Source organism: Oncorhynchus gorbuscha, linkage group LG20, assembly GCF_021184085.1.
Source record: "Oncorhynchus gorbuscha isolate QuinsamMale2020 ecotype Even-year linkage group LG20, OgorEven_v1.0, whole genome shotgun sequence".
Taxonomy (NCBI): Eukaryota; Metazoa; Chordata; class Actinopteri; order Salmoniformes; family Salmonidae; genus Oncorhynchus; species Oncorhynchus gorbuscha.
The window spans coordinates 13332485-13592484 of record NC_060192.1 but is presented as its reverse complement, the minus strand read 5'-3'; the positions used below and the strand labels follow the sequence as shown (position 1 = coordinate 13592484).

At 44.5% G+C, this 260000-nt stretch overlaps 3 protein-coding genes across 3 annotated transcripts; all 3 read right to left on the bottom strand.

Moving 5' to 3' along the window:
* Positions 1-16926: 16926 nt before the first annotated feature.
* LOC124007144 (transmembrane protein 132D-like) lies at positions 16927-80944 on the bottom strand. Its single transcript, XM_046317477.1, is given in 10 exon segments — positions 16927-19308; positions 20453-20644; positions 29015-29312; positions 30283-30443; positions 30445-30492; positions 34322-34465; positions 35888-36068; positions 41291-41434; positions 54679-55561; positions 80358-80944. Coding segments are annotated over 10 exon segments (3561 nt in total). The 5' UTR covers positions 80401-80944; the 3' UTR covers positions 16927-17841.
* A 16632-nt stretch (positions 80945-97576) lies between these two features.
* On the bottom strand, positions 97577-208676 carry LOC124006626 (RIMS-binding protein 2-like). The gene is given in 28 exon segments (XM_046316677.1): positions 97577-99943; positions 102934-103071; positions 103322-103393; positions 103504-103604; positions 103920-104097; positions 104279-104448; positions 105681-105812; positions 106251-106356; positions 106640-106786; positions 106938-107093; positions 107202-107306; positions 107308-107816; positions 107818-108010; positions 111919-112070; positions 113200-113223; positions 113433-114248; positions 115450-115559; positions 117672-117751; positions 118140-118291; positions 119106-119310; positions 122219-122239; positions 123839-123889; positions 128055-128159; positions 135016-135138; positions 143286-143375; positions 195188-195328; positions 208230-208372; positions 208598-208676. Coding segments are annotated over 28 exon segments (4497 nt in total). The 3' UTR covers positions 97577-99745.
* Positions 208677-214489: 5813 nt separating this feature from the next.
* Positions 214490-221280, bottom strand: LOC124007523 (syntaxin-2-like). Its single transcript, XM_046318167.1, has 11 exons — positions 220952-221280; positions 220177-220266; positions 219859-219958; positions 219209-219283; positions 217985-218058; positions 217782-217890; positions 217355-217428; positions 217042-217179; positions 216762-216872; positions 216101-216205; positions 214490-215760 (listed from the first exon to the last, which is right to left on the bottom strand). The coding sequence occupies exons 1-10, from the start codon at positions 220979-220981 to the stop codon at positions 216101-216103; spliced, it is 906 nt and encodes a 301-aa protein (XP_046174123.1). The 5' UTR covers positions 220982-221280; the 3' UTR covers positions 214490-215760.
* Positions 221281-260000: the final 38720 nt, after the last annotated feature.

The following is a 260000-nucleotide window of genomic DNA, read 5'->3' as shown; positions in this document are numbered from 1 at the left end:
TTAAGAGTAATGCACTGTCGGTTCAGGACCGTGGACAGCGCATCGATCGTGTACTTCTTTGTAGATACATAAAAAAGTACGAAAAAGTATGAAAGTCTCTGGATATGAGTCTCTACTAAATGACATAAATGTTAAATAAAATTTTGTTTTTTTTTAAGTAAAATGTACATACTTCCAGCACAATGTTTTTCAAAGAAGGTTTAAATTCCTAATACCCCAAAATACAAAAATGACAGAAAATACAGTGTTGACACATTTCTGACATCCGAAGGGAAAAGAGAGCAATAGGGAGTGGGAGAGAAAAAGAAGAGAGGAAGGAGTGAGTGATAGAGAAAGAGTGTTTGGGGCCTCAGCATGGATGACAGCAGACTGTGCTGCGAGGGAAGGAGAGAGGGAGGTAGAGAGAAGAAAAATAACAGTTGTCAGAGATCAAAGGGATAGAGAACACACAATCTGCTTACTACATGTTATACAGGAGCAGTTCTCTAAAGAAATGGGGTTGGCTGATACTGACAATTTGTCCAAATACAGTATGTTCCTCTGCTGAAAAAAATAATTATAATCCAACTTCTCTACCGGAGGCCTCCTCACTGTAACGTCTGCTTCCAACTCACACCCTCAAACACGTAGATCCCCTGAACGCAGCTCACTTTCCAGTTCACACTCTCAAACACCTCGATCCCAATCACCTGAATTCTAATCACCTCTTCACACACCTGTATGTCATTATCCCACTCTATTTAGTTCAGTTCTTTGCACCCCATGACTGTGAGGTATTGTTTGTTTTGTGACACACGTTGTGCTGAGCGCTGGTTGTCCCATGATTTACTCCTCCCGTGTATGATGGTTTTGCCTATTCCCTGCATGTACTTTAACCTATTGGATTTCCTGTTATCTTTTGAAACCCTGTGCATGACCTTCTGCCTTCCCCTGGACCCATCTACCTGCCTTCTCATGTGATCCTTTGCAATAAACCAGCTCTCTGTCTCCCCTCGTGTTCATTACACTAACACTGCATGTGTTTCTCGTATTGACAGGCCAGAGTGTTTTTGCTGCTTTCATTCTTATACTTATACAAAAACACGCAAACACAAATGCACACAAAACATACACACACACCTTCCTGTGCTCTTTAGATCTGAAGCTAAGTGAAAAATAACTGCAGACCCAGACTAGTTCCTCCATATTTCTGGGATGAATGTAACTTTACCATTAGAAATAAACATATTTTTGCTGCTACTTATGCCGGAACATTTAGCTGGCTATATAAATACATGTTACTTCTAGTCTGGTACCAATAATTCACTATATTCCACCCACCAGCACTGTATATAATAAAATAGTATAAGTTTTTTCAAAATCCTGAATGGTGAAGTACAGCACAATGTGCTAAATGCATGATCCAAATCTTCTTGGCCTGGTGCCAGTATAAAACAGCTACGTCACAACCATAGACGCTGTCACTCAATGTGCAATTGCAGTTATTACTTTAATGTAGTGAATGTAATGTATTACATATCTCTGGAAGCAAAACAGTCATCGTACAGCAGAACAGTTGTAATGAAGTGTGATGACCCTACATTGTTCAGTCTCGGAAACCTAGACATTGGAACAGCGTTAGAACGACGGCCCAAGGTCTGGGGAGAAAGTCGGATTCTCTTGGATATTGCGAAAGGAGAAAAAATTGTTCCGGAGAGGGTCGGTCTTCTTCAGACAGACAACACCCAACAAATCACAGGTGTGGCGTTCAAACCTTGCTCAATTGAAGGACCTAACGAGTGCCAGGAGAAACATTCCCCACACCATTGCACCATCGCCACCATCCTGTACCGTTGACACCAGGCAGGATGTGACCACGGACTCATGCTGCTTACGCCAAATCCTGACTCTGCCATCAGCATGAACCAGGATTCGTCGCACCAGGCAATGTTTTTCCACTCCTCAATTGTCCAGTAATGGTGATTGTGTGCCCACTGGAGCTACATCTTGTTTTTAGCTGATAGGATTGGAACAAGGTGTGGTCGTCTGCTGCAATAGCCCATCCATGAAAAGGCTTGACAAGTTGGGCATTCCCGAGATGCTGTTCTGTACACCACTGTTGTACAGTACCATTTTTTGCCTGTTTGTGGCCCGCCTGTTAGCTTGCACGATTCTTGCCATTCTCCTTTTACCTCTCTCGTCCACAGGACTGCTGCTGACTGGATGTTTTTTGTTTGTCGCGCTATTCACATTAAACCCTACCCACTGTCATGTGTAAAAAGCCCAGGACGCCGACAGTTTCTGAGATACTGGAACCGGCGAGCCTGGTACTGACTATCATACCACGCTCAAAGTTTCTTAAGTAACTCTAAGTGACCTAAACTGGGACATGCTTAACATCCCGGCCATCCTACAATCTAAGCTTGATGCCCTCAATCTCACACAAATGATCAATGAACCTACCAGGTACAATCCCAAATCCGTAAACACAGGCACCCTCATAGATATCATCCTAACCAACCGGCCCTCAAAATCACCGCCTCATTGCTTGTGTCTTGTCTAACGCGCTCTAAAACATTTCAGCGAGCAGGCCTTTCTAATCGGCCTGGCCCGGGTATCCTGGAAGGATATTGACCTCATTTCGTCAGTAGAAGATGCCTCATTATTCTTTAAAAGTGCTTTCCTCACAATCTTAAATAATCATGCCCCTTTCAAAAAATTCAGAACCAGGAACAAATCAAATCAAAGTTTATTTGTCACGTGCGCCGAAAACAACAGGTGCTTTCCTCACAATCTTAAATAATCATGCCCCTTTCAAAAAATTCAGAACCAGGAACAGATCAAATCAAATCAAAGTTTATTTGTCATGTGCGCCAAATACAACAGGTGCTTTCCTCACAATCTTAAATAATCATGCCCCTTTCAAAAAATTCAGAACCAGAACCAGGAACAGATCAAATCAAAGTTTATTTGTCATGTGGGGGGGGGGGGGGGGGGGTAAGTAAATAAAGAAATAATACAACAGTTAAAATACATTTGAAAATAAGAGTAGCAAGGCAATATACAGATACCGGTTAGTCAGGCTTTTTAAGGTAGTATGTACATGTAGGTATGGTTAAAGTGACTATGCATATATGATGAACAGAGAGTAGCAGTAGCGTAAAAGGAGGGGTTGGCGGGAGGTGGGACACAATGCAGATAGCCCAGTGAGCCAATGTGCGGGAGCACTGGTTGGTCGGCCAATTGAGGTAGTATGTATATGGATGTATGGTTAAAGTGACTATGCATATAAGATAAACAGAGAGTAGCAGCAGCGTAAAATAGGGGTTGGAGGGTGCACACAATGCAAATAGACTGGGTATCCATTTGATTACCTGTTCAGAAATCTTATGGCGTGGGGGTAAAAACTGTTGAGAAGCCTTTTTGCCCAAGACTTGGCACTCTGGTACCGCTTGCCATGCGGTAGTAGAGAGAACAGTCTATGACTGGGGTGGCTGGGGTCTTTGACAATGTTTAGGGCCCTCCTCTGACACTGCCTGGTGTAGAGGTCCTGGATGGCAGACAGTGTGGAAGGAGTGTCTTCCACTTTGGAAGATGAAGAATTTTCAGAATATGAGGATCATGTATCTGTCAATTCGGAGTCTGACAGTGAGTTGTAGAAAAGGATGAGATTTTGTCACAACTTAGCCATCGCCGATCCATTTTTCAGGTTCCATTTGTTTTGTCTGGTTTTCACACTCACCAGGTTGCAATTCCCTAATTACATGTTGTATATGTTCCCTCTGTTTCCCCCATGTCCTTGTCGGGAATTGTTTATTGTAAGTACGTGTGACTGATGCGATAAGTGTTTTTTTGCCCATGTGTTTGTTGTTTTTGTCTGCCGGTAGTTATGTATATTAAAAGGCTCCGGCTATTTACCAAGTTCTGCTCTCCTGCGTTTGACTTCCCTGCCACCAGTTACGCACCCCTGACAGATAAACCCTCAACCAGCCCCAGGACCAGCCCATCAGTAAACAGCGCATCAGCAGCCTGCATTTTTTTTAAAAAATTGAATGGTCTTCTTGGCCAAGGAATGAGCCACCCCGCATTGCTGCCATTGTGATAAGGATGTATCCAGGGCCGACGCAGATAGCAGTTACTTATGTGCAGAACATAAAGTCTACTTTTGAACTGTTCATCCCAGACACCATCCAGAAAATCATTCTGGACTGCGCTAATTTGAAGGGAAGGTTTGTTTTTGGAGATGGACCAAACTCGATTACATGCACACATTGGGGTTCTTATCCTTGCTGGTGTTTTCAGATCCAATGGGGAATCCACAGAATCCCTGTGGGATGCAGAAACTGGCAGATAACTTTTTTGTGCAACAATTTCTCTGGAAGACTTCCACATTGTTTCAAGGATTATTCAGTTTGATAAACGAGACACCAAACCAGCTCGGCGGCAGAGAGCCAAGCTAGCTGCAATCAGGTTAGTGTGGGACAAGTAGGTGGACCGTCTTTCCCTGTTGTACAACCCTGGGCCCAACGCTACTGTTGATTAGCGGCTAATGCCATTTAAGGGACGCTGCCCATTCAGGCAGTACATACCATCTAAATCCGCAAAATAATCAAGATCTGGGCTGCATGTGATGCTGCTTCATCATATACGTGGAACTTGCAAGTGTTTACGGGGAAGCCAGATGGAGGAGCCCCTGAGATGAACCAAGAGATGCGGGTTGTCCTGGACTTGACACAGGGACTATGTGGCTACAACATCACATGCAATAAATCAAATCAAATCAAATGTATTTATATAGCCCTTCTTACATCAGCTGATATCTCAAAGTGCTCTACAGAAACCCAGCCTAAAACCCCAAACAGCAAGCAATGCAGGTGTAGAAGCACGGTGGCTAGGAAAAACTCCCCGGAAAGACCAAAACCTAGGAAGAAACCTAGAGAGGAACCAGGCTATGAGGGGTGGCCAGTCCTCTTCTGGCTGTACGGGGTAGAGATTATAACAGAACATGGCCAAGATGTTCAAATGTTCATAAATGACCAGCATGATCAAATAATAATAATCACAGTAGTTGTCAAGGGTGCAACAAGTCAGCACCTCAGGAGTAAATGTCATTTGGCTTTTCATAGCTGATCATTAAGAGTATCTCTACCGCTCCTTCTGTCTCTATAGAGTTGAAAACAGCAGATCTGGGACAGGTAGCACGTCCGGTGAACAGGTCAGGGTTCCATAGCCACAGGCAGAATAGTTTAAACTGGAGCAGCAGCACGGCCAGGTGGACTGGGGACAGCAAGGAATCATCATGCCAAGTATATTACTTTTTTACTTCGCACAAGCTGGGACATGAGCTCCTCAAGAGGAAGCTGACGATGGTAGGAACAGTACGAAAATTACAAGCCAGAGTTCCCATCTCAGCTGTTGATACACATAACAGGCCTATCAATTCCTCTATGTTTGTGTTCAAGGCCGACACGTCCCTAGTGTCCTATGTGCCAAAGAAAGGCAAAAATGTGGTACTCATGAGTACTCTGCATAGGGATAGGAAAATCTTTGGCCAGGATAATCAAAAACCAAAAATCATAATGGATTACTATGCCACAAAAGGAGGGATGGATAATTTAGAGAAGCTGGTGACTGGCTACAGCTGCAAATGAAGAATCCTACACTGGCCACTTGTGATATTCTTCAACATCTTGGACATCACGGCGTACAATGCGATTGTCATCTGGATGGAGTTGAAACCAGATTGGAACAGAGGGAAGCTCCAGATGAGACAGATATTTCTCGAGGAGCTGGGCAAGGCATCGGTAAGACCTCCAGTTAGGAGGAGGTAACATATCCCAAGGACCCCAGCTTCTGCATCCATCGTTAGTGGGATTCAGGAGGAGGATGATGGTGCCCTACCCACCCCGCCCCGCGCACAGAACCAAGAACTCCATTACCGGAAGTAAATATGAGTAATGTTGTTGCATGTGTGTGTGTCTGACTCTCCTATCCTGGACTGCTGTAACTATATCTGTGACCCGATTCAGGTAACTTGACTTGAGCTGCAAGTCATGACTTCACAGGAGAACTGTTTTATCGGAAATGTTCTTTTTTCAAAATGCCTTCTCAAACATGTGAACTTTCATGTGCCTTAATATCAAACGTTAAACTACGAGCCTAGTTGGTTTAGCCACAGAAAAAGCGAGCAACCTCCCGCTAGCAATGATTGGCTTAAACAATGAGTGGCCTAGACATGCCGAGAGATGATTTTGGATTGGTCTACCATATAGCATGCGTCTGTCTATTGGAGCTGGTCAGTATGTTTCGCTAAATCATGTCTAACGCAGCTTTAAAAAAATGTATTGCATAGTAAAACTACATAAACCTAATGTCAAGTTAAAATGTACTGTTAGCTAGCTAACGTTATGTGTATGCTCTCCACTTTTTGGAGGACCGAGTTTTGAAATCAGTGGAATTCGAGTATTATAGCGAAGGAGTTAGAGAAAAAAAACAACATTGTCAAACTAAGGCATCAGACAGGAGACACTTCCAACCAAGATGTATACTGGTAAGATTTTCAGATATTACACGTTTCTAGTTTAGACAGAAAATGGTTTCATTTCAATTGTACTGTTACCTAGCTAATGTTATGTGTATGATCTTATTCTTCGTATCTCAGACACATTTGCTTGACTAGTTATAGCTATAGAACCTGGGTGGTTAGCTACCTGCAGATTCATGCAGGGTAGTAACGTCATGAGTTGTGATTATGGTCCATTGTTTCGGTAGCTAGCTACATGTCTTAACAAAAGACTCTACTCTAATTTTGACAAAGTATTTTAATTTCAAGTTAAAGTGTACTGTTAGCTATGTAGCTAATGTTAGCTGGCTGGCTCGCTAACTAATGTTACGTCATGCGTTGGGATTCAATGTTTACCTAAGCTAGTTATCTAGCTACATTAATAAAAGCCTCTTGCAGAATAACTGATGCATTTTTGAACACCGGTTGAATATGTCATTAGGTTTATGTAGTTTTACTACACAACACATGTTTTTTAAAGCTGCGTTTGATGCATACTGACCAGCTCCAATAGACAGACACATGCTATATGGTAGACCAATCCAAACTCATCTCTCGACATGTCCAGCCCACTCATTGTCTCAGCCAATCATGGCTAGCGAAAAGGTTGCTCGCTTTTTCTGTGCCTAAACCAACTAGGCTCGTCATTTAAAAAAATATATTAGTATTTACTGATGGCATACAAGTTTGATATTAAGGCACATGAAAGTTCACATGTTCGAGAAGGCATTTCTGACAAAAAAACACATTTTGATCAAATTATATTTTTTACGTTCAAACAGTTCTCCTGTGAAGTTGCGACATTTGCCTAGTTTCCTTAATCGGGTCACATATATTCAATGTTTGTCAAATGGGGAGAGGTCTGTCTGTAATAAAGAGATGCTCTGCTTTTTTGACACCACACTCCAAAAAGCAAGTCCTGCAGGCTCTAGTTTTGTCTTATCTTGATTATTGTCCAGTCGTTTGGTCGACTGCTGCAAGGAAAGACCTAGTTAATCTGCAGCTGGACCAGAAGAGAGCGGCACGTCTTGCTCTTCATTCTAATCAGAGGGCTGATATAAAAACTATACATGCCAGTCTCCCTTGGCTAAGAGTTGAGGAGAGACTGACTATCACTTCTTCTATTTGTAAGAAACAGTGTCTTGAAAATTCCAAATTGTCTACATAGTCAACTTACACACAGCTCTGACACACACACACACTTACTCCACCAGACAAGCCACCAGTGTTTTTTTCACAATCCCCAAATGCAGAACAAATTCAAGAAAGTGTACAGTGTTATAAAGAGCCACTATTGCTTCGAACTTCAATCTCATGTTGTTCAAATGAATAGCAAACCCGGTTTAAAAAAAACAACAGATAAAGCAACACCTTATGGCACACCTCCTCTCCCATATTTGACCTAGATAGTTTGTGTGTATGTATTGATATGTAGGCTACGTGTGCCTTTACATTTTTATTGATGTAGTTGAGCTGTTCTTGTCTCTTAATGTTCTATATTATGTCATGTTTCATGGTTTGTGTGGACCCCAGGAAGAGTAGCTGCTGCATTTGCAACAGCTAAATGGGATCCTAATAAAACACCAAATTGAACACTAACTGAATGCCTCAATGCCTGTCTGCCTGCTTTTTTATAGCAAGCCACGGACACATGACTCACTGTCTGTGGGAGCGAAACATATTCCCGAACGGGGTGGTGTACCTAATAAACTGAGTGTACAGTCAATATGATTCATCAAAAAGTAACTCTGCACTGGTATACGGTAGAGTAAATTCATCCTACAGGTTTATCAATATAGGATCTAGAATGTACCCCCTGTACTAATATACAGTGCCTTCAGAAAGCATACCCCTTGACTTTTCCCACATTTCGTTATATTACAGCCTGAAATCAAAATGGATTAAATCCTTTTTTTGTGAAAACATGTTTTTAGACATTTTTGCACATTTATTGAAAATTAAATACAGAAATATCTAATTTACATAAGTATTCACACCCCTGAGTTAATACATGCTATATATATGCTATATGCTGACAGGTCGCTCCTACCAGGTGGCGTGGCGAGAATCTGTCTCCTCACCACGCGCTCTCACCACTGGTGTCCCCCAGGGCTCTGTTCTAGGCCCTCTCCTATTCTCGCTATACACCAAGTCACTTGGCTCTGTCATAACCTCACATGGTCTCTCCTATCATTGCTATGCAGACGACACACAATTAATCTTCTCCTTTCCCCCTTCTGATGACCAGGTGGCGAATCGCATCTCTGCATGTCTGGCAGACATATCAGTGTGGATGACGGATCACCACCTCAAGCTGAACTTCGGCAAGACGGAGCTGCTCTTCCTCCCGGGGAAGGACTGCCCGTTCCATGATCTCGCCATCACGGTTGACAACTCCATTGTGTCCTCCTCCCAGAGCGCTAAGAACCTTGGTGTGATCCTGGACAACACCCTGTCGTTCTCAACTAACATCAAGACGGTGGCACGTTCCTGTAGGTTCATGCTCTACAACATCCGCAGAGTACGACCCTGCCTCACACAGGAAGCGGCGCAGGTCCTAATCCAGGCACTTGTCATCTCCCGTCTGGATTACTGCAACTCGCTGTTGGCTGGGCTCCCTGCCTGTGCCATTAAACCCCTACAACTCATCCAGAACGCCGCAGCCCGTCTAGTGTTCAACCTTCCCAAGTTCTCTCACGTCACCCCGCTCCTCCGCTCTCTCCACTGGCTTCCAGTTGAAGCTCGCATCCGCTACAAGACCATGGTGCTTGCCTACGGAGCTGTGAGGGGAACGGCACCTCAGTACCTCCAGGCTCTGATCAGGCCCTACACCCAAATAAGGGCACTGCGTTCATCCACCTCTGGCCTGCTCGTCTCCCTACCACTGAGGAAGTACAGTTCCCGCTCAGCCCAGTCAAAACTGTTCGCTGCTCTGGCTCCCCAATGGTGGAACAAACTCCCTCACGACGCCAGGACAGCGGAGTCAATCACCACCTTCCGGAGACACCTGAAACCCCACCTCTTTAAGGAATACTTAGGATAGGATAAAGTAATCCTTCTCACCCCCCTCCCCCCTTAAAATATTTAGATGCACTATTGTAAAGTGGCTGTTCCACTGGATGTCATAAGGTGAATGCACCAATTTGTAAGTCGCTCTGGATAAGAGCGTCTGCTAAATGACTTAAATGTAATGTAAATGTAAATTACATTTTTGCAGCGATTACAGCTGTGAGTCTTGGATTGCACACCTGGATTGCACAATAGTTGCACATTATTATTTAAAAAATGTTTTAAACTGTCAAGTTGGTTGTTGATCATTGCTAGACAGCCATTTCCCAATCTTGCCATAGATTTTCAAAGCCGATTCAAGTCAAAACTGTGACTAGGCCACTCAAGAACATTCATTGCTGTCTTGGTAAGCAAATTCAGCCTTGGATTTGCCATGACTGGCCTGTGAGGATCAGGTTACAGTGATTCAGCTCTACAGAGATATCTCTCTCTCCCACAGAGGGGGGAGGTATGAAGGTGGTGGGGGCGTGGAGAGGGGGGTTATGACCTCATGCCCGTCGTAAATTGTCGGGCAGCATGTCAACTCCTTTCTGGTCTAATGTGAGAGATCGGAATGTCTGTGTGCCTTATGAAGTGTTTACAGCCCAAAACTAAAACATCAAATTAATGCACTTCGTGACAATATATTTGATCAGTCAAATAGTGGAAATAATGATGGATGGAATATGAAAATGTACATATATTTTATGATGTTATTAAAAATTAAATGAGGACGTTAGAAGAAAAGCATTGTAACGAAGACTTTATCATGTGTATATGATGTTTACATCCTTTACATGGTGTAGAAAATATCCAGATTAAAGAGAATGTTTTTGTAACGATAAACTGTGATTTTAGTTGTCTAAACAAGATCATAGTAAATTCTAATACCTTGCTTCGTAACGAGTTACGCTCCAGGGAACACTGAGAGCGTGTCACAAAGATGGAAACGGCCCCTTTTGACCCGAGGGTATAAAGCATGTGAGTTAAGAATTAACATACAAGACTAAGTTGACCACACGCTGCAGCCGAGGTCTACGAATAGTTGTGGCCCCGAAATGCAACACGAGGTTGTTGAAGAGGACAAAGGAACCTTCTTGATGCTACCCATCCCTTTAATGGGATAATTGTCATCAACAACCTCTGAATAGCATAGCGCCACATTCCAATAATATTACTACAAATATTTATATTCATGAAATCACAAGTGCAATATTGCAAAACACAGCTTAGCCTTTTGTTAATCCACCTGTCGTCTCAGATATTGAAAATATGTTGTACAGCGGAAGCAATCCAAGCGTTCGCCCGACAAAACATTATGTATACTTAGCATTAAGTAGCTTGGTCATGAAAATCAGAAAAGCAATCAAATTAATCGCTTACCTTTGATGATCTTCGGATGTTTTCACTGACGAGACTCCCAGTTACACAATAAATGTTCCTTTTGTTCCATAAGGATTATTTTATATCCAAAATATAACGTTTGTTTGGCGCGTTATGTTCAGAAATCCACAGGAAAGAGCGGTAACGACAACGCAGACAAAAATTCCAAATAATATCCATAATTTCCACAGAAACATGTCAAATGTTTTTTATAGTCAATCCTCAGGTTGTATTTAAAATATATAATCAATAACATATCAACCGCAAATTTCTTTATCAGTAGGAGAGGGAAAGGCAATGGCTGTCCGAACTCTGTTGCGCGAGCAAAACTCATGTGATCACCTGACGCAATGTTATCTTTCTGGCTCATTTTTCAAAATAAAAGCCTGAAACTATGTCTGAAGACTGGTGACACCTTGAGGAAGCGATAGGAACAGTTATCTGGTTGATATCCATTTAAATGGAGCAATGGGAGGCTATGGAACATGGAGTTTTCAAAATAGAGGCAACTCCTGGTTTGATTTTTCTCTGGGTTTCGCCTGCAATATCAGTTCTGTTATACTCACAGACAATATTTTAACAGTTTTGGAAACTTTATTGTTTTCTATCCTAATCCGTCAATTATATGCATATTCTAGCATCTGGTCCTGAGACATAGGCCGTTTACTTTGGGAACGTTATTTTTCCAAACATAAAAATAGTGCCACCTAGCTTCAAGAGGTTAACTGAATTGCCTGGTTAAATAAAAGTAAAATAAAATAGTTTACAAATTATCCAAGTGTTTCTTCTCTCTCTCTCTCTCTCTCTCTCTTTAAATCTCCATGTTGTGTAAAGTGTCATATTGTGTTGGTCCGCAACATGTCCGCTAGGGAGCTGTTGTCACTGTATTAAGTTCTAACCCATAACCCAGACTTTGTGTATATGTACAGTATATTATGTTATCAATAAATATTCAGCTCAATTTTGTGTGGTATGGAATGATTAGTGAGACCTGGGTTTGTGCAGATTTACAAATTATGTGGTGTTCAGAATGAGACTGATGAGGAAATTCATTAATTAGTGACTGCTATAAAATTGATAATGGCAACTGCCATTGCACACTGCATCCCTTCACTATTAGTGAATTTTCTTATTCATCTGAAGACTTAAACAGTATCTGGGGCAATATCCTTTCTATTTAACACCACTCATATACAAACTTCCTTCAACAGTAGCATATCAGAGGATTCAATTAAATACTGTAGCCTACATGAAAGAACAAGCATAAGGTTAGAGGCACTGTATATCATTAGTAGAAAAGACAATATTAGAATAACATTCCATCTATTATGGAAAATCAGGAGCAAAGTCACGTTCAAAACGAGATGGCACCATCCAAACCTGTCCAGTACATGAGCGCTCTGTAACGATTCTCCTCCTCTTCTGAGGAGGAGTAGGAAATATCGGACCAATGCGCAGCGTGGTAAGTCTCCATGTTGTTATAACCGGAACACTGAAATAAAAAACGTAGACCAAAAACGCAACAGTTCTGTCAGGTACTCACACTAAACAGAAAATAACTACCCACAAATCTAGGGCGAAAACAGGCTGCCTAAGTATGGTTCTCAATCAGAGACAACGGTTGACAGCTGCCTCTGATTGGGAACCATACCAGGCCAAACACATAGAAATACAAACATAGAACAAAACAGAATGCCCACCCCAACTCACACCCTGACCAACCTAAAATAGAGACATAAAAAAAGGAACTAAGGTCAGGACGTGACACGCTCCTACTCATATTTCAGTTTGACAGCATTTGCCCCATTGAGCGTGATGAATATGACCCAGGGTAGTGTTGTTAACATAGCAACAAGTAAGCAACATTGTCTTCTCTGGCCCACATTAAAGGGCATGTGCCATAGAGAGGGTCCACTAATGCACACTAATCCCAGCCCAACGACCCCAATCCCTTCAATTTGTCAATAGGGAAGCTGATGCTCCAGATTAATGGGCCACTACACAGATGTAGGGAGATTGACAAACAGGAAACGCAATTGGAGGTGTACCTGTGGATGTGTTTCAAGGCCTACCTTCAAACTCAGTGCCTCTTTGCTTAACATCATGGGAAAATCAAAAGAAGTCAGCCAAGACCACAGACAATAAATTGTAGAGCTCCACAAGTCTGGTTCATCCTTGGGAGGAATTTGCAAACGCCTGAAGGTACCACGTTCATCTGTACAGACAATAGTACAAGTAAACACCTTGGGACCACGCAGCCATCATACCGCTCAGGAAGGAGACACGTTCTCTCTCCGAGAGATGAACATACTTTGATGCGAACAGTGAAAATCAATCCCAGATCAACAGCAAAGGACTGTGTGAAGATGCTGGAGGAAACCAGTTCAAAAGTATCTATATCCACAGTAAAATGAGTCCTATATCGACATAAGCTGAAAGGCCGCTCAGCAAGGAAGAAGCCACTGCTCCAAAACCGCCATAAAAAAGCCAGACTACAGTTTGTAACTGCACATGGGGACAAAGATTTCACTTTTTGGAGAAATGTCCTCTGGTCTGATGAAACAGAAATAGAACTGTTTGGCAATAATGACCATCGTTATGTTTGGAGGAAAAAGGGGGATGCTTGCAAGTCGAAGAACACCATCCCAATCGTGAAGCATTTAGGTGGCAGCATTATGTTGTGGGGGTGCTTTGCTGCAGGAGGGACTGGTGCACTTCATAATAGATGGCATCATGAGGTAGAAAAATTATGTGGATAAATTGAAGCAACATCTCAAGACATCAGTCAGGAAGTTAAAACTTGGTCGCAAATGGGTCTTCCAATTGGATAATGACCCCAAGCATGTAAAAAATGTGTGGGCAGAACTGAAAAAGTGTGTGCGAGCAAGGAGGCCTGCAAACCTGACTCAGTTACACCAGCTCTGTCAGGATGAATGGGCTAAAATTCACCCAACTTATTGGGGAAGCTTGTGGAAGGCTTCCCAAAACGTTTGACCCAAGTTAAACAATTGAAAAGCAATGCTACCAAATACTAATTGAGTGTATGTAAACTTCTGACCCACTGAGAATGCGATGAAAGAAATTAAAGCTGAAATAAATAATGATCTCTAAACTGTATGTGTTATTTCATAGTTCTTCACTATTATTCTACAATGTAGAAAATAGTACAAATAAAGAAAAACCTAGGTGTGTAGGTGTGTCCAAACTTTTGACTGGTACTGTATATATATTTATACACACACTACTGTTTCACTTAGAAATGTACTTGTTTTTGAGAGAAAAGCGTTGTAGACATTGTTAATTTTGTAAATGACTATGGTAGCTGGATTAGCTTGTTTTTAAAAAAAAATCTACATAGGCGTACAGAGGCCCATTATCAGCAACCATCACTCCTTGTGTGCCAATGGCACATTGGGTTAGAAAAAACACAATGTGTTGGCTATTCCATGTGAGAAATTGCCAAGAAACTGAAGTTCTGTACAACGCTGTGTATTACTCCCTTCACAGAACAGTGCAAACTGTTAGATAGAGGAGTGGGAGGCAGAATAGATAGAGGAGTGGGAGGCCCCAGTGCACAACTGAGTGAGAGGACAAGCACCTTAGAGTGTCTAGTTTGAGAAACAGACTCCTCACAATTCCTCAACTGGCAGCTTCATTAAATAGTACCCGTAAAACACCAGTCTAACGTCAACAGTGAAAAGGCAACTCCGGGATATTGGCCTTCTAGGGCAGGGTTCCTCTGTCCAGTGTCTGTGTTCTTTTGCCCATCTTAATCTTTTCTTTTTATTGTCCAGTCTGAGATATGGCTTTTTTTTCAACTCTGCCTGAAGGCCAGCATCCTGGTGTCGCTTCTTCACTGTTGACATGGAGACTGGTGTTTTGCGGGTATTGTTTTGCGGGTACTATTTCATGAACAATAATAGAATGATGAGTTTCAGAAGAAAGTTATTTGTTTCTGGCCATTTTGAGCCTAGAATAAAACACACAAGTGCTGATGCTCCAGATACTCAACGAGCCTAAAGAAGACCAGTTTTATTGCTTCTTTAATCAGAACAACAGTTTCCAGCTGTGCTAGCATAATTGCAGAAGGGTTTTCTAATGATCAATTAGCTTTTTAAAATTATAAATTTGGATTAGCTGTCTACACTGTGTATCTGATCAATTTAAAGTTATTTTAATGGACAACATATTTTTTTTCGATAACAAGGACATGTCATGTTTTGTCTTAGATTGTCTTGTCATTTTGCTTTTCCTTCTGTTCGTTTTCCCCCTGCTGGTCTTTTTAGGTTCGTTCCCCTTTTTCTCTCTCCCTTCCTCTCTCTCTTCTCTCTATCGTTCCGTTCCTGCTCCCAGCTGTTCCTATTCCCCTAATCAATCATTTAGTCTTCCCACACCTGTTCCCTATCTTTTTCCCTGTTTAGAGTCCCTATTTCTCCCCTTGTTTTCCGTTTCTGCCCTGTCGGATCCTTGTCTGTTGTTCACCGTGCTGTGTCTGTGTATCGCCCTGTCGTGTCGTGTTTCCCTCAGATGCTGCGTGGTGAGCAGGTGTCTGAGTCTGCTACGTTCAAGTGCCTTCCCGAGGCAACCTGCAGTTCATGATCGAGTCTCCAGTCTGTTCTCGTCATTACGAGTGGAATTATGCTTTATGATTGTAGATTTACTTTACTGGATTAAAGACTCTGTTTTCGCCAAGTCGCTTTTGGGTCCTCATTCACCTGCATAACAGGACATTTCTAAGTGACGCCAAACTTTTGAATGGTAGTGTATTTTCAAAAAAAATGAAATTAGAAATGATGCAGACAATTACATTGATGGTAGCTACAATCTGCAATACTAAAGCTGATCTAAATATATAAAGTTGAAATTCAGTATTAGTATTCAGTATTTTTTATATTTGCCTTTACACATTAATGTCAGTTGATGTCAATCTCTATTATTACAGTCATTTTGTGGTCAGAAACACTGCAGAGATTCACGGGAACTGTTGCAGGTGAAAGTGTATTTAACTCTCCAGCTCCTGTAAGAAAGATAAACTGTCTGAAGGGGAGAGAGTCTGCCCACATAGCAAACATGCTGGATGTGTAAAGGGAGAGAATTTTGGAAAAATTTATTAAATAGCCTTTATCAACACTTCAAATCCATCCCCCTCTACAGCAGAAGGAAATGACACATGCTGTCAAATCCTCTGCTGTCAGTTTGAGGTTCAGCGCATCAGCACATCAGATTATCTGGGTTAGTTTAAGCTTGTGCAGGTTTTTTTTACTGTTGAAATGTAATTTAGAGATGTGTCGCCACGGTTACACCATAGAGAGGGAGCCAGGGAGTTATCACTTGTGTGCCTCGGCAGAAGATATCAAACAGCATTTCCTCAGAAGTGTGTTGGCGCTATCGCAATAAGCAAAAGGGAGATCTCTCTCGTCTTCTTTCTCTCTCACTCACTCATTCACTCTCTCTCACTTACTCCTATCACTCAAAATGGACCTCATTCAGTGGGTGACTTCAGTTCACGGGAAACACTTTTTTATGCCAATTCAATAGCAAAGTGACTTTTTCACTTTACGCAGCAGGTTAGGATAATTCATGTAGCAGGTTAGGAGATCAGGTTAAGGTTAGGAAAAGAGTTAGCAAAAATGCCCACCTAACCTGCTATGAAAATCACTTTGTATCAAAGTGGAGTGAAAAGTTCCTTCATTTCACAGGCCACATAGAGGAGGGGACCTCTGTAGCAAGACCTACTCTTGTGATGCCACTGACATATTGTACTGTATGCCACATGACATCCAGAGCAAACCAAAGCTCAGGGAATCTCACAATTTCCATTGTTTTTTATAGTAATAAACAAAGTATATTTTGGACAACTTCACCCATTATTATGTGTTTTGAATATAAAAATAATCACATTATTTTAAATAAAAAGGAATAATGGTGGAAGACAATACTGATGAAATTCTGCTCCCAAACCATCCATTTGGTCCTTCATTCAGTAATTTATTGGATAATCTCATAGGAATTGAACATCAAAACATCATTGCACAGACAGAGCACCATTCGTCTTCATTTACACATGAAATAATCCTCTCTTTTAAAATGTATTGCTCTGTGTTGAGGACAAGATTATATATATATATATATATATTTTTTTTTTCAAATGGAAGAACTCTTTCCCCCAAGACAATTCTTGTAGCAGAGGTATTTTCATTGTTTAGTTGATGCCAATATTCAATTCAAACTCTACATGACCATGAACTGTGTTTGCATAGCACATACAATTTGAATAAATGTCCATTCAAAAGGGTGGTCTGTATAAAATCATTTTTCCAATAATATTCATAAATATTGCATTTTCTCTGACCAATTGTACAAATGTTTAAACTATTCTGATGAGGAATCATACAAATATACAAAGGCTGGAAAGTATATAACCAACTACAAATAATGTCTTTCATATTGCAATTACCCTAACAACTGGTACAAAGTGAAATCTGAAGCTATTTTGTGGAGGAGTCATACAAATATATAAAAGCGAAAGGAAATTAAACATTATTAAACTGCATTTAAAACAGTGTAAACAATCATCTGTAGAAATATACATTTTTTACCATTCCATATTAATGAGGTCTGGTCATTCATTTGGTAATTTGGTCATGTGTGTAAATTGTTCATGTGTGTGATATAATATGTGTGACATAATATGTGTGATATAATGGAATGACAGTGTCCATACACCTATTCTGTGTATACTCTACCTACACAGTTTATACACTTAAACAGGTTCAGAACACACAAATGCATGTACACGCACACACACACACACAGACACGCACGCACGCACACACACGCACACACTCACACGCAACACACGTGGAATCTCACTTTGGCTCACCCAGGGGTCTGACTACAGGCCATGGCATGTCAGGTAGGGGCCCCTGAGGCTCCCCAGCTCCCCCAGCCTGACTAGGCCAGTTAAAGTCCACTTCGTTCCTCTTCAGGGCAGCCAGGTGCTTAATGTCCAGCGTGGTGAAGGTGGTGAACTGGACCTGGTTCCTCTTGCTGGTGGGGGAGTGGAGTGGATCGCTGCAGGTGGGCTTGGGTAGGAGGGTGGCTGAACGCTGGGCAGTGGTGTCCAGGGCGGAAACCTGCTGGGAGCTGGTCCTCCTTCCCAGGGTGGCTGTCCTCTCTGGGATAGCACTCATACTCAGACTGCTCTCCAGGGCCCGGTGGGTATCTATGGAACTGTGACTTTGCAGGCTGCAGTTGGACTCCATTGAGCGGTGGTTCTCCCGCTTGAGGGTGGAGACTTGGGGACCTGTGGTGGTCCCCAGCGACACCCAGTCATTCCTGTGCTCCTTAGGGCTGTTGGGATCTGGGTTGCCCTGGATGGGGGTCTTGTGGACCCGGAAGCAGAGGTTATAGGAGGTACAGTTTAGCAGGAAGGCCAGGATGGCCACCACGGAGACCCCCACCAGGGCGAAGATACCGATCTCTAAGTCTGACATGGCTCTAAATGTCCTCACCAGGTCACTCTCCACCACCAGCGGTGGCTTGGACTGCTTGGGCTGCTCTTTCTGGGGTGGTGCCTCTGCTTTGGGCATCTCTTTCTTCTGGTTTGGGTTTTCCACCAGGTTTCCCCAGTCTCTCCTCAGCCCCTGTCCTCTTCCCAGGGTTCTATCCCTGCCAGGTCTGCCAGTCATCAGAGGTTTGTCAGTGCCAGGTTTGCCCATGGTAGTGGTACTACTGTCAGTGTTGGTGGTAGTGGTGCTGATGGTAGAGATGCCACCTCCAGCCACTTCCTGAGCCCTGCTAGATGATGTGGTGACGTCAGTCATGATGGTCTCCTGGAGGTCTGGCACAGTGCTCCTGAACGAGCGTCTGTTTCCGCCCCCCTCAGTTAGAATCTGTGGTGAGGTCACAATGTGCTCAGGCTCTCGTTGTGATGCCACGACTGCTGTGGGCTCCCATGGTAATGTCACAACAGGCTTAGGCTCTCCCTCTGACTCTGAACCATCATTTCCATACTCAGCAACACCCCCACCAGTGTCCCCTCCGTCGGGCCTGCTGCCCATCTGGAAAGTGACCCTGAGAAGCCCGTTGCCCACCACCAGCTTGCTCTTTCTCTTGGACTTCTGGCACTCCTCACAAATCCTCAGCTCTGCCTTCACCAGCGCCCCCTGACCCTCGCCCTCCGCCACCATAAAAGCTGACTGGGGGGTCCGGCGCACAGTCGCCACTCTCTCGTCCCATGAAGTCACAGTCAGGGAGTAGACGCTGCGGTCGAAGAGGTCCAGAGGGGTCACTGAGCCATCACTGAACTGGACCCAGCAGCTGACCAGTGCCTCCTAAGGAGAGACAACACAGAGACTGGATCAGGAGAGGACAACGAAAATCCAAAATAGGACAAAATGCAACAATGGAATCAATATTCTCCCCAAGTTTTGTTTCCAAATATTCCCTCCCATAAATAGATCTTGTGATAATGCATGATAGTAGGTGGTAAATCAGGAGCAGAACTGATTCTGTATCTTTCCAAAGGATCCTCAAGCAACCCAATGGTTCACAATTCGAAAGTTATTTAATTTCCTGCCTCAGTGTTTCGTCGGTTGGGTTGCCATTTCAGATAATCCATCTTTTTGTTGGTGTCTAAGAACTGCCTCTGTTAATCTCTTTATAATTAGCTCGGCTATTGTACCACACACCACAGTCCTATCAAATCATGATTTGAAAATCAATTTAACCACAGGGGATCAATATCAATATACAGTAGATTCATAATAAACACTGTTTACAATAGCCACCAGAGGGCGCAATGTGGGTAATTACCCCCACCACAAGTCAGTCCAGTGACCATAGAACCAGAGAGCTGTAAACTGATATGAACGACTAGAGCAAGAAGCCTGGCCTATATTCTGAGGGGAAATACATTATGCATAGCCCAGAATTTTACATTAACACAGCCCATCACAGAAACAAATGGGCATGTGCGCGAGCTCCATTCTAATAGCTTGAGTATTGACTGGGTCAAGCTAGTGGTTCACCAGGCCCCAAGGCAGCACAGGGCTGCCATAATGCTGGCTATGAAGTATGGACAACTGCCTAATGGTTTCCCCGCTCACAGTTTGGGAAGTGTTTTTGAATGGGCATACTGCCCGGCTAATGTGTGAGCTGTTAAACTGTGTGCGTGCTCCCTGCCTGACTCACAGCGTGGCCACTGTACTACAGGCCTGAGCTGTGGACACCATTAAATCACACACACAGAAATCACAGGGACAAAACATATGCTACTAGACCACCAGGTTACACTGTGAAATTGATAATTTTCCTGCCCGATATCTATGAAGGGCTTTGAGGGTACAGTTTTCTAGCAGTGCCCCAGCTTCTGAATGGCACAATGTGTTGGGGTGGTTCTTTGGAAAAAGTATTATATTGGAAGTTCTATATTTTGCATAATAAGTTTAATACAGGTTTTATTTTACAGCTAGTTACCTGCTTGGGTTTCTGCATGACTTCCTGTGTGGTAGCCATGGCGACGATGGCCCTGTTACTCCCTGGGCTGAGCTGGAGGGACAGAGAGAGGCCAGACACCAGCTGCACTCCCAGCTCTGTCACGCTCACTTTGTCATCCAGTACCCTGACCATCCGCTCAGCCAGGATCGAGTCAGACAGAGGAGACATCACCTGCAACATCATACACACACATTAGTATACAAACAGACACATACAGCGCCTTAAGAAAGTATTCAAAACCTTGACTTTTTACACATTTTGTTGAATTACAAATTGGGATTCAATTAGGCCACTGAGAAACATTCAATGTTGTCTTGGTAAGCAACGGCAGTGTATATTTGGCCTCAGGTTTTCGGTTATTGTCCTGCTGAAAGGTGAATTTGTCTCCCAGTGTCTGTTAGAAAGCAGACTGTACCAGGTTTCCTCTAGGATTTGGCTTGTGCTGATCCCTCTAGTGGTGTGGGGGCTGTGCTTTGGCAAAGTGGTTGGGGTTATATCTTTCCTGTTTGGCCTTGTCCGGGGGTGTCCTCAGATGGGGCCACAGTGTCTCCTGACCCCTCCTGTCTCAGCCTCCAGTATTTATGCTGCAGTAGTTTATGTGTCGGGGGCTAGGGTCAGTTTGTTATATCTGGAGTACTTCTCCTGTCCTATTCGGTGTCCTGTGTGAATTTAAGTGTGCTCTCTCTAATTCTCTCTTTCTCTCGGAGGACCTGAGCCCTTGGACCATGCCTCAGGACTACCTGACATGATGACTCCTTGCTGTCCCCAGTCCACCTGGCCGTGCTGCTGCTCCAGTTTCAACTGTTCTGCCTTATTATTATTGGACCATGCTGGTCATTTATGAACATTTGAACATCTTGGCCATGTTCTGTTATAATCTCCACCCGGTACAGCCAGAAGAGGACTGGCCACCCCACATAGCCTGGTTCCTCTCTAGGTTTCTTCCTAGGTTTTGGCCTTTCTAGGGAGTTTTTCCTAGCCACCGTGCTTCTACACCTGCATTGTTTGCTGTTTGGGGTTTTAGGCTGGGTTTCTGTACAGCACTTTGAGATATCAGCTGATGTACGAAGGGCTATATTCATAAATTTGATTTGATTTGAATTAGCTCTATTACGTTTCTTTTTATGATAAAAAAAATCCCTAGTTCTTGTCGATGACAAGCATTCCCATAACATGATGCAGCCACCACCCTGAAGAGTGGTACTCAGTGATGTGTTGTGTTTACCCCAAACATAACACGTTGTATTCAGGACATAAAGTTGCCACATATGTTGAAGTTTTACCTTGGTGCCTTATTGCAAACAGTATGCATGTTTTGGAATATGTTTTTGATATACAGGCTTCCTTGGTTTCACTCTGTCATTTAGGTTAGTATTGTGGAGTAACTACAATGTTGTTGATCCATCCATCACCTTTGGCTTCTCTGGCAACGGAGTTAGGAAGGACGTCTCTATTTTTGTCGTGACTGGGTGTATTTATAGACCATCCAAATTGTAATGAATAACTTCACCATTGAGGGACCTTATAGATAATTGTATGTGTTGGGCACAGAGATGAGGTAGTCATTCAAAAATCAAGTTAATAGGATCGGACCCTTTTTTCAATTTTCGCCTAAAATGACATACCCAAATCTAATTGCCTGTAGCTCAGGACCTGAAGCAAGGATATGCATATTATTGACACCATTTGAAAGGAAATTCTTTGAAGTTTGTGGAAATGTGAAATGAATGTAGGAGAATATAATACATTAGATCTCGTAAAAGATAATACAAAGAATTTAAAAAATATATGTCATGCAGGTGAAAGAGGACCCAAAAGCGACTTAACAGAAACAGAGTTTATTCAAGTCCAAACAGAAAACGACAAATCCTGAATCCTTAACAGGAAATGTCCAAACAGGGAATAACAGAAATCCTCTAGTCTGTAGAGGGGAATAACAGGAGAAGCGGCCACAGACTGCAGGTCGCTTCGGGTAGGCGCAGGCCGTAGCTGACAGAGACACCTGCTCACACGCAGCATCTGATGAAGGCAAAAACACGACAGGACAGGGCGATACACAATCACAGCACGGTGAATTCTAAACAAGGAACCGACAGGACAGGAACGGAACACAAAGGAAGAAATAGGGACTCTAATCAGGGGAAAGGATCGGGAACAGGTGTGGGAAGACTAAATGATGATTAGGGGAATAGGAACAGCTGGGAGCAGGAACGGAACGATAGAGAGAAGAGAGAGCGAGAGAGTGAGAGAGGGAGGGGGAGAGAGAGGGATAGAAAGAGGGAAAGAACCTAATAAGACCAGCAGAGGGAAACGAATAGAATGGGGAGCACAGGGACAAGACATGATAATAAATGACAAACATGACAGTACCCCCCACTCACCGAGCGCCTCCTGGCGCACTCGAGGAGGAATCCTGGCGGCAACGGAGGAAATCATCGATGAGTGAACGGTCCAGCACGTCCCGAGACGGAACCCAACTCCTCTCCTCAGGACCGTAACCCTCCCAATCCACTAAGTATTGGTGACCCCGTCCCCGAGAACGCATGTCCATGATCTTATGTACCTTGTAAATAGGTGCGCTCTCGACAAGGACGGGAGGGGGGAGGGAAGACGAACGGGGGTGCGAAGAAAGGGCTTAACACAGGAGACATGGAAGACAGGATGGACGCGACGAAGATGTCGCGGAAGAAGCAGTCGCACAGCGACAGGATTGACGACCTGGGAGACACGGAACGGACCAATGAACCGCGGAGTCAACTTACGAGAAGCTGTCGTAAGAGGAAGGTTGCGAGTGGAAAGCCACACTCTCTGGCCGCAACAATACCTTGGACTCTTAATCCTGCGTTTATTGGCGGCTCTCACCGTCTGTGCCCTGTAACGGCAAAGTGCAGACCTCACCCTCCTCCAGGTGCGCTCACAACGTTGGACAAACGCTTGAGCGGAGGGAACGCTGGACTCGGCAAGCTGGGATGAGAACAGAGGAGGCTGGTAACCCAGACTACTCTGAAACGGAGATAACCCGGTAGCAGACGAAGGAAGCGAATTGGGAGCGTATTCTGCCCAGGGGAGCTGTTCTGCCCAAGACGCAGGGTTTCTGAAAGAAAGGCTGCGTAGTATGCGACCAATCGTCTGATTGGCCCTCTCTGCTTGACCGTTAGACTGGGGATGAAACCCGGAAGAAAGACTGACGGACGCACCAATCAAACGACAGAACTCCCTCCAAAACTGTGACGTGAATTGCGGGCCTCTGTCTGAAACGGCGTCTAACGGGAGGCCATGAATTCTGAATACATTCTCAATAATGATTTGTGCCGTCTCCTTAGCGGAAGGAAGTTTAGCGAGGGGAATGAAATGTGCCGCCTTAGAGAACCTATCGACAACCGTAAGAATCACAGTCTTCCCCGCAGACAAAGGCAGACCGGTAATGAAGTCTAAGGCGATGTGAGACCATGGTCGAGAAGGAATGGGGAGCGGTCTGAGACGACCGGCAGGAGGAGAGTTACCCGACTTAGTCTGCGCGCAGTCCGAACAAGCAGCCACGAAACGGCGCGTGTCACGCTCCTGAGTCGGCCACCAAAAGCGCTGGCGAATAGACGCAAGAGTGCCTCGAACACCGGGATGACCAGCTAACTTGGCAGAGTGAGCCCACTGAAGAACAGCCAGACGAGTGGAAACAGGAACGAAAAGGAGGTTACTAGGACAAGCGCGCGGCGACGCAGTGTGCGTGAGTGCTTGCTTAACCTGTCTTTCAATTCCCCAGACTGTTAACCCGACAACACGCCCATAAGGAAGAATCCCCTCGGGATCAGTAGAAGCCACAGAAGAACTAAACAGACGGGATAAGGCATCAGGCTTGGTGTTCTTGCTACCCGGACGGTAAGAAATCACAAACTCGAAACGAGCGAAAAAAACAACGCCCAACGAGCTTGACGGGCATTAAGTCGTTTGGCAGAACGGATGTACTCAAGGTTCTTATGGTCTGTCCAAACGACAAAAGGAACGGTCGCCCCCTCCAACCACTGTCGCCATTCGCCTAGGGCTAAGCGGATGGCGAGCAGTTCACGGTTACCCACATCATAGTTGCGCTCAGATGGCGACAGGCGATGAGAAAAATAAGCGCAAGGATGAACCTTATCGTCAGACTGGAAGCGCTGGGATAGAATGGCTCCCACGCCTACCTCTGAAGCGTCAACCTCGACAATGAATTGTCTAGTGACGTCAGGAGTAACGAGGATAGGAGCGGACGTAAAACGTTCTTTTAGAAGATCAAAAGCTCCTGGGCGGAACCGGACCACTTAAAACACGTCTTGACAGAAGTAAGAGCTGTGAGAGGGGCAGCAACTTGACCGAAATTACGAATGAAACGCCGATAGAAATTAGCGAAACCTAAAAAGCGCTGCAACTCGACACGTGACCTTGGAACGGGCCAATCACTGACAGCTTGGACCTTAGCGGAATCCATCTGAATGCCTTCAGCGGAAATAACGGAACCGAGAAAAGTAACGGAGGAGACATGAAAAGAACACTTCTCAGCCTTTACGTAGAGACAATTCTCTAAAAGGCGCTGTAGAACACGTCGAACGTGCTGAACATGAATCTCGAGTGACGGAGAAAAAATCAGGATATCGTCAAGATAGACAAAAACAAAGATGTTCAGCATGTCTCTCAGAACATCATTAACTAATGCCTGAAAAACAGCTGGCGCATTGGCGAGACCGAACGGCAGAACCCGGTACTCAAAATGCCCTAACGGAGTGTTAAATGCCGTTTTCCACTCGTCCCCCTCTCTGATGCGCACGAGATGGTAAGGTCCAACTTAGTAAAGCACCTGGCTCCCTGCAGAATCTCGAAGGCTGATGACATAAGGGGAAGCGGATAACGATTCTTAACCGTTATGTCATTCAGCCCTCGATAATCCACGCAGGGGAGCAGAGTACCGTCCTTCTTCTTAACAAAAAAGAACCCCGCCCCGGCCGGAGAGGAAGAAGGCACTATGGTACCGGCGTCAAGAGACACAGACAAATAATCCTCGAGAGCCTTACGTTCGGGAGCCGACAGAGAGTATAGTCTACCTCGAGGAGGAGTGGTCCCCGGAAGGAGATCAATACTACAATCATACGACCGGTGAGGAGGAAGGGAGTTGGCTCGGGACCGACTGAAGACCGTGCGCAGATCATGATATTCCTCCGGCACTCCTGTCAAATCGCCAGGTTCCTCCTGAGAAGTAGGGACAGAAGAAACGGGAGGGATGGCAGACATTAAACACTTCACATGACAAGAAACGTTCCAGGATAGGATAGAATTACTAGACCAATTAATAGAAGGATTATGACATACTAGCCAGGGATGACCCAAAACAACAGGTGTAAACGGTGAACGGAAAATCAAAAAAGAAATAGTCTCACTGTGGTTACCAGATACTGTGAGGGTTAAAGGTAGTGTCTCAAATCTGATACTGGGAAGATGACTACCATCTAAGGCGAACATGGGCGTAGGCTTCTCTAACTCTCTGAAAGGAATGTCATGTTTCCGAACCCATGCTTCGTCCATGAAACAACCCTCAGCCCCAGAGTCTATCAAGGCACTACATGTAGCACCCGAACCGGTCCAGCGTAGATGGACCGACAAAGTAGTACAGGATTTTGATGGAGAGACTTGAGTAGTTGCGCTCACCTGTAGCCCTCCGCTTACAGATGAGCTCTGGCTTTTACTGGACATGAATTAACAAAATGTCCAGCAACTCCGCAATAGAGGCACAGGCGGTTGGTGATCCTCCGTTCCCTCTCCTTAGTCGAGATGCGAATCCCTCCCAGCTGCATGGGCTCAGTCTCAAAGCCAGAGGAGGGAGATGGTTGCGATGCGGAGCAGGGAAACACCGTTGATGTGAGCTCTCTTCCACGAGCCCGGTGACGAAGATCTACCCGTCGTTCTATGCGGATGGCGAGAGCAATCAAAGAGTCCACATCTGAAGGAACCTCCCGGGAGAGAATCTCATCCTTAACCACTGCGTGGAGTCCCTCCAGAAAACGAGCGAGCAGCGCCGGCTCGTTCCACTCACTAGAGGCAGCAAGAGTGCGAAACTCAATAGAATAATCCGTTATGGACCGTTCACCTTGGCATAAGGAAGCCAGGGCCCTAGAAGCCTCCCTACCAAAAACTATACGGTCAAAAACCCGAATCATCTCCTCTTTAAAGTTCTGGAACTTGTTAGAGCAATCAGCCCTTGCCTCCCAGATAGCTGTGCCCCATTCTCGAGCCCGGCCAGTAAGGAGTGAAATGACGTAAGCAACCCGAGCTCTCTCTCTAGAGTATGTGTTGGGTTGGAGAGAGAACACAATCTCACACTGCGTGAGAAAGGAGCGGCACTCAGTGGGCTGCCCGGAGTAGCAAGGTGGGTTATTAACCCTAGGTTCTGGAGGCTCGGCAGGCCAGGAAGTAACAGGTGGCACGAGACGTAGACTCTGGAACTGTCCAGAGAGGTCGGAAACCTGAGCGGCCAGGTTCTCCACGGCATGGCGAGCAGCAGACAATTCCTGCTCGTGTCTGCCGAGCATGGCTCCTTGGATCTCGACGGCAGTGTAACGAGCGTCTGAAGTCGCTGGGTCCATTCCTTGGTCGGTTCTTTCTGCCATGCAGGTGAAAGAGGACCCAAAAGCGACTTAACAGAAACAGAGTTTATTCAAGTCCAAACAGAAAACGACAAATCCTGAATCCTTAACAGGAAATGTCCAAACAGGGAATAACAGAAATCCTCTAGTCTGTAGAGGGGAATAACAGGAGAAGCGGCCACAGACTGCAGGTCGCTTCGGGTAGGCGCAGGCCGTAGCTGACAGAGACACCTGCTCACACGCAGCATCTGATGAAGGCAAAAACACGACAGGACAGGGTGATACACAATCACAGCACGGTGAATTCTAAACAAGGAACCGACAGGACAGGAACGGAACACAAAGGAAGAAATAGGGACTCTAATCAGGAGAAAGGATCGGGAACAGGTGTGGGAAGACTAAATGATGATTAGGGGAATAGGAACAGCTGGGAGCAGGAACGGAACGATAGAGAGAAGAGAGAGCGAGAGAGTGAGAGAGGGAGGGGGAGAGAGAGGGATAGAAAGAGGGAAAGAACCTAATAAGACCAGCAGAGGGAAACGAATAGAATGGGGAGCACAGGGACAAGACATGATAATAAATGACAAACATGACAATATATTTTTGTATCATCTTTGAAATGCAAGAGAAAGGCCTCAATGTATTATTCCATCTTTGGCACAATTTAGATTTTGGACACTAGATGGCAGCAGTGTATGTGCAACATGTTAGACTGATCCAATGCACCATTGTATTTCTGTTCAAAATGTTGTATCATGTCTGCCCAAATGTGCCTAATTGGTTTATTAATGCATTTTCAAGTTCATAACTGTGCACTCTCATCAAACAATAGCAAGCTATTATTTCACTGTAATAGCTACTGTAAACTAGACAGTGCAGTAAGATTAACAATAATTTAAGCTTTCTGCCCATATCAGATGGGTCTATGTCCTGGGAAATGTTCTTGTTACTTACAAATCAAATAAATTGTATAAGCCACATGCGCAAAATACAACAGGTGTAGACCTTACAGTGAAATGTTCACTTACGAGCCCCTAACCAACAATACAGTTTTAAAAAATGTGTAAAGGAATACGAAATAAAAGTAACCTGTAATTACTGAGCAGCAGTAAAATAACAATAGTGAACATATATACAGGGGGGTATTGGTACAGAGTCAATGAGAGGGGGCACCGGTTAGTTGAGGTAATATGTACATGTAGGTAGAGTTATTAAAGTGACTATGCATAGATGATGATAACAGAGAGTTGCAGTGGTATAAAAGAGAGGGGGGGGGGGGCAATGCAAATAGTCTAGGTAGCCATTTGATTAGATGTTCAGGAGTCTTATGGCTTGGGGGTAGAAGCTGTTTAGAAGCCTCTTGGACCAAGACATGGCGCTCTGGTACCACTTGCCATGTGGTAGCAGAGAGAACAGTCTATGACTTGGGTAGCTGGAGTCTTTGACAATTTTTTCGGCCTTCCTCCGACACCAAGGTCCTGGATTGCAGGAAGCTTGGCACCAGTGATGGACTGGGCCATTCGCACAACCCTCTGTAGTGCCTTGCGACCAGGGGCCGAGCAGTTGCTATACCAGGCAGTGATGCAACCAGTCAGAATGCTGTCGACGGTGCAGCTGTAGAACCTTTTGAGGCTCTGAGGACCCATACCAAATCTTTTCAGTCTCACCTCATGCTAATGACATTAGCGCACGTTGGTTCAACTGTCCCGCGCGGGGACATTTCAGCTTTTCATTTTAATAAAATGTGTAATAATTTAAAAAACAAACATAATTCCACTCCGACATTACGGGGTATTATGTGTAGGCCAGTGACACAAAATCTCAATAGAATCCATTTTAAAGGCAGGCTGTAACACGCCAAAATGTGGACAAAATCAAGGGTTTGAATACCTTCTGAAGGCATTGTATGTACACACGCATACAAACACATTACCTGTAGTGTCGTGGTCCCTGCAGCGCGTCCCTGCAGTACAGTCCCAGCCTGTAGTCTGGCTATAGCTGGGTCTCTCACCCTGAAAGAGTAACGCACCAGCCTGGTGACATCCACCTGCCAGTCTGTCCCCAGGAAACTCTCCAAAGCCCCCCCCACTTTCCCTGCCATGGGGTCTGGAGCTGGGTCCGACGGCTCAGCTACAAAGGGTGTGAGCACCCTAACCACAGTGTGTTGGTACTGTAGCATGCAGCCTCTGCCCTTCCTCATCTCCTCCTCTTCCTCACTGTCCCAGCTGGTCCTGAGACACACACACACACAGACACAGGGTATTTATGGCTATGACCAGAGTAATGCAAGACAAAACATAATTTTATAAATTTTGTAAACCGGGTAGTTTTGATACTGGGTGCTAATTAGCTCAACCCAACCACCCACCCGTGTGTATATGAGACAATATTAGCCATATATCACACCCCTTAGGGCCTTATTGCTTAAGTATACTTAAACCAAGAACTGACAGATGTCTTCAAAAAATAACTGAGGGTTAAATGGATTTGGGTAGCTGGCTCTGAAACCAGCCAAAACCATGTTAAGATATCGCCAGAGAAAAACAACAACACCCTACACAATCCATCCATCCACGTCAGTGTATTGAGTGAGAACCAGGCAGCGGTACGACACTCAGTATTGAGAGAGACCCTACTGACCTGTTTCCTGAGAGCAAGTCTATACAGTCCCATCTACAGGGCATAACACACTTATGTAACTAACAGTGATGTGATTATAGTTGATTATTATAGAGTCTCTCTGTAATATGCATTAGGCAAGGCTGGTAAGCTGGGGGATTTCCATTCCGTACCCTCTCTGTCATAGTACTTACTGCACTGCTTGCATTTATGAATTCATCTATCTGTCTGAACAGCACAGCTCTAGTTTATGAGGCTGGTAAACAAACACTATTTTGTGGTTTAGGGGTTTAGGATTCTGGGTATAGCTCTGTGAAATCCTACTTACATTTAATGTTCTTTGATTTCATCCTTTGTCACTATGCAGTGGGTCACTACCAGTAGCTCTTGTGATTATTTTTTATGACGTTTGTACAACTCACAATTTATTAAATCCTTCTTTAAAATGTAATGAAAGCCAAACTCAGGCAGGTCATGGCATCAGCTCTCCCATTCTGTACTATGGCTATAAAATAGCATTGGCCGAGATGAAAGCTCTACTAACATCGATATGTGGAGAGTTGTTAACAAACAAAACCATACCTCTTGTTGCCAGCGGCCACCGGGACCCTCCAGCCCTTGATCTGGCTGAGCTCGGGGTCAGGCACGTCGATGACCAGGGGGAGGCGGGGCATCCACACACTCATCTCCAGCTGGGCGCTCAGGTAGCTGTAGGTGAAGTTGAGTACCATCCTCACCCTCCCCCCTCGTCTCCTTCCCGTTCACAAACACATAGTCACAACGATCCGACACCTGGACGGGGGGGGGGGGGGGTGGTGGTGGTTGAGTTAAAGAACACAACCTCTCCATGTGGAGTTATTTAAGTGGTTAGCAAGCGTTCTATCAAACGTGAGGTCCCTGTGCCCATAGTCACATACTGTATGCTTATCCATCTAAGTGCCGAGAGAGAGAAGAGAGAAAGAGCATGCTGTGGAACCATCTTACTGTATCTGTGTTTATGTGTATAGAAATGTATCCATGCTCGGGGATCATCCTTTACCCTGACCCAGTGAGGTGCTTTACTCTAATAGGGGTCACTGATCGGGAAGAGAGAGTGATATGAAAGAAACTGGATACAGTTCCAGGGCTTACCTTGAAAAGACTCTCTCTCTCGTGTTTGGTGCATGCTGGGAATTGTGTGAGTGAGTGTGAGCGCTGTGTAGAGTTAGATATCTTGGTTTTTCTTTTACGTTTCTTTTCTTCCTATGCATTATTAAGGTTATCATTATTTTTATTTAGTTGTTGTGGTAGAATTAAGTGTATTGTTTTTAGTGTCGAAATTACCCTGGTTTTGGCAGGGATGGTGACCTCACAGCTTTAGGCTTTTTTGGCGGGGATGACTTCGACACAGCTTTAGGTGTGTTACTGAAGCTACTGTGGAGGAGATTCTGGTCGCCGTAGGAGAGAAGGTAGGATATGAGAATGTTGCTTATGTGTCATGGATGAATAAAGCCGTGGTGGTCAAGTATGACAACAGATTGTATATGGCTCGTACAGGTAGTCAACGGTGTTCTGAGTGTGATGATGTTGGCCATAAGCGACATGCTTGCCCGAAAAGGGAGAAGGCAGAGGGAGGTGCGCAGGTGGTCCTCTGGGCCCACTGATGTAGGAAGAGATGGGCCGACAGTGGTAGAGCAGCCACAATTTTTTTTACATTTTTTCAATTTTACCTTTATTTAACTAGGCAAGTATGAGTGCTGGGGTACAGGAGGGGGTGCAGGTGGGGCTAGTCTCCCAGGTAGTGGAGGAGATGCCTGGTACGAGTGATTGGGTGCAAGTGGGGAGTATTGAGAGGGATGTGGTAGAAGGGAGTCAGTGGTCTGTGGCCTCAGTTGAGGAGGATCAGGAGAAGGATATGGATATCTCTTGATATGATAGCAGCTGGTCCACGACTCGAATTTACAATCTAGTGGAGGTAAATGGGTTCCTGGATCAGACTGGATCAGACTTTTAGGAAATCTGTCAAATTGGCAGATTTGTTTTGACATTGATACGTTAGTGAGGTCAGCTGTGATGTTACAGAAGACGGTGGGGTTAGACCAGTTGAACGTGAAGAAGCATTTTCACTTGAGGAAATGTGTTACTGCTGTCACAGCAGCAAAAGGTAGTGGGAAACGTGGTCAGGTTAATAGAAAATTAAAACAATGATGATGATCATGCCTCATAGGGTGTCTATTTTCTCTTTGGTTTCTTCTGCTTTTCCTTTCTCTTTTCTATATGGAGGTACTAAGGAAAGGTTATCTCAATATTCATGGGGGAAGGGACAGGAATAAGAGGGCTTGGGTATTAGAAGTAATGAAACAGAAAAGGCTTAATGTAGTTTTTCTACAGGAGACATAGTGATGAGGCTAATGAGGTTGACTGGGGTATGTGGTTGGAGGGGCGGCATGTACTCAGTCATGGTACTAATTTCAGTGCTGGGGTGGCAATTTTGTTTTCCTCAGGCTAAGGGGTGAATGTGGCATCTACAACAGAGATTGTCAAGGGTTGGGTTTTATTGGTCAAGGTGGATGTTATGGGTTTTTTATTTGTTTTTTAATGTTTATGCTCCTAATGAGGGTACAGAGCATATTGCTGTATTTGATAAAATAAAGGAAACCTTAAGACAGTGTGACCAAGAGGGGTGCATGGTTTTAGGGGGGGACTGGAATTGTACAGTAGATTTTACTGTTGACCGCACTGCTGAAGAACCTCATCTGCGGTCAGCAACTTGCCTGTCTGGTCTATTACCTGAGTTTGAGCTTTCTGATGTGTAGAGAGTAAAGAATGCAAAAGTTAGGCAGTACACATGGCTAAAAGTTAATGAAGGTCGTGTCATTGCAGCAAGGTTAGATAGGTTGTATGTATCTGATCACTACTGTAGTAGGGTTGGAAGGTTAGACAGGTTGTATGTATCTGATCACTACTGTTGTAGGGATGGAAGGTGTGACATTACTCCTGTGGGTTTCTCTGATCAACATATTGTTACTGTTGATATTCACTTGTCCTGTCCACTAAGGTCATCATCTTACTGGTATTTTAATGTTAAGTTGTTACATGATGTCATGTTTTGGGAGGGTGTATTGGTGAAAGGGTGTGCCAGACTGTCAAGGTGGGAATGGTTGCTACCCAGCTGTCTTATAGGGGAAGGGTACTGGTAGCTAATAATCTTGCTGCCTCTATCCTGTGGCACAGACTAATGATTTTACAGCCACCGGGGGGGTCTGATACAAGAGCTTCAGAGGACCCTTGTCAATTTCTTCTGGTCTGGACGACATTGGATTAAAGCTTTAGCCCTGTACTTGCCACTGCACGAGGGTGGGCAAGGTTTGGTGGACATTTCTTCCAGGATCATGGCTTTCCGTCTTCAAGCAGCCCAGAGACTGTTGTACTGTGACGGTTCTAGCTGGGTCGACACAGCCTACACATTGATGAGGAGAGCGGGCTGTTTGGGCTAAGACAAGCACATTTTCCTCTTAAAGCTGGAGGGGGGTGATTTGCCTGGCCTGACTCCATTTTATGAGTATGTTATGCAGGCTTGGAGAGTTCTTGTCAAGTCCCGTAAGGCCTGCACGCCACCAGGGATGTGGCATTTTGAAGAGCCTCTTTCACAAACTGCCTAATGAAAAGAGGACAGCTGACCTCCAATGGAGGATAATACATGGAGCCATAGCCACCAATATGCATCTGGTTCACCTGCATCCTACTGTTGGGGAAGGGTGTCCTTTATGCATCTGGTACACCTGCATCCTACTGTTGGGGAAGGGTGTCCTTTATGCATCTGGTACACCTGGATCCTACTGTTGGGGAAGGGTGTCCTTTATGCATCTGGTACACCTGGATCCTACTGTTGGGGAAGGGTGTCCTTTATGCATTTGGTACACCTGGATCCTACTGTTGGGGAAGGGTGTCCTTTATGCATCTGGTACACCTGGATCCTACTGTTGGGGAAGGGTTTCCTTTATGCATCTGGTACACCTGAATCCGACAGCTGGGGAAGGGTTTCCTTTATGCATCTGGTACACCTGGATCCGACAGTTGGGGAAGGGTTTCCTTTATTCATCTTTTTATCCTACTGTTGGGGAAGGGTTTCCTTTATGCATCTGGTATACCTGGATCTGACAGTTGGGGAAGGGTGTCCTTTCTGTGCTGGGTGTGAAACTCTGGCACATCTGTTTTTACAGTGTCCCAGATTGGTTGGGATGATTGACCTGATCACTTCTTGGTTCTCAGCTTTGGGAGAGGTTTTCTTTTCCCAACTGTTTATATTTGGTCTAAAGTACAGGTTTAGTCGAAGGGGTGTAGTTATTTTGCTTAATTATGTGTTAGGGGCAGCTAAATTAGCAATATGGAAGACCCGAAAGAACAGTATTTGGGGACAGCCTATTACAAACTGGTTAACAATATTGATCTGTTTATGAGTATATGGGGTATTCAGAGTTTGTTGTGTTTAGTTACTGTGGAGGAGGATTTGGTGTTTTTAATTGATGTGTAACTATGGTTTTGTATGAGTTTTTATTGTGTTGTGGGTGCCCATACCCAACTTGTTATCTTGCAACATAGGGAAACAGTGAATATTGAAAAAGGGGTTCCAATGCTGTACCTTCAGCACATTTTCATCAGTGGACCTGCAGTTGGTGTAGTTGGTGACATCAGTGACGGAGCCATCAGCCTCCACAGCCAGAGTCCTGACTGGGACAGACACCTTCTTAGCAGTCAGAACAGCTGTGTTCAGCACGTCACTGTCCTACAAGGGGGTAAGACAGGACACAGCGACCGTGTGAGGCAGGCAGGCAGGCAGATTATCATACAAATACATACACAAACTGGCATGTACTGTACATTCACATGCATGCACCAATGCATGCCCACACACAATCACATGCACACACATTACCTTGTACTGTTTATTGTGTTTAACTGCTAGGTATAACTTCTCAACATGAATAGACAAGTCAACGTTGATCCACGGCTGATGAAATCTCTCTTGTAGCTCCATAACCTCTCTTTGAACATTGATTCAAAATAGTTTTCTGGTCGTGATGCTCTCTAATAAAATGTCTTCCTAATCTAGGAGTTGTAGGGGTGGATACAGTGGCTGATGACTGTATGCCCTGGCCTGGTGTAGATTTAACTGAAGCACTCAACAGATGTTGCAGGGCAGCCTGTCAGCTGTTCTAAACTCAGCAGCACAGCACAACAGCTGCTGACCGCGATTCAGAAAGGACAAGCTCTAGTTCTGCCTCTGAAAGACACCCAAACCTAACTGACTATTGGTACAAACCTACTGTACTGAAGCAATTCAATGGGATTTGTGCCACAAACACTGTTGTGAATGTGTGAAGTACTCACAAACGTAATGGAAGTGTGCTTGATTTCGGTCACAAGTTTGCAGGTGGTATTAGCGTCTTCTGACAATCCAGATCTGTACTTAGTACATACTTAGGGAGACATTTTATAAATCAATATGCATTGTGGCTTCATTAAAAAGATGATCCATTCCTACCTATGGGAGCTGTTTGATCCTCTCAATGAACGTCAACTTCATTAACACTGACTGAGGGAGAGTGTGACCTGGGACAGAATTGATCAAAGCTAGAGGCCAAGGGAGCTGGCACTCAGCCGGTCAACAATTAACACCCCCCCCCCCCCCGACATCCCCTCTCCAGGGCTCTCCAATCATTTACACACACGCTTTATTGTTCCTTTATCGCCATCATAAAACATCAAACCCGATGAGAGAACAATAGAGGTAAAATTATGGTACACCCAGCCTACACTTAGTTACACGTCCAGGGGAGGTTAATTCAACTCACAGTTAAGCTGCAGGGATAATACAGTGGTGGTGTTACTGTTAATGCAGCTGCTGCATTAGATATTATTAGATATTATTATTAGATATTATGCACAAAGATATGCATGCACACATAGTAATAAAATGCCACGCACGCACTCGAGCACACACACACACATTACACCTGTTGTATTCAGCGCATGTGACAAATAAAATGTGATTTGACACACACACACACACACACACACACACACACACACACACACACACACACACACACACACACACACACACACACACACACACACACACACACACACACACACACACACACACACACACACACACACACACACACACACACACACACCTCACCATGACCAGTGGTGCCAGACCCACGTAGTCTCTCTGAGTGGTATAGATCCTCATGATGCCGACATCCTTGATGTTTCCTGTCTCAAAACGCCATGTGATCATCTGGCTCTCTGATTGTTGATCAGTCAACTCCTTGGTCTCAAAGTCAAGCTGCAATACCTCCAACAGACCCCTGACAATCCTGGAAGAGAGTTATAGTCCCGTTCTGCATTCTAATGATTTTCACAAAATCATATTTAATACAATGTTTCACAGCTCATGAATGGACATGAATGCTGCAATCAACAAGATCTAACATGCATATTCAAAGTCCCAGTGATATTATGAAAACGAGACTGGTATAATCTACACTTTAGTTATACTGTAGTTTAGGTAAGTGTTGACAGTCATAGTTTGGGTATCATAGTTGTTCATGTTCCTCCAACCTAGCAGATGTCAACATCACTTCAATGGTCATACCATTGAGCTATTTGACTTAGAATTTTAGGACCCCTGTATGTATAAAATAATAATTAGAAAAAAAAGATACAAATATTTAACTTTGCCTTTACTACTATAGCCCATAGAAACACATTGAATAACACATTCACAAATGTCAAAATAGAGTTTGAAGTGTCTGTCCTATATCTAGGAGATATAAGAAAGCTCATGAAATATATTTTATTTGGGACACATATTTATCCCCTTTTTTTGTTGGTATAAAACTACTTCCATACTTCCGGTACCGGGTTACCTTCAAACGAGTCCCGGAGAATAGCATCGTGTTCGTGAGAGTCTCGTCTTTCCATAGAGTGATCATGTTAGCCTTAAGGCAAAACCATTCTGATGCTACAGACCGATTTTTGCGACGTCTCCTGGTCTGACAAACAGCGGTGTATCTGAAGGCGGATGTGGTGGATTGAGATGCAGCCCATTAAAAAAAACTGATATCTTCTTAAATGGATGGATTTTGACGGCCCACTGGAAACTCAATCGACTCCTAAGGATTTTTAAACCAGTCAGAGCCTTGACAGCATCTCTAATGCTCAGATAGGACCTCTAGATAGCTTTGCTCAACATTCACTTCTTTCTCAATAAAAGGGATTGGACAGGAGTCTTGGTGGTTCATTGGGACCATTTTCACCATGATTCCACTCAATTACTACTAGACAGGAATGGAGGAGAAAAAAATGTAAATTTTCCCTCTGAGGGCTTTGATGGTCACAGCCTGTATAGCTTCCTATCCTCAGTTCCAGAGTGGATGCATGGGGGGGGGGGGGGACCTCTGTCCACCCGCCTGGGTGTTCACTGGTTATTCACTAGTTAATACAGCTGCTGGGACTTGGAATATCTGGGCTCCTAATCTTCCCTGGAGCAAGCCGGCCAGTGCTTAAGCCCGGATAACGCACTGATGATTACAGATAAGTGGGTCGGACGGGCGGCACGCTGAGCCGGGTTGGAGAGTGTATGTATGTATGTGTGTGCGTGCGTGCGTGTGTGTGTTTGTCTCTGAGTCTGAGGGGGAGAGCAAGTGCTGGGAGGTTGCTGGGCAGAGGTCTGTTTTGCCATCTGGATCAGGTAGTGCTGTGATAGCAGCATGTTCCTTGTTGACGGTACATTTTTGATAATGTGACACGTGATGCTGTGTGATGCTGTCCCCTAAAGCCAACATGTCCAGTCCATCAATAAATACTGTAGATGTGATGCTTTACACATCCACGTTACCTGGCCTGTTACAATTCTACATGTGTCCATGAGAAAAGATTAAGTGTCATATACAGTTATGGTGCCAACTTCTCAGAATGTTTTCAATTAAATACATACATGAATAATATAGCAACTGAAATCTATTGGCAGCATTGACTTGTGTACATCACTTGAGTACTTAGATCAAATGCCTTTAATGACAAAATAACAATTGACAATTTTTTATTTTACCTTTATTTTACTAGGCAAGTCAGTTAAGAACAAATTCTTATTTCCAATGACTGCCTGTTTAGGGGCAGAACGACAGATGTTGTACCTTGTCAGCTCGGGGATTTGAACTTGCAACCTTTCGGTTACTAGTCCAATGCTCTAACCACTAGGCTACCCTGCCGCCTCTGAGTTGTCACCAACAACATGTGTCTGATATAAAGATGGGGGACTACAAGATCACATAATGAAGAGACATTCTAAACCAGGGGTATTCAACTCCTACCCTACGAGAGTGGTTCCCAAAATGTTATAGTCCTTGTACCCCTTCAAACATTCAACCTCCAGCTGTGCACACTCTTTTTTTGTTGGCATCATTTAAACCCTGCCACACACACACACACTATTCGATGTTGCTCTTTATTTAGCCATCTTACATATAAAACCTTGTTTGTCAATCAAAAATTGTGAATAACTCACAAACAGGTTAATGAGAAGGGTGTCCTTTAAATGATGCATTGGAGAGAGTCTCAGTCTTAAATCATTTTCCACACACAGTCTGTGCCTGTATTTAGTTGTCATGCTAGTGAGGGCCGAGAATCAAATCTCAAATAGGTATGTGGTTGCAAAGGGTATCAGTGTCATTTGCCAAGGCAAGAAACTCTGAGTGCAGTCCTATCCAGAAATCTGGCATTGGCTTCTGATTAAATTCAATTTTCGCAGAACTGCTTGTTGCAGTTTCAATGAGGATCTCTTGTTCAGATATCGGTAAGTGTAGGCAGGGCATGAAAGGGATAACGAATCCAGTATTTTGTGTCGTCCATTTCGGGAAAATACCTGTGTAATTGCATACTCAGCTCACTCAGGTACTTCGCTATATCACATTTGACATTGTCCGTAAGCTTGAGTTAATTTGCACACTAAAAATCATACAATGACGGAAAGACTTGTGTGTTGTCCAAGTTCATGCAGACAGACAGAAAGAGCTCCAACTCCTTAATCATAGCTTCAATGTTGTCCTGCACATTGAATGTAGTTATGGAGAGTCCCTGTAATCCTAGATTCAGATCACGCAGGTGAAAATAAACATCACGCAGATAGGCCAGTCGTGTGAGAAACTTGATGGTCAGTAAAGAAAACTTTAAGCTCGTCACTCAATTAAAAAAAAACGTGTCAATTCTTTGACACTTGATAACCAGCACGTTGTAAAAGCATTACATGGTCGCTGCCCATATCATTGCATAATGCAGAAAATACACGAGAGTTCAGGGGTCTTGCTTTAACAAAGATAACAATTTTCACTGTAGTGTCTTTCAAGCTGTCAGGCATTCCCTTGGCAGCAAGAGCCTCTCGGTGGATGCTGCAGGGTACCCAAGTGGCGTCGGGAGCAACTGCTTGCACACGCGTTACTACTATACTATGTCTCCCTGTCATGGCTTTTGCGCCATCAGTACAGATACTAACACATCTTGACCACCAAAGTAAATGTAATGTCACAAAGCTGTCCAGTACTTAAAAAATATCCTCTCACGTTGTCCTCCTTAATTGACCCCCCATAAACGTAACGGACATATACCAGGAGCTGTGCCAGGCCTGCCACATCTATTGACTCATCCAACTGTAACACATATAATTCACTGGCATGTACGTGAAGCAGTAATTGTTTCAAAACATATCCTGCCAAGTCACTGATACGTAATTAAGTAATTGTCTGTATAGTTTTTTGGGACTTTTCCCCCGGCATATCCCAGCCATATTCGTGGCAGCAGGAAGAATGAAGTCCTCCACAATAGTATGGGGCTTGCCTGTCCTAGCCACTCGGTAGCTCACCATATAAGACACTTCTAGCCCTTTCTTATTAATGGTATCTGTTGCTTTTATACGTCTTTATTCTCCCTCAAAACTCCTGACGCTTATTTTTCCAATTGTCATGTTTAGTTTCTAAATGTCTGCGCAAGAGTGAAGGTTTACTGTGAGAGTGTAACGGTTAATATGATTGGATGTTAATTATTTGACTAGGCTACCTGTATTTGACATTGTGTTGCTATTTTGCTAAACACTAGATGGTTACATTTTATTTTTAGCAGTGAAACTAGGCTAATCAGGCAAGAAAAAAACACACAAATGTATAGCCCCGTTGGAAAATATAAATGTACTGTTTGAAAATGTGAAGAAAAAAATAAATCACATTTTTAAAATGTATTCGTACACCCGACAGCATTGTGCGTACCCCTGGGAATACCTGCCCTACGAGGTCCGGAGCCTGCTAATTTTGTGTTCTACCTGATAATGAATTGCACCTACCTGGTATCCCAATCTAAAGAAGGACCCGATTAGAGGGGAACAATGAAAAAATGCAGCGGAACAGGCTTCGAGGTCCAGAGTTGAGTTTGAGGGTTTTAAAGTGTTCTTATTAACCCAGTTGATCCCTCCCCCACTGTGGTAGACCGCAGGAATACTAACGTTCTTACTGATGTCATCATAATCTCAGAGGATTACAAACAACTGATTTGCATTGTCAACTACTGTATGTTATTCCTTGTAGTTATAGGGCTGGTTTCCCAGGTAAAAGATTAGTCGTATAGTCTATTTCAATTAATATTGTTCATTGGGGAGTGCTTTTTTAGTCAGCACTAGGCTTGATCTCTGTCCGGGAAACCGGTGCACATTGCATGAGATTATAACTAGGGCCCAGAGTTTCTTCCTGACCAAATGACCTCACCTGACCAGGGAAATCACCGGGTCTCATAATAATATATCTAATGTAAATCAGGGGAATTACTGCCTAAAGCAAATAACTATGTCACATATACTGTATCTGTTAAAATAGTTCCCTAATGAGGAATTTGAATAGTCCCTTCAGTCTATTTACAATGAGAGTGATTCATCACAATGTAACATAGACCTGCTTCATACAATAACAGGCTGTAGCAAAAATGCCATGACCACACCAACAAGGCAACTGATGAAATTCAATAGTTTTATTCCTCAATCAAAATTCTAGATTTGTAATTTGTTCCTTCTTCCTATTTTAACAGATGTGGTGGCAGGTAGCCTAGTGGTTAGAGCGTTGAGCCAGTAACTGAAGGTTGGTGGATCGAATCCCCAAGCTGACAGATAAAAATCTATCGTTCTACCCCTGAACAAAGCAGTTAACCCACTGTTCCTAGGCTGAAATTGTTCTTAACTGACTTGCCTAGTTAAATAAAGGTTAAAATAAATCATGATGTTTTAACAAGGAGAATTATCCGACATCTATAACAAACCTGTTTGTTTATTCTACCCTTGTCTTCGACACGTGCTGTGCATCAACAATCGTTCACTACTTATATCAGTCAGTGGTAACAGGACAGAGGAAGGCCATTTAAGAAAGTGGAAAATGTAGGGCTTTTAGAAATTTGGCAATCACTCAGTTTTGTAACGTATAAGATGTTCAGAACCATTTGTAGCTTCATTCTTTTGAATTCAATAGAGGTTGGTTAGGAACCTATCTCATTCTTGAACACACACCTTTTCCCGGTGATGGTGGTTTTCCTCTGACACACGGCAGAGATGGTGTTTGCGCCCCCTCTGCCAGACTCCAGGGCGATGTCCCATAAGGCTGAGTCACTGGGCCTCGCTGTACTGAATGACATCCCCTTCCTCACTGTGGCTCTGGAACACAGACACACAGTTACTGTGACACACACAGGTCAGTTGACATACACACATACTGTACAAACACAGGCTACTTGAGTTGATATCAACAGAATCTCCACGTTTCTGTTTGAGTATTATTGACCCATGATGTATCTGCTGCAGGGGAGGTGGGTCTATCTAAGATCACCTGAGAACCTCAGATAATGATGGAAGCCTGACGTACACTACATGACGAAAAGTATGTGGACACCTACCTGCTCGTTGAACATCTCATTAAAAAATCATGGGCATTAATATGGAGTTGGTTCCCCCTTCGCTGCTGTAACAGCCTCGACTCGTCTGGGAAGGTTTTCCACTAGATGTTGGAAAATTGCTGCTGGGACTTGCCACAAGAGCATTAGTGAGGTTGGGCACTGATGTTGGACGACGTTTGGCATTGCGCATGGTGATCTTAGGTTTGTGTGCAGGCTGCTCAGCCATGAAAACCCATTTCATAAAGCTCCTGACGTACAGTTCTTGTGCTAACATTGCTTCCAGAGGCAGTTTAGAACTCGGTAGTGAGTGTTGGAACCGATGACAGTTGATTTTAACGTGCTATGCGCATCAGCACTTGGCGGTCCTGTTCTGTGATCTTGTGTGGCCTACCACTTCTCGGCTGAGCCGTTTTTGCTCTTAGACGTTTCAACTTCACAATAACTGCACTTACAGTTAACCGGGGAAGCTTTAGAAGGGCAGACATTTGACGAACTGACTTTTAGGAAAGTTAAAAGTCACTCTTCATTACGGTTCATTCTAATGCCAATGTTTGTCTATGGAAGTTGCACTGCTCTGCGCTCAACATCTAAAGCTGCCTGGGTGGTGAAAGTTCAATTTGAAAGAAGATCAACATGTTATTACCACTGTTTGGCTGGTCTCTGTGTGTGTGTGTGTGTGTGTGTGTGTGTGTGTGTGTGTGTGTGTGTGTGTGTGTGTGTGTGTGTGTGTGTGTGTGTGTGTGTGTGTGTGTGTGTGTGTGTGTGTGTGTGTGTGTGTGTGTGTGTGTGTGTGTGTGTGTGTGTGTGTGTGTGTGTGTGTGTGTGTGTTCTAATGAGGTGTCCTGAAAGACATCGGAGAAGTGATGTTTACCTCCCTGCCTGCAAACCGAGAATCAGCAGGCACATCTTATTCCCATCAGCACTAGCTGCTTGCTGGGGAACCACTGATCATTTAATCTGCTGTGTGATATCATCCCGTCTATCTATCCAGTCAACAGCAGTGCAGGAGCCCTCATTACACGCCTGTAAGGGTGGGAGGACCAGGCAGGGTGGCAGTACGAGGCCCTCATACAAACTCCCTAGGATGGGGTGACCCAGTATAGGTAAAGCATGCTCTCTAACATTTCCTGACCATGGAGATCTTGTCATCAGACTTCCTGGCATGATTTAATAAGCATGTACAATGCTGTGAAACAATATTTGCACCTTTCTAATTCTCTCTACTTTTGCATATTTTTGATACTGAATGTTATCAGATCTTCAACCAAAACCTAATATTTGATAAAGGTAACCTAAGTGAACAATGACATACTTATTTCATGAACAAAGTTATGTAACACCCAATGTCCCTGTGAGAAAAAACAATTGCCCCCTTAAACTCAATAACTGGTTGAGCCATCTTAAACTGCAATGAGTCCAACAAAACACTTCCTGTAGTTGTTGATCAGTCTCTCAAGTCGCTGTGGAGGAATTTTGGCCCACTCTTCCATGCCGAACAGAGATTTGTGGGTTTTCTAGCATGAACTGCTCATTTAAAGTCATGCCACAACATATCAATTGGGATTAAGTTTGGATTTTCACAGGCCATTCCAAAACTTCAAATGTGTTTCTTTTTAGCCATTTTCATGTTGACTTGACTGTGCGTTTTGCTGCATGACCCAGCTGCGCATCAGCGCAAAGATGGATGGCCTGATATTCTGCTGTAGCACTAACGTCGGTAGCCATGAAGTGCTTTGAAAGGTTGGTCATGGCTCATATCAACACCATCATCCCAGAAACCCTAGACCCACTCCAATTCACATATCGCCCCAACAAATCCACAGATGTCACAATCTCAAACACATTCCACACTGCCCTATCCCACCTGGACAAAAGGAACACCTATGTGAGAATGCTGTTCATTGACTACAGCACAGCGTTCAATACTTAGTGATGAATGGTCCCTGGACACTTAAGGGACAGTTATGACGAGTGTGTTTCATTTGGTCATCTCATGAAGGACAGGAAACACACATAACTGTATCTCTTAACTAGTACTATTAGCATTTAGCGTAGCGCATTTGCATTTCCAGATGTCTAGATGGGACGCCTGCGTGTCAGGTAGGAGCAAGAGGTTAAAGTGTATATTTCCCAGCTGTCAGGGTTACATCTAAATATTGTGAAATGTATGTGAATAAACATGAAACTATTTGTGAAAAGATGTAATGTGATATTAACCTTCTAAACAAGAGTATTAACTAGTCAGTGGCCACACCCCCGTGAGCCCAGATATCACATTTGGCTTCATGGAACAGCCATTTTCTACCGAAATGTATAAAACCCACCCCTGCTGATATTCACACCAGACCACGCAAACAATGGGTGTAAGCTAAGGATGCAAATGGTTGAATTTCTAAGACCAAAACATGCCGGGGGACTCTGGTGTGTGAAGTGGTTAAAACTACAAGGTGCCAAAGAGACATGGTAAGGACGATGTCTCAAATGGTTAAGACCTGTAGAAACTAGACCAGAAAACCATCCCATGTGGACCATTGGCTGGATATGGTTAAACTTTGAGACTATCGATTCACTACTGAATAAGTGAGAAATTCCAGACGACACAAATTACTAGTCTGAAGTTAGAAATTACGTAAATCTGGGACAAGTACAACTGCCGAAACACAGTACTCTGAAGTACCCATTCTAACATCCACAAAATACTTTGATCTTCGGGGAAATGCAACCAGAGACTTTTCTGTCTCCAGCAGAAGGACTGGATTCCAACAGAGAAAACAACAATGACATACGTGCATAAATATAAATTGCGATTTATTTTCGAATGAGCGGTCATTCATGTAAAGTGTTAGCAGTTTCTATGAGTGTCGTAATCCTCTATGAGTTTCCCGCTCTTGAACTGCACACCCCTTTTATTTTGTCTACCAAGCAGTCATATCGGTTTCGTCCGCTAGGGACTTTTTCTTTGTATCATGTTGCAACCCAATGTACAATATCTATGTATTTTCATGTATGTCTGTGATTTGATTGATTAGTTAGTAAATCGCTGATTCATAATTTATATTAGGGTTCGAGCAATAACCAAGAATTTTACGACTTTCAGATGAGACTGATAGAAGGTAAAGAATAATTCATGATTGACTGCTATTGATATAAAAGATCTTCAGATCATTAAGAGTGGATTCGGGACATAGCCCTCTCTATAAACTAAGGATTCAGTGGTGCCCCGCATTCCTAATGAGTTAGTTATCGCCAAAGTAATTTAATCAAAGTGTTTTGCTTGTAAGCAGGAATCAGGAGGATATAATTATTGTCAGATTTACCAAATGTACATCACTGGGGCCAAGCTTCCTGCCATCCAGGACCTATATACTAGGCGGTGTCAGAGTAAAGCCCATAAACGTGTCAGAGACTCCAGTCGCCCAAGTCATAGACTGTTTTCTCTGCTACCACACGGCAAGTGGTACCGGAGCGCCAAGTACAAAAGGCTCCTTAACAGCATCTACTCTCAAACCATGACTGCTGAACAATTAATCAAATGGCCACCAGACTGTTATATTGACCCCCCCCCCCTCCATTTGATTTGTACACTGCTTCTACTCGCTGTTTAATATCTATGCACAGTCACTCCACACCTACCTACATGTACAAATTACCTGTACTCCCGCACACTGACTCGGTACCACCTGTATATAGCCTCGTTATTGCTATGTTATTGTGTTATTTTTCTTATTAATGTTATTATAATATTTTTTTTAACTTTATTTGGTAAATATTTTCTTGACTCTTCTTGAACTGCAATATTGGTTAAGGGCTTGTAAGTAAACATTTCACAGTAAGGTCTACACTTGTATTCGCCGCATGTGACAAATAAAGTTTCATTTGATTTGCTTTGAGAATTCTCTATTACGGCAAGTCCTCCAGGTCCTGAGGCAGCAAAGCATCCTCAAACCATCACACTACCACCACCACCATGCTTGACAATTGGTATAAGGTTCTTACTGTGGAATACATTGTTTGGTTTTTGTCAGGAATAATGGTACCAATGTCTTCCAAAAAGTTTTACTTTGGACTCATCTGTCCATACAACATTCTTCCAAGAGTCTTGATGATCATCCAGGTGCTTCCTGGTGATTTTTGGCAAACTTCAGTCAACGTTTTGGACGAGATGTATCCCATTATGCCTGGCAAAAACCAAACACTGCATTCCACAGTAAGAACCTAGGGGAGGTTCAGGACCTGAACGTCGACACTGTATGTGCATTGCGGGTGGGTACAAGGAGTACAAGGAGTCAAAGTAAGTCTTTAATCTTGTGTATGTGTGTGAGATATAACCGATATAACCTAAATGTATGTCAATCAGTACAGTATATAAATTTGCAATATATGTTTAATGTGATGTAATACATATAGTCATCTGTGTGTTTCTCTTTGCGTGAAAACATACAAGCTTATTTAGATGGAGTGATTCTGTCCTGGCCGAGTCTGGGCTGACTGAGACTGTATCCCAAATGGCACCCTATTCTCTATGTAGTGCAGTACTTTTGACCAGGCCCATTTGTCTCCGTCATTGTGTGTGTGTGTGTATCTAAATGGAGAAGTGCCTGTAACATTGTTTCTTAATCAGGCCCGTTGATTGTGTGGCCTAAGGAAGCACTAATCTCCTTTTGGGTTTTTTCCAGCTGTGCAACATGGCCTTGGAGCTCTCTCTGCTCTTCCTTAAGCTTTTTTCGACTCAATCCATAGGCCAGACAGCTTGTCTGTTCCTCCCAGCGAACATAAAGGCTTAGATAGGGGACAGAACAGAGACACGTGAGACTTCAAGGCTTGGGAGGAGACCTAGTGATAGATTGTGAAGGCCGACCAGGGGCTGCCTGGAAGTTGAATTTAGTCAAAACCACCATTGAAATGTTTACACAGTCAGTGCCTTTAAATTATTTTTATTTTTTTACAAATCCCTACTTGTACATATTTATTACACTGAGAACTGGAGGCCACTACATGTGAGAACAGTTTAGTTAATATAATACTTGTCTAAATAAAGTTAAGTAATATGGAGTTTCACATCTTCCATCAGCGAGATAAAGGTCACTGATCTATCGCTCTCATCTATCTCAACAGGAATAAAATACCTTTCCTAGAAAAGATGATTAAACCATGATTATTTGTCAGAATCCATCAGCATTAAAAGGTGACAGGCAAAAATGTCCCTGGTTTTCCAAACCTTTCTACAACAATACAAACGCTAAATACATCATAAAATGATCTGCAATCATATTTTGGTCTGGGTAGATTTTGTATCCTTGATATAACACTAAAATAGGTATGGCTACCTGTCAATTTGCTCTATTGGAATTCTTGGAAAATGTTAATGGTCTGATTTTAGTGCACAATTTCACACATTTCTAGTATGTAAAACAAAATCTCTTTATTTTACATTTGATCCAGCAATTTCAAAGTAGTTTTCATTTTTCACAAAACTAGCTAGGTTTTGATCCAATTGGCGACAGATTTTCAAGCGAATACTCTATATTTTCCCACCAGTGGTGTGTGTCCACCAAATGTACATTTAGTGGACAAAAGTCACTGCATGGCGATGTAGTGCACACAAAATGTACTTAAGTTTTCATGTACTGAATAAAAATCTAAAGTACAACAACATTCCATCGCATTTTCAACTCTATTTGAAAGTTAAACAGCAAATGTGCTACCCTGGTCTTGGCTAGTGTGCTCTAGACAACAGCTCACAGATGTAATGAGGTCAGGCTGTGCGGGTAGGCAAGTCTAGATAATGAGATTATTATGGATAAGAGCAAGAATATTTGTATTTGTCAAAAGGCTGTGAAGCTTCGATCAGCATGTCACCAGAAGACCCTCGATATGTATTGGAAAAGAGCATCGAGATCACAGTTCAACTTCACCACACTGTGATGTTCATCGTAATTTATTTAATCTGTAGCCTAATAAATTGCATAATTTCTCAAGTCATAGTGGGAGGACACACCATCTCCGCGTTAATCCAAGTTTATTTTGATATGATGGCTATTATATCAGTATTTGCGCATAAAAGAGTTTTCACTGCTATTTCCCGCATAATTCATTTTACCGACACAAAAAGATTCCACCATGTCCAAATTATTCTACCGAAACTTCCTGTTTCCATCACAGTTGTCGTGATATTTTTTTTTTAAATGTTATGACTTTACTCACGTAAAAACTGTTGACGGAAACTTGGTTAGTGTGACAGTTGGTGGTCAGTCAGATTTATGCTGCAGAATGAGAAGAGACGATGCTGTTCTCCTTCTAGCTAACTATAATAAATCACTTGAAACGACACTACTATTTAAGTGATCTTTAATTATGTACAGCTCAAAGTGGTAAGAGTATTTGTGATTGAGAAAAAGCTTATCAAAGCAGTTTCACCAGGAGAGATCAGGATGTTCTTGGTTAGCTAAGCCACACTTGGGCTAACTAATGTTTGCTAGCTAGCTATCCAGCTGGCTAACCTTGTGTTCACAGTACAATTGTCCGAAAGGGTCTAGCTAGCTATATATGGTAACAATTGACCAGTAATAGCTCAATTATATTGTTTCCCAAGAAGTAAACTAAGTGTATTAGCTAGCTAGCTTATACTGTACATGTGTTGTATCATCCAACAAGTATTATCAACTAAAACGTTTAGCTAATCTTAGCTGTATGAATGGGAGCCTCATCAAAACTAACTAGCTAGATCATACTGGATCTCATTATCTCTACTTGCTTTCACAGTCTCAAGTCATCATTAGACGTCCCTTCATGTTTCGCAAACTTCAAATTACGAAGTTGTTCCAAACATCAATTTTCAAAGTGTTTAAAGATTAAGTTTAAGCATTATGTGAATATTTTTTAGGTTAGGGTTAAGTTTAGGCATTAACTCTGAAATCTTAAGGTTAGGTATTAACTCCAAATGGTTAAGGTAAGGGTTAAGGTTTGGGATAGGCTTAAAACAAAAATCTCAAAACACTGACTTAAATCACAGGTGACCTGGCTGCATTATCTGCATATGAGTATAACCATTATTGACATACATGTTTATTTCCCAGATCATGTCAGTGTCATTTGTTTCATTTCTGATCCAGAAAATTACTCATAAAACCATGCCTGTAGCTTGAGTTCCTTGCAGTGAGCAATTGTTATTTTCCTTTTGCCCTCAAATGACGTCATCCTTGAATTCTATGGACAGAAAATGACATTCACCAAAAAGTAGAAATGACAGCTAAAATGTAGTCATATTTTTTAGTGTGTGGAGGCTAATTTAATGAAGCCTACATGAGCATTATTATTAAGTGTTATAGTTTTGTGGAGACTTTTCCTGTCACCTTTAAACACACATGTGATAGGAATCACTGATGCTCTTTATGTGACTGGCATGTGATGCAGCTGTGGATCATAATATCAGATAGCGCCCATCAGTGGCGTGTGTGTGTGTGTCAGACAGAAAATTATTTGCTTTCATAGGCAAGTATTTGAATTTGCGATTGGAATACTAATTGCTTAGCAGGGTGTTGTCTTATAAAGTACTAACATTTCATTATGTTTAAACTGAGCTGACTGTTTGAAACAGCACAAACAGGATCAAAGACAGAAATACTTCTCCATTAGGTCTATTACAGCAATTGTATTAGAGGGGAACATATTCAGATAATGGGGAGGACATCAGAATAGTGTGGTCATGAAGTGAAAGCCCAGTGGCTTAAAGGGTTAGACACACACACACACACACACACACACACACACACACACACACACACACACACACACACACACACACACACACACACACACACACACACACACACACACACACACACACACACACACACACACACACACACACACACACACACACACACACTTCTGTCCCGTCCACCTGCAAAGGTGTGTTAGTCAGTCAAACATACAAAGACTGGTGCCCTGTGACAGATGATATTCTGATCAATACTAACCCAGGCAGGCCTGAGGCATGGGTCAGGAGCCAGACTAATCAACTCTCAGCTAGATTTGTTGAGGCAAGGCCACCATCACAGCCAAACAATCTACCAACCAAACATATCATTACTCCTGTTAAAAGAGAAATTCAGTCAAAAACGGTAAAAACACAGCCTGCTTGAAAGTCCTACATCTGCTAAACTTGACTGCTGACATGCAAACATTTTGTGCACTATATTTACAGTGGACTAATGAAAAAAATACTAAAAGATAGTTTGAGTGGATTTTTCAATTAAGATAAATTAGGACATTTTGTTTTACATATATAGCTCAATCTAGTGGGCCAGTACCAGGAACCAGGAGGAATTCAGACCAACAGGGGCAAAGCCAGATAACAACAGTCTATTTTAAGCCTGGCTGGATCAGTAAACCGTCTAAGTATGAGATCAGGATGGTAAAGGAAACGAGTCAATGAGGAGGTTGATTAAATAAATCCTTTGCCTGAGATCAAGTAGAAAAGGGGGGAATTAAGGGAGACTTGATAGAGCTGTCTGTGTGACCTCAAAGTCAACTCATCATCATCTCATTTGTGATGTTTTACACCTCCACTCTTCATCTACTACCTTCACATATCCCACGTTTACAATCTATTTAGTGTGGAACAGCCAACGGGCTATCAGCTGAATAGACTGCTGCCGGAGACTTCCTGTACCTCCCTTAAAGCACAGCACAAACTCATCACTAAAATAGCACTTTTCAAAATACACAATGTTAGCATCCCATGGCCTGAATTTGACAAAGTATTAATTCCTTTGGACTAAGCAATCAAAAAAATGTTGCAGATAAAAAAATAAGGCTGCCTGAAATGTCCTTAGGTTACCCACAATTCTACGGGGCAAAGTAAATTACTTGTGGAAAATGAACTGCCATGCAACCGTCATTTCCAGCGAGCTAATTTTCCCAGCCGACCATGCAGCAGGAGGACAAACAGAGTGGGCTCATTTTCATAGATTACAGTAGGTGTCTGGATTTGGTATTCCGAGTTCACTTCATATCTAATGTAAACACTCGCTAAGACTCTCTACCCTTATATTAGCTTCTGACATTTTAATTTCAGATTTTTTGATTTTGATTATTCTAACAGTCTTAAGGGTTTAGGCTAGAGGAGTGAGCTTGGTAAATGTAAGCTTGGTATAATTTTTTTCTTCTTCTTTCAAATGAAATACACAGTGTTTATAAAGAAACTGATATGAGAAGAATCCAATTCGGTCACCAAAAATATTGAAATTAATTCCACAAGTAACTCTATAAGGCTTTGTAGAGAATATCAAATAAGTTCAAGTTTAATATACATTGTAGCATATGATCTCTGTACTGTATATGCTGATATTGTACTGTGGGCTTTTTCATAGAGGGAAAGAGCAAAAGGGATAGCCACTTTGGACAGACTGGGAATGGATGGTCTACAGTGGTGTAAAGTACTTAGGTAAAAATACTTTTAAGTACTACTTAAGTAGTTTTTTGGGGTATCTGTACTTTACTATTTATATCAAATATTGTATTTTTTACATACATTTTCCTTGACACCCATAAGTACATTTGAAATGCTTAGCAGGACATGAAAATAGTCAAATTCAACCGAACATCCCTGGTCATCCCTACTGCCTCTGATCTGAAGGGCTTACTAAACACACATGCTTAGTTTGTAAATGTTCCAATCTGAATGTTGGAGTGTGCCCGTGGATTTCCGTAATTTAAAAAACAAGAACATTGTGCCATCTGTTTTGCTTAATATAAGGAATTTTAAATTATTTCTACTTTTTATACGTAAGTATATTTTAAACCAAATACTTTTAGACTTTTACTAAAGTAGAATTTTACTTTTAGAATTTTACTGGGTGACCTTTACTTGAGTCAATTTCTTTTAAGGTATATTTACTTTTACTCAGTTGGTACTTTTTCCTGATGGTTTCTGAGTACTGGCTATGAGGTAGAGCAGCAAATACGCTTACTATAATTGAGAGCCTTGTTCCAATGACTGTGGGACTGGAACTACCAACAAACACAATTGCACACACACCTCACACATTTACGACCGCACACAAACACAAGTCCAGGAGAGGCAGTAATGGAACGGTGGTCAGATCATCTCCACCCAAAGGGTTAACCTCTCGAATCGTTTTCAATCAGAACAGGGATTATCTGCCATAACCCTTGGGGTTTGGACTCAATCTTGGGCCTGGAGGAGTGAAGTGGAGCAGGGATTTCCCCAAGGAAGAATCACGCATCTCTGAGCCAAGCCAATTCAGACCTGGTTCCACATGGCCTTAAAACACTCGGCTCAGTCCCTTCACTCGTCTCCCCTCTCTAAATCCCAGTATGGGGCGATGAAGAGCAATGGGACTCAAGCACAGAGGCCTAACAGCATCTGCAGTGGGTCAATGGATTTGGGAAGTTCAGGTGGCAAACAGATTGATCTCTCAAATAAATATTGTGACCAGAGAGGGTAGGCATCTCTCACGCAACTCTCCTCGATCCCCACCGACACAATGCAACAAATCCAGGTCAGTTTCAGGTTCAGAGATGATTAAACTTGTAACATTTTTGGCAGCCAGTCACAGGTCCCATTTCGACAATAACTAATCTAGTGGAGGTTTCATCTTTTGTTATCTGTACTGAATATCCCTCCCTGTGCCTTTTAGTCATATAATAGGATATGAACTGTGGATTAACACAAGGTCAGGGTACGCTTTGGGATATCACTGTATCAGAAGATAGAGCATGTTCTGCTGTTTTTCAGTATACTCATCTAAAACATTCCAATAAAAGCAATATTATTCTGCTCTGTGATGTGCATCCGAGGCAGTGAGTAGAGCTGTTGCAAAACAGATTGAATTGTGTGTTTTGGTGCGATAGAGCTGCCTGCGTAATAAGTTCATTTCGGCCCAAAGGAGTCAGGCAGCTGTTAGTTATTTGTTTTCTTGCTCCATTAAATTGATGCATTATTTATGAACTAAAATATTCAGAAATTCCCGTTCAAACATTAATGGGATGTTAAGATATGAAGGCTGCCGAATAATTTCCCAATTATTTTCCCCATCTATGGAAGAGCGACTTGTGATCTTCTTTCAGTCGAGTGAAGTAGACGGGGACTAGCATACGACAAGTCTGTAATATGTGTAGGGAGCGTAACTGCAAGACGACTCCCAGCCACACCAGCATTCAACGATCCCACAGCATGGCCTTGGAGACACGCCCTGGCGCCAATCAAGTGGCCTTAAGTTACCATTTAAATGCATGGAACTTATCCTTCATGAAGTGCCTCTCCCATACATCATGGTGATAAACTTTTCGCACAAGGTCTAAAATGACACCAATTATTTATTTTCTTTTGCTAACTTCCTCCAACATACACTACAAGACCAAAAGTATGTGGACACCTGATAGTCAAACCTCTCATTCCAAAATCATGGTCATTAATATGGAGTTGGTCCCCCTAAGCTTCTATAACAACCTCCACTATTCTGGGAATACTTTCCACTAGATGTTGGAACATTGCTGCAGGGACTTGCTTCCATTCAGCCACAAGAGCATTAGTGAGGTCGGGCACTGATGTTAGGCGATTAGGCCTGGCTCGCAGTTTGCATTCCAATTCATTCCAAAGGTGTTCGATGGGGTTGAGATCAGGGCTCTGTGCAGGCCAGTCAAGTTCTTCCACACCGATCATAACAAACCATTTCTGATTGCTCCCTTGCACAAAGCGAGATCCATTGTCATGCAGAAACAGGAAAGGGTTTTCCTCAAACTCTTGCCACAGAATCATCTAGAATGTCATTGTATTCTGTAGAGTTAAGATTTCCCTTCAGTGGAACTAAGAAGCCTACTATAGCCCAAGCCATGAAAGACAGCCCCATACCATTATTCATCCTCCACCAAACTTTACAGTTGGCACTATGCATTGGGGTAGGTAGCATTCCCCCGGCATCCGCCAAACCCAGATTCGTCCGTCGGACTGCCAGATGGTGTAGCGTGATTAATTACTACCGAGAACACATTTCCACTGCCCCAGAGACCAACGGTGAGGAGCTTTACACCACTCCAGCCACCGCTTGGCATTGCGCATGTTAATCTTAGGCTTGTGTGCGGCTGCTCAGCCATGGAAACCCATTTCATGAAGCTCTGACGAACAGTTACTTGCCTCTGGAAGTAACTTGGTAGTGAGTGTTGCAACCGAGGACAGATGATTTTTACGTGCTACGCGCTTCAGTACTCTGTGCTCCCGATCTGTGAGCTTGTGTGGCCTACCACTTTGCGGCTGAGCTGTTGTTGCTCCTAGACATTTCCACTTCAAAACAACAGTACTTACAGTTGACTGGGGCAGCACTAGCAGGGCAGAACTTTGACAAACTGACTTGTTGGAAAGGTGGCACCCTATGACGGTGCCACATTGAAAGTCACTTCATGGCTCTGTGCTCGATTTTATACACCTGTCAGCAACGGGTGTGGCTGAAATAGCCCAATCCACTCATTTGAAGGTGTGTCCATATACTTGTGTGTATATATAGTGTATTTTGTACTCATAAAATCCGCTTAACATGAAAGGTTAACATTTGTTTTGTTCTTTATATGTTTTCATAATCCAATAACCAAATTATATTTATACATTTAATGTTACATATGGATTTATGTTCTGAGCAAGGGGACAGCACATCATGGTAGCATACATCATAGTAACAGAGGGGACACAGTAACACATTAAATGTATATTAGTAGTATTAGTAAACCCACATTAAACAAATAGGATGTAGAATTGATCCTCAATAGTCAGTGTTTGAGAGTGCATCAGTATATTCAGAATAGGTTCTGCACACAAAGCAGTACAATACAATATATAGACAGTGAAGTCATATCAACAACATTATGTAGGTAGTACCTACAACATTCATAGCTAATTTATCAGACTATCTGATTGTGATCTGGATATTCTAGCTATGCAATGAGAGAGACGCACAGACAAACATTATATCCAAGCAGTGTTCTTACCTAAGAGTGAAGCTCTCCACAGCAGACACATTGGACAGGAACACATAGAAAGTGGCCAAGTCGGTGGTTCTCAGTGGTTTGGAGGAGGTCTGGACTACCAAGGCTCCCCCTAGTCTCAGACGCAGAAATGTAGGGTTCCCAGGTGAGGCCTTTAGGAGGTTAACACTCCCTACCCTCCTCAATGGTATACCAGACCCCACTGAGCCGCCCCTCCCCACCCCCACACGCTGCAGGCTGTCCTGGGGCACACACTGGCCCGTCCGGTCCCGTCGGCTTTGGAAGTAGATCTCTACGGGATTCCCCTGCACCTCTCCCAGTCTTTCCCTGGGGCTGAACCAGGCTGGCTCAGGTTTCAACTGGGCCACACAGAATCCCCCTGGGGACAGCAGGCATGCCCCCCGCACTTCCCGTGTCTCCCAGAAGGCATACGCCGTCACACAATGCGCCCCCTCCTCCGATGCTCCCTTCCTCCCACTACTACCCCTGTCCTCTTTTACCCCTGCCTTCATCCCAGCATCACCTCCACTGGCCAAATTGGGCATGTGGAAGAGGATTCTGACAATGGGTGTGGAGGAGCGGACCTGGCGGGCCAGGACGACAGGAAGGATCCTACGGCCGCTGAGGAGCAGCTCTCGGCCGATAGGCCTCTCCACAGACAGGGGGCCATACGTGGCGTTGACGGCCGGCCGCAGGAGGCCCGCCCCAGGGTTGGTGATGAGGAAGGCCTGCCTCTGGGCCTGCAGGCCAGAGTTCCCCAGCAGCTCTTGGCTATTCTCTCTCAGCAGTAGGTGGTCTGCATTGAGGATCTGGTAGCCTACTGAGGGGTATACAGGGAAGGGAGCTTGGTTCTTGGTGTCTTCTGACATCTCCTGGCAGTGGACACCTAGAGAATGAGATTTCAAATACAGCTGTTAACATATCGCCAAAAAATAAATCACAGAGCAAATGTGTGTCTATTCAAAGTAGCAGCATTACTATGGTTTCTCCCCAAAAATGTGTTTAAATGTTGAATAATGATGGTGGATAAAATAAAAGCTGACACCACTCTCTTGCACGTGACCATGGTTATTCAGTGGATTCAGTGGAAGTCTAGAAGAGATGACCCCACTTTTCAGGGTACGGTTGCTGAAATCCAATATACTGTACATCAAACATCATCACAAGGAATGCCCTAGCTAGCCCACTGTCCTCCTGCCCCACTATACAGCCCATCCTGAAATCCAGCACAATCCCTTTCAATTTAAACATGACCTAGAACAGCCGAGTAGCTTTACAGCTGAGAGCACTTGGAATGATACAGTAACAAGGCAAAGTATGAGTCAACTTTATCAAGGCAGTCCACAACTTCAAGGTCCGTATGTGTTGAATCCTGTTGTCATATACACTGAGGGAACAGCCTAAATTTTTCGGGGCATGGACTACAAGGGGTCGAAAGCGTTCCACAGTGATGCTTGCCCATGTTGACTCCAATACAGTTGTGTCAAGTTGGCTGGATGTCCTTTGGGTGGTGGACTATTCTTGGTACACATGGGAAACCATTGATCATGAAACCCCCAGCAGCGTTGCAGTTCTTGATACAGTGCCTTGCTAAAGTATTCGGCCCCCTTGAACTTTGCGACCTTTTGCCACATTTCAGGCTTCAAACATAAAGATATAAAACTGTATTTTTTTGTGAAGAATCAACAACAAGTGGGACAGAATCACTTTGACTTGGCCATTCTAACACCTGGATATGATTATTTTTGAACCATTCCATTGTAGATTTTGCTTTATGTTTTGGATCATTGTCTTGTTGGAAGACAAATCTCCATCCCAGTCTCAGGTCTTTTGCAGACTCCATCAGGTTTTCTTCCAGAATGGTCCTGTATTTGGCTCCATCCATCTTCCCATCAATTTTAACCATCTTCCCTGTCCCTGCTGAAGAAAAGCAGGCCCAAACCATGATGCTGCCACCACCATGTTTGACAGTGGGGATGGTGTGTTCAGGGTGATGAGCTGTGTTGCTTTTACGCCAAACATAACGTTTTGCATTGTTGCCAAAAAGTTCAATTTTGGTTTCATCTGACCAGAGCACCTTCTTCCACATGTTTGGTGTGTCTCCCAGGTGGCTTGTGGCAAACTTTAAATGACACTTTTTATGGATATCTTTAAGAAATGGCTTTCTTCTTGCCACTATTCCATAAAGGCCAGATTTGTGCAATATACGACTGATTGTTGTCCTATGGACAAGAGTCTCCCACCTCAGCTGTAGATCTCTGCAGTTCATCCAGAGTGATCATGGGCCTCTTGGCTGCATCTCTGATCAGTCTTCTCCTTGTATGAGCTGAAAGTTTAGAGGGACGGCCAGGTCTTGGTAGATTTGCAGTGGTCTGATACTCCTTCCATTTCAATATTATCGCTTGCACAGTGCTCCTTGGGATGTTTAAAGCTTGGGAAATCTTTTTGTATCCAAATCCGGCTTTAAACTTCTTCACAACAGTATCTCGGACCTGCCTGGTGTGTTCCTTGTTCTTCATGATGTTCTCTGTGCTTTTAACGGACGGAGACTTGATTACACACAGGTGGATTGTATGTATCATCATTAGTCATTTAGGTCAACATTGGATCATTCAGAGATCCTCACTGAACTTCTGGAGAGAGTTTGCTGCACTGAAAGTAAAGGGGCTGAAACATTTTGCACGCCCAATTGTTCAGTTTTTACATTTACATTACATTTAAGTCATTTAGCAGACGCTCTTATCCAGAGCGACTTACAAATTGGTGCATTCACCTTATGACATCCAGTGGAACAGCCACTTTACAATAGTGCATCTACATATTTTAAGGGGGGTGAGAAGGATTACTTTATCCTATCCTAGGTATTCCTTAAAGAGGTGGGGTTTCAGGTGTCTCCGGAAGGTGGTGATTGATTCCGCTGTCCTGGCGTCGTGAGGGAGTTTGTTCCACCATTGGGGAGCCAGAGCAGCGAACAGTTTTGACTGGGCTGAGCGGGAACTGTACTTCCTCAGTGGTAGGGAGGCGAGCAGGCCAGAGGTGGATGAACGCAGTGCCCTTATTTGGGTGTAGGGCCTGATCAGAGCCTGGAGGTACTGAGGTGCCGTTCCCCTCACAGCTCCGTAGGCAAGCACCATGGTCTTGTAGCGGATGCGAGCTTCAACTGGAAGCCAGTGGAGAGAGTGGAGGAGCGGGGTGACGTGAGAGAACTTGGGAAGGTTGAACACCAGACGGGCTGCGGCGTTCTGGATGAGTTGTAGGGTTTAATGGCACAGGCAGGGAGCCCAGCCAACAGCGAGTTGCAGTAATCCAGACGGGAGATGACAAGTGCCTGGATTAGGACCTGTGCCGCTTCCTGTGTGAGGCAAGGTCGTACTCTGCGGATGTTGTAGAGCATGAACCTACAGGAACGGGCCACCGCCTTGATGTTAGTTGAGAACGACAGGGTGTTGTCCAGGATCACGCCAAGGTTCTTAGCGCTCTGGGAGGAGGACACAATGGAGTTGTCAACCGTGATGGCGAGATCATGGAACGGGCAGTCCTTCCCCGGGAGGAAGAGCAGCTCCGTCTTGCCGAAGTTCAGCTTGAGGTGGTGATCCGTCATCCACACTGATATGTCTGCCAGACATGCAGAGATGCGATTCGCCACCTGGTCATCAGAAGGGGGAAAAGAGAAGATTAATTGATTAATTTTTGATTTGTTAAAAGAGTTTGAAATATCCAATAAATGTCGTTCCACTTCATGATTGTGTCCCACTTGTTGTTGATTCTTCACAAAAAATACAGTTTTATATCTTTATGTTTGAAGCCTGAAATGTGGTAAAAGGTCGCAAAGTTCAGGGGGGCCGAATACTTTCGCAAGGCACTGTACACTCAAACCAGTGTGCCTGGCATCTACTACCATTCCCCATTCAAAGGCACTTAAATATTTTGTCTTGCCCATTCACCCTCTGAATGGCACACAAATGCAATCCGTGTCAATTATCTCAAGGCTTAAAAATCCTTCTTTAACCTGTCTCCTCCCCTTCATCTACACTGATTGAAATGCACTTAACATGCGACATCAATAAGGGATCATAGCCTTCACCTGGATTTAGCTGGTCAGTATGTCATGGAATGAGTAGGTTTTCCTAATGTTTTGTACAGTCAGTGCCTTCAGAAAATATTCATACCCCATTACATTTTCCATATTTTGTTGTGTTACAGCCTGAATAAAAAATTATTAAATTGATATGTTGTGTGACTGGCCTTCACACAATAAATGGGTTGGGTTAAATGCAGAAGACACATTTCAGTTGAAGGCATTTAGTTGTACAACTGACTATATATTCCCCTTTCCTTTCCTAATAAGTTGCATAATAATGTTTAACCCCCAGAGTCGATTGACGCACTGGTTACATAATAGGAAAAATCCCACCAATATCAGTTGTTTTTGCATTGGATGCATCCCAATCCACCACATCCGCCAGTGTTGCACTTCAACAAATCAAAAAATATTTGAGATTCTTATGAGTAGCCACCCTTCGCTTTGATGACAGCTTTGCACACTTTTGGCATTCTCTCAAACAGCTTCATGAGTTAGTCACCTGGAATGCATTTCAATTAACAGGTGTGCCTTGTTAAAAGTAAATTTGTGGAATTTCTTTCCTTCTTAATGCGTTTGAGCCAATCAGTTGTGTTGTGACAAGGTAGGGGAGGTATATAGAAGATAGCTCTATTTGGTAAAATACCAAGTCCATATTATGGCAAAAACAGCTCAAATAAGCAAAGAGAAACGAGAGTTCATCATTACTTTAAGACACGAAGGTCAGTCAATCCGGAAAAAGTGCAGTCGCAAAAACCATAAAGCGCTATGATGAAACTGGCTCTCATGAGTACCTTGACAGGAAAGGAAGACCCAGAGTTACTGCTACAGAGGATAAGTTCATTAGAGTTAACTGCACCTAAGATTGCAGCCCAAATAAAAGTAACAGACACATCTCAAGGTCAACTGTTCAGATGAGACTACGTGAATCAGGCCTTCATGGTCAAATTGCTACAAAGGAACCACTACTAAAGGACACCAATAGTAAGAAGAGACCGGTGGGATTTTTGGTTCCAACTGCCGTGTCTTTGTGAGATGCAGAGTAGGTGAACGGCTGATCTCTGCATGTGTGGTTCCCACGTGAAGCATGGAGGAGGTGTGATGATGTGGGGGTGCTTTGCTGGTGACACGGTCTGTGATTTATTTAGAATTCAAGACACTCTTAACCAGCATGGCTACCACAGCATTCTGCAGCGATACGCCATCCCATCTGGTTTGCGCTAAGTGGGACTATCATTTTTTTTCGAACAGGACAATGACCCAAAACACACTTCCAGACTGTGTAAGGTCTATTTGACCAAGCAGAGTGATGGAGTGCTGTATCAGATGACGTGGCCTCCATAACCACCCGACCTCAACCCAATTGAGATGGTTTGGGATGAGTTGGACCATAGAGTGAAGAAAAGCAGCCAACATGCCCTCCGCATATGTGGGAACTCCTTCAAGAATGTTGGACAAGCATTCCTCATGAAGCTGGTTGAGAGAATGACAAGAGTGTGTAAAGCTGTCGTCAAGGCAAAGGGTGGCTACTTTAAAGAATCTCAAATATAAAATATATTTTTATTTATTTAACACTTTTTTTGGTTAGTACATGATTCCATATGTGCTATTTTGATGTTTTGATGTCTTCACTATTATTCTACAATGTACAATGTTTATACCTAAAGGCGTCCTAAAATTCTAAATCAAATAGCTTAATAATCCATAGTATGCCCATCTTAAAACAATTCCATATGTCAGCTTCTCATGTAATAATCTGTAGCGTCTGAACGGTTTCACCTAAAAAAACATTATGATCACTGTGGAAAGGGGAGACTTTCACATGATGGTGTTCACCGGTTTGCTCTACAACCCACACAAGTGTCACAGGACTCGTCTAAAGGTAACGGTTTTAAAAAATGAATTGAAGTATGATGATAGTTTCGTGCCTACGCCAAAAAAGAGGTTAAATTAGTGCAAAAAATTATACTAAATATTTCCAGTTTTTTTATATCGCCTATTTGTAGGACAGACACTTCAAAATATTGTTTCTTATGATTCATTTTTTTGACATTGATGAATGTTATTCAATGCCTGTCTATGGGCTTTATAGTAGAAAAGGCTAAAAGAAATGCCTAGCAAAGAAGGGCACCTTTTGGTAGATGGGTATAAAAAAGAAGCTGACATTGAATATCCCTGTGAGCATGGTGAAGTTATTAATTACACTTTGGATGGTGTACCCAACACACCCAGTCACTGCAAATATATAAGAGTCATTCCTAACTCAGTTGCTGGAGTAGAAGGAACCTGCTCAGAGATTTCACCATGAAAAAAAGCAGCCAATCACTGATCACACATGCAAAATATTAATGAACACATTGCAAAATCATTAGCATTTTGTTAGCAGTCTCTGGCCAATTGTTGTTGGGAAATGGAAGGGTTGTGCTGCCCTTCATGGCTCAACCTATGTGACCTTTCTCTTACGAAAGAGGGTCAATTAAAATCACATTTTAATTTCCAAGGATAAACAGGGGTTATAGAGGGTCGTGAGGTGAAATTGTGCACTAAGGAAATATGAATACTTACTGATGTTTTAATCTTTCTACAGGCTAGACCTGTGTATAGGCACAGCTTGGATATCTTAATGAGTGCACAGCAATGGAAGATAATAAATGCATGCATATTAATGTCCAAGCAGGGAGGACATCAAAAGACTGAGCTCTATCATTTTAATACAAACATGAAGAGCACAGTGGCACAGCAAGGCCCACCCTAGAAGGATGAGATGGCACAACACACACACACACACACGCACACACACACACACACACACACACACACACACACACACACACACACACACACACACACACACACACACACACACACACACACACACACACACACACACACACACACACACACACACACACACACACACGTCTGAAATCTTTATCAACAGAAGACAAACAGCTTGGCTTGATTTTCACTCTGGCACCTCATCCTCTGGCCAAACAGACCTGAAAACACACATGCCTAGTGAACAAATCATGTCTACAAAAACCTACACCACCAACACCACCACGTGTGATCGCACCACACCTTAATGATTCAACTTGGACCTGTGGTTGGAATAGTGGTACTGTTCAAACAAGGGGGTTCAAGCATACTGCATCCAACGTGTGGTTGAGGGTTTAGTGCAATGCACATCATTCATCTACTCCAGGGGTGTCAAACATATGGCCAGCGGGCCAGTGGGGGTCCAATCAAATGGAAACTGTGTATAAATAATAATGTACCTACAATCATACAGTGCGGCCCTCGGGGCAAAATTAGTTTGACATTCCTGATCCACTCTATGGTACAATAATTGAGACTGTTGATCCATCTTTCCTTGAGTGCTTTTCATTAGTAGATAGAGGGAGATCTCAACATTTAAGTTCCTCATCAATACTGAAAATGACAAGTTTACTAGCATCCTAGCTAGCACATCACGTTCTGAGAACATCATGTTTCTTAGAGCTTGGTGAGAGCGTGCTTGTCTTATGGTTATATTGCATACCAACCTTCCCAAAACTTTCTGGTAATGGTGCAGGATAGTTTCTTGGCTTTGGAACATTCTCAGCACATTTAAGGAACTTGACAAAAAATGTTATTTTCTTGCTTTTTCATTATTTTTACACAATGTTTCCTAAAAGTTCAAAACAAAGTTATATATTATTTACATTTTTGGTAATGTTCTAGGAATGTTCTCCAACTGTTTGACATTGGAATGTTCTCAAATAGTTAAGAAACAATGTGCTTCTGTGGGAATTTCAGTACTTCAGCGTTTCCTACAGTTTTCCTCATTTTCTACATTTAAAGTCATGTTCTCTTTTTGAAAAATACATCTTGCGATGCACTTGGACACATGATCAGTGATGCCTCTGTGGATTGACCTGCGAACCCTCTGCAGCCCACTTCAACAGGCTCACACCTTGCTCTCCAACCCTGCCTGCGGCACTGCTCCACCAGGTCCTCGTACTTCACCCTCCTTCTGTCATTGACCTCCTCAATGCAGTCCTCCAAAGGGACAGTGAGCTCCAGTAAGATAACCTGCTTGAAGGTTTCGGAAAGCAGCACAATGTCTGGCCTCAGTGTCGTCTGAGCTGCTTTCCCAGTCTGGAGCTGTTGAAAGAAGAGGTTCTTGTAGCTGGCTTTTACCCACCTCTGACAAATACAATTGCCTGCTTCGTTGATCAGAGGCGCTTGCAGTAGCTGATTCCACTGCAGATAGTATCCGCTAAGGCTTTGAGCACCTGGTTGTGACACCAGCAGTTGAAACCCTCAACTAAGGCTTTTGAGCAGCAGCTGAGGATGTGCTCAAGGATTTCTCTCTTCAGGCACAGAGGACATGATGGTGAATTAACATTACATTGCCCCAGCAGAACAGAATATTTTTGGGTCACTTGGCTGGCATTAAGGGCTGCTGGTTTTATTTAAACCCTTATTTTTTACCAGGTAATTTGACTGAGAACACATTCTTATTTACATCAACAACCTGGGGAATAGTTACAGTGGAGAGGGAGCCAATTGTAAGCTGGGGATGGTATGAAGGCAAGATTGGGAATTAGCCAGGACACCAGCGTTGACACTCCGACCCTTACATTTACATTTAAGTCATTTAGCAGACGCTCTTATCCAGAGCGACTTACAAATTGGACTTACAATAAATGCCATGAGCTGTTTAGTGACCACAGAGAGTCAGGACACCGGTTTAACATCCCATCCAAAAGACAACACCCTACACAAGGCAATGTCTCAAATCACTGGCCTGGGGCATTGGGATATTTATTTTTTGACCAGAGAAATTACTGCCTCCTACTGGCTCTCCATCACCACTTCCAGCAGCATCTGGTCTCCCTTCCAGGGATTGACCAGGACCAACCCTGCTTAGCTTCAGAAGTAAGCCAGCAGTGGGATGCAGGGTGGTATAATGATGATGAGTAACTACAGTTTTTTTTCTTCTGATCGTACAGGGCAATGTTGCTCAGGCTTTGAGGTAATTCCAGCCACATGTGGAGGTAGCTGCTGACCCTCTCGAACCCCTTGACTGTAAGATCAGGACCAGCAGGAGCCAGAGGATCCGTGGGAGGACACCATGAATCACACCCTGACCTGAGAGAGCCTTTATATGTCTCTATTTTGGTTTGGTCAGGGTGTGATTTGGGTGGGCATTCTATGTTTTGTTTTCTATGTTTTTTGTCTTCTAGGTTTTTGTGCTTCTATGTTTTGGCCGGGTATGGTTCTCAATAAGGGACAGCTGTCTATCGTTGTCTCTGATTGGGAATCATACTTAGGCAGCCTTCTTTCCCTGTTGTATTTGTGGGTAGTTGACTTTTGTTAGTGGCACTATAGCCCTGTAAGCTTCATGGTTGTGTCTTCATTTGTTGGTGACATTTTAAATAAAAGGAAAATGTACGCTCACCACGCTGCACTTTAGACTACTTCGTTCGATGGCCGTGACACCATGTTGGTACAATCACGCTTCCAGCTCCTGGTTGGCTATCTTTATGGATGCTGTATTCCTCAAGTTGCTGTCAAACATCTTACTGAGATGCTTCACTGGATTCTCTGTGACGGATGAGATATGTGTGTCTCGAATGGCAAAGTGGAACCTGTCCACTGTCTTCCATCTCCACCACCAGGGATCTAGATTTGCTGGATTAAAGATCATCCGTGCCCAGGTGACATGCTTCTGCAACCCCTTCAGATTCCACCTACTACAGGGGCAAGATGTTCTTGTCACAGACCAGTCGTCCATGAAGGCTCTGATAGGAGGTTGTCGCATGGCAGACTTGGTCAGCGGGTCTCTACATTCCACCTCTGCTGACGTCAGCAGCATGATCATGGCAAGGGCAAACAGGATCACTGAAATGGTGCAGCCAGTGATGATTCCTTTCTCAAGCCTGTGCCATTCCGATGCTGTGGACTCAGAGGTGACTCTCAAACTGAAACTGTTGTAGTAGTCCAGCCTGGGATGTGGTGCCGAACTAGAGCCACTTCAAACAGCTTGTGGGGTATGGAGCTATAAGCGTTTGTGAGGTTCAGCCACAGTACAGCAATGTCTCCTCTGTTCTCCTGGGCTTCTCTGATTAGCTGCGTGACCATGCTTGTGTGCTCCAGGCACCCTGACACCTTTGGAATCCCTCCTTTCTGGACTGATGTGTCGATAGGAGTTTTTCAGGAAGTAGTCTGTCAGATGCCTGGACACGATTCCGAAGAATATCTTTCCTTCAACACAGCAGTGAGATGGTTCTGAACTGGTTTATGTTCTTTGAGTTCTCCTCCTTAGGAATCCATACTCCGTCTGTACATCTCCACAGTTGAGTGACTTTGTCCCTTCTCCAGAAGACCTTAAGGATTCTCTAGAGCTTGTGTAGTAGCTATGGCCAGTGTTTGTAGAGCTTGTAGGGCACACCACTCAGTCCAGGGGCTGAGCTAGCTCTTGCCCTCTTGACAACCTCCAATACCTCCTTCCAACTGGGCTTCTCGTTGAACTCTGTGGTTGGTACTGGTGGAACTATCAAGGCTTTGCAGTGCTCCAGATCTTGCTCTCTGATAGCGTCACTGTACGTGCTGCGGAGATTATTGTTGATCTCATCTTTGGAGCAGGTAAGCTGACCACTGCGCTTCTGCCCTAGTGGTATAACTGTAGTGGGTTACAGGGTTAATGTTTACAGTTAATACATTATGAGTTATTTACAGTGCCTTCAGAAAGTGTTTATACCCCTTGACTTATTCCACATTTTGTTCTGTTACACTCTGAATTAAAAAAATTAAAAAATCTCACCCATCTACACAATACCCCATAGCGACAAAGTGAAACAATGTTTTTAGAAACTTTAGGAAATCTTTTGAAAATTGAATACAGAAATATCTAATTTACTGTACATAAGTATTCACACCACTGAGTCAATACTTTGTAGAAGCACCTTTGGCAGTGATTATAGCTGTGAGTTATTCTGAGTAAATCTTACTGAGAGCTTTCCACACCTGGATTGTGCAACATTTGCCCATTATCCTTTTCGAAGGTCTTCAAGCTCTAATTGGTTGTTGACCATTCAAATTGGTTGTTGATCATTGTCAGACAACTATGTTCAGGTCTTTCAATAGATTTTCAAGCAGATTTAAGTAAAAACTGTAACTCGGAATATTCACTGTCATCTTGGTAAGCAACTCCAGTGTGGATTTTTCCTTGTGTTTTTAGTTATTATCCTGCTGAAACTTGAATTCATCTCAGTGTCTGGTGGAAAGCAGACTGAACCAAGTTTTCCTCTGCCTGTCCATTTATTTTTTTATTCTGAAAAACATGCCAATCCTTAACGATTCCAAGCATACCCATAACATGATTCAGCCACCACTATGCTTGAAAATATGAAGAGTGGTACTCAGTAATGTGCTGTTTTGGATTTGCTCCAAACAAAACACTTTGTATTTAGAACTGTCACGCCTTGGTCATTGTATTTTGTGTTTTTGTTATATGTTTGGGTAGGCCAGGGTGTGACATGGGTTTATATGTTGTGTTTCGTATTGGGGTTTTATTAGCATTGGGATTGTATATGATTAGGGGTGTGTCTAGTTAGGCTTGGCTGCCTGAGGCGATTCTCAATTAGAGTCAGGTGCTTATCGTTGTCTCTGATTGGGAACCGTATTTAGGTAGCCTGAGTTCACTTTGTATTTTGTGGGTGTTTGTTCCTGTCTCTGTGTTGGTTCACCAGATAGGCTGTAATAGGTTTCACGTTCCGTTTGTTGTTTTTGTATTTATGAGTTATTTCATGTATCGTTCCATTTTCCTTCATTAAAGTCATGAGTAACCACTACGCTGCATTTCGGTCCGACTCTCTTCCTTCAACAGATGAACGCCGTTACAGAAACACCCACCACCTTTCATGGACCGAGCAGCGTGTAACTGGCAACGACGTTATGGACAGCAGAAGCATGGAGTATACGACGTGGGAAGAAATCGACAGGTGGGCGGCCAACCCAGAGAGAGTGCAGGAGCCCGCTTGGGATTCGCTTCAGCAGTGCGAAGAGGGCTATAGACGAATGGAGTCTAAAAGGAAAACACAGCGACGCAGAGCGAAAAACGAAAGTAACCCCCAAATATTTATTGGGGGAAAGCGCAGAGAGAGAGTGGCTGAGTCAGGAGTCAGACCTGAGCCTACTCTCCCTGTTAATTGTGAGGAGCAGCAATATAAGGACTTCTGGTCTTGGGAGATGATATTAGACGGAAAAGGACCCTGGGCGCAGCCGGGAGAATATTGCCGTCCCAAGGAAGAAATAGATGCAGCTAAAGCGGAGAGGCACTGGTATGAGGAGGCAGCACGGCGACGCGGTTGGAAGCCGGAAAAGCAGCCCCAAAAAATTATTGGTGGGGCTAGAAGGGAGAATAGTTATGCCAGGTAGGAGACCTGCGCAAACTCCCTGTGCTCACCGATGGGCTAGAGAGACCGGGCAGGCACCGTGTTATGCTATGGAGCGCACGGTGTTTCCAGTGCGGGTGCAGAGCCAGGTACGGCACATACCAGCCCTTCCTATTGGCCGGGCTAAAGTGGGCATCGAGCCAGGTAAGCTTGGGCAGGCTCGGTGCTCAAGAGCTCCAGTGCGCCTGCACGGTCCGGTCTATCCAGAGCCACCTCTACACACCAGTCCTCTGGTAGCAGCTCCCGCACCAGGCTTCCTGTGCGTGTCCTCGATCCAGTACCACCAGTTCCAGCACCACGCACCAGGCCTCCAGTGCGCCTCGCCTGTTCAGCGCAGCCAGCGCTTTTCTCCTCTCCTGCGCTGCCGGAGTCTCCCGCCTGTTTAGCGCAGCCAGAGCCTTTCTCCTCTCCTGCGCTGCCGGAGTCTCCCGTCTGCCCAGCGCCGCCAGTGCCGCCAGTCTGCCCAGCTCCGCCAGTGCTCCCAGTCTGCCCAGCGCCGCCAGTGCTCCCAGTCTGCCCAGCGCCGCCAGTGCTCCCAGTCCGCCCAGCGCTGCCAGTGCTCCCAGTCTGCCCAGCGCCGCCATTGCTCCCAGTCTGCCCAGCGCCGCCAGTGCTCCCAGTCTGCCCAGTGCCGTCAGTCTGCCCAGCGCCGCCAGTGCTCCCTGTCTGCCCAGCGCCGCCAGTGCTCCCAGTCTGCCCAGCGCCGCCAGTACCGCCAGTCTGCCCAGCGCCGCCAGTCAGCCCAGCGCCGCCAGACAACCAGTCTCTTCCAGATCTGCTTGTCAACCTGAATCTTCCAGTTCCGCAAGCCAGCCAGGATTTACCGGAGCCTACTACCTGCCTGAGCTTCCTCTCAGCACTGAGCTTCCTCTCAGTACTGGGCTTCCTCTCAGTACTGGGCTTCCCCTCAGTACCGGGCTTCCCCTCAGTACCGGGCTTCCCCTCAGTACTGGGCTTCCCCTCAGTCCCGGGCTGCTTCTGTCCCGAGCTGCCCTTCTGTCCCGAGCTGCCCCTCTGTCCCGAGCTGCCCCTCTGTCCCGGGCTGCCCCTCTGTCCCGGGCTGCCCCTCTGTCCCGAGCTGCCCCTCTGTCCTGAGATGCCCCTCTGTCCTGAGATGCCCCTCTGTCCTGAGATGCCCCTCTGTCCTGAGATGCCCCTCTGTCCCGAGCTGCCCCTCTGTCCCGAGCTGCCCCTCTGTCACGAGCTGCTCCTCAGTTATGTGGGGATCTGGGTGAGGACTATTAGGCCATGGTCGGCGGAGAAGGTGGATTATCCCAGGACGGGAAGGGGAGGAAATAGGACATTTATGGAGTGGGGTCCACGTCCCGAGCCAGAACAGCCACCATGGACAGACGCCCACCCGGACCCTCCCTATGCTCTTGAGGTGCGTCCGGGAGTCCACACCTTAGGAGGGGGGGGGGGGTTCTGTCACGCCCTGGTCATTTTATTTTGTGTTTTTGTTATATGTTTGGGTAGGCCAGGGTGTGACATGGGTTTATATGTTGTGTTTCGTATTGGGGTTTTATTAGCATTGGGATTGTATATGATTAGGGGTGTGTCTAGTTAGGCTTGGCTGCCTGAGGTGATTCTCAATTAGAGTCAGGTGCTTATCGTTGTCTCTGATTGGGAACCGTATTTAGGTAGCCTGAGTTCACTTTGTATTTTGTGGGTGTGTGTTCCTGTCTCTGTGTTGGTTCACCAGATAGGCTGTAATAGGTTTCACGTTCCGTTTGTTGTTTTTGTATTTATGAGTTATTTCATGTATCGTTCCATTTTCCTTCATTAAAGTCATGAGTAACCACTACGCTGCATTTCGGTCCGACTCTCTTCCTTCAACAGATGAACGCCGTTACAGAAACACCCACCACCTTTCATGGACCGAGCAGCGTGTAACTGGCAACGACGTTATGGACAGCAGAAGCATGGAGTATACGACGTGGGAAGAAATCGACAGGTGGGCGGCCAACCCAGAGAGAGTGCAGGAGCCCGCTTGGGATTCGCTTCAGCAGTGCGAAGAGGACTATAGACGAATGGAGTCTAAAAGGAAAACACAGCGACGCAGAGCGAAAAACGAAAGTAACCCCCAAATATTTATTGGGGAAAGCGCAGAGAGAGAGTGGCTGAGTCAGGAGTCAGACCTGAGCCTACTCTCCCTGTTAATTGTGAGGAGCAGCAATATAAGGACTTCTGGTCTTGGGAGATGATATTAGACGGAAAAGGACCCTGGGCGCAGCCGGGAGAATATTGCCGTCCCAAGGAAGAAATAGATGCAGCTAAAGCGGAGAGGCACTGGTATGAGGAGGCAGCACGGCGACGCGGTTGGAAGCCGGAAAAGCAGCCCCAAAAAATTATTGGTGGGGCTAGAAGGGAGAATAGTTATGCCAGGTAGGAGACCTGCGCAAACTCCCTGTGCTCACCGATGGGCTAGAGAGACCGGGCAGGCACCGTGTTATGCTATGGAGCGCACGGTGTTTCCAGTGCGGGTGCAGAGCCAGGTACGGCACATACCAGCCCTTCCTATTGGCCGGGCTAAAGTGGGCATCGAGCCAGGTAAGCTTGGGCAGGCTCGGTGCTCAAGAGCTCCAGTGCGCCTGCACGGTCCGGTCTATCCAGAGCCACCTCTACACACCAGTCCTCTGGTAGCAGCTCCCGCACCAGGCTTCCTGTGCGTGTCCTCGATCCAGTACCACCAGTTCCAGCACCACGCACCAGGCCTCCAGTGCGCCTCGCCTGTTCAGCGCAGCCAGCGCTTTTCTCCTCTCCTGCGCTGCCGGAGTCTCCCGCCTGTTTAGCGCAGCCAGAGCCTTTCTCCTCTCCTGCGCTGCCGGAGTCTCCCGTCTGCCCAGCGCCGCCAGTGCCGCCAGTCTGCCCAGCTCCGCCAGTGCTCCCAGTCTGCCCAGCGCCGCCAGTGCTCCCAGTCTGCCCAGCGCCGCCAGTGCTCCCAGTCCGCCCAGCGCTGCCAGTGCTCCCAGTCTGCCCAGCGCCGCCATTGCTCCCAGTCTGCCCAGCGCCGCCAGTGCTCCCAGTCTGCCCAGTGCCGTCAGTCTGCCCAGCGCCGCCAGTGCTCCCTGTCTGCCCAGCGCCGCCAGTGCTCCCAGTCTGCCCAGCGCCGCCAGTACCGCCAGTCTGCCCAGCGCCGCCAGTCAGCCCAGCGCCGCCAGACAACCAGTCTCTTCCAGATCTGCTTGTCAACCTGAATCTTCCAGTTCCGCAAGCCAGCCAGGATTTACCGGAGCCTACTACCTGCCTGAGCTTCCTCTCAGCACTGAGCTTCCTCTCAGTACTGGGCTTCCTCTCAGTACTGGGCTTCCCCTCAGTACCGGGCTTCCCCTCAGTACCGGGCTTCCCCTCAGTACTGGGCTTCCCCTCAGTCCCGGGCTGCTTCTGTCCCGAGCTGCCCTTCTGTCCCGAGCTGCCCCTCTGTCCCGAGCTGCCCCTCTGTCCCGGGCTGCCCCTCTGTCCCGGGCTGCCCCTCTGTCCCGAGCTGCCCCTCTGTCCTGAGATGCCCCTCTGTCCTGAGATGCCCCTCTGTCCTGAGATGCCCCTCTGTCCTGAGATGCCCCTCTGTCCCGAGCTGCCCCTCTGTCCCGAGCTGCCCCTCTGTCACGAGCTGCTCCTCAGTTATGTGGGGATCTGGGTGAGGACTATTAGGCCATGGTCGGCGGAGAAGGTGGATTATCCCAGGACGCGAAGGGGAGGAAATAGGACATTTATGGAGTGGGGTCCACGTCCCGAGCCAGAACAGCCACCATGGACAGACGCCCACCCGGACCCTCCCTATGCTCTTGAGGTGCGTCCGGGAGTCCACACCTTAGGAGGGGGGGGGGGGTTCTGTCACGCCCTGGTCATTTTATTTTGTGTTTTTGTTATATGTTTGGGTAGGCCAGGGTGTGACATGGGTTTATATGTTGTGTTTCGTATTGGGGTTTTATTAGCATTGGGATTGTATATGATTAGGGGTGTGTCTAGTTAGGCTTGGCTGCCTGAGGTGATTCTCAATTAGAGTCAGGTGCTTATCGTTGTCTCTGATTGGGAACCAAATTTAGGTAGCCTGAGTTCACTTTTTATTTTGTGGGTATGTGTTCCTGTCTCTGTGTTGGTTCACCAGATAGGCTGTAATAGGTTTCACGTTCCGTTTGTTGTTTTTGTATTTATGAGTTATTTCATGTATCGTTCCATTTTCCTTCATTAAAGTCATGAGTAACCACTACGCTGCATTTCGGTCCGACTCTCTTCCTTCAACAGATGAACGCCGTTACAGAAACACCCACCACCTTTCATGGACCGAGCAGCGTGTAACTGGCAACGACGTTATGGACAGCAGAAGCATGGAGTATACGACGTGGGAAGAAATCGACAGGTGGGCGGCCAACCCAGAGAGAGTGCAGGAGCCCGCTTGGGATTCGCTTCAGCAGTGCGAAGAGGGCTATAGACGAATGGAGTCTAAAAGGAAAACACAGCGACGCAGAGCGAAAAACAAAGTAACCCCCAAATATTTATTGGGGGAAAGCGCAGAGAGAGAGTGGCTGAGTCAGGAGTCAGACCTGAGCCTACTCTCCCTGTTAATTGTGAGGAGCAGCAATATAAGGACTTCTGGTCTTGGGAGATGATATTAGACGGAAAAGGACCCTGGGCGCAGCCGGGAGAATATTGCCGTCCCAAGGAAGAAATAGATGCAGCTAAAGCGGAGAGGCACTGGTATGAGGAGGCAGCACGGCGACGCGGTTGGAAGCCGGAAAAGCAGCCCCAAAAAATTATTGGTGGGGCTAGAAGGGAGAATAGTTATGCCAGGTAGGAGACCTGCGCAAACTCCCTGTGCTCACCGATGGGCTAGAGAGACCGGGCAGGCACCGTGTTATGCTATGGAGCGCACGGTGTTTCCAGTGTGGGTGCAGAGCCAGGTACGGCACATACCAGCCCTTCCTATTGGCCGGGCTAAAGTGGGCATCGAGCCAGGTAAGCTTGGGCAGGCTCGGTGCTCAAGAGCTCCAGTGCGCCTGCACGGTCCGGTCTATCCAGAGCCACCTCTACACACCAGTCCTCTGGTAGCAGCTCCCGCACCAGGCTTCCTGTGCGTGTCCTCGATCCAGTACCACCAGTTCCAGCACCACGCACCAGGCCTCCAGTGCGCCTCGCCTGTTCAGCGCAGCCAGCGCTTTTCTCCTCTCCTGCGCTGCCGGAGTCTCCCGCCTGTTTAGCGCAGCCAGAGCCTTTCTCCTCTCCTGCGCTGCCGGAGTCTCCCGTCTGCCCAGCGCCGCCAGTGCCGCCAGTCTGCCCAGCTCCGCCAGTGCTCCCAGTCTGCCCAGCGCCGCCAGTGCTCCCAGTCTGCCCAGCGCCGCCAGTGCTCCCAGTCTGCCCAGCGCCGCCAGTGCTCCCAGTCCGCCCAGCGCTGCCAGTGCTCCCAGTCTGCCCAGCGCCGCCATTGCTCCCAGTCTGCCCAGCGCCGCCAGTGCTCCCAGTCTGCCCAGTGCCGTCAGTCTGCCCAGCGCCGCCAGTGCTCCCTGTCTGCCCAGCGCCGCCAGTGCTCCCAGTCTGCCCAGCGCCGCCAGTACCGCCAGTCTGCCCAGCGCCGCCAGTCAGCCCAGCGCCGCCAGACAACCAGTCTCTTCCAGATCTGCTTGTCAACCTGAATCTTCCAGTTCCGCAAGCCAGCCAGGATTTACCGGAGCCTACTACCTGCCTGAGCTTCCTCTCAGCACTGAGCTTCCTCTCAGTACTGGGCTTCCTCTCAGTACTGGGCTTCCCCTCAGTACCGGGCTTCCCCTCAGTACCGGGCTTCCCCTCAGTACTGGGCTTCCCCTCAGTCCCGGGCTGCTTCTGTCCCGAGCTGCCCTTCTGTCCCGAGCTGCCCCTCTGTCCCGAGCTGCCCCTCTGTCCCGGGCTGCCCCTCTGTCCCGGGCTGCCCCTCTGTCCCGAGCTGCCCCTCTGTCCTGAGATGCCCCTCTGTCCTGAGATGCCCCTCTGTCCTGAGATGCCCCTCTGTCCTGAGATGCCCCTCTGTCCCGAGCTGCCCCTCTGTCCCGAGCTGCCCCTCTGTCACGAGCTGCTCCTCAGTTATGTGGGGATCTGGGTGAGGACTATTAGGCCATGGTCGGCGGAGAAGGTGGATTATCCCAGGACGCGAAGGGGAGGAAATAGGACATTTATGGAGTGGGGTCCACGTCCCGAGCCAGAACAGCCACCATGGACAGACGCCCACCCGGACCCTCCCTATGCTCTTGAGGTGCGTCCGGGAGTCCACACCTTAGGAGGGGGGGGTTCTGTCACGCCCTGGTCATTTTATTTTGTGTTTTTGTTATATGTTTGGGTAGGCCAGGGTGTGACATGGGTTTATATGTTGTGTTTCGTATTGGGGTTTTATTAGCATTGGGATTGTATATGATTAGGGGTGTGTCTAGTTAGGCTTGGCTGCCTGAGGTGATTCTCAATTAGAGTCAGGTGCTTATCGTTGTCTCTGATTGGGAACCGTATTTAGGTAGCCTGAGTTCACTTTGTATTTTGTGGGTGTGTGTTCCTGTCTCTGTGTTGGTTCACCAGATAGGCTGTAATAGGTTTCACGTTCCGTTTGTTGTTTTTGTATTTATGAGTTATTTCATGTATCGTTCCATTTTCCTTCATTAAAGTCATGAGTAACCACTACGCTGCATTTCGGTCCGACTCTCTTCCTTCAACAGATGAACGCCGTTACAGAAACACCCACCACCTTTCATGGACCGAGCAGCGTGTAACTGGCAACGACGTTATGGACAGCAGAAGCATGGAGTATACGACGTGGGAAGAAATCTCGACAGGTGGGCGGCCAACCCAGAGAGAGTGCAGGAGCCCGCTTGGGATTCGCTTCAGCAGTGCGAAGAGGGCTATAGACGAATGGAGTCTAAAAGGAAAACACAGCGACGCAGAGCGAAAAACGAAAGTAACCCCCAAATATTTATTGGGGGAAAGCGCAGAGAGAGAGTGGCTGAGTCAGGAGTCAGACCTGAGCCTACTCTCCCTGTTAATTGTGAGGAGCAGCAATATAAGGACTTCTGGTCTTGGGAGATGATATTAGACGGAAAAGGACCCTGGGCGCAGCCGGGAGAATATTGCCGTCCCAAGGAAGAAATAGATGCAGCTAAAGCGGAGAGGCACTGGTATGAGGAGGCAGCACGGCGACGCGGTTGGAAGCCGGAAAAGCAGCCCCAAAAAATTATTGGTGGGGCTAGAAGGGAGAATAGTTATGCCAGGTAGGAGACCTGCGCAAACTCCCTGTGCTCACCGATGGGCTAGAGAGACCGGGCAGGCACCGTGTTATGCTATGGAGCGCACGGTGTTTCCAGTGCGGGTGCAGAGCCAGGTACGGCACATACCAGCCCTTCCTATTGGCCGGGCTAAAGTGGGCATCGAGCCAGGTAAGCTTGGGCAGGCTCGGTGCTCAAGAGCTCCAGTGCGCCTGCACGGTCCGGTCTATCCAGAGCCACCTCTACACACCAGTCCTCTGGTAGCAGCTCCCGCACCAGGCTTCCTGTGCGTGTCCTCGATCCAGTACCACCAGTTCCAGCACCACGCACCAGGCCTCCAGTGCGCCTCGCCTGTTCAGCGCAGCCAGCGCTTTTCTCCTCTCCTGCGCTGCCGGAGTCTCCCGCCTGTTTAGCGCAGCCAGAGCCTTTCTCCTCTCCTGCGCTGCCGGAGTCTCCCGTCTGCCCAGCGCCGCCAGTGCCGCCAGTCTGCCCAGCTCCGCCAGTGCTCCCAGTCTGCCCAGCGCCGCCAGTGCTCCCAGTCTGCCCAGCGCCGCCAGTGCTCCCAGTCCGCCCAGCGCTGCCAGTGCTCCCAGTCTGCCCAGCGCCGCCATTGCTCCCAGTCTGCCCAGCGCCGCCAGTGCTCCCAGTCTGCCCAGTGCCGTCAGTCTGCCCAGCGCCGCCAGTGCTCCCTGTCTGCCCAGCGCCGCCAGTGCTCCCAGTCTGCCCAGCGCCGCCAGTACCGCCAGTCTGCCCAGCGCCGCCAGTCAGCCCAGCGCCGCCAGACAACCAGTCTCTTCCAGATCTGCTTGTCAACCTGAATCTTCCAGTTCCGCAAGCCAGCCAGGATTTACCGGAGCCTACTACCTGCCTGAGCTTCCTCTCAGCACTGAGCTTCCTCTCAGTACTGGGCTTCCTCTCAGTACTGGGCTTCCCCTCAGTACCGGGCTTCCCCTCAGTACCGGGCTTCCCCTCAGTACTGGGCTTCCCCTCAGTCCCGGGCTGCTTCTGTCCCGAGCTGCCCTTCTGTCCCGAGCTGCCCCTCTGTCCCGAGCTGCCCCTCTGTCCCGGGCTGCCCCTCTGTCCCGGGCTGCCCCTCTGTCCCGAGCTGCCCCTCTGTCCTGAGATGCCCCTCTGTCCTGAGATGCCCCTCTGTCCTGAGATGCCCCTCTGTCCTGAGATGCCCCTCTGTCCCGAGCTGCCCCTCTGTCCCGAGCTGCCCCTCTGTCACGAGCTGCTCCTCAGTTATGTGGGGATCTGGGTGAGGACTATTAGGCCATGGTCGGCGGAGAAGGTGGATTATCCCAGGACGGGAAGGGGAGGAAATAGGACATTTATGGAGTGGGGTCCACGTCCCGAGCCAGAACAGCCACCATGGACAGACGCCCACCCGGACCCTCCCTATGCTCTTGAGGTGCGTCCGGGAGTCCACACTTTAGGAGGGGGGGGGGGGTTCTGTCACGCCCTGGTCATTTTATTTTGTGTTTTTGTTATATGTTTGGGTAGGCCAGGGTGTGACATGGGTTTATATGTTGTGTTTCGTATTGGGGTTTTATTAGCATTGGGATTGTATATGATTAGGGGTGTGTCTAGTTAGGCTTGGCTGCCTGAGGTGATTCTCAATTAGAGTCAGGTGCTTATCGTTGTCTCTGATTGGGAACCGTATTTAGGTAGCCTGAGTTCACTTTGTATTTTGTGGGTGTGTGTTCCTGTCTCTGTGTTGGTTCACCAGATAGGCTGTAATAGGTTTCACGTTCCGTTTGTTGTTTTTGTATTTATGAGTTATTTCATGTATCGTTCCATTTTCCTTCATTAAAGTCATGAGTAACCACTACGCTGCATTTCGGTCCGACTCTCTTCCTTCAACAGATGAACGCCGTTACAGAAACACCCACCACCTTTCATGGACCGAGCAGCGTGTAACTGGCAATGACGTTATGGACAGCAGAAGCATGGAGTATACGACGTGGGAAGAAATCGACAGGTGGGCGGCCAACCCAGAGAGAGTGCAGGAGCCCGCTTGGGATTCGCTTCAGCAGTGCGAAGAGGACTATAGACGAATGGAGTCTAAAAGGAAAACACAGCGACGCAGAGCGAAAAACGAAAGTAACCCCCAAATATTTATTGGGGGAAAGCGCAGAGAGAGAGTGGCTGAGTCAGGAGTCAGACCTGAGCCTACTCTCCCTGTTAATTGTGAGGAGCAGCAATATAAGGACTTCTGGTCTTGGGAGATGATATTAGACGGAAAAGGACCCTGGGCGCAGCCGGGAGAATATTGCCGTCCCAAGGAAGAAATAGATGCAGCTAAAGCGGAGAGGCACTGGTATGAGGAGGCAGCACGGCGACGCGGTTGGAAGCCGGAAAAGCAGCCCCAAAAAATTATTGGTGGGGCTAGAAGGGAGAATAGTTATGCCAGGTAGGAGACCTGCGCAAACTCCCTGTGCTCACCGATGGGCTAGAGAGACCGGGCAGGCACCGTGTTATGCTATGGAGCGCACGGTGTTTCCAGTGCGGGTGCAGAGCCAGGTACGGCACATACCAGCCCTTCCTATTGGCCGGGCTAAAGTGGGCATCGAGCCAGGTAAGCTTGGGCAGGCTCGGTGCTCAAGAGCTCCAGTGCGCCTGCACGGTCCGGTCTATCCAGAGCCACCTCTACACACCAGTCCTCTGGTAGCAGCTCCCGCACCAGGCTTCCTGTGCGTGTCCTCGATCCAGTACCACCAGTTCCAGCACCACGCACCAGGCCTCCAGTGCGCCTCGCCTGTTCAGCGCAGCCAGCGCTTTTCTCCTCTCCTGCGCTGCCGGAGTCTCCCGCCTGTTTAGCGCAGCCAGAGCCTTTCTCCTCTCCTGCGCTGCCGGAGTCTCCCGTCTGCCCAGCGCCGCCAGTGCCGCCAGTCTGCCCAGCTCCGCCAGTGCTCCCAGTCTGCCCAGCGCCGCCAGTGCTCCCAGTCTGCCCAGCGCCGCCAGTGCTCCCAGTCCGCCCAGCGCTGCCAGTGCTCCCAGTCTGCCCAGCGCCGCCATTGCTCCCAGTCTGCCCAGCGCCGCCAGTGCTCCCAGTCTGCCCAGTGCCGTCAGTCTGCCCAGCGCCGCCAGTGCTCCCTGTCTGCCCAGCGCCGCCAGTGCTCCCAGTCTGCCCAGCGCCGCCAGTACCGCCAGTCTGCCCAGCGCCGCCAGTCAGCCCAGCGCCGCCAGACAACCAGTCTCTTCCAGATCTGCTTGTCAACCTGAATCTTCCAGTTCCGCAAGCCAGCCAGGATTTACCGGAGCCTACTACCTGCCTGAGCTTCCTCTCAGCACTGAGCTTCCTCTCAGTACTGGGCTTCCTCTCAGTACTGGGCTTCCCCTCAGTACCGGGCTTCCCCTCAGTACCGGGCTTCCCCTCAGTACTGGGCTTCCCCTCAGTCCCGGGCTGCTTCTGTCCCGAGCTGCCCTTCTGTCCCGAGCTGCCCCTCTGTCCCGAGCTGCCCCTCTGTCCCGGGCTGCCCCTCTGTCCCGGGCTGCCCCTCTGTCCCGAGCTGCCCCTCTGTCCTGAGATGCCCCTCTGTCCTGAGATGCCCCTCTGTCCTGAGATGCCCCTCTGTCCTGAGATGCCCCTCTGTCCCGAGCTGCCCCTCTGTCCCGAGCTGCCCCTCTGTCACGAGCTGCTCCTCAGTTATGTGGGGATCTGGGTGAGGACTATTAGGCCATGGTCGGCGGAGAAGGTGGATTATCCCAGGACGCGAAGGGGAGGAAATAGGACATTTATGGAGTGGGGTCCACGTCCCGAGCCAGAACAGCCACCATGGACAGACGCCCACCCGGACCCTCCCTATGCTCTTGAGGTGCGTCCGGGAGTCCACACCTTAGGAGGGGGGGTTCTGTCACGCCCTGGTCATTTTATTTTGTGTTTTTGTTATATGTTTGGGTAGGCCAGGGTGTGACATGGGTTTATATGTTGTGTTTCGTATTGGGGTTTTATTAGCATTGGGATTGTGTATGTTTAGGGGTGTGTCTAGTTAGGCTTGGCTGCCTGAGGCGATTCTCAATTAGAGTCAGGTGCTTATCGTTGTCTCTGATTGGGAACCGTATTTAGGTAGCCTGAGTTCGCTTTGTATTTTGTGTTTGTTTGTTCCTGTCTCTGTGTTGGTTCACCAGATAGGCTGTAATAGGCTTCACGTTCCGTTTGTTGTTTTTGTATTTATGAGTTATTTCATGTATCGTTCCGTTTTCCTTCATTAAAGTCATGAGTAACCACTACGCTGCATTTCGGTCCGACTCTCTTCCTTCAACAGACGAACGCCGTTACAAGAACAAAACCTTAATTGCTTTGCCACATTTTTTGCAGCATTCCTTTAGTGCCTTGTTGCAAACAGGATACATGTTTTGGAATATTTTTTTTTATGTACAGGCTTCCTTCTTTTCACTCTGTCAATTAGGTTAGTATTGTGGTCATAAGTAGTGCACTATATAGGGCAGGGGTAATTAACTCTTACCCTACGAGGTCCGGAGCGTACTGGTTTTCTGTTCTACCTGATAATTAAGTACCTACAATGTTGTTTTTCTATCCTCAGTTTTCTCCTATCACAACCATGAAAGTCTGTAACTGTTTTAAAGTCACCGTTGGCCTCATGGTGAAATCCCTAAGCGGTTTCTTTACTCTCTGGCAGCTGAATTAGGAAAGACGCCAGTATCATTGTAGTGACTGTGTATTGATACACCTTTCAAAGTGTAATTAATATCTTCACCATGCTCAAAGGGATATTCAATGTCTGCTTTTTAATTTTGACCCGTATACGAATAGGTGCCCTTCATTGCAAGGTATTGGAAACCCTCCCTGATCTTTGTGGTTTGAAATTCGCTGCGCAGTGGACTAATTCCATAGATGGAGAACAAAATATTGTAGGTTTGAATCTCACTGATGCCATGTCACAATGAAAGAGACAATAAAATAATGTGTTTGCATGATTAATGCCTCAGGAAATACATTTCCATGTGTCCTTTCTGTGAACATTTTAAGAAAGTTATTTTAAAAAATCTCCAAATAACCTAGATTTTCCATTCTCAGAGCATTAATAAACCTCAGAGGAAAACTTTCAAGGAACCAGAGTAAAACGTTCTCAGAACCTCCCTGCAACCTAAGAACAGGATACATTTTCACTTCTATTCTCAGAACATTTAAAAAATGTCCTGTTTTACCAGTGAGAAAACGCATGGCTTCGTTCCCACAAACAAGGTGAAACCAAAAACATACAATCCCACAACTTCCATGGAACCAAATGTGCTAGTTGGACTCTCAGTGAAGCAAGGGAAATTAAGCAATTTAGTCTAAATTAATAAACAGTAGTCATGCCAGACTACTTTCTAGCAAACATTGGCCTACGGCAGAGTTTTTGCCCTAGCACTACACAGCTGATTAAAATCATCAAAGCTTGATTTAGTTATTTGAATCCGCTGTGTAGTGCAAGGGCAAAAAACAAAACGTACACCCAGAGGTGGCCGCAGAACTGACTTTGGCAAACCCTGGCCTAATGGTATCTCAAAGCATCATAGAATACATGTTATTTTCAGGATTATCATCCCATGTAAATGCAAACAAAAAAATTGAGATATCATGGTTCCTGTCTCTTTAAAAAGCCGTATCCTCTTTTTCATTGTGTATGTAAATAGGAACTGTTGTTTTAAATGAATGAGTGCATCTACATCAAAGTATGGGGCTAATGTTATAAAATAAGCTTTTCATTCAAATGTGTTTCCAACTGTCAAGAGGACATTACATTAATTTTTGATCTGTTGATCAATTGTTTACTTTTAACAAAACGTTTGTCAGTACCAGTGAAGTAGCCTACAGTAAAGTACATATGGGTGACAATTCAAATGAAATAGATCATGTACAAACTGATTTTTTTAAATGTTTTGAAAACTATTTAATAACCACCATCCATCAACGTAAAGTGCAAGTCTTACCTGTCAGAAGTGTGAAAATGAACACTGTGGCAAATGGCAACATCACACGGAGAGGAAAGTCGTGTGTCTTGGCAAATTGGAAAGTCCTGATAATCTAGAGGAGCGCTCTAACACCGCACCGAGGGAAGAGCTTCTGTCTTTCTGCTGTCAATTGACACACATCTCTGGTCATTTACATTTCTTCAATTCCCAACAAAGTAAAGGGCTTTGATGGAAAGATATGCCTATATTAATAACAGGCGCAACAGTACATTCCTATTCCAAATAATAACTCAGTGTTATTTACGTCCACCTGGTTTGGTATCCACATTACGCAAATGTTTGTATGTTGCCTCCATCTGATTTTTCTGCGTCAAATTCACTTTCGCTTGTTGTTCGCCAATTTGTAGGTTAGAACAAAATGTTCAAGTTGAGGGTTGTTGCTTCTTACAGTAAATCCACCGTTTAATGTTAACGCAATTGATTGCACACTCCAGAGAGTAGACAGTGAACAGAGGCTAGTTTATATCCTGTTCAGTCCTGCATACACAATGAGCAAACATCAAGGCAGGCTATGCCATAGATCGGCTGTTCCCATCTTCCGTCCGATTAACGACTCTCGTGCGTAATCGCCGTGGGGGAAAGGGGCTGCGAGGAAATGAACTGCATGAGTAGTCAATAGAATCTAGTGATTTCTCAATTAATTATGGACTATGCCATCTGGAATATGTTGTATAACTACTATACACAAGTCATAACAGGCCTAGATATAGACCTATTCTGTTGGCTATATGCCTATATATTTTTTTGTTTGTTTGTTTTTTTGTATATCAGTTATATTGTCCTCTGTTTTTGTAGCCTTGAATAACTACCCCATCATAAAGTTAGAGTTGAGACGAACATGCCTACAGTAATAAAAAACTGGATTTATATAAAGATGACTTGCATATAATGTGATGTCCAGATGTTCAAACGCCTCAAATCTCGACAAACAAGATGTATTTAGTTTACATAGGACTAAACGTATCCAAAAATATATATGAAATTCCTAAACTTTGCGTACTAATGTAACTAACGTAATTACATAAAATCAACGAATAAGTCACCAACAATTTAGTGCGCAATGCGAAGATGCCCATTCGAAGACACCGTTGTGGGCCTGCATGGCAGACACTTTTCAGCCAGTGGCATGCATAGAGTACCAGCGGTATCTACTGACCGCTGTTCACGTTCTTCAGCAGAACAACAAGCAGAAATGGGACACGTTTCAAACCGAATCATCAGCCCCCATGACAAGACATTTCGGAGATTCTCTATAGTAGATCTGAAAGAACTGGGTGCAAATTGAAACACCGACCTGACCTGCATGATCTCACTGAACTCTATCCCATCCTCTCAGATCATTTACTGTATGATTGCCACATTCCTTTGCCTAGCAAGCACGTCTCAAACACACAGACAGTGTCTGTGCTGTATTTAATTTTAACCCAGTCTTTTTCTAAAATATCAGGCCCTCACTCAATGTAGTAGTACATTAAACATCATGGTGTGTAAGATATGAATTAAAATGCCATGCAGCTTCCGATGATGATGATGTCACCCTGCTGGGGCAGTGGACAGATGATGAGATGGACACTTTTAGGGATGGGAGGAGGTGAGAATATGTTTCATAAACGCTGTGTCATCCCTTCTGGATCCATACCAAGGCTGTGGCTGGCTGGCTGAGAGAACATTAACTTACAGTAAACCCACAGGGTTTAATCAGCCAATAATACTGTCAGACATGTCCTGTACTCCTCTCATCTCTATTGACTCCGTTTCTGTTTGGGCTGAGTGGCAGAGGGTGACTCCCAGTGTCCTGTGGTTTATAGCCGCGTGTTGTTTGTCTGTGCAAGGACACGTGTCAACACTCCTTTATGCTTGAAATAAATCAGTTAGCCAGGGGAACATGGCTGCCAACCCGACGCGACCCTCCACCCTCTGCTTCAGCAGAGCGTCCTGCTTTTTAATGGGGGTGCCACTGCCAAGGTAGCAGCTTTATGCAGGGACAGACAAATACAAATAAATAAACATCCCATCCCTGACAGCGCCAGCAGCTTAGCATAAATATGTGTCTTAGAGAAATTAAAGTGCCTCTAAGCAGCTATAAAGAAGGGGAACCAATGGAGCACAACTGTTTCAGGCAAAAGAACCAGAGGAAGTCTGCTGCAATCCATCCTGGACCCCCTAGTGTGTGATATGTTTAACATTGTCAAAAGACCCTTTACCACAAGCCAAACAGGGCCTGGGAGTTTTAAATTAGCATTAATGTGGCAGTTTGGCATTTACTGGGATGACTCATGTGCTGGGGTAGCTGCGCAGAGTGGTCACTAGCTGGCACAGCCACAAAGAGATACATTCTGATTTTAAACCTAACACTAACCTTAACCCTAACCACACTGCTAAAAACTCTAATGCCTAAACCTTAAATTATGACCAAAAAGCTCATTATGTTTTTCATGAATTTTTATAATATTGCCAATTTTGAGTTTGCAGCTGGCCCATCTAGCGGACATCGCTCAGTTCTGTCTCCAAGCCAAGATTAATGAGAAACGTCGACCTGCATTCATTTGTGAATGAGATTTGTATCTCTCTCCGCTTATGAAAGCTTCTGAAATGCAAGTGTTTGTGATGGCAACCGTTGGGTCTGGGAACTGTTCCAGATCTTAGCTTTGCAGCTCTAGACATGCAAAAAAAGATTATGGATGGAACTGAGGTGGTCTGATCACTGCTGTTGGCCTTATAAACTAGCCAGGTGGCCAAAAGGTTGAATGGTAATCTAGAGTGGGTCAACCCTGATTACTGACAGGAAGCTGGATGGATGTCCAGCTGTTCAGACAGATGAGCAGAGAAGAATGATTCCCTCATGGCGATTGGTAGGAGGAGCTTAGTGGGGATGAAAGAGAAGCTGAAAGAATTTGTGTAAGAAAAAAAAGCAAATTATGTGTTTGGGGCTGTGGCTAATGATGTATGGTATATAATCTCTGGATTACTGATGCTATGTATTGGCCAATAAAAGGCTTTAATTTTGTATTTGTATGTTTAGATCACATATAGTTCTTAAGTATGCACTGAGGTGACTGTAATAAACATGGCAAAAACAAATGTAAAAATGTAATTAAATGCTTTTTTATAGCTTCCAAAATATTTTGTGAGAGTGCTAAAATGGAGGCGTGGTGGCTACAAAACAAGCGCCCCTGTTAGTCGTCTAGTGTATATATAAATCATTGGCTGTGACTCACCCTGTGAGTTTTCCTTATTCATTCCCCTCTGTTCTGGCTCTGAAATTAGAATACATTTTCTATTCGGACCCCCCAAAAATTATACTTTAGCATCAATGGTTCAGGAAACCTGTCCAAAGACAAATCCTAAGGTATAGTACAATATGTGTAATATTATATTGTATATAGCAGTATATTTACCATTAACCCTACGATTGCCCCTCACTCATAAAACTTTAGGATCCTTTTCATTTACATTTAAGTCATTTAGCAGACGCTCTTATCCGCAGCACTGCCCCTGCCAATCCCAGTCGAGATGAAACATGAGAAGAACGTCCATGAATTATCTGTAAGGACCCAGGTCACTGGATGATTGGTGGCTCTGTTAACCTTTGCTGACATTAATCCTGTACAGAGATTGACATTGAGCTACTGTGCCTTAATCTGTCATCAACCTCTCCATTACTCTCCATTAGCTGAATGATGATGAGAGGGACTTCATTGTGTCCTTCAAACCTGAGCGGAGAGATTACTGTAAATCAAATATGCCCGCTCAGTATTGGTACAGGTCTATAGGCGATTGGGAATCTCATGATTGATCATTAGCTCATCAAGTTGAGGTATTTTTTAAATATCACTTAAGACAATACGGTTTGTGAAATAATTTATGAAGACCTATTCGTTGTTGTTATCACAGCCTCCACACAACCTCTAGACAAATCTGCACCATGTTGTCTTGTCATAAAGCGGGTTCAGTCCAGCAGTTAAATCAGTCCATATAGGAAGCTCTGGGAGCTCTCAAGACTCGGTTGAGGGGAGGCGATGCCTCGTGGCTAGCCCACTGTGAACTGCCCAGACGAAGATGAATGGCTGGGACTAGGCTGAGCTGCCTGCTTTCCTGGTGTCAATGGCATTACAGTGTGGGATGAAGAATGAATGTGGCTCTCAGAGCGTGGCCACCATACACATCACTCCTCTGCCCCGCGGGAGACCAGGATGAGTTACAGGCCAAGCGGATGGTCCTCCCACCGGCACCTGCTCTCACACTACAATGACAGGCAGGTCAGAGTCTTGCCTTTAGCTACATCCTGGGAAGGAAACCTAATGGGTTGAAGTGGCAGAAGGGTATTCAATGTGAACACACTTTTTTATTTGACTATTTATCACTTGTGCTGACTTAGGGATACCTCTTTTTTATATGGCATCATTAATTATGGCATCGACTCAGGACTCAAACAAACGCACAAACACACACATGCACGCACACACAAAGGAATGCATGCACGCATACACACACAGGCACACAATAGATGTTGGAAAAGCTATTTTAAACCTTAACACATTCTCAAGCCAAGTTAAGAGCAGTTAAAAGAACTATGAGGGATTTAAACACACACCTGGCACCAGAAGGTCAGCTGGCACAATACACTACCTAATCTTTACCATATTTCTCCTTGTAGAGATCCAAGCTGTCTGTTGAGGTTTCCGGGAGGGTAATGGAGATGTGATGGTGAGGTTTTACACAGCACTATTAGGCCCTGTAAAATATTCATCAGAAAAGGCCACCAGAAGATGGATGACTGGTCCCGCCCCTCTGGTGGAGTGCTAGGTAGAATGGGTGGCAGAGATGGAGAGGTCACAACCAGTGAGCATTTTAAACATCCGATGGACTCAGAGGCCCTGGGAGCTAACAGCTCACTCAGGATCCGGAGGGAGGCACAGGAGCCAAGATGCAGTGATATATGAGTGTAATCTCCACTGTCTTTTTCTCTTTCTTGCTTTTTTTTAGAACGTACGCAGAGCCTCTGTTCCAAATGTACTGAAGCATCGCTGCTTTCCACTCTATCAATAACTCTTTACTAGCTTCTGTACTGTATTGAAAAATACTTGTATGAATGAAGGCTTTGATATTTTTGGGGCATTTGCAGCCAGTATTTAGAAATAATAATGTTGATGCTTATAGAAGGTTTATCTGTGCTGTTAGACAGTTGGCGTCAGTGCATGGTGTATGTACAGTTAGTGTGATGAGTCTTCACTCAGCTTCGAAGAAAGCGGTCATGGCCAGCACTGTGAGGAAGCACTGGCTGCAAAGGCCTTTGCACTTTACTCATTCTGGAAATAATGCTATTATGGGTGAAGATGACTGCTGCCATCCTGAGGATGTAAAGTCTAACACAGCAGTATGCAGGCAGTTCCCTCTAATGAGCTACTCCAGCGCTCTGCTGTAAAATTCCCTTTGATTTAGGTCAACTGGTGATTTTAATTAATGCACTATGGCTCACTAAAAAAACAACACCGAAATATATAAATCAAAATGTTTTCATACAATCAGATAATCCATCTGTAACCTAAACGTTCTTAACTCTCTTCACATTTATTTTACTCTATATAATATCTATGATCACATTTTACTGATGTGTACAAATGATTCACAAAGCAATGCATACAAATATAGAAATACATGGAAGAAAACTAAAACTTGCAGGGGCAAACCCTCCGGCTTGAACTACTTCAAGCCAACTCAAAACAAAACTCAACTAAGGCATCAATTTACAAAGCACTTTACTTGAAACCTCTGGCATAAGGCCTACATAGCTAATACTGTCCTAACAGTGACATACAAGATGTCATAAACAGTTGTCATGACTGTTTAGGACACCTAGTCATCATTATGTAATCATTATGACAGAGGTGTGTAGTACAGTGCCTTCTCTACATGCAGCGTCAGTAGGCTCTCCCACAGTGCTTGTTGACTTTGGCCGTGGCAATGAAGACAACCAGTTTGATGAGGAAGTACTGTCTCTGCTTTTCCAGCCACACCTACAATACTAAAGAATAAATACATTACTGTTATTATGGAGAAAAAAGTTACATCCACTTCCTGGTTGCTGCTCCCCATATGTGCTAAATTACTTAAGTTATCAAATCAAATCAAATCAAATCAAATGTATTTATATAGCCCTTCGTACATCAGCTGATATCTCAAAGTGCTGTACAGAAACCCAGCCTAAAACCCCAAACAGCAAACAATGCAGGTGTAAAAGCACGGTGGCTAGGAAAAACTCCCTAGAAAGGCCAAAACCTAGGAAGAAACCTAGAGAGGAACCGGGCTATGTGGGGTGGCCAGTCCTCTTCTGGCTGTGCCGGGTAGAGATTATAACAGAACATGACCAAGATGTTCAAATGTTCATAAATGACCAGCATGGTCAAATAATAATAAGGCAGAACAGTTGAAACTAGAGCAGCAGCACAGTCAGGTGGACTGGGGACAGCAAGGAGCCATCATGTCAGGTAGTCCTGGGGCACGGTCCTAGGGCTCAGGTCCTCCGAGAGAGAGAAAGAAAGAAAGAATTAGAGAGAGCATATGTGGGGTGGCCAGTCCTCTTCTGGCTGTGCCGGGTGGAGATTATAACAGAACGTGGCCAAGATGTTCAAATGTTCATAAATGACCAGCATGGTTGAATAATAGTAAGGCAGAACAGTTGAAACTGGAGCAGGAGCATGGCCAGGTGGACTGGGGACAGCAAGGAGTCCTCATGTCAGGTAGTCCTGGGACATGGTCCTAGGGCCCAGGCCAGTTGAAACTGGAGCAGCAGCATGGCCAGGTGGACTGGGGACAGCAAGGAGTCATCATGTCAGGTAGTCCTGGGGCATGGTCCTAGGGCTCAGGTCCTCCGAGAGAGAGGAAGAAAGAGAGAAGGAGAGAATTAGAGAACGCACACTTAGATTTACACAGGACACCGAATAGGACAGGAGAAGTACTCCAGATAAACAAACTGACCCTAGCCCCCCGACACATAAACTACTGCAGCATAAATACTGGAGGCTGAGACAGGAGGGGTCAGGAGACACTGTGGCCCCATCCGAGGACACCCCCGGACAGGGCCAAACAGGAAGGATATAACCCCACCCACTTTGCCAAAGCACAGCCCCCACACCACTAGAGGGAAATCTTCAACCACCAACTTACCATCCTGAGACAAGGCCGAGTATAGCCCACAAAGATCTCCGACACGGTACAACCCAAGGGGGGGGGGAGGAAACCCAGACAGGCCGACCACAACAGTGAATCAACCCACCCAGGTGACGTACCCCCCCCCCAGGGACGGCACGAGAGAGCCCCAGCAAGCCAGTGACTCAGCCCCCCGTAACAGGGTTAGAGGCAGAGAATCCCAGTGGAAAAAGGGGAACCGGCCAGGCAGAGACAGCAAGGGCGGTTCGTTGCTCCAGAGCCTTTCCGTTCACCTTCCCACTCCTGGGCCAGACTACACTCAATCATATGACCCACCGAAGAGATGAGTCTTCAGTAAAGACTTAAAGGTTGAGACCGAGTCTGCGTCTCTGATATGGGTAGGCAGACCGTTCCATAACAATGGAGCTCTATAGGAGAAAGCCCTGCCTCCAGCTGTTTGCTTAGAAATTCTAGGGACAATTAGGAGGCCTGCGTCTTGTGACCGTAGCGTACGTGTAGGTATGTACGGCAGGACCAAATCAGAGAGGTAGGTAGGAGCAAGCCCATGTAATGCTTTGTAGGTTAGCAGTAAAACCTTGAAATCAGCCCTTGCTTTGACAGGAAGCCAGTGTAGAGAGGCTAGCACTGGAGTAATATGATCAAATTTTTTGGTTCTAGTCAGGATTCTAGCAGCCGTATTTAGCACTAACTGAAGTTTATTTAGTGCTTTATCCGGGTAGCCGGAAAATAGAGCATTGCAGTAGTCTAACCTAGAAGTGACAAAAGCATGGATTAATTTTTCTGCATCATTTTTGGACAGAAAGTTTCTGATTTTTGCAATGTTACGTAGATGGAAAAAAGCTGTCCTCGAAATGGTCTTGATATGTTCTTCAAAAGAGAGATCAGGGTCCAGAGTAACGCCGAGGTCCTTCACAGTTTTATTTGAGACGACTGTACAACCATTAAGATTCATTGTCAGATTCAACAGAAGATCTCTTTGTTTCTTGGGACCTAGAACAAGCATCTCTGTTTTGTCCGAGTTTAATAGTAGAAAGTTTGCAGCCATCCACTTCCTTATGTCTGAAACACATGCTTCTAGCGAGGGCAATTTTGGTGCTTCACCATGTTTCATTGAAATGTACAGCTGTGTGTCATCCGCATAGCAGTGAAAGTTTACATTATGTTTTCGAATAACATCCCCAAGAGGTAAAATATATAGTGAAAACAATAGTGGTCCTAAAACAGAACCTTGAGGAACACCGAAATGTACAGTTGATTTGTCAGAGGACAAACCATTCACAGAGACAAACTGATATCTTTCCGACATATAAGACCTAAACCAGGCCAGAACATGTCCGTGTAGACCAATTTGGGTTTCCAATCTCTCCAAAAGAATGTGGTGATCGATGGTATCAAAAGCAGCACTAAGGTCTAGGAGCACGAGGACAGATGCAGAGCCTCGGTCCGATGCCATCAAAATGTCATTTACCACCTTCACAAGTGCCGTCTCAGTGCTATGATGGGGTCTAAAACCAGACTGAAGCATTTCGTATACATTGTTTGTCTTCAGGAAGGCAGTGAGTTGCTGCGCAACAGCCTTCTCTAAAATCTTTGAGAGGAATGGAAGATTCGATATAGGCCGATAGTTTTTTATTTTTTCTGGGTCAAGGTTTGGCTTTTTCAAGAGAGGCTTTATTACTGCCACTTTTAGTGAGTTTGGTACACATCCAGTGGATAGAGAGCCGTTTATTATGTTCAACATAGGAGGGCCAAGCACAGGAAGCAGCTCTTTCAGTAGTTTAGTTGGAATAGGGTCCAGTATACAGCTTGAAGGTTTAGAGGCCATGATTATTTTCATCATTGTGTCAAGAGATATAGTACTAAAACACTTGAGCGTCTCTCTTGATCCTAGGTCCTGGCAGAGTTGTGCAGACTCAGGACAACTGAGGTTTGGAGGAATACGCAGGTTTAAAGAGGAGTCCGTAATTTGCTTTCTAATAATCATAATCTTTTCCTCAAAGAAGTTCATGAATTTATCACTGCTAAAGTGCAAGTCATCCTCTCTTGGGGAATGCTGCTTTTTAGTTAGCTTTGCCACAGTATCAAAAAGGAATTTCGGATTGTTCTTATTTTCCTCAATTAAGTTAGAAAAATAGGACGATCGAGCAGCAGTAAGGGCTCTTCGGTACTGCACGGTACCATCCTTCCAAGCTAGTCGGAAGACTTCCAGTTTGGTGTGGCGCCATTTCCGTTCCAATTTTCTGGAAGCTTGCTCCAGAGCTCGGGTATTTTCTGTGTACCAGGGAGCTAGTTTCTTATGAGACATTTTTTTAGTTTTTAGGGGTGCAACTGCATCTAGGGTATTGCGCAAGGTTAAATTGAGATCCTCAGTTAGGTGGTTAACGGATTTTTGTCCTCTGGCGTCCTTGGGTAGGCAGAGGGAGTCTGGAAGGGCATCAAGGAATCTTTGTGTTGTCTGTGAATTTATAGCACGACTTTTGATGTTCCTTGGTTGGGGTCTGAGCAGATTATTTGTTGCAATTGCAAACGTAATAAAATGGTGGTCTGATAGTCCAGGATTATGAGGAAAAACATTAAGATCCACAACATTTATTCCATGGGACAAAACTAGGTCCAGCGTATGACTGTGAGAGTGAGTGGGTCCAGAGACATGTTGGACAAAACCCACTGAGTCGATGATGGCTCCAAAAGCCTTTTGGAGTGGGTCTGTGGACTTTTCCATGTGAATATTAAAGTCACCAAAGATTAGAATATTATCTGCAAAGACTACAAGGTCTGATAGGAATTCAGGGAACTCAGTGAGAAACGCTGTATATGGCCCAGGAGGCCTGTAAACAGTAGCTATAAAAAGTGATTGAGTAGGCTGCATAGATTTCATGACTAGAAGCTCAAAAGACGAAAACGTCATTTTTTTTTTTTGTAAATTGAAATTTGCTATCGTAAATGTTAGCAACACCTCCGCCTTTGCGGGATGCACGGGGGATATGGTCACTAGTGTAGCCAGGAGGTGAGGCCTCATTTAACACAGTAAATTCATCAGGCTTAAGCCATGTTTCAGTCAGGCCAATCACATCAAGATTATGATCAGTGATTAGTTCATTGACTATAATTGCCTTTGAAGTAAGGGATCTAACATTAAGTAGCCCTATTTTGAGATGTGAGGTATCATGATCTCTTTCAGTAATGACAGGAATGGAGGTGGTCTTTATCCTAGTGAGATTGCTAAGGCGAACACCGCCATGTTTAGTTTTGCCCAACCCAGGTCGAGGCACAGACACGGTCTCAATGGTGATAGCTGAGCTGACTACACTAACTATGCTAGTGGCAGACTCCACTATGCTGGCAAGCTGGCTAATAGCCTGCTGCCTGGCCTGCACCCTATTTCATTGTGGAGCTAGAGGAGTTAGAGCCCTGTCTATGTTGGCAGATAAGATGAGAGCACCCTCCAGCTAGGATGGAGTCCGTCACTCCTCAGCAGGTCAGGCTTGGTCCTGTTTGTGGGCGAGTCCCAGAAAGAGGGCCAATTATCTACAAATTCTATCTTTTGGGAGGGGCAGAAAACAGTTTTCAACCAGCGATTGAGTTGTGAGACTCTGCTGTAGAGCTCATCACTCCCCCTAACTGGGAGGGGGCCAGAGACAATTACTCGATGCCGACACATCTTTCTAGCTGATATGCACGCAGAAGCTATGTTGCGCTTGGTGATCTCTGACTGTTTCATCCTAACATCGTTGGTGCCGACGTGGATAACAATATCTCTATACTCTCTACACTCGCCAGTTTTAGCTTTAGCCAGCACCATCTTCAGATTAGCCTTAACGTCGGTAGCCCTGCCCCCGGGTAAACAGTGTATGATCGCTGGATGATTCGCTTTAAGTCTAATACTGCGGGTAATGGAGTCGCCAATGACTAGAGTTTTCAATTTGTCAGAGCTAATGGTGGGAAGCTTCGGCGTCTCAGACCCCGTAATGGGAGGAGTAGAGACCAGAGAAGACTCGGCCTCTGACACCGACCCGCTGCTTAATGGGGAGAACCGGTTGAAAGTTTCTGTCTGCTGAATGAGCGACACCGGTTGAGCGTTCCTACAGCATTTCCTTCCAGAAACCGTGAGAAAGTTGTCCGGCTGCGGGGACTGTGCCAGGGGATTTATACTACTATCTGTACTTACTGGTGGCACAGACACTGTTTCATCCTTTCCTACACTGAAATTACCCTTGCCTAACGATTGCGTCTGAAGCTGGGCTTGCAGTACAGCTATCCTCGCCGTAAGGCGAGCACAGCGGCTGCAATTAGAAGGTATCATGTTAATGTTACTACTTAGCTTCGGCTGTTGGAGGTCCTGACGAATCGTGTCCAGATAAAAGCGTCCGGAGTGAAAAAGTCGAGGAAAAAATAAATATATGAATGGTAATTAAAAAGTGAAACCCGTAAAGTTGTCAGGTAGCAAAATAGGTTGGCAACAAAACGCACAGCAATTCGAAAACAAGCCTGCAAGTTGTGACCGAAAATGACGTGTAGCAGCACGTCAGAGTGTGAATGTGGCAGTGAGTTATTTAAGTTACTCCATTTAAGTTATGGGTGATAAATACAGTACATATATGTTATCACTGATATGGTGTCTAGTAAACCAACCCAACCTTGCCACACAAAAATAAACAAAGAGGCCTCTTCATCTATCCTCTGATGCATGGGTCATATGAGGATGGTTTACCTTGCCCTCTGGGTCATATGAGGTTGTTTTACCTTGCCCTCTGGGTCATATGGGGTTGGTTTATCTTGCCCTCTGGGTCATATGGGGTTGGTTTACCTTGCCCTCTGGGTCATATGGAGTTGGTTTACCTTGCCCTCTGGGTCATATGGGGTTGGTTTATCTTGCCCTCTGGGTCATATGGAGTTGGTTTACCTTGCCCTCTGGGTAATATGAGGTTGGTTTACCTTGCCCTTTGGGTCATATGGGGTTAGTTTACCTTGCCCTCTGGGTCATGTGAGGTTGGTTTACCTTGCCCTCTGGGTCATGTGTGGTTGGTTTACCTTGCCCTCTGGGTCATGTGAGGTTGGTTTACCTTGCCCTCTGGGTCATGTGAGGTTGGTTTACCTTGACCTCTGGGTCATATGGGTTGGTTTACCTTGCCCTCCGGGTCATATCCTGGTACTTGATCAGGAAGTGCTGGCCCTCGTAGTTGTCGGAGAAGGGCACCTTGTTGTTTAGCATCATTGAAACGGGCGTGCTGACACACCAGAAGGGATTCTGATAGTCATCCATCAGGGTCAGGCTCATCATGCAGCAGTTCTACAGAGAGGAGGGAGAGAGAAAGATACATACAGTGGGGAGAACAAGTATTTGATACACTGCCGATTTTGCAGGTTTTCCTACTTACAAAGCATGTAGAGGTCTGTAATTTTGTATCATAGGTACAACTGTGAGAGACCGAATCGAAAAAAATCCAGAAAATCACATTGTATGATTTTTAAGTAATTAATTTACATCATCTCAAGGCCCTGGAGTGGCCTAGCCAGTCTCCAGGCCTGAACCCAATTGAAAATCTTTGGAAGGAGCTGAAAATCCGTATTGCCCAGCAATAGTTAAAGATCATATAAGGTGATTTTCTGGATTTTTGTTTTAGATTCCATCTCTCACAGTTGAAGTGTACCTATGATAAAATGACAGACCTCTACATGCTTTGTAAGTAGGAAAACCTGCAAAATCGGCAGTGTATCAAATACTTGTTCTCCCCACTGTATATATAGAGAGACATATAGAGCGAAAGACACAGCGAGTGAGAGAGACATATATAGAGAAAGAGAGAGAGAGAGACACATATAGAGAGAAAGACATATAAAGACATTTTGAGAGAAAGAGAGAAAGACTTAGAGAAAGACCTATAGAGAGAAAGACAGAGAAAGACCTATAGAGAGAAAGACCGACAAAGACCTATAGAGAGAAATACATAGAGAGAGACAGAGAAAGACATATAGAGAGAAAGAAATAGAGTGAAAGACATAGAGAGAGCACAAGAGACTGTCTCTGTCTGCTGTTCTGTTATTACAATATCCCCATCATCTAGGCCTATTGGTACGCACGCATGACTAAGCCGCTTTCGATAAATCATCTGCTAAATGGCATATATTATTATAAAGTGTAACCTCAACCAATGGGAGTCAGTGTACCTCCACGGTGCCCTCCAGAGCCTCACACTTCCAGGGCATACTGATTCTGCCAGAGAGAGGCGTGTGCTGAGACAGGCTTCCCCTATTGATGGTGTTCAGCTGGATGACACTATCATGGACCTGAGCTGGACAACCCCAACCAAAGTCAACTACATACTGTGGTATGGTACAACTGCATTCTGGTACCCAAAGTATATACAGTAGGTCTAGAATAGAAACTCTCTTGGTACTGGTTTGTTTACTTTTGCGGCAGTGGAGTTGAGAGAAGTGGCCGGGCCATTATCTGGGTTAGAGTGTTGTGCAGTATAATGCGGAGCGTGTAATCATGGAGGCCGAAGTTAGGGTCCACGTCATCAAAAGGAGGCTTGTCCTCTTGCATGGAGTAGGGGGAGGGAATGAGATAATTAATGACTGAATGATTTAATTATTTAATCTATCATGCATTCCATCATCCTTTTCTGCTGAAATGAAACCTGAGATAGAAAGGACTTATGTCCGAAATAAGCCAAGCTCTGCTCAAAAGTCCCCTCCAACCCTCTCTTGTCAGACACTGATCTCCCAGGTCACACGCTGGCTCCTGAGGCAGAGGAGAGGAGAGCAAAATACTTTAAATTGAATTGAATCTGGTCAAATGAGTTTCAATGAGTAGGTTGTGACAATACTACAGTAGCATATGTTTTATATACTGTATGTTTTGTACTTAACAACAGAGGCAGTACAACTTGAGCACTGCCTGCAGTTAGTCTAACCTGAGGACACTCTCAGTCTGACTGGGCAGGCCTGTGAAGGGGTTAATGTCTCTCAACTGTTTCCCCCACTTGGTGTCGTTAAGGTCAGCCATGGTCCTGAAATATAGCCTTCTCCAGTAGCCCTCTCCTCCACCACCACCACACTCAGCTTGTCCAGGACCTGGTGGGGGAAAACACCAATGATATTACAAAAAGTACTGTGCTTACAAGCATATAGTGCTCATAGAAAGCATCCCTAGTGGGATAAGCAAAAATGAGTGTTATAAAATTGAATTTCAATGACCCTTGTCCATACGCTTGAGCCTCCACTTCTTACTCTGTACATACTCCGCGGAGTACATATTGTGCCACGTTCCACTGCAAGAAAAACTGTGGGTCAAAAATGATCATGCAAGACTGTAAGGAGGAAGAATAGCCTACAATGTGACCAGTACTTCACTCCTTACTTATTGTGAACCATTTCATAGAAGCGCTTGTTGACGTAGCCTACGGAGAAGAGAGGCATCCATGTACGACAGGATCTTCAGCAGGATCTCCGGTGGCATCCTAATAAAACACCAACTAGACATGATTACAAAATGAATTAGAAAGCTCAATCTTTCCCATCTAGAGCAAACCCAATTGAGCAATCAGATTGCAGGGCATGGAACCAGTAACATTATGCCACCTCTTTATCTGTGTCAAGAGGGTACCATAGCAACCCACTTTTACCACTCTGCGATTGTGAGTAACTACACAGCTGGCTTGAAAGCATGTCCCGTAGACCTCGGCGGCACGCTGCAGGTCAAGGTACAGTGGCTTCACTGCCTTGTTTTTCCTCTTATTATTTTGTGACAGTGCTTGACTTGGACAGAATCTCACAGGAGCTGAGTACTGGCATCTCACATGTTTCACTGCTTGAGCTCTCTTCATCTTAAAAAATTAACTTGTGGAACTCCTGCACCTAAATATAAACTGTTGTGCCAAAAATCTCCCCCCTGACAGAATCCCCCCCAGAGCACGCACACACTCAATTCTTCATTGCTGCGACTTGCTTGCTAGTTGAGATTTCTGCTCTTTACTCCGTTGTCAGTTTAACCTACATTTCACTGATCTTAGTAGCAGAAATTAAAAAAAATTGTGTCCTTCAAGGCAGCTGATCACATTAGATGTCCAATGTCTTATTTGACTAGCAGTTGTTCTGAAACAGTTTACTCCCTCCTCTATGTTTACTATAACACACATACATTAATTATTCAGTTTGGTTGCCTTTCCTGACGTGAAGTATGTTCTATGGAAAGTATTTGACTGATGTGTGCCACAGAAAGTATTTGACCCTAGCCACAAAATTAAGGAAATTAGAGGGGTTGGGGTTGGCAAGGCCATTTTCTTGCCTGCCTGGAGTGCCTGACTGGAGTACAATTAACCTTATACTTTGCTTGAAAAATTAAAATGTACTAAATAAATACCCTACCATCTAACACTACACTCACTAATTTCACAATTATACAAAATAAAATGAACACCACCCTACTCCACTAACTAAATGTATTTATTCCGACCTCATGGCATCATCCTGAAAAGAAGGAACATCACCACTTAACACATCCTGTAACTCTTCTGATGTCAAGTCTCGCACACCCAAATACCTCTGTGCAACTGCCACCACAACCTTAATTTTCTGTAACTTCTGTTCCATCCCTGCAGTACAGTCGATAACCATTGCTATACATACTAAAACTTTAATCTTACTGAAACCTATATCACTTTTTGGTCTATCCATCTGTACTGGTATATCTCTACTACTCTCATCACTCCTCCATCTTGACCCATCTTGCTCTACTTTCTTCACTGCCTCAGCATGACAACTTCTGCTCTGCTCTAAGCCTGGAAACCTCAACGTGCCTCTCTCGCACAGGACATTTCTAATCCCCAGCTTCATGGGCACCCCTACAATTAACACATTCCACTAATTTCCCTAATACAACACATTCCTTTGCATCATGCATTTCGCACACTTCTAACACCTTGGGCCCTCCCTCCTACACACCGCTACCACATGCCCATAAGCTTGACACCTATAAAATGTATTCGGGCACATACGCTTGTATAGGATAACTTATATATCCTAACTGCACTTTGTCGGGCAAAGCCTCAACTTCAAAACTCAAATGAACAGACAATGACTCTTCTGTTTCCCCACTCTTGCCAGCCTGTCTGCGTCACATCAAACGACAAGCATCACATACACCGGGAATCTTTCCCCTCAGCTGGTAAACTTTTATATTTACTGCTACCAGTTATCACTCCTTTCATTGGTGCAACAAGTGAAACAAGTCACTTTTCTTGCCCCCGTTCATTTTACTCTGAGCACATTCTCCCTCTGACCAACAGAAACACAAACAATTATCACTAGACCACTTCTGGTTACCCTCACCGATTCCACATTACCCAACTCTTTTTCATCCACCGTGAAACTACAAATGGATCATCCACAAAGCAAGAGTCCACTTTTCGATGCATACCTCGGTCTCCAATAACTTCACCTACCACCTCTGATACTTCACCCTCACTCGCTTCCATTTCTCCTCCTGTCTTCAGCTCCCTCTGCTTACACTTTCTACCATTCTTCTTTAACAAACCATCTCCCTTTTTCCCACAATTTTTATCAGACTCAAGCTCACCCTCCATCTCTTATACCTCCTCCCTCCATTCCTCCTCCGTTTTCCAAGTACATGTCTCCTTATGATAATACTGCACTACTCCTGACAACCATCTTGTTCTTGACTCCATTTCCGCCGAGGCCCATTCCCTCCACCTTTTCTAAGTGCCACTGAAGCTCCCTCCCACTCCTCCATGTGAGTTTGTTATTGTTCTTATCACATTTAAATGGCCATCGGGTCCAGATCACTGCTGCCATCCATAGGATGAAAAGTGTAATTGTAGGCAGTAAAGCTGATCCCTTCAGTAGGTTTCACCTTTAATCTCTGGTAGACTATGCTTCAAAATCCACGTTTTAATTCATTGCGACATGCATGAGTAATTACATGAATAGGACACTGGGAAAAATAAAAGAATCACACATACATGAAAGTAATCCAAACACAGATGTTCTACAAAATATCAAATTTATTTTTTATTTAAAAAAAAAAAAAAAATTTTTGCACATGCACACAATATTTGATCACCATAAATGTTATTTTTCTTTTTCTCTTTGATTCACAGAGCAAGCACATAACCACAGACTTAAACATCTTATCTTGAGGACACCATGGAGAATGCTTGCACTGTTTACAGTAAGAATAAATCTTAAAGCACTAAAAAGGCAGTCTGAAAATCAAGTATAAACATTTAGAAATGATCGACTAATGGAAAAAGTACAAAAATGCAACAACGTAGACATACACGCATTCACAAATGAATGATTTGGTATTATGACTTGAACACCTTTTAACAAATGGATGCATAACATAATGCATAACTTTGGACGCATAATAAAATATAAACTATTTTGCCTGCTCGACACTTCATACATTCCTTTTTGGCAATCCATCGTTAGATTTTCTATTTTTTAATAAACATAGAAGATCCCTGTAATCATTATACAGCGGGATATTACACTTGCCTTAAATATCTTAGCTGATGGGCATGTCTGATAGGTCTCTCTCTGACTAGTTTTCACTATCAATCGCATTTTAATATATTTCATTGTGACTCATGGATTGACATATTGTCCCTGATGATTATGCACATCAAATGCTGGCTGTACAGCAACTGTAGTGATGCTAAAACTCTTACAGAATGGGATCATGGGTTATGAAAATGGGTTAATATAGGGCTTTAAAAGCTGTCAAAAATACAGGACAATGTTTGTCTAGCGGCTATAACAGCCTCCCCAGTAAATGACAATCAGCTGGATGCATCCTTTATTTAGCCCTCATTTAGCCCATAAGCCACAACTACTGGTTTAGAGGTTGTAGGTACAGTATGTAGGTCATCACTCCCTTTCTCTTGCCAATAGGTCTATAAGAGTGTAAACAAGTAAACGGTGCAGAATCTTGAGGGCACACACCTAGACATCTTTACTGAAATGGCTGAGTGGGTAACACAACCCTCAGAACTGAACATTACTGAACATTACACAGGCAATGTAGTTAGCGGCACACCACTAAGATCACATGACTCTTAACCACGTGTCCTCTTTTTTGGGAAAAAGAAAAGAACGCACAGACATGAATGCACACTGAGCACACATACAGCCTACACCTACACCCACACACACAACAATGCTTTTCCATTCATCAGACAAAACATACCCCTTTGTGCAATTGGAAGGCAAACACAGAAGGTTATTTATAACCGTCTTTTTCTTTTGATCAAACAAAGCTGCAGCGATGCAGCAGGGGTTCTTGGCAGACTAGTGTTAGTTTAAAAACAACCTTGTTCAACCATAGAAAACGAGGAATGTCATGCTCATATTGTTTTCATGAAGGCCACTGAGATGGTTCAAACGTCTTACCCAATGTAGCTTCCTCTCCTTGCTGTAATGCTGTAATGCTCTGTGGCCAACCACCCTGCAGACTTCTAGGTTCTGTGAGTGATTCAACCATTTGTCACCCTCCTGTCTGTGATATATTGCACTGAATAAAGCCTCTGTGTTAGCAGCCAGCATTACTGACAGAATGCCATCAATAACAGTGTCATTGAGTTGTTGCTCTAGTGTTCCAGGAGTATGGTCTGTCTCCTAGTATTGACATCTGACTATCACAACAACTTGTTTTTGCCACGCCATGTATCTAAGAGACCTTATATTGGCACAATTGCCATGGAAACCAGCTCGGGTTATAACAAAAAATAATAGGCTACTCTGTTGTTACCCTACAACAAATGCACACAAATGCATTATCAGCATTGTCCTGATTTCCAAAGTCCCTTAATAACCATTTGATTAAAGAAAACAGTGGTAAAATGTAATGAAGTCCTAGTTTATACTCCTATTTTTTCTTCCACCTCAAATATCACAGTTATACAGTATGTGAGCAAAGTTCTCATTGAATTTGGCACTGAGTATATGTACGTAAATATGTGTATTCATCACTAGAACATGAATGTTGTATCACTGACTATATTAGATTAGGCTCACATATATTGTCCTGTAATATATACGAACACGTAGCCATTGTAGTTGTGTGCTGTAGATTCGGCTGATTTGATTGTGTGTACTGTATGCAATTTACAATACTGGGCCCAGCATCTTTTCTAGGGTCAGCTGGGGACAGTTTATTTTACCGGAGAGAGTCTCTTGAGCAGTTTCTTCCCCTTGGAAAGCAGTCCCTTTTTCTTTTTGTTGTCCCGGGGGTCCCTGGGGCCCCTGGCGGGGCTGATGGGCCGCATGGTGCCTGGAGGACACAGGGGACGCACTGTGGGGGACGCTGCTCGGACAGGCGGGGCCGTACTCTCTGTGGTATCCATGGCTACCTGAAGAGAGATGCCATGGTGGGTGTAGGGGCAGGGCATTACAAAGCAAGTAGTTGTCCTTACCCTTACCCTTTCTCTGTCTGAGGTAGGACTAGGACACACAGTCAGCACTGTGTCCTTCAATAACACTATCACCCCACTGTCACACTATAAATCCAATGGGACATTAAAAGACTCAGTGCTCAAGTAGATCATTACTGAAAGTTTTCCAGCCATAGAAATAGAATGAAGGGTTGATATGCCAAAATATCAATTTCTAGAGACTAATTACAATTCCAACGATACTTGAATTTGATATGCTATGTGTGTTGACCTTGAGACTTCTCAACAATAGCTATCAACATACATAAGTATGCATACATAACTCTGTATAAAGTCATAGGAAAAAAATACAACAATGCCATTACAGATTATTATACTTACTGTCGGTTTTCCACAAAAATGTGTGTCAAATACATACGTAACATTAATGTTTGGGCAATTCCACGATAACGTAATTATGCTAAGACTCAATTTTTTTCACTTTAAAATGTATGCCAAACGCAAACCACTGACTTCAAAGTTTAACAAACCATGCAACTCTATGCACAATGATTACTTTGAACAATTAAAAAAAAAAATAATCCCTCAGTTTTATTCTGTTACCAAACTTTGTATCTGCACAGTTCTTTCTTTAAATGTGTTTTTGTAACATTTTATGTGGAAGTTGTTAAGTGGTCCTTGTGCATATAATTATATTGTTTATTAAACTTTGAAATCAATGTTTTTTGTTTGGTATACATTTTAAAGTGAAAAAATCTGAATCTCAGCGTAATTCCATTCTTGTGGAATTGCTCATTTCAAATATATATGGGCTGATTTCCCAGACACAGATTTAGCCTAGTCCTGGTCTGAAAGGCATGGTCAATGACAATTCTCCATTGAAATACGTTTTAAGTTTAGGACTAGGCTGAATATGTCCAGGAAACCAGCTCAATAACGTTTTTCACCTATGGAGTGAAATTATTCAGCATGTCAAAACTGTGTGATTGTACTGTACTGTACTTACACCTCTGGTTTAAAAACAAGAGAGAAGAAACAAAGACGTTTATAAAAGAGGTTATGAATCAGGTATTGCTTTTGGACTGTTATTTAAACTATTCCTTTTAGACTCCTGTCCCTCTATTGATGGGGGACTGAAGACGTTGGTGGGGCTGGTGAGGTTTTATACAAACAAACACTGAGCCATCAAACAGGTCGTTACTAGTTACCACATCCACAAAGCCGTAACCCCACTTATTTCTACAATGTGTCTTCTTGAAATCTGAATTTAAACCTAACCTTAACCCCACTGCTAACCTTATGCCTAAACCCTAATACCAAAAAGCACATTTTTGTCTTCCAGAATTTTTACGTTATAGCCCATTTTGACCATGTGGCTGTGGTAACTAGTGAAAACAGAACACAACATCACAATACCACAGCTTCTGATAGGTCACCGATCATGAGGGGGACACAGAGTAATTTACAACACTCAGGGACACAACTGTAGATACCATCCCTCTTGTCTAATGCACTGGGCTGGCAACCAAACATGCTACCATACAGTTCACCTAGGACCTTTAAAATGGTATCTCAAAGTTAAAGAGGAATCATAACTTTGAAACAAATGGGGATTTGCAGTTCCCATTAGTAAATGGTTTATCAATGACTACAGATATAGGGAACTTTGGAGCTTGCAAAATAGAGCACTATCTCAGAGAGTGGTAGTAGTCCACTACTTTGCAGGCATTAAATCACTGCAAAAAAAGTTTTACAAAAAACAACTTTGCAACAATGTCTAATTTATGCTGCAAATAAACATTCTGGTTACACTGAAAAGAGGAAACACTTTCCTCATTACACCAACTAGTATGTAATACTTTAATGTGCAAGCATGATGAATGACCATGTTGCTATACACCTGTGAATGTGTAAGCAGAATGTTTACTGGCTACAAATAAACCATTTAACACAGGTGTAATAATCACAATGCCCAGCATTAGATCTGTCAGGCTGGTATCTCTAGTTGCTCACTTACTGTACGAGGCAGATTTTATGACGTGAAATGAACAATCTTCTTCTGTTTGTATTTGCCAAGCAGGTGAGGAAAAAGGAAATCAGATGTGGTGACATCATCATTTCAGTACAACCCACACGACAACTATGAGGAAAAAAAATATAAAAAATACTACAATACACACGAACACAGGTCGCGAATGAAAATTATTCATATCCAATTTCTGATTTTATTGTTCCATTGTACCATTACAGTATGGATGTCTCACTGTGGCTGTTATTTCATCTGGTTAAGATCAAACATGGCATATCTATCCAATTTCATCAAGACCTGAAAAATATATATATTTTAAGTGTGTGCAGTATACAAAAAGAAACAAAGCCTCTCCCAGGAAATACAGCAGTCGGGCCAATAAAGTCTACTATTATATAAAAGGTATCAAGTTTATTTTTGAAAAGGCATGCTTTGCTATATTATCAACCCCTACAGTTTACTCAAATCCTTTACTTCCATTGGAGAACAACTGATAGAAATCAGGAACTCTTCAGATGTGTTCATAAAGCACTATTAATAGACACAATATCCAGCGTTTGGTTTTGTGTTTCAGTGCAAAGCGGGTACCCAATTAATGACTTAAACCTTTTTCAAATATCCACTGTCCTTTGTCACTGCTATATGAATATCACCTGCCCCGTACTGACATAGGTCAAGTGTTCTATTTCTCTGTCCACTTTGGCCTTCGCTTCTTCCTTTCTAACAATCAGAAGGTATGACTGTGTTTGTCCCTTTCACCAGGCGGGGGGGTAAGGTTTGTATATTCACCACTGTCACTGTCAAACACGGACAACACACACACACAGAACACAGACGGCAAGTGGAGAAAGCGAGACATAAATCAAGAGAGACGGAGGATGGATGGACAGAGGGCCTAGCGCTGAGAGCGGCGATGTACCCTTTTGGCCTCTGCCCGGTTGGCGGGCTCGTCCTGGGCATAGCGAGACGGAGTGTCCGTCAGGTACACCTCCACGTCGTCAGGCACTTCTTCTAGAAAATTAGAGGGAACGAGGCCGCGGTGGCCATTGATTTCACCCTGCAGAGAGAGGAGAGGAGGGGGCAGTGGGGATGAGAACCATGGCTAGACCCACTGAACTCTGGCGGTCAGGGAAAGAGCCCTCTCCTGGGCAAAAGGACATAATATGTGTATGAACCAGGTTCATTCAATGGCTTTTCTTTAAAAAAATGAGTAACTGAAACATCCCTGACTTTAACAACTTGTGAATGGCCCTATGTAATAAAACAGGTTAGTCACATCATGGAACCAAGAAAAGAGGCAAACTCACATAGTAGAACCCGTCTTCATCAATCTCTCCAAATACAGAGATGATGTCACCAGCACAGAAGGTCAGCTCAGCCTATCAAGAAACAGAAACGTCATTAACACCCTTACAATGTCTGTCTATCTGGTTACATGTGCAGTGTCACTATGTTTGTCTGTGTGTTTTGTGTGTTTGTGTGGCAATACCTCCACGTCCACATTGGGGGAGCTCTCTCTGGGGTCATAGTCGTAGAGGGCCACCATCCTCCTGGTGGCCTGGTGCTGGCGGAAGCCTCGTCTGTCCTGCCCTGTGAGAGGAAACAAGAGGTCACTCCAGGAGTTGATATAGTGACAGATGTGTGTAGAGTCACAGAGAGATACTTGTGCCCTGCCCAGTGTGTTACCTAGGGTGAGTTCGTTCGAATTCCTATCTACTCCGAGAGTGAAATGCTCTGAATTTACAAACAACCCAGAGCACACTCTGACACACTGGAGGCAATTTACGAACACACCCCTTGAAAAATAATACATGGGTACAGTCAAAATGGCTGCCAGTCCACCTATTATGGAATCATTGACTTGAATGAGGATGTCTGTTCTACTCATTCTAGTTCTGTGGTTACCTATTCCTACTTTATCCACTGGTGTGTTGAGCGGGAGGAAGCCCTGCTTGATGAGCTGGTCCATGGTCTCCTCATCCTCAGCCCTGATCTCTGACACCATGTTGCAGGGCAAGAGCCCCATCCTGCCTCCCCTGATCTCCCCTCGGTAGAAACCATCTGTGTCCTTATCACCATATACCTGGAACAGACAGAGAGAGAGAGAGAGAGAGAAGAAAAGAGTGAGAGGAAGTGCAACAAAAGAGACAAAGAGAGGGAAAGAAAATAATCTATTCAATGCTGTTTTATGTTGTACCTCAATGTTTTCAAACACAAGCACAATATCTCAAAACGTATGGCCTAGCCCTGTGTGTGACACCCACCTTAATGATCTGGCCCTCTTTGAAGGGCAGTTCCTCATCTGCTGCGTCCGGGTTGGGAGACATGGACAGGGGATCGTAGTCAAACAGAGCCACAAAGATCCGGAACGATTCCTCTGGTTCCGACTCATCGTAGTTAGGAGGGGAGCGGCGTTCCCGGTCCCTGTATCCCTCTTAAACATGGGAGAGAGAGAAGAACACATCCACCTGGATCTCATGGGGTGACAGTCTATGGCTTTATGTTACTCTGAAATTAAATTACATTAATCATAGATTTATATAGCATGAGTTTGGCAACTCAGTAACACTAGTGAGTGGTAGTGAGGCAAGTTACACATGCTATTTTGCATGGCATATACAGACAGGTGTGTTGTTTACAAGTGTTTGACAAGTGAGAGAGCCAAACCATTTAGGTGACCATGCACTACCACATAATGGATTGAGCTTGCTTCTTTAAACCAACACTTAATTTTGTAGCATGCTAGCAGAATTCTGTGGTCAATCCATCAATTGGTCCCATTATCAGCACAAAGTATATCATGTTATGTACATCCATCTGACACCACATGTGAGCTTATGACGTTATCAGGCGTTACATACTTTACAGTTACACATAGATGGAGGTTGGATAGCAAGCCAGATGTGATGGGTTACAAGAACATGGTAGACACCATAGACAAAAACACTGACACACAGCAACACGCACACAGACACGAGCACATCGACCACAAGACTGAGTTAAGCATGCATACTATTGAACCCTGAGGTAGTGATCTGACTATGGTGTTAGGCTCCTCTAAAGTACGCTGGGCCTACAGTTTGTCCAAAGACACGTCGGTGTCGGTCCTTCAGTTGACCCCTTTCTTAGAAACGATAAAATAAGACCAGGCCATTAGCAAAGTAAACATATGAAATCCCAAACAAACAAATTAGTTTGTCTCTATGTAAGATGTAAAAATGTATTTTCACTATAACTTTCTGTAACAGTCATTGAGTTTGCTCAGAAAGGACAGCATTGCTGTATAACTGTGTTGCTATATAACTGTCTTCAGCAACTATGACTCCTCCCACCCAGTCATGCATAGTAACCCCAGTAAAAGTGTGGTGGGGGTGGTTAGATTGAGAGGGAGAGGGGTTTAGCAGGCATCTGATGGAGTTCAGTGCAAGGGAGGGAGGGGAGAAGCATTCTCTGAGCAGCAGTCATTCCAATCCGCAACATTGGGTGGCCAACATGGGCCCAGTGTGGCTCAGTAAGCCGCCATTTTGGTGCAGTGCAGTGGATCATGCTAGGCGTTCTGAGGCATGTTAAGCCACTCGTTGATGTCACTACTGTTCTCTCCACTAAGCACTGGTGGCTTTTGGCACTGCTTTGGCGGAGGAGCGAGGGAGAAACCACTGCACGTACCATTATAGGAAGGCTTGGAGCCCGTGGGGTGTCGGCGGGACGACCATGTCCTGTGCATTGCTACACTGCCATAGTAAACATCCTCCGTGACGGATGAGAGGTTCCCATCACTGTTACTCTCTGTGGTTATTTCTACAGGAAACACCAATCAGATGGTGGTGGTTAAAGCGCGGAGGTCACTCATTGGTTGGTTCGTTCTAAGGTCTCTTCCCGTTATAACCTTGATAATCCTAACATATCGCTGGCCATAAACAGAGAAATCAAAAGCAGTTTTTTATAATTGGAATATTCATTGAAATTTGATAAATGTGTCTGTGTCCACTGTCACCCTAGAATCCAGGGAACTTTCTAGTAGCTGATAATACTGTGTTGATTGATCTCTATAAGTAAGCTGTCAGTACTGGGAAGGCATGAACATGGTTCAAAGACACAGAGGTGATCTGTAGAAACAGAGGAGCTCATGGAGGATTAAAACAGGAAGCAGAATATCTATTAGGGCACGGAGAACATCAAAGCACAAAAAGACTACAATACCCAGAGTCCTCTCTGTGTTCATGTAACCCTACTGACCAATGGAGGGCACCATGAGAGGGCGTCTCTGGGGCTGTGGACCGTCTCGGGGCATTCTTCTCCCCGTCTCCCGATCCAGCCGACCCCCAGAGAGGGTGTTCCCAATCTTAAAAAGATCCCACAAAAACAGTGTTTAATGTTCCCGACAACTAGCAAAAATGACTTCCGTGCATGTCATTGCTCCAAATAAAGGAGAATGTGAAGGTCAATCAATCAAACGAGATAGAGTAAAGTGTCCTACTGTGGACACATGGCTCGACACGTGCCATATTATCCAACAGTAATAAAGGGGTTTGCATGTTTGCTTGTTTCCATTGTCCGAGTGGTAATTAGAACCAAACATGAAATGTAACATTTCAATGTTGAGCGTTGAGCTTTGTTATTCCTACCTTGAGTGCATTGTGGGAGTTGCGTCGTCGTCCCTCCTCCAGCTGCATCTCAGAGTAGAGCTCCTCCTCATCCTCCTCCATGATGTCAGAAAGGTCAGAGCCCCGGCTGCTGTCACTGTGGTACTCCTCACTGTGGCTGTAGTGGGCCTGACACACACACACACACACACAAACACACACACGCAAACACATATACACACGCACACACAAAAGGTGTGAAATCATACCAAGAAATACAGCATCTGCAAAAAATTACGGAGATGCGAGTATGTTCAATCCTTTTTATTCTGTGTCTTACCGGCCTGCCCAGCTCAGACCCTCTGAGAAACTCATCCACTGAGGCCCCCTGTTTCCTGCGGCTTCGACCATACCCTTCCTCATCCTCCTCCTCCTCGTCTGAGTTCTGTTGGTGGAAGGGCTGACACTGCTCATTGTAGATGACTCTCCTCTCCATCTAACCCAACCAATAGGAAGATATGTGTAATTTAATTCAACAGAAAAATTATCAGACTAGAGCTCTAACCAGGGTATCATTGATTGACTTTATGTATGAATGACTCACTCTGCCACTCTCTGCAGCCACCCTCTGTGCTGCCTTGCGGGCGATGGCTTTGGCCATTTGGTCTGGGATGGGGGTGCCCCTGGGCTGGGGCAGGATCCTCTGGGGGGGAGGGCGAGCGCAGGTTAGCAGAGGGGGGCGCCTCCAGGGTGTGTCCATGCATGGGGGTAGGAGGAGGCTGGCCGGAGGGGGAGCAGGTAGGGTCCCAGGGCTGGCTGGGGATTCCCCCATGGTGAGCCACCTGCTCTTTCGGTTTCAGGTCTCTGGCACTAACTGGTCTCTGGTGGAGCTGAGGGGGGGGATGAGGCAGCAGGGGTAGGCGGTGCTGGGGCATTGGGTGAGGTGGGTGAGGCTGGAGGTGCAGTGGCTGTGGAGGACCACCAGGGTGAGGGGGGTGAGGCTGTTGGTGAGTCTGGGGCTGGGAGACAGGATGAGGTTGCAGGGGTTGGAGGTGTGTCTGGGGTTGAGGGTGAGGAGGGTGGTTAGGGAGGGGTTGTCTGTGAGGCAGGGGTGAGAGAGGCTGGGGGTGAGGCATGGGTAGTTGGGGGTGGGTGAGGTGAGGTGACTGGATGTGGGGTGGGGGGGCATGGGGGTGAGGTGGAGGGGGCCCTGCGTGTAGGTGCGGAGGGGACAGGGGGGGCATTGTGAGGAAGAGGCACCAGTAGGTTGTTTGGAATGGGGGCGACATGGGAGTCCTGGGACTCTCCCTGTGCTGACAATGTCCTGACGATGACCTCCCTGGCCTCCAGACACTGGATCCTGTTCAGCTCCACTGTTACATAGTCAGCCAGGGGGTACAACACCTCCGCTATCTAACAGGAAGCACAACACACATAACTTGGATTGGAGACAGTTGACATTTAATTAATTGTTGCATTCCTTTCAACTGCTTTCACCTCTATTGCTCTTAAATTCAGAGCAAAGTCCACTACTATAGACACAGTTTAACTAACACAGACCCTTTGCAAGTCTACAAAGGGAGGATGTCAATATTTATGTTCACCAGCAGAGGGAGAGAGAGTGCTTTCTAGGGTTTTCACAGGCCCATGTATCCTGAACAAAAATATAAACACAACATGCAACTATTTCAAAGATTTTACTGAGTTAAAGTTCATATAAGGAAATCAGTCAATTGAAATAAATTCATTAGGCCCTAATTTATGGTTTTCACATGACTGGGAAGGGATGCAGCATGGGTGGGCCTTGGGGGCTTTAAGCCCACCCAATTGGAAGCCGAATGAGGTTTTCCCCAGAAAAGTGTTTTTTTTTTACAGACAGAAATACTCCTCAGAACCACCACCCCACCCACCCCCGATCCTGCAGGTGAAGAAGCCGGATATGGAGGTCCTGGGCTGGCATGGTTACACGTTTGGTTGTCCTGCCAAATTCTCAAAAACGACGTTGGAGGCAGCATATGGTAGAGAAATTAACAACAGAAACAGACATTCCTGCTGTCAGCATGCCAATTGCACACTCCTTCAAAACTTGAGACATCTGTGGCATTGCGTTGTGTGACAAAACTGCTCATGTCCTTTTTATTGTCCCCAGCACAAGGGGCACCTGTGTAATGATCATACTATTTAATCAGCTTCTTGATATGCCACACCTGTCAGGTGGATGGATTATCTTGGCAAAGGAGAAATGCTCACTAACAGGGATGTAAACAAATTTGTGCAGAACATTTTTTTTAAATATGCATTTTGTGCACATGGAAAATGTCAGCTCATGAAACATGGAACCAAAATGTTCATGTTACGTTTATATGTTCCTTCAGAAATTATTCACACACCTTGACTTTTTTCTACATTCCACAATTTTACAATCTACTCCAATGTCAAAATGGAAGAACATTTTTACTTTTTCTTAAAGACTAAAGGAAAATAATATAATACAGTATATCTTCATTAGATAAGTATTCAACCCCCTGAGTCACTACTTGTTAGAATAATATTTTGCAGTGATTACAGCTGTGAGTCTTTTGGGGGTAAATCTATAAGAGCTTTGCACACCTGGATAGTAAAATTTTTGCCCATTATTCTTTTTAAAACTCTTCAAGCTCTGTAAAGTTGGTTGTTGATTACTAGACAGCCATTTTCAAGTAACCAACAATGCAGTTTTAATAAAAAGAACTGTTAAGTAAAACAAATGATTTGTGAAAAGTAGAAAATAAAAGTAACAATAGCGAGGCTATATACTGTAACAGGGGGTACCGGTACAGAGTCAATGTGCGGTGCTAATTGAGGTAATATGCACATGTAGATAGAGTTAAAGTGACTATGCATAGATAATAAACAAAGACTAGCAGCAGCGTAAAAGAGGGGTCTGGGTAGCCCTTTGATTAGCTGTTCAGGAGTCTTATGGCTTGGGGGTAGAAGCTGTTAAGAAGCACGTTGGACCTAGACTTGGCGCTCCGGTACCGCTTGCCGTGCGGTAGCAGAGAGAACAGTCTATGACTAGGGTGGCTGGAGTCTTTGACAATTTTTAGGGCCTTCCTCTGAAACCGCCTGGTATAGAGGTCCTGGATGGCAGGAAGCTTGGCCCCAGTGATGTACTGGGCCGTACGCACTACCCTCTGTAGAGCCTTGCGGTTGGAGGCCGAGCAGCTGTAGAACCTTTCGAGGATCTGAGGACTCATGCCAAATCTTATCACTCCTGAGGGGGAATATGTTTTGTCGTGCCCTCTTCACGACTGTCTTGGTGTGTTTGGACCATTATAGTTTGTTGGTGATGTGGACACCAAGGAACTTGAAGCTCTCAACCTGCTCCACTACAGCCCCGTAGTCTAGATCTATTACTGAATAATGTGGCAATTAATTGAGGAGACTAAACTGCTGGCTGTAACCAAAGTTGGGGAGAGATTGACTGCATCACTATTGGTCTTTGTGCGAAGTGTTGGTGCGAGGTACTGAACGGTACTGAACTGTCTGTTCAAGCAGTTGGCCCACCGTTTGGATACTCATGAGTACCACACACGACATGCAACCAGAGGTCCCTTCACAGTCCCCCGGTCCAGAACAGAGCCTGGGAAACGGACAGTATTAAATAGAGCCTTGACTACATGGAACTCTGTCACCCCAGGTAACTCAAGCTGGCAATAAAAACAGGTAAAATAACACCCACATTTTTGTATATACTGAACAAAAATATAAATGCAACATGCAACAATTTCAAAGATGGTACTGAGTTACAGTTACAATAAGGAAATCAGTCAATTTAAATAAATGTGTTAGGCCCTAATCTCTGAACTTCATGACTGCTGGGAAGGGGCGCTGCCATGGGTGGACATAGGCCCATCCACTTGGGAGCCGGGCCCAGCCAATCAGAATAGTTTTTTAAATTACAAACAGGATGCATGTTTTGGAATATCTTTATTCTGTACAGGTTTTTTCTTTATCATTCTGCCATTTACATTAGTATTGTGGAGTAACTACAATGTTGTTAAACCATACTCAGGTTTTTCCTGTCACAGCCATTAAACTTTGTAACTACTTTAAAGACACCATTCGCCTCATGGTGAAATCCCTGAGCGGTTTCCTTCCTCTCCGGCACCTGAGTTAGGAAGGATGCCTGTATATTTGTAGTGACTAGGTGTATCGCTATACCATTCAAAGCGTAATTATTAACTTTGTGCACATACTCACCCACTCCTTCACTCACCCTCTGACCTTCAGTGCACACTCTCTCAACCACCCACTCCCCCACTCACCCTCTGTCCTTTAGTGCACACTCTCTCAACCACCCACTCCCTCACTCACCCTCTGACCTTCAGTGCACACTCTCTCAACCACCCACTCTCTCACTCACCCTCTGTCCTTTAGTGCACACTCTCTCAACCACCCACTCTCTCACTCACCCTCTGTCCTTTAGTGCACACTCTCTCAACCACCCACTCCCTCACTCACCCTCTGATCTTCAGTGCACACTCTCTCAACCACCCACTCTCTCACTCACCCTCTGTCCTTTAGTGCACACTCTCTCAACCACCCACTCTCTCACTCACCCTCTGTCCTTTAGTGCACACTCTCTCAACCACCCACTCTCTCACTCACCCTCTGTCCTTTAGTGCACACTCTCTCAACCACCCACTCCCCCACTCACCCTCTGTCCTTCAGTGCACACTCTCTCAACCACCCACTCCCTCACTCACCCTCTGACCTTCAGTGCACACTCTCTCAACCACCCACTCCCCCACTCACCCTCTGTCCTTCAGTGCACACTCTCTCAACCACCCACTCCCTCACTCACCCTCTGTCCTTCAGTGCACACTCTCTCAACCACCCACTCCCCCACTCACCCTCTGTCCTTCAGTGCACACTCTCTCAACCACCCACTCCCTCACTCACCCTCTGACCTTCAGTGCACACTCTCTCAACCACCCACTCCCTCACTCACCCTCTGACCTTCAGTGCACACTCTCTCAACCACCCACTCCCCCACTCACCCTCTGTCCTTTAGTGCACACTCTCTCAACCACCCAGTCCCCCACTCACCCTCTGACCTTCAGTGCACACTCTCTCAACCACCCACTCTCTCACTCACCCTCTGTCCTTTAGTGCACACTCTCTCAACCACCCACTCTCTCACTCACCCTCTGTCCTTTAGTGCACACTCTCTCACTCACCCTTTGTCCTTTAGTGCACACTCTCTCACTCACCCTCTGTCCTTTAGTGCACACTCTCTCACTCACCCTCTGTCCTTTAATGCACACTCTCTCACTCACCCTCTGTCCTTTAGTGCAGACTGCATATCCGATGACGCTGGCTCCATTGGAGGTTCCGGTGGGTGAGAGGACAGGGGGCTTCCAGCGCACCTGCAGGACCCCTGGGGCCTGGCCACACTGCACCTGCACCTCCTGAGGGGGTAATGGGGGGCCTGGAGGGGGGATGAAATAATAGATACTGTCTACACAGGTTTTACACACACAAACAGGGAGGGAGTGGGGGTGAGTGTAGCATTCATAAGACACCAAGTGCTGTTAACTTGTTGAATCCCATCTTTTTCTGTTGTGAACTACATGATTGTGACATGTCTATGATACACAAAGCAGTTCCCTTTCCCAATGTTGGTTGTATACACCAATTAAATCACAATTTAATGGGCATGCAATATCTGGTCAAATTTGAGTGGATTGTTTTGAGATTGAATCCCAAATGCATGAAACATCTTATCTGGCTAACATCAAACTATTTGTAATGACACCCAAACAGATAAAAGTGCATTTATCGATATAGCATTTATAAGCTAAGCTTTTTGGAATATAGGTGTATTTAACGATATAGCATTTATAAGCTAAGCTATTTTGAATGTTTTATGTGAAGCATTGCCCTGTTGCTTACCATGTATTGTATGATGCAAATATTGAAAGTAGAAGGCACAAAGGGAGGCCCAAGGCCACCTGAAAGCATGAGTGTGTGTGTTAGTGTGCATGCATGTGTGCATGTTTGTGTGTGTGGGCGTGTGTGTGTGCATGGGTCTGTGTGGCCGACTGTCTATGTAGTCTGTCTATGTGTATCTGTCAATGTTTGTGTCTGTGTGTGTCTTCTATGTGAGAGGCGTCAGTGTGAGTTGAATGAGTCCAGCCTGTTCTCTCCTGGTTCACTGGGTACGTCACAGTGATGTCACAGCTCAGGCAGAGGGAAATGCACACGGATACTGATGTGGTCATCTCAGTTAAGGATTGAGTGGGAGGGAGTTACTTCGGCAGCTTTAGGCTTGTGTCCCAAATGGCACCATATTCCCTGTATAGTCTACTACTTTTGACCAGGGCTCTGGTTAAAACTAGTGTACTATATAGGCAATAGTTGGCTATTTGGGACGTACCTTAATTTATTATGTATATTAGCATCAAGCCAATGGCAGGGAAAAGCTGAGGAAGTTACTCATGATAATTTCTTAGGTTTTAAAGTGCTGTTAGCTTGTTTTCATTCAATGTGTCAGTTACCCATGCCAATCAAAAACTACTTCCTACTTTTCCCATAAACAAACTGGTCTTCCTTCTGACCTGATCTGGAATATGGTCCAGGACCTGGACAAAACATAACAGACATACATGGCACGGGTAAAGACATTAGTTATCTATCTATCTTAATGGTCTATATCTTAAGTCCATTGAACTTTTATCCAACCTTTCCCTAACACATTATAGATGTCAGAAAAACAATGTATTGGACAAAATAATATATAACATATGTTGGACAAAATAAATAGTTAGACTTAAGAAGAACCAAGCCTCACCAGCAGCTTGTGTGCAGAACTCCACAGCAGTCTCCTTCTTCTCCCTCTGCTCCATGAGCAGTTGCCATGGCACCTGGTGTGGCCGGGCCACCACCCTCACCTTGTACACCGTCATGGCCTTGAGGTTGACGAAGCGCAGCCTGTACCTCCCCGGCCGCACCACCGCATGCTCCGCCCCATCCAGGAACACCGTGTGCCCATAGTTACTGTTGCTGGGCAACCAGGAGAGCTCGGCCGAGTCGCGCAGGATGTCGTCCACACGCAGGCCATATGGCGCGACCACCACGTTGGCTCCCACCATCAGGGTGCAGCGTAACTCGTCCGACAGTCCCCTGTCTGTCACACTCTGCACGGACACGCGGTGCGTATACGTGTCCAGATCAAGCTTCTCCAACAAAGACTTGGTCCTGCCCCCGTAGGGCACGCTGGCACGCACCTCACCATCCACCAGCACGTTGTAGCAGCTGATGTTTCCCCAGCCCAGAGTCACCATGGGGGGCTCCCAGGCCACAATGACGCTACGGGCCAACTGCTTGATTAGGGTGATCCTCCGGGGGTAAGGCACAATGTCATCAGACAGATCCTCAGGGTCCAGGGTCCCTGTGCCATTGCTGCAGGGGCCCAGTGGGTTGGTGGAGCCCAGTAGCCCATCCTGAGGGGGCCCTCCATCGGCCCCCATTAGGCCCAGGGAGGTATTGTCCAGAGAGCCCAGGTCCTCCCCTGTGTCCCCTGGCTGGATGGATGGTTTCTCCTTGTCTTGGACAAACTCCACAAAGTTGGAGGGGACCAGTCCTCGCTGGCCATCCAGCAGCTCCCCTGGAGCACACAAAGACAGAGACAGAAAGAGATGCTTACTTTATTATCAACAAAATTCAAACTCACAACCCTATGTCTTCAAATTCCTCTATTAATCTCATCCCAAAACATACAGTATATTCCAAGTAATTAAATGAAAAAGTACCTTTAGAATGTATAGAGGAATGTCTAATATATTTATATGGCAACGAGGTATGTAAAGACGAGATCAAAAGAGTAAAGCAGAATATGGATATTTCAATTGTCAGCAACATGTAATATCACTCAGGATTAGCTGGCTGTGAAGATTTTATTGAGTGATTATTCAGGCAGACACAGTAACACCTTCCAAGAACCCTGTTCTGTTCTGATACACCTCAGACTGAAGGTAAAGACACCAGTCTCGCAAGGCTGTCTCAGGGGGAATCTATGGAACGCTCAAGCCTTTAATGATGCCTGCTGCAAATGTTACCATCAGCTAAAAATAGACCATCCCATTAGTGAAAAAAGAGAAATGAAAATAATGACTAGAGCCCTTGTGATTCAATGCAAGTGTTATCTGTGAGTGTGAGTACTACTGGTGTGGAAAGAGAAACTCTGTGGTGTCCGTCCCCAAGGTTGGGACAGTTCTCTTGAATCAAACAGAGAAGGTAAGGATATGATGTCATCAATTTCTCCAGGAAGTACAGGGGGTGAAAAAAACTATTCCTGCACAATGGAGAGGGTGTGTATGAAATCGCACCCAGTTCATTATAGTGACCACCAACCTCTTTCTCTCATCAGTACTGTACTTTCTTTTTCTCTATCTCGTAATTCCAGTCAGTACATTTGTGAGGCTGGGAGGCCCTAGATGGCTCTCCATCTGCAGGGGAATATGTCTGTGATTAATCAGAGCCCTGTTGCCGGATTAGCCTTCTAGCTACGGGGATCAGGCTGCATCTTGACAACAGCTTGGTCTGAGCCCCAGTATCCCTGTGGTAAATACAAACATCATCCATCTCCAAACAGCCAGGCAGGCAGGAGCTAGGCTAACACCCACCATCAACAATGGCAGCTAGTGATGACTCACCAGAGCTGCTGAAGCAGGCTGAAGTCTGGGCCAGGGATGCTAGGAGGATTAGCGTGGCCATGGATTGAAAAGCCTTATTAATGCTAATGAGATTGCATATATTGCTACTGATGCTAGTGGTGAAGTGTGTAGTAACCCTGGATTCCCTCTCACCTTCGTAGAAGCCGTCGTCATCCATTGTGCCGTACACATACAGGTACTTCCCAGCCACCAGGGGGAGCTCTGCCTCTGGGTGCTCATTAGGCCCATCATAAGGGTTGTAACTACACAACAAGAGAGAGGAGGGTTCAACATACAGTACCAGTCAAAGTTTGAACAAACCAACTCATTCTAGAGTTTTTCTTAATTTTACTATTTTCTACATTGTACAATAATAGTGAAGACATCAAAACTATGAAATAACACATATGGAATCATGTAATAACCAAAAAGGTGTTAAACAAATGAAAACATATGTTATATTTGAGATTCTTCACAGTAGCCACCCTTTGCCTTGATGACAGCTTTACACACTTGGCATTATCTCAACCAGCATCACCTAGAATTAATTTAAATTAAAAGGTGTGCCTCGTTAAAAGTTAATTTGTGGAATTTATTTCCTTCTTAATTCGTTTGAGCCAATCAGTTGTGTTGTGAAAAGGTAGGTGTGGTATACAGAAGATAGCCCTGTTTGGTAAAAGACCAAGTCCATATTATGGCAAGAACAGCTCAAATAAGCAAAGAGAAACAACAGTCCATCATTACTTGAAGACATGAAGGTCAGTCAATGCGGAACATTTCAGAACTTTGAACGTTTCTTCAAGTGCAGTCACAAAAACCATCAAGCGCTATTATGAAACTGGCTCTCATGAGGACCGCCACAAGAAAGGAAGATCCAGAGTTATCTCTGCTGTAGATGATACGCTAACTGCACCTCAGATTGACCTGTTCACCGGACGTGCTACCTGTCCCAGACCTATTATTTGACCATGCTGGTCATTTATGAACATTTGAACATCTTGGCCATGTTCTGTTATAATCTCCACCAGGCACAGCCAGAAGAGGACTGGCCACCTCTCATAGCCTGGTTACTCTCTAGGTTTCTTCCTAGGTTTTGGCCTTTCTAGAGAGTTGTTCTTAGCCAACGTGCTTCAACACCTGCATTGCTTGCTGTTTGGGGTTTTAGGCTGGGTTTCTGTACAGCACTTTGAGATATCAGCTGATGTACGAAGGGCTATATAAATACATTTGATTTGATGTGATTTAGATTGCAGCCTAAATAAATGCTTTACAGAGTTGAAGTAACAAACACATTTAAACATCCACTGATTCAAGACTGCTTGAATCAGGCCTTTATGGTGGAATTGCTGCAAAAAACACTGCTAAAGTACACCAATTATAAGAAGAGACTTGCTTGGGCCAAGAAACATGAGCAATGGACATTAGACCGGTGAAAATCTGTCCTTTGGTCTGATGAGTCCAAATTTCAGATATTTAGTTCCAATCGCCTTGTCTTTGTGAGACGCAAAGTAGGTGAACGGATGAACTTTGCATGTGTGGTGGTGTGGGGGTGCTTTGAAAAGCATGGAAGAGGAGGTGTGATGGTGTGGGGGTGCTTTGCTGGTAAAATTGGCAGTGATTTATTTAGAATTCGAGGAACACTTAACCATCATGGCTACCACAGTATTCTGCAGTGATACTCCATTTCATTTGTTTCTCGCTTAGTGTGACTATCATTTGTTTTTAATAGGACAATGACCCAACACACCTTCAGGCTGTGTAAGGGCTATTTTACCAAGAAGGAGAGTGATGGAGTGCTGCATCAGATGACTTGGCCTTCACAATCACCCGACCTCAACCCAATTGAGATGGATCAGGTTGAGTTGGACTGCAGATTGAAGGAAAAGCAGCCAACAGCTGCTCAACATATGTGGGAACTCCTTCAAGACTGTTGGAAAAGCATTCCAGGTGAAGCTGGTTGAGAGAATGCCAAGAGTGTGCAAAGCTGTCATCAAGGCAAAAGGTGGCTACTTTGAAGAATCTAAAATCTAATCTTGTTTAACACTTTTTTGGTTACTAATTGATTTCATGTGTTATTTCATGGTTTGGGTGTCTTCACTATTTTCTACAATGTAGAAAATAGTACGTATAAAGAAAAACACTTCAATGAGTAGGTGTGTCAACTTTTGACTGTTACTGTATATGTGCTCCTGACTACAATATATACTACAATATGTTTATGGAGAAAATAGTGCTTCTGATGTGCATGTGGAGGTGCTTAGTGATCTAGCACTGGTCTAGAATGTTATGTGTGGATTTCTGGCGCTGCTCGGTGTCAGCAAACTAAACGTGATTCAGCTTTCCCAGGTGTTGTGTGACAGAACCACTGGTCTCACCTGTAGCGGGCAGTGCATAGACGGACTGTGCCAGTGTAGCGAGGCTTGGACCTGGGTGCACGACGGATCTCATCCTCCATCTTGGGAAACACACGGGCAGGGAAGCAATCACAGAGTTGCATCTAAACACCATAACTCTGATCCAATTCAAACCAATTCAAACACAATGGCTTTGCTTATGATCACAGCCACTCATAATTATGTCTCCAGTGGAATGACTGATCTGACACAGAAAAACTTCCCAGCACTCGTATACTGTCTAGTTCTACTGTCTGACAATTGCCACAGGAGACTCATGTTGCTGTCTGGTGCTAAACCAATTGGTTTTACAGCTATTGCTCAGCTGGTGGCTATCAAGTGCAAGTATACAGCTCGTCCATGAATAGCCCATCTCTTGAGCAATAGCACCCTTATGCTTTAGCAATGGGACTGTGTCTCTGTATGAGAAGAGACGAGAGCAGGACCCACCTCTGAGGGAGTCACCCGTCGCGGGCTGCTGGGGCAGCTCGTTGTCACAGTGGAGGGATTGACAGACAGCAGTTCCGGCCTGTCTCTGTCTCCGATCTGCAGTGGGCGGAGGAACTTGGATATCAGACGAGTGTTTGCCGAGCTCTCATCGCCTGGGAAACATCGATTTCCACACCAAATAAAGAGCATCTGTCATTCCTTCTGCTCTCATTCATGGCACAGCTATTGATTTCCTGTTCAGGGGAGTACACAGCAAACACTCTTTATGGCCAGCACCTGGCTCTGCTCTCTGCCTGACACATCTGCAAGGCATTTCTCTGATGCTTAACACTCTCTACTCTCTGAAGACATAACTGACACGGAACGGGACTCTACCATCACAGAGTTCTAGCAGCCACACACCTACACAAAGCCATGCCTAGGTAATTTCCCATCTTAGACAAAAATATAACATTTGAATGGTTGGTGTTTGGATTTGGTTCATTATGCTACAGATGAGCTGTGTCGTTGATCATGAATAAAGCGGCATTTCTTCCATTTCCTGTGATCCAAACTGGCCTTGAAGCCTGTTCTGCTGAGATGGACTGAAGAGAAAAGAGGTGCCTTACTGTGACTCACACCAGGCCGTTTAGTTTGCCAACTTTCCCTCTCTTTCTCCCACTCTCCCAACCTCACCCCACAGGGTTCTGGCAAAGGTCATTGTTGTGACAACTAGATTAAACGACTATCTCATTCAATTTTGAATTAATTAATTACCCAGGCATAATGACTGACATAGACTGTGCACATAGACTTTCAGAACTGTCTTTTGGTCTAGATTGATGAGATACACTGTTTGAATCAAATGCCAGACATGATGTATATACTTTTATTCTCTAGTGATAAGCACTTTTCTGCTTCATATCTATGTCGTCTGACACCATAATGTTCTCACAGTGGGCAGGGTTGGGAGTTGGGAGTGCTCACCTTTCCCTGCCTGGGCTGCCAGTCCGTTGAGGATTTGAGAGAGTTTATTTTCTGGGTGAAAGGGAACGTTTTGTTTGGAGAAAGGCTCAGTGCTGAGGATGTCTACAGTATCCGCCTCCAGGCGGAAATCCTCCAGGTCCTTGAACGGCTGGCCAAACTGTTCAGTCTGTGACCTGCATTTCAGCTCCAGGTCGCGAACCTTGACCTTCCGTAAACAGGGATGTGTGGAGGAGAGAGAGATAGACACAAACGATCAATGGAAGGAGGGTTTCTGTGCTCCTATGTAGCAAATCTTTAGAACAGGACATACTAAATTGCAATGCATGTTTTATGTTAATAACATGTTAGTAATATACCACTACATGGACATGAGTTAAACTAATCATTGGCTTAAATCCTTTACTGGTGCTGCAGATCGCAAGCTGAACCAATTATGGCACGGGATCCCAAAAGAGCCATTTCTAGCTTAGAACAGCTCATTCATATCAAAAACACTGCCTGCCGAGTAATCAAAGGATCTGGAAGTAGAGGCTGTGCAATGCTGATACACGTTGATAACAAAGCCAAGCAGTGTGACGAGTTAAGAGGCTTATAAAAGTATGCACTTTAAAGACATTATCTAAGCAGCTCCGAGATTACATTTAAGAGCCTTGAGTTAACAACCGTTGGGTTTTCTCTGAAAGCTACAAGACTGAAACACCATGGCCTGCACAGTAAGAGATAAGGCAAGCCAGGGTCCTAGTCACGAGGAAAGTTGGTTTCACCCAGCGATAAAACTAGAGAGTTAGAACACTTCAGAGTCAGAATACTTCAGATTCAGAACACTCAGCTGCAAGATGGGCTGAGATACAGAAACGGAGGATGAATGAACAGCCATCGGGGAGCCACTACTTTGGTCTGATTGGTTAAAAAAAGAAACAAGGAAATCAAATGTGCTTGGATCTTACAGGACATCTGGTATTTGTCCCAAATGGCACCATATTCCCTATACAGTGCCTTGCAAAAGTATTCACCCCCTTTGGCATTTTTCCTATTTTGTTGCATTTCAACCTGCCATTTAAATTTATTTTTATTTGGAGTTTGTGTATAGACAGACACAAAATAGTGAAATGAAAAAAATAACTTGTTTCAAAAAATTATAAAAAATAAAAAACGGAAAAGTGGTGCTTGCATATCTATTCACCCCCTTTTCTATGAAGTCCCTAAATAAGATCTGGTGCAACCAATTACCTTCATAAATCACATAATTAGTTAAATAAAGTCCACCTGTGTGGAATCTAAGTGTCACATGATCTGTCATGTGATCTCAGAATATATACACCTGCTTTGAAAGGCCCCAGAGTCTACAACACCACAAGCAAGGGGCACCACCAAGCAAGCGGCACCATGAAGACCAAGGAGCTATCCAAACTGGTCAGGGACAAAGTTGTGGAGAAGTACAGATCAGGGTTGGGTTATAAAGAAATATCAGAAACTTTGAACATCCCATGGACCACCGTTAAATCCATTATTAAAAAATGGAAAGAATATGGCACCACAACAAACCTGCCAAGAGAGGGCCGCCCACCAAAATTCATGTACCAGGCAAGGAGGGCATTAATCAGAGAGGCAACAAAGAGAACAAAGATAACACTGAAGGAGCTGCAAAGCTCCACAGCAGAGATTGAGTATCTGTCCATAGGAACACTTTTATTAAGCCATACACTCTACAGAGTCGGGTTTACGGAAGAGTGGCGAGAAAAAAAGCCATTGCTTAAAGAAAAAAATAAGCAAACATGTTTGGTGTTCGTCAAAAGGCATGTGGGAGACTCCCCAAACATATGGAAGAATATACTCTGGTTAGATGAGACTAAAATGTAGCTTTTTGGCCATCAAGGAAAACGCTATGTCTGGCGCGAACCCAACACCTCTCATCACCCGAGAACATCATCCCCATAATGAAGCATGGTGGTGGCAGCATCATGCTGTTGGGATGTTTTTCATTGGTAGAGACTAGGAAACTGGTCGGAATTGAAGGAATAATGGACGGCGCTAAATACAGGCAAATTCTTGAGGGAAACCTGTTTCAGTCTTCCAGAGATTTGAGACTGGGACAGAGTTTCACCTTCCAACAATGACCCTAAGCATACTGCTAAAGCAAGACTTGAGTGGTTTAAGGGGAAACATTTAAATGTCTTGGCCTAGTCAAAGCCCAGACCTCAATCCAATTGAGAATCTGTGGTATGACTTAAATATTGCTGTACACCAGCGGAACCCATCCAACTTGAAGGAGCTGGAGCAGTTTTGCCTTAAAGAATGAGCAAAAATCCCAGTGGCTAGATGTGCTAAGCTTATAGAGACAGACCCCAAGAGACTTTGCAGCTGAAATTGCGACAAAAGGTGTCTCTACAAAGTATTGACTTTGGGGGGGGTGAATAGTTATGTACACCCAAGTTTTCTTTTTTTTGGTCTTATTTCTTGTTTGTTTCACCCCCAAAAGATATCTTGCATCTTCAAAGTGGTAGGTATGTTGTGTAAATCAAATGATACAACCCCCCCCCCCAAAATACATTTTAATTCCAGGTTGTAAGGCAACATAATACTGTAGGAATAATGCCAAGGGGGGTGAATACTTTTGCAAGCCACTGTATGGGCCCTGGTCATAAGTAGTGCACCATATAGGGCAGGGGTAATCAACTCTTACCCTATGAGGTCCGGAGCCTGCTGGTCTACCTGATAATTAATTGCCACCACCTGGTGTCCCAGGTCTAAATCAGTCCCTGATTAGAGTGGAACAATTATAAAATGTAGTGGAACTGGCTTGGAGGTCCAGAGTTGAGTTTGAGGGATATAGTGAATATGGTGTGATTTGGGACACAACCTTGGACTGGAGTACAGAGGCAAAAGTGTGATGCAGTACCAGCACTGGGCTCTCTTAATCTGATATCCTTCAATTGAATACAATATTAGTACGTTTCATTGCCTAATTACCATACCTTTTATAACATATGCACTAATGTGAATTAGAGCCTGAGTGATTCACTGAGACTATTTAAAGGTTAAAGGACAAATGTGACAATGGAGACGATGAACATTGGGGATTCTAGATGTTTCAGGGTAGGAAACATAAATACCTGCATTCTGTCCAAATGGTTCTGTTCAGACACAAAAGACACACATAGAAACACACAATGACATTGAACAAAGATGAAAGAAAACAAACACCCAAATCAAACTGTTACACCGTATGAGATCAATGCATACGTAATACAGTAATCCATGCAAAATCATGTAAATAAATGAGAAAAGAGAACCGTTACAAAACAAGTAAGAACGAGTCCCCCATGGGGAGCATCAAGTAACATACAATAAATATAAAAAATAAAATAAAAAACACCAAAAATCATAGCCAAGACAGTGTTGAGAACCAGAAATTATGGAAAGGAACAATACTCGTGTCCCTAGATAATCTTAGTGTCATCTCCTCTCTAGGTTAACTCGTTTTAACGCAGTAACTGAGCATTCTATTGGAGATCTATGTGAACATTGCCAGTGCTCCTAATGCATCTCCTCTACACTGTAGATATTTCATCATCTGGATGGTTGGGCTCTGAATTTTTTTCTGTAAAAGAGGTTTCTCCATGAGCCATTAGTGCCATGGCTGGTATGAGAGCTTCTGAGCCTGAGCAACGGCGATGTTGAGCGGTCCTAAAGGAGGGAGTTATGAGCAGGTTTTGCTGACCCAACTCTCTGTAAAAGTGTTCTATTCTCATTACAGCTAAAATTACCACTCAACGAAAGCGTCAAAAAGCTATATATACTGAACAAAATTATAAATGCAACATGCAACAATTTCAAAGATTTTACTGATTTACAGTTCATAAAGGAAATCAGTCAAATAAAATAAATTCATTAGGCCCTAATCTATGTCTTTCACATGACTGGGCAGGGGTGGAGCCATGGGTGGGCCTGGGACAGCATAGGCCCACCAACTTGGAAGCCAGGCCCACCCACTGGGGTGCCAGGTCCAGCCAATCAGAATGAGTCCCCCCTCCAGATGATCTCACAGGGGAAGAAGCTACCGGCTGTGAGGCCGGTTGGACGCACTACCAAATTCTCTATCACAACGTTGGAAGCAGCTTATGATAGAGGAATGAACGTTCAATGCCAACAGCTCTGGTGGACATTCATACAGTCAGAATGCCAATTGCAAGCTCCCTCAAAATGTAAGACATCTGTGGCATTGTGTTGTGCGACAAAATTTCAAATGTTAAAGGGGCCTCTTATTGTCCCCAGCACAAGGTGCACCTGTGTAATGATCATGCCGTTTAATCAGCTTCTTGATATGCCTCACCTGTCAGGTGGATGGATTATCTTTGGCAATGGATACATGCTCACTAAGAGCGATATTAACAAATGTGTGCACAACATTTTTGAGAAATTAGCTTTTTGTGCATGTGGAAAATGTCTGGTACAATTCACATGTTGCATTTACATTTTTTTTTTCAGTGTAAATGCAGTATGGAGTATGACCTGGGATGAACCAGGCTTACCTCAAAACTAGCTTTTCATGAAAGGCAATACGTATTTGGTGGAATTCAAACAACACAATGGAGGTATTTTTCATACAGTATGCATCAATCAATGTGTCTTGCATACACAAAAAAAACACATATCAGTCAATTGACAGCCCTTTTGAAAACAGCCACCGAAGCCATCCTCATTTTGCCCATCGGACCTCCATGTCCACTTACCTCTAACAGGTGGACCACTCCCTCATGCTCTTTCTCAGCTTTAACCTGAGCCTGGAGAAAACACAAAAACACAGTCATATACTGTAGGACCTGCAGGTGACACAGTGAGCACTGCACAGTATCTCTCTGTCAGTGTTACATCAAACATACAAGTGGCATAGCTCTTGGTACACTGCAGACATACAGGTAACTGCCAAAGTAATGGGATCAGCATATTGAAAGTAAGTGTTACCACACAGGTGTGGTTCCTGAGTTAATTAAGCAATTAAACATCCTATCAAATCAAATCAAATTTTATTGGTCACATACACATGGTTAGCAGATGTTAATGCGAGTGTAGCGAAATGCTTGTGCTTCTAGTTCCGACAATGCAGTAATAACCAACGAGTAATCTAACCTAAAAATTCCACAACAACTACCTTATACACACAAGTGTAAAGGGATGAAGAATCTGTACATATAGATATATGGATGAGTGATGGTAAAGAACGGCATAGGCAAGATGCAGTAGATGGTATCGAGTACAGTATATACATAAGAGATGAGTAATGTAGGGTATGTAAACATATAAAAGTGGCATTGTTTAAAGTGGCTAGTGATACACGTATTACATAAAAATGGCAAGATGCCGTAGATGGTATAGAGTACAGTATATACATATGAGACGAGTAATGTAGGGTATGTTAACATTATATTAAGGGGCATTGTTTAAAGTGGCTTGTGATACATTTTCTTACATCAATTTTTCCATTATTAAAGTAGCTGGAGTTGAGTCAGTATGTTGGCAGCAGCCACTCAATGTTAGTGGTGGCTGTTTAACAGTCTGATGGCCTTCAGATAGAAGCTGTTTTTCAATCTCTCGGTCCCAGCTTTGATGCACCTGTACTGACCTCGCCTTCTGGATGATAGCGGGGTGAACAGGTAGTGGCTCGGGTGGTTGTTGTCCTTGATGATCTTTATGGCCTTCCTGTGACATCGGGTGGTGTAGGTGTCCTGGAGGGCAGGTAGTTTGCCCCCGGTGATGCGTTGTGCAGACCTCACTACCCTCTGGAGAGCCTTACGGTTGTGGGCGGAGCAGTTGCCACACTAGGCGGTGATACAGCCCGACAAGATGCTCTCGATTGTGCATCTGTAAAAGTTTGAGAGTGCTTTTGGTGACAAGCTGAATTTATTCAGCCTCCTGAGGTTGAAGAGGCGCTGCTGCGCTTTCTTCACCACACTGTCTGTGTGGGTGGACCAATTCAGTTTGTCCGTGATGTGTACGCCAAGGAACTTAGAACTTACTATCCTCTCCACTACTGTCCCGTCGATGTAGATAGGGGGGTGCTCCCTCTGCTGTTTCCTGAAGTCTACGATCATCTCCTTTGTTTTGTTGACGTTGAGTGTGAGGTTATTTTCCTGACACCACACTCCGAGGGCCCTCACCTCCTCCCTGTAGGCCGTCTCGTCGTTGGAGGAAGAGGCATGCATGGCCACGCAGTCGTGGGTGAACACAGGAGAGGGCTCAGAACGCACCCTTGTGGGGCCCCAGTGTTGAGGATCAGCGGGGTGGAGATGCTGTTACCTACCCTCACCACCTGGGTGCGCCCCGTCAGGAAGTCCAGTACCCAGTTGCACAGGGCGGGGTCGAGACCCAGCTGAGCTGTAGTCGATGACTGCATTCAGTGTCCCTATCATGCTTAGGGTCATGTATAAAAATACTGGGCAGGCCATTGCATTATTTTGGCCATTATTTTGGCTACTATGGCTATGCCCAACATAGGATGACAATTCCCCATCCACAGGGCATGAGCAGTCACTGAATGGTTTAATGAGCATGAATACAATGTAAACCATATGCCATGGCCGTCTCAGTCACCAGATTGCAACCCAATTGAGAGGGTTGATTCTATAGTAAATCGGAGACAGCGTTTTCCACCACCATCAACAAAACACCAAATTATAGAATTTCTCGTGGAAGAATGGTGTCACATTCCTCCAATAGAGTTCCAGACACTTGTAGAATCTATGCCAAGGTGCATTGAAGCTGTTCTGACTTGTAGTGGCGAAAGGCCCTATTAAGACACTTTATGTTGGTGTTTCAATTATTTTGGTAGTTACCTGTAGAATAGACAGTCTGAGTTGAACAACAACTGATGTCAGCTCTGCACAGCATGAGGAGGAGAAGGCAGTTAATGCCTCACAGCTGAGGGCTATCTGAGGACCGGGGGAGACTGGGGGAGAACAAAGGGGGCGCGATGACTTCCAACACAAGAACCTGAAACTGAGGTGCATCAGAATAGCCTCATGAAATCAATCTGTTTCATCCAGATTGGCTTTGATATTGATAAGGACAAACTGCTGTTCTATTCCAATGAGACAATATCTGTGCAATTGCTAATTGAATGGAATCACAGCACAATAAATTAGGTTAAGGAGTAAACAGAAAAAGGAAGGACAAGGACTCAAACGAGCATGCTGAGGCAGATGCATACAAACACATGGATTGAAGCACAGATAGTCACGGATAGACGTGCAGACACAGAAGCTGACACACACTCTCTGCGTCTCTCTAAAGTGAAGTGCTCGGTTTAGGCTCAGGGGAGTCTGATCTGTGCTCTGTTTGCAGTTTGCGCTAATTGCCTGTCATGGCTCCTCTCTGAGCAGAACACATACACACAGGAATTCACCCAGCTCTCTAGAGGCTCAGATTATTGCTGCCCATAGAGACAGACAATCACAGGAGACCACTGATTATATGACCCCTTTTACTTTCTCATCAGTCTCACCAGGTCTAATGGTAGAATGTTTTTTAGTTTTTTTCATGGAGCATGAGTTAGTGTTTGGGGGGGATCATTTCATGATAGTTGCACAATACTTGTCTCTCATAATCAAATCGAAGTTTATTTGATTTGTCATGTGCGCCGAATACAACCTTACAGTGAAATGCTTACTTACAGGCTCTAACTAATAATGGAAAAAAGGTATTAGGTGATCAATAAGTAGGTAAAGAAGTAAAACAACAGTAAAAAGAAGGTTGAAAATAACAGTAGTGAGACTATATACAGACACCGGTTAGTCAGGCTGATTGAGGTAGTATGTGCATGTAGATATAGTTAAGGTGACATATATGATGAATATGCATATATCATGAACAGAGAGTAGCAGTAGCGTAAAAGAGGTGGGTGGGTGGTGGGTCACAATGCAGATCGCCGGGTTAGCTAATGTGCGGGAGCACTGGTTGGTCGGGCCAATTGAGATAGTATGTATATGAATGTATCGTTAAAGCTACTATGCATATATGATAAACAGAGAGTAGCAGCAGCGTAAAAGAGGGGTTGGAGGGAGCATACAATGCAATTAGACTGGGTATCCATTTGATTACCTGTTCAGGAGTCTTATGGCTGGGGGTAAAAACTGTTGAGAAGCCTATTTGTCCTAGACTTGGCACTCCGGTACTGCTTGCCATGGAGTGGTAGAGAGAACAGTCTATGACTGGGGTGGCTGGGGTCTTTGACCATTTTTAGGGCCTTCCTCTGACACCGCCAGGTCCTGGATGGCAGGAATCTTAGCCCCAGTGATGTACTGGGCCGGACGCACTACCCTCTGTAGTGCCTTGCGGTCGGAGGCCGAGCAATTGCCGTACCAGGCAGTGATGCAACCGGCTAGGATGCTCTCGATGTTGCAGCTGTAGAACCTTTTGAGGATCTCAGCAACCATGCCAAATCTTTTTAGTTTCCTGAGGGGGAATAGGCTTTGTCATGCCCTCTTCACGACTGTCTTGGTGTGTTTGAACCATTCTAGTTTGTTGTTGATGTGGACACCAAGGAACTTGAAGCTCTCAACCTGCTCCACTACAGCCCCGTCGATGAAAATGGGGTCGTGCTCGGTCCTCCTTTTCCTGTAGTCCACAATCATCTCATTAGTCTTGTTTACGTTGAGGGATATGTTGTTATTCTGGCACCACCTGACCAGATTTCTGACCTCCTCCCTATAGGCTGTCACACTGTTACCATGATAACAGTGTGAGGTAACTGCTATTTTTTATTTAAATATTGCACTGCTGTTTAGGGTCTGTAAGAAAGCATTTCACTGTAAGGTCTAAACTTGTTGTATTCGGCGCACGTGACAAATAAATGTTGATTTGATTTGATTTGTCTTGTGACCACTGTGGTCATACTGTGGTCATGGTAGTTGGAGTCTAGGACAGAGGCGAGGTGGGTTATTATGGGCTTACCCTCTGCAGAAGGTGAATCTCCTGCTGCTTGGTGGTGAGGACAGCCAGGGCCTGCTCATGCTCCTCTTCCAACTGCTGCCTCCTCTCTGCAGCCTCTCGCATATGCTGTGGAGAACAAGTCACAACACAGTCAAGACATGGTCAAATGCTCGGGAGACCACAATCATATCACAACATGTTCAATATGTGGTTATATACTACAATATAAGTAAGTTCATGGTCATAGTGAGGTAACAATGCCTTTAAAATCTCCAAATGGTTCATAGAATATTCACACAACAGTCCAAACACTTTTACAGGACCCGTAGCAGCTACACAATACATAAAAAGTAAACAATACATAAAAAGTACACAATACATAAAAAGTACACATTACATAAAAAAATCTCATTTTTCATTCAGTGGGTATATCATTTGTCTACCTGTATTGACTACGTCTAGTCCGACTCACTGATTTCTGTGATCCATCACACAGAGACACCAACACAAAACCCAAATCTAGCTACTCCCAAATCAGCTGAGTCATTATGACTGTATCTGCAGAGTTAAGAGCCGCTGCCACCGGTAGGAATTGGAGTTAGGGACATATTCTTGGAGTTTAAAAACATAAAGCAGCTATGGATTCTAATTACTGCACTGTGTGTGTGTGTGTGTGTGTGTGTGTGTGTGTGTGTGTGTGTGTGTGTGTGTGTGTGTGTGTGTGTGTGTGTGTGTGTGTGTGTGTGTGTGTGTGTGTGTGTGTGTGTGTGTGTGTGTGTGTGTGTGTGTGTGTGTGTGTGTGTGTGTGTGTGTGTGTGTGAGTAGGTGAGAGTGGGGGTGTTTGGGTACTGTGGTATTCTTTAATCAGCTTGGCTCATTAGACAGGTCAGAGTCCATGTTTGTAATTGTTGAGTGGTTTTTGGCAATACACTGTAAATGCATGTGTTCCAGAGTAGAGACTAAAGAGTGTTCCAGAGTAGAGACTAAAGAGTGTTCCAGAGCAGAGACTAACGAGTGTTCCAGAGTAGAGACTAACGAGTGTTCCAGAGTAGAGACTAAAGAGTGTTCCAGAGCAGAGACTAACAAGTGTTCCAGAGTAGAGACTAAAGAGTGTTCCAGAGTAGAGACTAACGAGTGTTCCAGAGTAGAGACTAAAGAGTGTTCCAGAGCAGAGACTAACGAGTGTTCCAGAGTAGAGACTAAAGAGTGTTCCAGAGTAGAGACTAACAAGTGTTCCAGAGTAGAGACTAAAGAGTGTTCCAGAGCAGAGACTAACGAGTGTTCCAGAGTAGAGACTAAAGAGTGTTCCAGAGTAGAGACTAACGAGTGTTCCAGAGTAGAGACTGAAGACTGTTCCAGAGTAGAGACTAGAGTGTTCCAGAGCAGAGACTAAAGAGTGTGCATACTCTGCATACAGGACATCTCGCTGCCGCACTCACGGTAGCAGGAGGGCGAGGAAGGGTATTGTCCAGCATTCAAGGGTTTGAGAAATTAGCTTGCTTGATGATCAAATCATTACACTAAAATAGTCACCAATCAAAAGGGCATTTTTTCTCATAGGAGGGCATGTACCTCTGTCGGCGCCATGACAAGTTGGGGCAGCCGTGCTTCTAGCTCCTAAGCAACTATGCAATATTTTATTTTATATGTGTTATTTCTTACATTTTTAGACCAGAATTATTTTTGTGTTATTACATACAGCCGGGAATAACTTTTGGATATCAGAGCAGTGGTATCTCAGCATTACCAGCATTACCAGCATTACGATCAGGAATATGACTTTCCCGAATTGGACCCCCCTGGGCAATTGAACTGATTCCAGAGGCTGATCCAAAACACCTTCGGCTGAGAAGAGGTATTCGGAGTGGACTTCTAGTCTGACTAAGGAGGCGCGCACAACACCCACTGCTTCCGAGTATATTACTCGCTAATGTTCAGTCTCTGGTTAATAAAGTTTACGAGCTCAGGGCGAGGATCTCCTTCCAGAGAGACATCAGGGCTTGTAACATACTCTGTTTCAAGGAAACATGGTTCTCGTGATATATAGTCTGAGTTCGTTCATCGCACAGACAGGAATAATGATCTCTCCGGGAAGGAGAAGGGCGGGGGTGTATGTTTAATGATTAATCACTCACGGTGTGATTGTGATAACGTACAGAAACTCAAGTCCTTTTGATCACCCGACATAGAATACCTCACAATCAAATGCTGACTGTATTACATCCCACGAGAATTCTCTTCGGTTATAGTCACAGGCGTGTATATTCCCCCTCAAGCCGATATCACAATGGCCCTGAAATAACTACACTGGACTCTATGCAAGTTGGAAACCAAATATCACGAGGCAGCATTTAAAGTACCCAATGATTTTAACAAAGCTAATCTGAGGAAAACGCTACCGAAGTAATACCAACACATTGACTGTAGCACTCGCTCTGAGAAAACATTGGACCACTGCTACTCAGCTTTTCGAAATGCCTACAAGGCCCTCCCTTCAGCAAATCTGATCATGAATCCATATAGACAGAAACTCAAACAGGAAGTACCCATGCTACGGACTATTCAACGCTGGTCTGAACAATCAGAACCCATGCTTCAAGATTGTTTTGATCACGTGGACTGGGATATGTTCCGGGTAGCCTCTGAGAATAACATTCTCGAATACACGGAAACGGTGACTGAGTTTATCAGGAAATGTATAGAGATGTTGTACCACTGTGACTATTAAAACCTACCCAAACCAGAAACCGTGGATAGATGGCAGCATTCACGCAAAACTGAAAGTGCGAACCACCGCATTTAACCATGGCAAGGTGACTGGGAATATGGCCGGATACAAACAGTGTAGTTATTCCCTCTGTAAAATAATTAAACATGCAAAATTTCAGTACAGAGACAAAGTGGAGTCGAAATTCAACTGCTCAGACACAAGATGTATGTGACAGGGTCTACAGACAATTACGGACTACAAAGGGAAAACCAGCCACCTTGTCGACGTCTTGCTTCCGGATAAGCTAAACACCGTCTTCGCCCGCTTTGTGCCACCGACACGGCAGGCTATTAAAGACTAGGCTCTCCTTCTCTGTGGCTGACTTGAGTAAGACATTTAAGAGTGTTAACATTCGCAAGGCTGCCGGGCAAGACAGACCAGCTGGCTAGAGTGCTTATGGACATATTCAATCTCTCCCTATCCCAGTCTGCTGTCCCCACATACTTCAAGAAGTCCACCATTGTTCCTATTCCTAAGAAAGAAAAGGTAACTGAACTAAATGACTATAGCCCCGTAGCACTCACTTCTATCATCATGAAGTGCTGTTAGAGACTAGTCAAGGATCATATCACCTCTACTTTACCTGACACCCTCGACCCACTTCAATTTTCTTACCGTCCCAATAGATCCACAGACGATGCAATCGCCATTGCACTGCACACTGCCCTATCCCATCTGGACAAGAGGAATACCTATGTAAGAACGCTGTTCATTGACTATAGCTCAGCATTCAACATCATAGTACTCTCCAAGCTCATAATTAAGCTTGGGGCCCTGGGTCTGAACCCCACCCTGTGCAACTCGGTCCTGGTCTTCCTGACAGGCCACCCCCAGGTGGTGAAGGTAGGAAACAAGACCTCCACTTCACTGATCCTCAGCACAGGGGCCCCACAAGGGTGCGTTCTGAGCCCTCTCCTGTACTCTCTGTTCACCCATGACTGCGTGGCCACGCATGCCTCCAACAACACAACAGTAGTAGACAGTAGATTACCAACAATGACAAGACAGCCTACAGAGAGGAGGTTAGGGCCCTGGGAGCGTGGTGCCAGGGAAATAACCTCTCACTCAACGTAAACAAAAAAAGGAGCTGATCGTGGACTTAAGGAAACAGGGAGCACCCCCCCTATCCACATCAACGAGAGTGGAGAAGGTGGAAAGCTTCAAGTTCCTCGGCATACACATCACTGACAAACTGAAATGGTTCACCCACACAGACAGTGAGGTGAAGAAGGCACAACAGTGCCTTTTATACCTCAGGGGGCTGAAAAAATGTGTCTTAGCACCTAAAACCCTCACAAACCTTTAGAGATGCACAATTCGAGCATCCTGTCGGGATGTATCACCGCCTGGTATGGCAACTGCACTGCCCGCAATCGCAGGGCTCTCCAGAGAGTGGTGCAGTCTGCCTAACGCATCACCGGGGGCAAACTACCTTCCCTGCAGGACAGCTGCAGCACCGGATACCACCCGAGCCACTGTCTGTTCACCCCGCTACCACCCAGAAGGCGAGGTGAGCACAGATACATCAAAGCTGAGACCGAGAGACTGAAAAACAGCTTCTCTCTCAAGGCCATCAGACTGTTAAATAGCCATCACTAGCACCGTAGTGGCTGCAGCCCTATATACATAGACTTGAAATCACTGGCCGCTTTAATAATGGAACATTAGTCACTTTAACAATGTTTGCATATTTTGCATTACTCATCTCATATGTACAGTGCCTTGCGAAAGTATTCGGCCCACTTGAACTTTGCGACCTTTTGCCACATTTCAGGCTTCAAATATAAAGATATAAAACTGTATTTTTTGTGAAGAATCAACAACAAGTGGGACACTATCATGAAGTGGAACGACATTTATTGGATATTTCAAACTTTTTAAACATTTACATTTACATTTAAGTCATTTAGCAGACGCTCTTATCCAGAGCGACTTACAAATTGGTGCATTCACCTTATGACATCCAGTGGAACAGCCACTTTACAATAGTGCATCTAAATATTTTAAGGGGGGAGGGGGGGTGAGAAGGATTACTTTATCCTATCCTAAGTATTCCTTAAAGAGGTGGGGTTTCAGGTGTCTCCGGAAGGTGGTGATTGACTCCGCTGTCCTGGCGTCGTGAGGGAGTTTGTTCCACCATTGGGGAGCCAGGGCAGCGAACAGTTTTGACTGGGCTGAGCGGGAGCTGTACTTCCTCAGTGGTAGGGAGGCGAGCAGGCCAGAGGTGGATGAACGCAGTGCCCTTGTTTGGGTGTAGGGCCTGATCAGAGCCTGGAGGTACTGAGGTGCCGTTCCCCTCACAGCTCCGTAGGCAAGCACCATGGTCTTGTAGCGGATGCGAGCTTCAACTGGAAGCCAGTGGAGAGAGCGGAGGAGCGGGGTGACGTGAGAGAACTTGGGAAGGTTGAACACTAGACGGGCTGCGGCGTTCTGGATGAGTTGTAGGGGTTTAATGGCACAGGCAGGGAGCCCAGCCAACAGCGAGTTGCAGTAATCCAGACGGGAGATGACAAGTGCCTGGATTAGGACCTGCGCCGCTTCCTGTGTGAGGCAGGGTCGTACTCTGCGGATGTTGTAGAGCATGAACCTACAGGAACGGGCCACCGCCTTGATGTTAGTTGAGAACGACAGGGTGTTGTCCAGGATCACGCCAAGGTTCTTAGCGCTCTGGGAGGAGGACACAATGGAGTTGTCAACCGTGATGGCGAGATCATGGAATGGGCAGTCCTTCCCCGGGAGGAAGAGCAGCCCCGTCTTGCCGAAGTTCAGCTTGAGGTGGTGATCCGTCATCCACACTGATATGTCTGCCAGACATGCAGAGATGCGATTCACCACCTGGTCATCAGAAGGGGGAAAGGAGAAGATTAATTGTGTGTCGTCTGCATAGCAATGATAGGAGAGACCATGTGAGGATATGACAGAGCCAAGTGACTTGGTGTATAGCGAGAATAGGAGAGGGCCTAGAACAGAGCCCTGGGGGACACCAGTGGTGAGAGCGCGTGGTGAGGAGACAGATTCTCACCACGCCACCTGGTAGGAGCGACCTGTCAGGTAGGACGCAATCCAAGCGTGGGCCGCGCCGGAGATGCCCAACTCGGAGAGGGTGGAGAGGAGGATCTGATGGTTCACAGTATCAACTGAAAAATTGGGCGTGCTGTACTGTATTCTATTCTATTCTACTGTATTTTAGTCTATCCCGCACCGACATTGCTCGTCCAAATATTTATATATTCTTAATTCCATTCATTTACTTTAGAAATTGTGTGTATTGTGTGTATTGTTGTGAAATTCATAGACTTATTAGATATTCACTGCACTTTCGGAGCTAGAAACACATGCATTGCGCTACACCCCCAATATCATCTGCTAAACATGTGTATGTGAACAATAACATTTGATTTGATCTGCTAGGCTCACTCTATCAGATGTGGTGGGGGTCATTCAAAAGCTCCAGAATGAACTGTCCTCTTGCTCTCCCACACAGCGATCAGACAATAGCCTACAGATTTTCATAATCGCAGTGATTGGTATCATTATCCCTGAAACATTGAGCACACTGGAAACGAAGGAGAATGCTCCACTTCGGGAAATCTTCTTTCTCCAGTCTTTCTCTGCTTTCTCCATAATGTTCTCCAACATGCAATCTACCCATCTGTACAAATCAATAGGCAATGAGAAAGCAACACACACTTCTTTCATTTTTCAGGAGCAGGAGTCAATTTCCTCTTGATGGGTACATTTTTCCCTCAAACATATCCACTCCTTACAAACAGACAATCAATACGGAATGGAGAGAAGCAGTGATTTGTAATGAGAGCATTTTCACACTGCTATGAGACTACTGCTGATTGCTATTGGCAAATAAGAGTCTAATGAAAAAGTGTGTCCTGCAAAACAGATGACAAAGCTCAAAGCTCATGACTTACACCAATTTCTTCCAAGCTTTTATTGTAAAAACAATATGTATTCTATAACTCGAAGGACAGATTTTGTAGATAGATGCATTTGTCCAATCAGGTTTTCACAAAAGGTACAAGTGATCTGGCCTTACGTTAACCTAAACCAATCAGATTGCAAAGGCCTTATAGAACCGTGCCGCTGATGTTTAGTTCTCATGATTGGCTGAGTTGGAGGAACAGTAGCAGTGAATTTAGGAGAGCTAGGATGGATTGATAGATGTTTGGATGGATGGATGGGCAGATGAATTCTCACCTTGAGGACCTGCTCGAGGTTCTCCAGTTTGCCTTGGAGCTGTTTCCTCTCCTCTTGAGCCAAGTCTCACTCCTGACTCACAGTGCTATAGGTGTGTCTAAGTTGCTCATATTCTGACCTTACCTAGAGAAAAAGAAAATAAGGAAAGAGAGAAATCAAATCAGGGGAAGAGTGAATCAGAGAGATTAAATATACAGTATACGCATTTGGAGTGAGGGAAGAGAAAATTGGAGAAAACCAATTTTTCTTCTATTCCAACAATTTATCCTTCTTTTTCATTCATATCCATGTATTTCTGAAGTAACAGAGGCATGCAAAATTGATGAAGATTGGTCTTACACCATTACATGAATCAGAGTTTCATGGGGGTGGGGTGGGGGGGTGGAGAGTTCACAAACTGAAGTAAAGTTAATCAGTCTATTTCTATAGTGAGTATGAAAGGTAGCTGCTGACTCAAAATCGGTGGCTTCATTTCATCATCAATCTGAATGCCTTGAAGGTGAGTTCAGTTGGGTTCTCTGGAGTTAGGCTGCATCTGAACAGAATCATTCCTCACCGCTTTCCAACCCCTTAAGTCACTAATTAATTACCACGACAGATTAGCTCATTGAAGGTAATTTGCAGACTCCACGAAATTGCACCACACAAGTTATTCATAATGTTGTACTTGTACACTGAAACAAATGATTTCAGCCAGACCCTCAAACAAATTAATCTATAATCATTGTTGATGGTGGGTAAAGTTTGTGACAAGATATTATTTTCTGATATAAAATCAAATCTACTGTATATCTCCCCATAATTCCATAATTCTGACAACTCCACTTAGATGTGATAGAATTCTTTCTCTACACAGGGGTCAGTTAAAGTTCATCTGGGGATCATGAGGGGGAAAATGAGAAAATGATAATGACAAAGACCAAACTGACTGGCTTAAATCACCCACAGAAACTAGTCCCTCGCCTTCCCTCCCATCAATCAGACTGTCCTGACAAGTTCCTCTCAGCACTCGTTTACTCTTTCCGTTTCCTGTCGTCCATCTGGGGCTCTCTGTTCCCCGCTGCATCGCCTCCCTCTGATACAGGAAGACTGCTCCACTCACACCTCCAATCGATCTCACATCGTCCGCTTTGAGAAATCGCCCCTTTGACGCGAGGGTTAGACAGAGGCGGTTATTTACTGAGTCTCAACAATCTCATTACATTAATACCCAGAGAGAGATAGAGCACCTTGGCTAGCGCCCAGCACTAACGCTAACTGCTCCTGTAATTACTGCCTCTGATGCTAACGCTAAGCATGCCCCCTCAGGTAGTAGCATCAGACCCATGCTCGGGCACTGGTACCTCCTGTCATTCATCTCAAAGACCCGTCTTGGCCGGCGGAGAAAGACAGCTCCTTTTTGTTGCACGAGGAGGGGCAATAGGACGGAACCAAGAGCCAAGTTGTTCCCTTGACACGTGTTAAAACTGGTCCTCCGTAAGTGAGACTATTAGTGCTTGACACCTCCCTCCACAGACCCTCCACAGATGGTCATTCACTCACAGTCAGTCAGTCAGTCACCCACAGTCAGTCAGTCAGTCAGTCAGTCATTTACTCACTCACTCACTCACTCACTCACTCACTCACTCACTCACTCACTCACTCACTGTGTGTGTGTGTGTGTGTGTGTGTGTGTGTGTGTGTGTGTGTGTGTGTGTGTGTGTGTGTGTGTGTGTGTGTGTGTGTGTGTGTGTGTGTGTGTGTGTGTGTGTGTGTGTGTGTGTGTGTGTGTGTGTGTGTGTGTGTGTGTGTGTGTGCGTGCGTGCTTGCCAGACAGGAATGAGATAGACACACTGGGAGGCTGGGGAGTGGTGCTCTCGATGTTTGTGCCATCGAGTGCATTTACATGCACACTGTCATGACGTTGGCCTGGGGGTAGGTTTATGACAGTCATAAATACCTCTTCCCCCTTTTTCCTCTCTCTACCCTATTGATGTGAAATTTCAAAACCCCTTGGTTAACATAGAGATCCTGGGAACATCAGAAGGTGGGGAGAAATTAACTATATTCTGGTAATCCGACCAATTGAACATATGCGGTAGTACTTAATGAATATGATGTCCGTTCGGTTGTCATCTGAGACATTCTCCTCAATGATAGGATGACATAAACTCTACAGTGGAAAGTCTACACATCCGAGTTATCGGATTCACATGGAATTGTTGTTCAATTTAAATGTTTGAATATACAATTATTGGTGAAGAGATTAAATGTAATTTTAGATTCCAAATTAGAGATTTGGGTTTTCATAAGGTTAGGGCTCTGCTCAATCAGTGGCCCGCCCCTGTGAAGGGACATGGGTTATAAAACTTTTCAAACACGCCCTCCTCTCCCTTCCTATATAAAGCCTTGACGACAATGTAACCTCCAGTTCCAAGTACGTGAGGTCTGCAGCCTCTGCATTAAAAGGACTAACATGTCAACTACAGAACTAAGCCAACCTCAGCGTGAGCTTTGGTTGTGAATGGTATGCACTTTGAACTCTTATTCACTACAGAAGTGATACCTCCTAGCAGTTGAGTCCTTCAGTCTTCCCGCTCTTTCACTCAAACCCAGCCCCTTTTCTTTTGTGTAGCCAGCTGTCATATCTGTTCCGTTTTCCTTTGACGTAATTTATAATCAAGCTATGATTCATTCTTTGTATATGGAATTCTGTGTGATTAGTTAGGTATTTAGTAAATAAATAATTAAACCCAATTTTGTATTGCTGATTCAACTTGTTAGCCAGGGTTCGTGAAGATATTCAAGAATTTACAACTTTCAGATGAGACTGAATTACGGTGACGATTAATATGGACTGCTATTGATGTAAAATATTACTAGATCTTTAAGAGTTTATTCGGAAGATAACAGCTGCATAAATATAATTTTGTCGTGCCCCGGCTCTCTAGTTAATTACATTTACATGATTAGCTCAATCAGGTAATTTTAATTACGGAGAAAGGATTTTATAGAATAGCATGTCATATCACTTCATCCGGCATAGCCAAAAACACAACATCACTAATAATTCAATATTAAACTGATTATAGCAGTAAGGCTATACATCACAATAGTCATGTAAACACTTTACTCTGCTTATCTTAATTGGCATAAGATCAAAATCAAAGTAAGCATACGACAATTAAAACCTGGCTTTCTGAGCAATCTTTTGAATTATTAGGACATGTAAACAGCTTAATCGGCATTCTAGCTGTGTATTTGATCTGCACATGTGCCAGCACCGGGTAGCGCAAGCCTCCGTCTTACACGAGAGTGAAGTGATTTCAGAAAAACTGAAAGTACTGTATGCATGTTAGAAATAGTGTTCACATACAAACTTTATATATCCGAACTCAGAATAAAATAGGCTTCGCAAAAATAACATGGTTGCTGTGGTAGAGCGTTTATTTTGATTGACGATTTTCTACATTTATTTATACATAACAAAAATATAAATGCAACATGCAACAATGTTAAAGATTTTACTCAGTTAAAATTCATATATTTAAATCAGTCAACTGAAAGAAAATAATTGGGCCTAATCTATGGATTTCACATGACTGGGAATACAGATATGCATCTGTTGGTCACAGACACCTTAAAAAAGGTAGGGGTGTGGATCAGAAAACCAACATTTGCCTCATGCAGCACAAGAAATCTCCTTCACATAGAGTTCATCAGGCTGTTGATTGTGGCCTGTGGAAAGTTGTCCCACCTGGATATTGGCAGGAACAGGAACACGCTGTCATACACATCGTACCAGAGCATCCCAAACTGCTCAATGGGCGTCTATCTGTTGAGTATGTCTGGTCTGGTGAGTATGCAGGCCATGGATGAACTGAGCCATTTTCAGCTTCCAGGAATTGTGTACAGATCCTTGTGGCTGTGCATTATCACGCAGAAACATGTTATGGGCCTCAGGATCTCGTCACAGTATCTCTGTGTATTCAAATTGCCATCAATAAAATGCAAATGTTTTGATTGTCTGTAGCTTAATGCCTACCCATATGATATGGTACACTCTGTTCACAACGTTGACATCAACAAACCACTCACCCACACAACGCCATACACGCTGTCTGCCATCTGCCCGGTACTGTTAAACCGGGATTCATTCGTGAAGAGCAGACTTCTCCAGGGTGCCAGTGGCCATCTAAGGTGAGCATTTGCCCAATGAAGTAGGTTACGATGCCGAACTGCAGTCAGGTCAAGGCCCTGGTGGCGACGACGAGCGTGCAGATGAGCTTCCCTGAGAAGGTTTCTGACAGTTTGTTCAGAAATTCTTTGGTTGTACAAACCCACAGTTTCATCAGCTGTCCGGGTGGCTGGTATCGGATGATCCTGCAGGTGAAGAAGCTGGATTTGGAGGTCCTGGGCTGGCGTGGTTTCAGTTGCTCTGCTGTTATGAGGCCAGTTGAATGTACTGCAAAATTCTGAACATTGAATTATTTGGCAACAACTCTGGTGGACATTCCTTCAGTCATCATGACAATTGCACGCTTCCTAAAAACTTGAGACATCTGTGGCATTGTGTTGTGTGACAAAATTGCACATTTTATTGTGGCCGTTTATTGTCCCCAGCACAAGGTGAATCTGTGTAATGATCACGCTGTTTAATCAGCTTCTTGATAATCCACACCTGTCAGCTATGTGATATGAGCATGGTCTCTCCACCTCAATTGGCATGCACTTCAACTACAAAACTCTACAACATCCATACGGTAGCCTATCTGTTCCATGCTGTTGTGAATATTATCTATCACTGGCTAACACATTATGTTACGGCTAACAGATATCCCAGCATCCATGGTACACAATCCATGGTACACTCCTCATCTAATGTGTACAATTCCATTGAACCACGACAAGCATGGTCTCTCCAAGGAGACAGGCAATGGAATTGTGCAAGGGGCTTTCAGTGGTTATCAATCTATTAGAGATGGATCCCAGATTCTATTAGTTAGTGAAATGCAGAGCCCCATCTGTGAGGGATACCACTGGGGCCCCGTGGCCCTGAAAGGTCAATATGATACAGTGGGGCAAAAAAGTATTTAGTCAGCCACCAATTGTGCAAGTTCTCCCACTTAAAAAGCTGCGAGAGGCCTGCAATTTTCATCATAGGTACACTTCAACTATGACAGACAAAATGAGAAAAAAATCCAGAAAATCACATTGTAGGATTTTTAATGAATTTATGGTGGAAAATAAGTATTTGGTCAATAACAAAAGTTTAGCTCAATACTTTGTTATACACCCTTTGTTGGCAATGACAGAGGTCAAACGTTTTCTGTAAGTCTTCACAAAGTTTTCACACACTGTTGCTGGTATTTTGGCCCATTCCTCCATGCAGATCTCCTCTAGAGCAGTGATGTTTTAGGGAATACGGACTTTCAACTCCCTCCAAAGATTTTCTATGGGGTTGAGATCTGGAGACTGGCTAGGCCACACCAGGACATTGAAATGCTTCTTACGAAACCACTCGTTGCCCGGGGGTGTGTTTGGGATCATTGTCATGCTGAAAGACCCAGCCACGTTTAATCTTGAATGCCCTTGCTGATGGAAGGAGGTTTTCACTCAAAATCTCATGATACATGGCCCCATTCATTCTTTCCTTTACACGGATCAGTCGTCCTGTTCCCTTTGCAGAAAAACATCCCAAAAGCATGATGTTTCCACCCCCATGCGTCACAGTAGGTATGGTGTTCTTTGGATGCAACTCAGCGTTCTTTGTACTCCAAACACGACGAGTTTAGTTTTTACCAAAAAGTTATATTTTGGTTTCATCTGACCATATGACATTCTCCCAATCTTCTTCTGGATCATCCAAATGCTCTCTAGCAAACTTCAGACGGGCCTGGACATGTACTGGCTTAAGCAGGGGGACACGTCTGGCACTGCAGGATTTGAGTCCCTGGTGTAGCGTGTTACTGATGGTAGGCTTTGTTACTTTGGTCCCTGCTCTCTGCAGGTCATTCACTAGGTCCCCCCATGTGGTTCTGGGATTTTTGCTCACCGTTCTTGTGATCATTTTGACCCCACGGGGTGAGATCTTGCGTGGAGCCAAGATCGAGGGAGATTATCAGTGGTCTTGTATGTCTTCCATTTCCAAATAATTGCTCCCACAGTTGATTTCTTCAAACCAAGCTGTTTACCTATTGCAGATTCAGTCATCCCAGCCTGGTGCAGGTCTACAATTTTGTTTTTGGTGTCCTTTGACAGCTCTTTGGTCTTGGCCATAGTGGAGTTTGGAGTGTGACTGTTTGAGGTTGTGGACAGGTGTCTTTTATACTGATAACAAGTTCAAACAGGTGCCATTAATACAGGTAACGAGTGGAGGACAGAGGAGCCTCTTAAAGAAGAAGTTACAGGTCTGTGAGAGCCAGATATCTTGCTTGTTTGTAGGTGACCAAATACTTATCTTCCACCATAATTTGCAAATAAATTCATTAAAAATCCTACAATGTGATTTTCTGGATTTTTTTCTCATTTTGTCTGTCATAGTTGAAGTATACCTATGATGAAAATTACAGGCCTCTCTGATCTTTTTAAGTGGGAGAACTTGCACAATTGGTGGCTGACTAAACACTTTTTTGCCCCACTGTATACAGTTGAAGTCAGAAGTTTACATACACTTCGGTTGGAGTCAACTCGTTTTTCAACCACTCCACAAATGTCTTTTCATTAAACTATAATTTTGGCAAGTCGGTGCATGACAATGGTAATTTTTCCAACAACTGTTTACAGACAGATTATTTCACTGTATCACAATTCCAGTGGGTCAGAAGTTTACATACACTAAGTTGACTGTGCCTTTAAACAGCTTTGGAAATTCCAGAAAATTTCTGGAAGCTTCTGATAGGCTAATTGACATCATTTGAGTCAATTGGAGTTGTACCTGTGGATGTATTTCAAGGCCTACCTTCAAACTCAGTGCCTCTTTGCTTGACATCATGTAAAAATCAAAAGAAATTAGCCAAGACCTCAGAAAAAAATTGTAGATCTTCACAAGTCTGGTTCATCCTTGGGAGCAATTTCCAAACGCCTGAAGGTACCTCGTTCATCTGTACAAACAATAGTACGCAAGTATAAACAACACGCAGCCGTCATACTGCTCAGGAAGGAGATGCGTTCTGTCTCCTAGAGATGAACGTACTTTGGTGCGAAACGTGCAAATCACTCCCAGAACAACAGCAAAGGACCTTGTGAAGATGCTGGAGGAAACAGGTATAAAAGTATCTATATCCACAGTAAAATGAGTCCTATATCGACATAACCTGAAAGGCCGCTGAGCAAGGAAGAAGCCACGGCTCCAAAACCGCCATAAAAAAGCCAGACTACGGTTTGCAACTGCACATGGGGACAAAGATAGTATTTTTTGGAGAAATGTCTTCTGGTCTGATGAAACAAAAATATAACTTTTTGGCCATAATGACCATCATTATGTTTGGAGGAAAAAGGGGGAGGCTTGCAAGTCGAAGAACACCATCCCAACCGTGAAGCACGGGGGTGGCAGCATCATGTTGTGGGTATGATTTGCTGCAGGAGTGGTGCGCTTCACAAAATAGATGGCATCATGAGGTAGGGAAAATTATGTGGATGTATTGAAGCAACATCTCAAGACATCAGTCAGGAAGTTAAAGCTTGGATGCAAATGGGTCTTCCAAATGGACAATGACCCCAAACATAGTTCCAAAGTTGTGGCAAAATGGCTTAAGGACACCCAGTCCCATAGAAAATATGTGGGCAGAACTGAAAAAGTGTGTGCGAGCAAGGAGGCCTACAAACCTGACTCAGTTACACCAGCTCTGTCAGGAGGAATGGGCCAAAATTATTGTGGGATGCTTGTGGAAGGCTACCCAAAATGTTTGACCTATGTTAAACAATTGAAAGGCAATGCTACCAAATACTAATTGAGTGTATGTAAACTTCTGACCCACTGGGAATCTGATGAAAGCTGAAATGAATCATTCTCTACTATTATTCTGACATTTCACATTCTTAAAATTATGTGGTGATCCTAGCTGACCTAAAACAGGGGATTTTTACTTGGATTAAATGTCAGGAATTGTGAAAAACTGAGTATAAATGTATTTGGCTAAGGTGTATGTAAACTTCCGACTTCAACTGTATGCCCATTGATCAAGAGAGTTTAGCACTGTGCTGGGCTCTGCTGTCGTGCAGTTGAGCCCTATGGGCCCTGGTCAAAAGTAGTGCACTATGTAGGTATGCATACTGAGAGTCTTACCTACCTGGTCATACTTGGATACCTTCAGGTTGTGGCTGGACAACTCAAGGTTCAGGCGATTTTTCTCCTGCAATGCATCCTGGAGCTTAGTTTTCTGCGGAGGGATAGAGAGAGGGAAAATATAGGCAGGAGAGAGAGAAAGAGGGTGGGGAGAAAGAGAATTAGTCTAAATGCGACAGTACAGTCAATGGTGATATCGGTGTATTAAATCAAAAAGTAATAGTGTGTACAGTAGAGCAATAGGCTACAATGCATTTTGTACGTTTACTCCATCTGCAAATGTGTATTGTTATACACCACATAGACATTCATCTCAGGTTGTCGTATCCAGGTCACAAACCCCCTTTGTTATCTAGACAACAGAATATACCGCTGCACACGTCACCTTCCATTCGGTGTGTGACCGACACCATTAACAGTGCCACCCTGAGATGTCCAAGGACCCAGCAGATAAATCAGCACCCTATGAGCCCTGGTCAAAGTAGTGCACTACATAGGGAATAGGGTACCATTTGGGACAACGATGTTGAGAGGCAGAGGTCTTCCCTCAGACAGACGTTTATGCTAAATCTCACACTGTAAAAGAGGTGTGAAGTGACTCTTGCATTAATACAATTATGTAACAGGCTTAAGTCCTGAACACACAGAGAGAGAGAGAGAGAGAGAGAGAGAGAGAGAGAGAGAGAGAGAGAGAGAGAGAGAGAGAGAGAGAGCTGTGAGGGTAGATGCCAACTCTAGACCCATGGTGGATGAAGGATTTGTGGGGAGGATAAAGCCTCAGCAGGCTCCCTATCGTCAAATTGTCTGCACATATGGAGGGACTCAATAAACAGCAGACTGCCACTGTGAGTGAGTAAGTGTGTGTGTGTGCTTGCATTTGTGTGTGTGTGTGTGTGTGTGTGTGTGTGTGTGTGTGTGTGTGTGTGTGTGTGTGTGTGTGTGTGTGTGTGTGTGTGTGTGTGTGTGTGTGTGTGTGTGTGTGTGTGTGTGTGTGTGTGTGTGTGTGTGTGTGTGTGTGTGTGTGTGTGTGTGTGTGTGTAGGTGGTAAGATGTCGATGACAACATGGAGACACAGAGGTGCAACACATTCTCCCCATCCCCTCTTCCTGCGATGTACTGTACACTGTACGGTGGCTCTGGAGACTCCTCTCCCTACAGGGATAATCCTGATGTCAGTGTACTTCAGGTGACAGCTCCACTTTGTACCTTAGCCCTAAGAGGACTAGACAAGGCCTTAGAGTCAACACCGCTGTCTGTCACACACAGCGAGAATAGAGGGGGGCAAGAAGAGAAGACAGGGAAGGAAGGAGATAGACAGAGAGAGAATGTTCCTGGTCTGACCCCCCTCTTATGGGCATGACTGGGTACAGTTGCAGGCAGTGAAGTATTCTCCAACAACTCCTCCTATGAGTCAGAGATTCACAGCTTCACTCTCGTCACATGATCTGTCGACACAACTCTCTATTCCTAGCCTCTGGAAGGGATGGAAATGCTCCTTCATCCCTTTGAGGTGTACAGACTGAAAAATCACGGACAATAAAATACTTTCAAACCCACTCCACAAAGGACTAACAAATGACGACAAATGGAGCAACATGGTTAAAAAAAGACCAGGGTGCAAACAGAGCTGAAGAGCATTCATTTCCAGCAAGGATCCGTGGTGTAGAAACACACAAACAGACAGACAGTGTCCGTGTGTCTAAAAATCCATATTTGTGTGCCAGCCTGCTGGGTGGAGGGTGGACAGAGCAGAAGAGAGAGAGAGCCCTCAACACTCCCAGTGACTAATTCACACTGACATCTCTGGCTGTTTTCCTCCATCCTCATCATCATCCCAATCCTTTAATTTAGCCTGTGGCACTGCATCTGCTCCGGACGCTCTGTCCAGTTCCCAGAACACAGACCCAGAGAAAAATAGATCATAGTGTGTGGGGACTCTGTCTATAACCCAACGCACACTGTTCATATTAAATTCGAATGCACTGCATTGTTGTTTTGTATCCACACACTTACAATTATGAGCTACTGTCACTGTGCATCTGATTAAAATTAGGGTTCATCTCTGTCAGTAGGAGCTGATTAGAGAGCAAACACGTTATGGCTCAAGGCTACAAGACTACTCTTCTCTCCTCTGTATCCAGCAGTATCTTCATGTCAAGGTGGTGTCTCATTTTAAAGTACAAAGTCAATGTTTAAAACACACAGAGAGAAACACCTGTATACACACGTTCTCTCTCGCTCGCTCTCACTCTCTCTCTCTCTCTCTCTCTCTCTCTCTCTCTCTCTCTCTCTCTCTCTCTCTCTCTCTCTCTCTCTCTCTCTCTCTCTCTCCCTCTCTCTCTCTCTCTCTCTCTCTCTCTCACCACAAGTGATCGTTCTCGCTCTCGCTCAGAACACCAAGGTAATCTGTCTAAATGACTATCACCCCATAGCACTCACATCTGCAGCCATGAAATGCTTTGAAAGGCTGGTCATGGTTCACATCAACACAATCATCCCAAACACCCTGGACCCACTTCAATTCGCATACCACCTCAACAGATCCACAGATGACACAATCTATATTGCACTCTACACTGCACTTTTCTACCCGTATAAGAGGAACACCTATGTTATAATGCTGTTCATTGACTACAGCTCAGCATTTAACAGCATATTGCCCTCAAAGCTCATCCTTAAGCTCAGGACCCGGGGACTGAACGACTCCCTCTGCAACTGGATCCTGGACCACACATCCGCCACCTGATTGCATGATCACTGACAACGATGAGACAGCCTATAGGGAGGAGGTCTGTTACCTGGCAGTGTGGTGCTAAGACAACAATCTTTCCCTCAACATTAGCGAGAAAAAGGAGCTGATTGTGGACTACAGGAAACGGAGCACTGTAGTGGAGCAGGTGTCCACATCACTAAAGAATTAACATGGTCCACACATACCAACACATACCAACACAGCCGTGAAGAAGACATGACAATGCCTCTTCCCCCTCAGGAGGCTGAAAAGACTTGGCATAGGCCCTCAGATGTTACCCCTTCAGCAGGTCAGGGTAACATCACTGCATCATCGTCTTCTGCTATTTTACCAGATATTAAAGACAATGACTAGGCATCCAATCACTCCAAACAATGACAGAAACCAGGCATAATGAACGTCTCCTAGGCCTATACACTCCAGTCTACCAATCCCATCTTATTGAATCACTAGCATTGTCTTGGTGAGAGTGTAGTGTTAATGTATATAACGTGGTTGGTTTATCTACAGCTATTTACCTAAATGTCTTAGACAGACAGTACGTAGTGTACTGCACTTCGCTCCCGCGGGTAGTATAACTTTTTCATTATATTTCATTATAGCACAACGGTTTGATTTGTCTAATCTTAGCAATTTCTTCTCAGCTAGCTACATAGCCGTCTTTGTATCAAAGATAATTGCGTAATTATCGTATTTCGCCGTCCTAACGTAGTCTTCACTACCCAGCTAGCTAACGCCCATTGATTAGCTGCACTGGAGAAACTATTACACTCAACTGAACGAATTGATTAGTGTTGTGTTAGCTAGCTACATAGCTGTCTTTGCTGTCTTCGTATCATCGTATCCAAGATAATTGTGTTGTTTAGGTTTAAAGTGTGTAGTCTTAGAGTGATTATCTTAATTTACCGAGGTTAGCTAGCCAGCTATTTGTCGTCCTTAACGTAGGAGACTCTGCTAGCTAGCCAACAGCTAGCCAACAGCTAGCCAACGTCTACCGAATTGACTCACAACCCGGTCGCATTCACAGGTAGTATCACATTTTCACTTCATTTCATTACAGTACAACGGTTTGATTTGTTTGATCGTAGCTAGCTACATAGCTAGCTACATAGCCGTCTTTGTATCAAAGATAATTGTGTAGTCTAGAGCGATTTTCTAGGTTCGCTAGCCAGCTATTGTCGTTCTTTTAACGCAACGCAACGTAACGTAAACAACACTGCTAGCTAGCCAGCTAGCCCCGAATAGCAACACTGCAGAAACTATTACACTCAACGGAACGACTTGATTAGTGTAGTGTCAACAACGCACCCACTGCCAGCTGGCCTACTTCAGCAGTACTGTATCATTTTAATCATTTTAGTCAATAAGATTCTTGCTACGTAGCTTAACTTTCTGAACATTCGAGACGTGTAGTCCACTTGTCATTCCAATCTCCTTTGCATTAGCGTAGCCTCTTCTGTAGCCTGTCAACTATGTGTCTGTTTATCCCTGTTCTCTCCTCTCTGCACAGACCATACAAACGCTCCACACCGCGTGGCCGCGGCCACCCTACTCTGGTGGTCCCAGCGCACGACCCACGTGGAGTTCCAGGTCTCCGGTAGCCTCTGGAACTGCCAATCTGCGGTCAACAAGGCAGAGTTCATCTCAGCCTATGCCTCCCTCCAGTCCCTCGACTTCTTGGCACTGACAGAAACATGGATCACCACAGACAACACTGCTACTCCTACTGCTCTCTCTTCGTCCGCCCACGTGTTCTCGCACACACCGAGAGCGTCTGGTCAGCGGGGTGGTGGCACCGGGATCCTCATCTCTCCCAAGTGGTCATTCTCTCTTTCTCCCCTTACCCATCTGTCTATCGCCTCCTTTGAATTCCATGCTGTCACAGTTACTAGCCCTTTCAAGCTTAACATCCTTATCATTTATCGCCCTCCAGGTTCCTCGGAGAGTTCATCAATGAGCTTGATGCCTTGATAAGCTCCTTTCCTGAGGACGGCTCACCTCTCACAGTTCTGGGCGACTTTAACCTCCCCACGTCTACCTTTGACTCATTCCTCTCTGCCTCCTTCTTTCCACTCCTCTCCTCTTTTGACCTCACCCTCTCACCTTCCCCCTACTCACAAGGCAGGCAATACGCTCGACCTCATCTTTACTAGATGCTGTTCTTCCACTAACCTCATTGCAACTCCCCTCCAAGTCTCCGACCACTACCTTGTATCCCTTTCCCTCTCGCTCTCATCCAACACCTCCCACACTGCCCCTACTGGATGGTATCGCGCCGTCCCAACCTTCGCTCTCTCTCCCCCGCTACTCTCTCCTCTTCCATCCTATCATCTCTTCCCTCCGCTCAAACCTTCTCCCACCTATCTCCTGATTCTGCCTCCTCAACCCTCCTCTCCTCCCTCTCTGCATCCCTTGACTCTCTATGTCCCCTATCCTCCAGGCCGGCTCGGTCCTCACCTCCCGCTCCGTGGCTCGATGACTCATTGCGAGCTCACAGAACAGGGCTCCGGGCAGCCGAGCGGAAATGGAGGAAAACTCGCCTCCCTGCGGACCTGGCATCCTTTCACTCCCTCCTCTCTACATTTTCCTCCTCTGTCTCTGCTGCTAAAGCCACTTTCTACCACGCTAAATTCCAAGCATCTGCCTCTAACCCTAGGAAGCTCTTTGCCACCTTCTCCTCCCTCCTGAATCCTCCTCCCCCCCCCCCTCCTCCCTCTCTGCAGATGACTTCGTCAACCATTTTGAAAAGAAGGTCGACGACATCCGATCCTCGTTTGCTAAGTCAAACGACACCGCTGGTTCTGCTCACACTGCCCTACCCTGTGCTCTGACCTCTTTCTCCCTCTCTCTCCAGATGAAATCTCGCGTCTTGTGACGGCCGGCCGCCCAACAACCTGCCCGCTTGACCCTATCCCCTCCTCTTTCTCCAGACCATTTCCGGAGACCTTCTCCCTTACCTCACCTCGCTCATCAACTCATCCCTGACCGCTGGCTACGTCCCTTCCGTCTTCAAGAGAGCGAGAGTTGCACCCCTTCTGAAAAAACCTACACTCGATCCCTCCGATGTCAACAATTACAGACCAGTATCCCTTCTTTCTTTTCTCTCCAAAACTCTTGAACGTGCCGTCCTTGGCCAGCTCTCCCGCTATCTCTCTCTGAATGACCTTCTTGATCCAAATCAGTCAGGTTTCAAGACTAGTCATTCAACTGAGACTGCTCTCCTCTGTATCACGGAGGCGCTCCGCACTGCTAAAGCTAACTCTCTCTCCTCTGCTCTCATCCTTCTAGATCTATCGGCTGCCTTCGATACTGTGAACCATCAGATCCTCCTCTCCACCCTCTCCGAGTTGGGCATCTCCGGCGCGGCCCACGCTGGATTGCATCCTACCTGACAGGTCGCTCCTACCAGGTGGCGTGGCGAGAATCTGTCTCCTCACCACGCGCTCTCACCACTGGTGTCCCCCAGGGCTCTGTTCTTGGCCCTCTCCTATTCTCGCTATACACCAAGTCACTTGGCTCTGTCATAACCTCACATGGTCTCTCTTATCATTGCTATGCAGACGACACACAATTAATCTTCTCCTTTCCCCCTTCTGATGACCAGGTGGCGAATCGCATCTCTGCATGTCTGGCAGACATATCAGTGTGGATGACGGATCACCACCTCAAGCTGAACCTCGGCAAGACGGAGCTGCTCTTCCTCCCGGGGAAGGACTGCCCGTTCCATGATCTCGCCATCACGGTTGACAACTCCATTGTGTCCTCCTCCCAGAGCGCCAAGAACCTTGGCGTGATCCTGGACAACACCCTGTCGTTCTCAACCAACATCAAGGCGGTGGCCCGTTCCTGTAGGTTCATGCTCTACAACATCCGCAGAGTACGACCCTGCCTCACACAGGAAGCGGCGCAGGTCCTAATCCAGGCACTTGTCATCTCCCGTCTGGATTACTGCAACTCGCTGTTGGCTGGGCTCCCTGCCTGTGCCATTAAACCCCTTCAACTCATCCAGAACGCCGCAGCCCGTCTGGTGTTCAACCTTCCCAAGTTCTCTCACGTCACCCCGCTCCTCCGTTCTCTCCACTGGCTTCCAGTTGAAGCTCGCATCCGCTACAAGACCATGGTGCTTGCCTACGGAGCTGTGAGGGGAACGGCACCTCAGTACCTCCAGGCTCTGATCAGGCCCTACACCCAAACAAGGGCACTGCGTTCATCCACTTCTGGCCTGCTCGCCTCCCTACCACTGAGGAAGTACAGCTCCCGCTCAGCCCAGTCAAAACTGTTCGCTGCCCTGGCCCCCCAATTGTGGAACAAACTCCCTCACGACGCCAGGACAGCGGAGTCAATCACCACCTTCCGGAGACACCTGAAACCCCACCTCTTTAAGGAATACCTAGGATAGGATAAGTAATCCCTCTCACCCCCCCCCTTAAGTTTTAGATGCACTATTGTAAAGTGACTGTTCCACTGGATGTCATAGGGTGAATGCACCAATTTGTAAGTCGCTCTGGATAAGAGCGTCTGCTAAATGACTTAAATGTTAAATGTACATTATGTGTGTGTTTGTGTTTCTTCAGACTAAATTCAATCCTGTGGACCCCGTGGTTTCCCACTGGTCCCTTTAAACTCCCGGGAGGATTTCCTAGGTTAATGAGACGACATGCAGCTTTGTTACCGGGAACTGTAGGGAGACCCTCAGTGCCTCTACTAGGTGGCCTCCATACTGTCTCTTTGATTGGATTAGTGGCAGGCAGGTCACACTGGGATACATGGCAGTGTTAGAGCTATTCCATAGCACTATCATCAGGGGCATCAGAGTTCATGTAGAACAAAAGCAGAAGATATCCTTATAGAGGGCACTGCAGTATTCACTGAACCATGTTTTAACGTGTCAAGTCCAACACACGACTTAGGATAAAGCTATATATTGGGCATGCATTCTAAGTGGTACGCTAGTTTGCATGTTGGAACGCAGACCATCTTTCGTAACTCTGGCCCCCATTTCCTCCAGTCACACCCCCACTCTGTGTTAGTCCAGTGTGATGTAGATGATGTAGGACAGCGAAAGGGCAAAGGGAATGTGACATGGCCCATAACCTTAATAGAAGGATCAGTTGTTTGTTCAGCACCATCAGGTCTGGAAGATTTAGAACCTCCCAGCCAGCTCTCAGCAGCAGTGAGGGAGGCCATGTGCCTACAGTCATACTATGATAGGACTTTCAGCTGATTCTACTTAACAATGTTCCTCTCACCTCTCCCTGTTGGCTCTCTACAGGTCGCTCATTCATAAAACACAAGTGAGTGGGGCTAATCCAGTGTTTTGGTGTGTGTGTGTATGTGCTCTGTGTGTACGCGCGCCATGAGTGTGTATGTGCTCTGTGTGTGTCAGTAGTAGCAGGCCTACAGGGCATCTCTAAAACAGTGCCAGGTTGAAACGAGGACTGTGCTGCCAAGACACAGCTGGCTCAGTGTACAGCAGAAAGAAGATCTGCACTGTGAGCAGTGCACACTGGATATGTTTGGGTTGCATAACCAGCAGCTTTTGGGAGGAGCTGCCTCTAAGCTCTGGTCCAGGGTCAGTTTCTACAACCTCAGTCTTAACTTATAGGGATTTAAACAACAAGACCCAGACTTGTGGTAAAGGGCAACTTCTATTTCAGCCAACATCTGCCCTCAAATCTCTATGGTTGCATCCCAAATGGCATCCTATTCCTTATAGTTCACTACTTTTGGCCATGGTCCCTGGTCAAAAGTAACGCAGTATAAAGGGAATATGTCACAATTGTTGGAATAAATGGACCAAGGCGCAGCGTGCGTAGAGTTCCACATTTTTATTAAATCAAACTCACAAAAACAAATTGGCGTCGTCGCTGTCCTCCCTTCTCTTCTTGCGTCTATTTCCATGGCAGGCTTTCGTATCTTGCCAAGACTTCCTCCCAAATCCAGGATATTCTCTCCTCGACCTCCTCCAAAGACCAGGAGTCCATATCCTCCCAGGCACGCTGCTTGGTCCAGTTGTGGTGGGATCTTCTGTCACGATCATTGGAATAAATGGACCAAGGCGCAGCATGTGTAGAGTTCCACATGTTTATTGAATGAAACAATAAAGAATAACGAAATGTGAAGCAAATGCAGTGCTCACAGGCACTACACAAAAACAAGATCCCACAAAAACCCAGTGGGAAAAGGCTGTCTAAATATGATCCCCAGAGACAACGATAGACAGCTGCCTCTGATTGGGAACCATACCAGGTCAAGATAGAAATACAAAAACTAGAGTACCCACCCTACTCACACCCCGACCTAACCAAATAGAGAAATAAAAAGGCTCTCTATGGTCAGGGCGTGACAGAATAGACCAGTGTCAGTTAGGACGCAGATTATTGCTAGTGCACTCTCGCTCTTCTGACATGCCTAGGGTGTGTGCTATCTCTCTCCTGTGCTGTCTGAAGTGTGTATATTTTTGGATTCTTTGATATACATTCCATAATACATGCCACCTAGCATTGTCATCAGGACTACCTGGCCTGGTGACTCCTTGCTGTCCTCAGTCCACCTGGTCGTGCTGCTGCTCCAGTTTCAACTGTTCTGCCTGGTTCCTTTAGGTTTCTTCCTAGGTTCTGGCCTTTCTAGGGTGTTTTTCCTAGCCACCGTGTTTTCTACACCTGCATTGCTTGCTGTTTGGGGTTTTAGGCTGGGTGTCTATACAGCACTTGGTGACATCAGCTGATGTAAGAAGGGCTTTATAAATACATTTGATTGATTGATTGATTGTCATCTTTGCTATTTGACCAAATGACAGTCAGCCTTAGCCTTGGACTCACCAACATAACAACAAGCCAGGCCAGACTTTAGAGTTTGTCCTTGTCCTTTTTCACAGGCTAAAATGAAGAGGCTGAGTTGATGGTGTAAAGTGATATGCCCAGCTCCTGAATTGTTAATGTATTTTAGTTGAGCTGTATGAGCAAAGATAGAAGATATAAGAGAGGCCAGAGAGAACGCTTTTAGGGGACAAATTCTAAGAGAGGTTTGTGAAGGGTGAGTTTTACGCCCGATTACAAATCCGCATCACCTAGCCTATATGTACTTCCGGATATGAGAGAATCGTACAGGTGTAAGCAACATAATTTAGGATTGGTATCAGCAGTGGGTGCGGTATGCCTATATATTCCTGCAGATCGCTAGCGTCTCAACAACCACATAGTCAAAGGAATAAACTATGCGTGTAAAGTTATTCTTCCCGAGCTGGCTGCTTGTGAAAGGCACAGAGAAAGACCCCCATAGACTGCCTCCACTAAACAGGACGAATCTCAGCCAGGCTTTCACGAAGGAGACAGAGGAGAGTACTGCAAAGAGAAAGGCCAGCACTACAGTCATGAAGGATTAACTTCTTCACTGTATAATACACCTCCTCCACATCCTCATCTCCCTCTACCGTGCATAACCTCCCTGCCTAGGTTGTGTGTGTGTGTGTGTGTGTGTGTGTGTGTGTGTGTGTGTGTGTGTGTGTGTGTGTGTGTGTGTGTGTGTGTGTGTGTGTGTGTGTGTGTGTGTGTGTGTGTGTGTGTGTGTGTGTGTGTGTGTGTGTGTGTGTGTGTGTGTGTGTGTGTGTGTGTGTGTGTGTGTTGAGTTCATGCTGTGCATGCAATCAAGTGAGTCCGTATGCATGTATGTGAGTATGTTTGTATGCAGTGTATGTGTGTATGCCTGTATGTGTGTGTATAGGTAAAAGGATCCAGCAGTGTGCGTGTCTGTGTGTGTATGTAGGGCCTAAGACCAGGGTGACATGCATTGCCCCCTTTTGAGAACAAACAGGCCCCGGGGCTGTGAGGGACATGGGCTGTTCCACTCTGGCAAGGACGCCTCAGGGGAGAGCAGAGCACGCACTAGATGATGTGACTAAAAAGAGCTTTCGGTCAAACAGCTACCCAGGAAAGAGCAGAAAATAGCCCATATCAATATATGTAGCCTTAGAAATAAGTTTCATGAAATCAATAACTTGCTAACATCAGATAACATTAACATATTACCCATTTCTGAGAGTAACTTAGATAATTCATTTGATGATACAGCAGTAGCAGTACAATAAAAGAACATCTATAGAAGAGACAGAAATGCTTATGGGGGAGGTATTTCAGTATATATTCAGAGCCATATCTCTGCAATTCTTAGAGAAGATCTTATGTCAAGAGTTATTGAAGTGTTGTGGTTGCAGGTTCACTTGGCACATCTAAAGCCTTTCTTTTGGGGTGCTGCTACAGGCCACCAAGTGCTCACAGTCACTATCTAAATAATATGTGTGAAATGCTTGATAGTGTATGTGATGTAAACAGAGAGGTCTACTTTCTTGGGGACCTGAATATTGAATATACTTTTTTTAAAATCAAGCTGTGTACTCAGGAGGAAGCTTCTCACTGTAACTGGTGCCTGTAATCTCATTTTAGGTTATTAATCAACCTACCAGGGTGTTTACAAACACTACAGGAACAAGACCATCCACATGTATTGATCACGTTTAATAATACTGTAGAACTTTTTTCTAAAGCTGTATCCGTACCCATTGGATGCAGTGATCACAATATCGTGGCTATATACAGGAAAGACAAAGTTCCAAAAGCTGGGCGTAAATTAAATTGGTGTATAAGAGATCATACAAAAGATTTTGTTGTGACACTTAGGTGGATGATGTAAAAAATATTTACTGGCCTGATGTGATTAATAAGGAGCATCCAGACGCTGCACTTGATGAATTTATGAAATTGCTTCTTCCAATTATATATAAACATGCTAATACAAGTTAACAAACTTACTGTTAGATCTGTTAAGGCTCAACGGATTGATGAGGAATTGAAAAACTGTATGACTGTGGCAAAATGGGTGGCTAATAAGTCTGGCTGCACATCTGACTGGATGACATACCACAAATTGAGAAATTATTTGAGTAATCTCAACAAAAAGAAGAAGAAACTGTATTATGAAGCCAAGATAGATCAATGATATAAAGATTGATGGAAGAAAAATTGAATACTTATTCATCACAAAACCATTTGATGTTGCTATTTAATTTAATGATTATTTCACTGGCAAAGTAGGCAAATTTAGGCAGGAAATGCCAACAATGAACAGTGTGTTATGCAGGTGAATGAGGACCCAAAAGCGACTTAGCGAAAACAGAGTCTTTATTCCAGTAAATGGCAAAAGTAATAATCCTGGAACACTCAAGAAGAAAACAAAACAGGAAAAAAACTTAAATCCACTCGTAGTAACGAGGACAGACTGGAGACTCGATCATTGACTGCAGGTTGCTTCGGGAAGGCACCGACCGTAGCAGACTAAGACACCTGCTCACACGCAGCATCTGAAGGAGACAAGACATGACAGGGCGAGACAAGGACACAGCACAGCGAACATCATACAAGGATCCGACAAGGACAGAAACGGAAAACAAGGGGAGAAATAGGGACTCTAATCAGAGGACAAAATAGGGGACAGGTGTGAAAAGACTAAATGAGTGAGTTAGGAGAATGAGGAACAGCTGGGAGCAGGAACGGAACGATAGAGAGAAGAGAGAGAGGGAGGGGGAGAGAGAGGGATAGAAAAAGGGAACGAACCTAATAAGACCAGCAGGGGGAAACGAACAGAAGGGAAAGCACAAGGACAAGACAATAAATGACAAAACATGACACAGTGAGCCATCGTATTCCTGCATAAAAGAAAATCATTGTAAGTTAGAATTTTGGAAAGTTAGCGTGAGAGAGGTGGAAAGATTATTGTTCAATAATGACAAACCTCCTGGCATTGATAACTTATAGCCAATCATATCTGTCATATCTTTATTCTGAGCCTTGATTAAAGTATTTTTTCCTTAGGCCTGGAGGGAAGCTAAAGTAATTCCTTTACCCAAGAGTGGTAAAGCGGCCTTCACTGGTTCTAAAAGCAGACCAATCAGCTTGCTGACAGATCTTAGCAGACTATTGGAAAAAATTGTGTTTGACCAAATAGAATGCTATTTCTCTGTAAACAAATGAACAACAGCATGACTTTCAGCAAGCTTATAGAGAAGGGCAGTCAACATGTACTGCACTGACACAAATGACTGATGAATGGTTGAAGGAAATTGATAATAAGAAGATTGTGGGAGCTGTACTGTTAGATTTCAGAGCAGCCTTTGATATTATTGACCATAACCTGTTGATGAGAAAACCTATGTATTATGGCTTTCCAACCTTTGCCATATTGTGGACTCAGAGCGACATGTATCTATCTAATAGAAGGGTTTTCTTTAATGGAAGATTCTCTATTGTCAAACATGTAAAGTGTGGAGTACCGCAGGGCATCTTTTTAAGCCCTCTACTCTTTTCTATTTTTACCAATGACCTGCCACTGGCATAAAACATGGCATGTGTATCCATGTATGCTGATGTTTCAACCATATACGCATCAGTAACAACTAGAGGTCGACCGATTAATCGGGGCCGATTTCAAGTTTTCATAACAATCGGAAATCTGTATTTTTGCCCGCCGATTTCTGTTTTTTTATATATATATATATTTTTTATACCTTTATTTAACTAGGCAAGTCAGTTAAGAACACATTCTTATTTTCAATGACGGCCTAGGAACGGTGGGTTAACTGCCTTGTTCAGGGGCAGAACGACAGATTTTCACCTTGTCAGCTCAGGGGATCCAATCTTGCAGTTAACTAGTCCAACGCTCTAACCATTGCACTCCATGAGTAGCCTGCCTGTTACGCGAATGCAGTAGAAGCCAAGGTAAATTACTAGCTAGCATTAAAACCTGTTGCGAATTGTGGTCCCTGTACAGGAACCAAAATCAGCGGAAATTTCAGAACTCAAACTTTCATTAAAACACACATGCAAGGTACTCAATTAAAGCTAAACTCGTTGTGAATCTAGCCAACGTCAGATTTGTAAAATACTTTTCGGTGAAAGCATGAGAAGCTAGTATCTGATAGCATGCACCCTCCGAAATACCTGAACGAGACCTAAACAAAAGATTTAGCGGTAGCCGGCGCTACACAAAACGCAGAAATAAAATATAAAACATTCATTACCTTTGACGAGCTTCTTTGTTGGCACTCCTATATGTCCCATAAACATCACAATTGGGTCTTTTTCCCGATTAAATCCGTCATTGTATACCCAAAATGTCCATTTATAAAGGCCGGTCTGATCCAGGAAAATTCACCTTTACAAGACGCAACGTCACTTTTAAAATGAAAACAATTGTCTATAAACTTTTACAAATCACTTCAAACTACTTTTGTAAACCAACTTTAGGTATTAATAAACGTTAATAATCGATCAAATTGATCACGGGGCGATCTGTATTCGATAGCAGCAAGTCTTGAAATCATCGTTCATTTTTTCACTTTCATAACTTCCTCCGGTGCACCCCAAGACAGGAAGTGCCTATATGTCATCCCACCAAGGATACACCAGCAATGAAATACTGGCGACATCGTGTGGAAGCTGTAGGCATTGTAAACGGAACCTCATCTATTTTCTATCGCCTTAGACAATACATTGACTGGCGGATGAATATTTTTAGTGTGTTTTTGGTGAACAGTTTTTCCTGGGATTTTTACTCCTAAACACGTTCTGTTATAGCCACAGACATGATTTAACCAGTTTTAGAGACTTCAGAGTGTTTTCTATACACACATACTTCTCATATGCATATAATATATTCCTGGCATGAGTAGCAGGCCGTTGAAATGTTGCGCGATTTTTAACAAAAAGCTGCGAAGATTTGCATCATCCCTAACAGGTTTTAAACTTATCTTATAAAAAACAATCAATCATAATCAGTAGTTATAACTACTAATCCAGTTTAGCAGGCAATATTAACCAGGTGAAATTGTGTCATTTTTCTTGCGTTCATTGCACGCAGGCAGAGTCAAGGTATATGCAACAGTTTGGGCTGCCTGGCTCATTGCGAACTAATTTGCAAGGTTTAGCTGGCCCAGACCAAAGCGGCACATCTTGCTCTTCATTGTAATCAAAGGTCTAACATTAATACTATGCATGCCAGTCTCTCTTGGCTGAGATTTGAGAAAAGACTAACTGTGTCACTTCTTGTTTCTATAAGAAACAATGTGTTGGAAATTCCTAATTGATTGTACAGTCAACTTACACACACACTTACCCCAACAGATATGCCACCAGGGGTTTCTCCCAGTCCTCAGGTCCAGATTATATTCAATAAATATACAGTATTAGACAGAGCAATGAGTGCATGGAACGCCCTTTCATTTTATATAGCGGAAGTGAACAGCAAACCTGGTTTTTAAAAAACAAATTAAGCAACACCTCAAGGCATAACGCCTCTCCCCCATGTGACCTACTTGTTGTGTGCATGTACTGTTATGTATGTATAACTGATAGATTCACACACACACACTGCATATTCATGTTTTTAAATGTAGAGTACCTGTAAAAAGTTTGGACACACCTACTCATTCAAGGGTTTTAATGTTTTTTTCTTTTTTTCTACATTGTATAATAATAGTGAAGACATCAGAGCTATGAAATAACACATAGGGAATAATTTAGTAACCATAAAAGTGTTAAATAAATCAAAGTCTATTTTATATTTGAGATTCTTCAAAGTGGATGACAGCTTTGCACACTCTTGGCATTCTCTCAACCAGATTCATGAGATAGTCACCTGTAATGCATTCCAATTATGAAGTGTGCCTTGATTAAAAGTTCATTTGTGCAATTTCTTTCCTTCTTAATACGTTTGAGCCAATCAGTTGTGTGGTGACAAGGTACACAGAAGATAGCCCTATTTGGTAAAAGACCAAGTCCATATTATGGCAAGAACAGCTCAAATAAGCAAAGAGAAATGACAGTCCATCATTACTTGAAGACATGAAGGTCAGTCAATCCGGAACATTTCAGGAACTTTGAAAGTTTCTTTAAGTGCAGTCGCAAAAACCATCAAGCACTATGATGAAAATGGCTCTCACGGGGACCGCCACAGGAAAGGAAAACCTCTTCTGCAGATAATAAGTCCATTAGAGATAACTGCAACTCAGATTGCAGACCAAATAAATGCTTTACAGAGTTCAAACAACAGACACATCTTGTCACGTTCGTTAGAATAAATATCGGACCAAGGCGCAGTGGATGTTGAGTTCCACATAATTGAATGAATAAAGTGAAACTTAGTAAAGACAAAAACAAATAACAGTAAGCTAACAATGAACCGTGACTACAGAGATGCTACGTGCACTAACTCAAAACAATATCCCATAAAACACAGGTGGAACAATTCTACTTAAATATGATCTCCAATAAGAGACAACGATAACCAGCTGCCTCTAATTGGGAACCATATCAAGCACACCAACCTAGAAATTTGAAAACTTGAATGCCCACATAGAAATAATAAACTAGAATACAACATAGACATACATATACTAAATCACCCCCTAGTCACACCCTGACCTACTATACCATAGAGAAGCAATGGTTCTCTATGGTCAGGGCATGACACATCTCAACATCAACTGTTCAGGTGAGACTGCATGAATCAGGCCTTCATGGTCGAATTGCTGCAAAGAAACCACTGCTAAAGGACACCAATAAGAAGAAGAGACTTGCTTGGGCCATACGAGCAATGGACATTAGACCGGTGGAAATCTGTCCTTTGGTCTGATGAGTCCAAATTTGAGATTTTTGGTTCCAACTGCTGTGTCTTTGTGAGATGCAGAGTAGGTGAACGGATGATCTCCACATGTATGGTTCCCACCGTGAAGCATGGTGTCACGCCCTGGCCTTAGTATTCTGTGTTTTCGTTATTATTTTGGTTAGGCCAGGGTGTGACATGGGGATTTATGTGGTTTGTTTTGTCTGTATTTGTTTGTAGTTATGGGATTGTGGTTAGAGTAGTACTCTAGGTAAAACTCCTGTCTTTGTGTTTGTGGCACCAGATAGGACTGCTTCGGTTTTTTCACGGTTCTTGTTTTGTAGATTGTTGTATTTTCATCTTTATTAAAGCTGTACAAAAATAACCAAGCTGCATTTTGGTCCGCCTCTCTTTCACCAGAAGACAACCGTTACAGAATCACCCATAAACCAAGGACCAAGCGGCGTGGTAAACAGAGGCAGCAGCAGTAGTGGGAGAGGCTGCACTATTTGGAGAAATGGACTTGGGAGGAGATCCTTGACGGGAAAGGACCCTGGGCAGAGCCAGGGGAATATTGCCGCCCCAAAGCCGAGCTGTAGGCAGCGAAAGCAGAGAGGCGGCATTATGAGGAGCTAGCACGGCAGAGCGGCTGGAAGCCCGAGAGGCTGCCCCAAAAATGTATTGGGCGGGGCACAGGGATAGTGTGGCAGAGTCTCGAGCCAGACCTGAGCCAACTCCCCCTGTTTACCGTAAGGAGCCATGGATGTTATCGGAGCTATCGGCGAAGCTGAGGGCTGAGTCTGAGAGGGTTGATGAGTTATTGGACAGACTGGAGGAGAGTGAACGGATGGGAGATGAGGAGACACTCGAGGAGGTGTTAATAGAATTGGGGGAGTGTGAAGAAAGAGAGCAGTTGATTTGGTGTAGTATGCAAGGCATTCGCCCTGAGGTGCGTGTCCCCAGCCCGGTACCACCAGTGCCGGCACCCTGCACCAGGCTGTCTCTCCATCCCATCAACACAGGTGCTCTCGCCTGTCCAGCGCTACCAGATTTTCCGCCCCTCAGTCCAGAGGCGCCAAAGCCCGCCAGCGCCACTCAGTCCAGAGCCGCCAGAGCCCCTCAGTCCAGAGGCGCCAAAGCTTCTCTGTCCAGCGCTGCCAGAGCCTTCCTCCTCTCCAGCGCAGCCAGAGTCTCCCGCCTGTCCGGCGCTGTCAGAGCTTCCGCCCCTCAGTCCTGAGGCGCCAGAGCCCCTCAGTCCTAAGGCGCCAGAGCCCCTCAGTCCAGAGGCGCCAGAGCTCCTCTGTCCAGCACTGCCAGAGCCTTCCTCCTCTCCAGCGTTGCCGGAGTCTGTCCGTCTGCCCAGCGCCATCTGAGCTGTCTGTCTGTCCAGCGCTGCCAGAGCCTTCCTCTCCAGCGTTGCCGGAGCTTCCCGTCTGCCCAGCGCCATCAGAGTCGCCAGTCTGCCAGCGCCGCCTGAGCCGCCTGTCTGCCCAGCGCCGCCAGTCTGCCCAGCGCCACCAGTGTAGCCAGTCTGCCCAGCGCCACCAGTCCCGCCAGTCTGCAAGGAGCCGCCAGTGCCGCCAGTCTGTAAGGAGCCGCCAGTGCCGCCAGTCTGCCAGGAGCCGCCAGTGCCGCCAGTCAGCCAGGAGCCGCCAGTCAGCCAGGATCCGCCAGAGCCGCCAGTCTGCCAGGATCCGTTAGATCCGCCAGTCAGCCAGGATCCTCCAGTCAGCCAGGATCCGCCAGTCACCCAGGATCTGCCAGTCAGCCAGGATCTGCCAGAGCCGTCAGTCAGCCAGGATCCGCCAGTCTGCCAGGAACCGCCATTCAGCCAAGATCCTCCAATCAGCCAGAACTGCCAGTCAGCCAGGATCTGCCAGTCAGCCAGGATCTGTCGGAACCACCAGTCAGCCAGGAGCCGCCAGTCAGCCAGGATCCGCCAGAGCCGCCAGTCTGCCAGGATCCGTTAGATCCGCCAGTCAGCCAGGATCCTCCAGTCAGCCAGGATCCGCCAGTCACCCAGGATCTGCCAGTCAGCCAGGATCTGCCAGAGCCGTCAGTCAGCCAGGATCCGCCAGTCTGCCAGGAACCGCCATTCAGCCAAGATCCTCCAATCAGCCAGAACTGCCAGTCAGCCAGGATCTGCCAGTCAGCCAGGATCTGTCGGAACCACCAGTCAGCCAGGAGCCGCCAGTCAGCTAGGATCCGCCAGAGCCTCCAATCTGCCAGGATCCGTTAGATCTGCCAGTCAGCCAGGATCCTCCAGTCAGCCAGGATCGGCCAGTCAGCCAGGATCTGCTAGAGCCGTCAGTCAGCCAGGATCCGCCAGTCTGCCAGGATCCGCCAGTCAGCCAAGATCCTCCAATCAGCCAGAACTGCCAGTCAGCCAGGATCTACCAGAACTGCCAGTCAGCCAGGATCTGTCGGAACCACCAGCCAGCCAGGATCTGCCCGATCCATCAACCTGCCTGAGCTTCCTCTCGGTCCCGAGCTTCCTCTTGGTCCCGAGCTTCCCCTCGGTCCCGAGCTAGCCCTCGGTCCTGAACTTCCTCAGTCGTGAGGCACTCCTCAGCCCTTTGTTGGGGTTAGTAGGCCTGGGTCGGCGGCGAGGGTCGCCAATCAAGGGACACGAAGGAGGTGGACAGAGACCGTTGGAATGGGGTCCACGACCAGCGCCAGAGCCGCCACCGTGGACAGACGCCCACCCAGACCCTCCCCTATGGATTTAGGTGGCGGCCGGGAGTCCGCTCCTTGGGGGGGGGGGGGGGCTACTGTCACGCCCTGGCCTTAGTATTCTGTGTTTTCGTTATTATTTTGGTTAGGCCAGGGTGTGACATGGGGATTTATGTGGTTTGTTTTGTCTGGGGTTGTTTGTAGTTATGGGATTGTGGTTAGAGTAGTACTCTAGGTAAGTCTATGGTTGCCCAGAGTGGTTCTCAATCAGAGGCAGGTGTTTGTCGTTGTCTCTGATTGGGAACCATATTTAGGCAGCCATATTCTTTAGGTCTCTTGTGGGTGATTGTTCCTGTCTTTGTGTTTGTGGCACCAGATAGGACTGTTTCTGTTTTTTCACGGTTCTTGTTTTGTTGATTGTTGTATTTTTCATCTTTATTAAAGATGTACAAAAATAACCACGCTGCATTTTGGTCCGCCTCTCTTCAGGAGCTGTGATGGTGTGGGGGTGCTTTGCTGGTGACACTGTCTGTGATATATTTAGACTCCAAGGAACACTTAACCAGCATGGCTACTACCACAGCATTCTGCAGCTATACGCCATCCCATCTGGTTTGCGCTTAGTGGGACTATCATTTGTTTTTCAACAGGACAATGACCCAACACACCTCCAGGCTGTGTAAGGGCTATCCAAGAAAGAGAGGGACGGAGTGCTACATTAGATGACCTGGCATCCATAATCACTCAACCCAATTGAGATGGTTTGGGATGAGTTGGACCACAAAGTGAAGGAACATAAGCCAACAAATGCCCAGCATATGTGGGAGTTCCTTCAAGACTGTTGGAAAGCATTCCAGGAGAAGCTTGGATTTGTTTAACACTTTTTTGGTAACTACATGATTCCATATGTGTCATTTCATAGTGTTGATGTCTTCACTATTAATTGACAATGTAGAAGGAAAAAAAACCTTGAATGAGTAGTTGTGTACAAACTTTGAACTGGTGATGTATGTAAATTGTAGTCTTTTTTGACAGTTATGGCTTTTTCGTTATGTGTCCGACCCCAGCAAGACTAGTTGTCGCCATTGTCATCAGCTGATGGGGATCCTAATACATCAAAAATCTAATCAAATGAAAATGACAATACATTTGACATCACCGGGACCTATTGCTCCCATTCGTCACACTGGAGAATATAAAAGTGTAAATAAAAATGTTTTCCCCCGAAAGTCACTTAGGTGGATCAGTGAACTTTGAGGTGATTAAAAATCCCTATGGCAAGGACTTACCCAAGTCTGACTAGGACTCCATCCCGCAACACACAAGACCCAAATCTCTAGCAAAACATACAACTGAAGAACGGCTAAATAATTCAAGGTTGACCCCATTGCACAGTTAAAACGTATGCTATTAATACACTGAACCCTGTCATGTTGCTTAGCCCACTGTTTCCATGACGATGGTACTGTATTGCACATAAAAGGGGATCCCAAAAGGTCCTGTAAGCCTATATTGTTGACTCTACACTCTACAGTACATGCAGTTTGGCTTGTGGACCCTCATCCTTCTCTAGTGAGCCCAGCTCGGTGACACCATGTGACTGAGGGGCAGTCCCATGTAGAGGTGGTTATCATGTTGGCTGTGTTTGAACATAACCATATACAGTCTCCCTAATGTCCCCATGGCCTGGTCCCCTCAGCCTGTATTTAGTCCTGCTGTGGCTCAGTCTTCCACTAATGAATGATTCAACTGCCAAGCACAACACCACTGTACTGAGGACAAGGAGATAGGGGGAGCGAGAGAGAGGAACATGGAGAGAGGATAGATGAGTGGAAGATGTATAGATACTGGAAAAAGAATAGGTATAACGATTAAGGCAGAGAGAAATAAAAAAAGAGAGAGAGAGAGAGCGTGCGACTAGCCCAGTGTTGTGGAAGTAACTAGTGTTTTCCATTAGTGCCAGCTGTCGGCTAATCAGCCGGTTACAGACTCATTTTCAGCCAGCTACATTTTCCACTTCATATTAACTAGGTTACTTTTCATTTCAATTTCAATAATTCTAGCCCTCTCCCGCTAGAATGAATGATATGCACCTTGTAGCAATCTATTGATAAGTCACAAAACCAACAATCACTGGAGAACGCAGCAGAGAGGAAGAGGCAAAGCGAGTGGTTTCACTCACCAAAATATGTCCAAAATAAGCGCAATGTGTTTCTATAGGCTTATTTTGGACCTAAGCTTGTCGCCTTGCCTTCCCGCCTTTGGGACAATGACTCCCATTGCTAGGGTGGTCCAACCAGAGGTCATTATATACAGACCTCTGGTTGTTGTCAAATTTCTTTACACGGAGGGAGAGAATTTAATGTATTTATTATGGATCCCCATTAGCTGCTGCCAAGGAAGCAGCTACTCTTCATGGGGTCCAGCAAAATTTCACAACACATTAAATGTGTGTCATCAGACCACTACTCTGCTACCACATATCTACAATGGCAAAGCCATGTGTACGTGTGTGCATAGTGCATATGTTATCATGTGTGTGTATGCATGTGTCTGTGCCTGTGTGTGTCCCTCTTCACAGTACCCGCTGTTCCATAAGGTGTATTTTTATGTTTTTTAAATCTGATTCTACTGCATCAGTTACCTGATGTGGAATAGAGTTCCATGTAGTCATGGCTCTATGTGCGCTTCCCATAGTCTGTTCTAGACTTCTGGTGGCATGTCTTGTGGGGTACGCATGGGTGTCTGAGCAGCATGCTAGCAGTTTAAACAGACAGGTCAGTGAATTCAACATGTCAATACTCACAAATACAAGTAGTCACAAAGTCAATCTCTCCTCTACTTTGAGCCGGGAGAGATTGACATTCATGTAATGAATGTTAGCTCTTCATGTACATTTAACAGCCAGCCGTGCTGCACTGTTCTGGGTCATTTGTAATTTTCTTCACCACACAACTGGACAGTAGTCCAGGTGCGACAAAACTAACGACAAGTTGAAATCCACAACTTAGCCTAATTATTGTTTTCTATTGTGTGTTTAACATAGCCAGCCAGCCACACAGTCGTGTCGCATAGAACGCTATTTACTGTGTGTTGATTGACAACTGAACAGCAAGCATTGACTACAGCGGCGGATGCTGATTGGCTGAATACCAGGGGCGCGAAGTGGTTGGAGTTGTCAACAAAGCAGCATGACACAAATACAATAGCAAGTTTTCTTTGAGAATATATATAAAGCGATCTGTGCATAAATACACTTATTTCACTTTTGCATGTCAAAAACTGAATGACCACTGCTGAATATACGCTACGGTCACAAGACGCAGGCATCCTATTGTCCCTAGAATTTCTAAGCAAACAGCTGGAGGCAGGGCTTTCTCCTGTAGAGCTACATTTTTATGGAACGGTCTGCCTACCCATGTCAGAGACGCAAACTCGGTCTCAACCATTAAGTCTTTACTGAAGACTCATCTCTTCAGTGGGTCATATGATTGAGTGTAGTCTGGCCCAGGAGTGGGAAGGTGAACGGAAAGGCTCTGGAGCCATGAACCGCCCTTGCTGTCTCTGCCTGGCCGGTTCCCCTCTTTCCGCTGGGATTCTCTGCCTCTAACCCTATTACAGGGGCTGAGTTACTGGCTTACTGGGGCTCTCTCATACCGTCCCTGAGTGGGTTGAGTCACTGGGTTGGCACCCCCCCCCCCCTTGGGTTGTGCCGTGGCGGAGATCTTTGTGGGCTATACTCAGCCTTGTCTCAGGATGTTAAGTTGGTGGTTGAAGATAGCCCTCTAATGGTGTGGGGGCTGTGCTTTGGCAAAGTGGGTGGGGTATATCCTTCCTGTTTGGCCCTGTCTGGGGGTGTCCTCGGATGGGGCCACAGTGTCTCCTGACCCCTCCTGTCTCAGCCTCCAGTATTTATGCTGCAGTAGTTTATGTGTCGGGGGGCTAGGGTCAGTTTGTTATATCTGGAGTACTTCTCCTGTCCTATTCGGTGTCCTCTGTGAATTCAAGTGTGCTCTCTCTAATTCTCTCTTTCTCTCTCTCTCTCAGAGGACCTGAGCCCTTGGACCATGCCTCAGGACTACCTGACATGATGACTCCTTGCTGTCCCCAGTCCACCTGGCCGTGCTGCTGCTCCAGTTTCAACTGTTCTGCCTTATTATTATTGGACCATGCTGGTCATTTATGAAAATTTGAACATCTTGGCCATGTTCTGTTATAATCTCCACCCGGCACAGCCAGAAGAAGACTGGCCACCCCACATAGCCTGGTTCCTCTCTAGGTTTCTTCCTAGGTTTTGGCCTTTCTATGGAGTTTTTCCTAGCCACCGTGCTTCTACACCTGCATTGTTTGCTGTTTGGGGTTTTAGGCTGGGTTTCTGTACAGCACTTTGAGATATCATCTGATGTACGAAGAGCTATATAAATACATTTGATTTGATATGCTGCCACTGTTTTGAACAAATTATTTTATATGATTTAGAACGAGCAACCAGCTCACGTCACGAACGAACAAAGGAGTGCACCAGGGAGAATGCAAAAAACATGCAGGTGCACATTATCTAACTGGGGATAGCTAGCTAACACAATGTCACAAAACATGAGGCACTAGCCACTTTCCTTTTGAAATAACTGAATATTTCATAGTTAGATATTATTTTAAAGACTTGAAATTGACATGGAAGCTAACTAACTAGCAAGCTACCAGCTAGCTATAGCTAGTTAGCTGCATATCAAATGTAGATATACTGGTTAATTTGACAACAAAAATCTACAAAACCATGTATCTCAAAATTACTGTAGCTCGCTAATTAATTTGAACATGACTAGAACAGAACCAGAAGTTCTGAATGAACGGATGCACATTTGAGTGCCCCAGGACAGTTAATTTACTTTGTTTTATCATTTCTGCTACATTGGGGCAGTTCCCCCTCATAGAAAATAGCTGGGAAAACAATCCAAGCAATGTTCGCACGGACTTTGCGCCCACTGAGGCGGAGATGCTGCTGCTGGCAGTCACTGAGGGACTGAGTAGTAACTGAACGGCTTGTTTTGAACAATATATTTTTGAAATAGGAAAATGTACACATTTACCGTACTTTCAAGTGTTTAAAACATAATCCATGAATGATATAATGTATACTGTACATAAATATATATATTTTTTAATTGGGGGGGGGGGGCATCGCCCCTAATACCAAACTAATGTCAAACTGACTGAATAAAGTCTATCTCCTATATTTCTTTGCCATTCATCATGCAGTATGGTTATATTATATGCCCATGATATCGCATCAGGACAAATAAAGTAAAGGATTTCCTAGGTTTTCCTTCCTAGGATGTCAGGGCTTGCCAGACAGTGACACTAAAGTGAGTGATTCTCTTCAGTCAGTGTAGCCTACTGAATCGCACCGGTGAGAGAGTTCATACATTTTCAGTCATTTAAATTGTAAAGTCATGTTTTTCTACACAGTAATACATATTTTTCCAATCTGGTAGGTAAACTCTGTATAGTATGCAATAATTTAGCTGTGTATTTCAGATGGAATCAAGGCATAAGACCATTTTGTCAACCAATATTTCTTTAGTCAAGCAGTAACAAAAAATATAATTTCATGGTGAACAAGACACCTGTCTGATCTACGCCTGTCCTCCATTGTGGAAGCCGTGGGGATGGCACAGTCCATCGCTAAGACGTGCTACTGCAATTGTATTTGGTTATATTATGTAAGAACAATGGCCTAACACTAATAAAACTAATATTGTTTTGTAACAAATGCGCTTTCTTCTGCATTGGATAGCGGTCGCTGTCTGCGGTTCTGAAACGTCAGAGCGCTAATTGGCACCTTTTCATAGACCATGTTGCTATGTGTATAACAGCAAAGCTAACCAGCATATTGGTGTAGAGAACAATGCGATGGAGGAAGCAGGGGAGTTAGCTGACGAGGAAACAGCACTTGCCTTAATTGTGTAAGAAAAGTGAGGAGAGAGGAAACGCCATCTTAATTAGATCTATAATCAATAGCCTAACTTAAATGTGCCTGGCTTTATAAATCATCCATATATATCTATAGAAATAAGACAGATCCTGCTTCTGTTTGAGTGTTTGTTTAATAGCCTACTGATTCCGTGAGGTTTGGCAACCACTACGTCAGATCAAAAAAATTCATAGAAATTGACTGTTTTTAGTCTTCGCGATGCTGTAATAAAGGCTTTGCACTATTTTTCCTTTAGAACATCCTCTCTGGTATTACTTCATTTAGTGTTGTTTACACTCTTCCAAATGATCAGAAACAATTTATTTGGAATAATAATAACCCTCCTCTTTCTTGATCTCCTTCTTATTGTTATTATTATTATGATCATCATTATAATAATAAGTAATGTCATTAGGCTTATAATTTCAATACTTATATAGGCTACTGTATCAATCAATCATGAATTTGTTAATGTCATCACAGAGCATATGAGTCATTCATGATTTTAAATGCAGCCAAGCATTTAATTTAAAATAAAATAAAGCAACTTTGAATAATTATATAAACAATAAATAAACTGTTCCATTTCGTAAATTGCATTCACTAATGAATGTGACTGTTTTTAGTCTTTGCTGTAATAAAGGCTTTACAAAAAAACCATTACAACAGACTCTCTGGTACACTTCTAATTTATTTAGTGTTGTTTACATTGTTCCAAAGCATCATTAAAATGTTATTGTCACCTAACAGCACATGTTTCGCACACATAATATGCATGCAACATCCATCTTACCCCCAAGGCAACCAGTAAACATTCCCCCTTTTCAAGTTTGTTTGTCAAGTCCTCAACATCCATTTTGCTTTCACATGTGTTCAGAGTTTGGAATAACCAATTTATTGATGTGATTATGATATGCTATAGGTCAGACCATTTGGTCACGTGCATGCGATGCATACATGTGTCACGTAAAGAGAGCAAGGGTTGAGGCAGCTTCAGCAACATGGACAGCACGATAAACATTGTTGAAGTTCTGTAGTGGTTGTTGCAGCATGGAGGAAAGAGAGACAACGGGTGCTAGTCACCTTTATTTATCCAGGTGACTTGCTGTCATTATTTTTAACAGCGCAGCAAATCTGAGCAAGTCAAATCATTTGCGGTCGGACTCCCACTTGTCATTTATGTGTCTTCATTATTTAATCAAACAGAGCCCTTAAAGCATCAGACAATCTCAGTGCAAATAGTTAATTTGATTAAAACACAAACTCAGCAAAAAAAGAAACATAATCTCACTGTCAACTACGTTGATTTTCAGCAAACTTAACATGTGTAAATATTTGCATGAACATAACACAATTCAACAGCTGAGACAAAGGGGTAGCCCTTGAGTACTGCAGTGAATCTCCTCATGGACTGCACCAAATTTGCCAGTTCTTGTTGTGAGGTGTTAACCCACTCTTCCACCAAGGAACCTTTATTTATCCATGTAGGCTATTTGAGAACAAGTTCTCATTTACAACTGCGACCTGGCCAAGATAAAGCAAAGCAGTGCGACAAAAACAACAACACAGAGTTACACATGGGATAAACAAACATACAGTCAATAACACAATAGAAAAATATGTATACAGTGTGTGCAAATGAAGTAAGGTGGCAATAAATAGGCCATAGTGGCAAAGTAATTACAATTTAGCAATTAACACTGGAGCGATAAATGTGCATATGAGGATGTGCAAGTAGAAATACTGGTGTGCAAAATAACAGAAATAAATAAATAAAATATGGGATGAGGTATGTTGTTGGTTGGAAGGCATATTTACAGATGGGCTGTGTACAGCTGCAGCGATCGGTAAAACTGCTCTGACAGCTGATGCTTAAAGTTAGTGAAGGAGATATGTCTCCAACTTCAGTCATTTTTGCAATTTGTTCCAGTCACAGGCAGCAGAGAACTGGAAGGAAAGGCGGCCAAACAAGGTGTTGGCTTTGGGGATGACCAGTGAAATATACCTGCTGGAGCGCGTGCTATGGGTGGGTGTTGCTATGGTGACCAGTGAGCTGAGATAAGTCAGAGCTTTACCTAGCAAAGACTTATAGATGACCTGGAGCCAGTGGGTTTGGCGATGAATATGTAGCGAGGACCAGCCAACAAGAGCATACAGGTCGCTGTGGTGGGTTGTATATGGGGCTTTGGTGACATAACGGATGGCACTGTGATAGACTGCATCCAATTTGCTGAATAGACTGTTGGAGGCTATTTTGTAAATGACATCGACGAAAACAAGGATCGGTAGGATAGTCAGTTTTACGAGGGTATGTTCGGCAGCAAGAGTGAAGGAGGCTTTGATGCGAAATAGGAAGCTGATTCTTGATTTAATTTTGAATTGGAGGTGCTTAATATGAGTCTGGGAGGAGAGTTTACAGTCTAGCCAGACAACTAGGTATTTATAGTGGTCCACATTTTCTAAGTCAGAACTATCCAGAATAGTGATGCTAGTCGGGCAGGCAGGTGTGGTTGAAGAGCATGCATTTAGTTTTACTAGCATTTAAGAACAGTTGGAGGCCACGGAAGAAGTGTTGTATGGCATTGAATCTCTTTTGGAGGTCTGTTAACACAGTGTCCAAAGAGCCAGATGTATAGAGAATGGTGATGTCTGCATAGAGGAGGATCAAAGAATCACCCGCAACAAGAGTGACATCATTGATATATACAGAGAATAGAGCCTGATAATTAAACACTGTGGCACCCCCATAGAGACTGCCAGTGGTCCAGGCAAACAAGCCATCCCATTTGACACACTGCACTCTACCTGAGAAGTAGTTATTGAACCAGGCGAGGCAGTCATTAGAGAAACTAAGGCAGTCCAGACTGCCGGATAAGAATACGGTGATTGACAGAGTCGAAAGCCTTGGCCAGGTCGATGACGATGGCATCACAGTACTGTATTTTATTGATGGTGGTTATGATATCGTTTAGGATCTTGAGAGTGGCTGAGGTGCACCCATGACCAGCTCGGAAACCGGATTGCATAGCGGAGAATGTACGGGGGGGTTCGAAATGGTCGGTGATCTGTTTGTTCACTTGACTTTCGAAGATTTTAGAAAGGCAGGGCAGGATGGATTTAGGTCTGGAACAGTTTGGGTCTAGAATGTCACTCCCTTTGATGAGGGGGATGACCGCGGCCAAGTTCCAATCTTTAGGAATCTTAGACGATACGAGGTTGAAGAGACTAGTAATAGGGGTTGGCGGCAAATAATTTTAGGAAGAGATGGTCTAGATTGTCTAGCCCAGCAGATTTGTAGGGATCCAGATTTTGCAGCTCTTTCAGAATATCAGATGTCTGGATTTGTGGACAGGGGAAGCGGGGGGGCTTGGGCCAGTTGCTGCGGGGGGTGCACAGCTGTTGGCCGGAGTTGGGGTAGCCAGGTGGAAAGCATGGCCAGCCATAGAGAAATGCTTTTTGAAATTCTCGATTATCGTGGATTTATTGGTGGTGACAGTGTTTCCTAGCCTCAGTGCAGTGGGCAGCTGGGAGGAGGTGCTCTTACTCTCCATGGACTTTACAGTGTTCCAGAACTCTTTGGAATTAGTGCTGCAGGATGCAAATTTCTGTTTAAAAAGCTAGCCTATGCTTTCCTAACTGAATGTGTGTTTTGGTTCTTGACTTCCCTGAAAAGATGCATATTGCGGGGACTATTCGATGCTAGTGCAGTACGCCACAGGGTGTTTTTGTGCTTGTCAAGGGCAGTCAAGTCTGGAGTGAACCAAGAGCTATATCTGTTAGTTCTACATTTTTTGACAATGGCATGCTTATTTAAGATGGTGAGGAAAGCACTTTTAAAGAAGAACCAGGCATCCTCTACTGATGGGATGAGGTCAATATCCTTCCAGGATACCCGGGCCAGGCCTGTTTGCAGAAGTGTTTTTGGGAGCGTTTGACAGTGATGAGGGGCGGTCGTTTGACTTCGAACCCATAACGAAAGCAGACAACGAGGCAGTGATCACTGAGATCTTGGTTGAAAACAGCAAAGGTGTATTTAGGGGGCAAGTTGGTCGGTATGATATCTATGAGGTGCCCATGTTTATGGATTTGGGGTTGTACCTGGCAGGTGCCTTGATAGTTTGTTTGAGATTGAGGGCATCTAGCTTAGATTGTAGGACGGCCGGGGGTGTTAAAAATATCCCAATTTAGGTCACCTAACAGTACGAACTCTGATGATAGATGGGGGAAATCAATTCACATATGGTGTTCAGGGCACAGCTGGGAGCTGAGCGGGGTCTATAACAAGCGGCAACAGTGAGGGACTTATTTCTGGCGAGATGGATTTTTAGAAGTAGAAGCTCGAACTGTTTGGGCATAGACCTGGAAAGTATGAAAGAACTCTGCAGGCAATCTCTACAGTAGATTGCAACCTCGCACACTTTAGCAGATCTATCTTGATGTAAAATGTGGTAATTGGGGATGGAAATTTCAGAATTTTTGCTGACCTTCCTAAGCCAGGATTTAGACAGGGCTAGGACATCAGGGTTGGCGGAGTGTGCTAAAGCAGTGAATAAAGAAAACTTAGACAAGAGGCTTCTATGTTAACATGCATGAAACCAAGGCTTTTACGGTTGCAGGAGTCAACAAATGAGAGCGCCTGGGGACATACAGGACCTGGGTTAACCTCTTCATTACCAGAGGAACAGAGGAGTAGTAGGCTGAGGATGAGACTAAAGGCTATAAGAACTGGTTGTCTGTTGCGTTGGGAACAGAGAAGAAAAGGAGCAGATTTCTGGGCATTGTAGAATAGATTCAGGGCATAATGTACAGAGTCAGTCGAAGGGTCTTGTTAGTGTCCTAAGTTTTCATAACTGTGACCTTAATTGCCTGCTAGTCTGTAAGCTGTTGGTGTCTAAGGATCCGTCCCTTTTTTTCAATTTTCGACCTAAAATGACATACCCAAATCTAACTGCCTGTAGCTCAGGCCCTGAGGCAAGGACAAGCATATTCTTGGTACCATTTAAAAGAAACGCTTTGAAGTTTGTGGGAATGTGAAAGGAATGTAGGAGAATATAACACAATAGATCTGGTAAGAGATACTACAAAGAAAAAATCAACTGTTCTTTTGTATTTTTTTGTACTATCATCTCTGAAATTCAAGAGAAAGGCCATAGTTTATTATTCCAGCTCAGGTGCTATTTAGATTTTTGCCACTAGATGACAGCAGTGTATGTGCAAAGTATTAGACTGATCCAATGAAGCATTGCATTTCTGTTTTAAAAAATTGTATCGAGACTGCCCAAATGTGCCTAATTTGTTAATTAATAACTTTTCATGTTCAAAATTGTGCACTCTCCTCAAATAATATGGTATTCTTTCACTGTAAAAGCTACTGTAAATTGGACAGTGCAGTTAGATTAACAAGAATTTAAGCTTTCTGTCAATATCAGATATGTCTATGTCCTGGGAAATGTTCTTGTTTCTTACAACTTCATGCTAACCGCATTAGCCTACAATAGTTCAACCATCCCGTGGAAGGGACACCGATCCCGAAGAAGTTTTAACGACCGTTCAACAGATGCATGTTCATTAATTGTTTAGGGTTCATTGAACAAGCATGGGAAACAGTGTTTAAACTCTTTACAATGAAGATCTGTGAAGTTATTCAGATTTTTATGAATTATCTTTGAAAGACAGGTTCCTGAAAAAGGGACGTTTAGTTTTTTTGCTGAGTTTATGATGTGTCTATATGTGGAAAAATACACGTTTTAACATTTCGACCAACCGATTGGTCAAAAGAACGGTCGATTTAAGATTTTTTTTTTGTCGGTGACAGCCCTAATTAGAATGTACCAGAGTCCACCAAAGTAGAGCTCCTTCGGCAAAACATTGAGGGGGTTGGGGGGGCTATTCTATGTACCTGTGGAAAACACAGAGTAACAGATTTCTCATGTCAACATGACCAAAATACTACAAACGACCAAATAAACTACAAACAAGCCTAGACTAAGAAGCTACTGTAGCATTCTACTATAAAATGTAACTGCCCAATGCCTGTGGTACTACTACTACTACGCACATAGGTCTGAAATGCTACCCACTCCCTTAAGCCGAATGGCTTAATGACACTAATGCTCATGGTGCGCTTGCGAGCAGTCATCCTCACAATTGTGAGGAGGTGGTTGGAAAGGAGACCATGGGGTTGCTATAGATACCCTTTTTTACAGGTAGAATAGAGGTAAAAGTGCTAAGCTTCCACAAACCTAATTTGCACCATTACACTGCCACTGTTTTCAGATCCCAGAGTATCAGATGTTCTTTAGAGTATTATAAGTGTGAGCAAGCAGAACAGCAGTGTAAGCAAATGCTCCTTATTTAATCTGTTTTTCAAACAGGCAGGAATAATTAAATGAGTAAATGAATCTATCAAAGATACGCAGTCTGCATGGGAACATTGAGTCATTTGGTCTGACTCACCTGCAAACACTGATACAGATACTACAGGATTAGTGTCATGTTTTGTCATTTATTATCATGTCTTGTCCCTGTGCTCCCCATTCTATTCGTTTCCCTCTGCTGGTCTTATTAGGTTCTTTCCCTCTTTCTATCCCTCTCTCTCCCCCTCCCTCTCTCACTCTCTCGCTCTCTCTTCTCTCTATCGTTCCGTTCCTGCTCCCAGCTGTTCCTATTCCCCTAATCATCATTTAGCCTTCCCACACCTGTTCCCGATCCTTTTCCCTGATTAGAGTCCCTATTTCTCTCCTTGTTATTCGTTTCTGCCCTGTCGGTTCCTTGTCTAGAATTCACCGTGCTGTGTTTGTGTATCGCCCTGTCGTGTCGTGTTTTCCTCAGATGCTGCGTGGTGAGCAGGTGTCTGAGTCTGTCTGGTTCAAGTGCCTTCCCGAGGCAACCTGTTGTTCACCTGCTGTTCAAGATCGAGTCTCCAGTTTGTCCTCGTCATTTCGAGTGAAGGTTGTGTTTTTTGGATTGTATTTACTTTACTGGATTAAAGACTCTGTTTTCGCCAAGTCGCTTTTGGGTCCTCTTTCACCAGCATGACAGAAGGAACCGACCAAGGAATGGACCCAGCGACTTCAGACGCTCGTTACACTGCCGTCGAGATCCAAGGAGCCATGCTCGGCAGACACGAGCAGGAATTGTCTGCTGCTCGCCATGCCGTGGAGAACCTGGCCGCTCAGGTTTCCGACCTATCTGGACTGTTCCAGAGTCTTCGTCTCGTGCCACCTGTTACTTCCTGGCCTGCCGAGCCTCCAGAACCTAGGGTTAATAACCCACCTTGCTACTCCGGGCAGCCCACTGAGTGCCGCTCCTTTCTCACGCAGTGTGAGATTGTGTTCTCTCTCCAACCCAACACATACTCTAGAGAGAGAGCTCGGGTTGCTTACGTCATTTCACTCCTTACTGGCCGGGCTCGAGAATGGGGCACAGCTATCTGGGAGGCAAGGGCTGATTGCTCTAACAAGTACCAGAACTTTAAAGAGGAGATGATTCGGGTTTTTGACCGTTCAGTTTTTGGTAGGGAGGCTTCTAGGGCCCTGGCTTCCCTATGCCAAGGTGAACGGTCCATAACGGATTATTCTATTGAGTTTCGCACTCTTGCTGCCTCTAGTGAGTGGAACGAGCCGGCGCTGCTCGCTCGTTTTCTGGAGGGACTCCACGCAGTGGTTAAGGATGAGATTCTCTCCCGGGAGGTTCCTTCAGATGTGGACTCTTTGATTGCTCTCGCCATCCGCATAGAACGACGGGTAGATCTTCGTCACCGGGCTCGTGGAAGAGAGCTCGCATCAACGGTGTTTCCCTGCTCCGCATCGCAACCATCTCCCTCCTCTGGCTCAGAGACTGAGCCCATGCAGCTGGGAGGGATTCGCATCTCGACTAAGGAGAGGGAACGGAGGATCACCAACCGCCTGTGCCTCTATTGCGGAGTTGCTGGACATTTTGTTAATTCATGTCCAGTAAAAAGCCAGAGCTCATCTGTAAGCGGAGGGCTACAGGTGAGCGCAACTACTCAAGTCTCTCCATCTAAATCCTGTACTACTTTGTCGGTCCGGTTCGGGTGCTACATGTAGTGCCTTGATAGACTCTGGGGCTGAGGGTTGTTTCATGGACGAAGCATGGGTTCGGAAACATGACATTCCTTTCAGAGAGTTAGAGAAGCCTACGCCCATGTTCGCCTTAGATGGTAGTCATCTTCCCAGTATCAGATTTGAGACACTACCTTTAACCCTCACAGTATCTGGTAACCACAGTGAGACTATTTCTTTTTTTGATTTTTCGTTCACCGTTTACACCTGTTGTTTTGGGTCATCCCTGGCTAGTATGTCATAATCCTTCTATTAATTGGTCTAGTAATTCTATCCTATCCTGGAACGTTTCTTGTCATGTGAAGTGTTTAATGTCTGCCATCCCTCCCGTTTCTTCTGTCCCTACTTCTCAGGAGGAACCTGGCGATTTGACAGGAGTGCCGGAGGAATATCATGATCTGCGCACGGTCTTCAGTCGGTCCCGAGCCAACTCCCTTCCTCCTCACCGGTCGTATGATTGTAGTATTGATCTCCTTCCGGGGACCACTCCCCCTCGGGGTAGACTATACTCTCTGTCGGCTCCCGAACGTAAGGCTCTCGAGGATTATTTGTCTGTGTCTCTTGACGCCGGTACCATAGTGCCTTCTTCCTCTCCGGCCGGGGCGGGGTTCTTTTTGTTAAGAAGAAGGACGGTACTCTGCGCCCCTGCGTGGATTATCGAGGGCTGAATGACATAACGGTTAAGAATCGTTATCCGCTTCCCCTTATGTCATCAGCCTTCGAGATTCTGCAGGGAGCCAGGTGCTTTACTAAGTTGGACCTTCGTAACGCTTACCATCTCGTGCGCATCAGAGAGGGGGACGAGTGGAAAACGGCGTTTAACACTCCGTTAGGGCATTTTGAGTACCGGGTTCTGCCGTTTGGTCTCGCCAGTGCGCCAGCTGTTTTTCAGGCATTAGTTAATGATGTTCTGAGAGACATGCTGAACATCTTTGTTTTTGTCTATCTTGACGATATCCTGATTTTTTCTCCGTCACTCGAGATTCATGTTCAGCACGTTCGACGTGTTCTACAGCGCCTTTTAGAGAATTGTCTCTACGTAAAGGCTGAGAAGTGCTCTTTTCATGTCTCCTCCGTTACTTTTCTCGGTTCCGTTATTTCCGCTGAAGGCATTCAGATGGATTCCGCTAAGGTCCAAGCTGTCAGTGATTGGCCCGTTCCAAGGTCACGTGTCGAGTTGCAGCGCTTTTTAGGTTTCGCTAATTTCTATCGGCGTTTCATTCGTAATTTCGGTCAAGTTGCTGCCCCTCTCACAGCTCTTACTTCTGTCAAGACGTGTTTTAAGTGGTCCGGTTCCGCCCAGGGAGCTTTTGATCTTCTAAAAGAACGTTTTACGTCCGCTCCTATCCTCGTTACTCCTGACGTCACTAGACAATTCATTGTCGAGGTTGACGCTTCAGAGGTAGGCGTGGGAGCCATTCTATCCCAGCGCTTCCAGTCTGACGATAAGGTTCATCCTTGCGCTTATTTTTCTCATCGCCTGTCGCCATCTGAGCGCAACTATGATGTGGGTAACCGTGAACTGTTCGCCATCCGCTTAGCCCTAGGCGAATGGCGACAGTGGTTGGAGGGGGCGACCGTTCTTTTTGTCGTTTGGACAGACCATAAGAACCTTGAGTACATCCGTTCTGCCAAACGACTTAATGCCCGTCAAGCTCGTTGGGCGTTGTTTTTAGCTCGTTTCGAGTTTGTGATTTCTTACCGTCCGGGTAGCAAGAACACCAAGCCTGATGCCTTATCCCGTCTGTTTAGTTCTTCTGTGGCTTCTACTGATCCCGAGGGGATTCTTCCTTATGGGCGTGTTGTCGGGTTAACAGTCTGGGGAATTGAAAGACAGGTTAAGCAAGCACTCACGCACACTGCGTCGCCGCGCGCTTGTCCTAGTAACCTCCTTTTCGTTCCTGTTTCCACTCGTCTGGCTGTTCTTCAGTGGGCTCACTCTGCCAAGTTAGCTGGTCATCCCGGTGTTCGAGGCACTCTTGCGTCTATTCGCCAGCGCTTTTGGTGGCCGACTCAGGAGCGTGACACGCGCCGTTTCGTGGCTGCTTGTTCGGACTGCGCGCAGACTAAGTCGGGTAACTCTCCTCCTGCCGGTCGTCTCAGACCGCTCCCCATTCCTTCTCGACCATGGTCTCACATCGCCCTAGACTTCATTACCGGTCTGCCTTTGTCTGCGGGGAAGACTGTGATTCTTACGGTTGTCGATAGGTTCTCTAAGGCGGCACATTTCATTCCCCTCGCTAAACTTCCTTCCGCTAAGGAGACGGCACAAATCATTATCGAGAATGTATTCAGAATTCATGGCCTCCCGTTAGACGCCGTTTCAGACAGAGGTCCGCAATTCACGTCACAGTTTTGGAGGGAGTTCTGTCGTTTGATTGGTGCGTCCGTCAGTCTCTCTTCCGGGTTTCATCCCCAGTCTAACGGTCAAGCAGAGAGGGCCAATCAGACGATTGGTCGCATACTACGCAGCCTTTCTTTCAGAAACCCTGCGTCTTGGGCAGAACAGCTCCCCTGGGCAGAATACGCTCACAATTCGCTTCCTTCGTCTGCTACCGGGTTATCTCCGTTTCAGAGTAGTCTGGGTTACCAGCCTCCTCTGTTCTCATCCCAGCTTGCCGAGTCCAGCGTTCCCTCCGCTCAAGCGTTTGTCCAACGTTGTGAGCGCACCTGGAGGAGGGTGAGGTCTGCACTTTGCCGTTACAGGGCACAGACTGTGAGAGCCGCCAATAAACGCAGGATTAAGAGTCCAAGGTATTGTTGCGGCCAGAGAGTGTGGCTTTCCACTCGCAACCTTCCTCTTACGACAGCTTCTCGTAAGTTGACTCCGCGGTTCATTGGTCCGTTCCGTGTCTCCCAGGTCGTCAATCCTGTCGCTGTGCGACTGCTTCTTCCGCGACATCTTCGTCGCGTCCATCCTGTCTTCCATGTCTCCTGTGTTAAGCCCTTTCTTTCGCACCCCGTTCGTCTTCCCTCCCCCCTCCCGTCCTTGTCGAGAGCGCACCTATTTACAAGGTACATAAGATCATGGACATGCGTTCTCGGGGACGGGGTCACCAATACTTAGTGGATTGGGAGGGTTACGGTCCTGAGGAGAGGAGTTGGGTTCCGTCTCGGGACGTGCTGGACCGTTCACTCATTGATGATTTCCTCCGTTGCCGCCAGGATTCCTCCTCGAGTGCGCCAGGAGGCGCTCGGTGAGTGGGGGGTACTGTCATGTTTTGTCATTTATTATCATGTCTTGTCCCTGTGCTCCCCATTCTATTCGTTTCCCTCTGCTGGTCTTATTAGGTTCTTTCCCTCTTTCTATCCCTCTCTCTCCCCTCCCTCTCTCACTCTCTCGCTCTCTCTTCTCTCTATCGTTCCGTTCCTGCTCCCAGCTGTTCCTATTCCCCTAATCATCATTTAGCCTTCCCACACCTGTTCCCGATCCTTTTCCCTGATTAGAGTCCCTATTTCTCTCCTTGTTATTCGTTTCTGCCCTGTCGGTTCCTTGTCTAGAATTCACCGTGCTGTGTTTGTGTATCGCCCTGTCGTGTCGTGTTTTCCTCAGATGCTGCGTGGTGAGCAGGTGTCTGAGTCTGTCTGGTTCAAGTGCCTTCCCGAGGCAACCTGTTGTTCACCTGCTGTTCAAGATCGAGTCTCCAGTTTGTCCTCGTCATTTCGAGTGAAGGTTGTGTTTTTTGGATTGTATTTACTTTACTGGATTAAAGACTCTGTTTTCGCCAAGTCGCTTTTGGGTCCTCTTTCACCAGCATGACAATTAGTGGGAAGAGACAGGATATTTTTTGGTGCTTACGCCTCTCTTACACACTGTACTGTACTCCACACGTGTCTGTGTGCACACAAAAATGCATCTACATGCTGTGCTGACAAGCAAATGCATCATAGATGGGATTCAGTGTGTGTCTGTGTGTTGGCAAATGTAAAGTGCATGCATGCTTGTGCATATGTGCTTGTGGGTGTCAGCACATGGATGTAAGTGTGTGTGTATGCCCAAGCATGCGTGTGACTATTCCGAGCCCTCTCCCTGGCTGTGTGTCCTCAGGAACATTGAGATTAGTCAAGGCTGTCTTTTTGCTGGCAGACTATTCCTCAATTAATCTCAAGAGAAGAGGGGGGAAAATCATCCAGCTGGGGATTCAAAATAGAAGTTTAGTCCCCCCCCCCTCCCTTCATCCCTCCTCTTTCCCCCCTCACCCCCTGGCATCCGGATGAGCTCAGCTGGCAGTGGCTACCAGTCTGCGCAGAAAATAGAGGGATGAAGAACAGAAAGAGGAAGAAGAGGTGGTGGGTGCCCACGAGCCATTAATGTCATTGCTGCTGCTGTTGTTTGAGAATTCACACCAACAGAACGAGAGAGAGAGAAAGATAATCATGCCTGTGGAAATACTGCAGACTGAGAATTTAGGTTATATACCCTCCCTCACATCTACACTCATCTTCCGTTGGTCCCTTTCACATGCCCACGCAAAAAGACACACACACTTACATATACATCCTTTGTCAATATAATTGTGACTAGAGCAAATTATTTACTTTCAGCTTTGTTTCTAGAACCTGCCTCCACCTATGAGAAGAGAGCAGTAGTCCTGACCAGAATCAATGCAGTTATGATGTAGTAAGTGGAGAAAGGCAATATTTCCAAAAGCCTCCATTCTGTCCCCCCAAAAATGTAAAGCAGTCAGTCTTTATGTTGTAGAAGCGGAATCTACATCCAGTAAATCTATGGTACAACACAGTATTGGGATCAAATAGCATTTCTGCTGAGGAGACTTCCATTGTCTCCATGGCAACCCCTTGGCCAGGCAAAGGGAGAGGTTCAGGTTACACAACCAACATCCAAAATAAGGAAAAGACACAACACACACACAATTACATTGTACATTGTTTCGATAGTATAGAGACAGGTATTATAGATAATTTACATTTTGTGTCTGGGAGCTGACATAACAGGTGGCAGCGTACAATGAAGAAGAGCGTGACAATGCAGGAGCGCCCAGCTACCCAGTAGAGTCAAAATGTGCTATTGGACCCCTCCATCTCTCAGCTCTCCTCCGGCACAGTAAATGGGAGACTTCCCTCAGCCAGCCACAGACATACAACCACACACATGCTCAGAACACAGGCACGACACCCAAGGGATAGAGGGAGGGATAAAGGGGGGGAGAGGACGAGTGAGAGAGAGAGAGAGACTATGCAGTAGTTAGTGGAAGCAGAGTGGTGATGAAGGAGCAGTATTTACCGTGTCTGCTGGCTAGCTAGCACTGTAGCATTGTGACTGAGATGCTGCTAGTGTTCCTTCCTCTTATCTTGGAAGGCTAAATGTCAGGCGGCTGCATCAGCAGCAGCAGCTCCTGGGCCTGCGTCTCTCCCTCCCTTCCTCCCTCTCTCTCATTCCGCCCGACTCTCTCTTCCCCCCTGTCTCTCTCTCTCTCTCTGCCTCCCGTCTCTCTCTCTCTGCCTCCTGACTCTCACTCTCTGTTTCTCTCTCTTCCCTCTCTTTCTCTCACGCTCTCTGGTTGTGCAACTAGCTACAAAATCCCCGGTGCTGTATTCATCTCCTACCAGCAGCAGTAACAGCAGTGTTCCGGGAGCTGTCCTTATAGGGGGAAGCTGCCCTGCCTGCCGGGGGCTGGGCTTCCAGTGGGCTGGCTGCCTGACTGACTGAAGGCTGGAGATGTTTGCTGAGGGGTTGGTCTGAGGCTGGATAGACCCCTCCTCCGATCCCTTCCTCCCCTTCATGCAGCTGTGGAGCAGGCATAGTCAATGGGGTGGGGCTAATTGGGCAGGGCTTTATTGGTACTGCTCTCTGTCACACACACAAGCAAGCAAACACTAAATGCTAATTGCTAGCATGCTAAAAGTGTATGCTGCCTGTGACTGCAGCAGGAGGGGCAGAATGAATGGGCGGAACCTGTTCAGTACCTCCAGGATTCTGTGATTGCAATTATTTTTTTCGAAATCAAATTTGACCAATCACTGCACTTTTTCCGCATAAAACAGTCAAATCATCACAATTTCAAATTTCATCACATAAAACTGACCCATCACAAACAGTACAAAATGAGGGCTCGCAGTTTCAACTGATCACTGCACATTTAACGCATAATATGGTTCAATCAAACCACACGTGAACAAATGTTTCCCTCTTCAGCGCATTTTCACAAAAAATTGAACAACATGAGAGAAAAGAGAAACCTGCACACTGCTCTTGCTAGTATCACTGTTCTTTACTAAGCTTTACGTATCAGCCTCAAGGACTTTGTCAGAGCTCAAATACCTTTTGAATTTTGAACAATTTTTCATTGCATATTGCCAGGAAAAATGGCCAAATCAAGCATTTTTGGACATACATTTGCAGGGTTTTTTCTGCATAGTGTTTTTATGGGCCACAGTATTTTTTTATTTTTTTTTATAATTTGTGAGGAAAAATGTTTTCAGTCTATACTCAAATGACTAAAACCAGAAATAAAGTACACTTCATGACCTAGACACCTGCTCGTCGAACATCTCACTCCAAAATCATGTGCATTAATATGGAGTTGGTTCCCCCTTTTCTGCTATAACAGCCTCCACTCGTCTGAGAAGGCTTTCAACAAGACATTGGAACACTGCTGTGGGGACTTGCTTCCATTCAGCCACAAGAGCATTAGGGAAGTCTGCACTGATGTTGGCCGATTAGGCCTGGCTCGCAGTCGCCAATCCATTTCATCCCAAAGTTGTTGGATGGGGTTGAGGTCAGGGCTCTGTTCCGTCCAGTCAAATTCTTCCACACCGATCTCGACAAACCATTTCTGTATGGACCTCACTTGTGCACGGGGGAATTGTCATGCTGAAACAGGAAAGGGCCATCTTCCCCAAACTGTTGCCACAAATTTGGAAGCACATAATTTTCCAGAATATCATTGTATGCTGTAGAGTTAAGATTTCCCTTCACTGGAAATAAGGGGCCTAGCCTAAACCATGAAAACCAGCCCCAGACCTTTATTCCTCCTTCACCAAACTTTACAGTTGGCACTATGCATTGGGGCAGGTAGTGTTCTCCTGGCATCCATCAAATTCAGATTTGTCTGTTGGACTGCCAGATGGTGAAGCGTGATTCATTACTCCAGAAAAGGCATTTCCACTGCTCCAGAGTCCAATGGCTGCAAGCTTTACACCACTCCAGCCGATGCATGGCATTGCACATGTTGAAGTTAGGCTTGTGTGAGGCTGCTCGGCCATGAAAACCCATTAAATGAAGCTCCCGACGAACAGTTATTGTGCTGGTGTTGATTCGCTTGTAACGCCAGGGTAGTGGCGCTTGTAACGCCAGGGTAGTGGGTTCGATTCCCGGGACCACCCATACGTAGAATGTATGCACACATGACTGTAAGTCGCTTTGGATAAAAGCGTCTGCTAAATGGCATATATTATTATTATTATTATGATTCCAGAGGAAGTTTGGAACTCGGCATTGACTGTTGCAACCGAGAACAGGCAAATTGTATAAGCTACGTGCGTCAGCATTTGGCGGTCCCATTCTGTGAGCTTGTGTGGTGTGGCATACCACTTCGCGGCTGAGCCGTTGTTGCTTCTAGACGTTTTCACATCACAATAACAGCACTTACAGTTGACTGGGAAGAAATTTGACAAACTGACTAATTTGAAAAGGTGGCATCCTATGCCATGTTGAAAGTCACTGAGCTCTTCAGTTAGGCCATTCTACTGCCAATGCTTGTCTATGAAGATTGCATAGCTGTGTGCTAGATTTTATACTCCTGTCAGGAACTGGTGTGGCTGAAATAGCCAAATCCACTAATTTGAAGGGGTGTCCACATACTTCTGTATATAAAGTGTCTATCATGTATCATCTATCATTATCATGTCATCCATTTAACATCACATATCAGCTTATGGCAAAATCAGGCGTTACATACTTTACAGTTACACGTGGATGGAGATTGGATAGCAAGCCAGATGTGATGGGTTACAAGAACATGGTAGACACCATAGACAAAAACACGATGACACACAGCCACACACATGGCTGAAATAGCCAAATCCACTCATTTGAAGGGGTGTCCACATACCTATGTATGTAATAATGCATTTGGAAAGTATTCAGACCCCTTCCCCCTTTCCACATTTTGTTACGTTACAGCTTTACTCTAAAATTGACAAAATACTTTTTTTACTCATCAATCCACACACAATGCCCAATAATGACAAAGCAAAAACATGTTTTTGGAATGTTTGCAAATGTATAAAAAATCATTTATTTACATAAGTATTCAGACCCTTTGCTATGAGAATCGAAATTGAGCACAGGTGCATCCTGTTTCCAGTGATCATACTTGAGATGTTTCTACAACTTGATTGGAGTCCACCTGTGGTAAATTCAATTGATTGGACATGATTTGAAAAGGCACACACCTGTCTATATAAGGTCCCACAGTTGACATGCATGTCAGAGCAAAAACCGTTCCATTAGGTCAAAGAAATTGTCCGTAGAGCGGTGAGACAGGATTGTGTCGAGGGACAGATCTGGAGAAGAATACCAAAACATTTCTGCAGAATTGAAGGTCCCCAAGAACACAGTGACATCCATCATTCTTAAATGGATTAAGTTTGGAACCACCAAGACTCTTCCTAGAGCTGGCCACCTGGCCAAACTGAGCAATCGGGGAAGAAGGGCCTTGGTCAGGGAGTTGACAAAGAATGAGATGGTCACTCTGAAGGGCTCCAGAGTTCCTCTATGGAGATGGGAGAACCTTCCAGAAGGACGACCATCTCTGCAGCACTCCACCAATAAGGCCTTTATGGTAGAATGGCCAGACGGAAGCCACTCCTCAGTAAAAAGCATATGTCAGCTTGCTTGGAGTTTGCCAAAAGGCACCTAAAGGACTCTCAGACCATGAGAAACAAGATTCTCTGGTCTGTTGAAACCAAGATTGAACTCTTTAGCCTGAATGCCAAGTGTCACGTCTGGAGGAAACTTGGCACCATACCTACGATGAAGCATAGTGGTGGTGGCAGCATCATGCTGTGGGAAGTTTTTCAGCGGCAGGGACTAGGAGACTAGTCAGGATCGAGGGATGTAATTTGGAGTTCATGGAGATGGAACGAGAGAAAGACTACAAAAGAGTGCTCACGTGAGTACTGATTTAACGCAATGATATTCGAGTGATAGGCTATTTTAAAACTGCAGCTGCAATTTAAATATAATGATCTTTACAAAATAAGGTAACCCCCGAAAGCCAGATGGAGATGGGTAAATTAGACCTTCTTCCGGTCTTTAAATTACTGTAGCATAGACTATCCTGCAACAAATGCAGGCCTAACTGTCGCAAAAAAAAGTTACCATGATGAGATGATAGATCTCCATGCATTGGGAACTGTGGATAATATGTGTGAAATGCTTGATAATGTACGTGATATCAACAGAGAAGTATACTTTCTGGATGATTTGTGTGATCCCTCCGGCCTGGAGGTAAGCTATAGTCATTCCGCTACCCAAGAATAGTTAAGCCCCCTTCACTATCTCAAATAGCCGACAAATCAGCCTGTTACCAACCCGTAGTAAACTTCTGGAAATAAATGTGTTTGACCAGATACAATGCTATTTCACAGTAAAATTTACAACAGAATTTCAGCACGTTTATAGGGAAGGACACTCAACAAGCACAGTACTTACACAAATGACTGATGATTGGCTGAGAGAAATTGATGCTGTATTTTTAGACTTCAGTGCAGCTTTTGACATTATCAATCATAGTCTGCTGCTGGAAAAACATGTGTTAGGCTTTACACCCCCTACTATTACGTGGATAAAGAGTTACTTGTGTAACAGAACACAGAGGGTGTTCTTTAATGGAAGCCTCTGAAATATAATCCAGTTAGAATCAGAAATTCCCCATGGTAGCTGTTTAGGCCCCTTGCTTTTTTAATTTTTACGAACGACATGCCACTGACTTTGAGTAAAGCCAGAGTGTCTATGTATGCGGATGACTCAACACTATACACGTCAGCTACTACAGAGACTGAAATGACTGCATCACTCAACAAAGAGCTGAAGTTAGTTTCAGAATGGGTGGCAAGGAATAAGTTATCCCTAAATATTTCTAAAACTAAAAGCATTGTATTTAGAACAAAACACTCACTAAACCATAAACCTCAACAAAATCTTGAAATAAATCATGTGGAAATTGAGCAAGTTGAGATGTATAAACTGCCTGGAGTAACCCTAGATTGTAAACTGTCATGGTCAAGACATATTGATGCAGTAGTAGCTAAGAGGATGAAGTATGTCTATAATAAAGCAATGCTCTGCCTTCTTAACAACACTATCAACAACACAGGTCCTACAGGCCCTAGTTTTGTCGCACCTTGACTAATGTTCAGTCAGGTGGTCAGGTGCCACAAAGAATGACTTTTTTGAAAATTGCAATTGGCTCAGAACAGGGCAGCACGGTAGGACCTTGGATGTACACGGAGAGCTAATATTAATAATATGCATGTCAATCTCTCCTGGCTCAAAGTGGAGGAGAGATTTACTTCATCCCTACTTGTATTTATGAGACGTTTTGACATGTTGAATGCACAGACATGCTACAAGTGGTCTCTTCACAATCCCCAAGTCCAGAACAGACTGTGGGAGGCACACAGTACTACATTGAGCCATGACTACATTAATTTAAAAAAACAGATAACAAAAACACCTTACAGAACAGCGGGGGACTGTGAAGCAACACAAACATTGGCACAGACATGCATGCACAGACACACACACACACACACACAATAACACACGCACTATACATCCACATGATTTTGTACTGTAGATATGTGGTAGTGGTGGAGTAGGGGCCTGAGGGCACAGTGTGTTGTGAAATCTGTTAATGTATTGTAATGTTTTAAAATTGTATAAACTGCTTAATTTCCCTGGACCCCAGGAAGAGTAGCTGCTGCTTTGGCAGCATCTAATGGGGATCTATAATAAATACAAATACAAACTGTGATCCATACTGAGATGGGCTGTCTGTCCCCACCCTGAGCGTTGATGATTCATCATGCAGAGGCCGTAGAGAAACCAGATTTCGACATCGCATATAATGTAATAGTTCCATTTCACGCCATGCTGTTCATATAAATAATGTATTATAATTTCTGGTTTCTAGCTGTTATTTATCCCGGGAAAAGGGAAATGGTTTTGGTTGGTATATCCTGGTAAATCTCGGTAACCGGGTTCTCACCATTCAACCCTAGCGCGCACACCTCATAACTGTATATCATATTGCCCTAATCAGTGGGTGCCCACTGCTGTTACAGCCTAAAATTACTTAAACTGTCTAGTGTTTCCAGATTTCTATCATTACTTACAATATGAGTGAAATAACTTTCCTTGCAAAAAAGTATAATTAAGTATGTTAAAAAGCAACTTTTCTGTGTTGGAATGGTGTGGGCATATATCGTTCATAAAAATATGAATGTGAGGAGACCGCTCATTGGCCAGCTCATCCTCGTCTTGACAATTGATTGGTCAGGTCATCCTCCTCAGGAGTATTCTCATCGACGGGGCTGTAGTGGAGCAGGTTGAGAGATTCAAATTCCTTGGTGTCCACATCAACAACAAACTAGATTGGTCCAAACACACCAAGACAGTCGTGAAGAGGGCACGACAAAGCCCATTCCCCCTCAGGAAAACCTGGTTCAGTCTGCTTTCCACCAGACACTGGGAGAGGAATTCACCTTTCAGCAGGACAATAGCCTAACACACAACTCCAAATCTACACTGGAGATGCTTACAAAGAAAACAGTGAATGTTCCTGAGTGGCCGAGTTACAGTTTTGCTTAAATATACTTGAAAATCTAAGGCAAGACCTGTTTGCATAGGAAAGCTTGAAGAATTATGAAAAGAAAAGCAAGCCAGGCATGGAAATCTCTATGTAATACGTTTTGAATTCAGGGTGTAACACAATAAAATGTGGAATAAGTCAAGGAAATATTTGCTGAAGGCACTGTGAGCAATATGTTTGGAACATCGAATCGCATTATATATCGTATTGCCACCAAAGTATCGTGACAATATCGTATCTTGAGGTCCCTGGCAATTCCCAGCCCTAGTTGGTAGGTAGGTAGTTATATATTTAAACTGACCTTTCAATTACTTAGCCTATGTGCCAGCAATGAGCTCTCTGCTCTGCCTCCAATTTGATTATGGGTTGGCTCAGTCTGTTCAGATCTGGATCAAGTCTGCTTTGATTAATGCCGACACAAACCTTGCTGCCCAGCTGAACTCAGTGCCCTGGCTGGCTACATCAATGATGAATATAAACGCTGGATTGCTGATGCAATGTATTGGCCATTGAGATGCTTTGAAGCCACCGGTCAGTCATATTGGCACTCACCAGTAGGAGCAGTCTTCCATAGGAATAAATGGAATTCTACAGTATTTATTTATTTGTGAATTTTTACCCCTTTTTCTCGCCAATTTCGTGGTATCGAATTGTTTTAGTAGCTACTATCTCGTCTCATCGCTACAATTCCCGTACGGGCTCGTGAGAGTCGAAGGTTGAAAGTCATGCGTCCTCCGATACACAACCCAAGCAAGCCGCACTGCTTCTTAACACAGCGCGCATCCAACCCGGAAGCCAGCCGCACCAATGTGTCAGAGGAAACACCGTGCACCTGGCAACCTTGGTTAACGTGCACTGCGCCTGGCCCCGCCACAGGAGTCGCTGGTGCGTGATGAGACAAGGATATCCCTACCGGCCAAGCAAGGCCAATTGTGCGTCGCCCCACGGACCTCCCGGTCGCGGCCAGTTGCGACAGAGCCTGGGCGCGAACACAGAGTCTCTGGTGGAACAGCTGGCGCCCTTAACCACTGCGCCACCCGGGAGGCCCTTGGAATTCTACAGTTAAATTCTTCAAGGACATACAGTTCCAGTCAAGTTTGGACACACCTACTACTCATTCAAGGGTTTTTCTTTGTTTTTACTATGTTCCACATTGTAGAATAATAGTGAAGACATCAAAACAAGGAAATAACACATTTGAAATCATGTAGTAATCAAAAGTGTCAAACGAATCAAAATATAGTTTATATTTGAGATTCTTCAAAGTAGCCACCCTTTGCCTTGATGAGATCTTTGGACAATCTTGGCATTCTCTCAACAAGCTTCACCTAGATTGCTTTTCCAACATATGCTGAGCAATTGTTGGCTGCTTTTCCTTCATTCTGTGGTCCAACTCATCCCAAACCATCTCAACTGGGTTGAGGTCAGGTGATTGTGGAGGCCAGGTCACCTCATGCAGCACTCCATCACTCTCCTTCTTGGTCAAATAGACCTTACATAGCCTGGATGTGTTGTGTCATTGTCCTGTTGAAAAACAAATTATAGTCCCACTAAGTGCAAACCAGATGGGATGGCGTATCGCTGCGAATGCTGTGGTAGCCATGCTGGTTAAGTGTGCCTTGAATTCTAAATAAATCAGAGACAGCGTCACCGCCAACGCACCTCCACACCATCGCACCTCCTCCTCCATGCTTCACGGTGGGAACCACACATGCGGAGATCATCCATTCAACGACTCTGCATCTTCCAAAGACACAGCGGTTGGAGCCAAAAATGTCCAATTTGGACTCATCAGACCAAAGGACAGATTTACACCGGTCTAATGTCCATTGCTCATGTTTCTTGGCCCAAGAAAGTCTCTTTTTCTTATTGGTGTCCTTTAGTAGTGGTTTCTTTGCAGCAATTCGACCATGAAGGACTGATTCACGCAGTCTCCTCTGAACAGTTGATGCTGAGATGTGTATGTTACTTTAACTCTGTGACGCACTTATTTGGGCTAAAATTTCAGAGGCTAGTAACCAGTGGTGTAAAGTACTTATTAAGTAAAAATACTTTAAAGTACTACATAAGTCTTTTTTGGGGGTATCTGTACTTTACATTTTTGGCAACTTTTACTTCACTATATTCCTAAATAAAATAATGTACTTTTTACTCAATTTTCCAATTCACACATTTATCAAGAGAACATTACTAAACACAAATGCTCCATCAATAAATAAAAAAACAAGAAATTTGTGCCGTCTGGTTTGTTTAATATAAGGAACTTGAAATGGCTTATAATTTTCTTTTTACTTTTGATGCTAAGTACATTTTAGCAATTCCATTTGCTTTTTATACTTAAAAGTATATTGAAAACCAAATACTTTTAGACTTTTACTCAAGTAGTATTTAACTGGGTGACTTTCACTTGAGTCATTTTCTATTATGGTATCTTTACTTTTACTCAAGTTGAGTACTTTTTCCAACACTGCTGGTAACTCTAATGAACTTATCCTCTGCAGCAGAGGTAACTCTGGGTCTTCGTTTCTTGTGGCGGTCCTCATGAGAGCCAGTTTCATCTTGCGATTTATGGTTTTTGCGACTGCACTTGAAGACTCTTTCAAAGTTCTTGAAATGTTCCAGATTGTTCCAGATTGACTGACCTTCATTTTAAAATTGTATATATATTTTGTATTTTTTTAGCTCACATAATATAATTTAAAAGTATACATTAACGTGTCTGTAATAGAATAAATGTGCTAAAACAAACCTAGACATGTATAAATGCATTTATATAGCTTCCCCCCCAAAAATGTAAATGGTGGGGGAGTGCCAAGATGGAGGCAAGGTGGCTTCAACACAGCCCACCATATTAGTCATCTAATGTATATATAAATCCTTGGGCTACACCCAGAATGCATGGGACTTGTTATAGGAGTGGTGGGGCTTGGTAAATATAGTGGGGGGGGGTAAAGTAGGATCCAGACAGATTGTGCAAAGGAGGGGGTGGGGGGGGGCAAACACTCAATCCATTGCTTAATTAACCCAACATTTTATGGGTAACTAATTTATGTCACCATACTGCTACTGTGTCTCTCATTGTGGAATAGAAGAATCATGTCAGCCCTGTACATTTTTTCCTCCCTCTATGAAAACGGGGCTGTACTTTTAGCAGTCTCCTGGAGAGGATAATGGATTTATGGAGGCTGCCTGAGAGATAGAAAGAGAAACAGCTAAAAGAGGTCTGCTCTGCCTGGGTCAAATTCAATTAGGGAGGATGGAGACCTCAGCCAAAGCAGACTGTGACGAAAATCTCTTTAGGAACCCTTCGTCAAAACAATATGAATTTCCTGGGGGTGAGTTTAATGGGATCTAATAGGATTGCAATGTACTGAATTTGAATGGGATATGTTAACCCTGTGATTTTGTCTTCATGCATTTGAATAACACACATTAGTGATGCAAATTATGACCCTGACACCACACTGTCATTAGCCTTTATTGTTAATTCACCGTTGTTCCAGTGAGCGTCCACATTGTTCTTATCATGAGGACTATCATTCCAGGGGCTGTGCCCAGGGCTCGCACAGTGGAGGTGTTGCCATGGGGATGGTGTCCGGAAAGATGGCTGTCGCCTTTTAGCGGGAGCCCTCCTTAAAGACACACAGAAGGTCATTTCTCACCCAGGGTCCACTCCTGCCATGCCCTGTCCAACACAGAGGGTCGCCAGGCAACAAGCAACAGGGCTTCAGCAGCCCTCTCTGTCACGAGATACACAAAAGTATGTGGACAACCCTTCAAATTAGTGGATTCAACTATTTCAGCCACACCCATTGCTGACAGGTGTATAAAATCGAGCACACAGCTTTGCAATTTCCATAGACAAACATTGGCAGTAGATTGGCATTACTGAAGAGCTCAGTGACTTTCAAAAGGGCACCGTCATAGGATGTCACCTTTCCAACAAGTATGTTCGTCAAATATCTGCCCTGCTAGAGCTACCCGGTCAACTGTAAGTTCTGTTATTATGAAGTGGAAACATCTAGGAGCAACAACAGCTCAGCCGCGAAGTGGGAGATCACACAATCTCACAGAATGGAATCACCGAGTGCTAAAGTGTGTAAAAAATCACTAACTACCGAGTTCCAAACTGCCTCTGGAAGCAACGTCTGCACAATAACTCTTTCTCGGGAGCCATGCGCAATGCCAAGCATCGACTGGAGTTGTGTAAAGCTTACCACCATCGGACTATGGAGCAGTGGAAACATGACTGATGACTCACGCTTCACCATCTGGCAGTCTGATGGATTAATCTGGGTTTGGCGGATGCCAGGAGAATGCTACCTGCCGCAATGCATAGCACAACTGTAAAGTTTGGTGGAGGAGGAATAATGGTCTGGGGCTGTTTTCATGGTTTGGGCTAGGCCCTTTAGTTCCAGTGAAGGGAAATCTTAATGGTACAGCATACAATGACATTCTAGATGATTATGTGCTTCCAAATTTGTGGCAACAGTTTGGGGAAGGCCCTTTCCTATTTCAGCATGACAACGCCCCATGCTCAAAGCAAGGTCCATAAAGAATTGGTTTGTTGAGACTTGTGTGGAAGAACTTGACTGGCCTGCACAGAGCCCTGACCTCAACCCCATCGAGCACCTTTGGAATGAATTGGAATGCCGACTGCGAGCCTGGCCTCACTCAGTGCCCGGCCTCACAAATGCTCTTGCGGCTGAATGGAAGCAAGTCCCCTCAGTAATGTTCCAACATCTAGTGGAAAGCCTTCCCAGAAGAGTGGAGGCTGTTATAGCTGCAAAGGGAGGACCAACTCCATATAAATGACCATGATTTTGGAAAGAGATGTTTAAGCAGGTGTCCACATACTTTTGTATGTAGTGTATCACCATACTAGCAACCCAGACACTGTCACTATAACACATCCCCACACTGTTAACCCAGTCTCTGTCATAACTTAATCCCAATCTAGCAACCCAGTCAGGGTCATAACAAATCACCACAATGGCATAGATCCCAGTCACTGTCACAGTACACTACCAATCTGACAACCCAGTCACTGACATATAATATACCCAATCCGGCAACTGATTCCTAAGTGGCAAATATAACTCCTCACCTCTCTACCATGCTGGCTGATATGTGGTGAGCGTTCTGGCACTAAATGGTTACCGTGCATCACACAAGTGGGTGCCACAATGGATCAGGTGAGCCCTTACTATGTAAAAAGCTTTGATTACTTCAGTAGGTAGAAAGTTGCTATATAAATCTAATTAATATATACATGCAACTGCCAAAATAAAGAAACACTTGAGTAAATGAGGGATACAAAGTATATTGAAAGCAGCAATTAACATCCCATCATGCTTAGGGTTATTAGGATCACCATTAGCTGTTGCAAAAGCAGCAGCTACTCTTCCTGGGGTCCACACAACATGAAACCTGACATAATACAGAACATGAATAGAAAAGAACAGCTCAAGGACAGAACTACATTTTTTTAAAGGCACACGTAGCCTACATATTAATACATACACACAAACTATATAGGTCAAATAAGAGGCGTTGTGCCGTGAGATGTTGCTTTATCTGTTTTTTAAAGCCAGGTTTGCTGTTAATTTGAGATGGAACGGAGTTCCATGCAATAATAGCTCTATATAATACGGTTCGCTTTCTTGAATATGCATCCATACACATTAGGGTCAGGTATAAAACGCCCAGTTGCCCATTATTTTGGCTAACATGGCTAGAAGAATAAATATCAGTAAATCTCAATTGGAAAGAGGGGTCTCAAAAGAGGATAGGGGATTTAAAGGATGTATGTGCCAAGGCACATTGAAGGTGGTTCTGATTTGATTTGATTTGATTTGGCAGTTCATGGTGGCCCAACTCCTATTAAGCTTTTCCTTTATTTTGGCAGTTACCTGTATACAATCCAGCATGTCATAACACATAGAAAACCAGTCGCTGTCACTTTAACACATCCCCACTCTAACAACCCAGCCTCTGGTGACTCATCATCCATTACATTTCACACAGCTGGAACAGGAAAGCATTCCTCCTGCACAAGGACCATGGCGTTACGAAATGAAACGTGCACACAACAATGTGGATGTGTTAACAGGTGATACACATACACTCCAACACATACACATATGCATACAGTGCATACACAATAGTGAACCACATTAAATTACCATGAGAGCATTAAAATACTGGACAGACGTGACAGCTGATCATCAAGTCATGGATGCCAGAAAGCATTTTCCGGGATTTAGGCCTAAGCGTGTTGGCCAATGACAAGCCAATATTGTGTGTACAAGTAAGTACCCATCTCTGCCTTCTCCACCTCACATCTCCATTGGGTGAAATTGATTTGGAACAATTGAGGCTTGCAACAGCAAGCAGCCATTACGGTCTGTCAGTTTCCCTTTACCAATCTGTCCCTATCGTGCTCGTGTGCCTGTTGCCAGGGCAACGGCTTTTGCACCTTCACCCCTGGGACCAGGGTGAGCCCCAGAGGACTTCCTCCCCTTCCCCTGTTCTCCTCTGCTCTTCTCTTCACCTCCATATCTTACACACTAACCTGACTGCACAATACACAGTGGCACGACAAACCGCACAACATCTGCTATGCATGAGAGCTTGCAATAAAGACCTATTTGCCAATAAGGAACGAAACATAAACTCGCTAGTCTATACAAAAGACATACTCTGAGCACAAATATTGTGATCAAAATAAATGCAGTAAAGAGTATGATAAATCACTGCCTTGAAGGCCCAAACTGAGGGTAATCGGGATAGATGTAGACTGATCAAAAACACAGATATGGTGTAATATGCTATACTCTGGAGAATAGATGGCCCATAACAAAACACCTTTTAGTGATTGACCGCTGTCTGGGCTAGTTGTGTGGAGGAGAGGAGAAAGTTCAGACTCACCAGTGTTATGTACTGCTGTTTCTCCTGGCGAAGGGTAGACACCTCAAGCTTTAGGGCTCGGTTTCTATCCTCCAGAAGGCGAAAGAGGCTGACGTGGGATGAAAGAACTGTGGAGTGCAGGGGAGTAACCTCATGTCTCAGCTGCAAGAGAAGGAGGGAAAGATACAGTGCCTTGCGAAAGTATTCGGCCCCCTTGAACTTTGCGACCTTTGCCACATTTCAGGCTTCAAACATAAAGATATAAAACTGTATTTTTTTGTGAAGAATCAACAACAAGTGGGACACAATCATGAAGTGGAACGACATTTATTGGATATTTCAAACTTTTTTAACAAAACAAAAACTGAAAAATTGGGCGTGCAAAATTATTCAGCCCCTTTACTTTCAGTGCAGCAAACTCTCTCCAGAAGTTCAGTGAGGATCTCTGAATGATCCAATGTTGACCTAAATGACTAATGATGATAAATACAATCCACCTGTGTGTAATCAAGTCTTCGTATAAATGCACCTGCACTGTGATAGTCTCAGAGGTCCGTTAAAAGCGCAGAGAGCATCATGAAGAACAAGGAACACACCAGGCAGGTCCGAGATACTGTTGTGAAGAAGTTTAAAGCCGGATTTGGATACAAAAAGATTTCCCAAGCTTTAAACATCCCAAGGAGCACTGTGCAAGCGATAATATTGAAATGGAAGGAGTATCAGACCACTGCAAATCTACCAAGACCTGGCCGTCCCTCTAAACTTTCAGCTCATACAAGGAGAAGACTGATCAGAGATGCAGCCAAGAGGCCCATGATCACTCTGGATGAACTGCAGAGATCTACAGCTGAGGTGGGAGACTCTGTCCATAGGACAACAATCAGTCGTATATTGCACAAATCTGGCCTTTATGGAAGAGTGGCAAGAAGAAAGCCATTTCTTAAAGATATCCATAAAAAGTGTCGTTTAAAGTTTGCCACAAGCCACCTGGGAGACACACCAAACATGTGGAAGAAGGTGCTCTGGTCAGATGAAACCAAAATTGAACTTTTTGGCAACAATGCAAAACATTATGTTTGGCGTAAAAGCAACACAGCTCATCACCATGAACACACCATCCCCACTGTCAAACATGGTGGTGGCAGCATCATGGTTTGGGCCTGCTTTTCTTCAGCAGGGACAGGGAAGATGGTTAAAATTGATGGGAAGATGGATGGAGCCAAATACAGGACCATTCTGGAAGAAAACCTGATGGAGTCTGCAAAAGACATGAGACTGGGACGGAGATTTTTCTTCCAACAAGACAATGATCCAAAACATAAAGCAAAATCTACAATGGAATGGTTCAAAAATAAACATATCCAGGTGTTAGAATGGCCAAGTCAAAGTCCAGACCTGAATCCAATCGAGAATCTGTGGAAAGAACTGAAAACTGCTGTTCACAAATGCTCTCCATCCAACCTCACTGAGCTCGAGCTGTTTTGCAAGGAGGAATGGGAAAAAATGTCAGTCTCTCGATGTGCAAAACTGATAGAGACATACCCCAAGAGACTTACAGCTGTAATCGCAGCAAAAGGTGGCGCTACAAAGTATTAACTTAAGGGGGCTGAATTATTTTTTTATTTAATTTTTCAGTTTTTGTTTTGTTAAAAAAGTTTGAAATATCCAATAAATGTCGATCCACTTCATGATTGTGTCCCACTTGTTGTTGATTCTTCACAAAAAAAATACAGTTTTATATCTTTATGTTTGAAGCCTGAAATGTGGCAAAAGGTCGCAAAGTTCAAGGGGGCCGAATACTTTCGCAAGGCACTGTATACGCTAGCCAGCTGTCTTATCCTGAATCTCCATGCAGGCTTTTGAAAGAGGAAACTGAATAGGCTTGGGTCTGGTCAGTATTTGAATGGGAGACAACCTGGGGGAAAAAAACAGGGTGGGGGTGTTCTAGATTTAGAGGGCCACTAATACAGAGTGACAAACTCCATCTGGTCTAAGGAGACCCCATTGCCCAAGAGCAAAGGGTGCCATCCCTTAAACCAAGGACATAATCCATGCCATACCCCAAATGGACATTTTTAGCATCCCCCAGTGCTACAGTGCATATTATTTCTGTAAGACAACTGTACAGGAAGACATAGGAGATGAGATGATTTCATAATTGCCAGTCTCACATGATGACATGTGTTCCCAGGCATAGGTCCTCCCCAGGAACTGCCATACAGCAGGGAGGGGATAGGGTTGTGGCTGTGGCTGCATGGAACTAGGGATCCAGGGCAGTTTGACGGGACAGCTGACTCAAGGGAACACTAATGCTGCCTCTGTCCCTGTCTGCTGAAATTAGCCACGCTCCAGTGGACACGTCTCCCCCATGACTGTCTAAACACTCCATCCCCTCAGGGTGTGTGTGTGTGTGTGTGTGTGTGTGTGTGTGTGTGTGTGTGTGTGTGTGTGTGTGTGTGTGTGTGTGTGTGTGTGTGTGTGTGTGTGTGTGTGTGTGTGTGTGTGTGTGTGTGTGTGTGTGTGTGTGTGTGTGTGTGTGTGTGTTAATGGTAGTTGATGAGCAAACAGATATATCCCTCAGACCCGTTCACCCCACACAGCTCTGTGGAAGGAAAAATGGAGACGGCCGGCCGGTGCCGAAATGACATCCAGGCCTCTCACAAAGCATTATGGGGGAATGATATAGGGCTGAAAGTTGGTCAGCTGCAGTTTGAAATTCCTAGTGAGGTGTAGTGCTCCTGTTGAGCCCCTAAGCGAGGCACTTAGCCGGCTCAGGCACTCCAATATCTAGAGATATAAAAAGCAACGTATCCACCTAGACAAAAGCAACCTGTAGAGCACTACTTTGAAAGCCTCCCTGTACGATGTAATGGCTCTGTCTTCCTGTTCTGTTTCATGCCCACTCTTCTGTGATACATCTTTCTCTTTGAAATGTTTAATGACCATAGTGTATAATGAGAAAAATGTGTCTGAAAGACAAGCTTGTCAGAATATCCATTTAGTCTCCCTAAAAGCTTTTCAGATAAATATCTTTGGTCCCTCAGTGACCTCTGATCAGAAGGTCTTCCAACCACATGAACCAAGTCACGAAAACACCAAGAGCCAAGACCACAGGTGTGTGTTTTATTTGGGCTATTTGTTATATAATTCCTAGGATATGAATGTGTTTTGGATCTTAAACTGAACCATCCAAGGGAGGATTTCCTAATCCTGACATACACACACGCTGCTGTGCAAATCACTAACACTTACCATTGGAAGACTGTTTGTCAACCATCCAGCTGGTACCCACACACAACAGCCCCTCTGACAGATAGACCAACAGACACAACACCAACCAGGAAGCCAGCCAGACAAACCTGTGGATAAGCCAACCAGCTCATATAGCAGAAGAGTGGCAGATGGACACATTCGCGAGACATCTGATTCACAAACCATTAAGACCAGAGAGAGGGTCGTTCCATGTCTTTTCAGCAAGCCATGACACCCCCAATCTCAGATTGTTCTGAAATTGTTTCTGTAGTTATAAACAAAGAAGATTAGCATTCAAGCAACATTATTTTGTTGCAATGTATTTGATCTCTGAGAAATTAAGCTAATTGACTGCACTGAAATTAGCCACTTTAAATGATAGGATTCAAATATTTAATAAATATAGTACATAACATCTGATTTGGACTCCCAAAATTCTAACAATGAGTAAGATATAAGGATTCCAAAGAAAGCCACCCACGGACCCAATTCTGTCGCCCCCTGCCTCGAACTCAGGCCCTGTGTGTAGATAACTGACCATCTCTGCCCATTCATCGCCATGTACCCGTTGTTGTTGTCTTAGCTGTTTACCCATTGTTGTCTCACCAGTTGTTGTCTTAGCTCTCCCAATCAACACCTGTGATTGCTTTATGCCTCTTTCTACTGTCCATATACCTTGTAAACTGTTAGGGTAGCTCTCATTGTTTTATTTTACTGCTGAGCCCCTAGTCCCGCTCAACATGCCTCAGATAGCCCCCTTGTCCCACTCCCCACACATGCGGAGACCACACCTAGCTTAACTGGTGCCTCCAGAGATGCAACCTCTCTCATCATCACACAATCCCTAGATTTACCCCCACTGTACTAGGACCCTACCATACCCTTGTCTGTACACTATGCCCTGAATCTATCCTATAAGAGCCCAGAAATCTTTAATTCTATGTTCCCAAAGCACTAAACAATCAGTTCATATAGCCTTTAGCCATACCCTCATCCTACTCCTCCTCTGTTCCTCTGATGATGTAGAGGTTAACCCAGGCCCTGTGTGTCCCCAGGCGCTCTCATTTGTTGACTTCTGCAACCGTAAAAGCCTTGGGTTCATACATGTTAACATCATGTATCGCAACATTTGCTTTACTGCTTTAGCACACTCCACAAACCCTGATATCCTAGCTGTGCCTGAATCCTGGCCTAGGAAGGCCACCAAAATGTCTGATATTTCCATCCCCAATTACAACATTTTCCGTCAAGACAGAACTGCTAAAGGGGGCGGAATTGCAATCTACTGTAGAGATTGCCTGCAGAGTTCTGTCATACTATCCAGGTCGATGCCCAAACAGTTCGAGCTTCTACTTTTAAAGATCCATCTCTCCAGAAATAAGTCCCTCACAATTTCCGCTTGTTATAGACCCCCCTCAGCTCCCAGCTGTGCCCCCCATCTATCGTCAGAGTTCGTACTGCTAGGTGACCTAAATTGGCATATGCTTAACACCCCGGACGTACTAAAATCTAAACTAGATGCACTCATCTCACACAAATTATCAAGGAACCTACTAGGTACAACCCCAAATCCGTAAACATGGGCACCCTCATAGATATCATCCTGACCAACTTGCCCTCTAAATACACCTCTGCTGTTTTCAACCAAGATCTCAGCGATCACTGCCTCATTGACTGCCTCCGTGGTCAAACGGCCAACCCTCATCACTATCAAACGCTCCCTAAAACACTTCTGCGAGCAGGCCTTTCTAATCAACCTGGCCCGGTTACCCTGGAAGGATATTGACCTCATCCCATCAGTAGAGGATGCCTGGTTATTCTTCAAAAGTGCATTCCTCACAATCTTAAATAAGCATGCCCCTTTCAAAAAATGTAGAACAAAGAACAGATATAGCCCTTGGTTCACTCCAGATTTGACATCCCTTGAACAGCACAAAAACACCCTGTGGCGTTCTGCACTAGCATCGAATAGTTCCCGCGATATGCAACCTTTCAGGGAAGTCAGGGACCAATACACACAGTCAGTTAGGAAAGCAAAGCTTTTTCAAACAGAAATTTGCATCCTGCAGCGCTAATCCCAAAAAGTTTTGGGACACCGTAAAGTCCATGGAGAATAAGAGTACCTCCTCCCAGCTGCCCACTGCACTGAGACTTGGAAACACTGTCACCACTGATAAATACCCGATAATCAAGAATTTCAATAAGCATTTCTCTACGGCTGGCTACCCCAAACCCGGCCAATAGCTCTGCACCCCCCCGAAGCAACTGGCCCAAGCCCTCCCCCCCGCTTCTCCTTCACCCAAACCAGACAGCTGATGTTCTGAAAGAGCTGCAAAATCTGGATCCCTACAAATCAGCTGGGCTAGACAATCTGGAACCTCTCTTCCTAAAATTATCCACCGCCATTGTTGCAACCCCTATTACTAGTCTGTTCAAACTCTCTTTCGTATTGTCTGAGATTCCTAAAGATTGGAAAGCGGCAGCGGTCATCCCCCTCTTCAAAGGGGGAGATACTCTAGAACCAAACTGTTGCAGACCTATATCCATCCTGCTCTTGCCCTGCCTTTCTAAAGTCTTTGACAGCCAAGTGAACAAACAGATCACCAACCATTTCGAATCCCACCTTACCTTCTCCACTATGCAATCTGGTTCCCATGCTGATCACGGGTGCACCTCAGCAACACTCAAGGTCCTAAACAATATCATCACCGCCATCGATAAAAGACAGTACTGTGCAGCCATCTTCATCGACCTGGCCAAGGTTTTCGACTCTGTCAATCACTGTATTCTTATCGGCAGACTCAACAGCCTTGGTTTCTCTAATGACTGCCTCGCCTGGTTCATTAACTACTCCTCAGACAGAGTTCAGTGTGTCAAATGGGAAGGCCTGTTGTCCGGACCTCTGGCCGTCTCTCTGGGGCTGCCACAGGGTTCAATTCTTGGGCCGACTCTTCTCTGTATATATCAATGACATCGCACTTCTTTGATCCACCTCTACACAAACGACACCATTCTGTATACATCTGGCCCTTCTTCGGACACTGTGTTAACAAACCTCCAAACAATCTTCAACGCCATACAACACTCCGTCAGTGGCCTCCAATTGCTCTTAAATGCTAGTAAAATTAAATGCATGCTCTTCAACCGATAGCTGCCCGCACCTGCCCGCCCGACTAGCATCACTACTCTGGACGGTTCTGAATATGTGGACATCTATATATACCTAGGTGTCTGGCTAGACTGTAAACTCTCCTTCCAGACTCACATTAAGCATCTCCAATCCAAAGTTAAATCTAGAATCGACTTCCTATTTCGCAACAAAGCATCCTTCACTCATACTGCCAAACATACCCTCGTAAAACTGACTATCTTACCGATCCTTGACTTCAGCGATGTTATTTCAAAATAGCCTCCAACACTCTACTCAGCAAATTGGATTCAGTCTATCACAGTGACATCCATTTTGTCACCAAAGCCCCATATACTACCCACCACTGCAACCTGAATGCTCTTGTTGGCTGGTCCTCGCTACATATTCGTCACCAAACCCACTGGCTCCAGATCATCTATAAGTCTTTGCTAGGCAAAGCTCTGCCTTATCTCAGCTCACTGGTCACCATAGCAACACCCATCCATAGCACGCACTCCAGCAGGTATATTTCACTGGTCATCCCCAAAGCTAACACTTCTTTGGCCGCCTTTCTTTCCAGTTCTCTGCTGCCAATGACTGGACTAATTGCAAAAATCACTGAAGTTAGAGACATATCTCCCTCACTAACTTTAAGCGTCAGCTGTCAGAGCAGCTTACCGATCTCTGCAGCTGTGCACAGTTCATCTGTAAATAGCCCATCCAACCAACTACATACCTCATCCCCATATTTGTTTTTCTGCTCTTTTCCAAACCAGTATTTCTACTTGCACATCCTCATCCGCAACTATATCACTCCAGTGTTATTTGCTAAATTGTAATTACTTCGCCACTATGGCCTATTTATTGCCTTACCTCCTTACTTAATTTGCACACACTGTATACAGATTTTGTCTATTGTGTTATTGACTTGTTTGTTTATCCCATGTGTAACTCTGTGTTGTTGTTTTTGTCGCACTGCTTTGCTTTATCTTGGCCAGGTCGCAGTTGTAAATGAGAACTTCTTCTCGACTGGCCTACCTGGTTAAATAAAGGTGAAATAAAAATAAAATAGTTTTTCCCCTGTTCAGAGAAATTAGTAATTGAAGTTGTTATGTTTAGGTCACATCCTACATCCTGATATGACCAGATTCTGACCAAAGATGGTGCTGTTCCTGCTATTAGGTGTGATTTTGTTTACCCCCCCCCCCACCCCAAATGTTATAGGGATAGTTCACCCAAATTACAAAGTTATATATTGATTTCCTTACCTTGTAAGCAGTCTATGGACAAGGTACCACAGCACCCCATGCTTTGATTTTGTTTACCTGGACACTGTTTCAAATGTATGTCTATATAAGTATGTTCACGCTTCATATCCAAATCATCTCAGGTAACATACACAATACATTTTTAGATACTTTGAACATTAAGTGTAACAATGCAAATATAGGTACCATTAACTTGCATTGGATTTGTGCCACAAATGCTAAAAAAAGTTTGAAGCAGTGGACAACAAAACCAAAGCAAAACCAAAGTTGCTATCGAACCTTGTCCATAGACTGCATACAGGGCAAGGAAACCAATATGTCATACACCCAATCAGAAAACCAGCCAGCCAGGCTGGAAGAAACAGGCTTCAAGACCATTCAGATAGCCAGATATTCTAACCATGATTTTTAGCTCGCAGTGAATGTAGCCAGATGCTTCGACACAACGCCAGGCAGCCATTCTACCACTAGCCCAACTACTTCTACCACTAGCCCAACTACTTCAGTGAGATAACTAGTCTACCAATTAGCCAAAATATAATTGGAAGTCCCAACATCCCTATGAGAAGCTAGACGGCTGAACTATTCTATCCATCACGCAGAGGCTGATTTTGGAGGAACTACAGTGCTATCAAGGCATTCATGAGTCTGATTGTGTCCCAAACGGCACCCTATTCCCAATATTGCACTACTTTTGACCAGAGCCCAAGTAGTGCAGTATATCTGGATAAGTGTACCATTTGGGACATAGCCTGTGATGGTTGTAATGAAGTGAAACCCAGCGAAACCTCAGCGCAGATGGACTGGAATGGAGTGAGTTGGAAAAAACCTGAGGTCTGTTAGCCGCAACATCCAATGTGCTAAATGTCAACCTCAATAACGCCACCTTTAGCACCCACTGTGACCTTGACACACTACTATACTAACACAGCCTGTGGGGGCGTTCTCTCTCTCACTCTCTCTCCATTTCTTATCTTGTGAAAGCAATACCAACTAGTCACATGCTACCACACACAGATATTCACTCTGAGTCATCACACACTCGCTCACTCAATGGCTTCGTCGACAAACATTATATGTTTACCTGGTCAAATCTGCTCAGGTATATTCAACTCTGCTTTACCGACCCAGTTCCACCCATCCTACCTCCCTAGGCATGAGGAAGCCTCACCCAGCCTATACTCTTCCCACTCCCTCCACAGCCCATGCCAAGTCCTGCTGGCACCAGCCTACCCAGTTAAATGGCATATGGCACTGGCAAACCCCACACTGCCTTGCCCTGCCATGGCTAGCTCCATTTAGCCCTAGACAGAAGCACAAAAGCCTGCACGGTCCTACAGACTAACATGTTTAGACCCATGCATGTAGCCTAGCCAAGCTCTCCACAGGCCTTCCCAGCTCCATGGAGCCATGGTCCTGTCTAATGTAGCTACTCAGCCTGGCCCAGCCTAGGCTAGAGTGTTTCCGCTGCAGTCCCAGCCATAGCAGTTTTCATAACAGCAGAGTAGAGCTGAGGAGGGGCTCACAGCAGACACGTCGCTCTCTCGGCAACACAGAAGTATCGCCCACGCAAACAAGTCAATGGGCAACCGTGTACAAATCACAAACACACACGTAAGCGTGCTAGCACACACACACCTGGTTAGTCATGATATATTCCTCTTCAGTGGATTGAAGAGGGAAGTCACGGATAACATCTGGTTTATGATGCAAGTGCAACTATGTACATAGTCAATGAACACTGGTCACTTGAATAATGTTTACATACTGTTTTACCCAGTTTATATGTATATACAGTATTCTAGTCAAGGCTAATCCTATATAACTACTGCTGCACAGAATTTTTCTAACCATATACTGGCCATACTGTCTTCACACTCCATTATAAACACTACATGACCAAAAGTATGTGGACACCTGCTTGTCGAACATCTCATTCCAAAATCATGGGCATTAATATGGAGTTGGTTCCCCCTTTGCTGCTATAACAGCCTACACAATTTCTGGGAAGGCTTTCCACTAGATGTTGGAACATTGCTGGAAGAGCATTAGTGAGGTCGGGCCCTGATGTTGGGCGATTAGGCCTGGCTCTCAGTCCGCGTTCCAATTCATCTCAAAGGTGTTCGATAGGGTTGAGATCAGGGCTCTGTGCAGGTCAGTCGAGTTCTTCCACACCAATCTCGACAAACAATTTCTGTATGGACCTCGCTTTGTTCACGGAGGCATTGTCATGCTGAAACAGGAAAGGGCCATCTTCCCCAAACTGTGGCCACAAAGTTAGAAGCACCGAACTTTCTAGAATTTCATTGTATGTTGTAGCGTTAAGATTTCCCTTCATTGGAACTAAGGGGCCTAGCTCGAATGATGAAAAATGGCCCCAGACCATTATTCCTCCTCCAAACTTTTTTTATTGTTGTATTTTACCCCCTTTTTCTCCCTAATTTCATGACATCCAATTGCGATCTTGTCTCATAGCTGCTCGGGAGAGACTAAGATCAAGTCATGCATCCCCCTAAATATGACCCACCAAACCACGGTTCTTAACACCCGCCCACTTAACCCAAAAAAGCCAGCAGCACCAATGTGTCTGAGGAAACACCGTTCGACTGACAACTGCTAGAGCGCGATGAGCCAAGTAAACGCTGGGTCAATTGTATGCTGCCTTATGGGACACAACCTGGGATCAAACCCGGGTCTGTAGTGATGCCTCAAGAACTGCGATGCAGTGCCTTAGACCTCTGCACCACTCTGGAGGCCTCCACCAAACTTTACAGTTGGCACTATGCATTCAGGCAGGTAGCGTTCTTCTGGCATCTGCCAAACCCAGATTCATCCGTCGGACTGCCAGATGGTGAAGCGTGATTCATCACTCGAGAGAAAGCATTTCCACTGCTTCAGAGTCCAATGACAGCAAGCTTTACACCGCTCCAGCCGACACTTGGCATTGCGCATGGTGATTTTAGGCTTGTGTGTGGCTGCTCAGCCATGGAAACCCATTTGATGAAGCTCCCTACGAACAGTTCTTGTGCCGACATTGCTTCCAGAGGAAGTTTGGAACTCGGTAGTGAGTGTTGCAACTGACGACAGACGATTTTTACGCGCAAGGCGCTTCTGCACTCGACGGTCCCATTCTGTGTGCCTGTGTGCCCTACCACTTCGCGGCTGAGCCGTTGTTGCTCCTAGACGTTTCCACTTCACAATAGCAGCACTTACAGTTGACCGGGGCAGAAATTTGACTAGCTGACTTGTTGGAAAGGTGGCATCCTATAACGGTGCCACGTTGAAAGTCACTGAGCTCTTCAGTACCATTCTACTGCCAATGGTTGTTTATGGAGATTGCATGGCTGTGTGTTAAATTTTATACACCTGTCAGCAACGGGTGTGGCTGAAATAGCCGAATCCCCTAATTTGAAGGGGTGTCCACATATTTATTTGTGTGCAGTGTACATACTGTATATATTTATATTCCGGACTCTGACATTACCCGTGCTGATATTTCTTAGTTCATTTATTTTTCAGAGTTTTGTGTATTGTTTTGTACTGTTATGTATAAATGCACTGTTGGCGTTAGAAACATAAGGATTTCGCTGTGCCTGCGATAAAATCTGCAAAATATGTGACCAATACATTTTGATTCTGATTTGTGTGTGTGTGTGTGTTTAGTGTAACCAAGCATGTATAGGCCTATGCTTTTTCAGAAATGTGTATGCTGCATTTTGCTAAGGAATATGGCAATAACAATTCCCGCTGAGACAGTGGCACAACACTAGTGGTGCAGAGGGTAAAAAAGCTCCATACCTCAAAGGCAGTTCCCCCTTTGTGTCAAAACGACTGTATCCTCCCTCTCATCACCGGCTGGCAGGGCTGACACCCCAGTGGTGTGTGTGTGTGCCTACGAGTGTGTGCAGCGTGAGCGTTCCGCAGGCTTAATGGTTGGTCCAGTCTGCAGCTTGTAGCCGAATGGAGAGCCAAAAGACAGACAGTGAGAGAGCCTCTCAGCCCTCTCAGAGGAAAACTCAAGCAACAACACACCCTCCGAGAGTCAGATACACATTAGTGCTCTCTAACACACACACCATTTCTGTCACTTGCTTGTGTTCCCGCTCTCTCTCGCGCTCTCTCCTGCTTAGTAGCTCTCTCAGGTTCTCTACCACGACACTCACCATCTCCCTCCCTCACCTACTCTACTTCTCCATCTCTCTCTCTCGCTCCCTTCCCTTTCTCACAGATGCACGCACATGCTCAGTGCAGTCCACATCCCTCCTCTTCATCCCAGTCACAAGAATTCACAGACACAAACCCACTGAAGTGTGTGAGCATTCATATCATTGGCCTGTGTAAATGATTGCATCATGGATGAGCGTTTCCTTTACACGCATCTCTCCTACCTGCAGCCGTCCCTGAGCAGCCCTCACACCCGTCTCGCTCTCACCATCTCTCTCTCTCTTTCTAAAACAGAGAAATGCATGACCTGAGCCCACTGCGTCAATGGATTCCTCCCCTGGTACACGTAACCTTGCTCAATGCTCCTTTTTCAATCCTCTTAGCCATGATTCATCATCCTTTCTCCCCTCCCATTCAAACACTGACATACATCCCTCACTTTTTAATCTTGATTCCTTTATGCATTTATTTTCTTAACTGCTACGTAACCTCTAAAAGACACTTATACTAAGGTACTGGAGGACAAGGACCAATGGAAAAAACCAAAACCCCCAGGACAGACCAATCAAAACTAACTGTCACATTGACAGACCAATAAGCATCAGTGCCCTCTCAGCCCTCCCCAATCCCAGATCATACCTCTAAAAGCAGTGGTGTTTTTAGGGAAAATAACAGCTGCAGGTATTGGTTAGCAGATCTCTATGTACAGGGATGGAGAGGGAGAGGAAAAAACTCAATCTCCTCCATTATGTTGCCTAGCAACACCAACTGCTTTGAGTGTACACACTATCTCCCTCTCTCGCTCTTTCTCTCTGTCCTTAGATACAGTTCTTTATAAGCCAATTGGTTTTCAGGCACAATGCAAAACCTAGGTGGGATTGGACAGCCAAAATCCAACCACTCCCTTCAAAATGTAAATTAGTCTGAGGAAGCAAGGTGCCATTTGACAAGACATTCTGGCCACACCCACTAAAGATGCTAATAACACGTCAACATGGATTTCACCTTTTTCTTCCTCTGATTGGTGAATCCAGACACTTGCTTTTTATCATAGAGTCATTGGTGTTTTCAGAGAACTATGCTGTCCTCTCCTGGACACATTGACAATTGATTTATAGTACAACATATGAACAGATGGACCTTTAACAAGGATATGCATACAATTTGGGTTATACAGAAAAGGTAACATAAAAGATCAAGCAAGCAAGGTCAGAAGGCCAAAAATGAGCTCACGTGTGTGGAACCTTACCTTCCCTTGGACCTGCAGGTGATGGGAGTTCCTGGCAGCGATGATTGACAGCTGTCTCTGGATCCACAGCAGCTCTGAGTGAGACTGTCTCAGAAGCTCCTCAATGTCACTTGACCTGTGACCTCGCATGATGTCCTGGCAGTCTGGCGCACACCCACATCGTCAATCACAAAGAGACAGAGATGGATGCTGTAAAAAAAAAAAAAACACGCACGCACAGACAGACACACTACAACTTCAGACTTTGTGTACTTAAAAACATACTCATGCTCACACATATGCACACTGTGCTCACATTACAAACACAATACGGCTTCATCCTCAAGCCTTTCACCTCCCTGTAACACAGATACCTGTCCATAGTTTACCAGTGCTGCTGCCATGCATCCAGAGCTCCCTGGCTATCCCCACAACAGGCCGCTTCTGCTGCTCGCTGCGCCCACTCATTGACTGACTGACTGACTGACTGACTGACTGACTGTGTATGCGTGTGTGTGTGTACAGAGACAGAGGGATTATTAATGTGTTCTCCAGTCCGTTACATAAGAGGGAGCAGGGGGATTATTGTATCACAGCACTACAATGACAGGAGGAACGCTGGAGCCAGGTCAGCTTTTATCAGCCACAACTAAATCTTCCTCTCCATACCTCTGCTCTGCACCTGTCCTCCTCCTTCCATCCACTCACTGTCATTAGCCATCACAAACACAATTGTATGGTGACTGATGGGGTTAAGGGGGTTAAATAAGCAATTAGGCCCGAGGGAGTGTGGTATATTTAAGCAATAAGACATGAGGTGTGGTATATTGCCAATATACTGCAGAGTGCCTGGACACAGCCCTTAGCCGTGTTGTATTGGCCATATACCACAAACCCCAGAGGTGTCTTACTGCTATTATATACTGGTTACCAACGTAATTAGAGCAGTAAAAATACATGTTTTGTTATACCCATGGTATACGGTCTGATATACCATGGCTTTCAACCAATCAGCATTCAGGGCTTGAACCATCCGGTTTATAATGACCATTAATTACGTTGGTATATAATAATAGCAATAAGGCAGCTTGGGGGGGTTGTGGTATGTGGGCAATTTACCACGGCTCAGGGTTGTATACCACACCTCCTCGTGCCTTATTGCTTAAGTATACCATGGCTAAGGGTTGTTCTTAGGCACAACTCTAATACTGCTTAGATCCCGGGGAGAGTTATACAGATTAGGCTACAAAAACCCCAGGAAACATGATGATATGGAATATTCTCACGCAGGTTTTATATAATCAGTACTCAGATGCTCCTTGGCTTAATCTCAAAATAATGGTTTATTTTATTGTTGATAATAGACTAAGGTTCTCTACAATAGCTGTTCGAAATGTAATTTATCTGCCTAAATGCTAAAGTACTGTATGTATTGTGGTCAGCACCTTTATTCCCACTACCACAAGGACAACACTATATGGCAACATGGTGTCACAATTTCTGAGAATTTTAATTCCAGGTCCTAACTTCGATTGATTGCACAGATAACACTGAAATACTGCTCTTATTCATACACATTCACATCCTCAGACGTTACCATTAACTTTTTTTTCTCTCCAGCTGCTGGGGTTTCTTACAGCAGGGCTTTAACCTACCTGGTGAAAAAGCAAACATCAGTCTATGCATTCACCCCATTAGTCATTTAGAACATTTACATGTTCTAATTTCTCACTGAATAATGACATTCTATCATTTGACTCTTTAGCCTAGAATTAGTTTCCAATATTTTGTGGCTTTAAAAAAGGTGCCTTAGAGGAGAGCTGTCCTGTTATCCCAAACCAAAGCAGACTGCCTTCCCTTTAAACCTTGAACCTGCACGCACGCACACACACACTGCACACTCGTGCATGCACGCAAACACACATACTCTGCCAAATTCATACACACCTCACAGCTTCTTAGACTCATCTTGGAGAGCTTTTGTATTGCTGCAGGGAGAAGAAGAAACCGAGAGCTCTGGGTTGTTTTCAAACGGCAGGAAATTAAATGCGTACCTCATTACATTTCAAATTAGTCCCCATGTTATGCCTGCTGAACACGACCATGGTCTATTGTTGTAGGCATGAGAAATGAATGTCCCCACAGCAACCCACCCCTTGCCCCCTCACAACCCACCAATTAGCACTTGTGTTGTTATTTATAGGCAGGATTTTCACAAAATAGAAAAAACAATGATACCTACCCCTGAGTCATGTACATTTTGATTCTAAATTTAGATAATAAGAATGGAAAAGCAATGGGGCGGCAGTGTAGCCTAGTGGTTAGAGCGTTGGACTAGTAACCGGAAGGTTGCGAGTTCAAACCCCCGAGCTGACAAGGTACAAATCTGTCGTTCTGCCCCTGAACAGGCAGTTAACCCACTGTTCCCAGGCAGTCATTGAAAATAAGAATATGTTCTTAACTGACTTGCCTGGTTAAATAAAAGTAAAATTTAAAAAAATATTTAAAAAAAATATAAAAAAAGGATGTTCATACACCACATATACAAAAGCAGTTTGGAAGTCAGTAGTGAGTTTTGCAATTGAGGACATACGATTTTTACATGCTTCAGAAATTGGTGCTCCGGTTCTGTAAGTTCCCTTCACCCCTTCAAATTAGTAGATTTGTCTATTTCAGCCACACCATTTGAATTTTTTTATTTTATTTTACCTTTATTTAACTAGGCAAGTCGGTTAAGAACAAATTCTTATTTTCAATGACGACCTAGGAACAGTGGGTTAACTGCCTGTACAGGGGCAGAACAACAGATTTGTACCTTGTTAGCTCGTGGATTTGAACTTGCAACCTTTCGGTTACTCGTCCAATGCTCTAACCACGAGGCTACCCTGCCGCTGACAGGAGTATAAAATCGAGCACAATGCCATGCAATCTCCATAGACAAACATTGGCACTAGAATGTCTTTACTGAAGAGCTCAGTGAGTTTCAACGTGGCACCGTCATAGGATGCCACCGGTACAACAAGTCATTTCGTCAAATTTGTGCCCTGCTAGAGCTGCCCCGGTTAACTGTAAGTGTTGTTATTGTGAAGTGGAAATGTCTAGGTGCAACAACGGCTCAGCCACAAACTGGTAGGCCACATAAACTTACAGAACCGGAGCACCAATTTCTGAAGCATGTAAAAATCGTATGTCCTCAATTGCAAAACTCACTACCGACTTCGAAACTGCCTCTGGAAGCACAGTCAGCACAATAACTGTTCGTCGGGAGCTTCATGAAATGGGTTTCCATGGCCAAACAGCCGCACACAAGCATAATATCAACATGCGCAATGTCAAGCGTCGGCTGGAATGGTGTAAAGCTCACCACCATTGCGGCAGTGGAAATATGTTCTCTGGAGTGACGCTTCATCTGGCAGTCCTACGGACAAATCTTGGTTTGTCGGATGCCAGAAGAACACTACCTACCCCAATGCATAGAGCAAACTGTAAAGTTTTGTGGAGGAGGAATAGTGTTTCGGGCTAGGCCCCTTAGTTCCAGTGAAGGGAAATCTTAACACTACAGCATACAATGACATTCTAAACAATTCTGTGCTTCCAACTTTGTGGCAACAGTTTGGGGAAGGCCCTTTCCTGTTTCAGAATGACAATGCCCCCATGCACAAAGCAAGGTCCATAAAGAAATGGTTTGTTGAGATTTGTGTTGTAGAACTTGACTGGCCTGCACAGAGCCCGGCCCTCAACCCCATCAAACACCTTTGAGATTAATTGGAACACCGACTGCGAGCCAGGCCTAATCGCCCAACATCAGTGCCCAAACCTCACTAGACCCCGCAGTAATGTTCCAACATCTATTGGAAAGCCTTCCCAGAAGAGCAGAGGCTATTATAGCAGCAAAGAGGGGGACCAACACCATATTAATGCCCATGATTTTGGAATGAGATGTTTGAGAAGGTGTCCACATACCTTTGGTCATGTAGTGTACACAAATGCTCATGTACACTTTGTGTTGACTGTTCTCCGTGTAGTTGGTAAAATATACTGAACAAAAATATAAACACAACATGCAACAATTTCACTGAGTTACAGACAATCAGTCAATTTCAATTAATTAATTTGGCCCTAATCTATGGGTTTCACATGACTGGACAGGGGTGCAACCATGGGGGGGCCTGTGAGGGTATAGGCCCACCCACTGGGAAGCCAGGACCTGCCAATCAGAATATTTTTTTCCCCACAAAAGGGTTTTATTACAGACAGAAATACTCCTCAGTTTCATCAGCTGTCCAGGTGGCTGATCTCAGATGATCCTGTAGGTGAAGAAGCAGGATGTGGAGGTCCTGGAATGGTGAGGTTACACATGGTCTGCGTTTGTGAAGCCAGTTGGACAGCGTAGCCTAGTGGTTAGAGCGTTGGACTAGTAACCGAAAGGTTGCATGATTGAATCCCCGAGCTGACAAGGTACAAATCTGTCGTTCTGCCCCTGAACAGGCAGTTAACCCACTGTTCCTAGGCCATCATTGAAAATAAGAATTTGTTCTTAACTGACTTGCCTAGTTAAATAAAGGTAAAAAAAAAATAGAATTCCAAATTCTCTACAATGACAGTGGTGGCATATGGTAGAGAAATTAACATTCAATTCTCTCGTGGACAACTCCCTAAAAATAAACCTGTGGCATTGTGTTAAGACACAAAACTGCACATTTTGGAGTGCTCTTTCATTGTCCCCAGCAGAAGGTGCAACTGTGTAATGATCATGCTGTTAAATCGTCTCCTTGATATTCCACACCTGTCAGGTGGATGGATTATCTTGGCAAAGGAAAAATGCTCACTAATTTGTGCACAAAATGTGAGCAATAAGCTTTTGAAAAATGTAATACTAATACTTTACATGTTACGTGTATATTTTTTGTTCAGTATAGACATACAAATAATTACCTCAGAGGATAGATTCCCATGTTTTTTCAAATTGTCTTACCTCAGTGGTAATCAACTCTTTTTCACTATACTCTCTCCTCCCTTCTTTGCTGCAGATGACCCAACATTCCTTGGCAGTGTATTCTTTTGATATCAGTTGGTCTGGTCCTCCTTAGTCATGTAATAAAGGCAGCTGTGTGGCAGAAAGGGCAAATGTAAGAGGATGTAGTGTGCAGATCACTGCGTGTATCCAGCTAAATACAAATGAGTGAATATGTGCATGTCTGAATGTGTCGTGCCTCCAGAGATAACACAGCAGGTTCAGTTGTTTCCATGGTTCCTATGGTGTGTGTTGGTACGTGCTAATGCAGGAGATTCGCATTAGATCTGTATTCTTGAAACACAGCCCAATGTGTTGTCTTTCTCATCCCAGCCTTGTTGCACCCGGAGCTGCTTGCTGTGTGGCCATATGACACATATACAGCAGGAGCAGAAGAGAGGCATGAGAAAATGAAAAAAGGAAAACTGTGACTAGAGGGGAATTTCACCTGTGATCGTAGCCGGTAGAGAAACTGCCCCATGCCGGTATCACCATAACTCATGAAGCTTCAGGTCATAGTCAAAGATAGTCATCGTGATCCATACTGACATCTTCTACAATATCAAAAGTATAGACATGGGCTGTAACAACATTCAGTACAAAACACTGGAACAAGTGGGACTTGCAATTATTGTTCATAACACCATGTCCTATTGAAAGCAGAAAGTTTCCACACCTTAAAATTACAAGGATATAGGATGAGAATAGGTCTAACGAGGTGGGATCTATAAACAGGCACTAGACTTAGCTGCGCAGGTTCAGGCTGTGTCCATCACTATAACACTATAAATACCAGTGGAGGCTGGTGGGAGGAGCTATAGGACAGGCTCATTGTAAATGGAATAAAAGGAAGAGTCAAAACATATGGTTCCATTTATTCCAATCCAGCCATTACAATGAGCCTGTCCTCCTATTGCTCCTCCACAGATAAATACCCTCTCTCCCCCTGTAAGTGTGTTTGGATACATGAGCTAGCGCTTCTGATACCTCTACTACAGAGAGCGAGGGGGTAAGGGAGATGGTTGTATATAGTGTATAAGCCAGGACAGGAGCCAGAATGGATAATTGTTCAGCTCCTTTGATTCTTCTGTGACCAACAGAAAAACAGCTTTTCATTGAGGCAGACGGAGTAGCAATATCAGCCTCACTCAAAACATATCAAATTATCTTAATTTGAACTTCTATGAAACAGCAGGATTGGCATGAACTATTACAGGAAAGCTTTTTTTACACTGCTTTATTTTTGCTCTCTCTTGGTTGGCTATCATAGATACTTTTGAAGCAAAAGAACATTGAAAGAGACACTTTACATATCAGCTGGATTCACTTTAGACAAGTGATGTCATATCTTGCAGACTTTGACAGTGCTGTGGTTAACTTTGTCATTTGTTGTAAGGCACTTGATGAAAAACACAGGCATAATAAAGTGTGTACTGACACCATTCCCACCTTCATAAATTAATTCTGACAACTGCAACACTTGGCTAAATTAGATCCACTGTACTCAATAGCTAGTGTGAGCTTAGTGTTTTGTGCAAGGAAATATAATATTTTAAACAGGTGCAGTAGTACAATATGATGTTTGTCTCAACTCCGCAAGCACTCAGTCAGCAATGTCATATCAAGTTCATTATCACAGCGGTTAACAAAATACAGCACAAATAAATAAGGAGTAACATCGGATACATGTTCAGGTGACTATAAAAATACATTCTACAAAAGGTGAAAATATACATTTGCAATGTTCAGTGGTGTAAAGATATTTGATAAAGCTCTGGAGCTCAAAATGTAATGAGAGGCACAAAGAAACAGTCAAACAATTGATAGAACACATCTTCAAGTAGGGAGTACATCCAACCAATTCAGGAGAGGGAATACAAACAAACATGTAACTGGGATTTACTGATACCATTTCAAAGAATACCAGAGGTTATAAGTAAACTGAGTGTAGGCTCTGTGTATCTATTCCCCAAAAGGATAGTCAAACAAGGACAATTCTCCCTTGCGGGGACATTTCCCAGGTCTCCACAAAATGACAAAGGCTATTTTAGGCTTAAGTTTAGAGTTAGAATTAAGGACAGGAGTTTGGAGAAATAGAATAGAAATCAATTTTAGGTCTCCACAAGGAAAGTAAAACATATGCTGTGTGTATGTGTGTTTCTGTCAAAAGTGCATAGTGCATGTCTGGTTGAAAAGGTTTCGGAGTGAAACAGGAGATTCAGCACCACCCTCTGGTTGATACTGCAGGTGCAGAGTTGTTGTCTTCCTCTGAAATGCACAGCAGAAACTCCTCATTGGAGCTTTTACTCACTCCATGAGAGAGGAGTCACTTCACCCAGCAAGGCATTAGTGGTCACGGTAGATATTTCAGATGGAAGAATGGAGGTTGAGACTGATCGTTTTTGTTTAAGGTTTTTTTTTTTTGAGGGGGGGCTTGAACAAATCACTATGAGACACTCAACCCCATAATAATGGCTAAAACGATGACACTAAACCCCACCAATTGCAAGATAAAGCATTTTCTGTGAAAAAGAAGAGCTGTCCAGGAAAAGGAATGGGGAACAAAAGGAAAATTGAATCAGCTGCATTGTCCAAATACATAGTATACAGTCTCATTAAAAAAAAAGCAATGAATTAAGAACTAAAAGATACATGTAAAAAAAGGAAAAGTTCAGGGCCCTTACTTCCTATAGCCCACAGGCTAGGGGTGGACAGTCTTATGTATAAGTTGCCATAGTAATAAACCGGTCAGTATTTGACTAACAGGACTGCATTTAGAGAGTTAAATGCAATCTGCTATAGGACATGACAGTATTTGTCTATGTGTGTGTTAAATCATGACAGACAGTGTTTGTCTGTGTAGATCAGTAGTAATTACCTAAGGCTGTGCGGTTGAGGGCAGTTTTAGACCCAGAGACAAACCAACGATAAGTGCGATTACAGCAAGCAGGATCACCACGACTATGGCAATTATTACATACTTCTGCCAAAACAAGAAGCACAATGTTAGGCTTTATGTCAAAATAGTGTGTACTAGGCCAAACATACATTAATAAAAATATTCAAATAATTGTCTGTTTTAATTGCAAGTCACATTTATTTCCAACAGTCATTACATGTAAACAGCACAAGCATCACACAAACAGAGGCCAAGGGCCATGGCTAACATTTCACAGTTTGTACACTTCTACAGGCAGTTTGCATAGCAGTTCTGTGCTTAACCTATCGGGAAGCTCTATGGTGTGATACCATCTTCCCTTCATCAAATGTGACGCTAGGCTCCTGAGAGATTAGGTTCTCGGTGATAAATCTAATAAAAGCTTCAGGTGTGCGACATTAGCTTCACAGCGTTACAAATGATTGGCTGACCTTGAACGGGACGTTAGCTTCATTCACAGTGCTAACTTGAATGGCATGTTCAGTGGCAGCAGGACAAGCTATGTTATAGTGGCTCATTTGACAGCAGTGGGTTTTGGTTCGTTGGGGACGGCGGTGGTGTTGCTCTTGAAAAGGCTGGGGAAACGGGGGAAAAGTCTTACCCTGCGCGCCGCTTTCTGGTACCGCACTGCCTTCTTGGTTTCCACTTTGGCCACGCCGATGTACTCTGCTGCACTGCTCACGTTCTTCTCTATGTTGTTGATCATCTCCCCCTATTGGACACACAGATCACAATACAGAGGTTTTCCAGGGGATCTTTGAAACCCTATTTAAATTCGTATATGCTTATTACATTGACAAATGTGATTATATAGGATAGAGGATTTATACACAAGGCAGTTTTGTTCCAAGTCATATTTCCCTTTGTGACATCCATCTCACCTGAGTCTCCACCAGCATGGCCATGTCAACAAACATCTCGTGGAGCTCCCTGATGCTGGACTCCAGGCGGATGATGTCCTTATGGCGAGACTCGATCTCATTCAGAGCCTGGCGCGTGATCTGGGAGTCGGAGATGATCTGTACAGGGAGGAAGAAGTACAGGAGGAGACATTTATGATGTGGAAAAATAATCCACAAAGCTATAACCGTGTAGAAGGAAAAGAGTGCAAGAATTCAATTCACTTTTATACTTACATCTCTTGATTTATTTGTGTAAAGTGATACATGAGTGTTCTAAGAACATGCCACTCACATCAGAAGTGAAGATTGCAGGATTTTCACTGTGCAGAATCTCCTCCAGCTCCTCATCAGTGGTCACTTTCCCAGCTTCAAGAAAGAAAAATTGGAAAACTGATTTCACAAATTAACTACAAGGGCTCACTAACAGCAGACCAGTTACTAAAGAGCACACCTCCTGTTCCTCTGGTCACCTGACTACATATATTGCAACCCCTCCCCCAGACAACCCTGAAAACCGTTGCTAAGGCAGCACTAAACACAGGTGTCTCCTGTTGCAAGCTCCCCTTTCTGTAATCTTAGGGCGTGGCCAGGGTATTCCTACCCCTCTCAGAACACTCCTGTTTGCTGATAAAGATTTACAGCACACAGAAAACAGGTGACTGTCTAGGCTAAGAAGGTAATAATGTTTCTCTCTCTGTGCGCACAAACTCAGCACTCACTGATCTCCAGCTGTCTCTGAATCCGTCCTTTGCACCTCTCCCTGAAGGACATCTGGGTCTCGTTGTACACCGTCATGACATCCACAAACCAGCGCATCAGATTTGTGTGCTGAAGGTGGGGAGACAAACAGCACACAGAGAACTCCATTAGGGTCTATGTCTGAAACAAATGTATTGTAGTTAACATGTGGTCCAGTTCTGACCTGGTTTGTCTGGATGCGCTGGTCCACAGAGGCTGTGTTTGCATTCTCATCCTCAGGCAGGCTGTCCTGCATGGCTGCCAACACACATCAAGGCCCGGTCAGCATGATGCAATATACACTGAGTGTACAAAACTTAAGGACCACCTTCCTAATATTGAGTTTCACCCCATTTTACCCTCAGAACAGCCGTCAGGGCACGGAATCTACAAGGTCTCAAAAGCATTCCATAAGGATGCTGGCCCATGTTGACTCCAATGTTTCCCACAGTTGTGTCAAGTTGGCTTGATGTCCTTTAGGTGGTGGACCATTCTTGATACACACAGGAAAGTGTTGAGGATGAAAAACCCAGCTGTGTTGCAGTTCTTTACTTACTCAAACTGGTGTGCCTGGCACCTACTAACATCCCCCATTCAAATCTTTTGTCTTGCACATTCACCCTAAATAGCACATACAAAATGTCTTAATTGCATCAAGGCTTCTTTAACCCGTCTCCTCCCCTTCATCTTCAATGATTGATGTGGATTTAACAGGTAACAGAGATCATAGCTTTCATCTCGTCAGTCTTTTCCTGGAAAGAGCAGGTGTTCCTAATGTTTTTAACACTCAGTGTATTACCTAATGCACACACACATACTGTATGCATCAATACATTACTTAAACTCCAAACATGCACTTGCATATGAAAGCAAACAATTAGTCCAACTTACAAATGTATGCATCATCCTAACATATTCCCATACATGCAGAGGCAGTTAGACACACACCTCTTCATACAGATATCGTATCTATATTGTTAGCAGTGGGGGTCAAACTATTCCAGCCATGTGTTTACCTATGACCAGGTGTGCAGTAGTAGCTTTCCCGTACGTACAGCTAATTTGCAAGTCAAATCTCCCTTATAAACTAAACTCCCTCTGAATTGAGGGAAGTGTTCCCAAACTAATTATATAGTTCTCCCACTTACATATTATTTCATTCATGCCCTACCTTACAGTCTAACTGATTCATTATGAACTCACCTTCCTAATATTGAGTTTCACCCCTTTTGCCCTCAGAACAGCAGTCAGGGCACGGAATATACAAGGTCTCAAAAGCATTCCATAGGGATGCTGGCCAATGTTGACTCCAATGATTCCCACAGTTGTGTCAAGTTGGCTTCATGTCCTTTGGGTGGTGGACCATTCTTGATACACACAGGAAATTGTTGATTTATTATGAACTCACTTTTTAACTTGGCCCGCACTGTGTTGGCATTCCTCTTGATTTCATTGGTGAGCTGCTCCAGTTCATCTTTGGTGCCTGAAGGGAGAAAAATGGAAACAGCACATCAAAGGCAGCGAATGACTGGTCAGAGTTGCCAATTGAAGTCACCACATGCTGCCTTTTACAACTGTTCTGGGAACATCTATAATCTGTTGGTGGCATATTGACCTGGCCTTCCACCACAGTGCTGTATAATATTAATATCATTCAGTCCAATGCAAGCTATTCTGTTGGAGCCATCGTAGAATAAAATGTTCATGCCTAGATATGACTGCAGATTTCTCAATGTGAAATAGACGTCCATTTCCATCAGAAAACATATGAAGCATTTAAGCAATAAAAAAAAAGATTGTCATCAGCAGCCAAAGGTTGTCTGGCACTTCCTTAATCCAGTAATAACAGATGACTATTAGAGGAAATGGGCATGCTGGTTGGGCTGGAGTTATAGGCAGTGTTTCCTGCCTGGCTCATTTGTATTTAATATGTGACTTTTCCAGACTGGACAACATCCTGGGGAGGAACCATTTTCATTAAAATGTTGTTTTCCTGTCCTTTTCACATTTTAAGACAATTTGTGTGAATGTGTGCAGCTGTGAGGAGGCCATACTCACTCTCCTCAGGGTTGGGGGCAGAGAGGATAGCGCTGTGTTTCTTCACCACTTCATCTACCTGGAAAGAGATCTTATCGATGAGGCGTCGCACCTCCCCCACCTTCCAAACACAACATGTCGCATTAGTTTACACACAACAAAGAGGCTTTTATAATCAAAACATTGTATTACCCTCACTGAGGATTACAGTGACATTTGAAAGGAATCAACAGTCAGCAAGAAACAGAATACATTTTTTAACACACATTGGCTAGACTTTGGCAAACAGAGCTAGAGAAGACGCTTGACTATGCAAACTTATAGCTCCAAGTAGACTACCTGTTTCAAGAAGTCATCCCTGTGGGAATTGCTATCCACTGTGATGGTGCCATCATCATCATCCACATTAAAAGGGTTATTGTTGCTGTTCTGTGAAAATAATTGTCTGATCAGTGGAAGGCTTCTGTAACCAAAGAAAATACTAGGCCTGCCATGCCAATTAAATGTTATTTCAGCACACCATTGTGAAAAATTACCTGCACATTGTGAAGTGTAATGCCAGACGGAGAATAAAATAATTCCTAAAATATAACGTTACTCACATTAGAATAGCCTTAGTTAACAAAGCTATAAAAAAAATTAAAAATACATATATATATTTTCTAAAAGGACCTTTGGAGTCATAGGCATCAATAACCTTGACCAACCCATTTATAGGTACAAGAAACAACAGTTCATAATAAATTAAATTTAACATTGACAATAGTAGCTAGGTGTAGGCCCTCATTACACTAACCTACCTGGCTGGCACACGGATTAAAATGCTAATATATATATATATATATCGTACAGTATACCTGTTTCCATCGAAGAAACCGACAATACCAATAGTTCCCTAATTTTATGCTAAAGTTCAATAAAGCCTACAGCTACTGTACTGTAACAGACAAGAGTCGTAGTTGACTCGAAATGACTCGACAGAAACAATTCACATTTTCATGAACAATTTAACTGAAACTTAAAATAAGAAGGGAAAAGAAACGCAAAGCAGACGTCCTAGTTTCTAGATATAAATGTTAACTAGTTATTTCCATTCTCTTATAGTGATACTCACCGCTGTCAAATCGCCCAGGCGGTCCCTCATCACGCCCTTCAACAACTAATTTGTTCAAAGCATGTGAAAACGACTTTGCTAAAGCTCCGTAAGTAGACTTAAATACCATATAAATTCCTCTCTTGTTTAAATGTTCACGATAATAGTAAACCGTTATCCATTTTAGCAGTTTGAAGATTTAAAAAAATAGTTCGCATTCAACAAAAAAAGCGCTTTTCAGACCCGCGAGACGTTTGGCCACGCCTGCATGAGTGGAGTTCTATTACCTACCTGACGTCAACAGCAGTGAGCTCTACAGGTGACTATAGGGGGTGATAAGTGCCAGAATTAAGCCTCGTGACGCTACCAATACCCCTCATCAAGTCACCAAACATCTTATTTCAAAGTGCCGACGACGCGTTCACGTCACGTGACACGTACACGTCATGTACAAGTCGTGTTTAGTAGTGTTCATGTGGTGTAATGTGGCACTGACATGTAACAGTGTCAATTTGCTTGTAAGTTTATTATGAAAGATCTTACCATATGTCACATGTTAGTTGAAGTGTATGTTTAGTTCATTATTAAAGATCTCACCATGAGCGCCTTACAAACGTCTACATGTACATGATTTTGTAAAAAATATTTTTAATTGCTAGAGTAACCTAATCAATTTCATTTGTCGATTTAGCTAAAATAGGTATATCACCTCAATACACAAATTATTAGGCTAGGTGATATCGCAGCAAGTCACCATTACTGTGTAGATATGCCTATTTCTTCGATCAATACAGACACAAGAGCCTTTTTGTTAGAGGTAGCCCTATTCAGAAATAAGAGGTAGCGTAGGTCTCCAGCGGCACATACATTTTTTTACTCTGCAATCTTTGACTTCTGACTTCAGTGTATTCAATACAACTGGGAACTCTGGAAAAAAAAGCTCAGACTAGGATTTTGTTTTGTTTTGAAGGGTCATCCAACTCGAAATTCCAATTCATAAACTCTGACTTCTTTCTCTGACCTGAAAATCACAGATGTCAATCTACTTTCACATATTGTTTGTACACTCTGATGACAATCATAGACTAAAAAAATGTATTATGATGTGTGGTATAGAGAGGAGGTGGGTGCTGTGTGAATGGGAGGTTCTGCATGTCACTTGTTTTCAATGGGCAGTCAGTCTCAGAAGGGGGACTCGAAGAAGGAGACTGCAAAGTCCAGGCGCTGCTGCTCTATTTGTTTTGAGTGTTTGCAGTGCTAGTGTTTTTAGTTAATCTGTGCAACTCACATTATATGTCCAGTATGATAGCTTTCTTGCTCTTTCTTAGCAGATAATGACAACATGACAACAACAGAAGCTTATGTAGTGAAAAGTTGGGAGGGTGGTGGGTAATGGAGAACATCAGGAGGATCCATGTCTGGGTGTTAGGCAGAGCTCCTAGGTCCTGGAGAACAGGAGCAGAGTAAAGGGAACAGGGTAGGAGACAGATGTAAACAAGCAAACACACAGGTTACAGGTTTATCAGGTATGTAAAAATACAGTTATTGAATTATTTAATTTAAATGTTTGATTAGACATGCAATAATGTTAAAAGAAAGGATACCTGTCTGTAATGTTTTATGTCAGTAGGGTTGATGAGGGAGGTAAGGGATGGTCCCTGGAAAAGATAGAGAGATAATATATATAATATAATAATATATGCCATTTAGCAGACGCTTTTATCCAAAGCGACTTACAGTCATGTGTGCATACATTCTACGTATGGGTGGTCCCGGGGATCGAACCCACTACCCTGGCGTTACAAGCGCCATGCTCTACCAACTGAGCTACAGAAGGACCATGAGAGAAACTCCAGGGTGGTGTCATGACCACTGGAGTTATACACCTTAACCGTACCTACATGGAAGCAGCTGTTACGTGACCCAGTGGTTAGCCTTGAGATTGGCTATTTGGAGAAACCCCTGGGCCAGTGTTGGTACTGCTGTTGTTGCCCACCACGAAGAGGCAAAAGCAAACAGTTATCATCTCAGGTTTTATATTCACCTTAACGGATGGTGATCCCAGCTAGGAGCGAACGATCAGCAAGGTTTCCCAGGTCTGCTTTCCTTTTGTCCTTCTTCCAAGCCAAATAATTAACCCGGATAATTAACCCGCACTTGGTCCCCATGAGTCTCCTCCAGTGATTCTCCTTCTGTTTCTCCTGCGCCTTGTCCATATTCAGTCTCACCTTGATTGATAACAGAAATTAATGCAATTATATTTCATATTATTACAAATACATCTCTTATATATCTCTTGGAAGGCCAGAAAATAAATTAACAGTGGACAAGAAGATGTACCTGGTCTAAAACCTCCAGCCCATGCATGAAGGTGGTCCTTGAAGGCGTTCTGATCTGGTTCGACAACTTCCACCACATCAGTTGGAGTTTCAGTGATCTCAAAGTACGTCATACATAAATAGCAATAGACAAACACTAAGTCAATCATATGATTTTTATACCATGTTATATGCAATAATTGTATATACAATTGCATTGTTTATCTCAGTTAACAGCTGTCTTTCCTGTCCGTAGAGCAGGCAATAGGGTGAGTACTCTGGAGGCCTGGACGCTTCTGTTGTATGCAAAGATAATTACATTTAGATTGTCCTCCCACCATTCCTGGTACCCGTCAAGAGACTTGCCCATCCAAACCTGGAGTTCATCCAAACCTGGAGTCACCATACATGACACATTCACATTATAAATAACTCACTGTACTATCTATGTCAATTTCGAAAAAACTCTAAATTACTGGAGGCCTATGCAAAACAATACTACAACAACTACATTATTAATCACTAACATGTAAGCTAACATTGACTGAAACTAACTAGCCTAGAGCTAACTAACACTTAGCTTAGCTAAATCTGGTTAGCATCAAGCTAGCGAACTGTTAAACGCAATTTTCATACAAATATTAACACTAACACAATTTATTGTGACATCAAATATTTACATATATTACCAAAAGTAAACTGAGCCTTTGTTCATACAAAATAAAAATAATTGGATCTAAAACAAACTCCATTACTTACAATGGGGAAAATACCAAACAGTTTTTCACTCAGTTAAAATTCCTTTCAATTACCTTCAAACATCACCAAAGTCATGGACTATGTAATTACTGTGCCTTTACATTAAATGTATTTACATGAAATGTATGTATATGATTACTGCCGCTATGGGGAGCTGTGATGTCAATGGTGTACGTTAGTGAGATGGTGATGTCTTGGAGTTTTCTTCAAAACAATCAGACAAAAAAATCCAAATTGTATCCATAAAGTTCATAAAACATGTCAAACAATGTTTATATTCAATTCTCAGGTTGTGTTTTAGCCTAAATGATCAATAATATTTCAACCGGACAATAACGTCATCAATATAAAAGGTAAACATGAAATGCACATGCGCCTGAAAAAACTCTGCGATCACGTTAGGGTCCACTCGTTCAGACTGGTCTTACTCCCTCATAAGAATACAAGCCTGAAACGATTTCTAAAGACTGTAAATGTAGTCCTAAGTCAATGGATACTGTAATGGCATTGAATAGAAAACTACTACAACAACAAAAAAAATCCTACTTCCTGGATGGATTTGTCTCAGGTTTGCCAAATCAGTTCTGTTATACTCACAGACACTATTTTAACGGTTTTGGAACCTTTACAGTGTTTTCTATCCAAATCTACAATTTATATGCATATCCTGTCTTCTGGGCCTGAGTAGAAGGCAGTTTAATCTGGGCATGCTTTTCATCCAAAAATCCAAATGCTGCCCCCTACCCTAGAGAAGCTAATTGAACAGGAGAAGAGGATGTGGTTGCTTGTGGAGGGGGAGCAGTAGAACAGCTACAATGATGCTGATTGGTTGCTCTGGCTCATCACTTCTTGACTAAAAGAAAGACAGATTTAGAAATTAGTTCAACCTTGCCATAGTTCAACAGTTGAAAAACTTTCATTAACATACTCCCAGAGATAGCAAGACATTCTGTATTCACTGAATGAAGTAGCCTTTCTGTTATGCAGGTGAATGAGGACCCAAAAGCGACTTGGCGAAAACAGAGTCTTTAATCCAGTAAAGTAAATATTCAATACTCCTAGACAATTCGGAGCGGTAAATAAAGCATAAAGAACAATTCCACTCGTAATGACGAGAACAGACTGGAGACTCGATCATGAACTGCAGGTTGCCTCGGGAAGGCACTTGACCGTAGCAGACTCAGACACCTGCTCACCACGCAGCATCTGAGGGAAACACGACACGACAGGGCGATACAAAGACACAGCACGGTGAACAATATACAAGGATCCGACAGGACAGAAACGGAAAACAAGGGGAGAAATAGGGACTCTAATCAGGGGAAAAGATAGGGAACAGGTGTGGGAAGACTAAATGATTGATTAGGGGAATAGGAACAGCTGGGAGCAGGAACGGAACGATAGAGAGAAGAGAGAGAGAGAGGGAGAGAGAAAAAGGGGAACGAACCTAAAAAGACCAGCAGGGGGAAAACGAACAGAAGGAAAAGCAAAATGACAAGACAATATAAGACAAAACATGACAGTACCCCCCCACTCACCGAGCGCCTCCTGGCGCACTCGAGGAGGAATCCTGGCGGCAACGGAGGAAATCATCAATCAGCGAACGGTCCAGCACGTCCCGAGACGGAACCCAACTCCTCTCCTCAGGACCGTAACCCTCTCAATCCACTAAGTATTGGTGACCCCGTCCCCGAGAACGCATGTCCATGATCCTACGTACCTTGTAAATAGGTGCGCTCTCGACAAGGACGGGAGGGGGAGGGAAGACGAACGGGGTGCGAAGAAAGGGCTTGACACAGGAGACATGGAAGACAGGATGGACGTGACGAAGATGTCGCGGAAGAAGCAGTCGCACAGCGACAGGATTGACGACCTGGGAGACACGGAACGGACCAATGAACCGCGGTGTCAACTTACGAGAGGCTGTCGTAAGAGGAAGGTTGCGAGTGGAAAGCCACACTCTCTGGCCGCAACAATACCTAGGACTCTTAATCCTACGTTTATTGGCGGCTCTCACAGTCTGTGCCCTGTAACGGCAAAGTGCAGACCTCACCCTCCTCCAGGTGCGCTCACAACGTTGGACAAACGCTTGAGCGGAGGGAACGCTGGACTCGGCAAGCTGGGATGAGAACAGAGGAGGCTGGTAACCCAGACTACTCTGAAACGGAGATAACCCGGTAGCAGACGAAGGAAGCGAGTTGTGAGCGTATTCTGCCCAGGGGAGCTGTTCTGCCCAAGACGCAGGGTTTCTGAAAGAAAGGCTGCGTAGTATGCGACCAATCGTCTGATTGGCCTTCTCTGCTTGACCGTTAGACTGGGGATGAAACCTGGAAGAGAGACTGACGGACGCACCAATCAAACGACAGAACTCCCTCCAAAACTGTGACGTGAATTGCGGGCCTCTGTCTGAAACGGCGTCTAACGGGAGGCCATGAATTCTGAACACATTCTCGATGATGATTTGTGCCGTCTCCTTAGCGGAAGGAAGTTTAGCGAGGGGAATGAAATGTGCCGCCTTAGAGAACCTATCGACAACCGTAAGAATCACAGTCTTCCCCGCAGACAAAGGCAGACCGGTAATGAAGTCTAGGGCGATGTGAGACCATGGTCGAGAAGGAATGGGGAGCGGTCTGAGACGACCGGCAGGAGGAGAGTTACCTGACTTAGTCTGCGCGCAGTCCGAACAAGCAGCCACGAAACGGCGCGTGTCACGCTCCTGAGTCGGCCACCAAAAGCGCTGGCGAATAGACGCAAGAGTGCCTCGAACACCGGGATGACCAGCTAACTTGGCAGAGTGAGCCCACTGAAGAACAGCCAGACGAGTGGAAACAGGAACGAAAAGAAGGTTACTAGGACAAGCGCGCGGCGACGCAGTGTGCGTGAGTGCTTGCTTAACCTGTCTTTCAATTCCCCAGACTGTCAACCCGACAACACGCCCATAAGGAAGAATCCCCTCGGGATCAGTAGAAGCCACAGAAGAACTAAAAAGACGGGATAAGGCATCAGGCTTGGTGTTCTTGCTACCCGGACGGTAAGAAATCACAAACTTCGAAATGAGCGAAAAACAACGCCCAATGAGCTTGACGAGCATTAAGTCGTTTGGCAGAACGGATGTACTCAAGGTTCTTATGGTCTGTCCAAACGACAAAAGGAACGGTCGCCCCCTCCAACCACTGTCGCCATTCGCCTAGGGCTAAGCGGATGGCGAGCAGTTTGCGGTTACCCACATCATAGTTGCGTTCAGATGGCGACAGGCGATGAGAAAAATAAGCGCAAGGATGAACCTTATCGTCAGACTGGAAGCGCTGGGATAGAATGGCTCCCACGCCTACCTCTGAAGCGTCAACCTCGACAATGAATTGTCTAGTGACGTCAGGAGTAACGAGGATAGGAGCGGACGTAAAACGTTCTTTTAGAAGATCAAAAGCTCCCTGGGCGGAACCGGACCACTTAAAACACGTCTTGACAGAAGTAAGAGCTGTGAGAGGGGCAGCAACTTGACCAAAATTACGAATGAAACGCCGATAGAAATTAGCGAAACCTAGAAAGCGCTGCAACTCGACACGTGACCTTGGAACGGGCCAATCACTGACAGCTTGGACCTTAGCGGAATCCATCTGAATGCCTTCAGCGGAAATAACGGAACCGAGAAAAGTAACGGAGGAGACATGAAAAGAGCACTTCTCAGCCTTCACGTAGAGACAATTCTCTAAAAGGCGCTGTAGAACACGTCGAACGTGCTGAACATGAATCTCGAGTGACGGTGAAAAAATCAGGATATCGTCAAGATAGACAAAAACAAAGATGTTCAGCATGTCTCTCAGAACATCATTAACTAATGCCTGAAAAACAGCTGGCGCATTGGCGAGACCAAACGGCAGAACCCGGTACTCAAAATGCCCTAACGGAGTGTTAAACGCCGTTTTCCACTCGTCCCCCTCTCTGATGCGCACGAGATGGTAAGCGTTACGAAGGTCCAACTTAGTAAAGCACCTGGCTCCCTGCAGAATCTCGAAGGCTGATGACATAAGGGGAAGCGGATAACGATTCTTAACCGTTATGTCATTCAGCCCTCGATAATCCACGCAGGGGCGCAGAGTACCGTCCTTTTTCTTAACAAAAAAACCCCGCCCCGGCCGGAGAGGAAGAAGGCACTATGGTACCGGCGTCAAGAGACACAGACAAATAATCCTCGAGAGCCTTACGTTCGGGAGCCGACAGAGAGTATAGTCTACCCCGAGGAGGAGTGGTCCCCGGAAGGAGATCAATACTACAATCATACGACCGGTGAGGAGGAAGGGAGTTGGCTCGGGACCGACTGAAGACCGTGCGCAGATCATGATATTCCTCCGGCACTCCTGTCAAATCGCCAGGTTCCTCCTGAGAAGTGGGGACAGAAGAAACGGGAGGGATGGCAGACATTAAACACTTCACATGACAAGAAACGTTCCAGGATAGGATAGAATTACTAGACCAATTAATAGAAGGATTATGACATACTAGCCAGGGATGACCCAAAACAACAGGTGTAAAAGGTGAACGAAAAATCAAAAAAGAAATAGTCTCACTGTGGTTACCAGATACTGTGAGGGTTAAAGGTAGTGTCTCAAATCTGATACTGGGAAGATGACTACCATCTAAGGCGAACATGGGCGTAGGCTTGTCTAACTCTCTGAAAGGAATGTCATGTTTCCGAGCCCATGCTTCGTCCATGAAACAACCCTCAGCCCCAGAGTCTATCAAGGCACTGCATGTAGCACCCGAACCGGTCCAGCGTAGATGGACCGACAAAGTAGTACAGGATCTAGATGGAGAGACCTGAGTAGTAGCGCTCACCAGTAGCCCTCCGCTTACTGATGAGCTCTGGCTTTTACTGGACATGAATTAACAAAATGTCCAGCAAGTCCGCAATAGAGGCACAGGCGGTTGGTGATCCTCCGTTCCCTCTCCTTAGTCGAGATGTGAATACCTCCCAGCTGCATGGGCTCAGTCTCTGAGCCAGAGGAGGGAGATGGTTGCGATGCGGAGCAGGGAAACACCGTTGACGCGAGCTCTCTTCCACGAGCCTGGTGACGAAGATCTATACCCGTCGTTCTATGCGGATGGCGAGAGCAATCAAAGAGTCCACACTTGAAGGAACCTCCCGGGAGAGAATCTCATCTTTAACCACTGCGTGGAGTCCCTCCAGAAAACGAGCGAGCAGCGCTGGCTCGTTCCAGTCACTAGAGGCAGCAAGAGTGCGAAACTCAATAGAGTAATCCGTTATGGATCGATCACCTTGGCATAGGGAAGCCAGGGCCCTAGAAGCCTCCCTACCAAAAACTGAACGGTCAAAAACCCGAATCATCTCCTCTTTAAAGTTCTGGTAATTGTTAGAGCAATCAGCCCTTGCCTCCCAGATAGCTGTGCCCCACTCTCGAGCCCGGCCAGTAAGGAGTGAAATGACGTAAGCAACCCGAGCTCTCTCTCTAGAGTATGTGTTGGGTTGGAGAGAGAACACAATATCACACTGGGTGAGAAAGGAGCGGCACTCCGTGGGCTGCCCGGAGTAGCAAGGTGGGTTATTAACCCTAGGTTCCGGAGGCTCGGCAGGCCAGGAAGTAACAGGTGGCACGAGACGAAGACTCTGGAACTGTCCAGAGAGGTCGGAAACCTGAGCGGCCAGGTTCTCCACGGCATGGCGAGCAGCAGACAATTCCTGCTCGTGTCTGCCGAGCATGGCTCCTTGGATCTCGACGGCAGTGTTACGAGCATCTGTAGTCGCTGGGTCCATTCTTTGGTCGGATCCTTCTGTTATGCAGGTGAATGAGGACCCAAAAGCGACTTGGCGAAAACAGAGTCTTTAATCCAGTAAAGTAAATATTCAATACTCCTAGACAATTCGGAGCGGTAAATAAAGCATAAAGAACAATTCCACTCGTAATGACGAGAACAGACTGGAGACTCGATCATGAACTGCAGGTTGCCTCGGGAAGGCACTTGACCGTAGCAGACTCAGACACCTGCTCACCACGCAGCATCTGAGGGAAACACGACACGACAGGGCGATACAAAGACACAGCACGGTGAACAATATACAAGGATCCGACAGGACAGAAACGGAAAACAAGGGGAGAAATAGGGACTCTAATCAGGGGAAAAGATAGGGAACAGGTGTGGGAAGACTAAATGATTGATTAGGGGAATAGGAACAGCTGGGAGCAGGAACGGAACGATAGAGAGAAGAGAGAGAGAGAGGGAGAGAGAAAAAGGGGAACGAACCTAAAAAGACCAGCAGGGGGAAAACGAACAGAAGGAAAAGCAAAATGACAAGACAATATAAGACAAAACATGACACTTTCCATCCTCATTTACAATTTCATTCATCAATGAAATAAGTTATACTATAGCACATTCAATGACATTATTATTGTAGACTATTGGCTACTCCTGTATCTACCTTGTACAATACCGTAATCATTGAATGAAGTAGCTTACCCATCCACATTTACAAATTCATTAATCGGTTAGATAAATAATACAAGCACATACCATTACATTATTATATAATAAGCTACTCCTGTATCCACACTATATTAGGATACCTTTATGATTTCATTGGTCTTGTCAGGCATGCTTTTAAGATCTTCGATCGAAATTATATATATATATCGTACCTCGTTCACTTCTTCAGTGAAAAGTAGGGATGCACCCCCCCATTCAATTCAGTTCAAGTGTGTGAATGTGTAGGCCTAGTGACAGTGGAAAAATAAACCCTCCATCACACAATGGCATGTATTAGTAGTGTATTTGTCACGCCTTGGTCTTAGTATTTTGTGTTTTCTTTAATTATTTGATCAGGCCAGGGTGTGACATGGGTTTATGTTATATTGGATGTTCGTATTGGGGTTTGTAGTATTTGGGATCGCGGCTGATTAGGGGTGTTGTATAGGCTTGGCTGCCTGAGGCGGTTCTCAATCAGAGTCAGGTGATTCTCGTTGTCTCTGATTGGGAACCGTATTTAGGTAGCCTGGTTTCGCTTTGTATTTCGTGGGTGATTGTTCCTGTCTCTGTGTAGTGTTCACCAGATAGGCTGTAATAGGTTTCACGTTCCGTTTGTTGTTTTGTATTTTGTATATTACGTTATTTTCATGTATCGTCATTTCATTCATTAAAGAACATGAGTAACAACCACGCTGCATTTCGACAAACGAAGAAGGACGTTACAGAATCGCCCACCACACACGGACCGAGTGGCGTGGTTACAGGCAGCGACAGCAGGAGCAGAAAAAGGAGGACGTTATGGACAGCAATGGCATGGAGTATACGACGTGAAGAAATAGACAGGTGGGCGGCCGACTCAGAGAGAGTGCAGGAGCCCGCCTGGGATTCGCTAGAGCAGTGCGAAGAGGGCTATAGGCGAATGGAGTCGAAAAGAAAGACACGGCGGCGCAGAGCAAAAACCGAAAGTAACCCCCAAATATCTATTGGGGTTTAGGGCTCAGAGAGAGAGTGGCTGAGTCAGGAGTCAGACCTGAGCCAACTCTCCCTGTTAATCGTGAAGAGCAGTTGCAGTGGGAGAGGCTGCACCACTTGGAGAATTGGACATGGGAGGAAGAACTGGACGGAAAAGGACCCTGGGCTCAGCCTGGTGAATATCGCCGCCCCAAGGAAGAAATAGAGGCGGATAAAAAGGGAAGAGGCGCTGGTATGAGGAGGCAGCACGGCGACGCGGTTGGAAGCCCGAAAAGCAGCCCCAAAAAATTATTGGGGGGGGCTGAAAGGGAGTATGGCTATGCCAGGTAGGAGACCTGCGCAAACTCCCTGTGCTTACCGGTGGGCTAGAGAGACCGGGCAGGCACCGTTTCCAGTGCGGGTGCATAGCCTGGTGCAGCACATACCAGCCCTTCGTATTGGCCGGGCTAGAGTGGGCATCGAGCCAGGTAAAGTTGGGCAGGCTCGGTGCTCAAGAGCTCCAGTGTGCCTGCACGGTCCGGTCTATCCAGAGCCACCTCCACACACCAGTCCTCCGGTAGCAGCTCCCCGCACCAGGCTTCCTGTGCGTGTCCTCAATCCTGTAACACCAGTTCCAGCACCACGCACCAGGCCTTCTGTGCGCCTCGCCTGTTCAGCACAGCCAGAGCCTTCCTCCCCTCCTGCGCTGTCGGAGTCTCTCGCCTGTTCAGCACAGCCAGAGCCTTCCTTCCCTCCTGCGCTGTCGGAGTCTCCTGCCTGTTCAGCGCTATCAGAGCCTTCCTCCTCTACAGCCTCCTGCCTGTTCGGAGCAGCCTGAGCTGCCAGTCTGCAGGGAGCTGTCAGTCTGCAAGGTGCTGTCAGTCTGCATGAAGCAGCCAGAGCTGTCAGTCTGCAAAGAGCTGTCAGTCTGCAAAGAGCTGGCAGTCTGCAGGGTGCTGTCAGCCTGCATGGAGCAGTCAGAGCTGTCAGTCTGCATGACGCAGCCAGAGCTGTCAGTCTGCAAAGAGCTGCCAGTCTGCAAAGAGCTGTCAGTCTGCAAGGAGCTGCCAGTCTGCAAGGAGCTGTCAGTCTGCAAGGTGCTACCAGTCTGCAGGGTGCTGTCAGCCTGCATGGAGCATTCAGAGCTTTCAGTCTGCATAAAGCAGCCAGAGCTGTCAGCCTGCATGGAGCAGTCAAAGCTGTCAGTCTGTTCGAAGCAGCCAGAGCTGTCAGTCTGCATGAAGCAGCCAGAGCTGTCAGTCTGCAAAGAGCTGGGCTTCCCCTCAGTTCCGGGCTACCCCTCAGTTCCGGGCTGCCCCTCAGTTCCGGGCTGCCCCTCAGGCCCAAGCTGCCCCTCAGTCCCGAGCTGCCCCTCAGCCCCGAGCTGCCCCTCAGCCCCGAGCTTCCCCTCAGTCCCGAGCTGCCCCTCAGTCCCGAGCTGCCCCTCAGTCCCGAGCTGTCCCTCAGTCCCGAGATGCCCATCAGTCACGAGCTGCTCCTCAGTTCTGTGGGGTTCTGGGTGAGGACTATTAGGCCATGGTCGGCGGTGAGGGTGGATTATCCCAGGACGTGAAGGGGAGGAACTAGGACATTAATGGAGTGGGGTCCACGTCCCGAGCCGGAACCGCCACCATGGACAGACGCCCACCCGGACACTCCCTATGGTTTTGAGGTGCGTCCGGGAGTCCGCACCTTAGGGGGGGGTTCTGTCACGCCTTGGTCTTAGTATTTTGTGTTTTCTTTAATTATTTGATCAGGCCAGGGTGTGACATGGGTTTATGTTATATTGTATGTTCGTATTGGGGTTTGTAGTATTTGGGATCGCGGCTGATTAGGGGTGTTGTATAGGCTTGGCTGCCTGAGGCGGTTCTCAATCAGAGTCAGGTGATTCTCATCGTCTCTGATTGGGAACCGTATTTAGGTAGCCTGGTTTCGCTTTGTATTTCGTGGGTGATTGTTCCTGTCTCTGTGTAGTGTTCACCAGATAGGCTGTAATAGGTTTCACGTTCTGTTTGTTGTTTTGTATTTTGTATATTACGTTATTTTCATGTATCGTCATTTCATTCATTAAAGAACATGAGTAACAACCACGCTGCATTTCGGTCCGACTCTCTTTCGACAAACGAAGAAGGACGTTACAGTATTACAACGTCAAATGTGTTTTTATCCTATAGCATCACGTGTATATTTTCATTTACAATTTAATTCATCCATGAAATAAATAATACTAGCACATCAAATTATGTTATTATTGTACACTTGCCTACTCCTCTATCGACACAGTAAATAATATTGCCTTTGTGCTTTTGACAATACATTACCAACAAAAAGCAATCATTTTTTTAATAAACCAAATTTGTCTTAACACAACTATTGGTTGATGAATGCAACATCTGATCAGGGGAGGAGGCCTTTCTCCCCACCAGTTATCAGAATACAGAATCTGCAATTTTTGAAATTTGGTTGTGTATCAGCAGTTTTTATCTTGTTATGTCAGTCACTCAATTAGCCCATGTCAGCTAACATTTTTTATATTGATTAGTCTTGCCAGCTATCTAAACTTGAAATAATAACGGTCAAATTACCGACTGGGGGACCCAATTGACATCATATTCAAATGATGGCAAAATGAGTCGAATTGCAGGAAATTAGTTATAAAATTGCACAATTATCTCTCAGCCCTATGTGTGGAGTTGCAGCAAGAAGGCTAGGGCCGGCTCTGACTGCATGTGTGGGTATGGATGTGGGTATGCAGACCTGCATGCCACTGTGGTCCCTCATGATTGCTGATTTTGCCCATCCCTGGCATACATTTTCATTTTCTCATGGCTTTCTTGGAGGCTGGATGCGTTGCGGCTTGCTGCCTCTGACAGGTTACGAGACACACTCAGTTCAACAACAAAACATGTGTAGGCCTGCATGTTACAACAATAAGCTTTTATGGCAATATGTCACCATGTAACTTATAAACAAGTACAGTAGTATCTATTTTGTATTGCAAATAATTACAATTCCACAAGGTGACACTATTACATTGCCAAAAAAGTAGGTCTATAATGGAATGGATGGAGACATTTTGATAATAGATCAGCCTGGACAGCCGATAGTGATCGCTGTCTTTTGACAGCAGAATAGAATAGTGACCACTAGGCAGTCCAGGCTGATAATAAACCTGCTACAGGCTGTCTTGTTTGTCTTATGTTGTAACTGTATTATGTAATTGAATTGGTAAATATTTTTGTCATATTGTATTGACGTATTAATGTATTGTTGTCTCTACCTTCTTGCCCTTTGTGCTGTTGTCTGTGCCCAACAATGTTTGTACCCTGTTTTGTGCTGCTCCCATGATGTGCTGCTGTCATGTTGTGTTGCTACCATGTTGTTGTCATGTTACTACCATGCTGTATTGTCATTTGTTGATGCCATGCTATATTGTCATCTTAGGTCTCTCTTTATGTAGTGTTGTGTTGTCTCTCTTGTCGTGATGTGTGTTTTGTCCTATATTTGTTATTTATTTTTTTAATCCCACCATACCCGCAAGAGGCCTTTTGCCATTTGATAGGCCATTATTGTAAATAATAATTTGTTCTTAACTGATCTGCTGTCACAAGAACTGGACCAAGGCGCAGTTTACATGGAGTTCCACATCTTTATTATAAGGTGAAAATTAAGCGAAACAAAAACGAACACCAAAACATGACTACGTGGTGCACATGCACAAACACAAAATAATATCCCACAAACACAGGTGGGAGAAATATATACTTAAATATGATCCCCAATCAGAGGCAACGATAAACAGCTGCCTCTATTTGGGAACCACATAGCACCAACATATAAATATATATACTAGATCACCCCCTAGTCACGCCCTGACCTACTATACCATAGAGAACCAAGGGCTCTCTATGGTCAGGGCGTGACACCTGCCTAGTTAAATAAAGGTTAAATACATTTTTTTATTAATAAATATTGACTTCAGATTTTTCTTCTTCGCACCAGAAAGTCCAAAAATTCTTCTTAACTACATTGAAGGGCAACTCCACTTCTTCATTCCTCATTAAAAAATGCTAGCGGCCATGACTTGTCTATTTGGACAAATCTAAGGATTTGGGTGTCTAACCACACACTGACACGCACGGTTGAGTGATGTTCTGTCTTCAAGTCTCCAGTGGGTGATGTATTACCAGTTAGAGACAGGTTCAGTTAGGTGGCAGAAGGGGTGACACTCCATCCTGGATATGCCAGAATTTGCCTTAACCCATGGGTCCAGCAGGCAAAGTAACTACAGGCAAATGCGAAATGCAGGAGGATGGCATTTTCTCATGCCACTCTGTAGGCTACTGACCTTTTTTCTGCAAATGAGAAAATAATATGAGAAAAGTAAAATGTAGAAACTTATGTAGACAAAGTGTTTAGATAACTTTCAATTGTAACAGTTCAGTGTAGAATAAACCATACTTCACATAATGCTTTAGAAGCAGTGCCATCCATTGATAGTACCATTCGATTCAATAATAACAAAAGACTATAAAACATAAGACATGTGTGTTATATAATTTTTATGCCCTGTGCTAGGTCTTTCTCAATTTTGACATCAGTATCAACCTGTCTTTCAGTCAGAGAATTCCATTGGAAAATCATCTCTCCTGCCCACATGTAGAAAAATGAGGAACAATGGATGAGTGACACATGTATTGAAAGGATGATATTACTAAACACTTGTGATGTACTGTCTTATTAGTAATCACTTTTTGTCCCATCTGACGCAACCTGGACTCAGGGGTAGACGTAACATAGTAAATCAAATCTGGGGCACTCAAATTAGTATGATATGTTACGTTTGATATGGTTGTAATTTGTTGATGTCCATCATCCACTACGTATGATATGTTATAAATTGCTAGTTGTACAGTATGTTATGAATTTTCAATATGTATAATATGTTACTAATTCCAATGTGTTATGGCTAACATTAGCTAGGTGGCTAATGCTAATGTTAGCCAAGTGGCTAATGTTGTTAAGGTTAGGGATAAGGTTAGGGTTAAGAGTTAGGTTACAGGGTTAAGGTTAGGTAACATGCCAAGTAATTGAAAAGCAGCTTAAAAAGCACTAAATATTTCCAAAGTTGCCAATTAGCAAAAATTCTTAAGTTGACCGTGATGAGATTTGAACACAAAACCTTTAGATTGCTAGACATTCGTGTTATACACCCACCCACCCCTGCTTCGACAACCACCCTCCTTAAATTTTTTATGTAACCATACCAAACGTAACATACAGTATCATACTAACTTGAGTGTCCTGGATCGCTGTCTATGAGACCAGCCTGTCTGAGGTGTTTGCCAACGACTGATGGGCATGGCAGCGTATGTCTGTGGCTAACACAATTGTTTGGACATGATTTAGAAATAAACACACCTGTCTATACAAGGTCCCCCAGCTGACAATGCATGTCAGAGCAGAAACTTTACCATGACGTCCGAAGAACTGTCAGTAGATCACTGAGATATAATTTTGATGAGGCATACATTTTGGTGTGTTACAGCCTGCAAATTGATTAAACTGTGATTGTGTCACCCCATAATGTCAAAGTGGAATTATGTTGTTAGTATTTTTAACAAATTAATGTGAGTAAAAGTAAAGATACCGTAATAGAAAATTACTCAAGTTAAAGTCACTCAGTTAAATATTACTTGAGTAAAAGTCTAGAATATCTGGTTTTAAATATACTTAAGAATCAAAAGTAAATGCAATTGATAAAATATACTTAAGTACTATGAATTGTAAAAGTAAAAGTATAAATTATTTGAAATTCCTTGTATAAGCAAACCAGAAGGCACAATTTTCGTGTTTTTATTGTATTTACGGATAGCCTGGGGGCACACTCCAACACTCAGACATAATTTACAAACTAATAATTTGTGTTTAGTGAGTCCGACAGAACAGCGGCAGTAGAGATGACCAGGGATGTTCTCTTGAAAATGTGTGAATTGGACCATTTTCCTGTCAATCAATCAATCAAATCAAATTTTATTTATATAGCCCTTCGTATATCAGCTGATATCTCAAAGTGCTGTACAGAAACCCAGCCTAAAACCCCAAACAGCAAGCAATGCAGGTGTAGAAGCACGGTGGCTAGGAAAAACTCCCTAGAAAGGCCAAAACCTAGGAAGAAACCTAGAGAGGAACCAGGCTATGTGGGGTGGCCAGTCCTCTTCTGGCTGTGCCGGGTGGAGATTATAACAGAACATGGCCAAGATTTTCAAATGTTCATAAATGACCAGCATGGTCGAATAATAACAAGGCAGAACAGTTGAAACTGGAGCAGCAGCACAGTCAGGTGGACTGGGGACAGCAAGGAGTCATCAAGTCAGGTTGTCCTGGGGCATGGTCCTAGGGCTCAGGTCAGTTGAAACTGGAGCAGCAGCATGGCCAGGTGGACTGGGGACAGCAAGGAGCCATCATGTCAGGTAGTCCTGGGGCATGGTCCTAGGGCTCAGGTCCTCCGAGAGAGAGAAAGAAAGAAGGAGAGAATTAGAGAACGCACACTTAGATTCACACAGGACACCGAATAGGACAGGAGAATTACTCCAGATATAACAAACTGACCCTAGCCCCCCGACACAAACTACTGCAGCATAAGTACTGGAGGCTGAGACAGGAGGGGTCAGGAGACACTGTGGCCCCATCCGAGGACACCCCCGGACAGGGCCAAACAGGAAGGATATAACCCCACCCACTTTGCCAAAGCACAGCCCCCACACCACTAGAGGGATATCTTCAACCACCAACTTACAATCCTGAGACAAGGCTGAGTATAGCCCACAAAGATCTCAACCCAAGGGGGGGGGGGGGCGCCAACCCAGACAGGATGACCACAACAGTGAATCAACCCACTCAGGTGACGCACTCCCTGCAGGGACGGCATGAGAGAGCCCCAGTAAGCCAGTGACTCAGCCCCTGTAATAGGGTTAGAGACAGAGAATCCAAGTGGAAAGAGGGGAACTGGCCAGGCAGAGACAGCAAGGGCTGCTAAGCATTCAAAATGTAATGAGTACTTTTGGGTGTCAGGGAAAACATATGGAGTAAAAAGTACATTATTTTCTTTTGGAATGTAGTGAAGTAAAAACGTTCCAAAATATGCATAGTCTGCTTCCAACTCACTCTCAAACACATAGATCCCCTGAAAGCAGCTCACTCTCCAGATCCCAATCACCTGAATTCTGATCACCTGTTCACACACCTGTATGTCATTATCACACATATTTAGTTCAGTTCTTTGCACCACATCATTGTGAGGTATTGTTTGTTTTGTGATACACTGCTATTTGGAGCACTGGTTGTGCCGTTGTAATTTAAGCCACCCGTGTGTGGTAGTTTTTGCCTGCCTCACTAAAGATGCCTATTCCCTTCCTATACTTTAGGCTATCGGATTTCCTGTTATCAACCTATTGCCTGATCTCCTAGGTGACGTTACTAGCCTTTTCCCTGCCTGTACTGTTGCCTTTTTGGACCCCTGTGTATGACCTGCCCCTGGACTGCCGCTGGACTGCCTCCTCCTGTGGTCCTTCACAATAAACACCTGCTGCGCCCTGCACTTGAAACCATCTCTCTGTCTCCCATTGTGTTCATTACAACAGTAAAGTACAGATACCCCCAAAAAACTATTTAAGTAAAAATACTTTAAAGTACTACTTAAGTAATTTAAATTTGAGTAATTTAGCAGATACACGTATCCAGTGCAACTTACAGGAGCAATTAGGGTTAAGTGCCTTGCTCAAGGGTACATATTTCTCACCTAGTCGGCTCAAGGATTCGAACCAGCAACAGCTCAGTTACTGGTCCAACACTCTTAACCGCTAGGCTACCTGCCACCTTTGCACTGTTGATAAGTGAAATGTGAGTGCGTTTCACCCATATGCAAACTTGACAACAAATGTTTATATGGCAGCTGGAGGCACACCACAACGTGTTGTCTATGAACAATTGGGCATCATTGGCTAAAGTGGGCAGGCACTAAGTAAACCATACCCAACCCTCCAGTATGTTGTGCTCCAGTAACTTACTTAACAACACTCAGTTTTGGACGAGACTGACTTTTTGGCCAAAACGATCCTATTTATTCTTTGTAGTCAATTTTGACACTATAATTCATGTTTCTGACTCATATCGATGCCACATAATGGGAATGCAAAGCTAAACATGATGTGATTGGTCAGATTTGTGCAGCTAAATTATCAATTAAGTTTTGTATTCTCATCTTGATTGCTCCCGGAATCAAAAGAGGATATTTTTAAATGTATACAAGTATCCCTCATTTTTGTTAAATAAAAACCTGACGAAGGTGTACAGAAGTTGAAAACATATTGATCTCCTGTTTATCTGACCTGTGAGTTTCTGATGCTAAAATGCAGACTCCACCATATACCGAGGGAATTCATTTTAACCAAGCACGTTGTTAACAAATTCTTCAAAAATATCACCAACATGTGCTCCCTGAAGCAAGCTGGCCGCCTGGAGCACCTGAGCAGGAAGTCTGGGCTCACTGACCATGCTGAAGCCCACAAACTCCACCTCTTCATCTACAGAGATGCCCTTAGTGCTGCCAGGTCTGCCTACTTCTCCAACAGCTCCAATAAGAACTAGGACTCTGTTCTCCATTGTCGGCAAACTACTTCCGCCCCTTGCGCACTCCATTCCACCACAGCAGGCCACCTTGTCAAAGCTCCAGAGCTTCAGTGACATGGCTTTCAGTCCCTCAAGAAGCCCCACCTCTTTGACAAAGCCTACCATTAAGATCAAGCCTCTCTGTTCCTACTCCCCGCCTACAAGCAGCAGCAACTCAAGAGGCAGCCACCAACACAGAGAATAGTGATGCGCTGGACACAGGAGGCAGATTCAATGCTGCAGGACTAATTTGAGAATACAGATTGGAATATGTTCAAAGATACATTGTTAGTCACAGGCTTCATTAGGTATTGTGTTGAAGATGTTTTACCACAATAACAATCCGAACATACCCCAACCAAAAACCCTGGATGAATGGACATATCCATACCATGCCGAAAGAATGTACTGCAGCATTAAATGTCAGCAGAACAAACCCCGATGTCTCAGTGGCGCAGGATGCATACAAGGCAAGCAGGTACAAGCTCCGCAAATTCATTAGGGATGCAAAAGACCATACAGACTCAAACATGAATTGATGTTCGACAACTCAGACTCGCATCGCATGTGGCAAGGACTACAGACTATCATAGACGACAGAGGCAAATCCAGCTGTGGTGCCCACCGAAGCCTTCCTCCCAGACAAGCTTAATTAACACATTCTATCCTCTCTTTGAGACAGACAATATCGAGCCATCCAGGAAGACTCTTGCTGCTTAACCAGGTGTTTTTGCTCACCGAGGCTGACGTGATGAAAACTCTCAAAAGAGTGAATGCTCACAAAGCCGCCAGTCCTGATGGCATCCCTGGCCGCATCCTCAGAGTGTATGCTGATCTGGTGGAGTTCTTCTCTGACATTTCAACTTGTCCCTGTCCCAGGCTGTAGTCCCCAACTGCTTCAAGGAGACCACCATCACCCCAGTGTCCAAGAAAAACAAGTTGACATGCCCAAATTACTATCACCATGTTGCCCACTGCTCCAACAGATCCACGGAAGATGCCATTTCCATCGCTATTCACATGGCCCTAACACATCTGGATAAGAGGAATATCTATGTGAGAATGGAGGTCATTGACTAAAGTTCAGCATTCAACACTATTCTTCCCTCCAAGCTCGACACCAGGCTCAGAGCCCTGGCTCTGGACACCACCCTCTGCAACTGGATCCTGGACTTCCTGATGGGCAGATCACAGGCTGTGAGGATTGGCGAAAGCATCTCCTCCACACAGACTCTTAACACAGGGGCACCCCAGGGGTGTGTCCTCGGCCCTCTGCTGTTCACCCTTGACTGCATTCCTTTTGCAAGACATCAACTCCATAATCAAGCTTTGCTGATGAAACCACAGTTGCGGGCCTGATAACCAACAACAAGTTGACCTATAGGGAGGAGGTAAGTGGGTTAACTGCCATGCTCTGGGGCTGAGACAACAACCTCTCCTTCAACATCAGCAAAACAAAGGAGTTGATTGTTGACTTCAGGAAGCAGAGGAGGGAACATGCCACAATCCACATCAACGGGACTGCAGTAGAATGAGTCAGCAGTTTGAAGTTCCTCAGCGTCCACATCACCGAGGATTTGACATGGACCAACAACACCACCACTCTTGTAAGGCGGATGAAGAAATTTGGCATGCCACCCCGGGTTCTCTCCAAATACTACTGCTTGCACCATTGAGAGTGTGCTCCGACACCGTCTGGTTGCATCACGGCCTGGTACTGGAATGACTCTGTCCATGGCCATAAGGCACTACAGCGTGTGGTGAAGATCGCCCAGTACATCACTGGGACCGTCGGGCAGACGGTGTCGGAGCATGAGGTCTGATACCAACAGGCTCAGACTGCTGAAGACTTGAACTAGACTGACCACTTGCATGGACTTTCCGCACCTTAGCACACATGCACTCACTTACACCCACAGACACATATACATACACACACATACATTCACACACATATACACACATATACATTCATGTTGTACACACATCACAACTGCTGCTATCAGACTTATTATTTTTGGAAAATACTCCAATATAAACACTTTCCCCCAAATCCCCCCTTCCCCAAAACACGTTCAAATATTGGACTATAAATTGTGCTTCCAGTATTATACTTATGCTAAAATGTTTATTCTAGTCTACTGAGCCATTTACTTTATGTTTGTATTCTTATCTTTTCTTATTTCTTAATTTTGTTGCACTGTCGAGAAGGAACCCTGTAAGTAAGCATTTTGGTGATTGGTGTATACCATGTGTATCCTGTACATACAGCTAAAACTGGAAACTTGAACAGCCTTCTTTCCACATACTGATCAAATATTTACAGCTGTCTACAGAAAACATTGTCATAAGAAACAAACGTTGTGAGAAACATTCATAGACAACTAATAGACTAATGTTTGATATACTAAGGACACACTTTTAGATAAGTAGTGGTAGTGCCTTTTACACCACACACCTGCCCTCCAGTCAAGGAGTACTTACCATAAATGCTGATGATTTGTTCTCATTCATAGTCCATCCCCTTAGGCCTCAGCTGATAAAGGGAGATATTGATTAAATACAAAGGAAGGGTGTGTGCACCATGCAATTACTCTAGCCAATGTTCCCCTGGCGCCTGTAAGAACTTCAAAGGAATGGTTTGCAGCTCATCAGATAACATATTTTATTCAGAGCCCTTATAAACTTCATGACAGGCTTGAAGTCAAACGCATAGCGGTATGCAGATAAATAGACATATTCACAATAAATAAAAACACACACAAATAAACAAAATGGAGGATTTTTGGACTTGCAACGGTAAGGGAACACTGACGATACCTCGCTATTCAACCAATGTGCACATGGAGCACACACACACATAGAGCACAGTCAAGGTTGACTGAGATTTATGATAGATTTAATAAAGGCTGATTGAAAGGGACTAAGTCAACAGGGTCATTTAGCTGTGATGCCATGGAAACAGCCAGGAGTACATTCCCAAACCAGAAACCATGGATTGATGGCAGCATTCGTGCAAAACTGAAAGCACGAACCACTGCTTTTAACCAGGGCAAGGTGGCCGGAAACATGACCGAATACAAACAGTGTAGCTATTCTCTCCGCAAGGCAATCAAACAAGCTAATAAGCGTCAGTATAGAGAAAAAGTAGAGTCGCAATTCAACGGCTCAGACACAAGAGGTATGTGGCAGGGTCTACAGTCAATCACGGATTACAAAAATAAAACCAGCCCTGTCGCGGACCAGGATGTCTTGCTCCCAGACAGACTAAATAACTTTTTACTTGCTTTGAGGACAATACAGTGCCACTGACACGGCCCGCTACCAAAACCTGCGGACACTCCTTCACTGCAGCCAACGTGAGTAAAACATTTAAACGTGTTAACCCGCGCAAGGCTGCAAGTCCAGACGGCATCCCCAGCCGCGTCCTCAGAGCATGCGCAGACCAGCTGGCTGGTGTGTTTACGGACATATTCAATCAATCCTTATCCCAGTCTGCTGTTCCCACATGCTTCAAGAGGACCACCATTGTTACTGTTCCCAAGAAAGCTAAGGTAACTGAGCTAAACGACTACCGCCCCGTAGCACTCAATTCCGTCATCATGAAGTGCTTTGAGAGACTAGTCAAGGACCATATCCCCTCCACCCTACCTGACACCCTAGATCCACTCCAATTTGCCTACCGCCCCAATAGGTCCACAGACGACTCGATTGCAACCACACTGCACACGACCCTAACCCATCTGGACAAGAGGAATACCGATGTGAGAATGCTGTTCATCAACTACAGCTCAGCATTTAACACCATAGTACCCTCCAAACTCGTCATCAAGCTCGAGACCCTGGGTCTCGACCCCGCCCTGTGCAACTGGGTACTGGAATTCCTGACGGGCCACCCCCAGGTGGTGAGGGTAGGTAACAACATCTTCACCCCGCTGATCCTTAACACTGGGGCCCCACAAGGGTGCATCCTGAGCCCTCTCCTGTACTCCCTGTTCACCCACGGCTGCGTGGCCATGCACGCCTCCAACTCAATCATCAATTTTGCGGACGACACTACAGTGGTAGGCTTGATTACCAACAACGACGAGACGGCCCACAGGGAGGAGGTGAGGGCCCTCGGAGTGTGGTGTCAGGAAAATAACCTCACACTTAACGTCAACAAAACAAAGGAGATGATTGTGGACTTCAGGAAACACCAGAGGGAGCACCCCCCTATCCACATCGACTGGACAGTAGTGGAGAGGGTAGTAAGTTTTAAGTTCCTCGGCGTACACATCACGGACAAACTGAAATGGTCCACCCACACAGACAGCGTTGTGAAGAAGGCGCAGCAGCACCTCTTCAACCTCAGGAGGCTGAAGAAATTCGGCTTGTCACCAAAAGCACTCAGAAACTTCTACAGATGCACAATCGAGAGCATCCTGTCGGGCTGTATCACCACCTGGTACGGCAACTGCTCCACCCACAACCGTAAGGCTCTCCAGAGGGTAGTGAGGTCTGGACAACACATCACCGGGGGAAAACTACCTGCCCTCCAGGACACCTACACCACCCGATGTCACAGGAAGGCCATAAAGATCATCAAGGACAACAACCACCCGAGCCACTGCCTGTTCACCCCGCTATCATCCAGAAGGCGAGGTCAGTACAGGTGCATCAAAGCAGGTGCATCAAAGCAAGGCCATCAGACTGTTAAACAGCCACCACTAACATTGAGTGGCTGCTGCCAACATACTGACTCAACTCCAGCCACTTTAATAATTTAAATTGATGGAAATTGATGCAAAAAATGTATCACTAGCCAATTTAATAAACAATGTCACTTAATATAATTTTACATACCCTACATTACTCATCTCATGTATATGTATATACTGTACTCTATATCATCTACTGCATCTTTATGTAATACATGTATCACTAGCCACTTTAAACTATGCCACTTTGTTTACATACCCTACATTACTCATCTCGTATGTATATACTGTACTCGATACCATCTACTGCATTTGCCTATGCCGTTCTCTTTCATATATCTTTCTGTACATATTCTTTATCCCTTTACACTTGTGTGTACAGTATAAGGTAGTAGTTGTGGAATTGTTAGGTTAGATTACTCGTTGGTTATGACTGCATTGTCGGAACTAGAAGCACAAGCATTTCGCTACACTCGCATTAACATCTGCTAACCATGTGTATGTGACAAATACATTTTGACCTGATTTAAGTAATGAAATAACATTGAGAAACAAACACAATGTACCACATGTATACAAGGTCAGTGTGTAGTGTTCTAAAGCTGAAATCTGAAATCATGCTGAAATCTAAATCCACTTTCCATGTCATCTTTGTCTTCTTGAACACTTTTTCCTGCATGGTTTCTTTCCTAACAGACAGTGGTGGCTGAGCTGGAGGAGATAGGTGCAAGGGGACAGGGTGCAAGCTGTGGCAAAAGACAGACTGATGGCAGTTAGTAATTATTTTATTTCCTAACTCCAAAGCTGTAATACACCCACAATCTGAACAACCATAGTGTTGGAATTATATTTTTAAAAATGTAGAGCTCTTCCCCCCAGTGATAATTGCTAATACCTGCACTGTTTTGCATGTGTAATTCTATCGTTTTTGAACTACACAGTTTTCCTTCCCATGGGCAGGTATCCAGTCGAGGCATTAATCAGTCAGCTAATTACTTTCAAAGCCCCCACCCACTGGCAGAGAGAGACAGACTGAAACTGAACAGTATCTAGAATCTAGAAGTCAGTCATGCTAACGATAAAGCTGCTAATTAAATTGGGGTTTTAATTTTGTATCAGCTAGTGGGCCAAGTTGAGCTGGTCGAGTGGTGTTGTCATAGTGTCTGACTTTCTCTCTCTCTCTCTCTGCACTCTGAGGGGAGAGAGAGTACTTCCATCATTCCCCAAAGTTCTCCACCTTCTCCATTATCTATATTGCATAGTCAATTTCACCCCCAAGGCTCAACCTCCTGCAGTGTTCCTCATGGGGTATAGGAGAAAATAGAGATATTGTTTTCCATATTTTGTGTGGGATTAGACAAACAATACATGGTTAGTGTTGGTGATGATCATAATGAGAAAATTGTGATTCTCATAATAGCCATAATAGCTGTTTAGTTCAAGTTTATTATGTGCCTTCATGGGTGGCCTATTAGTGTAATTTCATGGTGTGCTTGTTTCTGGGTAAATCAATAAAGAATGTTAAGTTGACAGGTCTGGTAGTGCCCAGCGGTGGATTGGCAGACTCAGAGGTAGTCAGACAGACAGCTGCTAACCAGTTTAATTGGACCGAGATAATTAGGCGAAGTCTAGAGGAGAAAACATCGCACAGTGAATGTTGACCATTCGTTCACCATTCTCATGTGTTTTAGGGATCACCAGCCAGTTTCGCCCTTTTCTATATGTAGATTCGGTCTGGCACTCTGTTCAGTGGTGCGAAGTACTCTCAGCCAGCAAACGCTACTGGAGTATCTGTGCCTTTACACTACTGAAGGTGTGGAAATGTGTGACACTGACTGGGTGGGTGTGTATTCAAATCAGTAATGCATACAAGTTTGGCACCTGCTGTATAATCAAAGTCATAACTCTAGGCGAGGAATTGAATAAAACAAGTCCCACAAACAGAACATATAGTCTCACCATTTATGCGTAGGAAAAGGTAGAAGGGAAATAATATGGAGTCCGGTGATAATGTATTCATTAAATACAGTTCCAAGGTTGTTTTTGCCAAATAAGTCCCATTTATAACTATCTGGGAATCTGGATTGAAGAACAGCTGTCTTTCAATAAGCATGTCACGATCGTCGTAAAGAGGAGACCAAAGCGCAGCGTGATAGGAATACATGTTCTATATTTAATGAAGAACACTTAAACAAACGTGACGCTATATATAAACAGTGCAGACATGTAACATCACATAGACAATAACCAACAAAATACCCAAAGAAGATGGCTGCCTAAATATGGTTCCCAATCAGAGACAACGATAAACAGCTGCCTCTAATTGAGAACCAATCTAGGCAACCATAGACATACATAAACACATAGATGGTATACCACCCCATAAACCTATAAAACCCTGAGACAGTAAAAAAACACATACATCACCCATATCACACCCTGACCTAACCAAAATATATAAAGAAAACAAAGAATACTCAGGTCAGGGCGTGACAAAGCATGTTGATGAGTTAGTTAAGAAATTAAGAATTAAAATGGGCTTATTTTATAGGAATAGATCGTGCCTTTCATTATATGGCAGAAAACAAATAATTCAGTCGACATTGATACCGGTTAGACAATGGCAATATTGTCTATATGAATGCAGCTGCCACTGTACTGTGCTTTATTACGGGAGATAGAGAATGCAATGATGTGTACTGAACCTATTAGAAAGTAAGCTGGCCATTTGTAAAGTCTTGTAGATTGATGCATTGCACTCTTTTTGTATATAAAGCCCTCCTGCAGAAATGTCCACTGTACCTTACTTAATTGTAACTGTCACGCCCTGACCTTAGAGATCCCTTTTTTGTCTCTATTTTGGTTTGGTCAGGGCATGAGTTGGGGTGTGCATTCTATGTTTTGTGTTCTGTTTTCTATTTCTGTGTGTTTGGCCAGGTGTGGTTCTCAATCAGAGGCAGCTGTCTATCGTTGTCTCTGATTGAGAACCATACTTCGGTAGCCTTTTCCCACCTGTTTATTGTGGGTAGTTGTTTTCTGTTTTTGTGTCTGCGCCACACAGCACTGTTTCGGTTTTGTTCGTTCTCGTTGTTATTTCAGTGTTCAGTTTAATAAAAATCATGAACACGTACCACGCTGCATCTTGGTCCTCTCCTTCCAACAGCCGTTACATACATACGAGATACCAGACCTGGTTTCAGGGATGGCTAACTGGAGATCTTATTTTTTTGCACCATTTGTGGAATAATCTCCAAGGATCTCTAAAATGTGATGAATTGGTGCCTCTAGGGCAATTCAGGAGGATTGAGGAACATTTCACTGAAGAATGTAATAGTTTATGATTGTGTTTTGCTTTCTGTCTATTGATGTGAATATTGGATGTGTCTAGTGTATATTGAAGGGTATCTGTAAAATACCTTGGTCTCAGCATGACTCCTTTTGTGAACTGAAGTAAAACAATTGACAAATCTGTTTGTAAAACTATATTGAAACTTCTTTGACTCTAACAGTAACTAAAATAAAAAATCATGAATGTTCCAAAATTTTCTTTTTCTAAACTATGGGTAAAAAGTAAAAAAATAAATAGTTTAAAAGCATTGGATTGGTGTAAACATGGGCAAGAGATTCCTTCCACCATATTCTTTGCACCAGTCTTAATGCTATTCCTTTTAAATCCAATTCACATTGATATTGACTTTATAATTTAAACCTAACAACCTTAGCTCTTGAAAACCCAAGGCTGTACAGCCATTGGGTTCTCATTTAAACTATTGACCACAGCGGGGCTAATTTGTACAGCTGTCCCGACGCTCAACCATTAACCATTAATAATTACAGAGTGCAATGCATTTAGGAAACATCCAAAATTATACTTTCTTATCTCCCCAGAAGTATTTTACAAATATAAAATATACACTTACTGTGTGCCATTTTAACACATATTCCCACCGAGGTGTTTTGCATTGAACTTCCTGAGCTAATGGAAACTTGGGAGGGAACTAAAAAACCTGTCGGTTCGAAGCTGTGTTACACAAAAAAACTCAGTGGAAATCTGTGGTAAACCAGTAAGTGTATCTTATCCAAGTTATTTTGGGATGATAATTAACTTGTGTTCAACATTTCCAAAACATATCGTAATCAAGTATCAATTGTTTCTAGACAGAGCGTTTCACACTTGACCAAATCACCTCAGGTAATCAAAAGGGACGTGGAATGACTCATGAGAAGGGTTAACCCAACCTATGACCTGACCCATTACCTTATGTATTACTGCCCACCAGTTGCAAGAAGTGACATCCCAAAAAACTATACAACCCAAATGGCTCCTAACTTCCCACGCTAACAAGCTCTCACAGTCTCACTGCAGAATCTGACATTTGTTCATGAATGTCAAATTTCAAAGGTTAAGTTTAGGAATTCATTTGGAATGGTTAAGGTAAGGGTTAAAGTTTGGGATAGTGTTAAAACATAAACAAGTGCTTAGCACTGGGATAGAACAAGCGACCATTGCGGCTTATGGTAATAGCTCTCACCGTTGCCCCTAGTGGCCCTTTTTTAAGTAATTCCGTACATCCTGCTTACCTGGAAGGATGGCAAATTTCGCAGTAGATCTTGAGCGTCCTGGCTACGGACACATGCTTTCTGTCCCTAACACTAAAACGAAATAATCAAACTGTTTAATTTTGAACACACGACCCTTGGAGCCGGCGCTCAAACTAAAACAAACTAAATCCTATAAAAACAAAATATTATATTTTTATACAACTGAAACTAAACTGAATTAAAGATTTTATTTGAAAAACTAATAGAAATAAAAACTAATATAAAAACACAAAACTATAATAACCTTGACCTGTTAATGTGTATATCCTTGAGCTAGGAGGGTAGCAAATGGATGAGTGCTCTGGTGTTTAAGGGCCTATTACGGCCATAAGACACCCAAGAGGTGTTCCTTTTGTTAAGGCAAGATTTATACACAAACATTATTACAGCAGGTAGTTAAACTCTATCGTTCAGGGTTTGTGCCCAACTCTGATCCCTTAGCTACACCTCACATCCTCATTTACCCATTTCCCTAGTCCCCAATGATTTTAATAATCTATTATAAAGTCATTATCAGAAACAGAGACCGATGTTGTACCTGGCCTGAGTGTCCAAAAATAAATATAGGCCCACATGCATGGCACACCTCATTAACCCAGCCAGTGGATATTTATAATCCTGCTTGAGCACTGCCAGGGGAAGGCATTTTATTCTCTGTGTGTCACGCCTTGGTCTTAGTATTTTGTGATTTCGTTATTTATTTGGTCAGGCCAGGGTGTGACATGGGTTTATTTTGTTGTGTTTTCGTATTGGGGTTTTAGTAGGCATTGGGATTGCGGCTGAGTAGGGGTGTCTAGCATAGGCTATGGCTGCCTGAGGCAGTTCTCAATCAGAGTCAGGTGATTCTCGTTGTCTCTGATTGGGAACCATATTTAGGTAGCCTAGGTTTCACTGTGTGTTTTGTGGGTAATTGTTCCTGTCTCTGTGTTTGTTGTCACAAGATAGGCTGTATAGGTTTTCGCGTTTTGTTTCTTGTTTTGTATATTAAGTTATTTCATGTATCGTTCCTTATTTTCATTAAAGAACATGAGTAACCACCACGCCTCATTTTGGTCCGACTCTCTTTCAACAGACGAACGCTGTTACACTGTGTCCAAGCTAATGGCATGGCTTTTGATAACACTCTGAATGGTTTATGTCCAAGCCTTTAGTCTACCCCAGTCTAGCCTAACTGAGATCAGCATCTGATTGGCTATGCCCTGAGAATTTAGGAGCTAATGCCATGGCTTTTAATAACACTCTGAATGGTTTATGTCCAAGCCTTTAGTCTACCCCAGTCTAGCCTAACTGAGATCAGCATCTGATTGGCTATGCCCTGAGAATTTTCCAAGCTAATGCCATGGCTTTTAATAACACTCTGAATGGTTTATGTCCAAGCCTTTAGTCTACCCCAGTCTAGCCTAACTGAGATCAGCATCTGATTGGCTATGCCCTGAGAATTTAGGAGTGCCCACAGGTAGTGGCCAGCTGCCCCATTGCATTGTGGGCCGTTGTTCCCCCTAGCATTTGTGTGTTCTCACTTGAAGAATAGTAGTCAATCAGTAGTAGTCAATTTATAGATAGAATCACTACACTGCTGTCCTTTCTGTCCTTGGACTGGAATCAGCTTCTGGTAATGCATGTAGGTTCAGTCATTGTAGAACTGGTAATGCTCAGTCTGTCATCTGACTCAAGGATTAACATTGTATTCCCTCTTCCAGGAGCTGATCTTTGAGAACTTCCTCCTGGTGGAGAACATGTTTGAGAAGGTGGTGCTGCAGTCTGTCACCAAGGACATCATGATGGGTGAGTGGTGGACACTGGACACGTATGGAGACCTGTAGCAGTGCGTTGATAAAATCATTGGGGAAACCATGCCCCCCTAACAAAAAAACATATAACAACCTAAACTGTATGTTGTCATAGCTGTGTTTTTTGCTGTTAATTCATATGCCTTTTAATCGTGATATATAGGCCTTAAGGCAAAGACAATAAGAAAACAGTGGCAGAATCAATTCAACCACACAAAACGTGATAGCAACCTCTGTCCGGTGAAGTCCATGACACATATCGCATGTAATAGACAGTTACATGATCTACAGCATGGTCAAGTTAATGTTTAAGACATTTTTGGACCACTAAACAACTATTGATTTAGAACCACATAGATTTACCGCAAGTTGCAAAGAAAACAGGAGCTGCCTCCACTATTCCAGCACCATTTAAACTTCAACATTTAAACATCATCAAATCACCTCTGCTTAGTCTAAAACAGTGACAATTAAAAGATTCCAAAAAACAATTTAGTCCAATCAACAGAAGCTAAATATGATGTGACTGTCCATGGTTCTGATTTCTGTTTGCGCTTGTGTGTGAAGGGATGCCACATGCTCGCTGGATTCCCTTGCATTTAATGCTATGTGCGGCAACAATGTCACTTGTTTGGACCAGACAGTATCAAATAGATGGCCTACATGTAGAGAGACAGAGGGGCGCTGCACCTGGATGTCCATCATTCTGGTGTGTTTCCATATCTTCCAAACATCCCACAATATCTCAAAAAGCTGTTCATTGTCAGTTCTGACTCCGAGTCATCTTCTGTCACTGAGACCTGGTGAAGTAACATCATGTGTGATCTGGTCTTACCCTCCACTTCACCATCACCATCTCCCCACTTAATCTCTTCTTGTTGTATCCACTACTCAGTAGTGTAGTAGTGGCTTTGAGAGGCTTCTCTATATCTCCGCCCCCTTTCCAAAATGCATGCTTGAAGTCTTTCCATGATTTATTTTCTCTCCTCAGGACCTCTGATGCACTCCGCGTGTCCCACATTTTCTCCAGCAGAAAGCACTGGGAGCAGAAACTCACCCAGCAGAGATCAATTTTATTCAAACCCTGGAAAAAAAGCCCACTCTCTGAGCTGAGAAAACAACTAGCTGAAATACTCATTCTGCTGGAGCAGCGAGGCCTCCGAGCTGTCAGACACATATTTGGGCACAGTGAGGTGTTGAATGGACCTAATCATTACTCATCTCCTCCAGTGATATGAAGTATATTGTCTAAATCACAGGTCTCCTCAAAGGCCCTGCTATTTTCTTGCTCAGAATACAGGAATCTTGATGTGGAAACTGGATTTTGGCGTTGTTATATGCCACACAGATTTTTTTTTGAAAAGGCATATCAGTGTAAGGCTACAGTTCCCTTCAGCGCTACAGAGGTAAGCAATAGGGCATCTATGCCTGATGCTTATCTACCTGTAGGAAGGCTGCCAATGGAGGGGGAATTTAGATGAATAGTGCCAATGACCCTGAGGTTGTCAGACTCCTTAATGGACACTCACCACTCCTCTCATCAGCGTATCACCATGGGCAATCAGACAGAGCAGAGGGAATTCCCTCTCTGCTATTGGTGGGCATCTGCAGTATGTGATCGTATTGTTCCTGAGAGTCATCCATATCAATTCTAATGGGGGGGACACAATTGGCATATTTGGCTCTTAGGTTGTGTTTACACAGGGATACCCAATTCTGATCTTTATTCCACTAATTGGGCTTTTGACAAATAACATCTTTTCACATACGATTTCAGAGCTGATCTGACTGGTCAAAAGACAAATTATTGAAAAAGTAGCAGAATTGGGCTGCTACACTATAGCCATCGGGATGTCTGGCATAGCCATCAACCGTTAAGGAAATGCTTCTACTAGCTAGCTAAATGCATTGACTAGCTAGGCTTACAATGTAAACATAAGCAACTTGTGAAATTACAGTATATTTTAGTACAACCACTAGCAACAATTTAATGAGTACTTGTTAAAAACTGGACCATAAAGATTATTCTTCTGCTCCTCTCTGCTCTCAAACAAACATGCTCTGTGTGGCAGGTAAAGGCTACTCACATTATCTTTCTATCCTCACTTATTCACAGTGTACAGTACTTACATAAGTGAAGTTGGTTTGTTTTGTTTTCTAGGTCTGGAAGGATACATGTGCCCTATGCTTTAAATCTAACAAGTGAAAATTGTTTCCAGAATTGTTTGCTGATTGCTGATTTACTGCTTGTGTCATGTTCTCAGTTCAGTCCAGGACAATAAAGTGACTTCTTCACAAAGCCACAAGGCCACCCTCGTCCATGCTTTGCAAATATCACCTACGGATTATATTACATTTTGGGGTTGTTTCAGAGAAATTATCTGGTACTCTCCTTCTCGAAATTGAAGGTGAGATAATTACAAGCATTTAGCGAGCAATGTTTGCAAGTACTTAAAATGAGGGAATGTGAATCAAGAGATGTATGATGGACCGTAGGTTAAGACCTCCAATTCCTTACAAAAAGGACCTTAGGATGAGGTTATTTCAATTAGCTGCAAGACAAACTCCGTAAACGGTTAAAATGTATAAAAATACTCCTCGATAGCATAGACAATAAAGTGTGGTCAGCGCTGTTTAAGAAGGGGCATCTCTCCAACTCAATTAATAATGGAAAATTATTTCAGCACTAAGCTGCGTGACAGGCTTGCTTTGGGAAATGAAACATGTAGGGTGATAATAGAGAAGACAGAGATAAACTCTCCGTGTAAAAGTTGCCCTTAATCTCATTAAACAAGTCTCTTTGCTCAAAGTCTTTTTAGTATTCTGCTCAGTTTGCTCTAGATGGTCCGCAGCCCCACATTAAAAGCATGGGGGATAATCCTGGAGATTTTTAAGCATTATTTACACTACATTACCTATTTGCTTAGCAGACAGAGGCTTAGAAGCATGGCTCAATGATTGATCCTTCTTTTACAGTTGGGTATTACGGAAGCTTCCTCTGCGGTACCAGAGTATTGAGGCATGGGCCGGAAAGCTACTGTGGTATTCTAGACCATGACTGGCCATGTTGACAGAAATTCAGCTGAAATATAAGATGAGGATGAGTGAGGTGAAGTGTAAGTTTGGAAGGATTGAGTGGCCATAATGGTATGAAACTTAGGTTAGGTGCAGTATCTGGTAAGTACACTTTGAGATTGCACTTATTTGTAGTTGTCGTAAAAAAATAATATACACTGCTCAAAAAAATAAAGGCAACACTAAAATAACACATCCTAGATCTAAATGAATGAAATATTCTTATTAAATACATTTTCTTTACATAGTTGAATGTGCTGACAACAAAATCACAAAAAAATATCAATGGAAATCAAATTTAACAACCCATGGAGGTCTGGATTTGGAGTCACACTCAAAATTAAAGTGGAAAACCACACTACAGGCTGATCCAACTTTGATGCAATGTCCATAAAACGAGTCAAAATGAGGCTCAGTAGTGCGTGTTGCCTCTGCATGCCTGTATGACCTCCCTACAATGCGTGGGCATGCTCCTGATGAGGTGGCAGATGGTCTCCTGACCTGGACTAAAGCATCCGCCAACTCCTGGACAGTCTGTGGTACAACGTGGCATTGGTGGATGGAGCGAAACATGATGTCCCAGATGTGCTCAATTGGATTCAGGTCTGGGGAACGGGCGGGCAAGTCCATAGCATCAATGCTGACACACTCCAGCCACATGAGGTCTAGCATGGTCTTGCATTAGGAGAAACCCAGGGCCAACCGCACCAGCATATGGTCTCACAGGGGGTCTGAGGATCTCATCTTGGTACCTAATGGCAGTCAGGCTACCTCTGGCGAGCACATGGAGGGCTGTGCGGCACCCCAAAGAATTGCCACGCCACACTATGACTGACCCACCGCCAAACCGGTCATACTGGAGGATGTTGCAGGCAGCAGAACGTTCTCCACGGCATCTCCAGACCCTGTCACGTCTGTCACATGTGCTCAGTGTTAACCTGCTTTTATCTGTGAAGATCACAGGGCGCCAGTGGCGAATTTGCCAATCTTGGTGTTCTCTGGCAAATGCCAAACGTCCTGCACGGTGTTGGGCTGTAAGCACAACCCCCACCTGTGGACGTCGGTGCTCTCATACCACCCTCATTGAGTCTGTTTCTGACCGTTTGAGCAGACACATGCACATTTGTGGTCTGAGAAGTGGTCTGTGGTCACCACCTGCAGAACCACTCCTTTATTGGGGTTGTCTTGCTAATTGCCTATAATTTCCACCTGTCTATTCCATTTACACAACAGCATGTGAAATTTATTGTCAATCAGTGTTGCTTCCTAAGTGGATAGTTGGATTTCACAGAAGTGTGATTGACTTGGAAATGTCCCCTTGATTTTTTTGAGCAGTGTATATATATATATATATATATATATATATATATACCCTTTTATGTGTGAGTTCCAAATATCTCTAATGGTTTTTTTATGCACATGATGTTAGAATGTTCTCTCCATTCCAGAATGTGATTGTTACGCAACAGTACATTTAATCTGCGCTGCCCTTAAACCAAGGGCACATTTTGGATTTTTGAGGTGCCCAAAGTAGACTGCCTGTTACTCAGGCCCAGATGCTAGGGTATGAATATAATTGGTAGTATTGGATAGAAAACACTCTAAAGTTTCCAAAACTGTTAGCATAATGTATGTGAGTATAACAGTACTGATATAGCAGGGGAAATCGTTTTGGAGGTGACACCATTTAAAATGCCTGTCTATGGGGAAATCAATGGAAATCCTCCCAGATTGCAGTTCCCAGGGCTTCCAGTAGATGTCAACAGTCTTTAGAAAGAGTTTCAGGCTTGTTTTTTGAAAAATGAACTAGAATTTGTAGTTTTTCTAAGTGGCTCCCATTTTGACTTTAGTGTTTGTAGGGCGTTCCGGTGAGGTGCGCACTTCGTTATTTATCTCCGGTAATGAACATACTATTGTCGTCTTTAGGAAAATGTTTTGATATTTGAAATGTTTGTTTAGCTTACATAATATAATTTAAAGGTATGCAGAAAGGTGTCTGTAGTAGAATAAATATGGCAAAAACAAATTTAGACATTAACAAATGCATTTGACTAGCTTCCAAAATATGTTTTACATGGTGTGGGAGTGCCAAGATGGAGGCACAATGGCTTCAACACAGCACCCCCTATCGGTCATTTAGTGTATATACAAATTGGAATTTCCTCCTTAGTGAACACATAGCACTCAAGTTAGATTTTAGTGAAAAGGCACAGCACACAGTCAAGCCACACAAAGCTTCAATACAAATATACAGCAAGTTAACTACTAAATGGCTGAGGCTCAAGGCAATTTATACAAATGGAAGCCTTCCCCTTTAAACACACAAAGATTACAATATGTTAACGAATGTAGTGCTTTACCTGACTGGCCTCCAAGTTGCCACACCAAGAAACAAACAATACAATTGACTTTAATACCTTACCAAGATCATCAAAAAAACATGGCAGCTTGGAGTCCAGCACTGACTATCTCTCCCTGACCTGGCTTGGCTTGCATCCAGAAAACTCTATGGCCTTTTATTAATTAGATTTCCTCATTCCTGCGTCCTCTCTCCTCGATCCTCTCTTTCCTCCTTTTGAAAAAGTTCAAAGGTATTTGAGGAGAGTAAACAAGGATGGAAATGTCCTTGCTTGAAATGAGACGGTCCTTCTCCATTCGCGCTTCATTAGGCAAATTACGTTTACAGGGGTGGATCCAAAACTAAATGTGTAAATTCATCAAAACAGATTAAGTTAGTTGTGCAATACATTATACATGATAAAATAAAAAGTAGCATATTGTTTTTAAATGTGTGCATGTTTTTATCCTCTGACAAAACAGCTGATTCAAAGGAGGCGTGGCAGATTTCAAAACTCTTCCGTGTAGGATACACATGAGGATCCTTGATGAACGGTGGATATATCGAGGAGGGGAGGACCCTCATCCGTTTGCATACAATCAAATGTACACGCCTAGACCACTTATCGGTTTGTGGGTCACAGCGGAGAGTGGAAGGAGGACAGTTTTTGCCCAAAAGAGAAGCTCCCCATCTACTCCTCTTTTAAAGGGAGGGGTACCGATGCACTCAATCACCTTGTTACCTAGAAACAAGCAAACAAACACAATCAATCCCAGAGCACATTCAACACAAATGCAAACACTACCAGTAACAGTACTGTTTAAAAACTTTTATTGTTTCAACTTATTCTTTGAAGATTGCCTCAAGTATTAATGGCTATAAACAATGAAATGTTCTAGTTATACTAACCTACAACAAATGTTTTCATAGCAATAACTAGACTCCATTTTCAAATACCCTAACTTACAATCAATTATTAAGTAGACTAGACAGCGCACTCAGTTATATCAACCAACCAACAGACCACTTTAACTACAATGACATTCTCAGTAACAGTTACAAAAACTTTTGACAAGTCACTTTCTTTTAACATGTGGTTATTATTTACCTTCATTGAATGTACGAACTGAAGTCGCTCTGGATAAAATTGTCTGCTAAATGACAAATTGAATGTAAAAAATGTATTGTTGCAAAGCATGGTGGGTATTATTCTAATGAGGTCCTTTTTAGTCAATACAACTGTTATGTTACTTCAGTAGATTTGACTTCATGGATGTGAATTTCAAGTTGTGTAAACACATTGTTTTTTGCTAATTTGAAATGAACTGAAATTAAAGAAAAAAGTCAAATTACCCTGTTACACTTACATCATGTAACATCATATCCCCACAGTGACCGTACGTACATACCACACCAAAAGCCATGGACTATAGGTAACATCCACACTGAGCAAAAGGTTACAGCTGCCGCTTTCAAGGAGCGGGACACTAATCCGGATGCTTCTAAGAAATCCTACTATGCCCTCTTATGAACCATCAAACAGGCATAGCTTCCATAACGAACAAAGATTGAATCCTACTACACCGGCTCTGACGCTAGTCGGATGTGGCAGGACTTGCGAACTATTACGGATTACAAAGGGAAACCCAGCTGCGAGCTCTCCAGTGACGCAAGCCGACCAGATGAGTGAAATGCCTTCTTTGCTCTTTACAAGGCAAGCAACACTGAACAACGCATGAGCGCACACTCTCCGTAGCCAATTCTTGTTTCAAATATTTTTATTAAACACACACAAGAATGGTGTATAGGTATACATGACAGGTATACAATTCTTATCTAAACATAAAAGAGCATACAGGAACAACAAGACCCAGAGTTCTGGGTGCAGAACAAATAATACAGAACACGACATACAAAACAAGGACACGTAGAAAGAAAGAGGGAAGATGTCCCCCCCTATCCCCCATCCCCTCCCCCCCCCCCCTCCCAACTGCTCGGGTGGTAGGGCCAGCACATGCTGCCCAAAGGTAGATAAAAATTTTACCATTGAGAGAGCGTTAATAAGTACAAATTCACAGCGCCGACTCGTCCAAGTAGGAGAGGAAAGGCTGCCAGATTTTATCAAATGTTGATAATTTATTGTTCAGAATATATCTAATTCTTTCTAAGTGTACAGTGTTTGCCAATTCACTGAGCCATAATTTGGTAGAGGGCGCTTCCCTCCTTTTCCAAAACAACAAGATTAGTTTTTTTGCCGAGATGAGACCATACGAGATTAGTTGTTTTTGGGGGTTGGTTAATCTGTTTAGGGACTCAGATACTCCCAGGATTATCAGAAGCGGGTCTGGATCTATTGAAGTCTCCAAAACTTCAGAGAGGATCCTAAAATTCCACACCAATAACCATGCAAGCTAGAGCATAGGGCAAAGCAGTGGAGTAGTGTACCCTGCGTGGCCTGACATTTATCACATGTAGGGGATGTATCAGGAAATATCCTATGCAGTTTAGTTTTGGAATAGTGTAATCTGTGTAATACCTTGAATTGTATGAGACGATGTCTGGAATTAATGGAGCATGTGTGGATATACTCCAAGCTCTCTTCCCAGTCTGCCACTGAGATGTCAGTCCCTAGTTCTTCCTCCCATTTTGCCTTGATGGCATCAGTAGAAGGTGTGCTAACAGATTGAAAAGCATCATATAGACGCGATATCAGTTTATCTGAGGTGGGGCATATTTTTATGCATCCGTCAAACATGGAAGGTTTAGCATTCTCAAATGTTGGGAGGTGTTTTCTAACGTAGTCTCTAATTTGTAGGTATCTGAAAAAATTACTTCTGGGAAGATTATAAGTTTCCCTCAGCAGCTCAAAGGAAGCAAAGGTCCCTTCTATGTATAAATCCCCTATGGTGCTTATCCCCAACTCTCCCCATCGCTCAAAGGTGTTATCAAGGTTAGAAGGGGCAAAGGAGGGATTCCTGGCGATAGGGAGCATGAATGACATTGGTCTGAGCTCAAAGTGGACTTTAATTTGCTTCCAGATTCGGACTGTGCTATGTATTATAGGATTGTTACAATAAAGTGACATCTCCAGATTGACAGGCGACAAAATCACAGCACCAATAGAGAAGGGGTGACACTCCTCCCGCTCCATACTAAGCCAGCTGGATGCCGGGAGTACGTCATCCAACAGAAACGTAACAATGCGGAGGTTAGCGGCCCAGTAATAAAATATAAAATTTGGGAGAGACAATCCTCCTTCCCTCTTGGATTTACAGAGGTGTTTTTTACCTATCCTGTGTGTTTTATAATCCTAGATGAAAGGATTGATAATTGAGTCCAGTTGTTTATGAAAGGATTTAGGTATGAATACTGGGATGTTCTGAT

Excerpts from the sequence above, each read along its gene's own strand:
- LOC124007523 (XM_046318167.1), bottom strand. The coding sequence starts at position 220,981 with ATGAGGGACCGCCTGGGCGATTTGACAGCG. Across the intron at positions 219,284-219,858 it reads TGCCCCCAACCCTGAGGAGA|GCACCAAAGATGAACTGGAG; the intron begins GTGAGTATGGCC and ends TTCTCCCTTCAG. Across the intron at positions 217,429-217,781 it reads TCAGAGACAGCTGGAGATCA|CTGGGAAAGTGACCACTGAT; the intron begins GTGAGTGCTGAG and ends TCTTTCTTGAAG.